This window comes from Dendrobates tinctorius, unplaced genomic scaffold (assembly GCF_039654945.1).
Source record: "Dendrobates tinctorius isolate UK_male_01 unplaced genomic scaffold, ASM3965494v1 ptg000208l, whole genome shotgun sequence".
NCBI classification, from domain to species: Eukaryota; Metazoa; Chordata; class Amphibia; order Anura; family Dendrobatidae; genus Dendrobates; species Dendrobates tinctorius.
Genome location: NW_027361875.1, coordinates 6980393 through 7268750, shown reverse-complemented (window position 1 = coordinate 7268750; position 288358 = coordinate 6980393). Strand labels below are relative to the sequence as shown.

Below are 288358 nucleotides of genomic sequence, written 5' to 3'. Positions count from 1 at the left end.
GATCAATAGAAACATCTATTTAGCTGCGTGGCCTTGTTGCCTACAATCATCTTGATTGGGTGCTTTCTGTGTGGGCACATTCACATTGGCATCTCCTGTGTTGATTGATATTCACGGAAGCATAGATGTAAAGAAGTTTTGTAGAAGTTTCATCAGGTGAATATTTTCGGTATTTGCTGTGTAGTCACATGTTTATTATTAAGCAAATCCAATTCATGGTGGAGTTTTCAACATTGTAATTATTGGCAATGCAGGTTTTTATGTTGTGTTTCCGGCTGATGTATCGCTCTGTTATCATGTGGACAGCCATAGGTATAGCAATACATGCAGGAGCAGACATATCATTGGTGCAACCATTGCTTGGACTTTCGCCAATCACCTTTCCTGTCGATAGGTCAGGGGCGGACATATCATTGGTGCAACCTGTGCATCCACACTGGGGTCCAAGAGGTAAGGGGGCCATTACCACCTCCAAAGCAGGTGGAATTGATGAGATATTAGACTGGAAAGGGGCCATATATTGTTCTTGCACAGGGGTCCTTTTCTGTCTAAAAGTAACATACTTATAGGAAACCAATAAATGATCTGATTAACTTCATATGTTAAAACTGAGGAAAGAAAGAGCGCAATAGGGTCTTATCTGGGTAACAGATGAAATAAATTCAAAGGAATCTACTCACCTTTTCCAAGATAGATTAAAGCATGTAAGTCAATGTCAGCCTGCTGCACGCCCGAGGTTCACGTTCGTGACCACAGATAAGGATCCTTTTGGATAAAATATTTAGGCTTACTGTGCGCTGCTTGGGATTAGGACTAAAACATGATGATGAGGTTACAGAGGCATGCAAGGAGTGGACGACAACAGTTTCTCGAAACAATGCTTCAACAGGTCCAGATATATTTTAATAAATCGGCCAAGCAGCGCACAGTAAGCCTAAATATTTTATCCAAAAGGATCCCTAACTTCATATGTTTACATTCATACATTGAATTAAAGGGAACCTGTCACCCGCCCCAGGCATTTTTAACTAAAAGAGCCACCTTGTGCAGCACTAATGCTGCATTCTGTCAAGGTGGCTCTTTTAGTTGGGGTCCCTTCTACCGCTGAAAGAATCGTTTTTATAATTTGTCACTCATACCTCTAGTTTGTCCGGGGGGCAGGTCTTTCCCCCTGCACACAGATGCCTCTCAGCCATCAGTCATTTCCTTTATTCTTTTGGGCGCCGCCTCCTCACCGCAGTTATTTACCTGGTGCCTGCTCTGTAATCTTGTTTCTTGGGCATGCGCAGTTAGCATTGCCCATCCACTGACATCACATGATGTCTTCCTTCTCGCGCCTGCATGGACGCGTGGCCCTTGATCCTGCCTCGCAGTGTGAATAAATCAGAAGAGACTGTGGGGCGGGATCTCGGGCCGCGCGACCACGCAGGCGCGAGAAGGAAGACATCATGTGATGTCAGTGGACGGGCAACGCTAACTGCGCATGCCCAAGAAAAATAAATAACAGTGCAGGCGACAGGAAAATAAATGAATGCTGAGGAGGCGGCGCCCAAAAGAATAAAGGAAATGACTGATGGCTGAGAGGCGTCTGTGTCCGGGGGGAAAGACCTGCCCCCAGACAAACTAGAGGTATTTGTGAGAAATTATAAAAACGATTCTTTCAGCGGTGGAAGGGACCCCAACTAAAAGAGCCACCTTGACAGAATGCAGCATTAGTGCTGCACAAGGTGGCTCTTTTAGTTAAAAACGCCTGGGGGGGGGTGACAGGTTCCCTCTAAGTGGTCTAACATAGAGCTCATTGGTCACAATGTAGAATATCCAACTAAGTCTTTTCAGATGGGCCAAAGGGACTTCATTGCCCAGGTGTGACTACAACCCTTGCACCTCTAGTTACGATCCTGATTGCGATATTCATGGGCAGCATTCATAGTATAGTATGGGTACTGGTGTACTATATGCATTATGCTTGTGTTTCCTTATGGACCTTCTAAAATAAGAACCTAATGCTCCACTCCTCCACGATGCTAAGGAATGGAGCATTAGGCTCTTATTTTAGAACCTTTTTTGGAGTGTTACACACGGCCAATTTGTCCTGGCCTTTTTTAATTGTTTTTATTCTTATCAATGTCACTCTTTGTGTGGAATTTTTTTTATTAATAAAATGTATTCATTTGTTTATATATTTTTGTGTTATATTGTGGCGATGACCATGGGGTTGATCGCGTCCATTATACACACTTCTTTCTCTTGTTGGTTGTATATCTAATTATGTGTGTGGTCAGCAGTCCCCCTTAGTTATTGGTAGTGCCCTCAGGTTTTTTGTTTTTTCCTTATGGACCTCTAAAACATACTTAGATTAATTGGATTCCTTTAAAAATGACCCACTCGCATGTGTCTGAAATAGGAAAAGAATATTGCGAGCCTCATTAGGTAGCGGGACTGATAGGAATAGTGATCATCTCAAATTCGGCACTGTGGCATATGTTGGGACTATCTAAGCAAATGGGGAGTGGGGTCAAATAATATATACTGTGTATATGCATTATCATTCTGCACACATATAATTTTATTTTTTAGAGCCCCCTGCAGTGCCCAGAACACATGTATTGTAAGCTCTTTAGCCCTAATTTCCAAATTATTGTAATATTGTTGTTCCATATTACATGTGGAGTGTTGTGTGTATTATGCTGTGATTTATCCCATTTTAGTTCTAGACAATGTCTGTCTGCAGCAGGTTATTGACCACAGCAAGTTCTTTTCTGCTGCAGGATCTTGTCACCAGGAACTTCTTGTCCGCAGCAAGTTCTTTTCTGCGGGAGGTCTTAGTCCACAGCAGGTTCTGGTCTACAGCTGTTTCCTATCTGCAGCAGGTCCTTATCCACAGCAGGTTCTGGTCCACTGCAGGTTATTTTCTGCAGCAGGTCCTTGTCTACAGCAAGTTATTGTTTGCAGCAGGTTTTGTCTGCATCTGGTTCTTTTCTTCAGCAGGTCTTTGTCCACAGCAGGTTCTTATCTGCAGCAGGTTCTTGTCTACAGCTGTTTTTTTTTACCTGCAATAGGTCCTTGTCCATAGCAAATTACTTTCTGCACCAGATTCTTGTCTGCAGCAGGTCCTTGTCCACAGCAAGTTCTTGTTAGCAGCAGGTTCTTATCTGCAACAGGTTCTTTCCTGCAGTAGGTTCTTTTCCACAGCTTGTTCTTTTCTACAGCAGGTTCTTATCTGCAGCAGGTTCTTTTCTACAGCAGTTTGTTGTCCGCAGCAGGTTCTTATCTTTAACAAGTACTTATCTGCATCTGGTTCTTGTCTGCAGCAGGTTATTTTCTACAGCAGATTCTTGTCTGCAGCAGGTTTTTGTCTGCAGCAGGTTCTTGTCTGCAGCAGGTTCTTGTCTGCAGCAGGTCCTTGTCTGCAGCAGGTTCTTTACTGCAGCAGGTCCTTGTCCGCAGCAGGTTCTTGTCTGCAGCAGGTTCTTTACTGCAACGGGTCCTTGTCCGCAGCAGGTTCTTATCTGCAGCTGGTTCTTTTCTGCAACAGGATCTTATCTGCAGCAGGTTCTTGTCTGCAGCAGGTTCTTTACTGCAGCAGATCCTTGTCCACAGCAGGTTCTTATCTGCAGCTGGTTCTTTTCTGCAACAGGATCTTATCTGCAGCAGGTTCTTGTTTCCAATGCATCCATTAATGAGTTGAAAGTTCACAATCCTGGACATTCCAATACCTTACTACCACAGACACCATCATGTATAGAAAGGGTCACTCTGTTCCACACAGGAGAGCAAACAAAATGGAGGTGGGCATTAGAATAGAACAGGGTTAAATACTCCAAATAAATGCAGCCAAAAGAAACACAGAATGTAAATAATGGGAAGTAATTGTGGGGATTTGGGGGGGGGGGGGCTGGAATGCGAGCAAACCAGTGTCCCCAAGGCTAAAGTAAACTGCAATGCAAAACAATGCAAACAAGCCCCTCAGACAATGCTGACAGTTATCGAACTGCTGGCTCAGAGGTTACAAGATCCTGAGGTTGTTTCCCCCCTTCAGCTGTAATATAATTGAAGAACTGTTGACTCTTGGCTGTAGAAGAAATCTTTCTGTGAGCATAAAATATCTGCAAAGTCCCAGCGCCTCCTGCTGATCAACATTAATCTAGTATCCTTGGGTGTACAGCTCTCACAAGTGGTTTTCTTTATGTTACCTTGGCATGTGATTTATTTCAACAAACTGCAATGGACGGGATCTGTCTGTGAATCACATTTACTTCTAAAGGATTAAATCTCTTGGGAAATTAAATTATTTTGTATGTCTTCCATCAGCATCCACTTCAGAACTGGACTCAAAACATACACAGGACATGAAGGGGTATGCCCTGCCAGCCAATGCTTCTGATGATTGTTTGTGGGGTAACTGGAGTCCTATCAGCTTGTGAGCAAACTTTTAATTAAATTTCCCAAGAGCATTGTACCCCAAAATATCATGCACTTTTGCTCTTTACCTACAAATGCTTCTCACAAAATTAGAATATCATCAAAAAGTTAATTTATTTCAGTTCTTCAGTACAAAAAGTGAAACTCATATATTATATAAAATCAGTACAGAGTGATCTATTTCAAGTGTTTATTTCTGTTAATGTTGATGATTATGGCTTACAGCCAATGAAAACTCAAAAGTCATTATCTCAGTAAATTAGAATATGTTACAAAAAACACCAGCAAAGGCTTCCTAAGTGTTTAAAAAGGTCCCTTAGTCTGTTTCAGTAAGCTCCACAATCATGGGGAAGACTGCTGATTTGACAGATTACCTTTTGTGGCTTACCCTCCTTGTGGAGTGTGTCAAAGACTGCCTTCTGGACATCTGTCGTCAGCAGTCTTCCCCATAATTGTGGAGCCTACTAAAACAGAATAAGGGACCTTTTTAAATGCTCATGAAGCCTTCACAGGTGTTTTTTGTTAATTATTTTAATTTACTGAGATAATGACTTTTGGGTTTTCATTGGCTGCAAGCCATAATTATCAACATTACCAGAAATAAACATGTGAAATAGATCACTCCGTTTGTAATAACTCTATATAATATGAGTTTCACTTTTTGTATTGAAGAACTGAAATAAATCAACTTTTTGATGCTATTCTAATTTTCTGAGAAGCACCTGCTTCTGCAACTTGCACAGTCCAGAAATACTCCTCTTTACCTCCCCCGCCATGCCGCATACAGTCAGCCATCATTTAGTTAATACACTTTTGCAGTATGCCTGTGCACTTTGACTCTAGCGTGCATTATATAGTCGGAAAGTTTTGCATGTACAATGATCCACTCTTGACTCTAGTGCAACACTGTGAATGTACATGCAATTGTGTTTTGCTTGATGCAGACATACTGCACAGCTTTACTGTACTCCCTGCCCTTCCAAACTATACTGCCACATCTTTCCCATGCTTGGTTATGGACCCTGGACTCCAGAACAGTGCCGATGCAAGCAGTGGTGCCAGGCCTCTTATTAGTCCCAGTTGTGCCCTCAGAAAGTGGAGATTGTTGCCTTTGAACCTAATTTACATTTATAGCAGTGTAATTTAGAAATTATTTGAAGTAATTTATATTTTTAATGTAATTTGTCAGCAAGTTTTTGTAATCTGAGATCAACAACATGTAGGGACAGAGACCCTAATTCCAGTGATGGCTGGTTGTTGTCATTTTGATACAATCACTGTTTTCCTTGCTGCTGATCTACCAGTTCTCTGAATGCTGAGCTGTGTATATCCCCTCCCACATCACTGATTGGCAGCTTTCTGTGTACACTGTGCATAGGCAGAAAGCTGCCAATTATTGGTGAAGGTGGGGATACACACAGCAGTTGACTAGGAAGCACAAGACTAGTCCAGTAGTTCTAATCTCCTGCTGACAAAAAAACACTGATTTTATTGAAACAGCAATACATAACCTAGTAAGTGACGTCACTTAAATCATGGTCTCTGTCCCCACATCATGCTGCTCTTAGATTACCGTACATAGCAAAAAAATCTGATGACAGATTCCCCTTAAGCAGTCATTTGGTCACTGCTTGTGATCTAGTCTCTTCAATAGGAGCTAGCCTGTAGTACCCAGCTTTGCCACAAAGCTGTGCACAGAGCTGTGGTGTTCTACTCTGTACAGTTCTTAAGTATCAGGCCTGCTGGGTGTTGAACCCCCACCATTTTTAAATTAATAGACAACCCCTTTAAGGCTCAACACTTAGCCTAAGCATGGGCACGTAGAAAGTGGAATAAAATTATACCTTGATATCTGTGATATCTTGATACAGACTAATCAATGCTTTCATTATATTCAAATGAGCTGTTAAGATCTATGGGCTGGACATAGATCTCCTTGAAAATCAGCTACCAGAGGTTATTTTAAATGAAAAGGGGCGTTACCAGTGTGAGAGACTGATAGTCTACTCTCATAATCACACACAGCTCTGCAGTGAGATCAGAACTAACACAGTACAGCAGAAGTAAATTTTGCCTCATTACAACACACATTTTCAGCTGCATTCCTCTAACAGTGCTTCAGCTTTCATCTCACATGCAACCATTGTGGTGGAAGGGCAGTACAGCAGAGCTGACAGCTCTGTGAGAAGACAACTGCAAATGTCCATGTCATGGTTGAAATTGAGACAACGTTTAACTCTGCTGTACTGCATTAGCTCTGTTGCACTGTGTTAGTTCTGATTTCACTGAAAAGCTGTGTGTGATTATGAGAGCAGACTGTTAGTCAGTACATGTCTCACCCTGGAAACATCTTTTATTTAAAATAAGCTCTGGAGGCAGATTATCAGGAAGATCTATGTCCGGCCCATAGCTCATTTATATATAAGAAAAATGTGGATTTCTCTGGAATAAAACATCAGAACGCAGATATCAGTGTATCATTTTGTTCAACTTTCTAGGAAACGCATACCAATATAGACGGCTTAGTAGCATTGATCCTACTGAAGGATTCCCTTTAAGTAAGTGAATAAAGCTAAAAATAAAGAGTGAAATGCTGATATTATTTAACGTCTGTCTAAAAATTATTAGATGGCAACCCCATAAGTTAGATTAGCATGAATTATGCCTTGCTTGTATTTATATTTATACAAATATATGATTTTTTTTTTATAGTATTTTGTTTGTGACCCTGTGTCTAGTCAAGAGGCTAATGACATCCAGAAACAGCATAAATGTTCTTGTATGGCTATACCAGTCTACATCTGCAAAAGTGCACATAGTTACACATGAAAGGCCATTGATTAGTAGCCAGAATGGTAATATTTGCAGTGGCTTACGTTGGGCAAGGGGAGCATTCCTTGCAAAGTGTAATTTGGATATGCTTGCAAATACAAAGTACAGAAATAAAAATTTAAAATTTCAGGGTCAAAATATTCTAATGAAATGATGGATTAAGAAGGAGAATTTATATTGGTATTTTGTATTTATTTTTTTTAAAGGGCATATAAAATAACTGTTACCCAAATATGTTAGTAAGAAATATGTACTGTAAAAGTAGCCAATGCAAATTCAATTGGGCCAAAGAAGAAAGTGGTTAGTTTGGGTTTGCCCCAGGTCGTTCTCCAATCTGCGGATGAAACTGACACTATTCAGAATTCACAACAGTAAAGAATAAGGGAATCAGACTATTGAGTGTACAGCATCCTTTGCTCCTTTTATCATATGATGAGGAGATAGAGAGGGTAAATAGATACACATAGATACATAGATTTCAGAGATTTTATGTATAAAGAAAAAGAAATGAAATTATTTTCCAATTATTTCTAGTTGGATTGTTGCATTTTCTGATAATATATTTTGGGAGTGTCCCACAACTGTGATCTCCAGCAATCAGTTGTAATTTGCAGGGGAACTTAGCAGTGAGTGTTTAATTTTCCTGCAGCTCCTCCACAGGAATGATTAAGGATAGCACTGGTCGCATAAAATCAATAGACTGTCCATGTAAGTAATAAAAGTGTTGTGTACTCCATAGAAGGAGATATATTTTGCAGTTACTCTCTACTTTCAAAAATTGATGGAACGCTCACATTAAAGAGTCCCTGTCACGGGTTTACCGAGACAGAAAGGAGCCAGAAGACAACAGCGTCTGATTTCTCCTACTCCTGCACTGTTTAGAAGCATTTCACCTTAATATTAAATGGTGCAGGTTTCTTTTAGCAGTGCAGGGGTTAATCTGCTCAGTTGAGAGCTCCTGGAAGCTTTCCTGCATTAAGGCTCAGCTGCTCACTTTTAGCCATCTCCTATATAATCTGAGCCCTGGCTAGCACTCATTGTCAGGGATAGCTTTTTTGCAGCACTGATCAGGAGTTGGTGGAGAGTTGTTGTTTGAGAAGGTGTTTGGTGGATTTATCTGTGACTGCTGTTAGGTTTTCGGTGTATGATAATTCCCCTCCTTCTCTTACTTTGGTTTTATCCCATCCTCCACTTTCCGGTGCTTTCCTCTGTTGTTTGTGTGAGTATATTTGCATGATTGGTTTTCTTTTATCCCTGTTTGTATTACCTTCTTAGTCTGGTTGGCTCTCTATGCATGTGCTGTGACTGTCACACAGCCGCAACACATGCAGCTGCGGTGCCGAACAGTTGATCATCGGGAGCACTGCAGGTATATGGGTTTCCGATGCAGCTATTCGGTAAGCGCTAGCGTAGTAGCTTGCCGAATAAGGAGGGAGCCGACGATGTTTGCTCATCTCTAAATACTACTTTCCTCTTCCCTGGGTGGGGGGAAGGGTACAGACAGAGGGTGGATTCAGGAGTTAAGGCAAGGAACATGGCCTGGGTGTCTACACCAACAGAAGTCCTTAGCGTTAGCGTTGACACTACTACTTGTGCCTCACACAAATATATACCATTGAGCGGTGAAGAAAGAATAATTACATTTTTACAGCTAAAATGTTGTTTTAGCCCCAATTTTTTAGTTTTCATAAGGGCTAAGAGAAAAAAATGAACCTCTAAGTTGGTTGTGCAATTTCTCCTTATTGTGCCAATACCCAACAAGAACTACTTTTCAGTAGGAGCACAATATTATAGTGCAAATTTTACTGTTATGGTTTTCAGGTGCCATGATCCAATGGAAGAGCTCCTGAAGCGCCAGAACAGCAGAACCCCCAATAAGTGAACAAATTTTACAAACTACACCTCTCAATGAATTCATCTAGGGGTGCAGTGATCATATTGCCACCACGGGTGTGTGATAGAATTTTATACCATTGGGCAGTGAAGAAAAAATAATTACATTTTTACAATAAAACATTTGTTTTAGCCCCATATTTTACATTTTCACACAGTGAAATGGGTAAAAATGGCACCAAAATTTGTCACATCATTTCTGCTGAAATTGGAATTACTCATACATGGATGTACAGTACTGCTTAGCCATAAAGCGAGACTTGGGAGGGACAAAGCGCTATTTGCCTCCTGGATGGCTTATTTTCCTAGAATAGTTTGTGAACTCTATATACAGAGCTCCCAAGTGCTGGAATAGCAGAATATCCCCTCTCATGTCATACTCCTGCCAAACATGTGGCTTAGGCACACTGTAGGGCTCAGAAGGGAGGGGGACATGTGGATTTGTGAATGCAGAATTCGCTGAATTTATTTTTGGGGGGCGAGGAACCATGGTACTTTTCCAGAGCCTTTGTACTACCAGTAATGTGGAAGCCCCCTATATTTTTGTTAACAGACGACAGACAGGAGTGGTGGCGTGCTCTTTTGTGGATTGAATTGAAGCTTATATTCTGAACATTTTACATAACATTTTGAATCACACTTATCCTGCACTGTACACTGAGCACTTACATCAGGTTTTCCATCTAACTTGACCGCACTTTTATGCATGCTTCAAAAGATGGACATCTCCGTATCAAAGGTCAAACGGCTTCCAAAGTGCCTCCATATGCCTTATTATAAGGAATCTTCTGCTGTGTTCTGCCTGATTTATGTATTTCAAAGATTTGCATGGAAATCTCGATATAATGCTCAGCAAAGGATATATGTGAGCCGAGCCTTACTGCAATGTTTGTGAGACAGAATGAAAAAATCAACAGCAAGTGAAGAATTGGATTTATTTATTTTTACATCATTCCTTGCATGGTATAGGTGATTAGACGGATTTATTCTTCGGGTTGGTGGGATTACAGCAATACCAGATTAAGGCCGGGGTCACATTGCGTTATGGCAGTCTGTTAGACGGACTGGGTTACACTGCGGCATAACGCGCTGTAACGCAGTCCGTTAACGCTGCCATTAACCCCCATTATCAGGCGCATCACGATGCATGCCATAAAGCGGCATGCGCTCGCGATGTGCCTCCATTCAGTGACGGAGCCTCAGATGCGTGCTGCAGCGTCTGAGGCTCCGTCACCGCTAGCGCAGATGAATCATCTGCGCTAGCGGGTATAGCATAATGCGATCACGTTATGCTATATCATTAACGCAGCCCGTCAACGCTATGCGTTGAACGGGCTGGGTTAACGCAATATGAACCTAGCGTTATATTGTTTTTGTTCTGCTTGGCTATGGTGACACACTAAAAGACACTTTTTGTTTTGCAAAAACTAGCTTTTGCAACGCCATATTTTGAGAGCTATAATTTTTCCATATTTCTGCTATCAGTCATGTGAGTGCTTCATTTTTTTATAGGACTAATTAATGTTTTTATTGGTAGCATTTTTGGGCACACGACATTTTTTGATCGCTTTCTATTCCAATTTTTGGGAGGCAGAATGAGCAAAAAACAGCATTTCAGTATTTTTTTTTAATGCTGTTTCGCATGTGGTAAAATTGATAAGACAGCTTTATCCTTTGGGTCAGTAGCTCTGAGCATGGTCTAAACAGCTTTCCCTAGCTTGGTGATCCGGGGGTCACCATGGCAATGATCAGTCCCCCTCGATGTCGCGAGGGCGCCAATCTGAAGGCCGATGGAGCTCCCTCACTCTGCCTGCCTCCTAAATGTTGCAATCACTCTCGATTGCAGCATTTAGGCTATGTGCACACGTACGAAATTTCCGCGGCAATTCCGCAACTCCCTGCCACGGGAAATACGCATGCGGAATTCCCATGAAAAACTAGCGTTTTGCAAGCGTAATTAGCGTGCAGAATGCTAGCGTTTTCCAAACGATCTGTAGCATCACTTGGAAAACTGATTGACAGGTTGGTCACACTTGTCAAACATGCCTATGCGGCATCAATAGTAAAAAGATATAATGTTAAAAATAATTAAAAAAATAAAAAATCGTGATATTCTCACCTTCCGGCAGCCCCTGCAGACTTCCTGATTCTCGCGAAGCTCCCAGAAACTCCCGTTCCCAACTATGCCTTGCGTCAATGACCCCAAATGAAATAGCATCACGCGAGACCGCTACATCATCACAGGTCATTGTCACAAGGCATCACTGGGAACGGGAGTTGCCGGGAGCATCGGTAAGGACCAGGAAGAATACAGGGGCTGCCGGAAGGTGAGAATATCACAAATTTTTATTTTGATCCTTTGTGTAACAGGGATATGGTATCCTAGAGGAGAGTTTCCTCTCCTCAAGACCCTGGATACCATCCGCACATTTTACGCTTACTTTGCGCATGGTGGGCATAGCCACATGCAGAAAGTTAGCGGATCAATGCATTCCTATGTGTGCGGAATCCCCGCGATTCCCCATAAAGAATGAGCAATGCAATTCCGCTGCGGAAAAATATGCAGCATTAGTACAGCATTGCGGAATGCCGTTGAATTCAAAGGGTTGCGTTGTGCAAGCGTTTTCGCAGCAAAAAAACGCTGCAAAAACACTTAAAATCCACATGTGTGCACATAACCTTAGGGGGTTAAAGAGCCAGTGGTGGCGCTGGTACGTCTCTGGCTTGTTAGTGCAGGAGCTCGACCAGTAGCAGCGCCGAGCTCCTGCTGTGATCAGGTGGGAGGTGCTGATATTTCAGCACCTCCTACACGATCATACTGTGATCAGTCAGTCAACTAGAGTGTTTTCTGCAGGTGTGTGCTATCTCCCTTCTCTCTCAGACACTGCCAAGCCTGGCAACCAGGGCTGGGATGAGAGGAAGGCAGGGTAGGCACCTGCTTAGGGCACTACCTCTTGACTACCCGAGGAGGCGATTTCTGAAAAAAAAAATCCTGACATTGTTGAATGCCTGTAGCTGCCCATCACCTTCCTCCGGCAGCAGGCATTCAGCACAATGATGGCCGGGGCACGGTCACACAGGGCAGCAGTGTTAGTGTCAGTCAGTGTTCTTCACACTTACTTCTGGCCTGCAGACCTCTTCTGACTCCAGGAATCCCTCTTCTGGAACCAGGGCAACAAACAAACCAGGAGACACGCTGTTAATAAAAAAAAAACAACTTTTACTTAGAGAATGGCAGTGTCTCTGGGTTACCGCAATGGAGCAGAGCCATAAGACAGCATTAACTCCTCTGCTGGGAGGAAGCAATTCTCCAGGGAATAAGCTATGTATTGAAAATATTGTATGTACATAAAAAAATGCAAAAAATAAAGGAAAAAATAAATAACTAAAAAGTCCCATCAAACAATAAAAAACAAAATCTAGATTTATTTGATATAAAATACACTTTATTACATACGCAAAGAAATTAGCAAAAATCTACTTGTACTAGGTAATCTGCATAACATAGCCTTGACCGATCAATAAAGCACGTTCAGGAATGGTCACTGTGGGGTTAAAGTTATGTATACCTTTGCACAGATTTTTTAAGTGTTCATTTGTTTCCTTAATGCATCCTTTTATACACTGCTCAAAAAATAAAGGGAACACTAAGATACCACATCGTAGATATTACTGAATGAAATATTGCAGCTGCAAATCTTTATTCATTACATAGTGGCATGCGTTGAGAACAAGAAAACATAAAAATGATCAATGTAAATCAAAATTAATATCCCATGGAGGTCTGGATTTGGAAGGATACTCAAAATCAAAGTGGAAAATCAAATTGCAGGCTGATCCAACTTCAGTGGAAATGCCTCCAGACAAGGAAATTATGTTCAGTAATGTGCGTGGCCTCCATATGCCTCACTGAGCTCCCTACGACACCTGGACATGCTCCTGATGACTCAGCGGATGTTGTCATGAGGGATCTCCTCCCAGACCTGGACTAAAGCATCCTCTAACTCCTGGGCAGTCTGTGGTGCAAAGTGACGTTGGTGGATGGAGCGAGACATGATGTCCCAGATGTGTTCAATCGGATTCAGGTCTGGGGAACGGGCGGGCCAGTCCATAGCTTCAATGCCTTCATCTTGCAGGAACTGCTGACACACTCCAGCCACATTAGGTCTGGCATTGTCCTGCATTAGGAGGAACCCAGGGCCAACCGCACCAGCATATGGTCTCACAAGGGGTCTGAGGATCTCATCTCGGTCCCTAATGGCAGTCAGGCTACCTCTGGCGAGCACATGGAGGGCTGTGCAGCCCTCCAAAGAAATGCCACCCCACACCATTACTGACCCACTGCCAAACCGGTCATGCTGAAGGATGTTGCAGGCAGCAGATCGCTCTCAACAGCGTCTCCAGACTCTGTCACGTCTGTCACATGTGCTCAGTGTGAACCTGCCTTCATCTGTGAAGAGCACAGGGCGCCAGTGGGGAATTTGCGAATCCTGGTGTTCTGTGGCAAATGCCATGCGTCCTGCATGGTGTTGGGCTGTGACCACAACCCCTATTTGTGGACGTTGGGCACTCAGAACATCCTCATGGAGTTGGTTTCTAACCATTTGTGTAGACACATGCATATTTGTGGCTTGCTGGAGGTCATTTTGCAGAGCTCTGGCAGTCTCCTCCTGTCTCTCCTTGCACAAAGGCTGAGGTAGCGGTCCTGCTGCTGGTTTATTGCCCTCCTACGGCTCCTTCCATTTCACCTGGTGTACTGGCCTGTCTCCTGGTAGCACCTCCAGCCTCTGGACACTATGCTGACAGACACAGCAAACCTTCTTGCCACAGCTCGCATTGATGTGCCATCCTGGATGAGCTGCACTACCTGAGACACTTGTGTGGGTTGTAGAGACCGTCTCATGCTACCATGAGTGTGAAAGCACAACCAACATTCAAAAGTGACCAAAACATCAGGCAGAAAGCATTTTTATTGAGATGTGGTCTGTGGTCCCCACCTGCAGAACCACTCCTTTATTGAGTGTGTTTTGATAATTGCCAATAATTTACCCCTGTTGTCTATTCCATTTGCACAACAGAATGGGAAATTGATTGTCAATAAGTGCTGCGTCCTAATTGGACAGTTTGATTTCACAGAAGTTTGATTTACTTGGAGTTATATTCTGTTGTTTAAGTGTTCCCTTTATTTTTTTGAGCAATGTAATATTTTACCATGTGGCTGCTGCAGAGTGACTGCATTAATTCAGATATTCATGCACATCGGCCTGAGATCGGGTCTGACATTGGATCTCCTAACCCGAGTGTGACAGCTTCATGTATTTCGATGAGGCTGTCCTGCTCAGGTCGGGAAAGCTGCGGCCAGTCCGTGCATTGCATTTTCATCTCTGGCTGATTTGCACGGACGTCTGAATGAGCCTTTATGCTGCAAAAATGTAGGAAATCTATAAAAGCTCCATCTCTGGTTTCAGAAAATTCTCTGCTCTCTCTCCATTCTCTCAGTGTTAGAGTAGGTCTACAGGACTGTAGTTTTGTCAGTGAAAAAAGTTATTCAATAGGGCAGTGAAGATGAGAGATTTTTTTTCACGAGAACGCAGCCCCAACGCGTGTTTCGAAGAAACGCATGTTTGGGCTGCGTTCTCGTGGTATCTTGGCTGAGGCACTATGGCTAAGAGCAAGGTCTGCTTTATGTGATTAGCAGTAGATTATGTTGGTCATTTTTGGGTACTATGTTTGGATTCTAAGCTGTAGGCAGTATGATGTTTTCATAAGTACCTGTGACCTTGTATTTTAGCACTAAGCACTTTCATACAGTTAGGCCCATATATATTTGGACAGAGACAACATTTTTCTAATTTTGGTTCTAGACATTACCACAATGAATTTTAAACAAAACAATTCAGATGCAGTTGAAGTTCAGCCTTTCAGCTTTCATTTGAGGGTATCCACATTAAAATTGGATGAAGGGTTTAGGAGTTTCAGCTCCTTAACATGTGCCACCCTGTTTTTAAAGGGTCCAAAAGTAATTGGACAGATTAAATAATTGTAAATAAAATGTTCATTTCTAGTATTTGTTTGAAAACCCTTTGTTGGCAATGACTACCTGAAGTCTTGAACTCATGGACATCACCAGACGCTGTGTTTCCTCCTTTTTGATGCTCTGCCAGGCCTTCACTGCGGTGGTTTTCAGTTGCTGTTTGTTTGTGGGCCTTTCTGTCTGAAGTTTAGTCTTTAACAAGTGAAATGCAAGCTCAATTGGGTTGAGATCAGGTGACTGACTTGGCCATTCAAGAATATTCCACTTCTTTGCTTTAATAAACTCCTGGGTTGCTTTGGCTTTATGTTTTGGGTCATTGTCCATCTGTAGTATGAAGCGATGACCAATCAGTTTGGCTGCATTTGGCTGGATCTGAGTACACAGTATGGCTCTGAATACCTCAGAATTCATTCGGCTGCTTCAGTCCTGTGTCACATCATCAATAAACACTAGTGACCCAGTGCCACTGGCAGCCATGCATGCCCAAGCCATCACACTGCCTCCGCCGTGTTTTACAGATGATGTGGTATGCTTTGGATTATGAGCTGTACCACGCCTTCACCATACTTTTCTCTTTTCATCATTCTGGTAGAGGTTGATCTTGGTTTCATCTGTCCAAAGAATATTCTTCCAGAACTGTGCTGGCTTTTTTAGATGTTTTTAGCAAAGTCCAGTCTAGCCTTTTGATTCTTGATGCTTATGAGTGGCTTGCACCGTGCAGTGAACCCTCTGTGTTTACTTTCATGCAGTCTTCTCTTTATGGTAGATTTGGATATTGATACGCCTACCTCCTGGAGAGTGTTGTGCACTTGGTTGGCTGTTGTGAAGGGGTTTCTCTTCACCATGGAGATTATTCTGCGATCATCCACCACTGTTGTCTTCCGTGGGCGCCCATGTCTTTTTGCATTGATGAGTTCACCAGTGCTTTCTTTCTTTCTCAGGGTGTACCAAACTGTAGATTTTGCCACTCCTAATGTTGTAGCAATTTCTCGGATGGGTTTTTTCTGTTTTTGCAGCTTAACCCCTTACCTACAATTGACGTAATATTCCGTCCATGTGACCCTGGAATTTATTACCATGGACGGAATATTACGTCACCGCGATCACCGGCGCCCACGTGGTGAGCGCCACTGATCGCGGCCGAGTGTCAGCTAATTATCATAGCTGACACCCGGCACAATGTGTCAGGGGCAGTCACGGACCGCCCCCGACACGTTAACCCCTTGCACACCGTGATCAAACATGATCGCGGTGTACTGGGGGTTAAAGGGAAGCATCGGCAGGGAGGGGGCTCCCTCCTTGCTTCCCTGAGCCCCCCACGGCAGCGCAATGTGCAGCGCTGCTGCGGGGGACTCCTTTCCTGCAGGTCCCCGGATCCAATATGGCGACGGGGACCTCCGAGGGCCTGCAGGAAGCTGGCTTCCTCAGTGCCTGCAGCGCAGGCATGAGGAAGCCTGTGCAGTGCCTGTGACAGATCGCTGATCTGTCACAGTGATCTGTGATGTGACAGATCAGCGATCTGTCACAGGACAGTTATGTCCCCCCTGGGACATTGTAATGAAGTAAAAAAAAAAAAAAAAAAAGTGTAAAAATAATTAAAAAAAAATCGCTAAATAAATTTTAAAAAAAAAAATATTCCCCAATAAATTCATTTTTTGGAAATAAAAAAAAACACAATAAAAGTACACATATTTGGTATTGCCGCGTCCGTAACGACCCGCCCTATAAAACTGTCCCAATAGTTAACCCCTTAAGCGAACCCCTTAAAAAATAAAAATAAAAAACGAAGCAAAAAATAATGATTTATTATCATACCGCCGAACAAAAAGTGCAATAACGCGCGATCAAAAAGACGCATATAAATATCCATGGTACCGCTGAAAACGTCATCTTGTCCCGCAAAAAACGAGCTGCCATACAGCATCATCAGCGAAAAAATAAAAAAGTTATAGCTCGCAGAATAAAGTGATGCAAAATAATTATTTTTTATATAAAATTGTTTTCATTGCATAAAAGCGCCAAAACATAAAAAAAACTACCTAAATGAGGTATCGCTGTAACCGTACTGACCCAAAGAATAAAACCACCTTATAAATTTTACCGCACCCGTATCGGCGTAAACGCACCACCCAAAAGAAATTCATGAAACGCTGTTTTTTGTAATTTCTGCGTCCCAAAAAACGAAATAAAAAGCGATCAAAAAATGTCACATGCCCAAACATGATACCAATAAAAGCGTCAACTCGTCCCGCAAAAAATAAGACCTCACATGACTCGGTGGGTCAAAATATGGAAAAATTATAGCTCTCAATATGTGGTGATGCAAAAACTAGTTTTACAATAGAATCATAGAATCGTAGAGTTGGAAGGGACCTCCTGGGCCATCTGGTCCAACCCCCTGCTCAAAGCAGGATTCGCTAAATCATCCCAGTCAGATGTCTGTGCAGCCTCTGTTTGAAGACTTCCATTGAAGGAGAACTCACCACTTCTCGTGGCAGCCTGTTCCACTCATTGATCACTCTAACTGTCAAAAAGTTTTTTCTAATATCTAATCTGTGTCTCCTCCCATTCAGTTTCATCCCATTGCTTCTAGTCTTTCCTTGTGCAAATGAGAATAAAGTTGATCCTTCTACAATGTGACAGCCCTTTAGATATTTGTAGACAGCTATTAAGTCTCCTCTCAGTCTTCTCTTTTGCAAACTAAACATTCCCAAATCCTGCAACCTTTCCTCATAAGACAGGGTTTGCAGACCGGTCACCATTCTGGTCGCTCTTTTCTGAACTTGCTCCAGTTTGTTGATGTCTTTTTTAAAATGTGGTGCCCAAAACTGGACACAATATTCCAGATGAGGTCTGACCAAAGAGGAGTAGAGGGAAATAATGACTTCACGTGATCTAGACTGTATGCTTCTGTTAATACATCCTAGCATTGCATTTGCCTTTTTTGCTGCTGCATCACACTGTTGACTCATATTCAGTCTGTGATCTATTAGTATACCCAAGTCTTTTTCACATGTGCTGTCACTTAGCCCTATTCCTCCCATTCTATATATGCTTTTTCCATTTTTATTGCCCAGATGTAGTACTTTGCATTTCTCCCTGTTAAAAACCATTCTGTTAGTTGCTGCCCACTTCTCCAGTTTATTTAAATCTTTTTGAATCCTCTCTCTCTCTTCTCTAGTATTAGCTATCCCTCCTAGCTTTGTGTCATCAGCAAATTTAATCAGTTTACCCTCAATTCCTTCATCTAAATCGTTGATAAAGATGTTGAACAATACAGGGCCCAGGACAGAGCCCTGTGGTACCCCACTTGAGACATTCTTCCAACTGGATGTGCAGCCATTTACGACCACTCTTTGGGTCCGATCACTAAGCCAGTTATGAATCCACCTAACAGTTGCCTTGTCCATTCCATACTTAATCATTTTTTCAATAAGGATTGTATGAGAGACTTTGTCAAATGCTTTGCTGAAGTCAAGATATACTATATCTACAGCATTTCCTTGATCCACCCAATCAGTGATACCGTCATAGAAGGAAATTAAGTTAGTCTGACATGACTTATTAGTTACAAACCCATGCTGACTCTGTTTAATCACTTCATTCTTATCCAGGTATTGACATACATGTTGTTTAATAATTTGTTCAAAGATCTTTCCTGGTATAGAAGTCAGACTCACCGGCCTATAGTTACCTGGGTCCACCTTCTTCCCCTTTTTGAAGATAGGAACAACATTTGCTCTTCTCCAGTCTTCTGGCACTTCTCCTGTTCTCCAAGAATTTTCAAAGATTATAGAGAGGGGTTCAAAAATTTCTTCTGCTATCTCCTTCAGTACTCTGGGGTGTAATTCATCTGGACCTGGAGACTTGAATTCATTTAGGCTAGCTAAGTGTTTCCTCACTATCTTTCTGTTTATAGATATCCTGGATTCTTCTATTCCCTTAATAGGACAGTGAATAACAGTTGATGTTACATTTCCTTTCTGAGAGAAAACAGATGCAAAATAGGAATTTAAAAGTTCAGCCTTCTCAACATCCTGTCTTACCATTTCATCATTTTCATCCTGTAAAAATCCTATAGCATCTTTGACTTTTCTTTTACTTTTGACATATCCCCAAAATCCTTTATTATTGCTTTTGACATCTCTTGCAAGCCTCAATTCATTTTCAGCTTTAGCTAATCTGATTTGTGCCCTGCAGGTTCTGCAGACAGCATTATATTCTTCTTTAGATATGCCTCCCTCTTTCCATTTTATAAACATTTTTTTCTTCCTTTTTAGCATGTGCTTAAGTTCTGTGTTCATCCATCCTGGTTTCCTTAACTGCTTCCTATTCTTCCCTCTTTTCGGAATTGTTAACAACTGTGCTTTGAGAATTTCATTTTTCAAGATTTCCCATCCTTCCTGGACATTTTTGTCTTTAAGGATATCCAGCCATTGGATCCCTCCAATTCTCTTTCTGAATCCCTTAAAATCTGCCTTTCTGAAATCTAACCTTGACGTCTGAGTCTTCACAGGTCTTCCGCCTCTAGTTATCCAAAATTCTAAAATAGCATGGTCGCTACCTCCTAGGGTCCCAGCCACTTTTACCTCCTCAACCATTTCCTCCCTGTTTATAAGGATTAGATCCAAGGTAGCAGTTCCCCTTGTTTTCTCCCTTACCTTTTGGAAGATAAAGTTGTCAGCAAGAGAGGATAAGAATTTCCTTGACCTGTTAGTTTTGCCTGAGAGAGATTCCCAACAAATGTCTGGATAGTTGAAATCTCCCATGACAACTATGTCATATTTTTTGGAGAACTTGGCCATTTGATGCATAAAGAGTTCATCCATAGCTTCAGCTTGCACAGGCGGCCTGTAGTAAATGCCTACAATGGTGTCCTTTCCATTGTTCTGTCCTTGTATTCTTACCCAAACAGTTTCCACAGAACTCCCAGTCTCTGAAGCTTCAATCTCTGTGCAGATATATACGCGTTTCTAACATACAATGCGACACCCCCTCCTCGTTTATCAAGTCTGTTTCTTGCAAATAAGTTGTATCCTTCTAGTCTTGTATTCCAATCATGTGTATTGTCCCACCAAGTTTCAGTGATTCCAATGACATCATATTTCTTTTCCTGTGTTAGTAGTTCCAATTCTCCTTTTTTGTTGCCCATGCTTTGTGCATTAGTATAGAAACATTTTAGTTTGTGATTGGTTTCTCTTTCTCCAATATTTTTATTAATTAGATTCTTTCGTCTTTGTTCTTCCTTTCCACTTCTAATAGCAGAGTTCTCAATAGCATTTGTCAGGTGTATGGCTTTTTCTGGTCTTTTGCTTCCCTTCCCATGTTGTTCTAGTTTAAAGCTCTCCTTACAAGTGTAGCAAGGCGACTTCCAAATACATGCTTACCAGTCTTCGTAAGGTGCACCCCATCTCTAGCAAGTAGTCCATCGTATAAGTAGTTCACTCCGTGATCCAGAAATCCAAATCGTTGCTGACGGCACCATCGACGTAGCCAGTTGTTCACCTGCAGAATCTTATTCCACCTCCTTGTTCCATGGCCATCCACTGGGAGGATAGAAGAGAAGACCACCTGCGCTCCCAGTTCTTTCACTTTCTTGCCTAAGTCTTCAAAGTCTCTGCAGATGGTTTCCAGGTCGTTTCTTGCAGTGTCTTTTGTCCCCACATGTAGTAGCAGGAATGGGTAGTCATCTGTAGGTCTGAAGAGTCCTGATATCCTGTCAGACACATCTTTAATTTTTGCACCTGGAAGACAACACATTTCTCTTGAAGTTATATCCGGTCTGCAGATAGCGGCCTCAGTTCCTCTCAACAGGGAATCCCCCATGACCACCACTCTCCGTTTCTTCTTCACAACATTTTTCTTTCTCCATCCAGGAGGACTCTGAAGGCGTACAAGGTTGCTGCTTGTTGGCAAAGTCTTATCCTGATGTATTTCTTCATTGTTTTCCTGCGTGAGAGCCTGGTACTGGTTTCTGAGCAGTATGGGTGCTGACTGCCTCCTGATCCTCCTGCTTCTCTGGGTCACATGTCTCCATTCCTCTGTTTCTTCAGGTGCACTTCGAATTTCTTCTCTTTCTGTAACATGAAGAGATAATTCTGCTCTGTCCAAGAACTCTTCACCTTCCTTAATGATCTTCAACGTAGCTAACCTCTCTTCGAGATTTTGCAACTTTTCCTCCAACAGGGACACAAGCTTGCATTTGTGGCATGTGAAGTTTGGCTTTTCCACTGGTAAGTCTGTGAACATGTAGCAAGAAATGCAGCTCACCAAATGGCTCCTGGCCTCTTCCATCTTGAGATTTCTTAAAAACGATGAAAGATGAGCCCAATTTCCGATTTCCGGGAATATGCAAATGATCTCCTCAAGACTCTTCCCCTGGTTTTCCGATTTCCTCTTTTCAGCTGCAACGGCCAAAACCCAGTGATCGTTGAGCTCGCGGAGACTCTTCACTTATCCCAGAAGGCACTGGGAATATGCAAATGATCTCCTCAAGACTCTTCCCCTGGTTTTCCGATTTCCTCTTTTCAGCTGCAACGGCCAAAACCCAGTGATCGTTGAGCTCGCGGAGACTCTTCACTTATCCCAGAAGGCACTGGGAATATGCAAATGATCTCCTCAAGACTCTTCCCCTGGTTTTCCGATTTCCTCTTTTCAGCTGCAACGGCCAAAACCCAGTGATCGTTGAGCTCGCGGAGACTCTTCACTTATCCCAGAAGGCACTGGGAATATGCAAATGATCTCCTCAAGACTCTTCCCCTGGTTTTCCGATTTCCTCTTTTCAGCTGCAACGGCCAAAACCCAGTGATCGTTGAGCTCGCGGAGACTCTTCACTTATCCCAGAAGGCACTGGGAATATGCAAATGATCTCCTCAAGACTCTTCCCCTGGTTTTTTTAAAAAGGGTCTTTTAGCGTGCGACAGCCGCCAAACATAAAAACCGCCATAAATAGTAAATCAAACCCCCCGTTATCACCCCCTTAGTTAGGGAAAAATAATAAAATTAAAAAAATGTATTTATTTCCATTTTCCCATTAGGGTTAGGGCTAGGGTTAGGGTTAGGGTTAGGGCTAGGGTTAGGGTTAGGGCTAGGGTTAGGGTTAGAATTGGGGGTTTCAACTGTTTGGCCACATCAGGTGCTCTCCAAACGCAACATGGCGTCTGATCTCAATTCCAGCCAATTCTGCGTTGAAAAAGTCAAATGGTGTTCCTTCCCTTCCAAGCTCTGCCATGCACCCAAGCAGTGTTTTACCCCCTCATGTGGGGTATCAGCCTACTCAGGACAATTTGCAAAACAACTTTTGGGGTCCTATTTCTCCTGTTGCCCTTAGGAAAATAAAAATTTTGGGGCAAAAATATCATTTTTGTGGAAAAAAAATATTTTTTTATTTTCACGCCTGGGCGTTATAAACTTCTGTGAAGCACTTGGGGGTTCAAAGTTCTCACCACACATCTAGATAAGTTCCTTAGGGGGTCTAGTTTCCAAAATGGTGTCATTTGTGGGGGGTTTCCACTGTTTTGGTACATCAGGGGTTTTCCAATCGCGACATGATGTCCGATCTCAATTCCAGCCAAAAACGTCAAATGGCGCTGCTTCCCTTCCGAGCTCTGCCATGCGCCCAAATAGTGGTTTACCCCCACATGTGGGGTATCAGCGTACTCAGGACAAATTGCACAATAACTTTTAGGGTCCTTTTACTCTTGGGAAAATAAAAATTGGGGTGAAAAGATCATTTTTGTGGAAAAAATATGATTTTTTAATTGTACCGCTGTATGTTATAAACTTCTGTAAAGCCCTTGTGGGTTCAAAGTTCTCACCACATATCTAGATAAGTTCCTTGGGGGGTCTAGTTTCCAAAATGGGGTCACTTGTAGGGGGTTTCCACTGTTTAGGTACATCAGGGGCTCTCCAAACGTGACATGGCGTCCGATCTGAATTCCAGCCAATTTTGCATTGAAAAAGTCAAACGGCGCTCCTTCCATTCTGAGCTCTGCCATGCGCCGAAACAGTGGTTCCCCCCCACATATCAGGTATCAGCGTACTCAGGACAAATTGCACAATAACTTTTGCAGTCCAATTTCTCCTGTTACCCTTGGTAAAATAAAAAAAATTGAACCTGAAGTATTTTTTTTGTGAAAAAAAGTTAGATGTTCATTTTTTTTAAATATTCAAAAAAATTCCTGTGACGCACCTAAAGGGTTAATAAACTTCTTGAATGTGGTTTTGAGCACCTTAAGGGGTGCAGTTTTTAGAATGGTGTCACTTTTGGGTATTTTCTATCATATAGACCCCTCAAAGTGGCTTCAAATGTGATGTGGTCCTAACAATAAAATGGTGTTGTAAAAATGAGAAATCGCTGGTCAACTTTTAACCCTTATAACTTCCTAACAAAAAAAAATTTTGGTTCCAAAATTGTGCTGATGTAAAGTAAACATGTGGGAAATGTTAGTTATCAATTTTTTTGTGTGCCGTATCTCTGTGATTTAAGGGCATAAAAATTCAAATTTGGAAAATTGCAAAATTTTCAAAATTTTCGCCAAATTTCCGTTTTTCTCACAAATAAACGCAAGTTATTTGAATGAAATTTTACCACTAACATGAAGTACAATATGTCACGAGAAAACAATGTCAGAATCACCGGGATCCATGGAAGCGTTTCAGAGTTATTACCTCATAAAGGGACAGTGGTCAGAATTGTAAAAATTGGCCCGGGAGTTAACGTGCAAACCACCCTTGGTAGTGAAGGGGTTAAGGATGGCTTGTTGCACCTGCATGGAGAGTTCCTTTGACCGCGGTTTCCTTCACAGCAAAACCTTCCAAATGCAAGCACCACACCTCAAATCAACTCCAGGCCTTTTATCTGCTTAATTGAGAATGACATAACTAAGGGATTGCCCACACCTGTCCATGAAATAGCCTTGGAGTCAATTGTCCAATTACTTTTGGTCCCTTTAAAAACAGGGTGGCACGTGTTAAGGAGCTGAAACTCCTAAACCCTTCATTCAATTTTAATGTGGATACCCTCAAATGAAAGCTGAAAGTCTGAGCTTCAACTGCATCTTAATTGTTTTGTTTAAAATTCATTGTGGTAATGTCTAGAACCAAAATTAGAAAAATGTTGTCTCTGTCCAAATATATATGGACATAATTGTATATTGTTGGTATTTTGTATAACTGCTCCCCCACCTCTTTAAAATTTACTAAGATCCACATTATATTTGTGCAATTCTAATCCCTCTATTTTGAAGTTCCTTGTCTGGATACTGGTCTACTGAATAAATACTGATGTGCCGGTGTGCATAATAAAAGTATCACTATTTGTATTATTATAAGATTTGGGCTTGTTCTCCATATTTCTTTTTGTCTAATAATCTGCAATGTTATGTGTATACAGCCTATATTACTGGGAGGGACACTCCCACAAGAGATAAATCTGAAATTTGGATCACGTTGTAAAGTATATTATTATTATTTATTATTATAGCACCATTTATTCCATGGTGCTTTACATGTAAAAAGGGATATACATAACAAAAAACAAATAAAATAATTTTGAACAAAACGAGCTACTGACTAGTACAGGAGGAGAGAGGACCCTGCCTGCCAGGGCTCATAGTCTATATCTGGAGGTCGGAAAATGAATGGAATAAAGATTGCAGACTGAAACTTAATGCAATTGTATTACCTAAACTATAACCACTATAAGAGACTCTCCATTTAATCTTTAACATATCTGTTAGTGACATGATTTGTAATAATAATATATACCGTATTTTTCGGACTATAAGGCTACTTTCACACATCAGGTTTTCGGCGTCAGGCGCGATCCGGCATCGTGCCGGAACGCCGGATCCGGCAAATGTTTAGTAAAACCGTATGTGACGGATCCGGTTTTCTGCCGGATCCGTCTTTTTCTTGACAGACAAAACCGGATCCGTCTCATCCGGTTCATCCGTTTTTCTATCCGTTTTTCGACGGATTACGCAGGATCCGGTTTTTAAAATTGACCCTTGTGGCCTTCCGAACGGGATTGGCTACTGGAAAACTATATATAGCATGTTCCTACAGCCCTTCTTTGACAGGTTGTAGAGGAGAAAGTGCAGGTTGGAGAGAAGAGCAAGTTATTGGCGAAGATGGATGTTGTCATTGGAAATATTTTGAAGAATTTGGCGGATTTTACAGCGGAGGCGAATCGTTTGAGGGTGATTGTTCTGGAGAAGGAGAGAGCGAGACAGCAGCGCATCATGCATCGTAGACGACGTTTGTGGATCCACCCCATCACAGCCAAGAGAATGACGCGTGGGGTCTATTCTACACTCTGCATGGACCTTCGACGAAACCCAGATAAATTTTTTGGATATGTTCGGATGAAAATGGAGAGTTTTGATTACTTGGTGGAGCGCATTGCACACCTCATAAGAAAAGCAGACACCTATTGCCGCTTCTCTGTTTCACCCGCAGAGCGTCTGATGGTGACTTTAAGGTAAGCCACATTTATTGGATGTGATCGCATCAGAGCACACTTACACTGCAATCTTGTTGGTGGTAGTTTGTATCTCCAAGTGTTATAGCTGAGTTTTGGTATGTAATGCTGTGATTTTAAACTAATTGATTGTTTTTTAATTCCCCACAGATTTCTTGCAACTGGAGAATCCCTTTCGTCACTGCATTTCCAGTACAGACTCGGGATTTCCATCATATCAGGAATAGTGAAGTACACATGCCGTGCACTGTGGGACTCCTTAGCTGAAGAGTTTTTACCAGAGCCCACAACAGAGAGGTGGATTGAAATTGCTGACAAGTTTCAACAGATATGTCAGTTTCCCAACTGCTTGGGCGCTGTGGACGGGAAACATATCCGCATTGTAAAGCCAGCCGGATCGGGATCGGAATATTTCAATTACAAGAAATATTTTTCAATTGTCCTCATGGCCATCGCTGACGCGGAATACAAATTTATTGCTGTGGATATTGGGGCCTATGGCAGCTCCAATGACTCTCAAGTTTTCAAACTGTCTGCCATTGGGCGTAAACTGTATGGAAACACCTTCCAGTTCCCACCACCTAGACCGCTGCCGCAAACATCTGGTCCACCTATGCCATTTGTCTGTGTAGGGGATGAAGCCTTCCAGCTGTCAGAACACCTTTTGAAACCGTACTCTAGCAGAGGATTGACAAGACCAAAACGCATTTTTAATTACCGCCTCACAAGAGCAAGAAGAATGGTTGAATGTACCTTTGGTATTCTGACAGCCAAATGGCGGGTCCTATTGACTGCGATCAACCTCAAGACAGAAACTGTTGACGAGGTGATCAAAGCTTGCGTGGTACTCCACAATTTTGTTATCTGCAAGGAACCCATTTCCATTGAGGACACCTCTGAAGAAACCACCTTGCAAGATTACCATGACATTACCACTAGAAGTTCTGTGACGGTTTCAGTAATGAGGGACAATTTTGCACTATACTTTATGTCACCTCAAGGCAGAGTACACTGGCAGGATGACAGAGTGTGAAAGATTTGTGCCCTAACCAAACTTGTGTACCTTCTGTACCAACAGTATATACCTTTGCCAACCAAAGTTGGCTATCTTGTCATGGTCTCTATTTTTAGCTTTAGGCCACAGGTGTGTACCTGGTTGTGTTTTATGCAAAGTATTTCACCTTTTAACAAAAGTTGTGTACATTGTTATGAAATCACCAACAATAAACACAACTTTTTAGGTGAAATACTTTGCTTCAAACACAACCAGGAACACAACTGTGGCAAAAAGCTAAAATTTACCCACAGTTATATACCTGGTTTTGAATACCTTTTTACCTTTTAAATACCCTTTATTTAACCTTTTTTTTAAACATATTTCGCCGCAGAAAGAAATGACAGACAACCAGTGTAAACAATAATTTAACTTTTATTTAAAATATTTTTTTGTTTGTAAACTGTTTTTAAAGTTAAAAAAACTTTTTAATAAAGATTTGAAAAAAAACTGGGCATTTTTATTACAAAACACATCATAAATATGTGTAGTGTGGGGTGGAAATACTGCTGGAGGGGCTGCGGGACACTTCGACACTGGGTGTGTGGAGAGAGGACTGGGATCGTGGTGGGGAAGGAACAGTTAGAGGTGATGGTGTGGAAAAAGCTACAGAATGGGGGGACATGTGGGAGGCAGAAGAGGTGGTGGGCGGTGGAGTGGAGGGTTGGGCAGGGACTGTAGGAGCAGATGATGTTGATGGAAAGTTGTATGGGGAAGGAGTTTGGTACGGGGAAGGAGTTTGGTACGGGGAAGGAGTTTGATACGGGGCAGGTTGCTGGAAGTGGGGAGATGTCTGGTACTGGGGAGGTTGCTGGTACTGGGGAGGTTGCTGGTATGTAATAGGAGGGGGAGGATGGAAAGTGGCTGGAGGGGGTGCAGATGTAATAGGAGGGGGAGGATGGAAAGTGGCTGGAGGGGGTGCAGATGTAATAGGAGGGGGAGGATGGAAAGTGGCTGGAGGGGGTGCAGGTGGAGGAACTACAGTGGTGGGAGGCGGAGGTTGGGAGGTAACCTGCTGTAGAGCACCGTGGCACGAATGCATTACATGCATCTGCTGGGTAGGAGATAGTGTTGCCATGCGCTCCACAACAGACCTGAAAAAGGTGTGGTTTGGCGAAGATCTTGCTTCTGAATGCATGGTTTGCAGAAGTGTCTTCACCTCCAGAATGCTGGAGTTGATCTGCTGAAAGCCTGCGGAGATTTGCTCTGACAAGACTTTTAGACAGTTCTGGAAAGATGCATTCAGATGCAAGAACTCTGGCGCATAACTCTTTTCCTGACCCCTCTGCCGCTGCCGCCCAGTACCCGCAGGTGTACTAGAGGTGGCAGGGGCAGAAGGGTGGGGTAAAGGGAAAGCGATCTCCTCACCAGCAGCTTCATGTAATGTAGGCGGCCACGATGCTCCTGTGCTGGTGGATGAGACAGATGGGTCGAATGTGAGGGAAGGTTGGGAAGGTGCAGATGTGCCGGGGCGGTCGAAGTGTCCCTCGGTGCCGGTCTCCTCAGGGATCGCCTCAGAAGGGTCCAATCGTGCAGGCTCCCGAGTGCTGCTCACCGTGCTGTGGAATAAAGAGAAAAAAAAACAATTAAAATAGTGACATGGTATGGCCCTGGCTGAAAAAAAAAAGTTACATCTAAACATTTTTTTGTCACATGTGGTGTGTAATATTTACCTTCTGGTGAGCATTGTCTCCCGGAGGAACGACAGGGCTCATGCGTACTTGTACTTGCTCCTGCGTCCTCCAGATCCACTCGGGGCCCGCATCTCTTTATTGGACTCCTTCTTGAAACAATCCCTCACAGACCGCCACCGCTTCACAATTCTCTCCCCTGAAACGAGAAAGGACAAAGTGGTTAGTATACAACATCAGTGTTTCCCAAACTCCAGTCCTCATGGTCCCCAGGGGTCATGTTTTCAGGATTTCCAAAGTAAATAGAAATCCTGAACACATGATCCGTGGGGACCACGAGGACTGGAGTTCGGGAAACACTGGTTTAAATCAAGCAACCGGTACTGTATATACTTACGCTCTTTAATCTGGGCCCGAGCTTCGAGGTCCTCCCAGCGGTCCACAAGGAGCGAACAGATTTCCTCCCAGAGTCGTCGGGTAACGATCAGGTCAGCGTGGCGGCGGTCAGCCATATTCCAGAGCGGCTCCCTTTCTCTGACGAGATCGATGAGGCGGTCCACATCAATCCCTCCATCCTCACCGTCAGAGTCGGGAGCACGCTGTGAAGGCTGTTAAAGAAAAAGACAAAAATAACATAATTAGCCTCCACAAAAGAAATGAAATAAAAAGTGCAAAAAAAACAAAGCAAAAATATTTATACTTACACGCTGGTGACCGCCGCGTTGCTGTCGCCGACGACCCTGGGAGGCACTGCGAGGACCTCTTGGCCGAGCACCAGATTGGGAAGACTAGAGAAGAAAACAAAAAATGTTATGTCTTTGGATGTAGGCATTTGTTTGCTGTGTGTGGTCTGCAGAACATTGTTTTCTATGTGTTGTGTGCAGTGTGATGTTGTGTTTCTGCTTTTGATGCAAAAAACTTACCAATTGTGAGCCCACTCCAAGTGTCTGTCCACCCCTTCCTTCTTCTTCTGGGAGCTCCTCTTCATCTTGTGATTCCTGTTTTGAAATAAAAGGCAATGAATACACATATATTACAGAGATGATGGATTTTGGAAATAAAAACATACCGTCAAACGCTGACGATGCGAGGGAGGGCTCCCAGAAGAAGATGTGCTGTCTTCCAGCTGGCCACACTCCATGGCTGTGGGTGGTGTTTCTGCTGCTGCCATTGCTGCTGCTGCTGCATCTATTGGGCGGCTGTTGAATAAAGAGAAACAAAGGGCCAATGAATATCTTGATATTCCATAGCCCTAGTTTGGAGGAATGGGGGATTTGATAATTACCGTCTCTCATCTGCTGCTGGACTCCCCTCCCGTTGTTCAGCATGCTGCTCCATTTGGGGTGGTGCTGATGGTGCTGCTGCTGCAGATGTCTGCTGCCTTCTCCTGCTCCTGGTTCTTGGCTTGGGTGGCATGTTGGGTGTGGCTGAGGGTCCCACTGTCTTGCTTTTATATATGTCTTGTGGGCAGAGCTACTGAGCATGCTCAGACCAAAGAAACCGGATCCGGCTGCCGGATCCGGCTGTTGCCGGATCAGGCGCATTGCGGCGCTCATAGGCTTTCATTTTATGAAAAAGCCGGACACGCCGGATCCGGCGTGTCCGGCTTTTTCGCCGGAGACAAAAAACGTTACAGTAGCCGTTTTTTCCAGACGCCGGATTGCGTCACATTGCCGGATCCGGCGAAAATCGGATGAAACGCATGGCCATCCGGCTCGATCCGGCTCTAATGCAAGTCAATGGGGGGGAAACCGGATCAGGCATTGCATTTCGCCGGATCCGGTTTTAGTCAAAAGCGCCGGATCGCGCCTGACGCCGAAAACCTGATGTGTGAAAGAGGCCTAAGACACACTTTTCCCAAGAAAATTTTGGGGGAAAATGGGAGTGCGTCTTATAGTTGGAATATACTTACAAATTCTGTGGCGGTAGCAGGAGTCGGGCGATTCTGCGGCAGTCCCGGTCCAACGCTGCCGGGCAATGATCACACTCCCTTCCCAGGCTGGTGTGATTGGTGCAGCAGGTGCGGCAGGTTCGGTGGTGATGCTCTGTGGTGTGGGGGGCTCTGTTGGCATTTTGTGAAAGCCCGGAGGCCCCGCACATCCATTGCTACGATGCGGTGGCCTCCGGGAAAATGGCCGCTGGGGGTGGCGCATGCGCAGATTGGGATCTTGGCACCATCGAACACCCCCTGTGAACCCGCTCCACCAGCGCTGCTGATACCCCCACCCCCCCGGGTAAGCTGAATTCGGACTGTAAGACGGACCCCCATTTGACACATTCATTTATTTTTCCCTATTTTTATTCTGAAAATTTGGGGTGTGTCTTATGGTCCGGTGTGTCTTATAGTCTGAGAAATATGACACATTTTAAAGGTTCTCCTCCTCAGAGACTGCCAGCTTTCCTGTTCTGAAAATGGCAGTCAACAGAGCAGCATATGACAAGCCTATTTGTCTGCCCTCACACCATTGAAAAACAGCTTTCCCATTTGAGATATCTTTTTGATAGGAGGAGGCTAACAAAAAGATCTGGTCTCATGTTACTCCATCAGCAGCAGTTTTGAGATCAGGAGCTCTGTTCAGTCTGTGAGAAAGGCTGTACTAAAAAGTCCAGGAGGAAAACCTGTAATGACAAGCTGCAAGGCAGCAGTGCCGCTACCAAGTGTACAAGGGGGTAACCAGCTGGTTTAGGTAGTCCCACTGAACCACAAGTCAAGTGCTATTTTGAACAATATCAACATCCATCAATGCAATAAAACCCTGTTGTGGGGAATGGAGCCAAGGACTGGCTTTGTTTTCTAAGCTGCAGACTGCTTTAAGCCCCCGTTACACACGGCTAGATCGCTAGCGATATCGCTGAAGCGACAACGATTTTGTGACGCAACAGCGACATCGCTAGCGATCTCGCTAAGTGTGACACGCGGAAACGACCGGCTCCCTGCTGCGATGTCGCTGATCGTGCGCGAACGTTCAGGATCATTTTTTGATCGCTGGTGTCACGCTGACCAGCATGCATCGCTGTGTTTGACGCCCCTTATCAACGACGAGCGAACTCGTTGGCGACTCCGAACTCATTTAGATAGCGCTGAAGGACGCCTATTCAAAGTCTGAATCGCTATTATAGACAGTGTGTGACACGGTACCAACGATCGCCGTGGTCGTTAGTGACATCGCTGATCGCTGATGCGTCGTTATGAAGATCGGCCTGTATGACTGCTTACTAGCGATGCACAAACGATCTTAGCCAGATCGTATCGTTGTCGGAATCGTTGGTGCGTCGCTACGTGTAATGGTACCCTTAGTCTTGAGACCTATAGAACAGCAGAGCCATGTGTGACGTCAGTGTTCCTGTGCAGGCACCATGAAGTTGTCAATGAGTCACATGGCCACTAATTTCACTGACGAGCACTGCTCTATATATCTGATTTATTTTTTTTCATGGTATTAACACTTTTAATAAAGAACTCATTGATAGGATCCTCTGGGCAGTAGTATTGATTTAAGGGGGTGCCCTGGGCATTATCAGTATTGTTAAAGGGGACGCTCTGGGAGATTATTTTTATTATTCATTAATGGGGAATTGAAGCTAATTTTTCTCTAATATGGTCTTAAATCCTATATTTTGCCAAATCTGTGTAGTGCTCCTCAACAAGTAGGAATAAGTTATTTTCTACCCACAAGTTGGGTGATAACTAATAGATCCTTGGAGGACTCCATTCTCTATGAAACTGACGGAGCTAGCTGAGCATTGATTGCTGCTATCTATGGAAATCCCATAAAACTTATAGGAGTAGTAGCAGGGGAAGAGTCTTGAGGAGATCATTTGCATATTCCCAGTGCCTTCTGGGATAAGTGAAGAGTCTCCGCGAGCTCAACGATCACTGGGTTTTGGCCGTTGCAGCTGAAAAGAGGAAATCGGAAAACCAGGGGAAGAGTCTTGAGGAGATCATTTGCATATTCCCAGTGCCTTCTGGGATAAGTGAAGAGTCTCCGCGAGCTCAACGATCACTGGGTTTTGGCCGTTGCAGCTGAAAAGAGGAAATCGGAAAACCAGGAGAAGAGTCTTGAGGAGATCATTTGCATATTCCCAGTGCCTTCTGGGATAAGTGAAGAGTCTCCGCGAGCTCCACGATCACTGGGCTTTGGCCGTTGCAGCTGAAAAGAGGAAATCGGAAAAACCGCTCGCCGATAGAATTTTGGCTCATCTTTCATCGTTTTTAAGAAATCTCAAGATGGAAGAGGCCAGGAGCCATTTGGTGAGCTGCATTTCTTGCTACATGTTCACAGACTTACCAGTGGAAAAGCCAAACTTCACATGCCACAAATGCAAGCTTGTGTCCCTGTTGGAGGAAAAGTTGCAAAATCTCGAAGAGAGGTTAGCTACGTTGAAGATCATTAAGGACGGTGAAGAGTTCTTGGACAGAGCAGAATTATCTCTTCATGTTACAGAAAGAGAAGAAATTCGAAGTGCACCTGAAGAAACAGAGGAATGGAGACATGTGACCCAGAGAAGCAGGAGGATCAGGAGGCAGTCAGCACCCATACTGCTCAGGAACCAGTACCAGGCTCTCACGCAGGAAAACGATGAAGAAATACATCAGGATAAGACTTTGCCCACAAACAGCAACCTTGTACGCCTTCAGAGTCCTCCTGGATGGAGAAAGAAAAATGTTGTGAAGAAGAAACGGAGAGTGGTGGTCACGGGGGATTCCCTGTTGAGAGGAACAGAGGCTGCTATCTGCAGACCGGATATAACTTCAAGAGAAATGTGCTGTCTTCCAGGTGCAAAAATTAAAGATGTGTCTGACAGGATATCAGGACTCTTCAGACCTACAGATGACTACCCATTCCTGCTACTACATGTGGGGACAAATGACACCGCAAGAAACGACCTGGAAACCATCTGCAGAGACTTTGAAGACTTAGGCAAGAAAGTGAAAGAACTGGGAGCGCAGGTGGTCTTCTCTTCCATCTTCCCAGTGGATGGCCATGGAACAAGGAGGTGGAATAAGATTCTGCAGGTGAACAACTGGCTACATCGATGGTGCCGTCAGCAACTATTTGGATTTCTGGATCACGGAGTGAACTACTTATACGATGGACTACTTGCTAGAGATGGGGTGCACCTTACGAAGACTGGAAAGCATGTATTTGGAAGTCGCCTTGCTACACTTGTAAGGAGAGCTTTAAACTAGAACAACATGGGAAGGGAAGCAAAAGACCAGAAAAAGCCATACACCTGACAAATGCTATTGAGAACTCTGCTATTAGAAGTGGAAAGGAAGAACAAAGACGAAAGAATCTAATTAATAAAAATATTGGAGAAAGAGTAACCAATCACAAACTAAAATGTTTCTATACTAATGCACAAAGCATGGGCAACAAACAAGGAGAATTGGAACTACTAACACAGGAAAATAAATATGATGTCATTGGAATCACTGAAACTTGGTGGGACAATACACATGATTGGAATACAAGACTAGAAGGATACAACTTATTCGCAAGAAACAGACTTGATAAACGAGGAGGAGGTGTCGCATTGTATGTTAGAAACGCGTATATCTGCACAGAGATTGAAGCTTCAGAGACTGGGAGTTCTGTGGAAACTGTTTGGGTAAGAATACAAGGACAGAACAATGGAAAGGACACCATTGTAGGCATTTACTACAGGCCGCCTGTGCAAGCTGAAGATATGGATGAACTCTTTATGCATCAAATGGCCAAGTTCTCCAAAAAATATGACATAGTTGTCATGGGAGATTTCAACTATCCAGACATTTGTTGGGAATCTCTCTCAGGCAAAACTAACAGGTCAAGGAAATTCTTATCCTCTCTTGCTGACAACTTTATCTTCCAAAAGGTAAGGGAGAAAACAAGGGGAACTGCTACCTTGGATCTAATCCTTATAAACAGGGAGGAAATGGTTGATGAGGTAAAAGTGGCTGGGACCCTAGGAGATAGCGACCATGCTATTTTAGAATTTTGGATAACTAGAGGCGGAAGACTTGTGAAGACTCAGACGTCAAGGTTAGATTTCAGAAAGGCAGATTTTAAGGGATTCAGAAAGAGAATTGGAGGGATCCAATGGCTGGATATCCTAAAAGACAAAAATGTCCAGGAAGGATGGGAAATCTTGAAAAATGAAATTCTCAAAGCACAGTTGTTAACAATTCCGAAAAGAGGGAAGAATAGGAAGCATTTAAGGAAACCAGGATGGATGAACACAGAACTTAAGCACATGCTAAAAAGGAAGAAAAAAATGTTTATAAAATGGAAAGAGGGAGGCATATCTAAAGAAGAATATAATGCTGTCTGCAGAACCTGCAGGGCACAAGTCAGATTATCTAAAGCTGAAAATGAATTGAGGCTTGCAAGAGATGTCAAAATCAATAATAAAGGATTTTGGGGATATGTCAAAAGTAAAAGAAAAGTCAAAGATGCTATAGGATTTTTACAGGATGAAAATGATGAAATGGTAAGACAGGATGTTGAGAAGGCTGAACTTTTAAATTCCTATTTTGCATCTGTTTTCTCTCAGAAAGGAAATGTAACATCAACTGTTATTCACTGTCCTATTAAGGGAATAGAAGAATCCAGGATATCTATAAACAGAAAGCTAGTGAGGAAACACTTAGCTAACCTAAATGAATTCAAGTCTCCAGGTCCAGATGAATTACACCCCAGAGTACTGAAGGAGATAGCAGAAGAAATTTTTGAACCCCTCTCCATAATCTTTGAAAATTCTTGGAGAACAGGAGAAGTGCCAGAAGACTGGAGAAGAGCAAATGTTGTTCCTATCTTCAAAAAGGGGAAGAAGGTGGACCCAGGGAACTATAGGCCAGTGAGTCTGACTTCTATACCAGGAAAGATCTTTGAACAAATTATTAAACAACATGTATGTCAATACCTGGATAAGAATGAAGTTATTAAACAGAGTCAGCATGGGTTTGTAACTAATAAGTCATGTCAGACTAACTTAATTTCCTTCTATGACGGTATCACTGATTGGGTGGATCAAGGAAATGCTGTAGATATAGTATATCTTGACTTCAGCAAAGCATTTGACAAAGTCTCTCATACAATCCTTATTGAAAAAATGACTAAGTATGGAATGGACAAGGCAACTGTTAGGTGGATTCATAACTGGCTTAGTGATCGGACCCAAAGAGTGGTCGTAAATGGCTGCACATCCAGTTGGAAGAATGTCTCAAGTGGGGTACCATAGGGCTCTGTCCTGGGCCCTGTATTGTTCAACATCTTTATCAACGATTTAGATGAAGGAATTGAGGGTAAACTGATTAAATTTGCTGATGACACAAAGCTAGGAGGGATAGCTAATACTAGAGAAGAGAGAGAGAGGATTCAAAAAGATTTAAATAAACTGGAGAAGTGGGCAGCAACTAACAGAATGGTTTTTAACAGGGAGAAATGCAAAGTACTACATCTGGGCAATAAAAATGAAAAAAGCATATATAGAATGGGAGGAATAGGGCTAAGTGACAGCACATGTGAAAAAGACTTGGGTATACTAATAGATCACAGACTGAATATGAGTCAACAGTGTGATGCAGCAGCAAAAAAGGCAAATGCAATTCTAGGATGTATTAACAGAAGCATACAGTCTAGATCACGTGAAGTCATTATTTCCCTCTACTCCTCTTTGGTCAGACCTCATCTGGAATATTGTGTCCAGTTTTGGGCACCACATTTTAAAAAAGACATCAACAAACTGGAGCAAGTTCAGAAAAGAGCGACCAGAATGGTGACCGGTCTGCAAAACCTGTCTTATGAGGAAAGGTTGCAGGATTTGGGAATGTTTAGTTTGCAAAAGAGAAGACTGAGAGGAGACTTAATAGCTGTCTACAAATATCTAAAAGGCTGTCACATTGTAGAAGGATCAACTTTATTCTCATTTGCACAAGGAAAGACTAGAAGCAATGGGATGAAACTGAATGGGAGGAGACACAGATTAGATATTAGAAAAAACTTTTTGACAGTTAGAGTGATCAATGAGTGGAACAGGCTGCCACGAGAAGTGGTGAGTTCTCCTTCAATGGAAGTCTTCAAACAGAGGCTGGACAGACATCTGACTGGGATGATTTAGCGAATCCTGCTTTGAGCAGGGGGTTGGACCAGATGGCCCAGGAGGTCCCTTCCAACTCTACGATTCTATGATTTCTATGATTTCAGACATATTGGCTGTCGGTGGGCTCCCAGCAATCTAGTGGATATCACTTATTCTGTTGTTCTTACTGGAATAACCTTTTGATTATATAAGATTCTACTACTTTTATAGTTAGTATTTTAGACTATAGGAATACAAAATAACAAAATAAAATTATATTTTTCAGGCATGGTAAAACAATCTTTAAGTGTTCCTTTAGTCATCTTATTGACATCACCAACAGATGAAGCATACCAATAACCATTTTTTTTTATTTCAGGGCCCTAAAGATTTTCCACGTAGAAACTTGCTGTAGTCTGAAAGTCCCATGTGACCTTACCCTTTGTGTGACTTCAGACCATATCCCCTGTTAATTCTTCCAAAAAGGAATGGATATGGAGGTGGAGAGGTGGAGGGTCTACTTTAGCAATAAGTAAGGGCTGCCATTCTACAAAAAGGGTTCATGGCCAGGTCTTCACCAGGTGAGATCAGATAAGACTGAAATGGCTTTTAGTCTCTCTGAACATCTGTTTAATTGCTGACAGGAGACACATTTTATTGAGCACATAGATTTACTAGAAACCTGTTCAATGCGTAATAAAGTAACAAACAAGGGAATTTTCATGTTGTTCTCCTTTCAGTCGTTTTATGGGAGATTGGATATAATTGCTGTCTCAAGTGACCTCCTACAATAGAGAATGTGATTGGTATCACCGCCATGACATCATTTTGGATAAAATTGCAACTGTATCCATGCATCTTGATAAAAGTCACATTGTGTGAGTCATTCAACAACCTTTGCTTTTCTGCTTACTATAAAGTCGCCATCACTGTTTGTGAAAACATTCAACTACAAGCTTCCTAGCTTTGGTCTAAAGGCTATTTACTGCATGGGTCTGTTTTGCTAGAATTGAGGAGCCTTGATAGCCCTGAAAATGTACAGCAATCAATTACCCATCTGGATGACAGAGGTTCAATTTTCCTTTAGATATTCTATTAAAATAAAATATTATATAAAGGATGTTACTAATTTTGATTAAAAAGTCAAAACAAATGGATAACCACCCCCAAAATTATTAACCTAATACATGAAAATGAGAACAGTCGGCATTATCACACATGGTGTTTTTTTAGGGGGCCAACAATGTCTTTTTCAAGAAGATGCTTCAAGAATTGTTCCTTTTGTTTGATACAGGAAAGATGTATATCTTTGTACAGTGTTAGCCAGTAGATAGAAGAATATTCAGGATTGAGAGTCCTCAGTAGTTGATATCTTTTAATGGCTAACTGAAAAGATGGTAACAAATTGCAAGCTTTCGAGACAACGCAGGTCTCTTCATCAGGCTAGACGAAGACATCTGCGTAGTCTCGAAAGCTTGCAATTTGTTACCATCTTTTCAGTTAGCCATTAAAAGATATCAACCACTGAGGACTCTCAATTCTAAATATTCTTCCTTTCGTTTGGAGTTTTGTGAACATGAATCGTCTTGGTTGTCCTTCTGGTGGAGGCTGCAAAATCCACATTAAAAAAACCTCAGTCTGAACATCCCTAAAGGGTATCTGAAGCGGTTTTTAATGTGAATTTTGAAAAACTATGGGCCTTGACAAAAGTGTAGCCAAGTGTTTTTTTTTCATCGAACGTCACTTGAGACTCATAATGGCAGAGCTGAGTATGGAGGATATTACTTTGGTCATGGAATGGCAGAATTGAATTTGCAGACAAGCACCTTGGAACAACAGAGCAAGTGCATGCGGACTGGCACCTTGAAACAACAGAGCTGAGGATGTGGACAGGAACCTTGGAAGAGCAGAACCGAGTATGCAGACAAATGTGGTACTCACAGGTACGCAGGATGCAGTGATGAGCCGGAGACCGAGCAAGGGTTAAACTAGACTTTTATATATGTAAAGAGGAAAGCTAACAATGGTTTTTCCATGCAGGGAATCCAGATACAAATACACAAGTAGCAAAATGCTAAATAGTACGGCGAGGGGTGGTAACTATATGGCCGCGCTATGGCCGGCTACGGGTCCATGGATTTACTATAAACGCAAACGAAATCTCTTATGTCCTGCAGAGTTGTAGTCCGGGAGATGTCCAATCGGCGTCTCAGCCACCGGGTCCAGCCAAAGAAGAGTTGTCGCAGGCTTCTGGAATTCCCACGCCCTGGTGCTGGGGGAATGATACAGGCCCCAGGCCGGTTTCCCTCCGCCGGGGTTGCCCCGTCGGGCGTGTGAAGCAGAGGCAGCCACGGGTCTGGGCGTGCAGGCCACAGCCGCGGTATGGAGGGTGACAGTGGCGGCCACAGGTCTCGCCGCACAGGCCCCAGCCATGGTATGGGGTGTGGCAGTGGCGGCCGCGGGTCTCATTGTACAGGCTGCAGCCACGGTATGGAGTGGGGCAGGGGCGGCTTCGGGTCTAGCTGTACAGGCTGCAGCCGCGGTATGGAATGAGGCAGTTGCGGCCGCGGGTCTCGCTGTACAGGCTGCGGGTCTCACGCGGTCTCCTCCTCGTGCTGTTCGGCACCGCCCTCCCTCCCGGTCAGGTGAGTCTCCATCTCTCTGGTCTTGAAAACGCTGACTCACTCTCGCTCTGGGACGCCACCTAGGCTCCTCCCTCCAGTCTCTCCAGCTGGTCCCCTCCGCTCGTTTGGTAGTTACCCTGCCCCCTTTCTTTGTCCCGCCCCATGTTTTCTGATTGACTGTTGGTCCTGGCCTGCCATTCTTTCCCCCGGGAACGTATCTCATGGCAACCTGGGTGACAGTCCCCTTAGTTCCGTCCCAGATAAACAGTGGGCCCTTTTATCGGGGCTCTCTCCCCTACACAGGCACATTGGAACAGCAGAGACGAGTATATTGAGAGACATCTTGAAAAAGCCCAGCTAGGTGGAACAGTACAGCTGAATTTTTCAGGTGAATTACTTTTGTATATATATATAGCAGAGCCAAGTGGAACAGTAGCCCTGTGTTTATATATAGACACACTTGGAACTGGTTGCAGCAGAGTTCAGCCAGGCTGACTTTTTCAGGAGGCAAGCAACAGAAAAAGATGGTATTGTTGAGCACACCTATCTACCTGAATACTCGGGATGCAAATTGCCACCTGAGACAGCCAAAAAGGCATATGCATGTGACATCTAATATTCACTCTGGGTTACAATGGTAACCTAATACACAAAACGGCAGAGGAAGACGGAAGAAGCAGCATCTGACACTGATACTGCAGCCATCACAAGTGAGTAACTGGTAGAAGGTATTGACCACTATACTTGGCTATGAAATCAAGCCAGATTAGATATTAAATAGTGCAACTTGTTTCTGATTGATTGGTCATGAACATGCATTCACTAGTTAATATGATAGTATGTGATCTATTTGTATGTTTGCTTCAAGTAAAAACATTTACCAAACATAAAATATACATACAGAAATCTAAACTAATATCACTTATATGGATTTTTGGGGGCTCCACATACATTTCTGTAGTCATTCTATGTGACTGCAAATTGCCAAGTTCTATTAAAATGTAACTTACATACTGTCAGGATTCTGCTCTGTAATCAGCTAGAATGGTTGTTATTGACCACTAGCTTCTCATATACACTTCTTATAATAGAACATTAAGAAAAGCAAGAAAAGCTGCTAGTAGGCACTTGGCTGCAAAGTATGCAAATCGCATTTGAGTGGTCACTTGACAACCTCTAGTGCTGGCAACAGAGCATAATCCTAACAGTGTGCAAGTTACATACTATCAGGTTGTGGCAATCCGCAGTCACACAGAGTAACTGCCAAAATTTAAGTGGTGACTGGAAATCCCTTATAATGAGAAGCTATCACCACACCTCAGAACTCCTCCTTATTACTCTGTGTTGTGCTGTTCCTCTGTCATTACTCTTGGAAAGTTATGATTACTTGACAACTTGATGTTACCAACTGGGGATATGTCTATGTAATATCTGACAATATCCGATCAGTGATACCAATGTCAGACTGTGTAGAAATAATGCTTGATCTTGGTAACGTAACGCCCGGTTGTCAATTTAATGTTTTGACAAGGAAATACAGGTGAACGGCACAACACAGACGAATGTATAAATCGGACTGAGATCGGAACGCAGTATATGGACTGGTCAGTGGCTGTCCCCACCCAAGTGTGACAGATTCATGTATCTCTAGCAAGCTGTCATGCTTGGGTGGGGAGATCCGCTGGCCAGTCCGTGCACTACGTTCCAATATTGGTCCAATCTATATGGCCATCTGACTGAACCCTTAGAAGAAAAGATAACCCAGAATTGTTATTCCATGAATTTACTAGTCACAGCTGGCTTGTAGTGCCTGAGGTGTCCCTAAACTTGCATAAGACAAAAGAAAACACTATTAATATAAAAGGGCTTTCCAGTTTTTGAAAAGTGGATTCCTAACGATTCCAGTCATATAAAATAACAAAACCAAGTAATATTTCCCCTCCCCTGCTCCACCAACAGCCCCCTCTGCTGCTCCAGTTTTTTTGTTTTGGCTGCAGAGCCGCTGAGCTCAGTGATGGGCTGCAGTGGTGATGTCACCGCTGCAGCCAAATCACAGAGACCGGAGCTGATGATACAGCGGGGGAGGGTGAGTATAATCATATTATTTTACTTTGCTGTAATTCTTTGGGGTTTATTTATTTTCAAAAAGTGGAAAACCCCTTTAATAGCACATGGTAACACATGGTAGTTGGGGGCCCTGATACAGACTTTGCATTAGGGCCCAGGAGCTTGAAATTATGCCTCTGCTGCTCTTTTTACAAATGACATGAATAATAACTTCTTTCATTAAGTAAAGGATACATTGTAGCTTCTCCAAAATAAGATATTGATTCAAGTCTGATGATGCCAGCAGCCTGTAGATTTCTGAAAAAATGACAGACTTTTACCTTCTCGGACCTCTCCTTTAACTACAAATGGTACTTCAAGGAGAGTCTCAGTCTGTTTATAATTTTAAATCTTGCTACCCAATTTTAAAAGCCCGGTTTGGCTGAAGTAAGTCTGTTTATTTGCAGCCAGGTGGAAACACTAAACCTGATCCTGTCATTTCATAATGTTTCCCTGTGCTTACTGCATATAAGAATACAATGATCCTATTCAATATCTAAAGAGCCAGAAATCATAAAAATAATATTTCTCATAAGTCTGCAAATTCCTCTTCTACGTAGTGACTCTAATCATCATACAAGTCACACAGGTGGAGAGATCTTCCTAACTCAAACGTCTTATTTTTTTCTGCATCTGTAATACAGGACTTTCTTTAGAGGATTCCTTCAGATGCTCGGGTGAAAGCCGAGCCAAATAAAATCTTGAAAACTGAATCTGAATGTCCCCAGTAGAAATATTCTACTACCGGAACATATTTTTGAGAGCGCTTGATTATAGGTTACTTCTATTGAATTGGAGTCAGTACACAGTTACCAAACCTGACATCACTTAGAGCCGTCTCAGGGGCCCCACCGAATTCAGTAACAGATTGAACATTGCCAACTGATGATAATCAATCTAAATTTCAAAAAATATCTTGACAATTTTGAAGGGGTTGTCCACAGGATAGGTGATAGCTTGTTGATCAGTGGAGGTCTGACCACTTGGCCCCACACTAGTCGGCTGAATAGAGGAATTCCCCCCCTCTGTAAATCCATGTGGGTCGCCCTCCCAGGGCTGTGGGGTACTCGGTACCGGGCCCGATGAGCCTCAATGGGAGATGTCACGGCAGCTGTGCCCCGGCCCGTGGCCCTGGGCGCCCATTATAAAAGGGGGATTGTTTCAGTGTGCTTGTGGTAGTGAAAGTTTATCAGTGATTCGTGACGCCACCTGTGGTGTTCGGCAATGAAGATGTAAGCCGACGCTGCAGACAGATCCTCTGGGACAGATGGTGTGGTGCAGCAATGATATTATAGCCCTCCACAGGCAGGGCTGTAGTCCCAGGGCAGTGTAGGTGAGGTGACACGCAGATGGTGTAGTGTCAGGCGCAGAGGATGCAGAAGTGCTGGGCAGGTTGGCGCAGGAATGAGTGGAGGACACCAGAGCATGTAGTTCCAAAGCTTTACTCACAGTCTGTTGTACAAACAGGTGCCTGCCTCCGTGCTGTGTCCTCCGGGTCAGGGACTCAGTCAACCTCCAGGCCAGATGGAATACTTCTTTCCAACACTCCGCCAATATGTGCCTTTCTGAACGTCTCCTCTTATAGCGCCTTTAAGTGAAGTACTCCTAGTACTGAGTTACACTGGAGTTCCTCCTATCAGATGTTCCTATGAACTCTACTTGTACGGCAGACAGCTGTAGCCTGCTTTGGGTACTCCTTGCTACTAAGTCCTGGCTCACTATCCGGTTGCTGTTGTGCCCCCAAGTCTTGTGTGGGAATAAAGTGGTCACTACTTCTATTCCTCCGGTGTCTGCTGCAGGACCATTAGTATCCATACAACCTCGGGGACCGGGCCCTGGCCTTGCGCTTAGAACTTCTAGGAAGGGTGCTCTTCTAACCCACGTCCTCTGTTCCCTTTTACTCCTCACGTTCCGTACTAATCTTCCCTTCTATGGAGAATCAGGCTTTCAGGCTACGTTGCTCTCTCTCTTCCTTTCCCGTGCCAGCAGATCCAGATCACTGGGATCTGCTGCAGCACTTCCATCCATCCATCCCTCTCTTCAGGGATCTTCTTCTCTCCCGCTCTCTAACCAACTGACCTCTAATCCTAAACTCTTCCCACTCCTTGTAATGTAAACTAACTCCACCCACCACCCAGCACGTTTCGTGTTCCAAGCAGGGAGCCACCAATGGGTGTTTTGCTATACTCCAAGCAGGGAGCCGCTGAAGGTGCTTTGCTACACTACTTTGTGGTGTGGGGTGCAGGTGTTGGAGTGTGGTCAGGAGTCTCCACCTTACCTGGGTGGTGGGATACTACACCACAGGGATAGGTGCAGTACCCCTGTGGCGACTGAGAATCAGGGGCGCCACATACCCCCCGTTAAACACAGCACGTCCGCGGGCTGCAAGGTAAACACAGTTGACAATACAGGAACATACAAAATTTTATATTGCATAATGAACTTATCTTATACTAAACTTCCCAATGTGGGAGGCACTGTTTCTTGAATGTTGCAAACAATTTAACTGCCTATCTATATTTAAAGTTATGCTACCTAATTTGAAGTGCTATGGAAGCAAACTAACTATCAGCTTGAGTAACACATTTTCTATCATCACATTTCTTTTCTTTATTATCTGTCACATTTTCTACTTTCTGAAGGAGTGACAACCGTCAACACCTGGTTCGTCACCTGCATACTTTTATTCAATTCTCACATCTTTATTAAAACATCCTCTATATTTCTTGCTCAATTGGACCCTATAAAATCTGCCATTAATACTGTTACTACACATTATCACTTTCTATTTTCTTGTTCAAAAATACTAAGCATTATTCATAAGTGCAAAGAATAGACATTGGGCCGGCCATCACGTCTGGAAATGTCCTTATAACGAGGTAGTCCTTGTTCCAAGGGAAAGTTTCCTATGTAAAACCAAGAGAGAGCACCTAAAGAGGTGCAAACTATTTACAAGTACAGTTCTGGATCACTCAGCGTCCATGATCTCCACAGTTCAAGTATGAAAACCGCTGCCAATAAAACTGGGCAACAACAGGATCAACAAATAAACATAATAATCAAAAAAAATAGAAAAACTGGAACTTGCTAATACCATCCTGGGCAACAAAAGTTAGTTTAGATCAACATTGTAGCTAGTTATCTCCTCCTGGGTTTCTGGAAGCGGATTGCTTGGGCTGCTTCCAGGGGAGATGCTCTGGGTGTCCAGATGGGTTGAGGAACTGCCGATTCTCATCTGGCATGGCTGCTGCCTGAGGTACAGCAGGGGTGGTGATGTCAACGGTTGCTGGTGGTCTCTCTGCTACCAGTACTGAGTGCACATCAGCTGCTGTAGATGGTATTTCTGCCACCAAGTCAGCAAGGGCTGCCGTCGGTACCCACAGATGCTGCTCCGCGATCCCAAGTGGTACCACAGTGGGCGGTACCACAGCCGGTTGTTGCGGGCTGAATGCCATTGGACTGCCACCACTCCTGGTTTGGGTAATCACTGGACCATTTCTGTCTACAGGCACGGCGCCTAGTACCAGGATCATGGCAGGGGCGGTGACCACACCTGGTGCTTCCCTGTGACATGCTGACTCCTGCCGAGTCACAGGGGGGGAATGATGGCAGCCGCAACCCCGGGAGTGAACTGAGGAATGGCCAGTAGTTGCATCCGTGTTGGCACAGGACGGGGGCATGCCGGTAAAAGCCTGCGCGGCCGCGCTAGGTCCGGGCTGGGACTCAGCTCCTGTCCCACAGCCTCCGGAACCCTCATGTACCTTCCCCTAGCAGGCCGCATCCAGTGACAGCACCAGCCTGGAGGTAGTGGCCGGCACTGTAAAGGGTGTCACAGCGGTCGTATACTCTGCGGGTGTTGCTTGGGGGAGGATGTCTTCTCCCCGCCGTTTTCTTCTGGCCTCCGCGCTTCTTCCATCATGGCGTTCTGGCATTATTCCCCCTCCCTGGGTTCTCTTCCCGCCACTGGCTCTCGCCCCTCCTTCTGAGGGTGGCGTCTTCTTCCTACTCTTCCATACCAAGCCAGTATACGAACCCCTCGGGGGGTGGGCCATATTGCTGTCGCATAGAAGTTCAGACAGGGGAGGCCCAGAACAGTACACGCTCTTTTCTTAGGACCACCCATGTTGTCACGCCCTTCTTCACCGCACCGGCGGCAATGTTTAGTGTTCATTTCACAGTCTATTAAATTGGGTCTTCTACACATTTTCAAAAGGTTCGAGTCTTAGGCACACAGAACCCGATGGCATCGGGTCTCGTCATCCTGTTCGTGACACCAAAAATGGCTCCCAGGGCTGTAGGGTACTCGGTACCGGGCCCGATGAGCCTCAATTGGAGATGTCACGGCAGCTGTGGCCCGGTCCGTGGCCCTGGGCACCCATTATAAAAGGGGGGTTGTTTCAGTGTGCTTGTGGTAGTGAAAGTTTATCAGTGATTCGTGACGCCACCTGTGGTGTTCGGCAATGAAGATGTAAGCCGACGCTGCAGACAGATCCTCTGGGACAGATGGTGTGGTACAGCAATGATGTTATAGCCCTCCACAAGCAGGGCTGTAGTCCCAGGGCAGTGTAGGTGAGGTGACACGCAGATGGTGTAGTGTCAAGCGCAGAGGATGCAGCAGTGCTGGGCAGGTTGGCGCAGGAATGAGTGGAGGACACCAGAGCATGTAGTTCCAAAGCTTTACTCACAGTCTGTTGTACAAACAGGTGCCTGCCTCCATGCCGTGTCCTCCGGGTCAGGGACTCGGTCAACCTCCAGGCCAGATGGAATACTCCTTTCCAACACTCCGCCAATATGTGCCTTTCTGAACGTCTCCTCTTATAGCGCCTTTAAGTGAAGTACTCCTACTACTGAGTTACACTGGAGTTCCTCCTATCCGATGTTCCTATGAATACTTGTACGGCAGACAGCTGTAGCCTGCTTCGGGGACTCCTTGCTACTAAGTCCCGGCTCACTATCCGGTTGCTGTTGTGCCCCCAAGTCTTGTGTGGGAATAAAGTGGTCACTACTTCTATTCCTCTGATGTCTGCTGCAGGACCATTAGCATCCATACAACTTTGGGGACCGGGCCCCGGCCTTGCGCTTAGAACTCCTAGGAAGGGAGCTCTTCTAACCCACGTCCTCTGTTCCCTTTCACTCCTCATGTTCCGTACTAATCTTCCCTTCTATGGAAAATCAGGCTTTCAGGCTACGTTGCTCTCTCTCTCCCTTTCCCGTGCCAGCAGACCCAGATCACTGGGATCTGCTGCAGCACTTCCATCCATCCATCCCTCTCTCTGGGGATCTTCTTCTCTCCCGCTCTCTAACCAACTGACCTCTAATCCTAAACTCTTCCCACTCCTTGTAATGTAAACTAACTCCACCCACCTCCCAGCACGTTTCGTGTTCCAAGCAGGGAGCCACCAATGGGTGCTTTGCTATACTCCAAGCAGGACGCCGCCGAAGGTGCTTTGCTACACTACTTTGTGGTGTGGGGTGCAGTTGTTGGAGTGTGGTCAGGAGTCTCCACCTCACCTGGGTGGTGGGATATTACACCTCAGGAGGAGGTAAAAAACACATGTGACATGCACAAATGTGAACAAGTCTGTTGGACAATGTTCACACCACCCACTGACCTAAACACAAACAAAAAGCACAGAATGACAAATGTGCAGAAATACCTTGCAGTAAGACATATGACAGTAGTCAGCAAGTGCTGATAAAAGGTAACAACAAATACAGGGTATTTAGTCGATACTTTTTTTGCAAAAAAATGTATGCCAAGCTGCTCCACCTCGTCAACGTAACCCGTAATGAAGCAGTCCCTATCTAATGTATTTAAAACCTGAACATATGAACAGTGTCTAAATGAGCAGGATTAAGACAGGCGCTTTCTAGTATGGGCACGTGGTGTAAGACAGCTCCTTATGTGCATGTCACACAAGAGAGGGGTGGGGTCTCTGAAATCATGCATAAGCATGAAAAAACTGGATTAAAAACACATGTGACATGCACAAATGTGAACAAGTCTGTTGGACAATGTTCACACCACCCACTGACCGAAACACAAACCACCTCATCAAGGTAACCCGTATTGAAGCAGTCCCTATCTAATGTATTCAAAACCTGAACATATGAACAGTGTCTAAATGAGCAGGATTAAGACAGGCGCTTTCTAGTATGGGCACGTGGTGCATATCAGCTGAGGAGAAGATTTATTTCTCCTCCTGTTACAACCCTTCTCCGCTACATAATAATAATAAATAATAATCTTTATTTCTATATAGCGCTAACATATTCCGCAGCGCTTTACAGTTTGCACACATTTTTCATCACTGTCCCCGATGGGGCTCACAATCTATATTCCCTATCAGTATGTCTTTGGAGTGTGGGAGGAAACCGGAGTGCCCGGAGGAAACCCACGCAAACACGGGGAGAACATACAAACTCCTTGCAGATGTTGTCCTTGGTGGGATTCGAACCCAGGACTCCAGCGCTGCAAGGCTGCTACATCATCAAAGGTCATTGTCGCAAGGCATTGCTGGGAACGGGACTTGCCGGGAGCATCGCTGAGGCCTTGGGATGTTGCGTGGGATGCCGGAAGGTGAGAATATCACAAATTTTTATTTTAATTCTTTTTTTAACAGGGATATGGTACCCAAAGCCTGGAAGAGAATCTCCTCTCCTCTAGACCATTGGTACCATACGCACATTTTCCGCTTACTTTGTGGATAGTGGGAATAGCCACATGCGAAAAGTAAGTGGAACAATGCATTCATATGTGTGTGGAATTCCCGCGATTCCGCAAAAAGAATGAGCACGCTGTGTATCTTTCCGCGATGCGATTCCGCCACGGAAAAATACGCAGCATTAGCACAGCATGTGCGGAATGCCATTGAATACAAAGGGTTGCTTATTTTATGCGTTTTTGCAGCGTTTTCGCGGCAAAAACGCATAAAATCCGCTGGATTTCCGGACGTGTGCACATAGCCTTATGAGGAACTTTACTGGAAAAAATGTAAAAATGTCAAAAGCTAAAAAAAAAGTGACTCAAAAATTTATTTAACATGCATTTGATGAATTGGGCCCTTGCTGGCTTCAGGGGAAATTATTTTGGCCCATGTTCTGCTGATATGCGCCTGCTGGAATTTTTTTGTAATAATGGTGGATATCTGTCTGAACACAAGGTTGTCTATTTGCTTGGCATCAGCTATCGATCCTGTGTTAGGCCCCTTTCACATGTCCGTGTCTCCGGTACGTGGGGTGTCAGTTTTCACATGTACCAGAGACATGTACACATGTTGACCTAATCAAATTAATGGGTCTATACACGTCAGTGTGTTTCCAGGGACCATGTGTCTGTGGGTAAAACACGACATTTTGCCGTTTTTTGCCGTCGTCATGGACGTCAAAACATCCCGCACATGTGCACACAGAGAAGCCGGGGAAGAAGCGCTACTGTAAGCGCTGTTCCCCGTCGGCTGGTTCTGAAATCGGCTGTCATTCTCCCCTACTCTGCCCCCATCTGCGGGACTCCATGACTCACAGCAACGATGGAGGAGTCTGACTCAGAGCTTCTGCAGCTGGAGCCCTCCTGGGATCCTCTGCTGTGTGCTCCCCTCTCACCTGGTGCCAGACACCAGCCCTGTCCTCCAGCCCCAGACGCCCATGGATCACCCGCTAGGGCAGTGGGATACTCGGTACCGGGCTGGTATCTCAGAGGGAATTGTCACAGTAGCGGTGACCCGGTTTGTGGCCCTGGGCGTCCATGTAAAAGGGGTTAAGCGTGGCTGGTTAAAGTTCATAAGTGGATGATACGTGACGCCACCTGTGGTGCTCAGCAATGAAGGGGTTAAGCCGACGCTGCAGGCAGATCCTCTGGGACAGATGGTATAAGGCAGCAAGATGTAATAGCTCCCCACAGGTAGAGCTGTAGTCCCAGGGCAGTGAGAATAGGTGTTGCGGAAGAGTGCAGTATTAGGCACAGAGATGTAGCAGTGCTGAAAGGGTTGCAGGAAGAAGGCAATGACACAACAGGGTGCAGTTTCCTTTACCTTTGCAAGTGCAGTTCAGGATCCAGATTACAGATGGAGCAGTAGTTGGCCAGCCTGGAAGCAACTCAGGAATCTCTCTATGCAGATGGGTTGTGTAGTCTCCTTTCTAGGGCTTATCTGAGGCACTTGCAGTACTGAGTTACACTGAAGTTCCCTTTGCTTGCTCTCTTTTAGAACCCACTCGTATGGCAGACAGCTGTAGCCTCCTTCTTCTGGCTCACAGTTTGCTGTTGTGCCTCCGAGTCTTATGTGGGAACAGAGCATTTACAGCTTCCTATTCCTCCGGTTTCTGCTGCAGGAACATCAGTATCCATACAACCTCGGATACCGGAATCCGGAACCATGCGCCACGCTAGAAGTGAGCCTGAACTCTGCTCAATCCTCCAGCTCTTCTCCTCTCGTCCACACACTTTGCCCTCCTCACACAACTAACTAAACTTCCCCCTCCTGGCCCCCAGAGAGCAGTTCCTCCCCCAACTTTGGTTCAGAGCTCCCTCTGCTGGCCTTGAGTGGGAACCGTGCTGTGTGTTGATTTACCTGACAGAGAGATCCTTCATTGCTTCCAAGCATGACATCACACTCCCTAGGAGGAAGGTAATGCCACTGTGGCGACCATACTCCTGGGGGCGCCACACCCACACTCACCCGCAGACTCCCCAGTGTTTATCCAGTCCGGGTTGGTGATGTTGGCGACGGCAAAGATATCTGCTGCAGGAAACAGACATCCTGAAATGATGGTCAGTTTATCCATATCTTTCCCCCCCCTCGCCACCGCTGGGCCTCTAGGTGCCCGTTTCCCTCTCAGATGGCCGCCGGCAGAGCAGGGGAGAATGATGACAGCCGGCTTCAGCACCTGCCCCCGGGGACAGCGATTACTGTAGCGCTTCTTCCCCGGCGGCTGTCCGTATGGTATTGATGCGGCACACAGGTGGCACACGTAGTACACACACGGACACAGATATCTTCGGTACCGGTTTTTCCGGCACTGGAAATATACGGATGTGTGAAAGGGGCCTTACACCACTTTTTCACCAAACCATGCGTTTTGCTTTTGCTGGTTGGATATTAAACAGCAAAACATCGGTCTCCTTCACAGTATGCCATGTTGGACCCTCAGACACAACACCGTACAGTCAGAGAGCCGCCGGACTGGTAGGAATGATGATATGGGCCTCAGCCATTTCATACACTGCTGAGGTAAAGTGAAAGCTGAGCATTGGTTGCTATGGGGAACAGACGGCTTTACTGTGAGACGGTCATGACGGATGAGGCCCGATAAGCGACCACACGAGGGGCGTGGGGCTGTTCTCCATGGCCCCCCTTGTACTAAACATTATATGTACCCCAAAATAGTGCCATGATAATAATAAAACTCTTTCCATCAAAAGTAAGTCCTCATGTGGCGACGGTAACAGAAAAATAAAGAAGTTCTGGCTTTTGAAATGCAGTAATGGTCGCCAGTTTTGGGCACCAAATGCGAAGTGCTGCCTTCAGCAGGGGCATCTCATATCGATAGTGGGCTACGTTCACACAGAGATTTTTTGTGGCTTAAATAAGACCTTACACTGATGTGGGTCGCCCTCCCAGGGCCGTGGGGTACTCGGTACCGGGCTGGTGTCGGCGGGATGTGTCACAGCAGCGGTGACCCGGTCCGTGGCCCTGGGCACCCAAGTAATGGGGAGATGTGAATGGTGGAATGTAGTTAATGGAATAGTTCGTGACGCCACCTGTGGTGTTCGGCAAGGGAGGTGTTAAGCCGACGCTGCAGACAGGTCCTCCGGGACAGATGGTGTGGTGCAGCAATGATGTTATAGCCCTCCACAGGCAGGGCTGTTGTCCCAGGGCAGTGTTGATGTGGAGAGACACCTAGGTGGTGTAGTGTTTGGCGCAGAAGATGTAGCAGTGCCAGGCGGACGGACGCAGGAAGGAATGGAGGACACCAGGGCATGTAGTTCCAAAGCTTTACTCACAGTCTGTAGTGCCCGCTTCTGTGCCGTGTCCTCCGGGTCAGGGACTCAGTCAACCTCCAGGCAAGATGGAAAGGTCCCTTCCAACACTCCGCCAACTTATGTGCCTTTTCTGAACGTCTCCTCTATAGCGCCTTTAAGGGTGAAGATCTCCTAGTACTGAGTTACACTGGAGTTCCTCCTGACAGATCTTCCCAAGAACTCTACTTGTATGGCAGACAGCTGTAGCCTGCTTTGGGGACTCTCTAATCCTGAGTCCCGGCTCTCTATCCGTGCTGCTGTTGTGCCCCCAAGTCTTAGATGGGAGTAGTGCATTTACAGCCCACTACTCCACCGGTGTCTGCTGCAGAGCCATTAGTGTCCATACAACCTCGGGGACAGGGCCCCGACCTTGCGCTTAGAACTTCTAGGCTGGGTTGTTCCTCTAACCCACGTCCTCTGTGTTCCCTTTTACTCCTACGTTCCGTACTTGTCTTTCCCTTCTACGGAAGCTCAGGCTTCGGTTCAATGTCTTTCTCCTTCTTTCCTTTCCCGTGCCAGCTAGCTCAGATCACTGAGGCAGCTGCAGCACTCCTTCCTCCATCCCACTTCCAGGGATCCCCACTCCTCTCCGAGTGGCTTACTGGCTGACATTCCTCAGACTGACCTCAATTCTGAAACCTTCCCGATCTTTTATATGTATTCTCAACTCCACCCACCTCCCAGCACGTTTAGAGTTCCAAGCAGGGAACCACCAAAGGTGCTCTGCTTCTCTCTAAGCGAGGAGTTGCAATGTGGTTTTGCTGACCTACTGTATTGTGTGGGGTGCGAGTGTTGGAGCATGGTCAGGAGCCTCCAACTTACCTGGATGGTGGGGCACCACACCTTAGGAGAAGGTGCAGTACCTCTGTGGCGACTGAGCCTCAGGGGCGCCACAGATGCGCTTCGGAGAAAGACGTGCTTTAGAGGCTAGTCAGACAGGACTAGCCTGGCGGCCTCTCCCCGCCCGCTGCCATGGACTCACAGGTCTTTCCCTATACACTCACGCAGCCAGAGCCATGGCTAGCAACCTACATATTTCTAGGTTCAAAAGGTGTGGGATTCTTTCGCAGAATGTTCTTTTTTTAAACATATGTTTTTTGTAACTTTTTAATGGATGAATAAAGTCCTTTTTTTACTTAAAAAAGTGCTGGACAAGATTCTATGTTTTTTCACAGGCAGAAAGAGATCTGTCACTCAAGGGCGGAGAGGAGACATGGTAGTGTAGGAGGAGAGGCCTCCACCGAGTACCCAGGCCGGAACCGAGGGGACCGTCTTCCAGGTTCCTGGGGTATCTGTTTCCAGGGAGCAGAGCTAGGGGATGGACTGCTGAGACTGACAGGGCAGTTGGGGGAGGAGTCCAGAGAAGAGGGCCAGACTGCGTGAGTCAGCAGAACGAGGGAGAAGGAGGTGGAGACTTGGGGAGGGCCAGAGAGCGAGAGCCACAAGCAGCTTCCAGAGAGGAGGACAGCGACAGGAGGGAGACTCTCGGTGGACCGCAGGGAGACGGCGCCGAGCTTACTGACAAAATTAGACTGCTGCCTCACTCCAGCTCTCGGCTGCGGCCTACTCGCAGCCGTCCACGGCCGACGCCGCCTCACTCGAGCTCATGGCTGTGGCCTCTTCGCTGCTGCCCGCAGCCACCGCCGCTTCACTCCTGACCACAGCGGTTACTCCTCCTTTGCCGCCCGCAGCTGCCACCACTCCGCTCCAGTCCGCAGTAGAGACTGGGCCTGTGCCCGCTGCGGATCCTCCAGTGCGGCTTCAGACTGCGCCCGTGGCCTATCAACCACCACTTATCACCGCCGCTGCCAGTCCCTGTCAGGGAGTTGCGGCCTCCACTCTCCCACTCCCAGGCGGTATCCCGCTGCCTCCACTGGGGGACATCCCGCCAAAGAACTCTCCGCGGGCCTGTTGTGCCCCTACTCCTCCTGGGCGTCGGAACGCCCAAAGACTACACCAGATCTTCAGCGGCTGGGCCCAGTGGCTGCGACGCAGACACGCCGTGGAGCAGAACGCCGAGGGACGTCAGGACGGATAAGTGATACATAGTGACTAAGGACCTGCAGTCGGCCATTCAGCGGCCATATAGTGACCGGTCTTTGCCGGATTAGTCGTGTTCTCCCAATTCTTGTTTATGTGTATTGGCTCCCTGCGACGACAACTACTGTTATTCTGTTGGTTGCGTCACAATAGCCCTAACGGCATTTATCTATAAAAGTTAACGTTTAAAGTCATTTCTGTCTCGCGTCTCGTCACTGCATCCTGCGTACCTGCTATTACCACAGTGAGAAAAATATTGAACAAATGCTGATAGTGTGGCTGTAGCCTTACAGTTTTCATCTCCTGATGTAAAAGCCTGATGAAATAGTGAACGTGTGAACATGGCCTTATTCTTGCTGTTTTCTGCAGTGTATCACTGGCCAGGCGAGAGGTTAGCACAGCTTTTGGCTTGCTTGGCTCATAGAAGGCTGATACAGTGACACAAGCCCAGGTTTTAGCTTTGCTCCATAGATGAAGCCGCCCAGTCCTCCCCGCAGCACTACTGTGTGATTTGACAATACAATACTCCATTGAAATTCGTCTTGCAGTTCCACAGTCGGCCGCTGGGGTGGAGCAGCGTGCACAGTCAGGATTGTGGGCGGGGCTCTGGAAAGTCACAACTTTGTGTTACTATGAGAAGTCTGGGACCGGAGTCCCGGGCGTTGCTAGGTAACGGCTCCGCTTCTCTCAGGGCGGCGTGTGACCCGCGACACCGGACCTGGAGAGTGAGGTGGGTGCAAGAGAGAACTAAACCGCACCTAGACCGTGTCGTCAATGCACATTGAGGCGAGCGGTGCAAACTGCAAAGCAGCCTGTGCCATGACAAGTGCCGGTAGCCCCCCTCCCGACTTCTGACCGGAAGTGACTGCGAAATCAGGAATTTATTTCTTATAATGATTGTTTACTTTTACTTGTTTGTAGACAATTATATTGTGTTACCAAATATTGGGATGTGTGAAATCTGGGGACACCAGGGACACAATGGTGTGATATTGGGGGGTCACTAAGGATGAGGACACCATGGAGACAATGATGTGATATTGGGGGGTCACTAAGGATGGGGACACCAGGGACACAATGTTGTGATATGGGGGCACTAAGGATGGGGGCATCAGGGACGCAATGATGTGATATGGGGGCACTAAGGATGGAGACACCAGGGACACAATGGTGTGATATTGGGGGGGGGGGGGTCATTAAGGATGGAGACAACAGGGCCACAATGTTGTGATATTGTGGGGCACTAAGGATGGGGACACCAGGGACACAATGTTGTGATATGGGGGCACCAAGGATGGGGGCATCAGGGACACAATGATGTGATATTGGGGGGCACTAAGGATGAGGACACCAGAGACACGATGGTGTGATATTGGGGGGTCACTAAGGATGAGGACACCATGGACACAATGATGTGATATTGGGGGGTCACTAAGGATGAGGACACCAGGGACACAATGTTGTGATATTGGGGGGTTATTAAGGATGGGGACTCCAGGGACACAATGGTGTGATGTTGGGGGGCACTGAGGATGGGGACACCAGGGACACAATGGTGTGATATTGGGGGGCACTGAGGATGGGGACACCAGGGACACAATGGTGTGATATTGGGGGGGGGGTCATTAAGGATGTAGACACCAGGGACACAATGGTGTGATATTGGGGGGTCACTAAGGATGGGGACACCAGGGACACAATGGTGTGATATGGGGGCACTAAGGATGGAGACACCAGGGACACAATGGTGTGATATTGAGGGGGGGGTCATTAAGGATGGAGACAACAGGGCCACAATGTTGTGATATTGTGGGGCACTAAGGATGGGGACACCAGGGACACAATGTTGTGATATGGGGGCACCAAGGATGGGGGCATCAGGGACACAATGATGTGATATTGGGGGGCACTAAGGATGAGGACACCAGGGACACAATGGTGTGATATTGGGGGGTCACTAAGGATGAGGACACCATGGACACAATGATGTGATATTGGGGGGTCACTAAGGATGAGGACACCAGGGACACAATGTTGTGATATTGGGGGGTTATTAAGGATGGGGACTCCAGGGACACACTGGTGTGATATTGGGGGGCACTGAGGATGGGGACACCAGGGACACAATGGTGTGATATTGGGGGGGGTCATTAAGGATGTAGACACCAGGGACACAATGGTGTGATATTGGGGGGGCACTAAGGATGGGGACACCAGGGACACAATGTTGTGATATTGGGGGGACACTAAGGATGGGGACACCAGGGACACAATGTTGTGATATTGGCGAGGCACTAAGGATGGAGACACCAGGGACACAGTGGTGTGATATTGGGGGGTTATTAAGGATGGGGACTCCAGGGACACAATGGTGTGATATTGGGGGGCACTGAGGATGGGGACACCAGGGACACAATGTTGCGATATTCGGGGGACACTAAGGATGGGGACACCAGGGACACAATTTTGTGATGATGGGGACACCAGGGACGCAATGTTGTGATAATGGGGAGGCACTAAGGATGGGGACACCAGGGACACAATGGTGTGATATTGGAGGGCATTAAGGATGGGGTCATCAAGGACACAATGGTGTGATATTGGGGGGGCACTAAGGATGGGGGACACCAGGGACACAATGGTGTGATATTGGGGGCTGTTGTGAGTTCATTTTCCCCTTCACCATTGAGGTCTGATGAACTCCCTCTTCTGGTGAAGGAAGGTAGTGAGGCTGATTACCAAGCACCTGTGCAGGATGATGATGACTGGGTGACTGGAATTGCTGACTGGATATAAGGCAGCCAACGCCCTTCTGCCTTGCTGGTGATCTCTCTGAGGGATTCTAGGAGACCAGTCTGATTCCTGCTCCTCAAAAGCTAAGTTTTCTGCTCTGCTTTTTGCATTTGTGTTTTGGTTTTGTTTTGCCTTGTTTTTCGGGATTTCTGCCATTCCCTGCTGGGGTGAGCTGAATTCCTTTTTGCTCTGTCTTCAGAAAATACCTGAGTGCTGATATAGTCTTTTTGAAGCCTAGCGTCTTCAGGGCCTTTTTCCCTGTCAGTCTGTTGGCTCTTGTTTTGATAGGATTTTGGCGGATTGCAGACAGCAGCTTTTCTATCCTTTCCTATTTAGTTAGCTTGGGCCCCATCATTTGCTCAGCCTATCTTTCTATCTGTGTGAGTGTTTTTTCTTCTTGCTTCACCGTCATTATATGTTGGGGGCTGCCTTTTGCTTTGGGGTCTGCTCTGGGGCAGTTTAGATTTCCCTTTCTGTCTTTAGGCTATTTAGTTCTCCGGCTGTGATCGAAGGGTCTAGGGCACCGTAGGAACCCCCCACGGCTACTGCTAGTTGTTGTTGATAGGTTCAGGGGTCTGCAATCCGATAGCTGCCAACTTCTCTGGTTTTCTGGACTTAGCTAGTATTTCTGTTTTTGCCTCCTACGGTGACTCATTCATAACAGGGGGCACAATGGTGTGATATTGGGGGGGCACTAAGAATGGGGACACCAGGGACACAACAGTGTGATAATGGGGGGCACTAAGGATGGGGACACGAGGGACACAATGGTGTGATATTGGTGTACTATGGATATGGACACCAGGACACAATGGTGTGATATTGGGGGGGCAGTAAAGTTGGGGACCCCAGTGACACAATGGTGTGATATTGTGGGGAAGGACAACAAGGATGAGGACACCAAGATTACAATGGTGTGATATGGGGGGCACTAAGGATTATTATTATTATTATTTATTTTTTTACATAGCACCATTAATTCCATGGTGCTGTACGTACATGAGAAGGGGGGTTACATGCAAAGTTATAGATATCGTTAACAGTAAACAAATTTACAATGACAGACTGGCACAGAGGGGAGAGGATCCTGTCCTTGCGGACTTACATTCTATGGGGACACAATGGTGTGATATTGGGGGGCACCAAGGAAGGGGGACACCAGGGACACAGTGGTGTGCTATAGGGTGGGGTCACAATGAAGTGATATTGGGGAGCAGTAAGGATGGGGACACAGTGGTGTGATTTTGGGTTCACTAAGGATGGGGACCCAATGGAGTGGGTGTTGTATTGGGGTTTCTAAGGATATGGACACAATGGTGTGGTATTGGGGTGCACTAAGAATGGAGACACAATGGTGTGGGTGTGGTATTGGGGTTTCTAAGGATATGGACACAATGGTGTGGTATTGGGGTGCACTAAGGATGGAGACACAATGGTGTGTTATTGGAGTGCACTAAGGATGGGGACACCTGAGAACTCATAATGCTTTTACTGGACAGTCAAACACCGCATACAATGTTTAGTCTATGTTCACTCTCAGTTTTTTCTTTCTGCTGCAAAATCCTGCTCTCTTGGGAGTAAAAACACTGCATTCAAATCACAGGCTTTGTTGCTTTTTATGGGTGCTGATCCCGTGTCATTTGTTTACAGTACAAGTTTTTTTCTTCAAAATCACAGCTAAACCTGTTTTCTGTATTTGTGCAGCGTTTTTGCACTCATTGCGTTCTGTGAGTGATAAAACTGTCACGACTCTGTTGTTGGGGGGTCCCGGGACCAGAGGCTCCTTCCCTGTCCCTAACGCTAGGGGAGGCTTAGCTCTCCCTATTCACCAGGTTACTTCTGATAGTGAAGATGCTGGGGTCACGTACCTTGCCTTAGCCCCTGAATCCGCCCTCAGTCTGCACCCTTACCCCTCCCAGGGAAGAGGGGAGTAGTAGTGTACCGTAATACACCAACCAGACTAACAAGGCAATATGCTCAGGGATAATGGAAAATACCAAACAAACAAATTTACTCACGCAAATAACAGAGGGATGCACCAGGGGGTGGAGGATGGGGTCAAACCAAAGCAGAAGAAGAAAGGGAATTATCATACACTCAAAACCTAGCAACAGTCATAGATAAATCCACCAACTGCCTACTCTACAACCAACAACAACCTTGCCATGCAGTAAAGCTAACTCTGACAATGAGTGCTAGCCAGGATCCATATTATATAGGAGATTGGAGTGGCTAACAGTGAACAGCTGAAAGACTTAATGCAGGAAATTTTCCAGGAGCTCTCAACTGAGCATATTAACCACTACACTGCTAAAATAAATTTACACCATTTAATATGAAGGTGCGGTCTTCTGCCTCCTCTTTGTCGCAGTAAACCCGTGACAATAACACTGCAAAAATGCTGATAGAATTGACACACTGTTCTCAAATTTAGTTAGGAAAAAAAAACTAAGTGTGTGCATGAAATTTCTGAAATCTCATAGCTTTTGCCGACACTGTAAAATACGCCTCTCTTTTACAGCAAAAAACGCTGCAAAAACACTGCGTGTGAACATAGCCTTATATGGATTCCAGTTAGACGAATCTGATAGGTGTGAATGTAGCAAAAATTGCTGGTGTCGTGACAAGCAAATGTCTGTATATTATTTTTCATTTAGGGTGCTATCTACTAGATTTTTTTGAAATGTGCACAAAACTGAAGCATAATGTGACATGTGATTAAATCTTTTCAGTGTCTGCCACTACTTTACTACCTGAATAAGATATTTGCTCCAAAAATGATTTACACCACATTTAAAGGGAACAGGTTAATGGCATTCTGACACTGTGCGGCCGCCGCACTGAAGAGCCCCACTGCTGGGAGGAAATTCCTCCCGGCAGCATTCCAGTCAAAGGGTGTTACTGGTGCGGTTTCAGTCATCGCTATGTGTATGTAACTGCGCCCCCAGCACTGACTGTTATACGGCCCTAATGCTGATCCTGCTGTCAGTCGGTGACGGGGACGTGAATACAGTCACCACTATATACACTATGAATGGAAACCGAACACTGCTGGGTGGATAAAGCTAATTTTCTCCTAGCAGCGGGGCTCCCTCAGTCCTAGCACTGCTGGTGTCAAAATGCTATTAACCTGCAGATGAAACCCTACAGATATGGGTTTCATTGCAGGTTAATAGCGTTTTGACACTGGGCAATGCTAGGACTGAGAGCCCCGCTTCCAAGAGAAAATTACCTTTTCCCAGGTTAATAGCTGTATTTTGTATGACAGGTTCCCTTTTACATGTCTTTTAGACACTCTCTACACATTGTTAGACAATTGGGTGTGGACACACTAAGAGGGCTTGTTGTTTAGCAGAAAAGGTTGTGACCTAACATGCGACACCATGCACTTAAAACTGAGCCAAATGTTTTGTGCAACTTCTATAAATTACCGGTAGCTTACTTTGTGATAAGCTAATTTATAGAAGGTGCAGACTTGGGCTAGACAATCTAATGATGCACCAGATTTATCAAAAAAACATGAAACACTGTGATAAAACAAGCGCATTTTACGACTGCCTAGTTGCAGTTTGCAGTGTCTAAGGATTAGGCGGTATTGAGAAATATGTCTCAACAGCCGGTCAGAGGTCGCTGATTGTCTGCAACGCTCAAGTGATATAACAGTGTCACTCAAGCATCGGGAAACGTACTGAAACGGTGCCAGTGCAGGAGTGGAGGGCAGAATATATCCAAAATTTGCCGCCAGAGGCACCATGCAAGGTGACTGGGGTGCCAATGGCTCTGTAGTGTGTGCATGGGGCCTTTATTGTAATTATTGGTTTAGTAATCAGTGTTAGGGTTCATGCACATGATTGTTTAAGGCTGTGTGCCCACGATTCGGAAGTAGCAGCGCTGTGGAAGACATCCGAGTACAGTACGATTTTCATGGGCTGTCAGAATGGAGAAGCTAGAGAAACTTACTTTTCTGATCAGAATAATAGATTCATTTTTCTTGGAGAGAAAATGGTCGCGTTATCCGAGCCTAAATCATTAGGGCAGGTATTGAGTTTTTTAAGAGGAAACTATCCTTTTCTGGTCTTGAAAGTCACAATACTTGGGGCATTCTGCAGAGAAGAAATCCAGATGCACAGCAATGTTCTTTATCCACGATAAATCATATTTCAAAAACCCACCCACATAAGGGATAAAGCAGGTAAAATAATTCACAAACAGTGAAATAAGATTGACCTGCTAAATTGAGAAATCTGTGACTGGAATTAATGTGTGATGAATAGGATTATCCCATCAGGGCAAGTTTCTAGGAGATGATCAGCAGTAACTGCAAGGAAAATTAGATTTAACAGTGCATTAAATTGCGTATTTAGGAAGCATCGACCACTAGATTACTTCCAAATACCGAGTCATGCTTCTGAAAATGAAAAGCAGCGCTGGTGGAAAAAAAGCTAATGCTCTTGTTAATTTATTATACAGGCAACCACAGAAGAGATGTCAGACAGAAGGGGCCATTTGCATTTTAGACTCAATTATGCAGAGGAGCTGAGAATCAAGAAAGAGCTGGAAAGATTGCTTAAGCCCCCTCATAGGGCTATCAGACATGATATGGTGGAACTCAGGCCCAAAAGCACCTCACCCCTATCTCTGACGCAGGACCCTTCTATCCCCCAGTCAAATCAATTTAATTCTTCCTCACGTCCAAGATCTGGGGTTAGAAGCAAGTCATCTTCAGCTGTCTGTCAATCTGCTCCAACTTCATCTGTATCAAAAAGTGAGGCTGTTTCTAAAACTGCACATATACAGCTCGTCTATAATAAAGTCTGTACGATATCGAAAGATGCTACTTGTATAACTGGTGATATTACTCAAGAACCAAAAGACCAGACACAGCATGTACGTAAAGACGTCCTGGGGAGTGAATGTGATGTGCTGAGGCCTGCTATTGCATCTTTCGTTGGGACTACCAAACCTATTATGGTGTTCACCCGACCAGAGCCACCATCAAAGCCTAGATCTTACATGCCTCAGGAGTCGTTCAAGCTCCATATACCTAAGAAGCCTTCAGTAAAAGAGAAGAAGGTGACAAAAAAACAAAAAGTGACGCCAGTATCTTTCTGCAAGATGAAGAAAGTGGTTGTAAGGTCAACTGCAGACAGTGATGATGATAGCACCTCTTCAAGTTCTGATTCCCAGGATAGCAGTGACTCACAGAAAGATACAAAAACTAGTAAAAAGAAAAAGAAACAGCGGTTAAAGAAATACCAGACGTTAGCTACATCAGAGCAAGTTCAAGTTGAAAGTAATGACCCCACAAGGTCTCCATCTCCTATAGCGGTTGAGTTACCCCACGTGGTGGAGCCATCTTCTACTGACTCAAATGTTGATCAGAACAACACAAAAGGGATAATAGAAAATGCAAATATATGTGTGTTGCCGCCAAGTAAAATGTCAGCAAGGTCGGTAGATGATATAATAGCCTCACTGCGGTCACCTCAGACGTATACAGCGACAGACCTGATGATAAAACAGTTAATGGAGAGTGTGTTAGGACTGGACTATAACGTAGTATGCGTGGTAAGTCTTCCTTTTTAGATCTTCTTACACCTTTGCAGTTCATGTGATTTCTATGAGTATTGTTGGAATCACATATTTATTAAAGGGTTATCTGGGACTTTGTTTTTTTTTGCGATGGGACTAAGTAATTGCTAACTACCTGCCTGTTCTGCCCTGCAATGATCTCTTCCAGCTCAGATTGCCGGTGAGTCTTTTGCTTCTGGGGACGTCACATAGACAGAGCAGCTCCTTCTCTTCTGCTCTGCTCTGTCAACAGGGCGTGCGGCCGCGCGGCTCTTAGAAACCCGATGTTTACGTTGGATACCAGCGTGCAGCGTTGCTGATCGCTGGCTCCCGCTGCCACACGTAGTGATGCGCGCTGGCCAGCGGGAGACCAGCGATGAAAAAACGGCCCAGGACGATCCAGCACGATCAGCGATACCCGGTGGGGGGGCCGGTCGCTGCTGGATGTTACACACAGCGGTATCGCTGGAGTGATCGCTGATGTATCACAAAATCAGCGAGATCGCTGTGTGTAACGGGGCCTTAACTGTGGGGAGCTGGCTATCAATCAGCATAACATTGGCCGTGACATCCTATCGACAGGGCAGATGGGAAGAGATAAAGCTGTTATGTTGACATGATGTCAAAAGGAACAAGAGAATCGCTGTTTGATCCAGGAGAGATTGTCGCAGGCAGAAGAGGCAGATAGTAACTGCTGGTACGTTCTTAGCCCCGTCATAAAAAAAATAAAGTAGTGGGTGGCCCCTTTTAAACACATAACTTGAAATGCAAAAAAGCCACACCAAAAAATTGCAGGAACTAAAAACTTAAAAATAAATAACCAAACTGCAGAAAACAGGCCATGCCAAATGCATGTAAAACACAGGCTTTTTTGTGTGTTTAGGAACCTTACTGTTAATTTAAACTGGCCGATTTTGGCCTGTTAATGAGCGTGGATTGACTACAAAAGGTGATTGGCACTCATTTACTGCTGTGTTTAAACAGGTCGACAAATAACTGATTAGAAAAGAATGGTCATTAATATCATTCAATGTCCATCTGTCCCTGTACAGCATGTTTTATCGGCAGTGCATCCCATGATTACACTGAGTGATACATTGCAGCTAACAAAGTTTTTTTTTTTATGCCGGCATAAACGATCATCTCACTTTGACGAACAAGTATTTTGCTTGTTTGTCGGGTGATCACCAAAATGTTTAAGCGGGTAATTGGGAAAGATTGGTCAAGAATCGGTGAATGAGAATTGGCAATCTAGATCAGAATAAGGGATGCTTGTTGCTTTTGTTCCCCAAAAAACAAATGTTTCCTTCAGAGAGTGCTTTGCAAGTGCATTTTGAGACTTTACCTTCACAGGGTGTTGAGGAAACCAAGGGCCATGAACAATGTAATCAGTAACTTATTGTTTCAGGAAACTACAGAAGAAAAAACTGTTGTACAAGAGAAAGAAATCCAGCAGCCACAGCTGGAAAGTACAGAAACGTCACTTGTGGAAGTTCAGCGACCAGAGCAGGTAGGTTCTGACAGTCATAAAAAAGACAGTCTGTATTTAATAAATAAAATTCATTAGAATCCTTTCTATGACATTATTTTGTTATTTCTCCTGGAAATTGACAACTAGGCATTACTCTTCCATTTGTCATAGGTCATGTCCCAAAACTGTCCTAGACTTGTCACATCTTATTGACGTGAAATGTTAACACACAGTTGTCATTTTATTCATTCAATGCAAGAAAAGATGCTTCAAAGTCATTATTGTATGGAGAATACGAGTTTTAACTAAAGTAAACATTTTTGGTACTCTTTCATAACTTAGATTTTTTAGGTTTACAGTTTAGGACTTTAGACAAGCTGAGTGTGGGATCTGTTGTAGTAGTCATTGTCACATAGCTTCCCAAAACAGGTTTAACCATAAAAGCAGCGTAAGGATTGCATTCTCTCTGGCAGCAGTTGAGGTATACGCACAGGCACGAAGTGTCTAGATCACACAGGAAGGTTTATTAAAAGTAAATAACACTTCCAGTTTGAGAAAATAAACAGTTTTTCTCCAGGACAAAAAGGTATAACTGAAAAGGGAACACAATTAGTTCCAAATGAACATGTATCAGTGCGGCATCTCCCAAACTAATTACAGTCCATACACTCATATTCTCTGTCTGAGACTCGTCAGCAGTACAGGTCTTTATCGCTTCATTGGGGGACACAGGTAACCATGGGTGTATGCTGCTGTCGCTAGGAGGCTGACACTAGGCAAAAAAGGAAAATAGCTCCTCCTAAGCAGTATACACCCACCATCTGCCACAAAGCACATCAGTTTTAGCTTAGTGTTAGTAGGAGGCAAATGGATCTGATCCAAGATCCATCTTTTTCCTTACAGGTCACCTGTTATTTTGTATTAACTTTTTCCCCTTCTATTTCAGGTTTTCTCCTACAGGGTAACAGGGTGCAGATTTCTCACCCTGTTTTCCCCAATCGTGTACGACCGAGAGAGCAGTGTGGTGTCACCCACATCACCCACTCTCGGACCCCCAAGGCAGGACCTGATCCAGTCACCATCATGATGCTTCACGGTGATCCCCGATGGCCGGTCCTAGCCTTTTCCCCACCCAACCCCTCTCCTCGGAGCGGGCTGGGAGGAAGACGGTGGCACTTATGGTGACCTTGCCTCATCTTGTAAGGGGTTGACACCGTCTTATGCATAATCTGGAGATGGTGCGCAAGGAAGGACCATTTCTTCCAGTGACTCTCATCCATCCGAGGGCCCCTGACAATGTCCTCACCAGTGAAGAGGCACTCGGGACTCACCTCTACAGGTATGTCCTTTTTTCCCTTGCAACAGACGCACTTCCTGCCTACCTGCCTCACAATCCACTGCTGCCACGGTCGGCACTCAGGACATGGCAGCGCTGAAGGGATGCGGCCATTTCTTTATCTAGGGCTTTTGTTAACGCCCCTCTTCTTTAGCCGCCCCCCTTCCTGGCTAATATCTTGGCTTCTCACTGCTAGCTTTCCTCTCCTTCCGTTCTGGCCGGACCGTGCCACGCCACCTGCACCGCGTCATCATAAGTGCGCGTTTTCTGCGTGCACCTTTTTTCTCCTATCACGGAGCATCCTGTCCCTGATTGGTGCACGCCCCTGGCAGGACAACCAATCGGAGTGGCCTTTTTCATCCTGATTCCGGTTGGTAAAATCAGCCGGCCACGCCTAACGCATCGCACAGTGCTTCCTTCTTCAAGCATGCTGCACAGCCTGCTTTCTCCTGCACGCACCGCTTCTCCTCTCACATTGATTTGTTCCATATCAGCTCCAGACATCTACAGCCATACAGGGGGACACAGCAAACACACAGTCTCCTGCCTGGTTGTCGCTGGCATCTGGTAGGCTGTACGTTTTTCCTTACCTACCATCACTAAGGCTCAACTTATGCCCAACCCTTGAGAGGCCTCTTTCTGCCCTACTAAACTTATTATTTACTATGCCTGTGCTTTCTGCAAAAAGAAGTGGTCCTCAGGTCAGCCTTCACCTATTTGTCAGTTCTTAAGACCTTCTACCATGTCTTCACCACAGGAGCCCCCCACCGCCTGGGATGAGAGCACACCCCTTCCTCTGGAATGGGTTATTGCTATGTCTTACTAGGTCTCCAACCTATAGTTAAATGGAGCTTTTTTATGGATTCAGTGCGCTGCTGAACATAACACACAATTACTCGTGCATTAGAAGATCGATGTCTTATTCATTTCTTTTTCCCAACGCGTTTCGAAGTGCAAATCACTTCTTCCTCAGGGGATGATATACAGGAGAAAATAGCGTAGCTTACAAGTTAAATACACTTGACATTTGAAAAAACTTTTCCCACCCGGGAATCTTTCCAGAGTAGGTGGCTGGCTACTTTTGTTCCGGGAGGCCTGGTTGTTGGTGGTCGACGACACCTGGGTCTGAGATATCGTGACTTCATGCTACAAAATTGACTTTTCTTCTCCACCAGGAAACGCTTCTTCCAGTCTCGCCCGCCAAGATTCCCGACTCAGGTATCGAGTATTTTTCAGGCCGTCTCTTCCCTGCTATGAACAGGAGTAATTGTACCCGTTCCCTTGCACAAACATTTTTTCAGGGTTTTACTCCAATCTTTTTGTGGTCCCGAAGAAAGACGGGTCTCTCTGTCCGATTCTGGACCTCAAACGATTGAACCTTCATGTTCGGATCTGTAATTTACATTCGGTAATTGCCTCCTTGGAGCCAGGGGAATTTCTCTCTTCTGTGGACATTCAGTCAGTTTGCTTACCTACACATTCCTGTTTGTGTTCAGCATTAGCGATTCCTCTAGTTTGTGATACAGGAGAACCACTATCAATTGTCAGCTCAACTCTCTCTCTCGTCCGTCTCGACTGAATAGTCAACAGGGAAAAATCCTCCCTGTCCCCAGCTCTGTGCCTGGTGTTTCTGTGCATGAAGTTTAATACAGTCCGATCCAAGGTCTTCCTTCCAGGGGAAAGCTTTCCTCTCTTTGCCACGGGATCAGTGTTCTGAAACGTCCATCCCCTCTGCATGAGCGGACTGGGTAAGATGATTGCCACCATGGAGGCCATACCCTTTGCCCAGTTCCATACCCGTCCCTTTCAGCTTGCTTTACTGCTTGGGACAAGAGACCCTCCTTCCTGGACTGGTCCATTCTACTGCCTCTCAAGGTGAGGCAGTCTCTAACATGGTGGACTCTCTCCGCCTACGTTCAACACAGTAAATCCTTCCTCCCTTTCCTCTAGCAGGTAATCGCCACTGATGCCAGTCTCCTTGGATGGGGAATGGTCTACCTCCATCACAGCACAGGGTCGCTGAATCTCCCAGGAGGCCGCTCTCCCCATTCATCTCCTGGAGATCAGGTCAATTTACTTTTCCCTTCACTGCTGGCAGACCCGCATCGCTGGGCATCCTGTCCGAATCCAATTTGACAACGCCACTGCCGTGCTTACATAAACCATCAAGGCAGGACGCGCAGAAAACAGGTCATGGCGAAGGTAGCAAAGATTCTGATTTGGGCTTAGCGTCATGTTCCCGCTATATCAGCCATTCACATTCCAGGGGTGGACAATTGGGCAGCCGATTTTCTGAGTCGTCAGGGTCTCACATCGGGCGAGTGGACTTTCAACACCGCCATCTTTGAGCAGATATGTCAAAGTTGGAGCAGCCCGGACGTCGACCTCATGTCGTCTCGACTGAACCACAAGGTGCCTCAGTTCGTAGCCAGGTCCCGAGATCCGATAGCCATCAGCTACGATGTCCCAGTAATCCCGTGGTCACAATTACAGCTGACTTATCTTTTACCACCTCTCCCCTTTGATTTTGAGAGTCGTGAAAAAGATAAAAGATAAAGGCGGAAAAGATTCCTGCAACCCTGGTAGCTTCGGACTGGCCCAGAAGCGCCTGGGACGCGGAACTAGTGAATATGCTCATGGACGTCCCTTGGAGGCTTTCAGACCGTCCAAATCTGCTTTCACAAGGTCCCCTCTTCCAGCAGAGGTCGCAGTCTCTGAGTTTATGGGCATGGCTGTTGAGGGCCCGGTTCTGAAAGAGGCTGGTTTTTCCCATCAGGTCATTCAGACTATGATTAATGCGAGGAAACCAGTATTCTTGCGTATTTATCACAGATACTGGAGAGCCTTCTTTCAATGGAGTGAGGACAACAATTCAGCCCCTATGTCGTTTTCCCTTCCTTTCACCCTGGGGTTTCTCCAATCAGGTCTTGACTCTTGTCTCTCACTCAGTACCCTTAAGGGTCAGGTCTCCACACTTTTCTTTTCTTTTCAAACAAAATTTGGCCTCTTGTCCTTAAGTGAAGACTTTCCTTCAAGGAGTTACTCACTTGGCACCTCCTTATCGTCCTCCTATAGATCCATGGGATCTTAATCTCGTTCTCGGCGCACTTCAGCGGCCTCCCTTTCAGGACATTCGATCTTCTCTCCTGTCATAGCAGGTTGCCTTTTTAGTCACCATTACGTCTATCAGTAGAGTCTCTGAGTTAGTGGCACTATCCTGCCATTTCCCGTTTCTAGTTCTACATCAAGACATCAAGACAAGGTGGTTCTCAGACCCGTTCCTTCCTTCTTACCTAAGGTGGTCTCTTCATTTCACATTAATGAAGAGATTGTCCTTCCTTCTCTCTGTCCCTCTCCACTCCATCCCCTGGAGAAGTCCCTCCACAAGCTGGATCATGGTTAGAGCTATGCGAATCTACCTCTCAAGGACTGCTTCCTTTCTCACTCTGATGCTCTGTTCGTCATCTCTGAAGGTCGTCATAAGGGGATTCCAGCTTCCAAGTCCACCCGTTGGATTCGTTCGGCAATATTGGAGGCATATCGCGTTCAGGACAAAACATCCTGCTTCGGGGGTGAGGGTTCACTCGACCCGGGCAGTAGGAACTTCCTGAGCAGCTCATCACCAGCATCTGCTTTGCAGATTTGTAAGGCAGCGACCTGGTCATCTTTGCACACCTTTGCAAGGTTTTACAGGGTTTAAACCCATACCTTGTCTGATGCAGACCTGGGAAGGAAGTTGCTGCAGGTGGCGGTTTCACACTATCCAACCTTAGCCCGTTTCTTTTTTGTTTTCTCTGTTTTTCCACCCTTGGGACTGCTTTGGGACGTCCCATGGTTACCTATGTCCCCTAATGAAGCAATAAAGAAAGATGGATTTTTGGTACTCATCATAAAATCTCTTTCTTGGAGCCTTCATTGGGGGACACAGAACCCTCCTTAATTGGTTTTGTTGGGTTTGTACATATGTTGAGCTTTGGTTGCTTCTCCTACTGCTTTAACGCTAACTGATGTGCTTTGTGCCAGTTGGTGGGTGTATACTGCTGAGGAGGAGTTATTTTCCTATTTTGCCCAGTGTCGGCCTCCTAGCGACAGCAGCATACACCCATGGTTACCTGTGTCCCCCAATGCAGGCTCTGAGAAAGAGATTTTATAGTGAGTACCAAAAATCCTTTGTTTCACCTCCATACTCTGGGGTGGCTCAGCTGCCTTTTAAATGAGCTGCAAAGCCTGGATTGGAGCCAGGTGAATGACCAGTCCCACCTATCTTTTCTGGTCGTTCCTAAAACCCATACCTAAAAATCCAGGTCCATTAAAAATCGTCTCAGCAACTACTTTGCTGTAGCCTTCTCTCCGGGATTCAAATCACAGGACCTGTCCAGCTGCATCCTTACAGCAGCCAAAAAAGCAGAAAAAAATAGAGTAAATCGGTGGCGTTTTAATGTTTAGAAGGAAAACCTCCTTGGCCCCATAATATATAATAGAGAAAAACTATATAATACGACGTACTTGATATTATCCTGAAAGAGAAACTATCATGAGGAATTGACCTCTCACTTAAATCAGGTTTTTATGTTAGATGTTTTTATTTTATTAATTTTTGTAGTTTTTTACCATATAAAGTCCAGAAATAATCAGGTCTTGAGAATCAATACCAGTGAAAAGGAAAAAACATGGATTTGGTCTGCACTACCAGGAAAAGAGAATCCACTGCTGAGGTGTTATGATAGCCTAGGTTGCTTTGATAGCAGCCTTCATCTCGTCTACATTGTTGGGTCCGGTGTCGCTCATCTTCCTCTTGACAATATCCCATAAATTCTCTATGGGTTTAAGGCAGGGGAGGCAATTAATTTTCCCGAGGGGCCACATGAGAGACCATGACTGTTGTGAGGAGCCGAACTAATAGCTTGAAATTAATTCTACTCAATATTAATTTATTAATATTAATTGTATCACTTAATATTGAGCATAATTAAGTATGCTGACACCCCCTATATATCTTTGCACCCCCACACAGCTCCTTATATACAGCATGAGCCTCACACAGCCTACTACCTATGCGGCATGAGAGAATAGTCCAATGAACATAGTGGATAAGAGGATTAAAAAGTATTATAATGGACACAGCCACAATCTCACATATCCACCATAATAAAGACAGAAAAAAGACCAACTGCAATGTGAACTCACAGACAAAAGGCAAATACAGTCAAAAGGTCAAACACCAAGTAAAAACAATTTTATTGGTATGTATAAAAATATGTATACATATATACAGACAAACATGCATGGAAAAGGGCTGACAGATGGAAAAAGGCTATATCAACCACATACAAAAAGCCCTGGTAGGTATGTCACAGGGGAGTAGCCCTAAACAACAGGGTATTGTGAATACATCAATCACTCATAATGTTATGCCAACAGGTAATAAATACCAGGTACCCATTCAGGCAACTATGCCATACCCAGAACAGAGTCACATGTTCATACAAGAGGTGAATGCCACCAATATTAAGCAAAGTATAGAAGTATACAGGTACCTTGTAGGCAAAAGGCAACCCTCCCGGACCGACCTACCAACCCCAACGCGCGTTTCGGCGTGCCTTCATCAGGGGGCATGAGCCCCACACAGCCTCCCTATATACGGCATGAGCCCCACACAGCCTCCCTATATACGGCATGAGCGCCACACAGCCTTCCTATATGCGGCATGAGCCCCACATAGCCTCCCCATGTACGGCATGAGCCCCACACAGCCTCCTCCACAAATGCTGACTGCGGGAGACAGAGACTTCCCTGACGAAGCTGTTGTGGGACAGTGACACGCGTCGGACCGGACAGACCTGATGGTATGACCTAGGCTCTGGGTAATTATGTGATCGCAGTGTGTGCTTATTTGTTAATCGTATGCATGTTTTCGTATGTATCGCATGGCCACTGCTGAGAGCGCACATGGATATAGCATTGCTATTGCTCTGGCATAAATCTTAAAGCGATAACAATTCATTAAATATCCACTATACCAGCCTCTTTGGGTTAGAGTATTTATCTATATTATACTTGGTTTAGTGCATAAATTATTATTTTTTTGTATGTTGTATCTGCCAGAGCAATAAAATATTGCCCAGTGCCCCAGCTGTGGCTTTTTGATGATTTATCTATTGACCTCTGTATCACCAATGCATGGAGTGTTTATTTCATAATGTTCTATGTAGGTGTCTAGCGCATGATCTCTGCTCAGGGCGCTTATGGTATTAGTTCATTAGTAAGTTGGGATAATCTTGATGTGTTATCATACTATCTAATATCAAATATTAATTAAAATATCATAGCATTTATTTATATTTTGGACCTGAATATAAGGTGCCTTTAATATGCCACCCTGGCAATGATTAACCCCTTTCTGACATCAGACGTACTATCCCGTCCATGAGACCCGGGCCCCTATGCCCATGGACGGGATAGTACGTCTAGCGCGATCAGCTGCGCTCACAGGGGGAGCGCAGCTGATCGCGGTCGGGCGTCAGCTGATTATCACAGCTGACACCAGGCACCCCGACACGATAACCCCTTGCACACCGCGATCAAACACGATCGCGGTGTACCGGGGGTTAAAGGGAAGCATCGGCAGGGAGGGAGCTCCCTCCGTGCTTCCTTGAGCCCCCCACAGCAGCGCAATGTGCAGCGCTGCTGCGGGGGGCTCCTTCCCTGCAGGTCCCCGTATCCAAGATGGTGATGGGGACCTTCAAGGGCCTGCAGAGAGCTGGCTTCCTCAGTGCCTGCAAAGCGCAGGCATGAGGAAGTCTGATTCTATGCCTGTGACAGATCGCTGATCTGTCACAGTGACCTGTGATGTGACAGATCAGCGATCTGTCACAGGACAGCTATGTCCCCCCTAGGACAATGTAATAGAGTTAAAAAAAAAAAAAAAAGTGTAAAAATAATTTTTAAAAAATCGCTAAATAAATTAAAAAAAAAATATTCCCTAATAAATTCATTTTTTGGAAATTAAAAAAAAACAATAAAAGTGCACATATTTGGTATCGCCGCCTCCATAACGACCCGTCCTATAAAACTGTCCCATTAGTTAACCCCTTTAGCGAACCCCTTAAAAAATAAAAATAAAAAAATAAGGCAAAAAATAATGATTTATTATCATACCGCCGAATAAAAAGTGCAATAACACGCGATCAAAAAGACGCATATAAATATCCATGGTACCGCTGAAAACGTCATCTTGTCCCGCAAAAAACGAGCTGCAATACAGCGTCATCAGCGAGAAATAAAAAAAGTTATAGCTCGCAGAATAAAGCGATGCAAAAATAATTATTTTTTATATAAAATTGTTTTCATTGCATAAAAGCGCCAAAACATAAAAAAACGACATAAATGAGGTATCGCTGTAACTGTACTGACCCAAACAATAAAACCACTTTATCAATTTTACTGCACGTGGAACGGTGTAAACGCACCCCCAAAAGAAATTCTTGAAATGCTGGTTTTTGTTTATTCTGCGTCCCAAAAATCGGAATAAAAAGCGATCAAAAAATGTCACGCGCCCGAAAATGGTACCAATAAAAACGTCAACTCGTCCCGCAAAAAATAAGACCTCACATGACTCTGTGGGTCAAAATACGGAAAAATTATAGGTCTCAAAATGTGGAGATGCAAAAACTATTTTTACAATAAAAAGCGTCTTTTAGCGTGCGACAGCTGCCAAAAATAAAAACCCGCCATAAATAGTAAATCAAACCGCCCGTTATTCCCCCCCTTAGTTAGGGAAAAATAATAAAATTAAAAAAAAAAAAGTATTTCCATTTTCCCATTAGGGTTAGGGCTAGGGTTAGGGCTAGGGTTAGGGGTGTGTTGGGGTTAGGGTTGGAGTTAGAATTGGGGGGTTTCCACTGTTTGGGCACATCAGGGGCTCTCCAAACGCAACATGGTGTCTGATCTCAATTCCAGCCAGTTTCTGTGTTGAAAAAGTCAAATGGTGCTCCTTCCCTTAAAACCTCTGTCATGCGCCCAAACAGTGGTTTACCCCCACATATGGGGTATCAGCCTATTCAGGACAAATTGCAAAAACAACTTTTGGGGTCCAATTTCTCCTGTAACCCTTAGGAAAACAAAAAATTGGGGGCAAAAATATCATTTTTGTGGAAAAAAATATGATTTTTTTTATTTTCACGTCCGGACGTTATAAACTTCTGTGAAGCACTTGGGGGTTCAAAGTGCTCACCACACATCTAGATAAGTTCCGTGGGGGGTGTCTAGTTTCCAAAATGGGGTCACTTGTGGGGAGTTTCCACAGTTTAGGCACATCAGAGGCTCTCCAAACGCGACATGACACCCGCAAACCATTCCATCAAAGTCTGCATTCCAAAACGTCACTACTTCCCTTCCGCCCCCCAACGTGAGCCCATACAGTAGTTTTCTCCCACATATGGGGTATCAGCGGACTCAGGGCAAATTGGACAACAACTTTTGGGGTCCAATTTCTCCTGTTACCCTTGGGAAAATAAAAAAATTGGGGACTAAAAGATCATGTTTGTGGAAAAAATATGATTTTTTTATTTTCACGCCCGGGCGTTATAAACTTCTGTGAAGCACTGGGAGGTTCAAAGTGCTCACCACACATCTAGATAAGTTCCTTAGGTGGTCTAGTTTCCAAAATGGGGTCACTTTTGGGGGATTTTCACTGAGTAGGTACATCAGGGGCTCTCCAAAGGCAACATGACACCAGCAGACCATTCCATCAAAGTCTGCATTCCAAAACGTCACTACTTCCCTTCCGATCCCCGACGTGTGCCCATATAGTAGTTTTCTCCCACATATGGGGTATCAGGGTACTCAGGACAAATTGGACAACAACTTTTGGGGTCCAAATTCTCCTGTTACCCTTGGGAAAATAAAAAAATTGGGGACTAACAGACCATGTTTGTGGAAAAAATATGATTTTTTATTTTCACGCCCGGGCGTTATAAGCTTCTATGAAGCACTGGGGGGTTCAAAATGCTCACCACACATCTAGATAAGTTCCTTAGGGGATCTAGTTTCCAAAATGGGGTCACTTATGGGGGGGTTTCCACTGTTTAGGTACATCAGGAGCTCACCAAAGGCAACATGACACCAGCAGACCATTCCATCAAAGTCTGCATTCCAAAACGTCACTACTTCCCTCCTGAGCCCCGACGTGTGCCCATACAGTAGTTTTCTCCCACATATGGGGTATCAGGGTACTCAGGACAAATTGGACAACAACTTTTGGGGTCCAATTTCTCCTGTTACCCTTGGGAAAATAAAAAAATTGGGGACTAAAAGATCATGTTTGTGGAAAAAATATGATTTTTTTATTTTCATGCCTGGGCATTATAAGCTTCTATGAAGCACTGGGGGGTTCAAAGTGCTCACCACACATCTAGATAAGTTCCTTGGGGGGGTCTAGTTTCCAAAGTGGTGTCATTTCTGGGGGGTTTCCACTGTCTTGGTACATCAGGGGCTTTCCAAACGCGACAAGGTGTCTGATCTTAATTCCAGCCAAAAAAGTCAAATGGCGGTGCTTCCCTTCCGAGCTCTGCCATGCGCCCAAATAGTCGTTTACACCCACATATGGGGTATCAGCGTACTCAGGACAAATTGTACAATAACTTTTAGGGTCCTGTTACCCTTAGGAAAATAAAAATTGGGGGTGAAAAGATGATTTTTGTGGAAAAAATATGATTTTTTAATTGTACGGTTGTACGTTATAAACTTCTATGAAGCCCTTGTGAGTTCAAAGTTCTCACCACATATCTAGATAAGTTCCTTGGGGGGTCTAGTTTCCAAAATGGGGTCACTTGTGGGGGGTTTCCACTGTTTAGGTACATCAGGGGCTCTCCAAACGTGACGATCTGAATTCCAGCCAATTTTGCATTGAAAAAGTCAAACGCCGCTCCTTCCATTCTGAGCTCTGCCATGCGCCGAAACAGTAGTTCCCCCCCCACATATCAGGTATCAGCGTACTCAGGACAAATTGCACAATAACTTTTGCAGTCTAATTTCTCCTGTTACCCTTGGTAAAATAAAAAAAATTGGACCTGAAGTAATTTTTTTTGTGAAAAAAAGTTAAATGTTCATTTTTTTTAAACATTCAAAAAATTCCTGTGAAGCACCTGAAGGGTTAATAAACTTCTTGAATGTGGTTTTGAGCACCTTGAGGGGTTCAGTTTTTAGAATGGTGTCACTTTTGGGGATTTTCTATCATATAGACCCCTCAAAGTGACTTCAAATGTGATGTGGTCCATAAAAATAAAATGGTGTTGCAAAAATGAGAAATCGCTGGTTAACTTTTAACCCTTATAACTTCCTAACAAAAAAAAATTTTGGTTCCAAAATTGTGATGTTGTAAAGTAAACATGTGGGAAATGTTACTTATTAAGTTTTTTGTGTGCTGTATCTCTGTGATTTAAGGGCATAAAAATTCAAATTTGGAAAATTGCAAAATTTTCAAAATTTTCGCCAAATTTCCGTTTTTTTCCACAAATAAACGCAAGTTATTTGAATGAAATTTTACCACTAACATAAAGTACAATATGTCACGAGAAAACTGTCAGAATCACCAGGATCCATGGAAGTGTTTCAGAGTTATTAGCTCATAAAGGGACAGTGGTCAGAATTGTAAAAATTAGCCCGGTCATGAACGTGCAAACCACCCTTGGGGGTAAAGGGGTTAATGTGTGAGTCCCTCATTCACAGCTGCACCCTTATCAAATATTGCCTTCCTGGGATACCGTGTCAGGTTTGAATTGTCCATGTTTTTTGTGATTTTATGGTGTTTTTAAAATACATTTTTCTGTCTGTCAGGCATTGATGTTTAATAAAGCCTTTTTATATATATATTCATTTGATCTGTGTGTGCACTGTTTTCTGCGCTTCTGTTTCTACCCTTGCTATTCACAGCCTCCCTATACACGGCATGAGCCCCACACAGCCTCCCTATATGCGGCATGAGCCCCACACGCTCTTCCTATATGCGGCATGAGCCCTACACAGCCTCCTCATGTACGGCATGAGCCCCACAGCATCCTCCACCAATGCTGACTGTGGGAGACAGCGAGCGGGTGGGCACGGTGCGGCCCACGGACCTCAGATTTTCAGCCCCACGGCTGTCTCGGTCCGTGAGCCAGACTGAGACAGCCAGAGGGCTGGATGTGGCCCTCGGGACGCACTTTGCCCAGATCTGGGTTAAGGTCAGGTGAGTTTGCTGGCCAATCAAGCCCAGCGATAGTTATTTTTAAACCAGGTATTGATACTTTTAGCAGTGTGGACAGGTGCCAAGTCCTGCTGGAGAATGAAATTTCCATCTCCTAAAAGCTTGTCAGCAGAGGGAAGCATGAAGTGCTCTAAAATTTCCTGGAAGACGTCTGCGCTGACTTTGATCTTGATTACACACAGTGGACCTACACCAGCAAATGACATTGCTTCCCAAACCATCACTGATTGTGGAAACTTCACGCTAGACCTCAAGCAGCTTGGATTGTGGCCTCTCCACTCTTCCACCAGGCTCTGGGACATTGATTTCCAAATGAAATGCAAAATTTACTTTCCTTGTGGAGTGTGTCAATGACTGCCTTCTGAACATCTGTCATAGAGTCATAGAATCACTGTACTAGTAACAAGTATATTATTAGTATGGTTCTTATAGAGGCTAAGTCCACAGATTGCCTGTGTGCTACTTGAAACAGTCAAGACGTCTGGGATAGACAGTCCCCTAACAGTTGTACTATGGCCTTTATAGATCCAGCATCCCTGCTTGCTGCCCCTCGTTACGATTAAGACTGCTAAAGTTGAAACGCGTCAACAGGAATGATAGAATTATAGAATGGTAGAGTTGGAAAGGACCTCCTGGGTCATCTGATCCAACACCCTGCTCAAAGCAGGATTCACTAAATCATCCCTGACAGATGTCTGTCCAGCCTCTGTTTTTAGACTTCCTTTGAAGGAGAACTCACCACCTCTCGTGGCAGCCTGTTCCACTCATTGATCACCATAACTGTCAAAAAGTTTTTTCTAATATCTAATCTGTGTCTCCTCCCATTCAGTATCATCCCATTGCTTCTAGTCTTTCTTTGTGCAAATGAGAATAAAGATGATCCGTCTACAATGTGACAACCCTTCAGATATTTGTAGAAAGTTATTAAGTCACCTCTCAGTCTTCTTTTTTGCAAGCTAAACATTCCCAAATCCTGTAACCGTTCCTCATAGGACATAGTTTGCAGACCGGTCATCATTCTGAGCACTCTTCTCAGAACTTGCTTCAGTTTGTTGGTGTCTTTTTTAAAATGTGGTGCCCAAAACTGGACACAGTATTCCAGATGAGGTCTGACCAAAGAGGAGTAGAGGGCAATAATGACTTCTCGTGATCTATACTGTATGCTTCTGTTAATACATACCAGAATTGTATTTGCCTTTTTTGCTGCTTCATCACACTGTTGACTCATGTTCAGTCTGTGATCTATTAGTGTACCCAAGTCTTTTTCACATATGCTGTTGCTTAGCCCTATTCCTCCCATTCTGTATATGCTTTTTTAATTTTTATTGCCCAGATGTAGTACTTTGCATTTTTCCCTGAAAAAAACCATTCTGTTAGTTGTTGCTCACTGCTCCATTTTATTTATATATTTTCGAATTCTCTCTCTTTAGTATTAGCTATGCCTCCTAGCTTTGTGTCATCAGCAAATTTAATCAGTTTACCCTCAATTCCTTCATTTAAATCATGGATAAAGATGTTGAACAATACAGGGCCCAGGACAGAGCCCTGTGGTATCCTACTTGAGACATTCTTCCAACTGGATGTGCAGCCATTTACGACCACTCTTTGGGTCTGATCACTAAGCCAGTTATGAATCCACCTAACCGTTGCCTTGTCCGTTCCATACTTAGTCATTTTTTCAATAAGGATAGTATGAGATACTTTGTCAAATGCTTTGCTAAAATCAAGATATACTATATCTACCGCATTTCCCTGATCCACCAAGTCAGTGATTCTGTCATAGAAGGAAATTAAGTTAGTCTGACATGACTTATTAGTTACAAACTCATGCTGACTCTGGTTAATCACTTCATTCTTATCCAGGTACTTACATACATGTTGTTTGATAATTTGTTAAAAGTTCTTTCCTGGTATAGAACTCAGACTCACCAGCCTATAGTACCCTGCGTCCACTTTCTCCCCCTTTTTGAAGATAGGAACAACATTTTCTCTTCTTCAGTCTTCGGGGACTTCTCCTGCTCTCCAAGAATTTTCAAAGATTATGGAGAGTGGTTCAAAAATTTCTTCTGCTATCTTCTTCAGTATTCTGGGGTGTAATTCATCTGGACCTGGAGACTTGAATTTATTTATGTTAGATAAGTATTCCCTCACCATCTCTTTGTTTATGGATAGTGTGAATTATTCTATTCCTTTAATAGGACAGTGAAAAAAGAGAAAACATATGCAAAATAGGAATTTAAAAGTTTGGCCTTCTCAACAAGTCAGCAGTCAAGTCAAGTCAGCAGTTGTAAGCATAGCGCTGGGCAAGGCGGGTATCCCGGAGTGGACCCTCTTGACCGTGGCACCGAGGGTACCCCGGACGAGCAACCTGGTGGAACCGACCCCTATACAGGGACCGTTAGGAGCAGGTTCAGGGGTTCGAATGCCACGGCAGCCAGAACCAAGAGGGGCGGCTCGGAAAGGACTGCAGGAACAGACACGGGTAGACAGGGCTGGAGTAGGACTGCATGAACAGACACGGGTAGGCTGGACTGGAGTAGGACTGCAGGAACAGACACGGGTAGGCTGGACTGGAGTAGGACTGCAGGAACAGACACAGTAGGCAGGACCGGAGTAGGACTGCAGGAATAGACACGGGTAGGCAGTACTGGAGCAGGACTGCAGGAACAGACACGGGTAGGCTGGACTGGAGTAGGACTGCAGGAACAGACATGGTAGGCAGGACCGGAGTAGGAGTGCAGGAATAGACACGGGTAGGCAGGACTGCAGGAACAAACACGGTAGGCAGGACCGGAGCAGGGCTGCAAGGAAGCACAGGCAGTGTGAGAACAGGAGCCGAACACAGGTCAAGCCATGGGAGCCTAGAGTGCTGATACAACAACAACGATCAGGCGCCTCCATTATGGGAGGGCGGCCTGATATACCTGCGGACATGCTCCTATTGGTCCAGCGGTGCTACCGGGTCAGGGCACCGCCGGAGGATAAGATCAGACAGGGAGGGCCGGCCGCGACCTATGGCGCATGCGCAGGGCTCGCAATGACGTCACAGGCCGCAGACTGGTCAGAGGAGGACGCCGCCGAGGCAAGGGGGAGCGAGGCTGCGGTGCCGGGTAAGTCACAGAGCGCGCGACGGGGGGCATAGCGACAGGGCGCGCGACGGGGGGCATGGCGACGGGGACCGTGACAGTACCCTCCCCCTTAAGCTGCCCCCTGCTGCGATTGGCAAAAAATCTCCTGAGAATGCGGGGAGCGTTGATGTTCTCCCGGGGTTCCCAGGATCTCTCCTCAGGACCAAAACCTCCAGTCAATAAGGAAAAGGTCCTCCCTCTAACTTTTTTCATGGCGAGAATATCCCTTACCTCGAAGGTGTTGTCAGAGCCCACCGGCCGAGGAGTAGGACATGGTGAGGGATGGAACTGATTTAGTACCACGGGTTTCAGGAGAGAGACGTGGAAGGTGTTCGGGATATGGAGCGAAGCAGGCAACCTCAACTTGTAGGCGACTTTATTGACACGTTCCAGGATCTCAAAAGGACCGTTGTACTGGGGACCCAGCTTGTAAGAGGGTAATTTTAACCGGATATACTTGGACGAGAGCCAGACCTTATCCCCCACGTGAAACGGTGGAGGATCCAACCTCCTCTTGTCTGCGTGACTCTTCATCCGCTCACTGGCCCTCTTGAGGGCCGTGTTGGTCTCGGACCAGATTTCAGAGAATTCTTGGGACAAGGAGTTGGCTGCAGGTACCTCGGAGGCCGGTGCTACAGGAAGAGGTAGGCTAGGATGTTTGCCAAACACCACGAAAAATGTCGACTTGGTTCAGGATTCGCCGGCATGATTGTTGTAGGCGAACTCTGCCCAGGGAAGCAAGTCAACCCAGTCATCCTGATGTGCGTTGGAGAAATGACGAAGATATGCAATCAACGTCTGGTTAGTTCGCTCCACTTGCCCATTGGTCTGCGGATGGTAGGCGGATGAGAAGTCCAAGGATATATCCAAGTGTCTCCAAAACTTGGAAGTAAACTGGACTCCTCGGTCAGATACAATACGTCGAGGTAGGCTGTGAAGTCTAAAAATTTGATGGACGAAGATCTTGGCTAATCCGGGTGCAGAGGGGAGGCTGCTCAGAGGAATAAAATGCGCCATTTTGGAAAAAGCGGTCCACCACCACAAGAATCACCGTACAATCGGAAGAGCGGGGCAAATCGGTGATAAAGTCCATGGCAATATTCTCCCAAGGTGACGTAGGTGCCGGCAAAGGAAGCAGGAGACCAAACGGAGGCCGACGTGGTATTTTATTCCTAGCGCAGGAGGAACAGGAGGCTACATCTTGACGGAGAGTTGGCCACCAATAGTGCTGTCATGTCCGCCATGTCTGTCATGTACGCCATGTCTGTTTTGCCTCATGACCCTGTGAGCGGTGTGCACGTGCATCTCATGTCTGCTATCCTGCATGCTCCCTAGAGCAGTGTGCACACTCACCTCATGACTGTTGAGCTGCGGGATGCCTGCATTTCTTCTCTGCCTTCTGTGATCGTCTCATGTCTAGAACCCCTGATCATGTGTCCTTCCTATGTTCCAGCAGAGGCTGGTTCTGCATTCATCTCTGCATGTCTGGAACTCTGATCATGTGACCTGCCTAGGTTTCAGCATTGGTTCTGCAATCATCTCTGCATGTCTGGAACTCTGATCATGTGATCTGCCTAGGTTTCAGCACTGGTTCTGCAATCATCCCTGCATGTCTGGAATCCTGATCATGTGACTGCTCCCTGTGATCCTGGAGGATCTGAACTGGAAGTTCTCCCCTGGTCCTGACCCAGAAGTGGAGGTGCTATGCCCTATATCAGACCGCGTGCTCAGGGCCTGAGTATTGTGTTGCTTCCCTGCATGGCTGCTTGGTTTGCTGGGTCGCTCCCTCTATTCTGTGCCCTTGCACTCTGCTCTGTCGTGCGTCTCTGCACACGCTCCGTGCTCGTACTCCTTCTCTTGTCCTGTGCCTTGTCTTATGTTTGTCCGTTGTGCCATGTTTTGTCCGTGTCATGCTTGGACTTGTAGTCCTGAAGTTCTCTGCCTTGCCTGTTTCTGCCATGTCTTGCCTTCGCTATGCTCTGCCTTGTTCCTCCCTATGGTCTCTGTCTTTGCTTGCTCTGCCTCGCTCTCTCCTATGGTGCTCTGTAGTGCTCCCTGGCACACGCACCATTCCTCCTCTCTTACTTTTGGTGCTCTTTTCCATGTCTAGGGCTTCGGCCTACGCTCCGCTGCTTGACTCTTTCCTATTGTGCTCTCTTGCACGTTTCTAGACTAGTCCCAAGGCTCTACCTTGGCCCGGCCTTCGCTCCGCTGCTAGTTCTGTTCTCGCTCTGTTCTGATGTGTTTCTGCCTATGCTTCCGTTCCTGGTTCCGTAGTCTGCCTATGCTCTGCCTGGTTTCTTGTCTTGCCTTGTTCTGTTACTTTGTGTGCCCTTTGCATGCGCCTGGCCTTCCTAGCCTCCTGTTTGTGCCTCAGCCGTGCCCGCCTGCTTGTGCCTCAGCCGTGCTCGTCGGTCAATGACAGCTGTGTCGCCTGCCATGCCTCAGCCAGGTTCGCTGGAGTCTTGCCCGTCTGTCAGTGCCGCAGCCCGATCAGCTAGCCAGTGCCCCAGCCGTGCTCTCTGTGCTCCCTTGCACCTCACGCTGTTTCTGCACTGTGCTTTTCGTGTACTCTATAGCACGTGCAGGCCCTCACCTGCCCATGGCATACCTTCACGTGCTTCTGTAAAAGTATGCGCAGGTTTTGCCATGTAACCTGTCATGCCCTCTTGCACGTACAGGCCCTAACCTTGTCCTTGAACCCTGACCCTGGCGTGCGCCTCGCCTGACCCTGGCGTGCCTCTCTGCACGCGCAGGACTCTGCCTCGCCTGACCATGGCGTGCCTCTCTGCACGCGCAGGACTCTGCCTCGCCTGACCCTGGCGTGTCTCTCTGCACGTGCAGGACTCTGTCCAGATGACTGCGGCCTGATGTCCGGAGCTGATGTCCGCAGCCTGATGCCTGGATCCTGTCGGTCGTTTTGGCCAATTTGATGGCCAAGAGCTCACGATCGCCAATCGAGTAATTGCACTCGGATGAGGAAAAGGCTTTGGAGAAGAATCCACAGGGACGTAGGCGACCAGAAGAGGTTTTCTTGGATAAGACAGCCCCGGCACCTGTCGAAGATGCATCCACTTCCAGCACGAAGGGTTTGCTGCTCTCAGGACGGGACAACACAGGAGTCGTGGAAAAAGCCCGTTTTAGTGACTGGAAGGCCTCCTCAGCCTCTGGCGCCCAGGAGTTTGAACTGATCCCCTTACGGGTAAGGGCGGAGATCGGCTTGGAGAGTGACGAAAAGTGTGGAATAAATTGCCTGTAATAGTTGGCGAATCCGAGAAAACGTTGGATAGCTCTTAGGCCGACGGGGCGGGGCCATTTGAGAATGGCAGACAGTTTCTCGGGATCCATCTGTAGCCCGGCGTCGGAGACGATGTAACCCAGAAATGGTAGTGAGGTTTGCTCGAACAGGCATTTCTCCATCTTGGCATACAAACGATTCTCCCGAAGACGCTGAAGAACCAGGCGGACAGTCCTCCTATGAGACGAAAGATCTGGGGAGAAGACAAGGATGTCATCCAAGTACACTACCGCACAGGAGTGCAAAAGATCCCGGAAGATTTAATTGACGAACTCCTGAAACACAGCCGGGGCGTTGCACAGACCAAAGGGCATAACCAGGTACTCATAGTGACCGTCACGGGTGTTAAAGGCGGTCTTCCATTCATCGCCGGCACGGATGCGGATAAGATTGTAAGTCCCCCTGAGATCCAACTTGGAGAAGATCCGTGCCCCTCTGAGGCGATCAAACAGCTCCGGGATGAGTGGAAGGGGGTACCTCTATAGTCGATGCATGGGCGCAGCAAACCATCCTTTTTGACGAAGGAGAAACCGGCTCCTGCGGGGGAAGAAGATTTCCGAATAAATCCTTTGGCGAGGTTCTCCTGGATGTACTCGGACATGGCTGCGGTTTCTGCGGGAGACAGCGGGTAAATCCTACCCCTAGGAGGAGTGGAACCAGGGATCATCTCGATTGGACAGTCGAAAGAACGGTGCGGAGGAAGGATCTCTGCCTCCTTCTTGTCAAAGACGTCTGCATAGGACCAGTAGGCCGAAGGAAGCTCTGAGAGCTCCAGAGGTGGGCGTGCGGAGGCAGCAGGACGAATAGCGTTCAGACACCGGCCTTGACACGGGTCTCCCCAGCGCAGTACCTCCCTGGACGACCAATCGAGGACCGGCTGATGAGTCCGTAGCCATGGAAGACCAAGCAGAATGGCGTGAGACAACTCGGGTAACACGTAGAAGGTCACTCTCTCCCGGTGAAGAGCGCCGACTTGCAAAACAACCTCCTCCGTGACCATGGTGATGGGTTCTAGAAGTGGTCTGCCGTCAACAGAAGCAATCAATCGAGGGTTCTTTAGGGTGATCATGGGAATCCGGTATTTGTCCACTACTTCACGCCGGATGAAGTTTCCTGCTGAGCCCGAATCCACGTAGGCCACCTCAGACCCACGCCTCTCCCCAGAAAGCAAAAGAACAGAAAACGTGAGGGCTTGAGAGGAATCATTAACACCTAGGGAGGCCTCTCTTACCTGGCCTAGGTGGAAGAGTTTCCCGGTCTCTCAGGGCAAGAATGGATGAAATGTGACGCTCCTCCACAATAAAGACATAGACCCTGCGCCCGTCTCTCTCTCTGACGTGACTCAGCCAACCGGACCTGGTCTACCTGCATGGGTTTGGGAGGAGGAGTATGGGCTGACCCAGCTGGTCGTGGACTAAAGGAGCGATTAGCGGATGGGACTGGCCTGGTAGGTCTCCTGTCCCTAGCTGACTCCCGCGCGCGCTCCTGGAACCAGAGGTCTATACGAGTGGCCAGGGAGATGAGATCCTCGAGAGTGGTGGGAGTACCCCGACCTGCCAATTCATCTTTTATCCTGCCCAACAGCCCACGCCAGAAGGCTCCTACCAATGCCGCATTGTTCCAACCCAACTCTGAAGACAACGTGCGGAACCGGATGGCATACTGACCGACAGACAGAGCGCCCTGGTGGGGGTTGAAAAGCGACTCAGTAAGAGAGGCTACTCGTCCTGGCTCATCAAACACCTTACGAAAGGTATCCAAAAAGACCAGAATATTTGAAACTATGGGATCATCCCTCTCCCAGAGAGGATGCAGCCAAGACAGGGCCTCTCCCTCCAGATGGGACATAATAAAGGCCACCTTGGCCCTATCGGAGGGATACTGGTGAGGCAGAAGCTCGAAGTGAAGACTGCATTGGTTTAAAAACCCTCTACAATGTTTGGGGTCACTACTGTACCGGGGTGGTTTGGCAAGGCGAGGAGAGGGAAACGAAGCGGGACTGGTGGGAGCGGCAGGTGCCGCAGCAGTGGACTGGAGAGCCACCAAATGGTTATCTACGGAGGCCATAAGTCAGAATATGGGACTGGGCGTCACGCTGCTGGCCCAGCTCCTGTTGGAGACTGGCCAATTGAGCAGCATTCTCCGGATCGGTGGCCTAAAGAGCTGACAGGCGCGACTCCATAAACTTCATTACGGACATGATGCGCCCCTGGTTCTCCCGCAAAAAGAGCAACTCCTTTTGAGCGGGAGCAGAAGTACCGGCGGGATCCATGGCCTGATCGTACTGTAAGAGTAGCGCTGGGCAAGACGGGTATCCCGGAGTGGAACCTCTGGACCGTGGCACCGAGGGTACCCCGGACGAGCAACCTGGTGGAACCGACCCCTATACAGGGACCGTTAGGAGCAGGTCCAGGGGTTCGAATGCCACGGCAGCTGGAACCAAGAGGGGCGGCTCGGAAAGGACTGCAGGAACAGACACGGGTAGACAGGGCTGGAGTAGGACTGCAGGAACAGACACGGTAGGCAGGACCGGAGTAGGACTGCAGGAACAGACACAGGTAGGCTGGACTGGAGTAGGACTGCAGGAACAGACACGGTAGGCAGGAGCCGAACACAGGTCAAGCCATGGGAGCCTAGAGTGCTGATACAACAACAACAGCGATCAGGCGCCTCCATTATGGGAGGGTGGCCTGATATACCTGCGGACATGCCCCCATTGGTCCGGCGGTGCTACCGGGTCAGGGCACCGCCGGAGGATAAGATCAGACAGGGAGGGTCGGCCGCGACCTATGGCGCATGCGCAGGGCTCGCAATGATGTCATAGGCTGCGGATCGGTCAGAGGAGGACGCCGCCGCTGAGGCAAGGGGGAGCGAGGCTGCGGCGCCGGGTAAGTCACAGAGCGCGCGACGAGGGGCATGGCGACGGGGACCGTCACAGCAGTCTTCCCCATGATTGTAGAGCCTACTGAAACAGAATAAGGGACCTTATTAAACGCTTAGGAAGCCTTTGCAGGTGTGTTTTGTTAACTATTCTAATTTACTCAAATAATGACTTTTGGGTTTTCATTGGCTCTAAGCCACAATCATCAACTTTAACAGAAATAAACACCTTCAATGGATGTCTTCAAACAGAGGCTGGACAGACATCTGACTGGGATGATTTAACGAATCCTGCTTTGAGCAGGGGGTTGGACCAGATGGCCCAGGAGGTCCCTTCCAACTCTACGATTCTATGATTCTATGATTCTATGATACCTGAATATAATCACTCTGTTTGCAGTGACTCTCTATAATATATGAGTTTCATTATTTGTCATGAAGAAATGAAATAAATTAACTTTTTGATGATATTCTAACTTTGTGAGAAGCGCCTGTATGTGATATATCTATTACAATGCAAATGCAATTTACAATATGTGGGTAGGCCCATACAACAAACCCCTAGGAGAATGAACAAACATAGGCATAATATTTGTAATGGGATAACTAACCATAGTATATCAAGACATTTTTAACTGTACACAAGAAAGATCCCAGTGGTTTGAAATTAAATATTATTGAACTGATACCTGAAAAAGCCCCAATCGTTATAAAAAACGAATTAACAGAGAAACCTATTGAATCTTAAAATTATCCACACTAAAGGGGGTTTTACACATAACGATTTTGTGACGTTATAGCGATATCGCTATGTGTGATACTTACCTCCAACCGGCTCCCACGCTGGTTATCGCTGATCGCACGAGAATGTCCGGCTCCATTTCTTGTCGTCAGCTTCCTGCTGTGCTTCCTGCTGTGACGATGAGCGACGCGTGGAGGCGGGCGGGAGGACGTCCTCATCGCTGTGTGTGAAAGGTGAGTATCGTCCGCTGTATCGCTGCTGCATCGCTGTGAGGTCTGCCTGTGTGACAGCTCACTAGCGATCATTTAGCGATGCACCAGCAATCCTGACCGGGTCGGATCGCTGGTCGGATCGCAGGTGCATCGCTAATTGTAAAAGGGATTGAAAATACAGACTAATGAAGGGTTAATCCAAGGACTGTTTTCATGGAGGATTAGCTGTGGCAATTCACCCAAGAGATTGGCCTATGTGAATACACTGGTAGAATTAGGACACAAATCTCTTTTCCTTTCCCTAATAAATGCATTTCACAGTCAGCAATTAAATATATGTCGATCGCAGAGTTTAACTTCACTAATCATTTTTGATTGAATGTCAAACTTTTTTTTCATTATATTTTATTTTATGTAAATAGTATGTGATAGGAAATAATGTGTATATATAAAGTTTTATGGTGTGCATTTTTTATGTTGTATGTATGTATTTCTTATTGTGAAATTAACTTATCACGTCATCAATGATCACTATAAAAGATCATGACCAGTATCCTGTTATTATGTACGTAATGAAGGGCCCAGATCTGCTTTGAAATGTGTAGTCTGAATAATAAGGTTTTTACACTTACCATTGGATCCTCATCTTCCTAGCAACACACAAGTCCGCGTTTTTCCCTTTTCACTGCCATTTCCAAGTCCTGGGTCTTCTTAGGATGTAGCTACAGCCTAAGGCCGGGGTCACACTAACCGACGCAAAATACGGTCCGTAGTTTACATGCGTAATACGGATGAATGGCCCCTAAACAGTGCTCCGTATGTCATCCGTAATCAAGGTGTGGTCGCGTATTTTGCGCATGTAAGCATCCGTATGTAATCCGTATGGCATCCGTATGGCGAGATTTTCTCACAGGCTTGCAAAATGGGCATATAATGGAGCCCTATGACAGGGTTTATAACAGAAACCAAAGAATAGATATAGACACATAGAATGCATATATATATATGTATGTATTCTATGTGTATATATCTATTCTTTCATTTCTTTATTAAACCTGTCAGTGTGAGTTTACTGTATAGCGCACTGAATTGCCGCCTTTGCTAAAAGACACCGGGTGCGTATTTCTCGCAAGTCACATGTGTGCTCCGTGTGTAATCCGTATTTTTTGCGCACCCATAGACTTGCATTGGCGTATTACGGCCGTAGTACGCTGACAATCGCAGCATGCTGCGATTGGCACGGACCGTAGAATACGGATGAGAAATATACGGCTGGTGCGAGGGACCCCATAGAGAATCATTGGTCCGTGTCTAATGCGTGCTTTTAGCGCCTCTCACTCGGCCGTATTCCTCACCAGTGTGACCCCGGCCTAAGGAGAGATATCCTTCCATTGATGGTCAGTGTGATGCCTGTGTTGTAAAACATGACCAGGAGAGCGTGACAATTCACAAGGCTTCATTTCTTACCTGTAGTAGGTTGTACTAGGGGCACTTTTCTCTTTTTTATCCTTCACAAGAGAATCAATACCGGCACTCAGCAAAACACACTACCCCATCCATTTGAGTGGTGTTTAGCAATAAAAAGTAAATAGTTTAAAGGACAGTTGAAAAAGATGTAATAGGAAATGAATTTTGGCGCACCAGTACGTAAAAATTCAGCCAAGTTTATTCCAAAAACATTTAAATACAGCGATGAGGTATGTGGGGTACTGGAAATACATGCAGAATTTTAATGCTTTTGCAATAAAGTTTTCTAAATTTTTACTTATTGTTGAATTCCTCAATTCATCATTTATTAATTTTTTTTTCCACATCACAATCTATTAAAAATAAAAATAGAAATCTTGCAATTTTATCATGGACCACTTACACTAGTTTTTTTTTTTAGATTTGAACTTCCTGTTGTGTCAGGAAACAACACATGTAAATAGTCCAACGTTAATTTTTGTATTGAAGTGTTTAAAGAGCCTGTACAAAGGTTATTTTGATGTAAGGGGGAGCAGGGTCAGCTGAATCCCATATTGTCTTCTTACAAGTTATCAGTCATTGTAATCCTGTTGAAAACTTTTCCTGAAAGGACAGGAAATATGAGTGTAAAAAAGTCCCAGTAGCCACTGTGAGAGTTGCAAGATGACCATTTCGTTTTCTTAATAAAGATCACAATACCAAATGGATAGAAAAAAAATGCATTAGCAAAACCTGACTTCGACAATAGGTAATTTTCTGATTACAGCTTCCCTTTAAAGGAGATTCATCTCTTTTGTCTGCCTTGGTAAATGGTCGTATTTCACCTAACATAACAATTTTGAAGCATACTTTCCTTGAGCTTTGTGTTCCTCCGTTATTCCTCATAGAAATATACTGTAAGCATAAATTGACAACTGGGTGTTATCAAATGTGGGTGTGTCCCTATACATTCTGAGGCTATCCAGTCACTAATAACAGCATGTGCAGGGCACAACCCATTGACCAGGGGATGGGAAGTGGGACCTGTATGTATCAGAAATTTATAGGATATACCATAAATGTCTACAATAGGAATAATTTTGAAAAAATAAGTACTTATTTATTCAGAAAATGGACGTAATTGATCATTAAGATTTTTATTTCAGATGCATTACAGCTTGAAAAATATGGCTGCACTTTGTTTTTATCCATGATCTTTCAATTTGCAAAAGTTAATTTCTACCTTATAAACTTGACAACATGAAGTAATACATATTTAATATGTTCCACTTTAAGTCACGCCATACTCATGCTGGCACTTGCTGTTATTTTCTGTATTACATTCAGCCTGAACTCCAGGTTCCTGAGGCAGATGTCACACTGACTGATGACTACCTTTCAACTCCCTCTGTGGGTAGAGATGAGGAAGAACTAAGTCACCAAGGACTCATATTAGCTAGGGAGGAATCCAGAAGATCATTGAAGGTAGCAGAAATGAGAGAAGAAGCCAAAGAAATCCTTAAGTCATCTGCTCAGGTACAGGACCACATAACTTCTCGCTCACATGCTTTAAATCTAAAGATTACAGCGGTCGACATATTAGTTCACTGTGGGGGCAGTCCAGGAGCCCCCCTAGTAGTGGATGTTTAGGGGGTCGGAGTAGGATTAGTTAAATTGGATTTCAATATGTTGGTCACAAGAAAAGCTGCTTCCATAGGAGCCTGACTGAGGATTGTTCATGTAAACCCTTAAAAATAGAGCCAAGAGTAGTTTGCATGGCACTGTCTACTACCTAAGTAACTTTATTATTTGGTGCTTGCAGTAAAGTGATGTCATGTAGTTACTTTCAGTTTTTAGAAGGTACTTTGGAGGTCTTTCTGATTCCTTGAAAAGGAATCTGTCAGCAGGTTTTTGTTACATAATCTGAAGACAGCAGGAGAGGCTGAAACACAGAATTCAGGGATGTGTCATTTGTCAAAGTGCCTGCTGTTGTTTTCTAACTGTGACATTAACTTTGCTAAACTACGTTAGTCTGGCAACGCCCCCATCCCCTATGATAATTATAGGGCCAGCGTCACCACTTGGTGAACCCTGGCAAGAGTTCTGAGCAAGCGGGGGTCCACTTACTGTCGGGGACACCGGCACATTATGCCCCCCCCCGTGCTTTAAACTGTTTGAAATAATCACCTCTCCTCATTTCCCGCTGGCCGCAGGTCTAGTCTCTTTTGCATTTTCTGACTCTCTTGACGTCTCACAGTAGAAGGTGCGATGACATCACTACAGAGCGCCCTCTGTTTAGCAGGGCAGAGAGCCAGAATAGACTGAAGACACCGGAGCTGAGGAGACTGGAGCTGCAGTCAGCGGGGAGCGAGAAGAGGTAAGTATTTGATTATTATGTATGGAGCCCATTCTCTATGGAGCATTATATGGAGCCCATTCTATATGGAGGACTATATGAGGCCGATTATTCTGTATGGATCAATATATGAGGTCCTTTATGCAGTATGGAGCATTATATGAGACCCATGGAGAAATATATAGAATCCATTATTCTGTATTTTGCATTTTATGGGGCTCATTATACTGTAAGGAGGACTATGTTGTGTCTATAATACTATATGGAGGACTATACTGTCCAATCTAAAATTAAAAGTTTTGAATCCCACATTGCACGCACTGTGCGCTGTAAGGATTTGCCGGTTTCTGAGTTATTGTAGAATTTACAATAGATATCAGTTATATAATATGAGAAGTAAGTGAAACCCTTGGCATTGTACTATATCTATATTTTTCTGCTGTATGTGTGCATCATGAATCATGGTATGTGTTAAAGGGGCCCACTGAGACTCTTTCACCCGGGGTCCATGAAAACCTGGAGCCGACCTTGGATAAGCACCTCACTGTCTATGGACTTTGTACAGAGAGCCTGATGTGGGTGGGGTTAGATGTGGTGTGGGCAGGGTTAGCTTTCTCAGCTCTGCTGCCTTGCTAAATCTAAAAGCTCTGATTGTGTCAGAACGGCTGCACCCAGTAAATTAATTGATACATATTTGGATTCATCTTCTCTTTGCCTACATCAGGCTGCTATCAGATGAATTAGCAAAAGCCTGCTGATATAATTCCTTAAGTTCTTGAATGTTTAAAATTACAAAGTGCTGGTAAAAACAAGCAAATTTGCAATTTATCTCTCATTAAAAATCCAGTGGCATTTTTTTAAGGTTAATTGTGAGATTAGAGATTTAGTATGGGGAAGGCAAGCCCTGCGAATTAAGCTGGAAATACTGCAAAGAAACAAAACAATAGGTGGCCTCGCAGTCCCGAACCTGTGGGTTTATTATATGGCAGCTCAACATATTCATGGGTGAGATGATCCTGGGGGCGGAGGGGCTCAGTATCTCTTACTCCAGAATCATCTTAAGTCAAATAAGCTGTCACGATCCATTTCTTGGATCTGTGTCAGATCTGGATTTCCTCACATTTAAACCTTTTTTCCTTTTCGGCCATCGGGGGGGTAATAAGAGTTTTTGCCCCGGTGGCCGCTGGTGTTACTACAACTGTAGTTGGTCTGCTGATGGGTTTTCCCCCCGGTGGCTGCTGGTGTTACTGCATGGTTACTGCATTAATTATCTATGCAGGTGGTGACTACGCCCCCTCCTTCATGTAAAAGGTCATCAGGTGCTTTAGATCACTGTTGGTTATACGCTTGCTCTTGGAAGACCAACCAAGCTGGAGTTCAGGAGCTGACAGAGTTCCGTGGTGCTTCAGTTGTTTGCTGTTGTCAAGTGGCTATCTCTGCTGTCCAGGAGCATTGCAGCAGAGCAAGCTAAGATTTGTTTTGTTTTACCCTGTCTGTTGTATCTTTCCTTTGGGGGTTTGTGCAGTACACTTTTTCCCTGTCTCACCTCCTGGGGAGGGGATTGAGGCCTTTAAGCTTAGGGCTAAACAGGAGACAAGGACAGGTCGGGGTGTTGTGAGTTCATTTTCCCCTTCGTCACTGAGGTCTGGTGAACTCCCTATTCTGGTAAAGGAAGGTAATGAGCCTGATTATCAGGCACCTGAGCCTAATGAGGATGACTGGCTGAGTGGAGTCACGGACTGGATATAAGGCTGCCGACGCCCTTCTGCCCTGCGGGTGATTTCTCTGTGGACTTCTAGGACACCAGTCTCATTCCTGCTCCTCTAAAGCTAAGTTTTCTGCTTTGCCTGTTAGCATTTGTGTTTTGTTTTTGTTTTCCTTGCTTTTCTGGATTCTGCCATTCCCTGCTGGGGTGAGCTGAATCTCCTTTTGCCTGTTGCTCTGTCTTCAGAATATTCCTGAGTACTGACATAGCTTTTTTGAAGCCTAGCGTCTTCAGGGCCTTTTTCACTGTCAGTCTGTTGGCTCTTATTTTCATAGGGTTTTTCTCGGATTGCAGACAGCAGCCTTCCTGTCCTTTCCTATCTAGTTAGCTTGGGCCCCGTCTTTGCTCAGTCTATCTTTCTGTCTATGTTAGTGTTTTCATCTTGCTTCACCGTCATTATATGTTGGGGGCTGCCTATTGATTTGGGGTCTGCTCTGGGGCAGTTTAGATTTCCCCTTTCTTTCTTTAGGCCTATTTAATTCTCCGGCTGTGATCGAGGGGTCTAGGGCATCGTAGGAACCCCCCACGGCTACTGTTAGTTGTTGTGGATAGGATCAGGGGTCTGCAATCCGATAGCTGCCAACCTCTCTGGTTTTCTGGACTTAGCTAGCATTTCTGTTTTTGCCTCCTACGGTGACTCATTCATAACATCGGGGACTTGGGCCTTACTACCTTTAAGTGTACCCCCAAGTTAAGGAAAGACAGGGCACCCCCTTAGCCTTAGGGGCAGTTCAGGGGCCCTGGTTCCACAACATCTGTTTTCCCCTTACTGCTCCGTGACATTATACATCTGTTTTCCCCTTACTGCCCCGTGATATAAGCTTTATGACGTGTTGGAAGCACACAAGTTTAAGACTTTATGCAGGTAAAGCTGGTTTCACATTTGCGTCTTTGTGCGCAAATAGAAACGCATGCAAAAACGCATCATGCGTTTTTGCATGTTTGCGTTTTCTTATGAGCATTCGTTCTCTAGGTGTTAAACCAGTGTCTATACATTTTTACTTGTAAAACGCATGCGTACGCATGTCCATGCGCACGCCTGCGTTCCCATAGACTGTAATGCGTTGTTATGACGCATTCCGTGCTCAAGCGAACGCATGCGGTTTTTTTACGTCTTTGGGCGGACCAAAAAATGTAACAGGTTGCGTCTGGCGCATCTAGACGCACACCTTGAAAAAACATATGCGCACGAAAGCGCAGACGAATGCATGCAAACGCAAGACTATGCGCACGCCATGTTAAACATAGGTACGCATGTGCACAATGCGCAAAAAAACGCTAATGTGAAACCAGCCTAAAACTATAACTGTACTACTAATTCACAAATTTTGGTGGATGGTTAAAAAATGACAAGGTATATGCAGGATTTCAAAATTGACATCACTATGGGAGACCCCATGGCTTCCAAATCTCTACCAATTAGTAGAGTTTAAAACTTGGAGTTCAAGGAATTGAACAGATTCAGCCATGTGTTCATAGGTGATTCGATTAAGGAATTTTCACAACTGCAAATCGAATTTGGATTACCCCACTCTGAGTTTTTTAAGTACCTCCAATTTTGACATGCATATTAGGCAGAGTGTCTCACTCTAGATACAAATGTGCATTAAAAATACTAATACAAAGGATAGCCAAATCACTTAATATCTGTGGGTTGATTTCATTGCTTTATAATATTATGCTGGATTATGTTCTAATGAAATACCCTATACGTTCAAGGGAAAAATGGGAGGGTGGTATACCGTAGGTCCCATCGAAAAAAGCCATTGGCTTGAAATTTTGGAAAGAGTTCCACAATTGTCTCTAAGCGAATTACATAGATTATCCCAAATATATTTTCTGCCATTCCCTGCCATTGGTGATATACTCCCCAGCCGCCGTCTTCTGCTCTTCTCGATGCTGCTTCGGAATTGCTCTGCCATCTTGCTACTGCAACTTCTGACTGTAAGAGCCAGGTAAGGCCTGTTTCACACTTCCATTTGTCTCCATCAGTCAAGATCCGCCGTTTTGCAAAAAAAAACGGATCTACCATTTTTCTTGGCAGATCCGTTTTTTCCCCATAGACTTGCATTACCGGCGGATCTTGACGGATGGGCATCTGTTGGATCCGTTTTTTTGCGGATCCGCCAAGATTTTGGCGTTCGCTGACAAGACTGGACGGACAATGCAACGTTTTTCTGGCTGGCGGGATCCGCACTTTACACTGCGCATGCCCAGCAGAATCGCCTTTGCAGTAAATTTAACCCTAAATCCCGGCCTGGCGGCTGAGGAAAAATTCTCTCTCTCGACAGCGGTTCCTTTAAATTTCTTCCTTCACCGGATCCGTCAAAAAAACGGTCCGGTGCCACACGTTGATGTCTGTACGCAGACGGATCCGTTTTCCGCCATTTTGGCGGATTACAACTGACAGAAAAAACTGATGTGTGAAACAGGCCTAACGGTCACAAGCTCTCAATGTAGGTCTGTGAGGGCTGCGTTCTGGTTCTCAGACTTACTTTGGTAAGTGACCTCTGGTCCTCCCAGGAAGCACTGGAGGAATTCTGCAACCTGCAGAAGACAACTGGTGCCATGTTGAGAACAGAAGTCCATAGTTGGTAAATATTACAAGGGGGAAGGAACATACATTAGTGATGCCAATCCAGGGGTGAAATTAAAAAAAAGAAACGCTGGAGTGGTGCTTTAATTACATATGGGCCCAGGGCAGAAGGTGCATGACGCGGGGATTCCTTCTTTGGTGTTCTTGGGTTGTAATGTTCCACACCTACTCTAGACATAACACATTATTCTTTACTATAGGTTTTATTGCAGGATCCAGAATACATTCCTAGCATTAAGTTGGAGACTGATATTGAGATGAATCTGTCTCCACATTTAATATAATATAGAAGTATCAACTTTTAGAGCATGCAGTGATAAACGAGTGTCCCATGCTAGTCTGCACTCTGCTGCCTGTGTGATCCCTGCAATCTGTCTATAACGTGTCATAGTTACATAGGTGGAAAAAAGACCTTGGTCCGTCAAGTTCAACCTTTTTCCACCAATTGTACATTTTGTGGCTAAATTATTTATAACCCACAATGTTCTGTGTACTGAGGAAATCATCCGGCCCTTGTATAAAAGCTGTTATAGTGTCGGTCATTACTACCTCTTGTGGTCGGCATTCCACAGTCTGACTGCTGTAACTGTAAAGAACCCTTTCCTATTTAGCTGTCGGAGTCGCCTTTCTTCCACCGGTAATGAGTGCCCCTGGTCCTTAGTATGGTCCTGGAAGGAATAAGTCATCCGCCAGTCCTTTGTACTGAACACACATATATTTGTACATATTAATGAGATCTGCTCTGAGGTATCTTTTTTCTAAGCTAAACAAGCCCATCATTTCCAACCTCATATCCTATAATCTCATTCATTAATTTTCTGCCGTTCTTGTACGTCAGCAGTAATGTATCTGTTGCCTATGACTTGCAGAGTTCAGATCAGATGATGCTGGTCACTGTATTATTATCCATAAGTAATATATGCGCCCACTATATGGGTAGCAATCATGCATACCATTTTTGTAGGTCTTATTGTGCGGACTGTGAACCTTACCAATTCCATTGTATCCCAGGATAAGTGGAGTATTTGCTATGTTGGAACTGAGAGTCTGTTGCTTTTGTGAGCAGTGGCGACTCCCTGGCTGTATTTGAGGGAGGCGCAGCGATGAGAAATCACCAGGCGATGACAAGACAACTGTTTGTATTTTTGCTGATTGGAAAAATCTTGTTTTCCCTTTTTAAACCCCTGAAATGTTTATCTTGTTTTTTTTTTCTTCAGATCTCTTTCTCCGACATCATTCACCTAAAAGAAGATGCAGCGCCACCGACGAGACTTGAGACAACAAAGAATCGCCCTAATGCAGCTCTCCTTGCCACCTGGAAGCCGAGAACAAAGTAATTTTTGATATATAAAAAGGTTATCCCATATGCACACATTTTCTGTTAATTCTATCTGCAAATGCAACGTGTTGGACATTTTTTAAGCTTGACATCTTATTCCTACTAGTATAAATGCTAAGAAAAGGAGAAAATGCTATACAAATTTTGAGTAATTTGATGCATTTTGTATACAATTGGTACACGTGGAGCACAATGCTGTAGGAAGTGCAACATGCCTTAAAATATTGGTAAGATGGCAGAAGCAAAAACCTCTTGGGACATGTCACCCTCATATCGAGCATAGAAGTATGGCTTCACAATGAATTGTAAATCAGGGCCATGGGGAAAAGAGCTGACAATCTAGAGGAGGTGGCTGCACCACAGACTCTTTGCTGAAGGGGGGTTGTTGAGCAAATAGGAGGTAGAGATTGTCAGCTCTTATCATGCTGCTTGATCATGCAGTGTGATATTGCAGATTATTGCTGCTACAATTACCCTATTGTGAGGCGACACATTTGATGGAATCTGTCTTGTTCATTTGCAATTTTGCTTTCAGAAATTCCTGGCACATGAAACTGTATCTAGAAGTGCAATCTCATGCACCTTACACAAAGTAACATTTCTGCCCATGACCTGCGATGATTGACTATGACAAGTCGATCAGTGATCATGTAAAGCCATTTTTCCACAGGCCAGTGCAAACTGTGGATGCAGAAATGTTTTAGTTCCCATGTAGCTTGCATATTGTGGACTGCACGTATTCCTATTTATATGGAAAGATGCGCTTCTGATAATAATTCTTTTTTTAGGCACCGTAAGAGATGCAATCAGACAATGTTTGCGTTTTCTCTGTGCTGATAGCTACCATGTCGACAAGGGCACATCAGGAGAAGCATGTCCATACAGCATCAGGCCTTGTTATATCAGATCAAAGTCTGAATTGTAAAAAGATCTAAGTTATAGAGTTTTAAAGAGTGCTAAACCAAACTAATCATATAAAAAGATAGCAAACCATAATTATGTAAGGTCTAAGCAGTAATTTTGGACATTTCTTAAGGGGTTTTACATTATAAATGGCATAGGGAAGCTCTTACCTGGGCAGAAGACCCTCTGAATTAGATGCCAAAGGTAATTCTCGTCCAGGATTAGGGCCTTATCGTAATGTAATATTTAGGTTTTATTCACATGTCTGCTTTTTTTGTACATGAGAGGTCTATTTTTTCCAGGAACAACACCGGGACAGATTATATTCTGTGTGGCCTATCCACAATGTTTTTTGTGGACTCATAGTGCGCAGAAACATGACCATGCGAAATGTCCTGCTCTGGTTAATGTTGCTTACAGATCTAAAAGCGGTCACAAAACGCATGGCATCTACCGTATGTGCTTTCTGTTTTTCATAGATAGGTTGCTAGAAGATCCATTGGAAACCTCTTGCCAAAAAACGAGTGACATATGGATTCAACTGGATGAGAAACAGACCATGTATCTCTTTTTTTTGCTGACGCATAACGAATATAAATGTTTGACAGGTGTATTAAGAATAATATATTCTTTCGTAGACACTAGAAAATCCAATCAACTAGATCATTCCCAGTTCCTTAGTCATTTAGATGACACTTGCAACCGTCAGAAGTAAAGGCATTAGGCAACAAAAGAAAATGCAAAACATATATTCACAATTTCTGAGTCAGACTGCCCTAATTTTCTCCTGGGATTTCTCACATCATCGCCTGAAAACTGATCACCTGCTACTATATCCCAAATGAAGAAGAAGAATCTACCCAAACCGTATGTTGCTGACCTTTATAAATTCATAAAACTACTTGGAGTATTTCATTTCAAGACAGCTTCATAAGAAGAGGCCTGATTTTCTAAAGCAATCACCTTGGCATTTTGGTGACCCCCATACATGCCCTTACTTATCTGCAGCTTCTTCACCTAGGCCAGATTATGTATGAGAAAAGATAGCAGTAAAAGACAAAGACCTCCTACCCCTTCAATAAATACTGTCAGATTATGGCTCAGAAATGCACTGACGGTTTTTCTCCCTCTCCAGTCTCACAAAGCAAAAAAATATTTTTTTCCCCTTGCATTAGGCAGAAATTGGCCACACACGGAGCTTCAACACTCCTCTGTCTCCCAGCATAAAGGGTGATAAATAGCTAGGCTAAGGAGACGTGAGGCTATAAAAACATGCACCTTTTTACCTGCAACACGCCAAAAACAACTCGTTTCTGCTGATAGACTTCTGGGAATGTTTGCCAACGAGGAAAGTTCCTGGGGCGGCTGTCAGGACGGTGGTGCCAAACATTGGCTTTCTTGAGTATTCATTGAGAGAAAGGGCTGAGGTGACAGGGTGACATGGCACAGAGGTCAGCTACATGTTTTGTGGGATTGTAAAAACTCTAAACAATAGTGAAATGCTTTAGGGGCTGTAGAGTTTTAGTATTCTGTTTATTTTTGTGCAAAGGACCAAGCGTTTTACTGCTCAGCTTTCTAGTCAAAGTGTTGGACTAGGAGATAATGAGCTTGTGAAAATCTAGAATAAAAAGCAACATTTCTGTGTCCTAATGAATGCAGCATAAAAGTTTAGTTTTCTCTATTACTTCTGTATAAACTGGTATAAAGAGATTGAAGCCATCTTTAATAACCCTGGGGCATCAGTGAGCGCTACAAGTTATAACTGAAAATTATTTTTTTATGCATGATCTCTCTAAACCCAAATACATAGACACTTGATCTATACATGACAGTAAATAACATATGTAATCTAGCTTGATTTATCAGTAAATTGACCATCACCATGTGTTCACACTTGGGCCATGGAATACAGATTTACAAAATCTGTGATGAATGTATTATAAATCTGTACCAATCCGTTGGGGTTTCCATTTATTCTTGACTGGATGAAATAAATCTAAAAAAAAAAAGCATTCCTCCTAAAGAAAAAAGTCAAACAATAAAATGCAACTTATTTTTAACCCTGCTGTTCTGTTCGGTCAAAAATGACCGTTGTTGAACTTTGATATTTTTTAAAAAATTCATTATGCAGTTCTGAAACTTGTGGTTACTTCTATTTTCCTAATTTGAGGGGTTCTTTCTAAGGGTACATTTTTTTTTTTGGGGTTTAGTTTTTGCGCCACATTTTTTTTTTACACTTGTACTGTCCCAGTCAAAAATGACCGAATAGCATTTTATGCTAATTTCAGCCATTTTTTGAGTAAAGCAAATGAGTTATAATTTCTTTTGAGACTACTTATTGCATCTACTATTGTTTATGAAGTAAACAGTTGCTTTAGGTGCAGATTTACACATGCTTTCAGTACAAACCATACGCATTGGCTTTCAGTACAGTTCTGTGCAATTTTTTTTCTCTGCATGTTATTTACCCTGCTTTTCCTCTAAAAATAAATAAATAAAAATGATTTTTATTTTTTTTTATTATTTTTACTATTTTTTTCAAAATGTTTGCACGCATTTTATACTATAGTTAATTTTAGTTTTAGTTAGTTATAGTTGTTATAGTAGTAGTAGTAGTAGTTGTTTTAGTTAGTTAGTTAAGCTCAAATTTGTAATTTCTGTGCAGAATTCAATAAGCCCTTGTAACCTTTATAAACACAAAATAAATAAAAAAATTGAGTTTTTTACGTATTTTTTTTTTATAATGACCAACCATGTTCACATACAGTATAATAATGCAACAGGTATTCAAAAAATTTTTTTTAAGTAGCTAAAACAGCATTTTAATAGGTCCGGTCAAAAATGAACGGAGCAGTACAAGTGTATAGTGGAAACGAACAGAATAGCAGGGTTAAAGGAGTTGTTCAGGCTTGGGATCAAAGTCTGTACTCACTCTCTGTTGTTGCACACTTCTGAATCCTGATAGCTTGCTGTGCGCTCACTGTCAGGATTCTCCGGTAATGCTTGTGAGAGCTGGCTGTCAATAGTCGCAAGTATGTAATATGCATATTTCTACCCACATTCCAACTAGATGTGCAAGGCCGTGCACCTTCTAGTCTGAATGTGGCTGTAAGTATGCATATTACATACTTGCAGTCACATAATTGTCTGCTCTCGTTACCGACACCGGAGAATCTTGACAGTGCACAGTGCGCACACTGTAAGGATTTAAAAGTTTGCAGTCACATGCAGTGAGTGCATACTTTCAACACAAACAAGGGCAACCACTTTAATGCTGACTATGTTAGGCTCAATCCATATCATATTATGGAGTTAAGTTTGGTGCATACACTGCAGAGATTTCCTGGCATGTGTGTTAAATGTAAAGCCTCATATACATATTTGCCCATCAAGTGCTGAATTTGCCCATCTGTTGAATATGCCACTAGGGACCGCTTAGGTACAGATCTATTCTGGTATGTGGAGCTCAATGGCTCCTGGGTCCTAGCACAAAATATCAGATGCCATTTATATCTGTAGTTAATTTTCATGTACAAAAAACTATGATGTAGAAAGGTAAATGTTATGGGTCTTTCTAGTTATTGGAGACATGTTGTAACCAGACTGACCAATCAAGTTATTCGATCTTTACATTCCATGTTGGAATGTCAGAGCAGTCATTTAATTATTTTCCTTTTCACTTTTCAGATTTGGTGAACATCAGACAATCCATCACCTCTGCACAATATCCCCCAGCCATGTTTTACCAGGCTACCTACAAGTGTCGTCACGGGTGCATCACACAGTGGATAGAAAGGGTCATCATTTTGAGTCGAATATAATTGATGCCAAAAATGACTACTTGCCAAATGGCTGTGAAGAAGTTTCGGGGTAATAATGTCTTTAATATCTTAATGTTGGTAATAAGTCATCTCTGGTTTTGCCAATGCTCTTTAAACATCTTCAAGGTGCATTGAAAGGTTAATACCATCTTCTAATTTCAAGAGCCCGTCATTCCCGTGTCTCTTGACTTCCTCACTCCTGGTAGACGAGTGCTCCTAATTGATTAGCAGCTCAGGTTAGCAACATCATGGCGCCATTGATGCAAACCATACACTCCCATTGCTGCTCTGTAAGGTAGTGTTAGAATCGCAATGACACTAAAGGGGGTTTTACACATGGCGATATCGCTAGCAATATCGCTAAAATGTCACTGATTTTGTGACGTTATAGCGATATCGCTATGTGTGATACTTACCTCCGACCGGCTCCCCCACTGTCCATCGCTGATCACGCGAGATCGGGCGGCTCCATTTCTTGTCGTCTGCTTCCTGCTGGGCTTCCTGCTGTGTGAGACAAGCGACGCGTGGAGGCGGGCGGGAGGACGTCAGGATCGCTGAGTGTGAAAGGTGAGTATCGTGCGCTGCGTCGCTGCTGCATCACTGTGAGATCTTTCTGTGTGAAAGCTCACTAGCGATCATTTAGCGATGCACCAGCGATCCTGCATCGCTAAATGTAAAAGGGCCTTAAAGCTGGCTTAGATCAGTGGTAGTGATGGCCAAACCCCTGGATGTTTGTGTTCGGCGCGTTTGGCCTAACAGTTATAAAAAGTTTGTTTTGGGTACCAGAACAGTACCCAAACACGGACCCCATACACTTGAATGGGGGTCCCGACCATCTGGTGTTTGCCACGCTGTCGTGCATGACAGAGTGACAAACACTTCCTCTGATCGTCAGTAAAATCATTACCGCCAGTCAGAAGCCGCTGTTCCCACACTGTCAAATGACAGTGTGAGCATGCAACTTTGATTGGAGGTAAAAAGTTTACCTGGGGTGCCTGGCATCGGCTAATGGGACTACTACATCCATCAGCCTATGCCTGCTGCCGCTAATAACAATGAGAACAGGTGACGCCTGAAGGGAATATTCATCAGCCAGTGCCTGAGCTATAAATAATTTAAAAAGAATGAAAAAAACGGCATGGGTTCCCCTGTATTTTTGATAACCAGCCAAGCAAACCTGACAGCTGCGGGCTGCAATCCTCAGCTATCAGCTTTAGCAGGGTTGGTTATTAAGAATAGAGGAGTTCCCACGCCGTATTTTAAAAATCAATAAATAATAAAAAAAACATTGTGGGGTCACCCCCATTTTTGCCAGCCAAGCTAAAGCAGACAGCTGGGGGCTGGTATTCTCAGACTGGTAAGTGACCATGGATATTGGCCCCCCTCAGCCTAAAAATAGCAGCCTGCAGCCTCCCTGTAAAGGCGCATCTATTAGATGCACCAATTCTGACGCTTTTTCCAGCTCTTCCCACTTGACCTGTGGTGGTGGTAAGTGGGGTTCATATTTGTAGGGTTGATGTCCGGTGACATCAAGCCCACTGCTTAGTAATGGAGAAGCGTTTATAAGATGCTTATTGATTACTAATCGTATAGTTGTATTGTAAAAAAACACACAGGCAGAATAAAGTATTTTATTTGAAATAAAAACATAACACACTTTGACTTTTTTAATTTAAATATAACAAACACAGTTAAACTCACCTAACGCCTAATTCCACCAAAGCCATAGTCTCCTGTAAAAAAAACAAAATAAAAAACAACTTTATCCTTCACCTGTCCATTGTTCTTTCCCACGCCGTAATCCATGTCTGGGCATAAGCAGTTTTCAACCTGGATGGTGCTGAGATGCGACCGTCCAGGCTGAGAACCACTGGGAGAATGAGCTGCTGCAAGCACAGCCTTCAGTGTGACTAGTGGTGACATCATCTAAATTACTGCAGATCACTAAGGCTGTGTTCCTAGCCGGGCCCCTGAACTACTGTGACCTTGGTGGGATCACTGCTAGCACAGTGAGAAAAAGTCTATAGATGCACCTTTTCTGGGTGTCTGCAGGCTGCTATTTTTAGGCTGATGGGGGCCAATATCCATGGCTACTTACCAGCCTGAGAATACCAGCCCCCAGCTGACTGCTTTAGCTTGACTGGCTGTTAAAAATGAGGGTAGTTCGGTACGGACCCCGAACTTTAGTGTTCGGTTTCGCCCATCTCTAATCAGGAGCTATCAGTTCCCTCCAGAGATCCCGGCCAGCCTCTGAGCAATGACACTAAGGGCCCCGTCACACACAGCGAAATCGCTAGCGAGATCGCTGATTTTGTGATGCAACAGCGATCTCGCCAGTGATCTTGCTGTGTGTGACATGCATCAGCGACTGGACCGGCCCCCCCGGGTATCGCTGATTGTGCACGAATGTCCTGGGCCATTTTTTGATCGTTGGTCTCCCGCTGGCCAGCACGTATCGCTGCGTGTGGCAGCGGGAGAGCAACGATCAGCGAGCTCCCAGCGCTGCAAGCAGACGCTGGGAGCTGGTATCCAAGGTAAATATCGGGTAACTAAGCGCGTGCCTCGCTTTGTTACCCGCTGTGTACCTTGGATACCTGCGTGCTCGCGCTGGGAGCTGGTATCCAAGGTACACAGCAGGTAACTAAGTGACGCGCGCGCTTAGTTACCCAATATTTACCTTGGATACCAACTCCCAGCGCGAGCACGCAGGTATCCAAGATACACAGCGGGTAACTAAGCGACGCGCTCGCTTAGTTACCCGATATTTACCTTGGATACCAGCGTCCTCGCTGGTCCTGATAGCTGGCAAATCTGCCTGTTTGACAGCTCACCAGCGATCCTGACATGGTCATATCGTTGTCGGGATCGCTGGTGCATCGTTTAGTGTGACGAGACCCTAAAGCTGGCTTAGTTCTGGAGTTATCAGTGCCCTCCAGAGATCTCAGCCAGCCTCCGAGCAATTGCACTAAAGCTGGCTTTGATCAAGAGCTATCAATGCCCTCCAGAGATTCCAGCCAGCCTCAGAGCAATGGTACTAAAGCTGACTTAGTTCAGTAGATATCAGTGCCCTTCAGAGATCCGAGCCAGCCTCACAGCAGTATTGCTTAATATGAAAAAGCGTGAAAGCATTGCACATGTTTGACCACATCTAAAAAAAAAGTTGGGACATGGCCACGTATACCATTGTGTATTCTCACACCCTCTTCTTTTTCCAACAGTCTGATTACTCAGGCAGGTCTGTGAAACACGATCCAAGTACAGTACAGACTGCGGTGTACAGACCTGAACTCCGCAGCCTCGTAGTTTTATATGAAACTGATGAGTTTCGGTCAGGAGACCTTTGACTACTCTTTACATCACAGTTCATACTCACGTTTCACTGTTTGAATATATTACATTATGCTACATCTTCTCAGCCAGTATTCTACACCATTGTTTGCAAAGTCAGCCTGGATTTACTTTGCTCATTTAGTTGGGGGTCCCGAAGGAGAGTAGATTTGTGGGTAATGCTGAAGGCAGGTGTAATTGGTTGACAGTCATTATCTTTCCTGTAGGAATGTGGCCTCTCTTAAGAAATCACTTATCCATGACAGTCCCTCCCATTTACACAAAGAGCCTATTACGGGAAGCGTGTGGAGGGGACGCTTGATTCCCAGTGTGTCAAGAACTGCCATCCGTCGTCAGCGACCTGGCCCCACTTGTCGCCCATCCAGTGAATGATATGTGTTTACTTTCGCCAGTCACTGTGTCCACCCTGGACCTTTTTATCATCTCTACACTTTCATAGTTATTTGTAGAATTTGTTTATTTCATTGCATTGAAATGCCTGACGCCTGTAGCATATGGTGAATATTGTCTTTCACCTTTCTAAAATATTATAGGGGTTCTATATAGGAAATTTTTGCAATATGCATGATATATCCCATAGATGTCCAAACCCTGTGAGCCGCATCTATCTAGCAAACAAAGCATAGTTAGGTGACGCCACCTGTGTAGAGGTAGCCACATAGTGCAACCATCTATTGGACGTCTATGGCATTTCCTTTGGATATATGTGGACCCCTTTTTTTTTAATGTTCATTACAAATTATTAAGACCCCCATCAATTGTGATATTCGAGTTTTGCTTGCACGGTCTGTTTCATGTGTCCAGTTGTCATGGTCCTTGAACAACTACAAATTCCCTACTGGCCGTTGGTTTCAAGACACAAACTCAACAACCTCATATGTGGCTGTTGAGTTCTGTCCTCCAGTCCAAAAATTTACCATACGTAGACCATGAAACTGTTCTGACTGACCCCAACCTCTGTATCCAAATGTATCGCTTCTGTTAGAGATTGCAGAATTAAGAAACGCTCAGCTCAATGTCCTGTACCGAGGGAAGGCTTGGGAGTGACTGCATTGAAAATATCAGAAATGCCACAATTATTTGTATTAAATGACTATACTGAAATGGACATCATCTTTCATCTGAGGGTCGTATTATGGCAGAAAGGGCAAGTTTGAATTCCACTTGTGCTTGCAGATTAGGCATAGTGTCTGTGTCGACTGAGCAAACGACTCAAACAATGGTTTCCAATTACAATCCCCAGTGATCCTTAACCTCTCGGGGTTTATTGGTTTCACTATTCAAATAAGGAGCAATACAAATGTATTCTTATCTGTGGTATTATCTATTGAAATTATCCAAACTGCCAGAACAATGGTTTCTAGTTACAAACCTCAGTGATCAATAAAATACCGAGTCTAAAAAAGAAACTTGCAAAAAGAGATTCCCATTATATACCTGAAGATATATATGTGTATATCTGAGAGATAGTGAGGGTGGCCATGAACGTGCAGAATGGTAAAATTAGCGTAAAGGTTTTGGTCATCTTTAACATGAGTTTAACCCGTCAGAGTGCATATATTGAGTGGGACAGAGAGGATCAGTGATTTACCTAGGTTTATTTCAGGAATAACCAAAGGAATAGGCATGAAAAATTCATCAGTGGGTTAGGGCAGGGTTCCCCAACTCCAGTCCTCAAGGCCCACCAACAGATCATGTTTTCAGGATTTCCTTAGTATTGCTCAGGTGAAGAAATTATCATGTGAGCAACACTAAGGAAATCCCGAAAACATTATTTATTATTATTATTATTTATTGTTATAGCGCCATTTATTCCATGGCGCTTTACATGTAAGGAGGAGTATACATAAAAACAAGTACAATAATCTTAAACAATACAAGTCATAACTGGTACAGGATGAGAGAGGACCCTGCCCGCGAGGGCTCACAATCTTCAAGGGATGGGTGATAATACAGTAGGCGAGGGTAGAGCTGGTCGTTCAGCGGTTTGGTCGATCGGTGGTTACTGCAGGTTGTAGGCTTGTCGGAAGAGGTAGGTCTTCAGGCTCTTTTTGAAGGTTTTGATGGTAGGTGAGAGTCTGATATGTTGTGGTGGGCCTTGAGGACTGGAAGTGGGGAACCCTGGGTTAGGGTATGTGCACATCCTGAGTATTTGCAGCAGATTTTTCCAGTGTTGGCAGGGAAAACACTGCCCAAAATATGTGCATTTTTTATGCATTTTTACTTGAGTTTTTGTTTACATTTTTTTTTATTTTTTTTTCTCACCCTCATTTTTGGTGCATTTTTCTTGTGTTATTTTTTTCTAATTAATTTGAATAGGTGAAAAACTGCAAAAACACTGAAACAATTGACACGCTGCAGATGTGAAAAACACTTTGATGGTTCAAATCTGCACCAAAAAATAAGCAGCGTGTGCATGAGATTTCAGAAATGTCATTCAGTTTGCATGTACTATAAAATGCGGATTTTTTTTTCTGCAGGGTAAAAAAAACATGACAAAAATGCAGTGTGTGAACAAGCCCTTGCAGTATCTGCAATAAGGGTGTGAATAGATGTCATGCAAAGGCTGCAAAATAATATCCTGCACAGAAATTGACATGTGATGTAGAATTTTAGAATCCACAAACTGTCGGTATCTGTTGTGGATTTTTCACTACAGAATCATTAAAGATGGATTAAATCTGCAATAAATTCCTATGCAAATCTGCAGCAAACTCTCCATATGTGAAATGTGGATTTTGCTGTGGAATCGTGAAGAACCATGTTTTATGTTCTAGCTTCTTGCCCATGGAACATTTTTTGCAAAACTGCCTTTTTTTCTGTCATTTTTGGCTACAATTCTTGCAGCAAAAAAGGCTATAACCAGGTGTTGACGATCAGTCAATAGACAAATATGAAGCTGAATACAGAAAGTGCATTTTTTGAGGTCCTTGACATTTCAAAACTAAGGTTAAGTGAAAATGTTCATTATTGTCGCAGAAAAATCTGATTCAAATACTGATGTGTTGGCTGGAAAAGCATAATGAAAAAATGTTCATATTTTTGCATGCGTTTTTGATGTGTTTTATATATGTGTACTTTTTCCCATTCGTTAAAATGTGTGAAAAACGCTCAAAAGAACTAACATGCTTCATGTATGAAGCTGCTTCAAAAATCTAGATTACAAAAATCTAAATGACTCTGATTGGACAGTAAAATGCTGCGATTTTGACGTATGAACATACACTAAGCCCTCTCTCAGATGTGTGTTTTTCATGCATGTGCTCTGTTATTTTCACAAAATACATACCAATTATAGTCTATAATGCTATTCCCGTGTCCATGTTTTTTGCTGACTGTGCATCCGTGCAAAAATCACAAGTACATGTCCATTTTTTACCGGCATGGATCAAAAAAGTATAAACATAAGTCTATGAGTCTGTAAAAATCCTGGACAGCACATGGATGGCATCAGCCTACAATCCATGTGCAATTTTTGATTAACCTTTAAAAGGATAGAAGCTTTGTATCTCATTTACCCGTACGTAAAATTCACTGCCGAAACGCTGATGGTAAAAGCTAACCGAACAGTGCTGAAAATCGGATCCAAAATACAGATGACCAATTTTTTCTTTTTTGCGTACATGAACAAATATGGACGTCTGAATGAGCACATGTGCACAGCAGATTGTAAATCCCATAGGATAACATGCCACTGTACACTGTCTGCAGAACTGCTTCAGAGCCGCAGCGGCCAAAACCGTAGCGGAACTGCAGCAAAAACCGCAGCGTGTGCACATAGCCTAAGACTAGTCACATGAGCGAAAGCTTTAAATCAATTTGCTGCCACGTGGCTTTTTGACAGCTGATTTTTTGTGAGAAACTGTCAAATCCCAAACATATTGAATGAAAGTCACAGTCAACGTAATATTGAAGTTGAAAGGCTTGCAACCTGAATTCCAATAGATTTATTTTCTGAGGGTTGCGGGTCACGTTGCAGTACTACTGACAATCATTACATGAGATGTCACAAGGCGTCATGGCAGTCTTCATGATGCTATGTAGCGCTAGCCTAATGCTATCAACCTCTACAATTCGGATAAATACTGTTGTTTTGCTTCTTTTCTTGTTGTACTGTCACCCCGCGTGAATGAGGCTTTATCTATGAATTACTAGAGAGTAGTCGTGTCATTGCAGACTTCTTCATGAAGGCATTCCAGCCTCTTCCCTACAGTTTCAGGACCAGAAGGGCGGTGTTGTTACCCTGCCCCCTCGAAGTCCACAGAGCCTTCCGCAGTGGCAGAAGATTGCTGAATATTATGTGGAAGGACCACAAATGCAGCTCGTTGGAGAAAAGGTAGCATGGCTTCTAGAATTAAAAAAAAAAGAAAGCCATGATGTGACCCATCCAACGATATGATGGATTTAAAAAAAAACTCCATTTACTTATTATAAGAGTGTGTGCACACGCTGCGGATTCTGCTGCGGATCCGCAGCGGATTTGGCCCTGCGGATCCGCAGCAGTTTCTGCTGCGGTGTACAGTACCATTATAACCTATGAAAAACAAAAATCGCAGTGCCCACGGTGCGGAATTTGCCGCTTGGATTTGCTGCGGTTTCAAAACCGCAGCATGTCAATTCTTTGTGCGGATTCCTCAGCGGTTTGGCATCTGCTCCATGACAGGTGTCAAACTGCAGGGAAAAACCGCAGACCAGTCTTTTCACCTGCGAATTTAGTGAATTCCGCAGCAGAATCCGCAGCGTGTGCACACACCCTAAGGCTTCAGGTGGCGTTTTCTTGGTGTCTTATTATACATTTAATATATGGGGTATTCCTAAATGTGTATTTTATATTGTATGTAACCATAAATCTCTGTTGTTAATATGTAGGCTTTTGTGAACCCAGGAACTCTGAAGATGTTTTGGGCTCCAGCTCCCCCCAAATTCTCAGCTCCTCTTTCACTTTTGCAGAGAACCCTGTTTTCCAAGTATGAGGTAATAATGATAATGGCATAAATATATTCACTGAAAGTGTAGACACATTATATGGCTGTGATAATACAGAAACAACTTGTTTTAAAGGTCTTGTCTGGGCTTAAGGCTCAAGTCTGCAGTCGCTCTATGTGTCTGCAGACTTGTGACTACTCACAGCGCGAGCTGTCAGGATTAATCGGCGCTGGGTGCTGGTGGTGATATGACTGCAAAGAGAACTTTCCTGGCTCTGGAGAATCCTACCAACTTGAACGCTGCACATTGCACACTGTAAGGATTCAGAAGTCTGCCGTCACATAGTGTTTGCAGATTTGTGCCCCAATCCTGGACAGCCTTTTTCAAAGAGTAAAAAGATGGATCCATTGCTGTTGCTGCTGCCTGGATTCTTGCTTACATTGCCATCGTAGTAAAGTGCTCTTTATGTGACATCAGGGAGATTCTGAAAAGTGGCTTTTGCACAGGGTACACAGCTTGTATCTCCTTAGACTCCTTACATTTACATAGCACATGTCCCCAACCTTTGGCCTGTGATTTCCAAATAGGAAACATGACCATGATTCCCTCTAAGTTGTACGATCGCCCAGCTCAGAGCCTATTCCTGTTCAGTGAAAGTCTGCTACGCTAATGATCAGGCAGAGTGTTCCTGACTCATTCTGCCCAATCATAGAGAGAACTATCCAACTGTACAGTTATGTCCCCCTGCACTCATCAATATTGTCCGTGCCGGTTGGGAACATCAGATACACCAAAGGAGAACGCTGGAGAAAAGAGAATTATGTGGCATTAACTCTTCATTCACTCTAGATCAGACCTGGGCTAAGTGTGTCCCGCGAGCCACATCTGGCCCTCTGGCTGTCCGCGGGCCGGACTAAGACCGCCATGGGACTGGAAATCAGAGGTCCATGGGCCGGGCGGTTCCCACCCGCTCGCTGTTTCCATCTGCGGCTCTGCGCCGCACCACTGACTCCTTTGGTAGAGGAGGGGCCTCCGGCCACTTCCTCCACCAATCAGTGTGTGAAACAGCTGATGCAATGACATTATTTCATCGTGTCAGCTGTGTACTCCGGAGAGTCTGCGCACCAGAGGCAGGGAGAGAAGCAGAGCACCAGGGAAGGGGACTGAGGTGAGCATGTGGTGTTTTTTGTTTTTTTTTTCTCATGTGTATGGGCTGTTTGGGTGGGCATGGGGAGGCTAAGAGAGAGACATGGTGCTGCACATGGGGGGGGGGGGGGTGACATGATGCTGCACATGTGGGGTGACATGATGAACATGATGCTGCCTATGGGGGCGACATGCCACACATGGTGCTGCATATGCGGACAACATGCTCCACATGGGGAGGCTATGAGGGCAATATGTTGCACATGGGGGAGGCTATGTGAGGCTCATGCAGTGTATATAGGGAGGCTGTGTGGGGCTCATGCAGTATATATAAGGAGGCTGTGTGGGGCTCATGCATTGTATATAGGGAGGCTCTGTGGGGCTCATGCAGTGTATATAAGTGTATATATAGGGAGGCTGTGTGGGGGCTCATGCAGTGTATATAGGGAGGCTGTGTGGGGCTCATGCAGTGTATATATAGGGAGACTGAGTGGGGCTCATGCAATGTATATAGGGAGACTGTGTGGGGCTCCTGCAGCTTATATAGGGAGGCTCTGTGGGGCTCATGCAGTGTATATAAGTGTATATATAGGGAGGCTGTGTGGGGGCTCATGCAGTGTATATAGGGAGGCTGTGTGGGGCTCATGCAGTGTATATATAGGGAGACTGCGTGGGGCTCATGCAGTGTATATAGGGAGACTGTGTGGGGCTCCTGCAGCTTATATAGGGAGGCTGTGTGGGGCTCATGCAGTGTATATAGGGAGACTGTGTGGGGCTCATGCAGCGTATATAGGGAGGCTGTGTGGGGCTCATGCAGCGTATATAGGGAGGCTGTGTGGGGCTCATGCAGCGTATATAGGGAGGCTGTGTGGGGCTCCTGCAGCGTATATAGGGAGGCTGTGTGGGGCTCATGCAGCGTATATAGGGAGACTGTGTGGGGCTCCTGCAGCTTATATAGGGAGGCTGTGTGGGGCTCATGCAGTGTATATAGGGAGACTGTGTGGGGCTCATGCAGTATATATAGGGAGACTGTGTGGGGCTCATGCAGTGTATATAGGGAGACTGTGTGGGGCTTGTGCAGTATATATAGGCAGGCTGTGCGGGGCTCATGCAGTTTATATGGGGAGGCTGTGTGGGACTCATGCAGTTTATATGGGGAGGCTGTGTGGGACTCATGCAGTGTATATAGGGAGGCTGTGTGGGGCTCATGCAGTGTATATAGGGAGACTGTGTGGTGCTCGTGCAGTATATATAGGCAGGCTGTGCGGGGCTCATGCAGTGTATATAGGGAGACTGTGTGGGGCTCGTGCAGCTTATATAGGGAGGCTGTGTGGGGCTCCTGCAGCTTATATAGGGAGGCTGTGCGGGGCTCATGCAGTGAATATAAGGAGGCTGTGCGGGGCTCATGCTGTATATGGGGAGGCTTTGTAGTGCTCATGGTGCATATGGGGGAGGCTGTGTGGGGCTCATGCCGCATATAAGGGGCTGTTGGGGGCTCATATGATTTACAGAAGGGGCTGTACTCGGGTTCAAACGATATATAGGGGGATGTCAGCATATTTAATTCTGCTCACTATTAAGTGATACAATTAATATTAATAAAATTATCAATAATATGATAATTACAATATATCGATATTAATATTGAGAAGAATTAATTTCGGCCTATTGGTTCGGCCCTCCACAGCAGTCACGGTCTCTCATGTGGCCCCTTGGGAAAATTAATTGCCCACCCCTGCCCTAGATCAACCTTAAATTTAATAATTTGACTCCCTTAATTCACAACCTACATGGATAGTAATCCATTCGCTGCTCTAGACCATCAAGGAATCTTTGTCTCCCATCATGACGCTAGATCACCAGTTGGGATTTGGATAGTTCGCACCCAGCAGTTCGCCCCCGGGTACATTTCGCCCCCGCACATTTCGTCCACAGCATTTGGCCCCCAGGAGGGTTCGCCCCCGCACATTTCACCCCCGCACATTTCGCCCCCAGCAGTTCACCCCCGGATGTTTTGCCCCTAGCAGTTCGCCCCCAACAGTTCGCCCCCCGAATGTTTTGCCCCCAGCAGTTCGCCCCCAGCAGTTCGCCCCCCGGATGTTTCACCCCCAGCAGTTCGCCCCCGGATGTTTCGCCCCCAGCAGTTCGTCCCCCGGACGTTTCGCCCCCAGCAGTTCGTCCCCCGGACGTTTCGCCCCCAGCAGTTCGTCCCCCGGACGTTTCGCCCCCAGCAGTTCGTCCCCCGGACGTTTCGCCCCCAGCAGTTCGTCCCCCGGATGTTTCACGCCTGGATTTTTTGCCCCCAGCAGTTTGCCTCCGGATGTTTCACCTACAGCATTTTGTCCCTGGATGTGTCACCATCTGATGTTTTGCCCCTAGCATTTTGACCCCAGATGTTTCACCCTCAGCTTTTGGGGTCAACATGCAGGGAACAAAACATCTAGGGCTGAACATACCTGGGGTAAAATATACAGGACCCCAATTGCTGGGGAGTCTTGTGGTTGCCTTTTCAGCAGCTCTATTGGCTGACCTTAAAGGAGTATTATCACCCTAGAACACAAAAAAACTGACATGCTTACCTGTCGCAGCTGCAGCTCCTTGGGTCCCAGAGTGCAGTCTAGCGGTTTCCCGTGTCGTCTTCTCCTGCTTCTGGCTGTCTTTTCATCTTGCCTGGATCACTGATCCATGAGGCATGAAGAATGCCGCGGCAGTGAGGCCGAATATCTCCTGGCCGCTCACTGACGTGACGTCACTTCTGCCCCATTCATCAGTCAATCCAGGGGGCAGGATGCCTCTCCTGTCACCAAAACACTGCTGCGCATGCGCAATGCGGAGAGGACTCGTGGTGGCCTCTGGATCCAGCATGGCGATTCCCAGCCCACACAGTCAGGAGAAGATCAGGCAAAGATGAGCAGAAGACCTCTAGGTAAGTACCAGGAGGGGAAGATCGGCAGCATGCTTACCACAACATGATTCCTGAAAGCATGCTGCCTTATTTTGCTGCTCGGCATGAGAATACCCCCTTAATGCAGGCTATGTATGGAAGCAGCAGGACTGTTGACTGACTACAGGGTTAATTCCACCAACCATCTCTGCAGAACTGAGATATTGGCTTTGCTGAACTAAAGTGGTGGTTAACCAGCTTCTACAGAACCTCTTTATCAGGTCTTCAGAAGGGAGGGTTTTGGGAATTAGCCCTCACAGAACACTCTGCCAGTATACCAAAGAATGGAGCAGCAGATAAAAGTGGTATTCTCACTTCAGGATCCCTTTTTCTATTGATGCCCATTCCTCAGATTAGGCCAAGAATAGGGTCCAGTTGTATTCTGCATTGAACCAGCTGTTTATCAGCAGCTTTCAGCACCAACGACAAGGACAAGTGACTGGAAGCTGCAGCCATAGCTCTCCATGATTTCAGTGAGATCCAGGGAAGATGTGACAGCGCTTGGTAAAGAGCTGATCCACCATGACATGCCTTATACAGGGGCATGCACTGCTCTGTGCAGAGAAATGCATGTTCTGGACGGGACTCGATTGTGTGCATCTGGTCTTTCAGTAACAAACGGCCCTTTGGGGACAACCATTAAATCCGCGATATGACGCGGTCAGGATCGCTGGTGCATCGCTAAGTGGTCGCTAGTGAGCTGCCACACAGGCAGATCTCACTACGACATCGCTGGGGACGGGGGTCGCTACTTACCTGTCACACCAGGCGATCCTGCGTCCTCCCGCCCGGCTCCACGCCTCGACGAGAAACAGTCCTGATCGTTCTCGCGCGATCAGCGATAACCAGCGGGGGAGCCGGTCGTAGGTAAGTATCAGACACAGCGATGTCGCTAGCAATATCGCTATAACGTCACAAGTTATAGCGATATTGCTAGCGATATCGCTTAGTGTTACAGGCCCTTTAGGCTAGTTTCACACTAGCGTTACTGGGCGCAGGGCCGCCGCTAAGCTCCGCCCTGGCCACGCCCCCTCCTGTCAGCTGCATGCGATCAGCATACCCTATACTTAGCGTTGGGTACGCTGGTTGTGCGCTGGTACACTTTTGCTCGTGCATCCGCCCTTTTTGCGCTGCGCCCACGTGCGCCAAACGCACTGTGTTGCATTTTTGTGCGCTCGGTGCAGCGCAAAAAGGGCAGATGCACGACAGAGAATTTTGGGATGAATTCACAATAAATTTTCCTAATCAGAAGCATCCATTGTTCATATCTCACATTAAAAACTCACATTTAGTTTCAGATTTTCTGATTTTATAACAAAAACCTTAAATTGAAGCAAAATCTGGTGTGATGGAGCTAAACAATAGTTTTTTCTACGACATGTATTGTCCCAGTGGAAAATGATATATTCCTGTTTAAAAATGCCTCCAAGATTCAAAAATGTCACATTTTCAAAGTCGTGAAAGGAATATCGGCGGCAGAAACTAGCAAAATGCAGAATTCCATGATAAGAAAAGGTTTACATCAGGAAAAACAAGCAAACATGTAAGAAGTATTTGTGAAAAAAAGCATACTAACTCAACGGTTCATTAGGTCGGGGTCACATGCAGCGTAAATGTCTAAATCCCATCCACATGCTCATGAAAAAATGCACAGTTAAAAAAAATGACATGCAGTGCAGCAGTGGCGTACATACCATGTAGGCAGGGGATGCCACTGCCCTCGGGCCGTCAGGGGCCTGCCGCCAAGGGGTGTGATGCGTCCATGAACAGCGGGCCCCCTGGATCTACCATGCTCTGGTATGTGCCTGTCTCCTCCTGGAGCATGGCAAGGATAAACTAATACCGCCTGCTGCTGCGCTGCTTTCCTCACTCTGCTTCAATACAGATCCTGAGACGTGAGCGATCACATGATTGCATACATCATTCCAGGTCCTGTATCAAAGCAGCGTGTGGCAGCAGGTGGTGAATATTAATTAACCCCCTGCCATGCTCCGGTAAGTAACGGGCACCTACTGGGGCATGGTGTACCCTCTTCCCAGCACTAATTCAGTATTGGAACTTCCTTTCAGGCTGTTGGCAGGGGGCATGGCTAAAGGGGCAGGGCAGAGGTTAGGAGACATGTTAATGAATCCTAAAGGTCCATTCACATGCACTAAGTAGTTGCAGCAATCTGCAGCTAATTTATAGAAAATTCTACACTAAAATTGACATGTAGTGATGCGATTTTGATGCGACAACCTTGTCCTCTGGCTGTGATTGACAATGGCTGGATACCTGCAAATCATGGTTGGTGGACAAGGTTACCACTCTGCTTATGAACATGGCAGGCCACTGTATCTCAAAGGCAGGACTTCTACTTTGAAGCTGAGCAGAGAATCAGACTGCAACTAAACAAGTGACCCATAGTTGGAATCAGTAGGCCTCACCCTGCATTATACTATCCTCAAAGTTTCCATTTAAGGTAAAATAATAACATAGTATTCTTTATCAGCACTTTGTAATAGATAATTTTTCACATTTGTGCAACATAATTCTATATAATGGAAATGTTAAATGCTCACCAGAGTCATGCAGAAGGAACTGCTGCTGGATACCATCAATATTGATCCCCTGGATCTCCTGGGGAATAACAAGTTGATCAAGGGTTTGGGGCAACCTTGGAATATTGCCAAGTTGCCTTGATAATCGTACTATTCTCTTCAGTGATGCTTTCCTTGGGAGAAGTGCTACAACATTAGAATGGGCTCCTGAAATGACTTCTGTGAAAATCTGTTGTGGTGTCTCCGGTGTTGTCCTTGCCCTGGTGAGCGCCTCATTGACAAGTCGGATTGCTTCAGGTCTTGCTGCTTGTGCTGCGTGGTTGTGCTGCGTGGGTTACTTGCAAGTCAACCGTTTTTCACACACCCAGATGGAATGGACATCGTCAGCCGTCCGTTTGGAAAATACGTAAATGTGATTCTCGTAGACCAACTTCTTCCCACGTTTGGATAGAACTGAATTCATACTTGTAGAAAGTGAATTGCTGTGGAAGCTGACTGATGTTTTGTGCTAGTACACCTCTCTCTTTGTAGAGATTTTAGACTCTGCTATATTCTGATGTAAAGATGGAAGGCTAGTCTAATGTAACTTGCAGGACACCTGACATGAAAATTGTTACATCTGCAACAAAACTTGCAAAAAAGCAGCTCAGTGCTGGGTCAGGTAAAAGTTCACAAAATGTTTTGATTTTAGAGTGGTTTACATTCCCCACCTAAATCAGGCTTTATTCACACTACATTTTTTTTAATCCGTTTATTTTTTTCATGTTATGTTTATGTAAAACAAAAACGTTTCAGAACGTTTTGGAAAATGTCTTGTTAAAATTGCGGCAAAATGCTCTGACACTATAATGCAATCAGTTGTGAGGCTTACAGATGAAAATAGTTGATTTAAAATGTCACAAAAGTGCAGCACTCTGTACAGTACTTTTGTGACATGTGAATTGATGACCCACAAGGACAAACTGGCGAAGCATCCAAACACAAAATTCTGGGGGCAAAACAGGGTACACACATCCGGGGGCGAGCTTCTGGGGGCGAAAAATCCAGGGGCGAAACATCCGGGGGCGAACCATCCGGGGGCGAACTGCTGGGGGCAAACCATCCGGGGGCGAAAAATCCAGGGGCGAACTGCTGGGGGTGAAACATCCGGGGGCGAAAAATCCAGGGGCGAACTGCTGGGGGTGAAACATCCGGGGGTGAACTGCTGGGGGCGAAAAATCCGGGGCGAACTGCTGGGGGCGAAACATCCGGGGGGCGAACTGCTGGGGGCGAAACATCCAGGGGCGAACTGCTGGGGGCGAAAAATCCAGGGGCGAACTGCTGGGGGCGAAACATCTGGGGGCGAACTGCTGGGGGCGAAACATCCGGGGGCGAACCATCCAGGGGCGAACTGCTGGGGGCGAAACATCCGGGGGCGAACTGCTGGGGGCGAAACATCCAGGGGCGAAAAATCCCGGGGCAAACTGCTGAGGGCGAAACATCCGGGGGCGAAACATCCGGGGCGAACTGGCAGGGGCGAACTGCTGGGGGCGAAACATCCGGGGGCAAAACATCCGGGGGCGAACTGCTGGGGGCGAAACATCCGGGGGCGAACTGGCAGGGGCGAACTGCTGGGGGCGAAACATCCGGGGGCGAACTGCTGGGGGCAAAACATCCGGGGGCGAACCATCCAGGGGAGAACTGCTGGGGGCGAAACATCCGGGGGCGAACTGGCAGGGGCGAACTGCTGGGGGCGAAACATCCAGGGGCGAACTGCTGGGGGTGAAAAATCCCGGGGCGAACTGCTGAGGGCGAAACATCCAGGGGCGAACTGCTGGGGGCGAAACATCCGGGGGCGAACTGGCAGGGGCGAACTGCTGGGGGCGAAACATCCGGGGGCGAACTGCTGGGGGCGAAACATCCGGGGGCGAACTGGCAGGGGCGAACTGCTGGGGGCGAAACATCCGGGGGCGAACTGCTGGGGGCAAAACATCCGGTGGCGAACCATCCAGGGGCGAACTGCTGGGGGCGAAACATCCGGGGGCGAACTGCTGGGGGCAAAACATCCGGTGGCGAACCATCCAGGGGCGAACTGCTGGGGGCGAAACATCCGGGGGCGAACTGGCAGGGGCGAACTGCTGGGGGCGAAACATCCAGGGGCGAACTGCTGGGGGTGAAAAATCCCGGGGTGAACTGCTGAGGGCGAAACATCCAGGGGCGAACTGCTGGGGGCGAAACATCCAGGGGCGAACTGGCAGGGGCGAACTGCTGGGGGCGAAAAATCCCGGGGCGAACTGCTGGGGGCAAAACATCCGGGGGCGAACCATCCAGGGGCGAACTGCTGGGGGCGAAAAATCCGGGGGCGAAACATCCAGGGGCGAACTGCTGGGGGCGAAAAATCCCGGGGCGAACTGCTGAGGGCGAAACATCCGGGGGCGAAACATCCAGGGGCGAACTGCTGGGGGCGAACTGGCAGGGGCGAACTGCTGGGGGCGAAAAATCCCGGGGTGAACTCCTGGGGGCAAAACATCCGGGGGCGAACCATCCAGGGGCGAACTGCTGGGGGCGAAACATCCGGGGGCGAACTGCTGGGGGCGAAAAATCCCGGGGCGAACTGCTGAGGGCGAAACATCCAGGGGCGAAACATCCAGAAGCGAACTGCTGGGGGCGAAATCTCCTGGGGGCGAAATGATAGGGACGAAATGTATCTGGGGGCGAACTGGCAGGGGCGAACTGCTAGGGGCGAAACATCCGGGGGCGAACTGCTGGGGGCGAAAAATCCCGGGGCGAACTGCTGAGGGCGAAACATCCAGGGGCGAAACATCCAGAAGCGAACTGCTGGGGGCGAAATCTCCTGGGGGTGAAATGATAGGGACGAAATGTATCTGGGGGCGAACTGCTGAGGGCGAAACTTCCTAAAACCCACCAGTTATACTGACACTAACCCTTTCACTGCCCTAGTTCACCATGTGTGCTGGCACTAATACATTGAATGCCATAGAGACCACCTGCCACACATACATTAACCCTTTCACTGTCTAACCAAGATAAAGATATTAACTACTTCACACTTCAGATTTACCATAGATTCTCACATTGTCCTAGACCACCAGCAATATTAACATGAACACTTTTACAACCTAAGCGCACTGGAGATGCTGATACATAAAACATTACTGTCACACTTTATCAGAGGGGTATTCGCATTTTCAAGTTCCCATCCCAATATGTAGTAGATGTAACAATAATAATATTAAGAAATACCTCCATGTAGTATAGTTCTTCTGATTCTCTATGTCGCTTTCCCAATGTTCAGGACATTGCAGTAGCTTTGATATCCATGGTTACAGCCAGCAACAACTGTCACTATATGAGAGGTCGTAACCATGGATACCTAAGGTACTGGAATTCTTTGCACATGGGATAAGCGACAGCGAATCAGAAGAGCTATACTACATTTCTAATTGGAGACATTTGTGTCATGACACAGCTGACCTGGGACCAGGGGCTCCTTTTCTGACCCTACCACTAGAGGCACCCTAGCTCACCCTGTTCCCCGGGATACTTCAGATGGCGAAGATGCCGGATCCTCCGCCCTTGCCTTATCACTTAAAACAGCCCTCCGTCTGTTCTCTTCCCCCACCCAGGGAGAAGGGGGCACTACTGTGCACTGCAGTACACCATCCTGACAAACAGGGCAACAAAGACAAGGGGTAACTGGAAACTCCACACACTCAAAATATTCACTCACATATCAAAGAGGAATCCACAGGGGTGTTTAGGAAGGGGAAGAAACCAAAATAGGGAAGGATAATGAATTACCAAGTGTACAAACCAATCAACAGTCGCTTATAACTCCTCCAGCACTCCTTCTCATACCAACTTCTGTTCCTACTCTAGCTATGCAGCCAAAGCTACCTCTGACGAGGATAAGTAATAGAGCCCACATTATATAGGTAATAGGAGCGGCTAACCGAGCACAGCTGAAAACAGGGATTTCCAACATGGATGATTAACCCCTCTTCTGGCAGAAGAAATAAACATGTTTAATAAGACAGAGAAGTGCTTCTTCTCAGCGCTGGAGTAGGAGCAACCAGACGCTGCAGTCTTCTGGCTCCGCTTTGTCGCTGTAACCTCGTGACAATGTGCTAATATTATTATTGTTACACCTACTACATATTAGGATAGGATCTTGGAGATGGGAATTTCCCTTTACCTCTCAACTGCCCATGTCATCCTGGAATACAGACAGTCACCCATTCCTTGATCATGAGTGGATGCAGACCTTAGCCTTTGCTGCACTGTTTGTTTGGATGTTATGTGTTCCTCTGCTTTCTAGCTGATTAGCAGGGCCACTTACATAAATGTGATGCAGCTCGATGTTGCCTTTCCTAGAGGTAGCAATGCTCTGGTCACTATCTTCCCAACTTACTACCTACAAAAACCCACAATGAACATTACATATGGCTCTCGTAATCACATTGCAAAATAAATACAGACCTCAGACCCCTAAACTAATACAAAAACTAGACCCCCTTAACAATTAAAGATCAAACCCAGAATATTAATATTATCCCCATATAGGTCACCGTAAACAAATACAAACCCCAGTTCCCACACCCTAAAATAATACTGACTCCAGCTAAAAGTGCATTTTCAGCAGCATTTAAATATGTAAAATAACTTTCTGGTTGTATAGTACTTTTGTTGTACCTTGGTTTTTCCTTTGTACGCATGCAGTCGTTATAGATGCAGTACTACTAATGTCCAGATGATGGCATGATAACATTAACATTTTGTTTGCTGCAACTTCCAACGTGACAGCTTGGAGCTCATTCCGATATTCTTGTATGCGTGCTTTCTGTGGTTTGCAGATTGCTTTGGAAATGTAATAAATATGCACTATTTTTTCTTGTGAAATGATGAAAACCCTACTGGACCCTATCATAGTTAATCATGTAATGCATCTAATCCCGGCTTGAACCAAGTCTATACGTGGACATATACTTATGGATTTTTAAATGCTCATGATATTATTATATACAATGTATATCACATAATATATACAATTATATATCACATCCTAGATATCGCTGAATTAAATATTCCAGTTGCAAATCTTTATTCATTGCATAATGGAATGCATTGAGAACAATAAAACATAACAATTATCAATGTAAATAAAAAATAAACATCCCATGGAGGTCTGGAGTTAGAATGATACTCAAAATCAAAGTGGAAAATCAAATTACAGGCTGATGCAACTTCAGTGGAAATGCCTCAAGACAAGGAAATGATGCTCAGTAGTGTGTGTGGCCTCCATGTGCCTGATTGACTTCCCTATAATGCCTGGGCATGGTCCTGATGAGGCAGCCAATGTTCTCCTGAGGGATCTCCTCCCAGACATAGATTAAAGCATCAGTCAATTTCTGGACAGTCTGTGGTTCAACGTGGCGTTGGTGGATGTAACGAGATGTGATATCCCAGATGTGCACGATTGGATTCAGGTCTGGGGAATGGGCAGGCCAGTCCAAAGCATCAATGCCTTTATCATGCAGGAACTGCTGACACACTTCAGCCACATGAGGCCTAGCATTGTCATGCATGAGAAGGAACGCAGGGCCCATTGCCCCTGCAAATGGACTCACAATGGGTCTGAGGATCTCATCCCGGTACCTAATGACAGTCAGGGTACCGTGGAGGGCTGTGTGGCCCTCCAAAAAAAAAAAAACGCCTCCAAACACCATTACCCGCTGCCAAACCGGTCATGCTCGAGCATGTTGCAGGCAGTACAACGTTCTCTATGACACAGGGCGCCAATGTTGAATCTGTCAATCTTAGTGTTCTCTGGCAAATGCCAATCGCCGTGCACTGTTTTGGGCTGTAAGCAGACAGACACAGCTACCCTTCTTGCCACAGCTAGCATTGATGTGCCATACTGGATGAGCTGCATTACCCGAGCAACTTCTGTGGGTTGTAGACACCGGATCATGCAACTGTACCTCTAGCGGTGAGAGCAATGACGAAGTGCAAAAGTAACCAAAACAGCTAAAAAGGATGAAAAGAAACAAATGGTCTGTGGTCACCCCCTGCAGAACCACTCCTTTGGTCACCCCCTGCAGAACCACTCCTTTATGGGGATTGTCTTGCTAATTGCCTGTCATTTCTACCTGTTGTCTGTTCCAGTTATACAACAGTAGGAGAAATTGATTCACAATCAGTTTTGCTTCATAACTGGACAGGTTGATTTCACAGAAGTGTGATTGACTTGGAGCTCCATTGTGTTGGTTAAGTGTTCACTTTATTTCTTTGAGCAGTGTATATTGATTTTTTTTAAAGTTCTGCTTAAAAGCAGCGCTATCACCAGATTTCACAATACAAGCTGAATACATTATTATATAGATCTCTTAGATCTGATCAGGCTGATAAGCTTACTTTGTCAAAATGGCTGAAAGTGCTCTTAAAATGGCATTTTTCAGCTTTAGCTCTAATGCTTATTGTCATTTCAGGCCAGAAAATTTTGCAAAAGTATTATACAGCCGTTCTGACAACAGTTTTCAAAGTGAATACACCAGCCCCACTATGTGTAAGAGATCTGTTTAATAATGTTATATAGATGACAATGTGAAATCTGGAAAAAGATCCCCCTTAACGTTATTTGACATGTCTGCAACTATATGTCAGAATCTGTTTCACCATTTTCTAGAGCTGCTTGCGAGAGCAGGATGAAATAGAAGATTTTGCGTCCATGCAGGCAGACAGCGAGTCATCGGATGAGGAGGATGTCGATCCCGAAGACCTGGCGATGCTGGTAAATTAAGGATGTTCTGTGGTGTCATCTCATTCCTGAAGGACATGTTTGTTTAAGATGGCGAAAAGATTTTGACTGGGGGATGACTCCCCTGAAAGTGTGCAATAATTTATAAATGCAGAAGCCCAGAGCATTTCAGGAAATGTCTGTATATAGTGCAATAGTCATCTGTTATGATATCATATCCAGAACTAGGACCCAGTGCTCCCTTTTTGGAAGTAACTTTTTTTTCGATATTTCTTCGTCTTTGTAGGACAGAATTTTATCGCAGAGATACAAGTCATTGCCTGACATCCACATGTCATCTTCTGGATCATTGAAAGTAAGTGATGGCTTATGGTACAGTTCATATTGTTGTTTTTTCTACAAGGGGCAATGCTGTAAGTCAATATATCACCACTAAGATACTTGTATACATGGGTGACGGAATACACAGTATAGTCCTAAGAATTTTTTTTAATGTGTTGCAGAATTGTATGAACCAATTTGCTAAAATTTTATATCAGCAAAATCAAATCAAAAACATGACAGCATCAAGTAAATCTGCATTGTCATTTTCTACAAAAATGTTATTACTTGATTTAAGTAACTTGAAGGCAGAAGATAATCAAAGGTGTTATTCACTGCGAAGGGGTTGACCCCGGTAGAGAAGAAAAACAAAGTACATGTATACCTACCTTTCAAAGAAGCGCCGTTCCTGCACTGTTGGCTCTGCTATTACCGGCTGGTAACATGTCATTGTTGTGTCACGTGACGGCTGCAGACGATCAGCGACCGCTGTCTGACTGCAGCGGTCAGGTTACACAGTAGAGTCAGGATTAGTGGTGCCGACAGCACAGGAGTAGCGCTGCTGTAAGTGGTTAGTATGCATTGTTTTAATTCTGTAAGGAGCCCTGAAGTTATTAAGCAGGGATTCTGCAGTAGTGGACTTCCCCTTTAAGAGAAACACATATACACATAACAGCTCATTTTTTAATTTCTTTTTACCTTATGTGTTGCATTGCTTATTGCTGGCTTAATGAGTTAACTAAATGTCCATCAGTGAGATCACTGCTGACAGACTTTATTAGTCAACGCTTTTCGAAGTTCCAAACTTCTTCATCAGGACAAGACACACTGTGGTTTGTCCTGATGAAGAAGTTTGGAACTTCGAAACGCATTGGATAACAAACCACATTCTTAGATGTCCTTCTACAATGGTAACCCTCATAATCCAATTACCTGTTTTGTTAACAGTTAAGGTACTGTCACACTTAGCGATGTACCAGCGATCCCGACCACCGATATGACGCGGTCAGGATCGCTGGTACATCGCTAAGTGGTCGCTAGTAAGCTGCCACACAGGCAGATCTCACCAGCGACATCGCTGGGGACGGGGGTCGCTACTTACCTGTCACACCAGGCGATCCTACGTCCTCCCGCCCGGCTCCACGCGTCGCTCGTCGTCACAGCAGGAAGCGCCGCAGGAAGCTGACGACGAGAAACGGTCCAGGACGTTCTCGCGCGATCAGCGATAACCAGCGGGTGAGCCGGTTGTAGGTAAGTATCAGACACAGCGATATCGCTAGCAATATCGCTATAACGTCACTAGTTATAGCGATATTGCTAGCGATATCGCTTAGTGTGACATGCCCTTTAGACATGCAACAGTCTTGAGCTCTTTAGTGGTTGTGGTGACACAACCACACCAGGCAAGTACGGTACCATTGCCTTAGGTCTTCCCTTTGTTACTCTGATAAAACCCCATTTGTGCTACAGTGGATACGGAAAGTATTCAGACCCCTTAAAATTTTTCACTCTTTGTTTCATTGCAGCCATTTGGTAAATTCAAAAAAGTTAATTTTTTCCTCATTAATGTGCACTCTGCACCCCATCTTGACTGAAAAAACATGAAATGTAGGAATTTTTGCAAATTTATTAAAAAAGACAAAAACGAAATATCACATGGTCATAAGTATTCAGCCCCTTTGCTCAGTATTGAGTAGATGCACCTTTTGAGCTAGTACAGCCATGAGTCTTCTTGGGAATGATGCCACAAGTCTTTCACCCCTGGATTTGGGGATCCTCTGCCATTCTTCCTTGCAGATCCTCTCCATTTCCATCAGGTTGGATGGTGAACGTTAGTGGACAGCCATTTTCAGGTCTCTCCAGAGATGCTCAGTTGGGTTTAGGTCAGGGCTCTGGCTGGGCCGGTCAGGAATGGTCACAGAGTTGTTCTGAAGCCACTCCTTTGTTATTTTAGCTGTGTGCTTAGGGTCATTGTCTTGTTGGAAGGTGAACCTTCGGCCAAGTCTGAGGTCCAGAGCACTCTGGAAGAGGTTTTCATCTAGGATATCTCTGTACTTGGCCGCATTCATGTTTCCTTCAATTGCAACCAGTCGTCCTGTCCCTGCAGCTGAAAAACATCCCCATAGCATGATGCTGCCACCACCATGTTTCACTGTTGGCATTGTATTGGGCAGGTGATGAGCAGTGCCTGGTTTTCTCCAAACATACCGCTTAGAATTATCACCAAAAAGTTCTATCTTCGTCTTATCAGACCAGAGAATCTTATTTCTCATAGTCTGGGAGTCCTTCATGTGTTTCTAGCAGACTCTATGTGGGCTTTCATATGTCTTGCTCTGAGGAGAGGCTTCTGTCACGCCACTCTGCCATAAAGGCCTGACTGCTGTAGGGCTGCAGTGATAGTTGACTTTTTGGAACTTTCTCCCATCTCCCTACTGCATCTGTGGAGCTCAGCCACAGTGATCTTGGGGTTCTTTTTTACCTCTCTCACCAAGGCTCTTCTCACACGATTGCTCAGTTTGGCTGGACGGCCAGGTCTAGGAAGACTTCTGGTGGTCCCAAACTTCTTCCATGTAAGGATTATGGAGGCCACTGTGCTCTTAGGAACCTTGAGTACTGCAGACATTCTTTTGTAACCTTGGCCAGATCTGTGCCTTGCCACAATTCTGTCTCTGAGCTCCTTGGCCAGTTCCTTTGACCTCATGATTCTCATTTGGCCTGACATGCACTGTGAGCTGTGAGGTCTTATATAGACAGGTGTGCTACTTTACAGATCAAGTCCTATCAGTTTAATTACACACAGCTGGACTCCAGTGAAGGAGTAAAACCATCAAAACCATCTCAAGGAGGATCACAAGGAAATGGACAGAATGTGACTTACATATGAGTGTCTGAGCAAAGGGTGTGAATACTTATGACCAGGTGATATTTCAGTTTTTCTTTTTTAATAAATTTGCAAAAATTTCTACATTTCTGTTTTTTTTTTCAGCCATGATAGGGTTCAGAGTGTATATTAAAGAGGAAAAAATGAACTTTTATGAATTTACCAAATGGCTGCAATGAAGCAAAGAGTGAAAAATTTAAAAGGGGTCTGAATACTTTCTGTACCCACTGTATATTGTTATTTCAGTTTATTCCTGATGACAGCAGAGTTTCTAACACTCTTCTTCCCTTTTCTGAGCTTTTCTCATTTTTGGTATGACACAATCAGATATAAACTTTGTGGTCATAAATCAGCTGTGAGTAACTTAGAAGAACTCAGAGTTGTAAACGCTCCCAGAAAAGCAAATACTTTAAAGCTATATGCACACAGAGTCATTTTGCTAAGTTTTCAGAGCAGAAACTGAATAGAAATACCAGGTTTTAGAGGAGTTTTGAAATTTGGAAATGGATTTGTAGAACTTCTATTCCAAAAACTCTTCAAAAAATTCTGTGTGTAGCGTAACCGAGTCTCGGTTCACTCATTCTGCAGCCAGCATTAGACAGCGCAACACACAGGCTGTGGAAAGCAAAGGCTGACTTTTTTTTAATTAATCCCAATTGCAGAACTTTTTTTTAACCAAAAATATACTTAGATTTAAGAAAAAAAATGCCCCGAAGATTATTATAATTGGCTGGGAGCAGTGACCCTTGTACTCCCTGATGATGGTCCTGCTTGTTATGATTAGTTATGCAGGTTTTGGACAGATAAATACAATATGTTCTTACTGAAATCTGGTGTTTTATTTTTCTAACAAATATTTTGTATATTTTATTTTTTAATCATCCTTTATATTAGTTTGTTATTCTCAGCAAATTGGAAAATTAAAACTTAACATTTATTATTATATTTAAAATATCATTAAAGTGCCAAATAGTGCAAAAAAGTGCTCGCGCCAAGAAAAAGTGCAAGTAAAATAGCAACCTGTGCTATACCGCCTATTTTATTAGAAGGACCAATCGACCTTGTATATTTTATCAGGTTGTTATACAAGATATATCCTGCTACCAGCAGATTTATACACAGTATATCCCGCTTTTTATTGGATTGCAAGATATTAATCTCAAGAATTATACATTTACAAACAAGGCATAATAGCCTCACATATATCAACTTAAAGACCAAATCTTAATAAATGTCCTTATTATTAAATAAATGGCGGTATTCAATATTCACAAATCATACAGCCTTGAGACATATCAGTTGTTGTCCCAGTCATTAATGTGTCTAACAAATACCTCACCTATGGAGACTTTAGGTCCTGGTTGTTAGTATTTTACAAACAAGGGCCAACATTAACATAGCTCTCATGGTGAGCTCGCAGATAGAAATGTTATACTCATCTGGAGGATAGTGAATCTGAACATCGATACCTGTAGTCAATTTCTTATATGCAGGTCCCAACCTCAGCATGAACCATGGCGCCTTTGGCTTCCTGAGTGCCCTCTCTCGAATAGTGTCTCCCAACGCGTTTCATCGTGAATTGATTCATCAGGGGAATTATGACATCTATCCTGCTGTATGAAAAATAGCACGCAAATTGTACATTAGACTTGCCTTTGTAGTGAAACCTCCACCAGGGGGAGCTGGTGAGGGATGAGAGGTTACACACTAAGCGTAGCAACACTGAGCAGCCGCACAGGTGTCACAGATAGCGAGAGAATGGTCAGACAAACCAAGTCAGAAACGATCAGGAGCAGACGTACCAGAAGTAGCAGCAATACACATAGTCAAAATACCAAGCCGAGGGTCAAAAAGCCAAACATGAACACGGGTCCAAAAACGTAAGGCGAACGACGTTCTCGGGGTACAAGCCGGGGAAATCAAAAGCCAGACAGAGAACGTAGCAGCAGAGACGAATACCAAGAGACTGGGTCAGAGATCAGTCCGGGTCATACACGTGGATACAAGTGAAATGCAGGAGGCTACAAGGTACAAAGGTCAGAGGCTCTAAACTGGAAGCTTGAGCTATCACTAACACTGGTCAGCAGGCTGTAACAGGACTGAACTAGCCCAGCTAGCTCCAGAACGAGGCCGAGGAGATTAACCCCTGCATGACCAGTCCAGAGTGAAGACAGCAGAAAATAAACTCCGGACTGGACCATGACAGCCTTATATAGGTTAAAATACACCGTGGCAATCCACATGTTTCCGGACGCTGGACTTCTCACTTCTGGCTTGTGAAACGCAAAGGTTCTGCTGTGAACTGCTTGCGTCATTTCCTGTGCCCGTCACCTAGCTGGTGTCATTTCCGGCTCATGGAACGCAAGCGTTCCCACTTTGGAACGCTCACGTCTTTTGATTCCAATTTAACCCTCCGTCAGGAACAATGGATCTGACAGGCGCAGCTCTTCTACTTTCATTTCTCCCTTCTCACCAGATTTTCAGGAAACCCCCTCCCTCTAGATAGTCTCCTGGCTCTAGCTGCTGTGTGAAACCTGATACCACAGTTGGTCTGCAGAGCTTCAGGAAGGAAGATATAGCTGTGCTGGCTTCTCAGGCTCATTGGTCCAGAACCCATCACACTTTATAAGGTTGGTATGTAATGTTTTTAGTCATTACTATTGTATATTTAGCTTGTTTTATGAATGGATAGAGAAAGGTTTGTGGATATTTCATATAAATAAGGCAGATTTTCTTACAAATGAAAGTGTACTTCTCAGGAGTTTTGAAATTTGTGTATATCAAAGTTATTACTTTTATGTTGAGTAAATGGGTTTGTTTTGCACCTGATAATGTGTAGTCTCTTATTACATCCCTATGAAGGTCTCTGATCAATTTTAGATCACTGAAATTGAGAAAATTAGATATTCTAGGCATTTTTCTAGCCTGCGCTTGACAGGCACATTGTTCCATTGCGAGTTAGTGCGAATATTGTTCCTGACGGAGGGTTAAAGTGTTGTACTGTGCATGCGTACTATATCGTGTAGTAGTTATATTGCAAAGCTGCGGTGCTTGTTATAGAAGACATACAAGCACTGTATCCCCACATATGGGTGCAAACTCATTGCTACCCATATGTTTAGGGGAAATGTTTTACAATCAAACAAGTTGTATATTGCTGTTGATAGCCCTTAATGAAGACATTTACAGGTATTCTAAAATCCATATTATCTTTAAACACTTTCATAAAACCAAGGCTCCTCTCATTACAGGAGTATTTCAAAGAGCATCACACAGTTAATGTCATGAGAATTCTAATTGATTTGTTGCGTGCTGAGTGTCACGTGGACCCGTCCTGTGTGACGCGACCAGCAGGCCGGTAACTAGAACAACAAGACGCGGCACGTGATACTGTCCTGTGTGACACGGCTTGCAGGCCGGTAACTAAAACAAGACAAGGGGTAGGGAAACAGTTACAATGGTGGGCCCTGCGATAGGGAAAGGGGATGTGGAGACCTCCTGCACTCCCCTGAGTCAGTGTCCCTAACGCTTCTAACGTACCCTTTGCCGGTTCCGCACCGGGCGCCGATCAGGAACCTGTCGCCCTAGCACACCCTACACCTATCCCTTGCTAGGGAGCTGGGTGGCGCAGGCACTGGCCCCACCGCTGTACTAATACACACTAAGGAAAAACACAAACGGGAAAACACAACTTAGCTTTACTCTGTTGCACTTGCTCCTGGCAACAGAGTCCACCACCTGAATGCAGCTCTCCTCCTGAATCGCTGCCACCAAGCTCTGTCAGAGATACAAGGAAATCCCCTATGACTCCTTCCACACCAAGGCTAAGACAGTGCTGCAAGGAACGCTCCCCAGCTCCTTTCTCCACTAAGGATGGTTGAAAAGAACACTATCACCAACACTGATTGCAACACCTGTGACTCTTTTATAGCAGAGCCAGCAATCACACCTGCATTATAATCATGTGCACTTAACTAAAGAAACTAGAGTGCAAAGGCGCTCACCACCACGGGGGGCAAACTTAGAACAAACGACACCACAGTGCAATAATCCTAATGGCCACCGGGGACAAAAACCAACCTTAAGCACAGCTTAGGGAAAAAAAAAGGTTACCTGTGCTTTTTATCAGTTCTGATCCAGCATGGATCATGACTGAGTAATAGACACAATGGACCTCCCTTATATTATTATAGGGGAAGGATAGAGAGGGTGCACTCTATATCTCTCCCTACATACTGTACTTACTAACTATATTGTCCCTACCTCACGCGGAGGTTGGCACCCTAAAACCTGCGTAGTGGTGCCCCCACTCGTCGGCGGCTCACCCTAGTATAACTGACCCTAAATTAACCCTACTCTACATGAAGGAAGAGAAGGTTAATTGTTCATTGAGTCCCTTAGGGTTAACCGTCTGTAGGCGGAAAATCCAATATGTTTCTCTTTGGAGGATATGTTTGTCCCAATCTCCCCCTCTTTGGGTCTTGGATTTTCTCAATTCCCATGAAACTGACAACTTTCACGTTTCCACTGTGGACATTGTTCAAATGGTTGGCTACTGGGGTGTCTCTCTTATTGATAGTGTCTCTGTGGTGTTCACCTACTCTCTTTCTCAATTCTCTTCTGGTCTTTCCTACGTATTCTAAGCCGCATTTGCATGTCATTTTGTCTAAACTCCCATAGATCTACAGTTAATGAATTGGCCAATGAGATAGACCTTCCCTGTGACCTTACTTGTAAATTATTTTCCTTGAAGGATGGATCCGCAATATTTACAATTGCCATATCTGTAGCATCCTTTAGGCTGGTTTCCCAACCATGTCGTGTTGTTGGAAGCGTTAGGGGTAAAATGGCTGTGGACCAACCTGTCTTTTATGGAACGGCCTTTTCTGAAGGTTATCTGTGGTGTAATAGGTATAACCTCTGTCAAATCCTTATCCATACGTAATATAGCCCAGTGCCGTTTTATAATCTCTCTCAAATCATTAGCCCCATTTGAGTACTTTATTATAAATCTAATGGTACCCTCATTCTCATCTTTTTGAGTTGGGGTGAGTAGATCTTTCCTGTCTTTGGTTAGTTTTTTTTTTTTATAGGCTTCTTTTAGAACATTGTCCGGATAACCCCGTTCCAAAAAACGAGTCCTCAAATCGTCTGCTTGTTTTTTTTAAAAGTACCTTGATCTGAACAGTTTCTTCTTATTCAGAGGTACTGTCCTTTAGGAATACCTTTCTTGAGGGGGACCGGATGATTGGATTCCCACCTCAAAAGGGAATTAGATGAGGTGGATTTCCTATATGTACTTGTCATCAAACGGCCATTCTCTCCTCGTTCTATAAGTACATCCAAAAAAGGTAGCCTGCATGCATTGGCCTCAAATGTAAAGCATAGGCCTATATCGTTCTTATTTAAGCCCATAACAAAATCACCAAAACTCTCTTCATTGCCTCTCCAGATAACAAAAACATCATCAATGTAGCGGAGCCACAAAACAATGTTATCCTCCGCTACATTTGTAAGTTCTCCAAAGACAATGTTTTCCTCCCACCAGCCCAGGAGCAAATCTGCATACGATGGCGCTCAAGGGCTGCCCATCGCAGTGCCCCTAAGCTGGTGGAAGTATTTGCCATCAAACAGGAAATAATTTTTTCATTAGACAAAACTCCAGGGCTTTGATCACAAACCTGTTGTGTTCATTAAATTGGCATCCCCTGGTTTTCAGGTAATAGTCGGCAGCCATAATACCCCTCTCATGAGGGATAGATGAATAAAGGGCCTCCACATCGATTGAACCCAAAATCATATTGTTATCCAGCTCAATATTATCCAGTTTCAAGAGGAGGTCCGTTGTGTCACGTGTGTAAGAGCTGAGTGAAATGACAAAGGGCCTCAGGATTTTATCCACATAAACACCTAGATTTTGTGTGAGGCTACCTATTCCGGAAACAATAGGCCTCCCCTTAAGGGGTTGTAGGCCTTTGTGCACCTTTGGTAGGCAGTAAAATGTTGCCACAGTCGGGATTCTCTTTCATCATTATCAATAAGTTTTTTCTGAAAAGCCTCAGTTATAAGCATTTTCAGCTCTCTGAGGATTCTGTAGGATTGCCATCAAGTCTCTCATATCTCATATTTTCTTGTAACAGGGAGTAACACAGTGTCTTATATTTGGTAACATCCATCACCACTATGTTTCCTCCTTTGTCTGAGGGTTTTATTATCCTACTACTGTCTCTCTCTAATTCACACAGACCATCCATCTCAGCCTTAGTTAGATTATGGAACCTGCGTTTTTTTTGTTTTTCAAGCTCCATAAGCTTCCTGGAGACCAAATTAGAAAAAACATCAATGGCACTCAAATCAGTAGTGACAGGTGGCATTCGTGTACTTTTGTTTTTTAATTCAGTAAATGGTCCCTCTCCTCGCTCATTTGTATCAGGGTCCCCTAAGTGGAAAAGAAATCTCACATCTCTTAACAAATCCTTATCAATGCCCAGCTCAGCACAACTTTTTTTATCCAAATTAATAAAGTGTTTTTTCTATTTTAATCTAGGAATGAACAGGTTCAAATCCTTTGTAGGATATATGGATTTTAGAATACCTGTAAATGTCCTCTTTAAGGGCTTTCTACAGCAATATACCACTTGCTTGTTTGATTGTAAAACATTTTCCCTAAACATATGGGTAGCAATTAGTTTGCACCCATATGTGGGGATACAGTACTTGTATGTCTTCTATAACAAGCACCGCAGCTTTGCAGTATAACTAATACACAATGTAGTACACATGCGCGGTACAACAACACTTTAAGTTGGAATCAAAAGACTTGAGCGTTCCAAAGCGGGAACGCTTGTGGAGCGCCCTGGCGCGCTGCGTGCAGGCAGGGCCGTGGGGTACGTCGACTTCAACGGGGGACGGTGTCACGGCGGCGGCGACCTGGTCCGTGGCCCTGGGGCATCCATTAAATAATAAATAGGATAGGGGAAGGGGAAAAGTTGTTGATGTTGTTAGATGTGGTAGAAATGAAGATAAAGTTTGTAGATGATTAAATATGTGACGCCACCTGTGGTATTCTGGTCAGAGGTGACCAGCGCTGCGGTGTTGTTCCCCTGAGACTGTTGATGTGGTGCAGCTGAGGTGAAAATAGCTCTCCACAGGTAGAGCAATAGTCCCAGATGTTAAATTAATAGTCAAAATGGCTGTGAACGTTGGGGTGCAGAGAAATGAGGACACAGAGAGGTGCAGTTTCTTTACCTTTTACTGGCAATTGGTTGCAATCTGGAGTACCACATACAGGTGATGGAATGAGTCCGGCTCGCCTGGAGGCTTTCAGGGGATCCACCTTGCCAGGTGGGAGTTTAGGACCTTCCTTCTGCGCTTTGTATGTGTGTGGGTCTCCGCTGTGTGTGTGTGTGTGGGTCTCCGCTGTTTATAAATATGCTGCAACCCTCAATTGCGTGATGATTTCACTAACCTGTACGGGTGTCAGCATGAGCCTATTCCACGGGTACCGTCCTTTTCACAGTCAGCCCCGGGCTCCTTATCTGCTGCTGTGCCCTCAGGTGTGCAATGTCGCATAGGAATTTACAATCCCCTGTACTTTCAGATTCGGCGATCAGGATATACAGCTCCTGACCACCAAGGACTCTGATGTCCCTTTTCTCTCTATTAGTGCTTCGCACTGGGGTCTGCCATACGCAGCTTTCAGCTTCCCCAGAGCCTCTCTGTCTCTGCTCTTGTCCTTCTCCCTCTTCACGGATCAGCTTCCTCTCTTGAACTGGCTGGATCTTCCTAAAAGATCTTTTTACCTCACGTTTAACTGTCTTGTCTTTTCCCTCACAGCTGCTCTCGTTTCTATGACAACTCCCTCAGCTCACCTCTAGCTGACTCACCAACCACCTCTGCTGGCCAGAATTTATAAGGCAACTCCCTTTTCTGACATGCAGCAGGAATTGTGATTTAATCTACGTTACCTGGCATGGGGGTCCCCTTTCTGCCTCCAAGCATGACACCACCTCTTAGAGGGAGGCAATGTCACTGTGACAACCGGACTCTGGGGTGTCACACTTGCGTTCCATGAGCCGGAAATGACGACACCGGCTAGGTGACGGGCACAGGAAATGACGTGAGCGGTTCACAGCAGAACCTTTGCGTTCCATAAGCTGGAAGTGAGAAGTCCGGTGTTCGTAAACATGTGGATTGCGTATTTGAACCTATATAAGGCAAGTCTAATGGACAATTTGCGCGCTATATTTCATACAGCAGGATAGATGTCATAATTCCCCTGATGAGTCAATTACGATGAAACGCGTTGGGAGACACTATTCGAGATATATCTTGTATAACAACCTGATAAAATATACAAGGTCGATTGGTCCTTTTAATAGAATAGGCGGTATAGCACAGGTTGCTATTTTACTTGCACTTTTTCTTGGCACGAGCACTTTTTTGCACTATTTGGCACTTTAATGATATTTTAAATATAATAATAAATGTTAAGTTTTAATTTTCCAATCTGCTGAGAATAGTATACATCTAGATTGGGCATATTGGGCCCCTGCTTGATATATTAGTTTATGTTATATTAGTTTTATGTTATCAAAGTTTTTTTTTCTTTATTGAAGTTGCATATTCTGTGTTTTATTTTTGTCTAGAAATCAACTTCTACTCCCAATTTACCAATCCATATGGAATGTACGTTTCATCTTTCAGCTGATTTTCAGACCAGCATGAAAGAGCTTAAAATATGGAAAGAGCAGAATTATAAGTCAGCAAAAGTGTCATCAGTTAGTCCTGATCACGAAGAACCAGCAGCGATGGTGGAGCCTCTGCCAGAAGACATCCTAAAGCCGGACTTACTCGCACAGAAGGGCAATGATTTTGTGCCTTCTGACGCTGGCATTGTCACCACTCACGTCAGAAAGGGTGTAATTGCCTTTAAGAAGAAATCAAAGAAAAAGAAAAGAATCCTAGATCCATCAAAGTCGCAGGAAGTTTTACAGAAGCTGAGACAACCTCCCCGCTTCATACAGAGGTAAATCCAAAATATTAAATGGCCGCTGATGACTGCACAGAGTATAGCTCGTCATGGTCACCACTATAATACCTAATAATACATGTACCAATCTCATTTTCTATAGATCGGTATCCCTTGTAAGATTACCAATCAGAAAAAGTTCAGCGAAGCCCCAGCGAAGCATGAGTCTTCCACGACAACTAGATTTTCTTCACTTCTTGATGACACATGGTGGCAACCAGACTTGTCAGGATGTTCGTGAGTGGGTGAGAGATATCTGGAATCACTGGTTTGATGAGGTGTTTCCACCAAGTCGGGCATCCATTGAAGATGAGCACAAGTACTTTGATATGGCTGGTGTCATTCACACTGGTGAAGCTGCCAAGGAGGAAGTTTCATGTGTCATAGACCTGAATGCAATACCCCCTCTTCTGGTAGAAGATCCCACTGCATCACTACAAGATGTAATGGGAGAAATTTCCGATTTGACTGATATAATAGAACAACAGAGGAAACCTTCTATATTTCACTACTGTAGAAGAGGAGCGCTCAGCAGAAAGATTGGGAACCTAACACCGGCACTTCAAGATTTAGACTTGGTACGAATATTGAAAAAATGGAAGAAGTCTCAGGGTTTGCGTCAGTATAGTGCTAGCGGAATATTCTGGTCACAAGCCGGGTGAGACTGAAGGAAAGTTAGAAGGGGAAATCTTATCTTAGTGCATTAGAGATCCAAAGACAGGACCAGGCTTTTACATAAAATCATTGCAATTAACACCCACAGAATCAGTTATTTCTCCATCGCCTCATTGGGGCACACAGGACCATGGGGACACAGGACCATGGGTGTTATGCTGCTGCCACTATGTAAACACAAAAAGATTAGCTCCTCCTCTGCAGTATACACCCAGACATTGGCTCCTGCCGAACCAGTTCAAGCTTAGTGCCAGTAGGAGGCACATGGGTTCTGATCTTCAAAACGCATCTGTAGTTTTCTTTATTTTTATTTTTACTTTTATTCTCAATTTTTTCAAAGGATAGTTTATTTTTATTTTTGCTTTTATTCTCAATTTTTTCAAAGGATTACAGGGGGCAACGGGTCCCTTAAGGGCTCCACTTTCCCCAAACCTACAACAGGTGGGAACGTGGAGTGTTGCATCCACGTACCCCCTCCTGCATCGTTTACTACGGTATGCCTGAGATCTCTTTTAGGGGCGCCGGTCCCTTCAGGGCACCGTTCTCCCCACAGCAACAACAGATGGGAACATGAAGTGTCGCCTCCATGTACCCCCCTCTGCATCCAGGCTTATTACAGCCGGACCAAGAGCGCTGTTCCATCCTGGGGAACTTAACCCCTAGGATGTCCAGAGGCACTTATGGCATCTGTGTGGCCTCCACTGCATCGCCCCTGATAAACAGCGGCGATGGATGGAAGGGTGGACGGTCCCTCTCCAACTCTTTGATGACTGGATGGTGGATGGAGGGTTCCTACACCGTCCATACTGCAGCAGCTGACCTGTAAGCATAGCAACCCGGGTCCTCCGCTTCATCTTTCTTCTGCGGCGGTTCCACAACGGGACACACACTGTGGGTAAGTGTGGGCCCGCGACACGAATGGGCTAGTAACCCCGGTGGAGGGCTCCTGCAAGCGTGCTTCAAGCACTATCCCCCATGGCGCTCCCTTTCCTTCGGGCTCATTCCGGCCGGTGTCGGAAATTTGGGTCCCGGCTTCGGCCTATTCTCAGCCGCAACCCAGAAACTCCGCCCATTTTACGACATCGTGGCAGCGGCTCTGCCCACGTCTTGGTGCTTCTTGCTCAAGACGAGACTTCCCTCTGGCAATTCCCGGCGGCCATCTTCATCTACCGGCTGCCTCTCTAGACGTCAAGCCGATTTTCACTGCACACTGAGACACTTCCCTCGGCATTTCATGCCTGGGCTGCATCTTGCACTCCATCTGCAATTCCAGCGGACCTCTTCATCCACGAGCCAGCTCTCTACATGTGAAGTCCGTTCAGAGGAGCGCAGTGCACCGGGAGGACAGCTCTCACAGGGCCACATGACCTGGGTAAGATCTCTGACCTGCGACTGATACACTCATTGGCCCTTCTCTGCAGTAGTCACTGGGGCTTACAGGCCACGATCTTCCCTATTGGAGCATATCAGCAGAATCAGAGACATACTGGGGTACACCATGTCACTCTCTAAGTCATCCGAGAAGGCTAAGAAAACACATACAGTGTTTTACACCTCATATACCACCTGTCACACTTCGTTGCCATGGGGACAGAGTACACCACTCTGCACGGCCTGTGATACCGAATACGCTCAGGAGCCCTCCGCTTCTACCGAACCCAGTGGACCTAGTCCCCCTGAGTGGGCTTCGTCACTGTCTCAGTTCATGGCTTCACTAGCTAAAGCGATTGAGTCCCTCCAAGATCCCTCTACGGATTGGGGCATTCGTCTGCCTGTCTTAGAAGGTTCCTCTACCTCACGGGAACCGTCAGCCAGCAGGGTCCGTTCTCAGTCAAAAACTTCACAGGCATCTAAGAAATGGACCCGTAGCACGTCTCCCGGGTTCTCTCGTGCCTCGGCATCCGTGAGCTCCATTTCCAGCTCCCTCTCACCTGGGGTTCGCAGTGATCAGAACTCTGAGTCCAATTCAGACATACCCCTCAACCTAGACTCACCGGATTATCAGGCAACGGTGCATAGTCTCATTCAGGCTTTGAAGTTTGACAAGGACTCTCTCTGCCGCAAATCACTCGGTTTTCTCCATCCATCCCCAATTTCAGGACATAGTCCGGTGACATAGGGAGTGACTGGACAAATGCTTCACAGGTCAGAAGCCTCTTGAGGTGAGATACCCTTTTTCATCTCATCTGCAAAAGGAATGGGCCGAATTTTCTCCAGTTGATCCACATGTATCTCGCCTGGCCACCAAAACCCTCCTATCCTTACCAGATGGATCCTCAATTAAGGACCCCACGGACCGTCAGAGAATCTTGCCCGCTCAGTTTTGAAGCCTCGGGCTCGGCACTCTCTTCCTCCTCTGCCGTGGAGTGGGTAGCTAAAACTATGGCCTCTTGGGCAGATTCCCTGACCGGAACCATACATGTTAGTAACCTGCCCCCGGAGGCAGCTGATCTGGCCAATCAGATCTCCCTGGCCGGGAACTATTTGGTGCACGCTTCCCTGGATGTGGCTAACTGTGCTACACTTGCAGCCTCAAACGCCATCACCATCAAACAGGCACTGTGACTCAGGGAATGGCGAGCAAACTCTGCATCCAAAAAGTCCTAACATCTCTGCCTTACCAGAGCAGTTGTTTATTTGGAGAGAAGCTGAATCAGCTTATCTCTGATGCCACAGGGGGGAAAAGTAAATTCCTTCCCCAGCAGAGGACTAGGTGACCCTTTCGCCATCAGCATTTCCGGTCCTTTTGCAGCAATCTCGGTTGGTCCACTTCGACCACCTCTTTAGGATCGGGGCGCTCCCCTCGTGGGGACAGGGGTCCTCAGGTTTCGTATAAGGCCAACCAGTCAGGAAAGAGCCGACCCAAGCAATCCAAATCTAAGGGATCCAGGTCCCATAGATTCTCCGCTCAATGACTCGCAGCATTATTCGGTCGACACCAGCAGAGTAGGCGGTCATCTACTTCTGTTTCGTCATTCCTGGCTCTCTGTCGTTCACGACGAATGGGTCAGGGACCTGGTGTCCTCCGAATACAAGATAGAATTTTCTTCCCGCCCTCCGACACGGTTCTTCCCCTCTCGGCCCCCCCAAAACAGAGGCGCGGCTATGGCCTTTCAAACGAGCCATCGATTCGCTATGCCAAGACAGGGGTCATTATTCCGGTGTCAGAAAACGAGAAGTTCGAAATGTTCTACTCGAACTTATTCATGATTCTGAAAAAAGGACGGAACGGTGTGGCCCATTCTGGACCTGAAACTCCTAAACAAGTTTGTCAAGGACCTGGACTTCAGGATGAAGTATGGAGTCCCTCCATTCTGTCATCACTTCGATGTTGAAGGGGGAGTTTCTAGCATCATTCGACATCCTGGATGCTTACCTTCATTTCCTGATTTTTCCCCTTCACCAGAGTTTTCTGCGGTTCGCCATCCGCAAGGAACATTGCCAGTTCACAGCTTTGCCCTTTGGTCTTGCCACCGCTCCCAGATTGTTCACAAAGTTCATGGTGGCCATCATGTCCGTTCTTCACTCTCGGGGTATGGTCGTTTTGCCCCTGCAGAGGTTCCATTACCTCCTGGCGGGTCGACCCATCCCAATACAATCGGACAATGCCACGTCTGTGGCATATGTGAACCATCAAGGGGGCAACCGCAGCAGGGTGGCTATGCGCGAGGTGGAACACATTCTCCGCTGGGCCGAGAGGAACCACTCAGTCATCTCAGCAGTTCACATCCCGGGCATGGAAAACTGGGCGGCAGACTTCAACTGTCAGGCTCTCGCTTCAGGAGAGTGGTCACTTCATCCGGAGGTCTTCCAACAGATCTGTTATCGCTGGGGTACTCCGGACGTGGATTTGATGGCATCAAGACTAAATGCCAAGGTGCCCGAGTTCATAGCTCGTTCCTGGGATCCAGAGGCCATTGGGGCGGATGTCCTGGTCCTTCCGTGGCGTCAGTTTCATCTTCTGTACGTGTTTCCTCCACTTCTGTTACTGCTGAGGGTGATCTGGAAGATCAAGGCGGAAGGGGTTCCAGTGATCCTAGGCGCTCCGGACTGGCCCAAGCTGGGTGATTTTCACCATGATTAGCGCTCGCAAGCCTGTATCGGTAAGCATCAATCACTGCACCTGTAAAGCCTTTTTCGCATGGTGCAGAGACCGCGGTTGTTCTCCTCTCGTCTTCTCCATCCCCACCATTTTGGAGTTCCTTCAGACTGGTCTGGACTCAGGCATAGCATTTAGCTCCCTCAAAGGTCAGATCTCTGTCTTATCAGTTTTGTTCCAACGCAGGATAGCTTCCAAGCTGCAAATGAGGACTTTCATTCAGGGGGTCTCCCATGTGGTACCTCCCGATAGAACGCTGTTGGATGCCTGGGACCTTAACTTGGTCCTGGGTGTTCTACAGGAGACTCCCTTTGCACCGCTGCAGGACGTCTCTCTGACCCACCTTTCATGGAAGGTTGCCTTTCTTGTCGTGGTGACGTCAATCAGGCGGGTATCGGAGCTAACCACCCTCTCCTGTCTAGCTCCTTTCCTAGTTTTTCACCAGGACAAGGTGGTTCTGAGGCAGTCTCCATCCTTCTTGCCCATGGTGGTCTCCTTTCATCTTAACGAGGACATTGTCCTGCCCTCATTTTGCCCGGCCCCAGTACACCGTTTTAAGAGAGCGCTTCACACTCTGGATCTGGTGAGGGCTCTCAGAAGGTACAGTGCCTTGCTCCCTGAAATTTTTCAACCTTTTCCCACATATCATGCTTCAAACATAAAGATACCAAATGTAAATTTTTGGTGAAAAATCAACAAGTGGAACACAATTGTGAAGTTGAACGAAATGTATTAGTTATTTTTTAAAATTTTTGTGGAAATTCAAAAAATGAAAAGTTCTTCCTCCAGTTCTCCTGGTCCCTCTGCATCCTCCAGGATGCATTCCTCACTCCATGCCCCCTCCTTGGAGGCATCTTTTGGGTCGGATGTGGATTCTCAGTCTGAGTCTGATACAGACCAGACCTAAAAAATGCAGGATATGATCAATAGCCTTATCTTGGAATTTACCCAAACTCTGAACCTAATGGAGGATGAGGCACCTGTTCAAGGAGCACTCCATTTTCTTCAAACGGGTAAAATGTCCTTCCCGGAATTTCCACAATCATAGTTAATTTTAAACGATTATGTATAAACACTGTGAACACCATGAAAAGCGCTTCCTGGGAAGGAAGCAGCTAGATATTCTCTATCCCTTTAGCTCAGACCTCGTTGCTGGATGGGCAGAGTCCCCTAATGTGGACCCGCCGGTTTCTTCCCTGATTTCCAAGAGAGTCTAGTCTCTATCGGATGGTGCATCCCTTAAGGATTCTACAAATATACAGATTGAATCCTTAGCTAAGTCAGACTTTGAAGTAGCTGGCGCCTCCCTCTGCCCCATTTTTGCCTCCAACTGGCTGGCAAAGTTCATGTCTGCTTGGGCAAGAATTCTTCGTCAGGGTATCCTGGCGGCAGCCCCTCCGGACGAGCTGGCCGATTTGGCAGACCAGATTGCCCATGCTGGCAAATATCTTCTGACCGCCTCCTTGGATGCGACTGGTTGTTCCTCCAGGGCTACCAGCAACATCATTGCTATACGCCGCATTCTCTGGTTGAAAGCGTGGAATGCAGACCCACTGTCAAAAAAGTCCCTCACTAGCCTTGCCTTCCAAGGCTCTAGACTTTTTGGGTCCAAACTGGATCAACTAATTTCCGATGCTACTGGTGGAAAAAGTACCTCGCTTCTCCAGCCCAATCCTAAACGTCCCTTTAATAGGAAAAGGTTGCTTCAATTTCGCTCCTATCGGCCCTTCTCTGCTTCAGGGACTTCCTCCCAGCATGACTGCTCTTGCGCCCAAGGGGAAAGGAAGAAGCCGTCTTTCAAACCAGCTCCTCACTGGCAATCAAAGGGTCACACTTCCAAGCGTTCAGGGTCCTGTGCCAACAGGTTCTCCTCACCCCCACCTGGTAATCTCTCCAGGGTGGGAGGCCGGCTTCTTCTCTTCCAGGAAGCATGGTTGTCGATGGTCGACATTGCCTGGATCAGAGAGATAGTGACGTCCGGTTACAAAATCGACTCCCCCCCCCCCCCCCCCCCCAGGAAGACGTTTCTGTCTCATCTCGAGGCTCAGGGATTCTCCAGGCCATCTCTTCCCTATTACGCACAGGAGTGATCGTACCCATTCCCCGGAACTAACGGTTTTCAGGGTTCTACTCAGTCTTTTCGTAGTCCCGAAGAAAGACTTATCGCTCCGTCCAATCTTGGACCTCAAGCAATTGAACAGTCACGTTCGGATCCGTCATTTCAAGATGGAATCCCTACTTTTGGTAATCGCCTCCATGGAACCAGGAGAATTTCTTTGCTTTGTAGACATTCAGGATGCTTATCTTCACATTCCTGTTTGTGTTCAGCATCAGAGATTCCTACGGTTTGCTATCCAGGAAGACCACTATCAGTTCACAGCTCTTCCCTTCGGCCTGGCCTCTACCCCCGAGTATTCACAAAGATCATGGCAGCAGTTATGGCTATCCTCCGCTGCAAGGGGACTCTCATAATTCCTTACTTGGACAATCTTCTGATCAAGGTGCCGTCCTGCCAAGACTGCGACCAGAGTCTTCAGATCACCTTGGACACTCTGGTCCGTCTCGGCTGGATAGTCAACAGGGGAGAAGTCCTTCCTGACCCCAGCACAGCACCTGGTCTTTCTGGGCATGAGGTTCGACACGGCCCAAGCTCATGTCTTCCTTCCAAAGGAGAAGTTTCTCTCTACCAGGGCATCCGCACTCTAAAGCGACCAGCTCCTCTCCCCCTACGGTCCTGCATGAGAGTTCTGGGGAAGACGATTGCCACCATGGAAGCCATGCCTTTTCCCCAGTTCCATACGCGTCCTCTTAAGCTGGCGCTCTTGTCTGCTTGGGATAAGAGGACCATCTCCCTTGACGAACCTGTGCTTCTGCCTCTCAAGGCGAGGCAGTCCCTGACCTGGTGGATGCTATCAGCATCAGTCCAGCGCAGAGTCCTTCCTTCCTCTCTGGTGGCTGATCATCACCACTGACGCCAGTCTCCTCGGTTGGGGAGCTGTCTTTCTTCATCACACAGCGCAGGATTGCTGGAACGCCCAAGAAGCCACTCTCTCTTTCAGTCTTCTGGAGATCAGGGCTATTTTCCCTGCCCTTCGCCACTGGCACACCGTCCTCGCAGGACAGCCGGCCCGCATACAATTGGACAATGCTGCTGCTGTGGTGTACATAAACCATCAAGGCAGGACTCGCAGCAAACAGGTAATGGCAGAGGTAACAAGGATTCTGCAATGGGCGGAGCGTCATGTTCCCGTCATATCAGCCGTACACATTCCGAGGGTGGAAAATTGGGCGGCCGATTTTCTGAGCCGTCAGGGTCTTGCATCGAGCGAGTGGTCTCTCAATCCTGCAGTTTTCGACCAGATATGCCAGAGATGGGGCACACTGAACGTAGACCTGATGGTGTCTCGGATGTACCACAAGGTTCCTCAGTTTGTAGCCAGGTCCTGGAATCCACTGGTCATTGGTTGCGATGCCCTAGTGATCCCGTGGTCCCAATTCCAGCTGCCTTATCTTTTTCCGCCTCTCCCCTTAATTACAAGCGTTGTGAAAAAGATAAAGGTGGAAGGAATTCTCGTAATTCTGGTAGCGCCGGACTGGCCAAGAAGGGCCTGGTACGCGGAGTTGGTGAACATGCTCATGGACACTCCCCTGGAGGCTTCCAGACTGTCCTGATCCTCTCTCACAAGACCTCCTCTTCCACCAGAGTTCACAGACTGAGTTTAGCAGCATGGCAGTTGAGGCCACAGTCCTGAGGGAAGCTGGTTTTTCCCAACAGGTCATTCAGACCATGATTATGGCGAGAAAACTAGCATCCTTGCGTATCTACCATAGATAGTGGAAGTCATTCTTTTGGTGGTGTGAGGACAACAATTTGGTCCCTATGTCCTTTTCCCTTCCTTCCATCCTGGGTTTTCTACAAGCGGGTCTTGACTCTGGTCTCTCACTCAGTACCCTTAAGGGGCGAGTTTCAGCTCTGTCAATTCTTTTCCAACGAAATCTGGCTTCTCGTTCCCAAGTAAAGACTTTTCTTCAAGTTGTCGCCCACATGGCACCTCTTTATCGTCCTCCCATAGATCCATGGGATCTTAACCTTGTCCTTGGCGCTCCAGCGCTCTCCTTTTGAGCCCATTCAAGACATTCCGTCTTCTCTCCTGTCATGGAAAGTTGCTTTCTTAGTTGCCATTATGTTCATCAGGAGAGTTTGAGTTAGCGGCATTGTCCTGCTGTTCTCCATTCCTGATTCTACATCAGGACAAGGTAGTTCTCAGACCCGTTCCCTCCTTTTTACCTAAGGTGGTCTTTTGATTTCACATTAATTAAGACATCTTCCTTCCTTGTCTATGTCCCACCCCGGTCCATCCCCTGGAGAGGTCCCTCCACAAGTTGGATCTGGTCAGAGCTATCCGAGTCTACCTTTCAAGGACTGCTTCCTTTTGCCACTCTGATGCCCTATTTGTCATCTCTGAAGGCCTATGTGCCTGTGTTGTTGGTTTGGTACATATGTTGAGTTTTGGGTTGCTTCTCTTACTGCTTTAACACCAACTGAGGTACTTTGTGCCTGTCGGTGGGTGTATACTGCTGAGGAGAAGCGGTTTTCCTTTTTTTCCTAGTGTCAGCCTCCTAGCGATAGCAGCATACACACCATGGTTACTTTTGTCCCCCAAGGAAGGCTCCAAGAAAGAGATTTTACAGTGAGAACCAAAAATCCCTCTCTTTAGCAAGGCTCACCCGCTTATTAATCTTTCGGATAAAAATATATGGACAAAGTTAACACCTGTGTTCTTTGCAAGATCTTTTACTTTTAGGGACATGTAGAAAATCTGTGTTTTCTAGGTTTGATGCTCCTTTAAATGGGACTTGTTTTTTCTTTTATATTTTTGTGTTTTTTTGCTCTTCTCCGCAGGTTATAAAACTTGAACCCCAACTGCTAGATGCGTATTGGCACAGACATTTAATTTACCTTCTGCAAGGCAAGACCAGTGAAGCGTTGGATGACCTGAACTTTATTATTAAATATAATAAAACTCATGCAGGTAAGAAATAGAAAACTTGATAAAAAAAAAAAACCTAGCCCCACAGGTCAGCGTTTATTACCTTGAGGTTCGGATAAGAGTGGATAGCACATGGCTGTGCCATAGTCTGTATTGAACATTGGCAATTTGTGAGCTCTGGGTCTTTGCTTTAGAATGAAACAAAATAGTGTATTTCCTGACATTTCTTAGGTGCTAAGTCTTTATTGTACATCGAATGAATTTCCCAAGACTTCACAATTGATGACGTAGGATAGGTCATCAATATGGGATCAGTGGGGGACTGACACCCAACGCCCTCTCTGATCAGCTTTCTGCAGCTCCATTCACTTCAGTAGGAGTAACCGAGAACAGCCGCTAGCAGGTGTACCTGCAGAGAATAGCCACAAACAGCGGATCGGTAGTGGTAACAGGTGTCGAACCCAGAGTGATCTGATATTCACAGTCTATCTTTGGGATGGGGCATCTGTATCTAAATCCTAGAAAACCTCTTTAAATTGAAGAACTCATCAGAAAAAGACCTATTATCTAAATCAAATTTTTGTGATTTTTCTTTTAAATTTTTTGTCAATTTGTTTTTTTGTTTCTTTTCTTTTTTTTTTGCATATGACAATCTGTAATAAAAATTAAACAAAATAGAAATCTTGCAATTTTCACATTAGCAACAATGGTGAGCCCTCGTCCTATGTTTTGCATTGATGGGTCTAATGAGGATGGGAAAAAGTCATTGTGGGAGCAGGGTCAGCAATAATATTGCCTTTTGTGATTGGTGAATCCCGAGTTATCAGATGTGTATAGACCTGTTACCTGTCTTTGTAACCCTGCCTGTGGTGATAAGGAGACTGCTGAAAACATTTCCAGGAAATGTCAGTTTAAAAAAGCCCCAGTGGCCAGTGTTAAAATTGCAAAATTGCAACATTACTTTTTTTTTTTTTTTAAATAAATATTGTATTATGACAAAAAAAGTGCAAAAATTAAAAAAGAAAAAAAAAAAAAAAACAGTACAAAAATCTGATTTAAACAATGGGTCATTTACTGACTAGGGCTTTCCAACTGAGTTGAAATGAAACCCTTGCAGTATTATATGTGATGTTCATAGAACTGAGCAGTGTACGGTTACTTTGCAATGTAGGTTTTCCACTAATGTAGAATGAAGGGTAGATCTGGGGGTGATGGTTACTAAAACATTGAAAAAAAATGTAAAGAATGATCAATAACTCTTCTCACCAAGAAAAGTAACCTGAATGGTCAGCTTTAGTTTTGAGGTCATGACAGTCTTTATTTGGTGCAATATATGAACCACTTTCCATGTAAATATTCTTCCACTAAATTAGAAAAGATTTCAAATCAACCTAATTATTGGGTAAGGTGGCAAAATGAGCCAATACTCCAGCATTGGATCTCTTCCCAGCTACCTAGCGAAACTTATAGTGACTGCAGTTCTAGGAAGGGTTAACTTTCTAAAATATGCAAATATGATATCTGGATGGTTTTATGCAATTCAGTTATCTAATGTCTACTATATAACACAGACGCCTACTTGTCCAAAGCTGAGATCTACAAGCAGAAGAAAGACTATACCATGTCTATTGTGAATTACACACAAGCTCTTAAATGCCGACCTACTGACGATGACATATATTACCGGCGAGCGCAGATGTATGAGGCTCAGGATGAACTCATGATAGCCATGGATGACTATGCACAGGTAAACAGCTTTATGTTCACTAAAAGCTAATATAAAGCTACCTGTGTTTCATTGAATGGTGATGCCTAGGGGTTACTTGGGCAGGTTTTATCCAGTAAAGAGTAACAGTCGATGATATGCAAGTCACTTGGCCCTGTTTAAAGGGTTATTCTCAAGTTCTTATATTGCTTTAATTAGACAGCATGAAAAGAAGAAAGTTTGCAGCTGACTTGCTTTTTCTTTCTGCGGTCATTCTCCTGCAATGAGAACTTTTATCTTTCATAGTATACAGCTGGTTTCCATTGAGCTCAGGCACCAATGTCTGCCCAGATCTTGCCTGAGTGTGCGCAGTGGCTACATTCCTGCAGAGGGGTGAACACTTAACATCCCAGCCAGCTTTCTCCATCCCATTGATTTCTTTACAGCATTTATTTGCTCACCTCTCTCTCAGCTTCTGAAGAGATACAGTTATAATTCACCAGCCCACTGCTTTCAGGGCAGGTCTCCTAATCATGGCTCTCTGCTCTTGCTGGTCGGAGCAGTGTGCTTGTTCAGTTGCCTAATTCTGTATCAGTGATATTAGTGTAGACTCCAGAAAAAAACACTGATGTGTTATAGCAGAACTTGTGCTGAGCTTTATAGTTCTACTAATAGTGTTCACCTGAACTGTAACTCAAAGTGGAGAGCCCCCCCCCTGCCAGAAGCCAGCAAGTGAATGCGTTAGGAAAGCTGCATGTTGCCTATGAGACAACTTAAGAATACCCATTTAAGACTCTTATACAGGGGCTAGATCCCTAATACATTGATCCATACGTTATGTATTAAAAAAATAAAAAACTATGATTGGCCTGCATAATAAATGCCTTGTGCCTATGCTACAGTATGTATATGTCATTTTCATCTTTGTAATTGGTACATTGACCCCCTCTTTTCTTTCAACCTTTGCAGTGCTTCCACCATAACCCCAACCATAGGGATGCTCTCATGAAACACGGATTGTACTACTTCAGGAACGGTAACTGGAACGTCTCTGTGCAGGATTTCACTGCCATTATCAAACAGGACTTTGACAACATAGAGGCCAGGTCTGATACAATCATGCTGTTACCTTCACCATTATATGGTCATAACATAACTTAGAACAAATTACTCCATGTTGAATTAGTCTTTATATATTACTATAGAATGGTAGTAAGTAAGTAAGCATTAATAAGTAATGTATCTCAATACATACGGGCATACCTTTTCAGCCTTCTCATTGGTCTAAACATTGGCCGTCCATTATCTACATTTTATAAATAGACATCTAACATAGAAACATTATTTCCAATCATTTTTGATGATGTTCCATTTTTTGGGTCAGATTATGCCATCTTGCATGTCATACAGTGAGTCTCATACACTTTGATTAGCGTATGGTTGCCCCATAGCTAGTTATCTGGTAATAGTTCATAAAAGCCATAGAAGAAAGGAAGTATATGGCAAAAGTCTAAACTGGCACCCTACTCTGGTGCTGCAACCCTAGACAGATGACCTGATTTTTTATCTCTTTTCCATAACATTCCTAGGAGTCTTGCTAATTTCCTACACCCTTGTTTGCAAACAAATCAGGTCTTCTGGAGGAGAGAGGTCCTGTACAGCCTCCCATCACCCAGTAGCAGTGGGGTTAATATTAGAGTTCCTGGATCCCAGGACTGTCGGTAATGTGAGACCACTAGACTGGAGCCTTGTGAACCACCTGTTACCTGACACCATCTCCAGCTCTTCTTTTGATTAGCTGGCCTAGCTTGACGTTTTGTGCAGTAATGACCATGCGTCATGCCTGCTAATCAAAAGCAGAGCCGCGGATGCCGTCAGGTAAGAGGCAGTTCTCCGGGCTCCAGTCTAGTGGTCAAAGATCATGACCGTTGGACCGGATCCTGCAAACTGATTCGCAACCATCTCTAGTTAGGACACACTAGTGTTAGGATATTTTTTTCCCAAGAACACTATAGCAACAGAGTAGTCTCCCTATGTGCAAATACCTCCTAGATAATAAGGAATCTGTATAAGTAATCTCTTTGTAATCCTTGTTGTCAAACAGAATGTATCGGGGAAGAGCTTACACTAAATTTACCCGCTACAGTGAAGCCGCAGAAGATTTTTCAGCTGTCATTCATTTGGATCCTAGAAACTGGATGGCTTTTTATTATCGAGGATGCCTGTTGCGTAAATGCTATCCAAAACATGCACTTCAAGACTTCAGCATCTCCGGTAAGATGACAAATTTTTTAAAATTTGCCTTTTTTTTTTTTTTTTTTTTTAAAACACCACTCTAGCTTTTTTTTTATTGCCACACTGGAGTGATGCTGTTAACACAGGATCCCCGCACCTAATATTATACTTACCAGCCGCCGTCTCCAGCTCTTCGCGGTGCCCCTTGTGGCGGCAAATTCTGACTATCCGAACGTGAGAGGTAATGGTCACATGCTCTCAATGCAAGGCTTTGAAAGCCAAAACTAGGTTCTCAGACTTGCATTGAAAAGTGACCTCTGGCTCTCCCACCTAACGCTTGAGCGATCCGGCAGGTCTCAAACAGCTGGACATCGACCAGAGCAGAGCTGATAAAAGATAAAGATGGTGGCAGGTAGGTATGAGAGTATGGACAGGGACTTTACATTAGCACCACACAAAATTATAAAGAAACCCACTGTAATGGTGATTTAATATATGTTTACAACACCATGCATCATTACATGTTACATAAAAGTGCATCCATCAAATATTTTTCTTATATTGTGCATTTGATACAATGGCAGAGTCAGCAGAGTGCATGTGGTTACTTTTATCTGTTAAGTCTCTAGTCATTAAGACTTCCACCATTGTCCACCTTGTTTCCATACATCTAGCTTCGTTTCTATTCTATAATAATGGCATTGATGTTTACTTTCTGCATATGAATATTTTTTAGTGTATACAAAGTATATTGGTTTTTTAATTTACTATGTTATAGTTCTTCTTCATGATGGATTTGAGAACCTCAATGCTTTTCTTCATCGTGGAGTTCTCTACACAGATCTGGGCCTGTGGTCAGAGGCGGCATTTGATTTTGAGCATGTCCTTGCCTTAGATAAGTATGTTTTAAGTGTAACTATAAGACTAACATGCTCTAAAAAATTCAAGAACAGTTAGGATATGTGAACGTGTTGCTTTTTTGTAGCGTTTTCTACAGGTGGACATACTAAATAGGGCACTCAGTATGCCAAGCTTATACTCGTAACACAATATAGATGAATTTACAGTATTGTATATTTCTTCAGAGCCATGCCTGTCGCACATATGAACCTGGGTCTGATTTGCTTACTTCACCGAGGCCAATATTCTCAAGCAGTGCGCCACTTCTCTGCAGCTATAAAAGTCGACCCCCTCTCTACTCGAGCATATTTATGTAGGGCTCAGGCCCACAGACAGGTATAGAATATTCAGAAGATAAAATAGTTTGAATTGCCTGCTGGACATTGCATTTATTCCTTGTCCCACTTATCACAGATGAAAGATTTGCATAGTGCCTTGAAGGATATAACACGTGCCATTCATCTGCGCCCAGACTCGCCTGAGCACTATATAATCAGGTAAGTAATTTTGAAATAATTTGAGCAGATTTCACTTTATGGATCTTTTTCTTGTTTTCTTTCAAGTTGTTCAAAATTCTATTTCAAAAGGTTCATAAGCCCAATCTGTCTCTACAGTGGTTGTTAAGAGGCTTTAATCTGGAGTGCCATATAGAATAATAATGGCAATAAATGATATAGTTGCCCATTGTGATATTTTCATGCCATATCATAATATATTTCTCTTGCAGTGTTGCCGTTCGAGCTTAGCTAAGCATCTCCATTTTGTCCTATTTTCTAGAGCATTAATGTAATTAAAATTTAATATATTTCATGTTTACATGCTATGGCGCTACAGAGTGTATAGAGATAGCAACTCAATGGCACCCAGCGATCACGTCATGGATGTGCCAATGGGCGTATGGCATGATGCACCCACCTCCCGGCGCATTGTAAATGCAGCTGTCAGAAACTGACAGCAGTATTTAACAGGTTAACAGTCATGGGTGGAGCACTACTGTACGCAATATCAGTGCCATCATCTGCTGGGAATGATGCAGGCTCAGTTTCTGAGCCAAAATCAAAAGCATTGAGCTGGCATAAGTAAAAACTGTACTCCCGCTTTATGTCCGTAAGGGGGTTAATAGATGTCTTAGGAATGTTCTGCCATCCTTAATACACTTGGGCACACATCATAAAGATCTGCTGCTGGCAGTTTCTTTTGCATTTGGCGACCATTGATGTCCCTGATGTACTTGATACAGACCCCGCAGACTGTGTTAGCATATTTAAATCACTCAGGCTGCTCACAGTAGCATGAGCAACATGCGGTCCGGTGTTCTTTTGAAAAATGACTCCAAGGATACTTTGGAGAAGTGGCTGCACCACTGGTTCGACGATTGATCCATCTTTTACTGCAAGTGAAATTAGATGTCACATACCCTTTGTAAAATAACACTCGCCGACTGCGTTCCAGTGGTGCCAGCACTGGCTGTCCCTTGTCATACTCATTCTGGCTCTAGCTAGTCATATTAGAAAATAATACTTGTCTGCTATGAAGAATCCATGATTCCATGACTATTTACAGAACTTTACATCTGAGCTTTTATTTCCAATATTCTATTTATTCAATATTCTGTAGTTTTTTCAAAAATCCACTAGATGGTGACAAAAAACTATACTTACCACATATATAGGATATATATATATATATATATATATATATATATATATATATATATATATATATATATTAGTACATATTTATATATATATATATCCTATATATGTGGCAAGTATAGTTTTTTGTCACCATCTAGTGGATTTTTGAAAAAACTACAGGCAAAACTTTTCACTTTATCCTAACATATATTCAACTAAGTCTGTAAGCAAAAAAAATACAAATATATACACATATAATCTATTTATCTTTTATTAAGCTGATGTGTTTAGTTTATTATTACACTTCAGGATACTTTTGGACCCTAGGATCTTAATGAAAGAAAATACATCCGTTTTATAAAATAAGTATGTGTGCTGTACATACACATAACCTGTTTGGTATACAGTACTTACAAATGCCACAATCCATGCTGCTCATGGAGCGTGAGTTAAGTCGCAATCTAGAATATATTTACAGATTATTAGAGACTGGGAATTAGCCATTCCTACACCAAATGTTCAGCAAGAGAATGTTCTTCGATCCATATCTGAGCAATATAATGCTGAATCAATAAGACTCAAAATGTACATATGCACGGTAGTTATTTAAGGGGTTGTCCAGTCTTAACTTACAAATCTGCAGTCTCACTGTGGGACTGCAGACTTGTGAATCCTCACATCACGCACTGTGAGGATTATCTGGTGCCAGCATCGGGATTGGGCAGTCATGTGACTGCAGGTATGTGATAAGCATACTCACAGCCACATTTCCAGCCTCATTCAATACACTTGAATTGGGAGAGGTCAGACCCATCTAGTCAGCTAGCCATTCCCATAGAAGGTTAGAGTTGGAAGGGACCTCCTGGGCCATCTGGTCCAACCCCCTGCTCAAAACAGGATTCACTAAATCATCCCAGACAGATGTCTGTCCAGCCTCTGTTTGAAGACTTCCATGGAAGGAGAACTCGCCACCTCTCATGGCAGCCTGTTACACTCATTGATCACTCCAACTGTCAAAAAGTTTTCTAAATATCTAATCTGTGTCTCCTCCCATTCAGTTTCATCCCATTGCTTCTAGTCTTTCCTTGTGCAAATGAGAATAAAGATGATCCTTCTACAATGTGACAGCCCTTGAGATATTCGTAGACAGCTATTATGTCTCCTCTCAGTCTTTTCTTCTGCAAGCTAAACATTCTCAAATCCTGTAACCGTTTCTCATAACACATGGTTTGCAGACCAGTTGTTAGTGTGGCTGGTCTGGAGCCGGAATCTCCAGGAGTGGACCCTCTGAGCCGCGGCACCGAGGGGCCCCGGGCGAGCTGCCAGGTGGAACCGACCCCTATACAGGGACCGTTAGGAGCAGGCCCAGGGTTTCGAGTACCACGGTAGCCGGTACCGAGAGGGGCGGCTCAGGATGGACTGGAGTACGACTGTGGGACTGAAGTGTAGATGACAGAACAGAGCTGGAACACAGGAGACAGGAGTGGAGTAACACTGTAGACTGGAACGTGGAGGGATGGCTGGAGCAGGAACACAGGAAGCAGGATTAGAGGTGGACGGAAGGACTGGAGCAGGATGGAACTGGAACATCGGAGGCAGGACTGGAGTAGGACGGAAGGACTGGAGCAGGATGGAACAGGAACACCGGAGGCAGGACTGGAGTAGAGCAGGGGACACAGATAGCTGGACTGCGAGGCTGCTGCAGAGAGCACACGAGAACGGGACTGTGAGACTGCAGAGAGCACACGAAGAAGCGAGGCCCAGTGTGCTAGGAAACACAACGATCAGGCGCCTCTCTCAGGGGGAAGCGGCCTGATATGCCCCTGTCTGGTCTGCCATTGGTCAGTGGGTGCTTCCGGGTCAGGGCATAGCCGGAGCACAAGAAGCAGAAGGGAGACGTGGCCTATGGTGCATGCGCATTGCATGCAGACGCCGTCGGCTGCGCGCCTGTTAGAGGTGACCGCCGTGGCTGTCGGGCGGCGAGGGGCTGCGGCGTGGGAGAGATGGCCGGGTGAGTATGCAGAGACGGCGTGACAGTACCCCCTCCCCTAAGCCGCCCTCCCCGGAGATTAGCAAGAAATCTCTTGAGGACACGATGAGCATTGATATTCTCCCGAGGTTCCCAGGATCTCTCCTCAGGACCAAAGCCCTTCCTGTCAACAAGAAAAAATGTCCTACCTCCAACCTTCTTCATTGGGATAATGTCCTCCACTTCAAAGACATCATCGGCACCCACCGGCTGAGGACCGAATCAGGCAAGGAATGGAAGCAATTCAGCACCACAGGTTTCAGGAGAGAGACATGGAAGGTGTTCAGGACCCGGTGCGAAGCAGGCAACCTCAATTTGTAGGCGACTTCATTGATACGTCCTAGAATTTCAAACGGACCAATGTAGCGTGGCCCCAACTTGTAGGAAGGCAGTTTCAACCGGATGAATTTGGACGAGAGCCAAACCTTGTCCCCGACACGATTGGATCCTCCACCCTATCTCTTCTTGTCGGCATAATTCTTCATCCGATTAGCGGACTTCTTGTGAGACGTGTTGGTCTCGGCCCAAATCTTGGAAAATTCGGAGGACAAAGCGTTGGCCGCGGGTACCTCGGAGGCAGGGGTCATCGGAAGGGGAACACCAGGATGTCTGCCGAACACAGTGAAAAACAGAGACTAGGCCGAGGAGTCGCCAGCATGGTTGTTGTAAGCGAACTCTGCCCAGGGAAGTAAGTTAACCCAATCGTACTGGTAGGCGATGGAGAAATGAGGTAGGTACCCAGTCAACGTCTGGTTGGTACGCTCCACCTGCCCATTGGACTGTGGATGGTAGGCTGAGGAGAAGTCAAGGGAAACGTTCATGAGCTTACAAAGTGATCGCCAGAACTTGGAGGTTAACTGAACCCCTCGGTCCGACACAATGCGTTGAGGTATTCCATGGAGTCTGAAGATTTGGTGGATGAAGACTTTGGCCTGCTCCGGAGTCGAGGGGAGACCGGGCAGAGGGACGAAGTGGGCCTTCTTGGAAAAACTATCCACCACCACCAAGATGACTGTGCAGCTAGAAGAACAGGGTAGGTCAGTGATGAAATCCATGGCGATGTTCTCCCAAGGAACCGCAGGGACGGACAACGGCAGCAACAAGCCGGACGGAGGTCTTCGTGGCACTTTGTTTTTTGCACAGGATGGACAAGAAGCCACAAAATCAAGTACATCTTGGCGAAGTGTGGCCACCAGTAGTGACGTGCAATAAGATCCAGGGTCTTCTTAGTCCCAGCATGGCCAGCCTGTTTGGAGGAGTGCCCCCATAGGACGACTTTTCGCTTGTGGTTCTCAGTCACAAGCGTTTTGCCAGGAGGAGGAGCAAGCCAGTTCACTGAAACCACTGTGATGATCCTAGTGGGGTCTCTTATGAATGAGTCAGTCACCGGAGGAGGAAAAAAACAAAAATACAAGCTAAGTCCAGAAAACCGGAGAGGTTGGTAGCTAGCGGATTGCAGACCCCTGATCCCATTCACAACAACTAACAGTAGCCGTGGGGTGTTCCTACGGTGGTCCTAGACACCTCGTTCACAGCCGGAGAACTAAATAAACCTAAAGAAAGAAAGGGGAAATCTAAACTGCCCCCAAAGCAATAGACAGCCCCCAACATGTATTGACTGTGAACACAGATGAAAACACAAACACAGACAGAAAGACTGGCTGAGCAAACGATGGGGCCCTCACTAACTAGATAGGACAGGAAAGAAATGCATCTGTCTGCAATCACGCAAAAACCCTGCCAAGAATAATGTCCAACACGTCTGATAGAAAAGGCCCTGAAGTCACTAGACTTCAAAATCACTATATCAGCACTCAGGTATATTCTGAAAACAGAGCAAAGAGATCAACTGATCAGAGACAAAAATGGAGTTCAGCCAGTCCCAACCAGGGCTGGCTGAACACAAACACTAAGTAAACAGACAAAATCTCATGGAACAAAAGCAGAGCAAAAACTTAGCTTTAGTAGACAGGACGAAACTGGAGGCCAGAGCTCAGAGCAGAGAGGATCACCAGCAACCCAGCAGGGGGTCGGCGGCCTTATATCCACTCAGAGATTCCGGATGTCCAATCACACTCCACCTGTTCAGATGACAGGTTTTTCCCATCCAAATCAATTTCACTACCTCCTTTCACCAGCAGAGGGAGTTCATCGGACATCAAAGGTGAAGAAGAAAATGAACTCATAACAGGGGTCAATGATATGTGATGGTTCCTCCGTGGTGTCGTGTGGCTGGAAGACCCTGGACAGAGCGTCGGCTTTGGTATTTTTGTTGTCGGGCCGGAAACGGAGCTCGAAGTCAAATCGGGCGAAAAACAAGGACCATCTGGCCTGACGAGGGTTGAGTATCTTGTTGCTGGCCCAGCTCCTGTTGAAGACTGGCCAGTAGATTGGCAGTTCCAGGATCGGCCACCTGCAAGGCCGACAAACCGGTGTCCATAGACTTCATGACAGACTTACTGCGTCCCCAATTCTCCCGCAGGAAGAGTAACTCTTTCTGGGTAGCAGCAGTAGTACCGGCGGAGTCCATGGCCTGATCGTACTGTTAGCATGGCTGGTCTGAAGCTGGAATCTCCAGGAGTGGACCCTCTGGGCCGTGGCACCGAGGGGCCCCGGGCGAGCTGCCAGGTGGAACTGACCCCTATACAGGGACCGTTAGGAGCAGGCCCAGGGGTTAGAGTACCACGGTAGCCGGTACCTAGAGGGGCGGCTCAGGATGGACTGGAGTAGGACTGTGGGACTGAAGTGTAGATGACAGAACATAGCTGGAACACAGGAGACAGTGTTATGAATGAGTCACCGTAGGAGGCAGACACAAAAATAGAGGCTACGTCCAGAAAACCAGAGAAGTTGGCAACTATCAGATTGCAGACCCCTGAACCTATCAACACAACTAGCAGTAGCCGTGGGGGGTTCCTACGGTGCCCTAGACCCCTCGATCACAGCCGGAGAGCTAAATAGCCTAAAGACAGAAAAGGAAATCTAAACTGCCCCAGAGCAGACCCCAAAGTAAAAGGCAGCCCCAAACATATAATGACGGTGAAGCAAGATGAAAAAACACTCACACAGATAGAAAGATATGCTGAGCAAATGATGGGGCCCAAACTAAACTAAACAGGACAGGAAAGGACGGTTGCTGTCTGCAATCTGCCAAAACCCTATCAAAGACATAAGCCAACAGCTGATATGGAAAAAGACCCTGAAGCAGCTAGGCTTCAAAACTAAATCCGCACTCCGGTATCTTCAGAAGACAGAGCTAAAGGAATTCAGCTCACCCCAGCAGGGAATGGCAGAAATCCAGAAAAACAAAGCAAACAAAGACAAAACACAAATGCAAAAAGCTGAGCAGAAAAACTTAGCTTTAGAAGAGCAGGAATTCAGACTGGTCTCCAAGGATTCCACAGAGAAATCACCTGCAGGGCAGAAGGGCGTCGGCAGCCTTATATCCAGTCCGCAACTCCACTCAGCCAGTCATCATAATTAGGCTCAGGTGACTGATAATCAGGCTCACTACCTTTCCTTACCAGAAGAGGGAGTTCATCGGGCCTCAGTAGTGAAGGGGAAAATGAACTCACAACAGTACCTCCCCCTTGAGGAGGGGTCACCGAACCGTCAACCACGCCACCAGGGCGATCAGGGTGAGCCCGATGAAAGGCACGCACCAATCTTTTGGCATGAATATCAGAGGCAGAGACCCAGGAATTATCCTCCTGACCATAACCCTTCCACTTAACCAAATACTGGAGTCTCCGTCTCGCCAGACGAGAATCCAGTACTTTCTCTACCTCATATTCCATGTTACCTTCAACCAATACAGGGTCTGGAGGTGGCACCCCCGGAACAACAGGTTCAACAAACCTCTTCAACAAGGACTTATGAAACACATTATGGATTTTAAATGTGACAGGAAGAGCCAAACGAAAAGAGACCGGATTAATAATCTCCAAAATCTTGTAAGGTCTAATTAATCTAGGCTTAAACTTAGGAGAAGCCACCTTCATAGCAATATTTCTTGATGATAACCACACCATATCACCAACTTTAAACTGGGGACCAATGGTCCTATGTCGGTTGGAAAACCGCTGGGCCTTTTCCTGGGAGAGACATAACTTATCTACCACTTGGTCCCAGATCTGGTGCATTCTCTCCACCACAGTGTCAACACCTGGGCAGGCAGAGGCCTCCACCTGCCCTGAAGAAAATCGAGGATGAAACCCAAAGTTACAAAAAAAAGGTGACATCAAAGTGGCAGACCTAGCTCTATTATTTAAAGCAAATTCGGCCAAGGGCAAAAATGAAACCCAATCATCCTGATCAGCGGAAATAAAACATCTCAAATATGACTCCAAGGTCTGGTTTGTTCTCTCTGTCTGCCCATTGGTCTGAGGGTGAAAAGCAGAGGAGAAGGACAACTGAATTCCCAGCTTGGAACAGAAAGTTCTCCAAAATCTAGACACAAACTGGACTCCTCTGTCAGATACAATGTTCTCAGGAATCCCGTGCAAGCGAACCACCTGTTGAAAAAACAAGGGCACCAACTCAGAGGAAGACGGCAACTTAGGGAGTGGTACAAGATGAACCATCTTAGAGAACCTATCACAAATCACCCAAATAACAGTCATCCTTTGAGAGACAGGCATATCAGAGATGAAATCCATTGAAATATGGGTCCATGGCCTCTTGGGGACAGGCAAAGGCATCAACAACCCACTAGAGCAAGAGCACGATTTAGACCGGGAGCACGTCCCACAGGACTGCACAAAATTCCTGACATGAGACAAGGAGGGCCACCAAAAGGACCGACTCACCAGATCTCTAGTACCAAAAATACCTGGATGACCAGCCAAAGCAGAGCAATGAACTTCAGACATCACTCTCTTCTTCCACTGGTCAGGAACATACAACTTTCCACTGGGACAACGCTCAGGTTTGTCCTCCTGGAACTCTTGCAGAGCACGTCTCAAATCGGGCGAGATGGCAGAAAGAACTACCCCTTCGCCTAAGATGGTAGCAGGCTTGGTCACCACAGGAGAATCAGCAAAGAAGCTCCTAGAGAGGGCGTCAGCCTTGACATTCTTAGTTTCAGGAAGAAAAGAAACCACAAAATCAAAACGTGTAAAAAACAAGGCCCACCTAGCCTGTCTAGGGTTCAAGCGCTTAGCCGACTCTAGGTAAATCAAATTCTTGTGGTCAGTGAGGACCACGACTTGATGCTTAGCTCCCTCCAACCAATGTCTCCACTCTTCAAATGCCCATTTCATGGCCAACAGTTCCCGATTCCCCACATCATAGTTACATTCAGATGGAGAGAACTTTCGGGAAAAGAAAGCACAGGGATTCATTTTAGATGTTACAGGATCCTTTTGGGACAAAACAGCTCCTGCACCAATCTCAGAAGCGTCCACCTCTACCTGGAACGGGAGTGAGAGATCAGGTTGCCGCAAAACCGGGGCAGAAGTGAATCTTCGCTTCAGCTCCTGAAAGGAAGAAACAGCCTCCGGAGACCAATTCAACACATCAGCACCCTTCTTAGTCAGATCAGTCAATGGCTTGGCAATACTAGAAAATTTTGCTATAAATTTCCGATAAAAATTAGCAAAACCCAAAAACTTCTGGAGGGCCTTCAAAGAAGTGGGCTGAACCCAATCGTAAATGGCCTGTACCTTGGCCGGGTCCATTTCAATAGTTGACGGAGACAAAATAAATCCTCTGTACTCCAAAAAGGCATTTAGATCCTTTGACATACAGGGAATTCTCCCTCAAGATCCGGAACACAGTCCGTATATGTTCCACATGAGAATCCCAATCCTTGGAGAATATCAAAATATCATCCAGATAGATAATCAAAAATTTATCGACAAAATCTCGGAAAATATCGTTCATGAAGCACTGGAAGACAGAAGGGGCATTAGTGAGCCCAAAAGGCATCACCAGGTACTCAAAATGTCCCTCCGGAGTATTAAACGCCGTCTTCCATTCATCCCCCTGCTTAATGCGGATAAGACTATACGCCCCCCTGAGGTCAAGCTTGGTAAACCAGCAAGCACCTTTAACTCTAGAGAATAAATCCGAAATCAAGGGTAACGGATACTGATATTTAACAGTAATTTTGTTGAGGGCACGATAATCAATACAAGGTCTTAATGATCCATCCTTTTTGGCTACAAAAAAAAAAAAAAAAAAAACACACGGCACCTAATGGTGACGAGGATGGTCTAATATGACCCTTCTCCAATGCCTCCTTAATATAGGATCGCATAGCCTCGTGCTCGGGTACAGATAAATTGAAGAGCCGACCCTTGGGAAATTTACACCCCGGGCTCAGTTCAATTGCACAGTCATAACTCCTATGAGGAGGCAGAGACGCAGACTCATTCTCACTAAATACATCATAAAAGTCCGCCAAATAATCAGGAACATCATGCGACTGAGGAGAGGTGGAAAACACCGGAGCCTCACTAAAGGCACACCGACAACCCCAACTCACCACAGACACAGATTTCCAATCCAAAACTGGATTATGAATTTGTAACCAGGGAAACCCCAGAACAATAGTATCATGCAGATTATGCAACACCAAAAATCTGCAATTTTCTTGATGGTCTGGGGCGACCCGCATTACCACCTGGGTCCAAAACTGAGGTTTATTTTTAGCCAAAGGAGTAGCATCAATCCCCCTCAAAGGGATAGGCGTCTGCAGAGGAGTCATCGGAAATCCACAACGTTTAGCAAAATCCAAGTCCATTAGGTTTAGGGCTGCTCCCGATTCCACAAAAGCCTTGGCGGAAAATGTGGACAGGGAGCAGATCAGAGTAATAGCCAAAAGAAACTTAGGTTGAACACCACCAACAGAAAACGTGTGTGCAAAGCGTTTCTCTCGTTTAGGACAGACAGAAATAATATGCGAGGCATTTCCACAGAAAAAACACAACTTATTACGCCTTCTGAACTCCTGACGCTGCTCTCTGGACAAAACTCTATCACATTGCATAGGTTCAGACATTTGTTCAACAGGTGGCAACACCTCTCGTGCAGTTTTGCGTTCGCGCAAACGCCGATCAACCTGAATGGCTAATGACATAGAATCGTCAAGACCAGAGGGAACAGGAAATCCCACCATAGTATCTTTTACGGCTTCTGACAAACCCTTCCGAAAGAGAGCAGCCAAGGCATTATCATTCCAGGTAGTAAGTACCGCCCACTTTTGGAATTTTTGACAGTACAATTCTGCAGAATCTCGACCCTGGTTCAATGCCAGCAGTGTCTTTTCAGCCTGATCAATGGCATTAGGTTCGTCATACAACAACCCCAAGGCTTGAAAAAACGCGTTCACATTAGTCAGAATAGGATCATCTGGTTTCAAAGAAAACGCTCAATCCTGGGGATCGCCACGCAGCAAAGAGATGACAATTTTAACCTGCTGCGCGGAGCTCCCCGATGAGTTAGGCTTCAAGGCAAAAAATAATTTACAATTATTTTTGAAATTCAAAAATTTAGACCGATCCCCAAAAAATACATCAGGTGTAGGGATCTTTGGTTCAGCAGCATGTGAATGAGCAAGGTAGGCGGAAATTCCCCGCACTTCCGCAGCGAGCTGCTCCACACGATCAGACAATTGCTTTATCTCCATTGAGAGAAAAAAAAAAAAAAAAATTCCCCCTACGGCCTCAGAGATATAGAGGAAAAAATATACACACTTTTTTTTTTTTTTTTACAATTCTTTCCTGCTATTGAGTACCCTAGGATCTGCGGTATGGCGGGTGATTCTGTTATGAATGAGTCACCGTAGGAGGCAGACACAAAAATAGAGGCTATGTCCAGAAAACCAGAGAAGTTGGCAACTATCAGATTGCAGACCCCTGAACCTATCAACACAACTAGCAGTAGCTGTGGGGGGTTCCTACGGTGCCCTAGACCCCTCGATCACAGCCGGAGAGCTAAATAGCCTAAAGACAGAAAAGGAAATCTAAACTGCCCCAGAGCAGACCCCAAAGTAAAAGGCAGCCCCCAACATATAATGACGGTGAAGCAAGATGAAAAAACACTCACACAGATAGAAAGATATGCTGAGCAAATGATGGGGCCCAAACTAAACTAAACAGGACAGGAAAGGACGGTTGCTGTCTGCAATCTGCCAAAACCCTATCAAAGACATAAGCCAACAGCTGATATGGAAAAAGACCCTGAAGCAGCTAGGCTTCAAAACTAAATCCGCACTCCAGTATCTTCAGAAGACAGAGCTAAAGGAATTCAGCTCACCCCAGCAGGGAATGGCAGAAATCCAGAAAAACAAAAGCAAACAAAGACAAAACACAAATGCAAAAAGCTGAGCAGAAAAACTTAGCTTTAGAAGAGCAGGAATTCAGACTGGTCTCCAAGGATCCCACAGAGAAATCACCCGCAGGGCAGAAGGGCGTCGGCAGCCTTATATCCAGTCCGCAACTCCACTCAGCCAGTCATCATAATTAGGCTCAGGTGACTGATAATCAGGCTCACTACCTTTCCTTACCAGAAGAGGGAGTTCATCGGGCCTCAGTAGTGAAGGGGAAAATGAACTCACAACAAGACAGGAGTGGAGTAAGACTGTAGACTGGAACGTGGAGGGATGGCTGGAGCAGGAAGACAGGAGACAGGATTAGAGGAGGACGGAAGGAGTGGAGCAGGATGGAACTGGAACACCGGAGGCAGGACTGGAGTAGGACGGAAGGACTGGAGCAGGATGGAACAGGAACACCGGAGGCAGGACTGGAGTAGAGCAGGGGACACGGATAGCCGGACTGCGAGGCTGCTGCAGGGAGCACACGAGAACGGGACTGTGAGAATGCAGAGAGCACACGAAGAAGCGAGGCACAGTGTGCTAGGAAACACAACGATCAGGCGCCTCCCTCTGGGGGAAGCGGCCTGATATGCCCCTGTCTGGTCTGCCATTGGTCAGTGGGTGCTTCCGGGTCAGGGCATAGACTGAGCACAAGACACAGAAGGGAGACACGGCTGCGGCCTATGGCGCATGCGCATTGCATGCAAAGACGCCGTTGGCTGCGCGCCTTTTAGAGGTGACCACCGTGGCTGTCAGGCGGCGAGGGACTGCGGCGTGGGAGCGATGGCCGGGTGAGTATGCAGAGACGGCGTAACACCAGTCACCATTCTGGTCTCTGTTCTCTGAACTTGCTCCAGTTTGTTGATGTCTTTTTAAAAATGTGGTGCCCAGAACTGGACACAGTATTCCAGATGAGGTCTGACCAAAGAGGAGTAGAGGGCAATAGTGAATTCACGTGATCTAGACTATATGCTTCTGTTAATACATCCCAGAATTGCATTTGCCTTTTTTGCTGCTGCATCACACTGTTGACTCATGTTCAGTTTATGATCTATTAGTATACCCAAGTCTTTTTCACATATGCTGTTGCTTAGCCCTATTCCTCCCATTCTGTATATGCTTTTTTTCATTTTTATTGCCCAGATGTAGCACTTTGCATTTTTCGCTGTTAAAAACCATTCTGTTAGTTGCTTCCCTCTGCTCCAGTTAATTTATATCTTTTTGAATCCTCTCTCTCTCTTCTCTATTATTAGCTATCCCTCCTAGCTTTGTGTCTTCAGCAAATTTAATCGGTTTACCCTCAATTCCTTCATCTAAATCATTGATAAAGATGTTGTACAATACATTTGTTTTTTTCAGTCAAGATGGGGTGCAGACTTTATTTTGGCTATGTGTTTATTTACAATATAAGTATAGGTTGAGTAATGGATAAGTGTCTTATAGACGCCTCTCCATTACTAAACTGTGGGCTTTATGTCACCGGACAATATAAAAGTGACATCAACCCCACAAATATGAACCCCACTTGCCACCGCTACAGGGCAAGTGGGAAGAGCCAGGCCAAGCGCCAGAATTGGCGCATGTAATAGATGCGCCTTTTCCAAGCGGATGCGGGCTGCTATTTTTAGGCTAGGGGAGGGCAATGTCCATGGCCTCTTACCAGCCTTAGAATACCAGCCCCCAGCAACCGGCTTTAGCTTGGCTGGTTGTCAAAACGGGGGTAATGATTTTACCAACGATCAGAAGCATGACAGAATGACAAACACCTGGCGTTCAGGGAGGCCGAACCCGAACAGTAACACGGACTTCCTGGAGAGGTCCGTGTTCGGTGTCCATGCCTGAACAGTAGGTGTTCTCTACGGATGTCGTACGTTAGTGTTCAGGTTCGCTCATCTCTAAAAGATTATTTCTCAGCAAGAACACATCTGATATAGGAGACATACAGGTATCACTCTCCTCAGGATTCTATAACTTGTATGCCTATATTAATAGTTTAAATAGGTCACATCTGGTGAGAGATTCCCTTTAACCTACCAGGTAAATGAAACCTTGCATGATGCCAATGCTATCACCGGCGTTTTATGTAATGTATGAGTGTGCTGGGCCCCCGATGCTCTGTCCAGTCTCTATATCTTGATGTGCAGTGATAGGATGTGCTCTTCAATTTTGGTTCAAGATTGAGATATTCTGATGGTTATTAGGAAGAAGTAAGTAAAGTGCCTTATATAAAACATAATAATAGGCTGATTTATCCATTTATTTCCTTATAATGAGAACCACAGGGTTCTTAAAGGTCGCACTTCATAATGACTTGTTGCTCCCAGATAAAGGTCATATTAGTCATTAGTGATTTACTTTGTCTCCTTCAGGGGACAGTATCTGTATGAGATGAAGAGGTATGACCTTGCCAGCTTCTGTATTCATCACACAGCGGAGATGACTCAAGGTAAGGACCATTCTGCCCTGAGTAGCGAAGGTTGATACTGCTGCAAACCTCTATAACTTCAGGGCTCCAAAAGTAAAAGTCACAGAATTTCTTAGGATTAGTTTCATGTCATCGCATCTCTCATTCTTCACTTGAAGTGCCTGTGTTCTCTTATGATATAAGAAGCCTGGATGGGCGCAGGTGCGCTTGCAACCTTTGCAGTCCATATTGCCATTATTTTGAAATGACAGCTATTGTCACAAAAGCTAAAAAATCCCTCAATGATCCCACAATTTATAGTTACATTTTTTTTGTTTAAACTTAGAATTGGGTACAGTATATTGAATATTGGGTGACCTAGTGAGGGTCTTTGGGACTTTAACCTCACATGATTCTGGTGCTGACAATGAGAATATCTGCCTTTAGTTTGTCACATACGTGGATCGTGGACCCTCTATGCCACGGTCCGGGCTTATATTTGGAGGGGCATGGCTAATCGACCACCTTGTTTTTGCTAGAGCTCCTGATGGTGGAGCTAGGCTAGTGCTGCAGGTGGCCACCAGGTACCACTCCAAAGGCAGTCCCTGGTACAAAGGAAGGACCGGTTACTGATTCTGGTTCAGATAGTGGTAATCCTGGAACACTTGACAGGACGGACACTTTTGCAGGTTTAGACAGTGCGGACCCTCCTTGGAATACTTGACAAGACGGACACTGGTACTTCTGGAGCGGTTTCAGGTAACTCGGATAACAACTACAGGTTCGAGTTTAGACTAGTCAGGTATAGCAACAGGTTCAGGTTCAAACAGACTAGGCTCAGGAACAGGTTCAAGGATAGGATCAGAGACTTGGCAACTAATTAGCAGGGTCAAACTCTAACTAACACTAAAGAGGATGTTGTACAGGCACCTCCCTACAGGGGAACATGCCTTAAATACTAGATGCCTCCCAGTTATTGACTAGGGAAAGATTCAGAGTGCTCGCTATCCATTTAAGAGGCGGAAAGTGCACTCACACACTAAACGCGCCACTGGGGGACCCGTACGCGGGCCCAGGAGACCAGGGAGTCATACAGGGAAGGGAGACATTGCTGAGTGTCCGGGCAGTATTCCGCATTGTTTCCAACTAGATGCCAGTCTGCAGCTTTCAGTGCTACAAATAAGGCACCTCACCACAGACTTAGGATGCACAAGAATCTACACTTTTTTTCTTAATTTGGTGTTGGCTAAATTACATTTCCAATCTGTTTCATCCAAACCAAAAGTGATTCAGATCCATAATGTGAACCACTTGTTCAGCTCTGTTTATCAGTAAGACGTATATCGGGCCGAACCACACTATAGTATATCAGTGTATAAAAGCTAATGCTAGTAATGAGGGTTGAGTCAGATGTGATTATAGGGCATGTTTTGTGGCAACTCCATCAAACTTACTTACCAGCACTGTGAAATAATCCCGTGAGACACGTTACTTTTGAGCTCGTCCTTCTAATCATACCACGTGCCATAATGTATCAGTCGGCTTTGGTTTCTTGCAGTCCTCATTATGACACTGTGTGACTGTATTGTGCATTTATATGCTTCACTTTAATAATTAATGCATGACGCCTGAAAAATTACAACAAAAAGAACAGCATTCAATATATGGTGGAAAAGGAATAGTTTTTTTTCAAAATATCAGTGGTAGAAACCATACATGAATAATAAAGAAAACTTGGCACTCAACTTCTAAAATATTTTTTAGGATTTTTTAATGCAGCCAGAAAATAAGACGTTTCGGCCTCACTGGCCTTCATCAGTAACAGACTGCAGTATAGTAGTTAATCGCATTCAGTGTGATAGTAGAAGTGACACCATAGTCACTTTAAATGTGCCTGGTCATGCACTAGGCGCTGGGCATGGAGCCTAAATCAAATAGTACCTTGGTGGGTGGAGGTGCCGTGCAGACATCAGCGACCCAGAATCCACTGTTGGTCAGCTGACCAACAGTCTGCAGTCTGTTACTGATGAAGGCCAGTGAGGTCGAAACGTCTATTTTCTGGCTGCATTAAAAAAATCCAAAAAAATATTCTAGAAGTTGCGTGCCAAGTTTTCTTTATTATTCATGTATGGTGTGGGGCCATACTTGAGCACCTTCTGAAGTTGTGCATACGGTGTTTTTCCTTTAGTGGTAGAAACCAGGGACATTTTCAGTGCTGATGTTTCAGGAGTTTATCCAGGAACTGAAGTAATTGGCAGAAAATTTGCCAAAATCTATCAAAATTATTACCAGAATTTACCTGTTTTAGCCAGAACTTCTACTCTGGTGGTCCCCACTGGTATTCTTCACTTTCCTGCTGTGATGCAATTTTCTATGTTCACTGGCCGTACTACCGCAATGATTGGCTGCAGCAGTCACTTGATTGTATGAGATGTCACCATTGCATCTAAGTAAGCCAAGACCGGCAGGGAGCAGCACTGAAGGAGAAACTAACAGGTGAGTTATAGTTAATTCATTTTTTTTTTTTCATGCTTTTAACCAATTAACTTCAGTTTCCTGGACTATTCCTTTAATTCACTCCTTATTCACAATGGGGCATATTATTGCAGTTCCATCTGGTGATGAAAGGCCAATGAACATACACAATCAAAGTGTAAGTCAGCAGTGGTAAAAATGTTTTGTTATAAAATGTTTAAAATATTAATTTTTCTGTTATTTTAATTAAATGAAACTCAATTCTTGTTATCTGTTCTCTGTCCATACACCGAAGCCTCACAAACAGTATGTCCATTGTTCCTCAGTGATATGGTGTTCATGACTACAATTACGTGCAATAATAATGCGAACTGAAATTGTAATGCATGGCGTATCATTTTCCCAACTATTCTAAGCATTTCTCTACAAGTTCTATCATTCTGGTAGGATATAAAAGAGTATGATTACAAGGCTCTACATTGGTTTTGATTAAAAGAGAACAGTTACATAAAGTAATTTGCTCTAATTTCTTTGAATATTTGTCACGCTTGGGTTAAGTTCATTTAACCATATAAAAATTGTCTGAAAAGATGATTTTTTTTCTCATTTGTCTTCAATCCCTCTTTATGTAACAGTAGATAAAAACAATTTACAAGGCCGAATACAGTTTCAAGAATTGCAATGTGTCTATAAATTTCATGTGTTATATGGTGGATCCGTATGGGATGCGATTTTTTTTTGCGCACCCAAAGACAAATGGGCGTGTTTCATTCGTCACATAGAAGAAACTATTCCAAGATCTCCAGCTGTAAATAACTGAGTCTTTGTTGTAGACTTTCTATTTTTATGTATATTTTAATGCCTGTTTTTTTTTTTTTTTTTATAACAAAATACAAATTTTGGAATTACTGTATTTTTCGGCTTAAAGACGCACTGGACCATAAGACACACCACAAATTTTCTGAAGAAAACTGGGAAAAAAAAAAAATAATGTGTCAAATGGGGGTCCGTCTTACAGTCCGAATTCAGCCTACCCGGGGGAGGGTGATCAGCAGCGGGATAAAGCGGGGGTCACAGGAGATGTTCGGTGGTCTGGCGATATGACTCCCATCCCAGGTTGGTGCAGCAGGTGCGGTGGCCTCTGTGAAATTCCATCCCAGGCTGGTGCGTCACGTTCAGCGGTGGTGCTCGGGGCTCCGCCGGCATCTTGTGAAAGCCCGGAGGCCCCGCATATGCATTGCTGTGATGCGGTGGCCTCTGGGAAAACCCATCCCAGGCTGGTGCAGCAGGTTTTGCTCTTTTGTGCAGTGGGCTACGCCGGCATCTTGTGAAAGCCCGGAGGTCCTGCATATCCATTGCTGCAATGCTGTGGCCTCAGGGAAAATGGCAGCCGGGGGCGGCGCGTGCTCAGATTGAGATTTCGGCAACAAGATCTCAATCTGAGCATGCTCCACCCCCGTCGGCCATTTTCCCGGAGGCCACCGCATCACAGCAGATTGAGATCTCGGGAGACAAGATCTCGTTGAGACCTCAATCTGATCATGCACCGCCCCCGGCGGCCATTTTCCTGGAGGCCACCGCATCGCAGCAATGGATGTGCAGGGCATCTGGGCTTTCACAAAATGCCGGTCGGAGCCCCCACCTGCACCACCGCCGAACCTCCTGCACCAGCCACACCGCCACAGAATCGCCCCACTCCTGCTGCTGCCATAGTATTTGTAAGTAAATTCCAACTATAAGACACACCCCATTTTCCCCCAAAATTTTTTGGGAAAAAAGTGAGTCTTATATTACGAAAAATACGATATGTTATCTACTATTGACACCATTGTCATGTTATGAGTGTCCATGAGGGTGACTTATGAAGGCCTTTTATAAGGCATATAAACAATGAATCCCATAAAGTGCTAGAGCAGAGGTCTCAAACACGCGGACTGCGGGCCGCATGCGGCCCCTGAGGCAGTCATCTGCGGCCCGCGGTGCACCACGCCTCACTTCTTGAGGCAGGTAGAAGAGGGAAGGCACGCATTCAGGAGCGTGCAGTGGCTGTGTGTTCTGTGTGCACAGGACCTGGGATGAGGTCACAGGAGGGGGAGGAGCCAAGGGTCACATGATCAGGGGTCTCAATGTAGGACGCTAATGTCTGTGCTGGTTGCCGCTAAGTTTATGTGTGGGGTCGGGAGGGGTTTTCAGGGTGGATGTAGCAGAGCCATGTGTGTATGGAGCGGAGCCTTGTGTGTACAAGGTGTACGGAGTGGAGCCGTGTGTGTACAATGTTTATGGAGCGGAGCCGTGTGTGTACGAGGTGTTTGCGGAGCGGAACTGCGCGTGTACGAGGTGTGCGGAGTGGAGATGTGCATGCATTTTGGCATGATGTGCATGCATTTTGGCATGGGGGGGACCCCATTTAAAAAAGTTTTCACCAGTGCCCATAACTTTGTAGTTACGCCACTGATCACGCTAGAAGAGAGGAGGAGTGCGCCACTCTGTAGTGGCTGTGGCCCTGCATGACGACATCCCTCTGGCGCTGTGTAATGACTAGTGTTGAGCGATACCGTTCGATACCCAAAAATATCGTATCGGATGGTATCGCCCGATACGAAAAAAATATCGGGTATCGCCGATTCTGATACCAGAAGTCCCATTCAAGTCAATGGGACTTCCGGTATCGGAATTAAAAAAAAGCCCTTTATTTCCTTGTTGGCCAATTCTACATAATTGAAAACAAATAAGAATCATGTAGAATGTATTGTGGGAGGTGGAGGAGACTCCTCCTCCTCCTTCCTCCCTCCTCCCCCTAAAAGTTATAAGATTACACTTTACGTTCTGCCTGTCACAAAAGATTTACAACAGGATTTGTCCGCGTTCAGTTTGGCCTGCAGCAGCAGGCATTTTCCAGGGGCACCACGAGGAGGAACGGACTCACCCCCATTTACTGCTTAGTCTTCTGCTTATAATTTTGATTTCTTCTATGCTGATTTTTAGTCTTATGCTTAATGTTCTTCTGCTTTCTGTTCTTCTGTCTTTTGTTCTGTATCTTGGTGGTTGTCTTCATGTTCTTTGTCCTCTTGGTCTTATTATTTAGGGTCATATTTCTGGTCTTCTTTGGTGTGGTCTTCAGGGTCATCATCATCAGAGTCGTCGTCATGGAGATCAATAAGGATTACCAAAGACAATTTCAAAAAGCTTGATCTTGGAAATGTAGCAGAAGGTACAAGAAGGCTGAGAAACTGGCGAGAACCAGCAGACAGTGCTGGCACCCGGATGGGTAGCAGAAGGAACAAGAGCCAATGGCACTACCGAGGACCAACTGACGGTGCTGGACCACGGTTACTAAGCAGAAGGTACCTGTGCTAAAAAGCACTACCAAGGACCAGCTGACGGTGCTGGACCTCAGATACCGAGATGGAGGCACCTAGGCCAAAGGCTCTGGCGAGAACCAGCAGACAGTGTTGGAACCCGGGTGGGTAGCAGAAGGTACCCATTCAAAGCAAAGTAGCCAGGCCGCAAGCCGGCCGCAGTTACCGAAACCCACAGTCCTACAGGGGGTCCATGTCCCATTGGCACTACGGATCCAGCCTTCAGTGCCAGTTCACGCAGCCCACATAGGAGTCACCTAAACTGCAGGCACCGTAGAGTCGGCTAACCCAGCCGCAAGATGACAGGACAACGGATTGGTGGCATAGTGACCTTGACACTACCCGGAAACAGCAGGCGTGCTGGAACCAGGCTGGGCAACAGGGAGTCCCCGTGCCAAAGACACTGCCGAGCACCAACTGGCGTTGTTGGAGCCCAGGGACAATCATGGTGTAGGCCGAGGCCTACTTGGTGGTAGTTTTAGATTGTTTGTAGGCTACAACAGACTGTCAACGTGCTCCAATTAGGCATCTGTCTCCACTCTGTTTCCAGGATTTCACGTGACCACCAACACCGCCAGTTTATGCGTACAGTAGCCGTCTGCCCAATCCACACGTGTTCCTGTGTTACTGGTGTTCTGTAATGTCAGCAGATCCCCTGATGTTTGTCTGCCAATGTCTCCTGCTCTGTCCACATTCCCACCACTTGCAGTGGGAAGGTGGACAGCGCAGGAGACAGTGCCGGACACACATTGGGGGATCAGCTCACGTTACAGAACACCAGGAACACAGGAACAAGTGTGGAATGCGTGGACGGCAACTGTGAGCAGGAACTGGCAGTGTTGGAGGTCAGGGGAAATACTAGAGACAGAGTGGAGACAGAGGCCAAATCAGAGAATGTTTAAATCTGAAGTAGTTACAATTTGGAGGCAGCAGCAGTTTGCCCTCCACACAGCAGGGGATCTGCTGACGTTACTGACCCCCACTTTCACATGAACGAGTGTGTTTTTCTGTGTGGACAGCACTTCCGAGCACCAACTAGCGTTGCTGGAACCCAGGGACAATCAGGGTGCAGGCCGAGGCCTACTAGGAGCCAGGTGTAAAGCTGAGGTATTTTGACTTTGGGGGGAGCAGGACACTTTGCCCTCCACACAGCAGGGGATCAGCCGACGTTACCGACCCCCATTTTCACATGAACGAGTGTGTTTTCCTGTGTGGACAGCACTTCCGAGCAACAACTGACGATGTTGGAGCCCAGGGATAGTCATTTTGTAGGCTGAGACCTACTTGGAGGCAATTTAAGATCAGACGTTGTTTGAATTTGGAGGCAGCAGCAGTTTGCCCTCCACACAGCAGGGGATCAGCTGACGTTACCGAACCCCACTTACACATGAGCGAGTGTTTTGTCTGTGCGGACAGCACTTCTGAGCCCAACTGGCGGTGTCGGAGCCCAGGGAAAATCAGGTAGTAGGCCGAGGCCTACTTGGTGGCAGTTTGCGATTGTTTCTAGACTACTACTAACTGTCAACGTACTCCAATTAGGCCTCTGTCTTCACTCTGTTTCGAGTATTTCCTCTGGCTTCCAACCACGCCAGTTGCTGCTCTGAAATGCCGTCTGCACAACCCACACTTGTTCCTGTGTTACTGGGGTTCTGTAACAGCAGCTTCTCCCTAGAGGTGAGTCAGGCAATGTCTCCTGCTCTGTCCACATTTCCACTACAAGTAGTGGGAATGTAGACAAAGCAGGAGACATTGCTGTGCTCACCTCTGGAGATGAGCAGATGTTACAGGACCCAGGTAACACAGGAACAAGTGTGGATTGTGCAGACGGCACTTGAGAGCAGAAACAGGCGGCGTTGTAGGCCGGAGGAAATACTCAAAACAGAGTGGAGACAGAGGGCAAATCAGAGAACATATTAAATCAGAGGTAGTCAGAAGTTGTAGGCAGCAGGAGAGTTTGCCGTACACACAGCAGGGGATCAGCTGACGTTACCGAACCCCACTTACACATGAGCGAGTGTTTTGTCTGTGCGCACAGCACTTCTGAGCACCAACTGGCGGTGTCGGAGCCCAGGGAAAGTCAGGTAGTAGGCCGAGGCCTACTTGGAGCCAGGTGTAAATCTGAGGTTGTTTGACTGTGGAGGGAGCAGGACACTTTGCCATACACACAGCAGGGGATCAGCTGACGTTACCGAACCCCACTTACACATGAGCGAGTGTTTTGTCTGTGCGGACAGCACTTCTGAGCAACAACGGGCGTTGCTGTAGCCCAGGAAATAACGTTCAGGTCATAGAAACATGAACACAACAGGAATACCTGGATCCTGTTGCCAGCCAATTATTTATTCTGGAAGAGGACTGGCAAATTCAGGTGAGATCCAGGCCTTGTTCATTTTCACAAAAGTAAGCCGGTCAACATTATCGGCGGATAGTCGCGTGCGACGGTCTGTTACCACACCACCTGCAGCACTAAAGACACGTTCCGATAATACACTGGCAGCAGGGCAAGCCAGCACCTCCAATGCATACTGGCTAAGCTCTGGCCATGTATCCAGCTTAGAGACCCAATACTTGAACGGGGAAGAGCCGTCTGGGAGAACACTAACAGGGCACGACAAGTAGTCTGTCACCATCTGACGGAAACGTTGCCTCCTGCTGACTGGAGCCGTCTGTGATGGTGTAGCCGTTTGTGGCGGTCCCACAAAACTTTTCCACATTTGGGCCATACTGGCCTTGCCTTGTCCTGCGGCACTGCCTCTGCTACCTCTTTGTGCAGAGCTTCCTCCACTGCCTCTACCCACATGGCTGCTTTGAAAAGCACTACCAGCAACACTTGCGGGGTGAATGGAGAACATGATGGCCTGCACAAGTGTTTCTTCGTACTCCCGCATTTTTCGCTCCCGGTTCAACTGTGGTATGAGGCTTTGTAAGTTGTCCCGGTAGCGAGGATCTAGGAGGGTGTGCACCCAATAATCAGCCGTGTGGAGAATGTTGGCGATGCGGTGGTCATTTAACAAGCACTGCAGCATGAAATCAACCATGTGCTGCAGACTGCCAACTGGACCGGAAACGCTGTCCCCAGCTTGAGGCAGCATCTCTGCCTGCTCAGCATCACCCCACCCTCGCTGTACACACTGACTACTAGAGCCTTGTGTACCTCCCTCCTCTGGAGAGATGTGTTCCTCCTCCTCCATTGACTCCTCGTCATCCTCCTCACTAAGTGTCCCCTGCCTGGGCCTTTGTGTGGAAGCACGTTGTGCAGATTTGCCAGAAGCAGATGGCATTTCTGACTGCTCATCCTCGACCTCTTCAAAAACCTCCTCACTTAGTGCTTGTAAGGTTTTTTGAAGCAGACAGATGAGGGGGACAGTCATGCTGATTAGTGCATCATCTGCACTGGCCATCCGCGTGGAGTCATCGAAGGCACGCAAAACTTGGCAGATGTCCCTCATAGTGGCCCACTCAGTGGTGGTGAAGTGTGTCCGGCGCACAGTGCGACTTGTTTGCGCCTGATGCAGCTGGTACTCCATTACTGCTGCCTGCTGCTCACACAACCGCTCCAACATATGTAACGTTGAATTCCACCTGGTGGGGAGGTCACATATGATGCGATGTTCTGGCAGGCGGAATCGTCGTTGCAGAGATGCAATGCGCGATCTTGCCATGCTGGAACGCCGCAAGTGAGCACACTCTAGGCGAACCTTGTGCAGCAGTGCATCAAGATCCGGATAGTCCCTCAGAAAGCTCTGCACGACCAAATTGAGCACGTGTGCCAGACATGGTATGTGAGTGAGGTTGCCTAGGCCCAGAGCTGCCACTAGATTTCGGCCATTGTCACTCACTACCAAACTTGGCTGGAGATTCGCTGGCACAAACCACACATCGCTCTCCTGCTTGATGGCATTCCAGAGCTCCTGTGCTGTGTGGCTCCGATTCCCCAAAGAAATTAATTTAAGGACGGCCTGTTGACGTTTGGCCACACCTGTGCTCATATCTGGCCTAACGGGCTCACGCAGTGCTGATTCCGAGGAACTAGAGTAGGAGGAGGACTCAATATGTACAGACTGCATTCCTGCAATCCTTGGAGTTGGCAGAATACGTACAGAGCCACTCTCCAGATCTGTACCCGGCTCCACAACATTGACCCAATGGGCAGTGAGGGAAAGGTATCGTCCCTGTCCATGGCTACTGGTCCACGCATCGGTGGTCAGGTGGACCTTGCTACTGACGGCATTTAGTAGCGCATTTTTAATTTTTCCCTCCACATGCTTTTGCAGGGCAGGGACGGCTTGCCTGCTGAAATAAAAGCGGCTGGGCACATTGTATTGTGGAACTGCCAATGACAAAAGTTCCGGAAGGTGTCAGTCTCCACCAGCCTTAATGACAGCATCTCAAGGGCCAGTAGTTTGGCAATGCCGGCATTCAGAGCCAGTGCTCGGGGATGGTTTGCCGAGTATGGCCGCTTTTTCTCCCATGCCTGTGCTACCGATTGCTGGTGAGTGGCCTGGGAGTGTGCTGATGACTGCGAACGTGGTTCAGTGGGTGGAATTTCACTGGGTCTCTGGACAACAGTGGCAGTGGTTCTTCCATGGCGTTCCAGTGAGGAAGCCGAACCAGCTGTGTGTGAGCTGGAGGAAGAGGCCCCAACACGAGCTGAAGAGGTGGTAGGTGCTGCTGAAGGTTGGCCTACATCTTCAGTGTATCTGTGTAACTCCACCTCGTGCTTGGTACGCACATGTTTCCACATATTTGTGGTATTGAGGTTGCTCACATTTTTCCCTCGTTTCACTTTCTGATGACACAGCTTGCATTTGACAAAGCAAATGTCATCTGCAACTGTGTCAAAAAAAGACCACGCACTGCAAGTCCTGGGAGCGCCCGTTTTGTGTTTTGGAAGAGGATTGCTCCTCACGGGTGCCAAAGGGGAGGCTACAGGCAACCAAGTCTGCCCCCGCCCTCTCCCTCTTTTGGCCGTTCGGGGAATCTCTTCCTCAGAGCTGCTCCCACCACCTTCCTGTGGCTGACGCCATGATGGGTCAAGGACCTCATCATCTCCACTCCCCTCTTCAAGCACCGGCTGGTCCTGGGTTGTCTCGCCAGCACCGTACACACCAGAAATTGGCAACTGAGTCATCATCATCAGATGAGCACTGAGGTGTGCTGACAATAGGCACTGGCCCACCCGCCTCTTCAGATTCAGAGGGACAAAGCAGTTGCGCATCACTGCATACTCCCTCTTCTTCACGCTCTAGAATGCTGCTTGGCTGGCCACCTCTTTCCAAGCCAACAGATTCTGAGAACAGAAGTAAAGATGGAGATGGCTCCTGTCCAGGGCTCTCAGACTGCCTGGGCAATTTGGCAGGTGGTGAAGAGACAGATGGTTGCTCTTCAGTGCTCTGGCCTTGGGAGGATGCGGAAGTCATTGAAGTGAATGCGTTGTCGGATGGATGGCAGCTAACGGCTTCAATTTGTTCGTCACGCAGCAGTGGGGTACGGCGAGGTCCTACAAAGCTGCGCATGAAGGACTGTTGCCTGGTAAAAGTGGGGGATGCCGGGTCACTGGTGGCCGCAGCAGACACCGAATCCCCACGTCCTCTCCTTGCTGAAACTCCACGGCCACGACCACGTGCCTTACTCCCTGCCTTCTTCATCTTGGTAGACTGATAAAGATAGGCAGAAAAGTAAAAAAGGGGTGGCTTAGTGTTCTTATTCCTGAACACCTGCTAACCAGTATAAGAAACACTAATTTGGCTAAGAGTGTGTGTACTACACTTTAATATGATCTAATGTGGCCTAGACAACTGTAAAGTGGAGTGTTTGGTGAACTTTATTTCCTTTTTTTTTTGGGGGGGAAGAAAAGGATGTCACCAAAGTTTGAAAGCTATAGTATCACAAACTTTTTGGAGCGATTACAATGCAGGAAGCTAACCTACAATGCAATTGATGAGGCTCCAAAAAATAGGGTGATACTAGTCTGGCTGGCCCTGAAGGGCACAAGCCAGCAAAAAGGCTCCTCTATCTAATCCTATATAGTGTTTGCAACCAACCAATGACAATGGATGCGGTTGGAAGCACACTAATATAGGAGCAAAAATCTGGCTAAATTAGCTGCAAAAAAAGGACTATGTATGAGGCAGTGACGCACGCTGAGCGGACTACAGCTAGCGGTGGCTGTAGAACACACTGCAACGTGAGCTGCACTCACACAGAGAGACCTATCAGACAGCCAAAAACAGTGCAGAGAAATGGGCTATAGCACTGAAAGGCTGCTGAAAGGCTCCGCTGTCCATTCCTTTAGTGTTTGCAACCAACGTATATGGATACGTATGGAAGCACACTATACAGGAGAAAAAAAAAGCAGCAATAAAAGAAAAAAATGTGTATGAGGCAGAGACACACGCTGGGCGGCCTACAAGCAGACGTGCCTGCAGGACACACTACACAGCGTGGGTCTGCACTCACACAGCCCTTGCAGACAGCTCTGAACACTGCTGCTAGGCAAAAGAAAGCTACAGTGGTGGTTTATGTAGCCTGGATAAAGCACAATATTGTTTTTAGAATTGCTATTTCTAACTCTCCCTCACAGTCTTCAACAGCAGCCTGTCCCTAACTGAATTCACAGCAGAGTGACCAGAAATGGCGGCTGCAGCGGTTTTTATAGTGCATCATGACATTTCAGCAGCCAATCACAGCCATGCCAGTAGTTAACATGCCTACATGCCTAACAGGATGTGCCCACACTTCTGAGGATCCCCATTGGCTGAATCAAATCGAGCGGGCTCCTAGCATTATGGGAACTTCCGATTCCGGTATTCGATATGAAAAAAGTATCGGAACTAATGATTGCCTCCATAACACACTGCATTGATGCAGTAATTGATGCAAAAGGAGCCCTGACCAAGTATTGAGTGCATTTACTGAGCATACATTTCAGTAGGCCAACATTTCGGATTTTAAAGTCATTTTCAAGGGGGCATGGCTATGAAGCGGCGGAGAGAGGACGCACTTGGAAAGAGCTCCTGACATCCTGAAGATATCCGACCAGCAGACCCTTACCACCGCGACATATTTGCCGATTTTCTGACCCTTCTAGACTCGGGCGCTCCTGGACCCCCGCGGGAGAGCGTGGCTGGACTCCTGTGTGCTTGCAGTTGTGAAGACCGGGACGGCCGGCGGGGCCTGCACGGGGCGGCGGCCATCTTGGAAGCGCGCGCTCTGTGTGTGAGAGACGCGGTGCTGGGTTCCCATCGCTGCAGCGCTGACAGGCGGTGAGCAGATACCCTGAAGATCCGTGAGGGACAAGCGGTGTGTGCCCTGAAAGCTTGGGCTCCGCGTTCCCCCTCTTTGCCAAGTCACCTGGCCTGCCAGCGCCATTACTGTAAGGACTTGGATCCCTCTCTGGCTGCTGTCCCTGTGGGGTGCTGAGGGTCTTTCCCCGGGTTATAGGGGCCCTTGTCTGCTGCTCGGGGCTGGACATTGCCTCCCTGTGTGACTCTGCAGATCTGTGCTGCTCCTGGGACCCTGCAGCCACTATGTTTATAACTTTGACTCAGGGGACTCCAGAGTGCACTGTCTCTAATATCCGGCTGTGCCCTATTGCTATTGAAATGAGTCGTTCCAAGGGGTCGGGAGCGGCTGAAAAGCTGAAGGAATATGCCAGAATAGACCATACTGATGTCTCAAGATCTCTTAAAAATAATCCCTCACAAGCTCAGCGTAAGAACCGCCTCTGAGGGTGGGGAGGAGAGTGAGCAAGAGGAATTAACTCTTAAACAGGTGTCTGAACAACTGATGCAGGCCATTTCCTTAACCAGGACATCTCTGACTGGGAAGATAGAGGACGTGTACACCGAGGTGGGACGCCTCCGACAAGATATGCAAGCCATGAAGGGCCGCATTACGGAGGTGGAGACAAGGGTATCCCAGGTAGAAGATACCATCACACCTATGGAAGCCAAACTAACGAAAGTGGCAGGCGCTATGAACGCGTGGAGGCAAAAAGCAGATGACCCGGAGAACAGAATGCGTCGGAATAATATCCGAATTATTGGACTGCCGGAACGCTCGGAAGGACAACACCCGGAGCAATTCCTAGAAGATTGACTTAAAATTACTCTGGGAGATGAATTCTCCCCAATATTTGCGGTGGAGAGGACTCACAGGGTCCCTAATAGGCCTCTTCCTCCTGGAGCCCCACCTAGCCCTTTTCTGGCACGTCTCCTCAACTGCAGAGATAGAGACGTGGCTTTGTGTCTAGCGCGGCAAAAAAGTCCTATCAAGTTCAACAATGCCACGATCTCGATTTTCCTAGACTTCTTTATGGAACTTCAGAAGCAGGCACAGTTTACGGAAGTCAAAAGGCGTCTACGAGAGAGGAATATTATGTACTCGAAGATTTACCCGGCCCGGCTCTGGGTGGTCCACGAGGGTTCTACTTTGTTTTTTACGGATCCAGCGGAGGCGGCTGAGTGGCTACAGTCCCACAAAGGGTCTGCTGCAAAGGAATCCTAACGTATCTATTGCTAGTTGGTATTTTTCTATTAAATCGGCTGACTGGAGCTTTACTCAAAAGCATCCAAGTTACCAACAATACCGGACACTGGGCTCAGTGATGGTATCCCCTTGTTTGCTTCATGATGGGACTACAGGACTCTGCTCCCTTATTGTTGTTTATTCACTTTGTTTTTTTCCGCAGTGTTTTTTTTTTTTTTGTTTTTTTTTTTTAGGTAAAAATCGCAGACGACAACAATTTCAGTCTCTAGGTGATGTCTCTAAATTTTGCCCGGGTAATGTTATGCACTATATTCAGCAGAGAAAAACATGGGGGGTCTGAGTTGATATGTATGACATGGAATGTGAGGGGGTATAAAAACCCCTCGAAAAAAGATCAAAGTTTTCTCACAGATCAGACATTATCGCCCTCACATTGTGGCCTTGGTGGAGACGCACTTGACCAGGGATACAGCGCGGTGCGTGCAGAAGCCTTGGGTACAATGGTCTGTCCATGCATTCCACACCAGCTATTGGAGAGGGGTCTCACTGTTGGTACATAGAGACGTCAGATGGGAAGCCTAGGGAGACTCGGAGGGACCCTGAGGGTCACTTTGTTTTTGTCCATGCATTGATAAATACCAGGAAATATGAAGTCTTATGTGTTTATAATCCCCCCAGCTCGCATATCCATTCTGCAGAAGGCAATGAGTTTTGCCCTTAACCCAGACGCAGATGTTATTTGTATGGGAGACTTTAACATGGTCATGAACAATTGCCTTGCTAAATTGCGTTGGATGATGGAGTGACTGGGGGGGGGGGGTCCACCGACTACAACCCCGCTGTCTTTATTTATGGGGGGTGGCGGGTGGATGGAATTGTGGAGGGTGCATCACCCTGAGTTAAGGGAATATACCTGCCGCTCATCCAATAAACGCTCTTTGTCAGGCATAGACTATAGATTTAGTTCTAGTGGTCTGGCAATGTGGGTGGCTGATATAGAGCATGGAAGTAGGGGGATCTCAGACCATAGCCCGGTCATCCTTAAACTTAAATATGGGCAAGTAAACAATGGGATAGCTTGGAAGTTGAATCCTTTCTGGTTAAAGTTGATGGGACCTCCTGACAGAACGATTGATCAGTTGCACTGCTTCATCGCGTCCCACCCGGAGCCTCAAGATATTAAATTTATTTTGGGATGCCCTTAAGGCATACCTGAGGGGCTGTTTGTCCTCCACGATGCGGGTAACCTCAAGAGAGGATGATGAGGTTGAGCAACGATTGAAAGACTCAGAGGCTACATATATATCTAACCAAACAAGCGGGAACAGGATTGAGTAGCTGGCTGCCCAGGAGGTTATACATTCAGCATGTGGACACTAAACCTGATTCCTTTTATGAGGCTAACATCATAGTGCTTAGGAAGGAGGGGAAGGACCCTTTGGAATGTGGATCCTATCGCCCTATTTCATTAGTAAATGTGGACCATAAAATTGTCACCAAGATCCTAGCTACTAGACTGAATTCAATTATATTGAACCTTATACATTCTGATCAAATGGGCTTTATGCCTGGTAAAAGTACTTCCATTAACATCAGACTAGTCCAGTCAATAGTCCAATATAGTTCCCTAATGCCAGACAACAAATGGGCATTGGCATCTTTAGATGCTGCCAAGGCTTTTGACTCTTGAATGGCCTTTCCTCTCCGCGCGCTTGCAAAGGTATGGCTTTGGCAATAAATTTATAACATGGATCAAAATATTATGAGAAACCCAAGGCCCAAGTTAAAGTAAATAACTCTATATCTGAGTCTCTCATTACATAGGAGAACCCGTCAAGGCTGCCCTCTTTCCCCGGCCCACTTCGCCCTTGCCATTGAGGCACTAGCAATACGTATAAAGGTCCTCCCCTAACATCAAAGGTATAGATATAGCAGGTTGGGTGGATACCATTGGCCTATATGCCGACGACATGGTGATATTCATGAATGAAGCGGAAGAAACTTTGCCACAGGTGATATCCCTTATAGATAGATTCAGTAAATATTCAGGTTTACATATAAATTGGGAGAAGTCTGCCCTGTTGCCCCTTTCCCATGCTCCAATGCCCCAGCTGGAGGCTCTCTCCTCGCTGTCTATTGTATCTAGCTTTAAATATTTGGGCATCCACATATCTCACAATAGTACGCTTGATCTACAACTTAATGTCCACCCACTGTTGGAACTAGTTAAAGTTAAATTTGCATCCTGGAGTAGGCTCCCATTGTCTGTGGCCAGACGCATTAACCTGATTAAAATGATATTACTCCCCAAGTTTAGCTACTCCCTTCAGCACAGTGCTGTAGCGGTGCCCAGGTCCTTTTTTGTTAATCTCAATTCCCTGGTCACGTTCTTTATATGGGGGAAAACTAGGCCTAAACTTAAATTGTCTACTTTACAAAGACCAAAAAAGGGAGGTTGGGCAGCGTTACCAGATTTTTTCCTATACTACTTAGCTGGGCAGGCTAAAGCTTTAAGTAAATGGATGCCAGGTAATTGCCTCCCCAATTCTGAAAGTCTTTTGTTTCGTGCTGCACAAGCGGATTGCCCATTAGGTTTCCTTGAGTTAGAGAAAACTGATGTCCCACGTCTGCTGCCCCTGCTCCGGCTGGCACGATCAATAGGGAGGCAAATCAAGAGCGTAATTGGGTTTAAAGATTTTATAGCTGAAATGCCCTTGTGGAATAATGACTATTTTCTGGAATTGCTAAATCACCCATCCATCATTTTTTGGATTCAGTATAACTTCTCTTCAATGGGAGACTTGTATGAGCAAGGGATCTTAAAGTCTTTTGAACAATTACAGGTCACACATGATATTCCGAGATCTCAATTTTTTCGCTATGGGCTGTACTATTTCATCTTTACCTCTGATAGGAATCCTTAATTTGCAGGGTCCCCAAGGTCTCATATCCTCATTATATACATACATGCTGTCAGTAGGGGCAGAAACTGCCATAAGCTCTATTAAGAGGAAGTGGGAACGACTCATCCCTAATACGCAAAGAGGGAAGTGGGAGGAGATTCTGGAATCTCCGACCGGAGTATCACCATCTTTTAATAACAGAATGATACAATTATATATAATACATCAATCATACTTGACTCCGATGGGACTTTTTAGGATGGGTCGACTTCAATCATCAGAATATTTGCAATGTCACTCCCCAGATGCGGATTTTATTCATATGGTGTGGCAATGTCCCATTATCCTACATTACTGGAAAGAGGTGACTTCGCTACTGACATCCCTGGTACAAACCCCTGTCCCTCTAGAGCCATTGGTCTGCTTGTTTGGGGTATGGGAGGAGGAGATTTGGGATCGCTATACTGGGGTCTTCCTGCGTGAAACACTGTTTATGGCACGGAAGGTGCTGGCAGGCACATATCCTTCCATTAGAATTTGGATTGATTTGGTAAATTCGATTGTTCCATATGAGCGCACGTTATACCAATATAGGGGATGCCCGGGTAAATTTGGAAAGATCTGGGAGAGGTGGAATTCCTCTCGTCTTACTTTACAAGGTTGAGACGTCACATGCGAGATAATAGGATATAGGAAACTAGGCTGCGAAAATAGTAGATATTAGTTGATGTTGTGGTAGTTGTAGTTTAGGAATTTTTAGTTAGACTTTATTATCTGAGCGATATGACAGGGCATGTGAAACTTGATTGATATACATGCTTTACAGCATATAACCAAATTTTTTTTTGCGAAAGTTTGGAAAGATATATACATGTTACCTTGTTTATCAATGAGAGTGCGCAATCTCTATGTTTTATATTTCACAATGGATGGAAACGCATTTGCTCTGTATAATGTATGTTATCGTAAGTCAATATGTATGTTGTACATTTTTATGTCCTGAGGCTCAATAAACGAATTAAAAAAAGTCATTTTCAAGCTGGTGTTATAAAGCATTCTAATTTACTGACATAATGACTTATGGAATCATAGAATGGTAGAGTTGGAAGGGACCTCCTGGGTCATCTGGTCCAACCCCCTGCTCAAAGCAGGATTCACTTAATCATCCCAGACAGATGTCTGTCCATCCTCTGTTTGAAGACTTTCATTGAAAGAGAACTCACCACCTCTCATGGCAGCCTGTTCCTCTCATTGATCACCCTTACTGTCAGAAAGTTTTTCTAATATCTAATCTGTCCCCTCCCATTCAGTTTCATCCCATTGCTTCTAGTCTTTCTTTGTGCAAATGAGAATAAAGATGATCCTTCTACAACGTGACAGCCCTTGAAATATTTGTAGACAGCTATTACGTCTCTTCTCAGTCTTCTTTTTTGCAAGCTAAACATTCCCAAATCCTGTAACCGTTCCTCATATGACATGGTTTGCAGACCGGTCACCATTCTGGTCGCTCTTCTCTGAACTTGCTGCAGTTTGTTGATGTCTTTTTTAAAATGTGGTGTCCAAAACTGGACACAGTATTCCAGATGAGATCTGACCAAAGAGGAGTAGAGGGCAATAATGACTTCACATGATCTAGTCTGTATGCTTCTGTTAATACATCCCAGAATTGCATTTGCCTTTTTTGCTGGTGCATCACACTGTTGACTCATGTTCAGTTTATGATCTATTATTATACCCAAGTCTTTTTCACATGTGCTGTTGCTTAGCCCTATTCCTCCCATTCTGTATATGCGTTTTTCATTTTTATTGCCCAGATGTAGTACTTTGCATTTTTCCCTGTTAAAAACCATTCTGTTAGTTGCTGCCCACTGCTCCAGTTTATTTTATCTTTTTGAATCCTCTCTCTCTCTTCTCTATTATTTGCTATCCCTCCTAGCTTTGTGTCATCAGCAAATTGAATCAGTTTACCCTCAATTCCTTCATCTAAATCATTGATAAAGATGTTGAACAATACAGGGCCCAGGACAGAACCCTGTGGTACCCCACTTGAGACATTCTTCCAACTCTATGTGCAGCTGTTTACGACCACTCTTTGGGTCCGATCACTAAGCCAGTTATGAATCCACCTAACAGTTGCCTTGTCCATTCCATACTTAGTCATTTTTTTCAATAAGGATGGTGAGATACTTTGTCAAATGCTTTGCTGAAGCCAAGATATACTGTATCTATAGCATTTCCCTGATCCACCCAGTCAGTGATTCTGTCATAAAAGGAAATTAAGTTAGTCTGACATGACTTATTAGTTACAGACCCATGCTGACTCTGGCTAATCACTTCATTCTTATCCAGGTACTTACATGTTTAATAATTCGTTCAAAGATCTTTCCTGGTATAGAAGTCAGACTCACCGGCCTATAGTTCCCTGGGTCCACTTTCTTCCCCTTTTTGAAGATAGGAACAACATTTTCTCTTCTCCAGTTCTCCAAGAATTTAATTAAACACAGCTGGACTCCAATGAAGGAGTAGAACCATCTCAAGGAGAATCACAAGGAAATGGACAGCATGTCACTTAAATATGAGTGTCTGAGCAAAGGGTCTAAATACTTATGACCATGTGACATTTCAGTTTTTCTTTTTTAATAAATTTGCAAACATTTCTGCATCTGTTTTTTACCGTCAAGATGGGATGCAGAATGTACATTAATGAGAAAAAAAAAAGGAACTTTTTTGAATTTACCAAATGGCTGCAATGAAACAAAGGAGTGAAAAATTGAAAGGGGTCTGAATACTTTCCGTACCCACTGTATTTTCATATTTTACTTATAAAAATTACAAAAGGAAAATGGGCCAATGCAAAAGTTTGGGCACCTTGCATGGTTAGTACCTAATAGCACCCCCTTTTGAGACAAAAGTCTTTCCAATCTTGTTTGAGGGATTTTCGTCCATTCTTCCAGTTCTGTGAGATTCCTGGGCCATCTTGCATGAATGCAATTCTCGTGCGAGTCTCTCGAATGAAAACCTGGCACTGCCACTCGGACCGGAGCGTGCGGCTACATGCATTTCTATGCCGCCGCACACTCCGGTCCGAGTGCCGGCGGCAGTGCCAGGTTTTCATGCGAGAGACTAGGGGATGTAAGGGCCATTGTAAAACATTCACCTTGTGCCTTTTGAGGTAGTGTAATGTGTTTAGGATCATTATCCGTTTCTAGAAGCCATCCTCTTTTCAACTTCATCTTTATTTTACAGATGGTGTTATGTTTGCATGAAGAATTTGTTGAAGTTTCATTAAATCCGTTCTTCCCTCTACCCATGAAATGTTCCCTGTTCTATTGATTGCAACACAACCCCAAAGCATGAATAAGCATGGGAGTGGGCTCAATGATTGGCGAGATGTTCTTTTCCTGACAATCTGTTCCCTTTTTCTCCACACATATGTAACGAATGGAAGCGGAGGCACAGATGGTGAAGTTCACATTCGTTTTTTATTTTTAGAGTGGAACCTCGGGACCATGGTCCGGGGGGCTCCGAAGGGGGCGTGACTAGTGAGCCCCAGGTATCCATAGTAAAGTCCCTCAAACAGGACCAGAATGGAATACCTGGGGGACACAGATGCTACCTCCAGTTAGACCCCGGACACGTGGCAGCTGTCCCAGCGGGACAAACGGGTAACAGATATAATAGATCAGATGGTGCTGACCGGCAGACACCGGGTATCCGTGGTGAAGGTGGCACTGGTGAGGAAGGTCAGGTTCCAGGTAGATGATAGGAAGCTGGCTCCAGTAACCTTGACGTAGTCCTCGGAATCGGATGGCAATTGGCGGAACAGGATGGCACTTGAATAGATGGATACTGATGCTGCCTGAGATCGTTGAACACTGGTCACTGATACTCTGTGGAGACAAATAGTATGAGCAAGTGCAAACGGATTGCTAACGCAGCGCAGACAGAACAGATACTGAACTGTATGTAGCAAGAGTAGATACTCATTCCTTCGGCACTCTCCCTATGGAGGAGAGGCCAGAAATAGCAATCAGTGCTCTCCCATTGGATAATTGCTATTTTCAAAAAAATGCGCGCTGTCCCTTTGAGACCAGAGAGAAGCGCGCTTGCTTCCTAAGCACTCACCCTGAAGGCCTGCTGGCAGCATACCTGTTAGGCGTCAGGTTCCTATTGCTGCACAGCAGGAATCCCGAGCCTTGCATTTGGCAGTCTCCCTTTCCTCTCCGGCCGCAGAGGAGGCTGCTCTGCAGACTCGTCGATCCTGGCGCTCTGCTCAGACCAGCTGTGGGTTTGGTTGCTGCTGCCACCTCTGGCCCAGCTATAGCAACGCATGCTGGTCAGCAGCGAGCTACTCCAGGGACTAAGTCCTCCTTTCGGTCCACTGAGCATGCCCGTGGGACGATCTCTCATTGGAGATCGGAGGTCACGTGCTCAGGTTCTTCTCCAGCTCGGATTGGACCATCAGGAAGGTCCCGGAAGGACGCTGCTATGAAAGGTTCGCATGGCCTCTCGGCCATGTGCTAGTACAGACTGCATTACCAGACTATGAGGAGTGAGTGTTGTATGCATGTATAAATGTGTCTGGTGAATGACTCATTAAGAAACCCCTACTGTTGTGAGTTCATTTTCCCCTTCACTACTGAGGCCCGAGGAACTCCCTCTTCTGGTGAAGAAAGGTAGTGAGCCTGATTGTCAAACACCTGGGGCTGATTATGACTGGCTGAGTGGAGTTAATGACTGGATATAAGGCTGCCGACGCCCTTCTGGCCTGCGGGTGATTTCTCTGTGGACTTCTAGGAAACCAGTCTGATTCCTGCTCATCTAAAGCTAAGATTTCTGCTTTGCCTTTTTGCATTAGTGTTTTGTTTTCCTTGCTTTTCTGGATTCTGCCATTCCCTGCTGGGGTTAGCTGAATCTCCTTTTGCCTGTTGCTCTGTCTTCAGAATATTCCTGACTACTGACATAGCTTTTTTTAAGCCTAGCGTCTTCAGGGCCTTTTTTACTGTCAGTTTGTTGGCTCTTATTTTCATAGGGTTTTTCACGGATTGCAGACAGCAGCCTTCCTGTCCTTTCCTATCTAAGCTAGCGTGGGCCCCATCTTTGCTCAGTCTATCTTTCTGTCTGTGTTTTGTTCTCTCCTTGCTTCACCGTCATTATATGTGGGGGGCTGCCTTTTACTTTGGGGTCTGCTCTGGGGCAGTTTAGATTTCCCTTTCTGTCTTTAGGCTATGTAGTCCTCCGGCTGTGATCGAGGGGCCTAGGGCATCGTAGGAGCTCCCCACGGCTACTGCTAGTTGTGTTGATAGGTTCAGGGGTCTGCAATCCGATAGCTGCCAACTTCTCTGGTTTTCTGGACTTAGCCAGCATTACTATTTTTGCCTCCTACGGTGACTCAATCATAACACCCTACCCTTGGTACGCATGTGTTGTGCAGCCTAGCCTGTTAAGCGCCCAGGCTTAGGTGTGGGTAGAGGCAGAGTCTCGACACTCCATCATAGTCAGCGTCTATAGTGGTGTCCGCAGGTGCGATGCCGCGCACTCAGAAGGTCTAGAGGGACTCTGACCCCGTGACCTTGGGGCAGAGTTCTGTGACTGCATTCTGTGCGCTCCGTTGCCAAGCTCTGTGAGCTAAACAGGCTCCGGGCATTTATGTTCTGCGGTAGTGCGGCTCTGTGAGGTAACAGTTCGCCCTGTTCACACTGGGTGACGTTAACCTACGTGTGACCTTTTGTATACAGCTTTATACTTCCGCCATTACTAAGCAGCAGTTTACCACTCCTGCACGGTGGACCCCGGGCTGCGAACGCATCTTACTATTATTTTATTATTTGGTGCGTTCCGCCAGCCCTAACAATACCAGGAAGTGGGGGAGAGAGAAGCAACAGCAGGACGCTGAGAGACTGACAGAGCACGAGGATCCAGACAGGGACCTCGCTGAGGTACAGGGGCAGCACCAGAACCGGGACCGTGTGTAACATACCTTTGATTGTGGCCAAAGAGTTCTATTTTAATCTCATCGATTCACAGGACATGTTTCCAAAAATTCGTCAGGATTGTTTAGATGTTCTTATACAAATTTCTGACCCAGAGTTTTATGGTGAGGACGCAGGAAAGGTTTTTTTCTGATTAATCTTTCTGAAGGTCTTTTACTGTCAAGCGGGAGTTCTGATTTGCCTCTCTAGCAATCTTACGAGCAGTTCTCACTGAAATTTTGCTTGATCTTCAACACCTTCTCTTGACCTCCCCTGTTCCTGTTAACTTCCATTTTTTAAATACATTTTGAACTGAGGAAAGGGCAACTTGAAAACGCTTTGCCATCTCCTTATAGCTTTCTCCTGCTTTGTGGGCCTCCACAATTTTCATTTTCAGAGTGCTAGGCAGCTGCTTAGAAGAATCCATGGCTGCTGTTTTTTGGCACAAGGTTAGACGAGGCTGGGTTTTTATAAACCTAGGAAATTTACATCACCTGGTCTTTCCTAACAATGATAGTGAACAAGCCGTAACTATAACAGGCTAACTAAGGTCTGAAAACTTAGTCAAAGTTACCTGAGCACTCAAAGCTCCAAAGATGCCCAAACTTTTGCATCGGCCCCTTTTCATTTTTGTAAGATTTAAAATATAAAAAATGACAATGTACTTTTTTGCCTAAAATAATGAAAAAGTGTCATCTCTAACTTTTAGTTGTTTTAGAGATAAGCAAGATCAAGATGAAGATTAAATTAACTATTGACAATGACAGTAATTTTGACCAGTGGTGATCAAACTTTTACATGGCAGTGTACGTATATCTCCCTTTGTGGAACTTCATGCCTGCAGCTCCAGACCCCCCATGGGGACGAGATTTGCACCTAGTTAGGCCAATATATTCATGGGGCATTTCAAATCTCTTCACTTTGAACAGTCTCTCTACAAACATTTTATAGTCGAATATTAATCTAAACTGGTACTCGGAATGAGGCTCAAACGTTTATTAACAATCGGAAAACATCACATGGAGGTTACAATTTATATCCACCTTTGTAGAAAACCATATTGAATTTCTGGACCTAATCATTTCTAAGAACCAGAACGGGGAGGTAAACACTTCCACCTATTTAAAAAAGTTGAACAGTTACTTGGACTTTTCTGGCAGCCACCTCCAAGTGGATTAAAAATTACACTTATGGACAATACTGGCTTATTCGAAAATCTTGTACGAAAGATGAGGACTTCTGTAAAGAATCCCTCATTTTGGATAAAAGATTTAGGGTAAGTTTACATTAGTCTTTTTTCACAGTTTCATTGCTTTCTTTTTTTTTTTTACTGTAAGTTTAGTGCAAAAATAGTTCTGTATTACAGAATCAGGCTTTGGCACAAGAAAAATGCAGCAAAAACACAGGTATTATGTTAATGGGTGAAAAACGCTGAAAAAAAAAAAAAAAAAAAAAACCATGAAAGAAGTGACATGCTCTTTTGTGCAAAAAACTATGCAGAGCACAAAATACTGTTGACCGAAAATCAAGGTGTGTACGTGAGATTTCTGAAATCTCAAACATAGCTGGTAGTGTAAAACGCAGCTAAAAATTTGCATAAAAAAAGGGTATCAAACAAACGCTGAAAAAAACGCATAGTGTGAACTTACCCTTAGGTTAAAAGGTTATCTGAAAGCAATCCTTAAAGATCCATATAAAAATGCGAGGAATCTCAGACAGATTGATTGTTTGAACAATATAATGGATAGGAGCATGGAAATGAAAATTTCCAATTAATCTGTTGGGGGCAGTATATATAGACTAGATGGTGGCCCGATTCTAACGCATCTGGTATTCTAGAATATGTATGTAGTTTAAAGGGAATCTGTCACCAGAAGTTGCAGGCCTCTGTAAATGGCGTGAGTCAGGTCCGATGGGTGGCGTTTCTTCTTTTTTCTCCAACCCATTCGTGGCCCCTGTCCGCGCTATTCTCCAATATTCTTCTCCATCGATTGCGCGTGCACAAAAGCAATCTTGCTTCGCGCATGCGCAGTATGCTTTATCCAACTGCAGGCAAAGCCAAAAATCATTACTCCGCATGTGCTGGTACAATATGTCCCGGAAGAATTTCGCCGTGTTTCGGGACATAGTGTACCGGCACATGCGCAGTAGTGATTTTCGGCTTTGCCCGCAGTTGGGCAAAGCATAGCGCGTGTGTGCGAAGCAAGATTGCTTTGCGAACGATGGAGAAGAATACCGGAGAAGAGCGCAGACGAGGGCCACGGATGGGATGGAGAAAAAAAAAAAAAAAGAAAAAAAAAAGAAAGAAGAAACCCCGCCCATCGGACCGGACCCAGGCCATTTACATAGGCCTGCAACTTCCGGTGACAGACTCCACACCGAGAGAGAGAGAGATCGCTAGCGCCGGTCGATATACTTCCGCAGCCGGGAGATAACCGGCTAGCGCTGGTCATCTCCCGGCTGCGTCACCGCAGACCTCCGTGTGCCAGGAGATGACCCGCGGCAGCCATCAGGAGATCAGCGGCTAGCGCTGCAGATCTCCCGACAGTAGCGGTGGCATAAGTCATTCGAATTCCGCACCAATTCACGGCCGGACTGCGCCTGTCGCTGATTGGTCGCGGCCTGGCGAGACCAATCAGCGACGTGGGATTTCCGTTACAAACAGAGACAGACAGAATTAGACGATTATATAGTAGATGTTGTTTTGTGTCCACATTTAGCATGTCTCATAAAATTGTCAAGAACCTTTTTTAAAAGTATTTGTTTATTTGGTGGACTGATCCGGTCCTATCAGTGGATGTACTCAAAAACCCTAGTATTGTGTTCAGCAGGAACAAGAGTTTGAAAAATCTTATTGCCCGCTACTAGGGTTAATGGTAGGGATAAACTTTATTATAGCCTCTGAACGAATCTTGAACGTAGGGGCATGTTTAAGTGTAGAAACAGGAAGTGTCTATGCTGCACAATTTTGACGCGTGGATGTACTGACTTTCAATCAAGGGTGACTGGAGAAACTTTTGAGGTTTACTAACATCTGACCTGTGGTATGTCATTCGCTGTTTACCTGTTGGAATATGGGTGCGGTGTCCAATATGTAGGACGCAGAGGGTTCACAACAGAATGAACGGCCACAGGCACAACCTCAAAAATGGAGTAACCATAGCCTGTCAAGGAATTTCTTAATGTATCACCAAAAAAAAAAAAAAAAGGCCTGATAATTTACGTTTGACCGTTATTGAATATATACCTGAGACCAGTCTGGATCTGATACAGAGGCTGAATAAAAGAGAGTCCTTCTGGATATATGTTAGCTACTTTGCATTCAGAGGGTTTGAACATTCGTTTTGAGCGCACCCATTGATTGAACATCATATAACTTAGCTAGGTGAAGTTCTGATGAATAATATGAAAAATATGGGTCTGTCTATAAACAGAAATAAGTCATGCTGAACAACTTGATCCAGTCTAATGGAGCCACCCATGGGGATGGGTTTTAAGCAGTATTTGAATTGTACTTATTTTTCTCCTCTAACAATTGATGGTATATTACTGATTTTTATTATTGTTTTGTCTCATATGATTTGGAATCATTTTATGTAAATTTAAGTTTTTTACGCTTGTTTGCAATGAATCAACAAATCACATTAGTGCCTGTCCATTTAAAGCACTGAGCGTGGGATACATTTTATATACACTTGATGAAGTGGACGTATCATCTCTGAAACATGTTGTGTGCTGAATAAATCGACTTTTCTTATCTGACCTGGGTGGTTCCTGACTCAAAGCGTGGCGCCTTGTGGATAACCACCGGACCACATTTCATCTTTTTCATCACTGTATTGTGGCTCCTGAGAAGGATGCCAGGTGCAGGCGGAATGGACTGCAGTGCTCCAGGACTGCTGCCATTTACCACCTAGCATCAGTGTTGTGCCTGGGATGCACAACTACCAGAGGTGAGTTGAACACCTCTTCCCCCTCTGCTTATGTGCTGTGACATTCTTCACATGGAGCGCACTCCATTGTGGTTTATTTTCACTCTACAGGAGGGAGAGAGCGAGAGAGGGCCTCGCTGATCACAAGAGCTTACACTCTACAGGAAAGCGAGAACCTTGCTGACCATAAGTGCTTACACTCTAGAGGAGAGAGGACCCTGCTGACCATAATAGCTTACAGTCTAAAAGGAGAGAGAAAGGGAGGACCCCACTGACCATAAGAGGAAGAGACCATAAGGGCTTACACTCTAGAGGAGAGAGGACCCCGCTGATCATAAGAGCTTGCACTCTACAGGAAAACGAGAGAGGAACCTGCTGTTCATAAGAGCTGTTTTGTTCGTGCTTGGACTTGGACTGTTTTGCACGAGTGGATCGTGGTCCCACTGTGCCATGGACCGAGGAGTATATTGAAGGGTGTGAATAAGTGCCACTCCCAGACTGACCTCGGATGCATGGCAACTGACAGTGCAACGATCCAAGGAAAGCCCGGGAGGGGCTGAAGCAGGTGCTACACCAGGGTAGACCTCGTACACGGCTGCTGAGCCTCGATGAGGTATGTAGGTTCGACTGGTACGTAGTTTTCCACTGGCATGTGCAGACAGGTCCGACTGATATACAGGCAGGTACTGGCAGACACAGCTGATATACAGACTTGGGAAGGACCCAGTTCAGACTGGCAGGGAACCGCAGACGTGGAGAAGCAAGTTAGGACTCTGTTCACAAGGAGTAAACAGTGTCAAGTTCACACAGGACGCATACAAGGATAGGTACAGTCAAGACAGACTGGAACAAGTTCACACAGTGCACTTACAATGAAGCAGCAAGTGTACTCACTAAACACTAATATTGCACAGGAACAACAGATTAGATAGGAACTCGTTCAGACACTGCAGGTTTCAGAGATAGGTTCAGATACTGCAGGTTAGCGATAGGTACTGGTTCAGACACTGCAGGTATAGGTACAGGCACAGACACAGCAGGTTTAGCAATAGGTAATGATTCAGACACTGCAGGTTTAGGAATAGGTAGAAGTACAGACACAGCAAGTTTAGGGAAAGATCCAGACTTAAACACAAATAGGTTCAGGGATTGGTTCCAATTCAGACGACAGACACAAGTTCACGGTTCAGGCCTGGGTATTCAGCAACCAGGGTAGCAGAAGCAGGAAAGATCAGATACAGGTACAGATTCAGGGTTCAGGCCAGGGTATGCAAACCCAGGGAAACATGTTCAGGCAAGATCAGAAACAGAACAGGACCTGGCAACTCACTATTTGCAAACACTGACAGAGAATGTTGCTCAGGCACCTTCCAACAGGTGGAGGTTCCTTAAGTACCAAGTGCCACTCAGCAATAGGCTGGGGACACATTAGGAGCACACGCTCTGTCTCGTTAAGAATAGGGAAGTTCCTGGGCATGAACCCTAAGCATGTAGCTCGGAAACATGCACAGCCAGCAGAGGACACAAGGGCTTACAGCACACATCAAGCAGAGGATAAAAAGCTCACTGTAAGGCCTGTGTTGGTGCGCATGTTGGTGGAGCATGGGAAGCCATACAGAGACCCAGGCTGTGGTGTTATAAGAGCTTATACTGTACAGAAAAGTGAGACTGACCCAGTGACACTGGAGATGGAAAACGACTCTGCAGAGCAAACTGTGCCCCACTGTGAATCGTGGATTTGTGATGGCCCCAGTACTTACCCCACTGTACAAGGTATGATAATCCGTAAGATATAATTTCCGACATTACTGGATACCCGCGCTGCAACGCAGAATACATTATCCCACTCTCTGATGCTTCAGCTATGTGGGAAATGGCACCAGACAAGATTTTTTTTTTTTCCCACAAATCGCATCTCAGTGTTCTAATTTGCGCAAAATTCAGGCAATTCAAGTCAAACTCGATTTGCTCATCTGTAATAATAATTATATAGATTACAATACAAGAGTTATTTTTTATGATAGAATTTTATTCCATCATAAAAAAATTCTATAAATTTAATAGAAGAGTAAATAATTTGCAAAAATAGAAGGAAGGAAGGGCCAGCGCAGTATCTATAGACTGATTTATCTGCATATTTCCATTAAAAATTAAGAATAAAACCAACATGCTTGACTGGCATTTTACAATTGACTTCTAATAAACAATGTCTGCTAAATAATTTCCCACAAAGTCTGTGATTGGCACATCTGGCGTCCTCTATGTCAGTACTTCAGATGAGAACAGTTTAGAGAATAAACTATAATTAAGCTAAAGAGAACTGGGGCTGCATTCGGTTTAGCTGAGTCATTATGTAGTCAGCATCGCCTTAAATACAAAAGACATGAATCTCTTAAGTGTGTGCTTACTCTGTTTGCATCCACAGCATCCTTCTATCTAATTTATCATTGTAATGATTGTGCTGGACATTTCTTGTATTACGACACAGCTCACGCAGGGCAATACAATTAGAACTGACGAGTGATGTGTGACCCCAATTGATCCTCTCTTTGCTGGATCACAAGGGGAACTTTTTATACAATGTGTAACGTATGCTACATTGGTACAATGTTATTCGCTTTTATAAATTGTAGCATAAATGAAATGTCACAAAACTAATGGCATTAGTAGGATAAAAGTAAATAGAAAACCAAATATAGACGAGCATCCTCAGCTGACTTGCAATACTTGAGCCACGGGAAACTCATGGCTGAGACATTGAGGCTATGTGCCCACGCTAGCGTTTTTAAACGCTCAGGAAAAGGATCCCCTGCCCAGAAATCGCGCGTCTTTTTCGACGCGATTTTGACGCGTTTTTTGACATGCGATTTCTGGGATCATTGGGGATGGCTAAAAACGCTCAGCAATGCGGGAATTAATGAGCATGCAGCGTTTTTAACCGCTAAGCGATTCCTGAGCGGTTAAAAACGCATGCATTGGCACAAAAAGCCAAAAACACATGCTAATTAATTGGATGCATCTTTTAAGCATTTCTGCAGCGTCTGATCCGGCTCAAACACTGCGGAAACGCTTACAAAAACGCATCGTGGGCACACAGCCTAAAAATACTTTTAACTCTGCAATTGACAGAGGCAAAACATAGTTTGGGGCTATGTGCTCTTAAAAATAAATCGAATTAGAACAGAGCTGGGGGGGTAATAGAAGAACAGGGCCCATGAGCCTTCATTTGGGGGAGACCCCTCTCTAGTAACAGTGTCATGTGATGTGTGGACAACCACATTAGATACAGTTGGGAAAATTAGTATTTGATACACTAACAAATTTCCAAGTGAGGTCTGTAATTGTTATCGTAGGTACACTTCAACTGTGAAAGACAAAATCTAACAAGGAAAAAAAAAAAATCACATACAATGATTTTTACATAATTTGCATTTCATTGCATAAAATAAGTAATAGAAAAACAGAACTTAATATTTGGTACAGAAACCTTTGTTTGCAATTACAGAGGTCAGATGTTTCCTGTTGTTCTTCACCAAGTTTGCACACACTGCAGCAGGGATTTTGGTCCACTCCTCCAGACAGATTATATATATATATATTTATAAAGCACCATTGTTTCCATGGTGCTGTACAGATCTTCCCCAGATCTTTCAGGTTGTGGGTCTTTTGCTGGACAACATTAGGTTTCAGATTCCTCCAAAGATTTTCTATTGGGTTCAGGTTTGGAGACTGGTTAACCCCTTTCTGACATCAGACGTACTATCCCGTCCATGGGACCCGGGCCCCTATGCCCATGGACGGGATAGTACGTCTAGCGCGATCAGCGGCGCCCACGTGGTGAGCGCCGCTGATCGCGGCCGGGTGTCAGCTGACTATCACAGCTGACACCCCGCACAATGTGTCAGGGGCGGTCACGGACCGCCCCCGACACGTTAACTGTTATGAGTCACCGAAGGAGGAAAAAACAAAATACCAGCCAAGTCCTGAAAAACCAGAGAGGTTGGCAGCTATCGGATTGCAGACCCCTGGACCTATCCACAACAACTAGCAGTAGCTGTGGGGGGTTCCTACGGTGCCCTAGACCCCTCAATCACAGCCGGAGAACTAGATAGCCTAAAGACAGAAAGGGGAAAAACTAAACTGCCCCAGAGCAGACCCCAAAGCAATAGGCAGCCCCCAACATATAATGACGGTGAAGCAAGATGAAAACACCAACATAGATAGAAAGATAGGTTGAGCAAATGATGGGGCCCAAGCTAACTACATAGGACAGGATAGGAAAGCTGCTGTCTGCCATCCGCAAAAACCCTATCAAAATGAGCCAACCGACTGATAGGAAAAACAGGCCCTGAAGTCGCTAGGCTTCAAAACACTATCAGCACTCAGGTATATTCTGAAGACAGAGCAAAAGATCAACAGATCAGAGACAAAAATGGAATTCAGCTCACCCCCGCCCGGGGATGGCAGAACTCCCAAAAAACAAGGCAAAACAAAAAACAAAACAGAAGAGTACAAAGAAGAGCAGAAAACTTAGCTTTGAGATGCAGGAATCAGACTGGTCTCCAAGAATCCAGCAGGAAAATCACCAGCCAGGATGAAGGGCGTCGGCAACCATATATCCAGTCCTCAATTCCAGCCACCCAATCATCATCTAGCTGCCCAGGTGTCTGATAATCAGCCTCACTACCTTCCTTCACCAGAGGAGGGAGTTCATCAGACCTCAATAGTGAAGGGAAAAATGAACTCACAACAGTTAACCCCTTGCACCCCGCGATCAAACATGATCGCGGTGTACAGGGGGTTAAAGGGAAGCATCGGCAGGGAGGGGGCTCCCTCCGTGCTTCCATGAGCCCCCCACGGCAGCGCAATGTGCAGTGCTGCTGCGGGGGGGGGCTCCTTCCCTGCAGGCCCCTGAATCCAAGATGGCGACGGGGCCTTCGGGGGCCTGCAGCGAGCTGACTTCCTCAGTGCCTGCAAAGCGCAGGCATGAGGAAGTCTGCAGCAGTGCCTGTGACAGATCAGTGATATGTCACAGGACAGTGATGTCCCACCTGGGACTATGTAATAAAGTTAAAAAAAAAAAAGTTAAAACAATTTAAAAAAAAAATAAATAACGAAGCAAAAAATAATGATTTATCATACCGCCAAACAAAAAGTGCAATAACGCGCGATCAAAAAGACGCATATAAATATCCATGGTACCGCTGAAAACGTCATCTTGTCCTGCAAAAAACGAGCTGCCATACAGCATCATCAGCGAAAAAATAAAGTTATAGCTCGCAGAATAAAGCAATGCAAAAATAATTTTTTATATAAAATAGTTTTCATTGCATAAAACCGACAAAACATAAAAAAAAACTACCTAAATGAGGTATCGCTGTAACCGTACTGACCCGAAGAATAAAACCGCTTTATCAATTTTACTGCACGCGGAACGGTGTAAACGTACCCCCCCAAAAGAAATTCATGAAACGCTGGTTTTTGTTCATTCTGCGTCCCAAAAATCAGAATAAAAAGTGATTAAAAATTCACGTGCCCGAAAATGGTACCAATAAAAACGTCAACTCATCCCGCAAAATATAAGACCTCACATGACTCGGTGGGTCAAAATACGGAAAAATTATAGCTCTCAATATGTGGTGATGCAAAAACTTTTTACAGTAAAAAGCGTCTTTTAGCGTATGACAGCTGCCAAACATAAAAACCCCACTATAAATAGTAAATCAACCCCCCCCCCCCGTTATCACCCCCTTAGTTAGGGAAAAATAATAAAATTAAAAGAAAATGTATTTCCATTTTCCCATTAGGGCAAGGGTTAGAGCTGAGATTAGGGTTAGGGGTGTGTTGGGGTTAGGGTTGGAGTTGGAATTGGGGGTTTCCACTGTTTGGGCACATCAGGTGCTCTCCAAATGCAACATGGCGTCTGATCTCAATTCCAGCTAATTCTGAGTTGAAAAAGTCAAATGGTGCGCCTTCCCTTCCAAGCTCTGCCATGCTCTCAGTGTTTTACCCCCACATGTAGGGTATCAGCCTACTCAGAACAAATTGCAAAACAACTTTTGGGGTCCAATTTCTCCTGTTACCCTTAGGAAAATAAAAAATTGGGGGCAAAAATATCATTTTTGTGGAAAAAAAAATATGATTTTATTTTCATGCCCGGGCTTTATAAACTTCTGTGAAGCCCTTGGGGGTCCAAAGTGCTCACTACACATCTAGGTAAGTTCCTTAGGGGGTCTAGTTTCCAAAATGGGGTCAATTGTGGGGGGGTTTCACTGTGTAGGTACATTAGGGGCTGTCCAAAGGCAACATGACACCCTCAGACCATTCCATCAAAGTCTGCATTCCAAAACGTCACTACTTCCCTTCCGAGCCCCGACGTGTGTCCATACAGTAGTTTTCTCCCACATATGGGGTGTCAGCGTACTCAGGACAAATTGGACAACAACTTTTGGGGTTCAATTTCTCCTGTTACCCTTGGGAAAATAAAGAAATTGTGGAGTAATTGATCATTTTTGTGGAAAAAATAGTCTTAGTTACTCACCGGTTAACTGTATTTTTCGGAGTCCATGACAGCACCACCTGAGAGAGGGATCCGCCCTTCCTAGGAACAGGAAAACCTACAGATACAAAAGGGCGGCACCTCTCCCACGCATCAGTTGGATTACAGAGCATAAAAGAGGACCTCCAAGGTTAATGCATGATTATATGTACAACAATATCAACACTTAAATTTTTATCGCCCGTGGATATGTACAAAGGGAAGACGTGCACACCCAATTTGACTAAGGGAAGGGAATCTATGGGTGCTGTCATGGACTCCGAAAAATACCGTTAACCGGTGAGTAACTAAGACTTTATTCGGTCGTCCATGACAGCACCACCTGAGAGAATTACAGAGAGTAATCACTACTTTAGGGGGGGGGGGGGGGGGGGGGACTACAGCCTGCAGAACCCCGATACCGAAGGAGAGGTCTGCAGAAGCACCCAAGTCTAGCCTATAATGACTATAAAAAGTGCTCGGAGAGGACCAAGTGGCCGCCTTACAAATCTGGTTGATGGAGACTTCCGATCTCTCGGCCCACGAGGTCGCCACGGCTCTGGTGGAATGCGCCTTCAATTTCTCCGGAGCTACTCTACCTTTTGAGGTGTAAGCTAGCGAGATTGCTTCTCTAATCCATCTGGCTAGTGTACTTTTGGACACCCTAAGACCTTTCCTAGGGCCTTTGTAGGAGACAAAGAGGGCATTGTCCTTCTTCCAAGGATCGGTAGCCGCTAGATACTCCAAGAGGCATCTCCTCACATCTAAAGTGTGTAGCTTCTCCTCTCTCTCATTAATTGGTTTAGGGAGGAAGGATGGAAGGACTATTTCCTGCGACCTATGAAAGCTGGAGGCTACTTTTGGTAAATATGCTGGGTCAGGTCTAAGTATTACCCTATCCTCTTTTACCTGAAGAAAAGGTGGGCGCCTAGACAATGCCTGAATGTCGCTTACCCTACGGGCTGACGTTATGGCTATCAGGAAAGCTATCTTGAGGGACAGGCTCCTAATAGAGGCTGACGAGATGGGTTCAAATGGTGCTTCTGTCATAGCTGTGAGGACTAGGTTCAAATCCCATGGCGTGAGTCTATTTTTTACTATTGGTCTGGATCTACTCGCTGCTTTGATAAACCTATTAACCCAGTAATTAGCCGCGATGTTGCAGCTAAAGAGGGCCCCTAAGGCGGATACCTGAGTCTGCCGAGGCATCTGCCAGAAAGGCAGCAGCATTCTGGATAATTGGAAGAGACTTACGGATGGAAGCTCGCGAGGCTCCATCCTTTAGCTGGGAGTCCAATTGATCCAGCCAAACCATCATGGATCTGGCTGCCCACGTGGCTGCTATTGCTGGCCTTAGGGCGCCTGCTGACATCTCCCATGTGCCCTTTAAAAAGGAATCTGCCTTTTTATCTAGGGGGTCTTTAAGGGAGGCCATATCGTCGAAGGGTATAGATGACTTTTTGGAGGCCTTAGCTACCGCTGCATCCAGCTTGGGGGCCTTATCCCATCGACTTACTACTGGGTCCTCAAAGGGGTATCTTCGCTTGAAAGCAGGCGGCATAGAACCCCTTTTTTCCGTTTTTTTCCACTCCCTGTCTATCAGGCTCTGGACTCTTTCGTTTAATGGAAAAGTCCTTTGCTTTCTGGGGTCTAGACCCCCGAACATAATGTCCTGAGCAGATAATTCTGTCTTTTTTTCTTCTACCCCCATGGTTGACCTTATGGTTTTAATTAATTTATCCATTTGGTCCAAGGGAAAACAGAACCGGCTGGAATCCTCTTCGGAAGAAGAAGAGGAGGCCGAGGACTCTGAGGAGATATCTTCCCTCCTAGGGCCGACTGAAGATTCTGAGCCTGAAACACTAGCCCGTCTTCTTTTAGAAGAATCTTCTTTTGATAGGGCTTTTATTTCAGTCCTGATTAATTGCCTCAGGTCTGTAGCGAAGCTTGGAGCTTCTTCCGCTACCTGCATAAATAGGGAAGAGTGTAAGAGTCTGATACTCCACTCATGTTCTACCCCTCATCTCCGTCCCTACCGTCTGTCTCACGCAAGACTGACACAATCTCTTAGGGTGGCCATCTGGTAAGGGGCAACTACAGAGGGCACATTCCTTGTGCTTCTGCTTCCCTGTGGCCTTCTTCCCCTGAGAATCAAAAAACATAAGGGGACACTGCATCAGGGTACATTCTCGCAGATCTCTTACCCTTGCAGATGAGGACAGGTACCGGATCATGGTGGGCTGCAGGAGGATCCTTTGGCCTAGAGGAACTACTGTGGCTCCCACTCGAACGTCCCTCCTTCCGCCTCTTAGGCTGGTCACTGGGGTGCTTTGCCACGGGCTGCACCTCTTGTGGATCCATGGGGGCTTCTGTTGTGTCCATCGCTGGGCCTCCAGAAGCACCTCAGCAGCAACGCCTTCTGTCTTAAGAAGGCTTCCCCTCCGGATCAGCAGGAGCTCCGTGCGGTGTTCGGGCCCCCCATTGGACCGCTCCCCGCGATCCTCCCCCTCCCCTTCAGGCCTGCCCGGCCCCCCTCAGGCGGCGGGCGCGCATCGGCGCGTGTCCCCCACAACCGGAAGTCGACCGGCATCCGACTTCCGGTTTCGGCGCTAGGCTCCGCCCCCTCCACCGCGTCACTTCCGCCGCGCGACAGAGGCCGTGGGGACGCGCGGCAAGGGGCCAGCACTGCACCGCCGGCTCGGAACCGCCGCTCCTTTTGTGGGACACCGCCGGCGGCGCCCGCCCGAACGGACCGCACCGCCGGGGGAAGGAGACACAGGGGGACACCGCTTACCTCACCGGCCCATGGAGAAGCCGCCCACCGGACCCTGTCTCCGCCTGCTCTTACCACTGCCGTGGAAATCCTACCCGGACCCACCGTGGCGCATCCAGGGCCCCCAGCGAGACCGAGCTAGGAGAACCCCCCGCTACCTGAGTCGGTCCGCTGGCCTGGGAATTCGGTTATCCATGACGGACGATCTGTAGGGAGTTCTGTCCTTCTTAGGAACAGGAAACCAACTGATGCGTGGGAGAGGTGCCGCCCTTTTGTATCTGTAGGATTTCCTGTTCCTAGGGAGGGCGGATCCCTCTCTCAGGTGGTGCTGACATGGACGACCGAATAAACAATTTTTTTATTTTCATGCCTGGGCATTATAAACTTCTGTGAAGCCCTTGGGGGTTCAAAGTTCTCACCACACATCTAGATAAGTTCCTTGGGGGGGGGGGGTCTAGTTTCCAAAATGGTGTCATTTGTGGGGGGTTTTCACTGTTTTGGTACATCAGGGGTTTTCCAATCGCAACATGGTGTCTGATCTCAATTCCAGCCAAAAACGTCGAATGGCGCTGCTTCCCTTCCGAGCTCTGCCATGCGCCCAAATAGTGGTTTACCCCCACATGTGGGGTATCAGCGTACTCAGGACAAATTGCACAATAACTTTTAGGGTCCTGTTACCCTTGGGAAAATAAAAATTGGGGGTAAAAGATCATTTTTGTGGAAAAATAGGTATTAGACCTACCGGTAATGATGTTTCCAGGAGTCCATCCTGACAGCACCATGGAGGACGTCCTCCTCCTCCTTACAGGGACAGGAAAACACACAAGAGGTTAAAAGGTCATGTCCCACCCCCTCTCCCTCAGTGATTTAACAAGTACCACAAGGTGGATGATGCTAGTAACAGTTTAATGAAACAATCATATTACAGCATATGACATAACATAACACATTGTAGTATAACACAACCGGGAGGGAACTACCCATGCTGTCAGGATGGACTCCTGGAAACATCATTACCGGTAGGTCTAATACCTATTTTCCAGGACGTCCACTTGACAGCACCATGGAGAGTACCAAAGCACCTCCTCAGGGTGGGATTACCGCCTGGAGAACCTTTCTCCCAAATGCAGTCTGTTGACCAGCTAACACATCAAGCTTGTAGTGCTTGCAGAATGTATTAAGACTGGCCCAGGTTGCTGCTCTACAGATTTGATCAACCGACGCCCCCGCCCGTTCGGCCCATGAGGCCGATACCGCCCTCATAGAGTGGGCTTTTATGGAATTTGGCGGGTTGGCGCCTTCAGCTTAGTAGGCGTCCGAGATTACTGAGGTAATCCAGCGAGCGATGGACGCCTTAGAGGCCCTCTTCCCCTTATTTCTACCCCCAAAAAGGATGAACAGGTTCGGGTCGATGCGCCAGCTATTGGTGGCCTCTAGGTAGTCTATAACTGCGCGCCTCACATCCAGCGAGTGAAGACGCTGCTCCTTCTTATTACGGGGATTATCACAGAAAGATGGTAACACTACCTCATGATTTAGATTTTTTGGAGAGGCTACCTTTGGGGTAAATGCCGGGTCTAACCTTAGGATTATACGGTCCTCTCTTATCTGGAGATATGGGTCCTTAGTGGACAGGGCCTGGATCTCCCCTATTCTTTTGGCCGTGGTAATGGCTACTAGGAAGGCCATTTTACGAGTGAGAGCAGAGATGGTTATTTTCTCACCGAGAGCATAGGGGTCTGTACAGAGAAACCGAAGTACCAGGCCCAGGTCCCAAGGCGCGGTGAGCTGCCTAATCATGGGGCGCAGGTGCTGTGTGGCTCTTATAAATCTTATTACCCAGGGATGTGAAGCTAACTGGTAATCGAAGAAGGCGCTCAAGGCTGAAACCTGGACCTTTAGAGTGCTGGACTTAAGGCCTTTATTAAGACCTGCCTGCAAAAAGCTTAGTATGTTAGGGAGGTCAGGGGCGCCTGCCACAAGATTGGACCTGCCACCCTCCAGACAGAATCTTTTCCATATTTTTCGATAGATTGCGGATGTCACCGGTTTCCTACTGGCCTGTAAGGTGGATATGACCTGATCCAACAATCCCTTTGCCTTCAGGATGTCCCTCTCAGGATCCAAGCCGACAGGTGGAGTCTTGCTGGGTCCGGGTGGCGGATCGGGCCCTGGTGGATGATGTCCTTCCACAGGGGTAGTTCGACTGGATTTTCTACTGCCATGGCTCCTAGAAGGGGAAACCAGCTTCTCCTTGGCCAATATGGCATGATCAACATCACTCTTGCGTGGTCTTCGCGTATCTTCCTGAGCACTGCCGGTATGAGAGCCAGTGGTGGGAACGCATAAGAGAAGGATTCTCCCCAAGTCTGACTCAGGGCGTCTACGCCTTCCGGGTGGTCCGTCGGATTCAGGGAGTAGAACCTGGGGACCTTCGAGTTCTTCCGGCTTGCGAAAAGATCTATAGTGGGGGTCCCCCAACGCTGACAAAGGTGGTCGAAGATTTCCATGTTCAGTTCCCATTCTGTCGGATGGATCTGTTGTCTGCTCAAGTAGTCTGCCACTTCGTTCTGGGAACCTTCTAAGTGTACTGCGGTCACTGATCGGACTGTTCGTTCTGCCCACGTGAATATTTTTCCCGCCAGGGCCTGTAGTGGTTGATGTCTGGTCCCTCCCTGGCGTTTCAGGAATGCCACTGCCGTTGTATTGTCGGATAATATGCGGACGTGACGATTCTTTAGTACCGACTGGTTTCTCCGCAACGCTTCCCAAACCGCGAAGAGCTCTCTGAAATTGGAGGATCTGGTCCTGATGCCTGCTGGCCATTTCCCCTGGAAGATCTTCCCTTCTATGTGGGCTCCCCATCCCCACGCACTGGCGTCTGTGGTGACTACCACGTATGGAGAGGTTGTCCATTGTACGCCCACCTGAAGGTTTCTGGACTGTGTCCACCACCGCAGGGACTCCTTCACTCGTTCTGGCAGCCTTAGGGGTCTGTCTAGCGACGCCTGACTTCTGTCCCACTTTGCAAGGATTTCTCTCTGTAACAACCTCGAGTGGAATTGGGCCCAACGGACACACTGGATGCAGGCTGTCATGAGGCCCAAGACTTCCATTGCCTCTCTTATGGAACATTGACGCCTCAACAGGTCTCTGGTTCTGGCCTGAACAGTCTTCTGCTTGGGTAGCCAGGATATTCTGTTGGCTGAGTCTAGGAGGACTCCGAGGAATACTTTTCTGGTGTCTGGCCTGAGGTCCGACTTCTCCCAGTTGATCACCCCGCCAAGGAACTCCATTACGGTAGTTGCTCGGATTCTGTCGTCTCGAATGAGCGCTTCTTTGGATCTTGCCACCAGTAGGAAGTCGTCCAGGTATGGAATGATCACAATACCCTGATCTCTTAGGTAGGCCACCACCTCTACCACCAATTTTGTAAAGATTCTGGGAGCTGAGGCCAACCCTAATGGAAGACACTGGAAGTGGAAGTGGCAGGTCCGGGCTGGTAAACTGACCGCGAACCTTAGAAGGCTCTGGGATGAGGGATGGATAGGGACCTGGTAGTATGCCTTTTTTTTTTAGGTCTAGGGTGCACATAACGGCATCCCTGTCTATTAGGGGAATTGCGGATCTGATCGATTCCATCCGGAATCTCTTGTATTTGACCCAGGCATTTAGTGGTTTCAGGTTTATGATGGTACGGGCCTCGCCGGATGGTTTTGTGATTGAAAACAGGGAAGAGTAGTGCCCTCTTCCTCTTTCCGTCGGGGGAACTGGTATTATGACCTTGGAGTTTACCATGTCCCGAAGATCCGTCCACATTGTGGAGTCCTCCGGGACGACAGTGGGGGCAATATATCTGTCGGGGGGAGGTGAATAGAGCTCTATACTGTAGCCTTCCGTGTTGGTTCTGAGAACCCATGGATTGTGGGTGACTCGGGACCAGTTTGCTGCGAAGTGGCGAAGTCTCCCCCCAACACCTATGGCATCATTGCCTCCTCGATCTAGATGTTGATGTGAATGAGGGACCCCTGTTCCTTCCACCTTGGCTGAAGGAGCCCTTATAGGAGCTTCTATTGGACTTTGCCCGACCCCTGAATTCCGTCTGTCTCCTGAAGGAGCCTCTCCGAAAGGACTGGGGCCGCCTGGGTTTTTCCTGTGGGAACCCTTTATTTTTATTGGACACTAGCTGTAGGATGTTATCTAGGGCTGGACCAAATACCCTCAGGCCCGAGAAGAGGATGGCGCATAGATTTGTTTTAGAAGCGTTATCCCCCGACCAGGATTTAAGCCAGACTGCTCTCCGGGCCGCATTAGAGAGGGAGCCGTTTCTGGCTGCAAACCTTACTGATTCAGCCGACGTATCCGTCAGGAACGCCGTGGCTGATTTCATGAGGAAGTGATGCTAGGATCTCTCATCTAGGGGTCTTGTTGGTTAGGTGTTCCTCCAACTGCCCCATCCACAAAAACATAGACCTGGCCACTGAGGTGGCTGCTATGTTGGCCCTAATCAGAGCTGCCGACGTCTCCCAAGTTCTCTTTAACAAGACGTCCGCCTTCCTATCCATCGGGTCTCGGAGACCTGATGAGTCCTCGAATGGGATGGCCGTCTTTTTGGTAACCTTGGCGACTGGGACATCTATTTTAGGGACTTCCTCCCATGCCCGTGTCTCCTCGGGATCAAAAGGCAGTCTATTTTTAAAGTCTCGGGAGAGTATCAACCGATGCTCTGCCTCTTTCCACTCTTCCTGGACCATTGTTTTGATGTGTTCACTTACGGGGAACACTACCTGTTTCCGGGCCACGAGTCCTCCAAACATTAAGACCTGTCTGGACTGTGGTTTAGGGACTTCCTCTATTTGCATAGTATTTCTGACTGCCTGGACCAGCTTGTCAGTGTCCTCCAGTCTGAACCTGTCTATCCCCCAGGATCTCGCCTTCTTCCTCCTGGTCTGAATCCCGGAAGTCGGACTCCTCGCTAGGGCTTGCTTCCGACACTGGGTCTGCTTCCCACCTTGGACGCTTGTGACTTGGCCCTGGGCTGGGGGACTGACTCAGTGTGAGGCCGGCTGTAGAGGCCTGAACTTCCTCCCTTATCAGCAATCTCATTTCAGAAAGGAGGGATGGCTGTTCCTCGCCTATGACCCTTGAGGTACAGGGTCCGCATAGGGTCTTGCTATAGGTGTCTGGCAGCTTTACCCTGCATACGGGGCACCGGACCGATTTGGAGGTGGCTTTTGCCGGGTCCTTCACCCCCGAGGGGGATTCTGCCGGGATTCCCTTCTCCTAATAATACAGAAGGGGCACCTACTCAGATCTGGGCTGTGAGGATGGGTGGGGGGAGGGTGGTCTGCGCTATGCACACTTACCCCTCCACCTGCTGGAGCGTTGCCTTTCATTCTGCAGAGCGCTGTGGATCTCAGGAGCGCGCGCCCGGGATTCAAAGCCGGCATCTGACGTCACCGGATGTGACGCACGACCTCCACGATAGGCTGCCTCCTCCACTTCCTGCCCGGGCTCCTGCGCGCGACCGCGCTCTGCTTCTCCCCCGGTGCCTGCTTAGCCCGCCGCCTGCAGGGAACCGCCCCCCGCCTGCTATGGCGGTCTGTTGGAGCCTTCCAGCGCTGACCCAGCCGTTGGAGCCATCCTGCGGGTGCTTGGCCCGCCTGCAGGGGCCCGCCTGTCATGGCGCTGCTGCGCCCGTCCTTCTGCCGGTGCCCGCTCGGCCAGCCGCCTGCGGGGAGCCAACCCTCGCCTGTTATGGCGGTGCGTCCTGGAGCCGAGAGCCTCCCACAGGGAGGAACGGTTCCCTCCAGGAGAGTCGTCCTGCTCCTGGCCTTTGGAGCAGAGGGACTCCCCCATCGGAGAGTTTCGGCCCCGGGACCTCTTGACAGGGGAAGGCTTGGACTGGCCGCACGATTCCCTGAGCCCCTCCGGTAAGACTCATGTGTCCTTCCTTGCAGGGACAGGAAAAACACTGAGGGACAGGGGGTGGGACATGACCTTTTAACCTCTTGTGTGTTTTCCTGTCCCTGTAAGGTGCTGGTGCTGTCAGGTGGACGTCCTGGAAAAATATGATTTTTTAATTGTACCGCTGTACCTTATAAACTTCTGTGAAGCCCTTGTGGGTTCAAAGTTCTCACCACATATCTAGATGAGTTCCTTGGGGGGGGGGGGGGTCTAGTTTCCAAAATGGGGTCACTTGTGGGGGGGGGGGGTTTCCACTCTTTAGGTACATCAGGGGCTCTCCAAATGTGACATGGCGTCCGATCTGAATTCCAGCCAATTTTGCATTGAAAAAGTCAAACGGCGCTCCTTCCCTTCTGAGCTCTGCCATGCGCCGAAACAGTGGTTCCCCCCCACGTATCAGGTATCAGCGTACTCAGGACAAATTGCACAATAACTTTTGCAGTCCAATTTCTTCTGTTACCCTTGGTAAAATAAACAAAAAAAAAAAAAAAAAAAAATTGAACCTGAAGTATTTTTGTGAAAAAAAGTTAGATGTTCATTTTTTTTTTTTTTTTTTTTAAATATTCAAAAAATTCCTGTGACGCACCTAAAGGGTTAATAAACTTCTTGAATGTGGTTTTGAGCACCTTAAGGGGTGCAGTTTTTAGAATGGTGTCACTTTTGGGTATTTTCTATCATATAGACCCCTCAAAGTGGCTTCAAATGTGATGTGGTCCGTAAAAATAAAGTGGTGTTGCAAAAATGAGAAATCGCTGGTCAATTTTTAACCCTTAAAACTTCCTAACCAAAAAAAATAAATAAATTTTGGTTCCAAAATTGGGCTGATGTGAAGTAAACATGTGGGAAATGTTACTTATCAAGTTTTTGTGTGCCGTATCTCTGATTTAAGGGCATAAAAATTCAAAGTTGGAAAATTGCGAAATTTTCCAAATTTGCGCCAAATTTCCGTTTTTTTTCCCACAAGTAAACCCAAGTTATTTAATGAAGTTTTACCACCATCATGAAGTACAATATGTCATGAGAAAACAATGTCAGAATCACTGGGATCCATGGAAGCGTTCCAGAGTTATGACCTCATAAAGGGACAGTGGTCAGAATTGTAAAAATTGGCCCGGTCATGAATGTGCAAACCACCCTTGGGGGTGAAGGGGTTAAGCCACTCCAGGATCTTAAAATGTTTCTTATGGAGCCACTCCTTAGTTGCCCTGGCCATGTATTTTGGGTCATTGCAATGCTGGAATACCCTGCCATGACCCATCTTCAATGCTCTTACTGAGATAAGGAGGTTGTTGGCCAAAATCTCGCCATACATGACTCCATCCATCCTCGCTTCAATTTGGTATAGTTGTCCTGTCCCCTTTGCAGAAAATCACCCCCATGCTTCACGGTTGGGATAGTGTTCTCGAGGTTGTGCTTATTCTTCTTCCTCCAAAAGTGGTGAGTGGATATCAAAAAGTTATATTTTGGTCTCATCTGACCACATGACCTTCTCCCATGCCTCCTCTGGATCATCCAGATGGTCATTTGTGAACTTCATACGTGCCTGGACTTGTGCTGGCGTTAGCAGGGGGAACTTGCGTGCCCTGCTTTTTTTTTTAATCCATGACGGCGTAGTGTGCTGCTAACGATAATGTTTTAGACTGTGGTCCCAGCTCTCTCCAGGTCATTGACCAGGTCCTCCATTGACCAGATACTTCTGGGCTGATTCCTGACCTTTCTCAGAACTATCTTTATCCCATGAGGCGAGATCTTGCATCGGGCCCAAGACTGAGGAAGATTTCCAGTCATCTTGTGTTTCTTTCATTTTCTAATAATTGTGCCAAGAGTTGTTGCCTTCTCACTAAGCTGCTTGCCCACTGTCCTGTAGCCCATCCCAGCCTTGTGCAAGTCTACAAATTTGTCCCTGGTGTCCTTAGACAGCTCATTGTTTTTGGCATTGGTGGAGAGGTTGGCGTGGGATTTTATAAGTGTGTGGACAGATATCTTTTATACAGGTAACAAATAGGAGGGCTTCCTAAAGAAAAACAAACAGGTCTGTGACAGCTAAAATTCTTGCTAGTTGGTAGGTGATCAAGTACTCATTTCATGTATGAAATATTCTTTCTCTTAGTCCTTTGGACTCCTGTCTAGCAGCAGCTGATATATGGGTTTGTTATATGTTGCAACACCACCGGGTGAGCAGATCCATGTTGGTTTATGTGTTATTTTAACATGTAAAACCCTATTGTGCGCTCTTCCTTTTCCCAGTTTGCCTTACTAATACTTATTTCATGTAATAAAATGCAGTTTACTTATTTAAAAATTATACAATGTGATTTTATATTTTTAATTTTAGATTCTGTCTTTTACAGTTGAAGTGTACCTAAGAAAATGTACAGAGATATCCATTCTTTGTAGGTGGGAAAACTTGCAAAATTGTCAATGTGTCAAATACTAATTTTCCCCACTGAAATTCTCAACCAATGTTGGTATGGTCTACCAACAATCTAAAGCATATAGGGCAACCGAGTCACCAAATGTCTGATTTGTGGGAAAAGGATTGGGCATGTTGTCTTTTAGTATGCCCAATCCTTTGTTTTCCCAATTGACATGGAAATGTGTACTATTAGCAAAGATCCATATGGGGCAACAATGTTCTGAAAAAAAAAAAAAAAAAAAGCGCAAAGTTTTCCCACCCTTAGAAATTATTAATAAAAGCTGCATAATGTCTTGTTCTGCAGCATATTAAAACTTTTGACTGGTTAAAGGGATATTAGAAAAAAACTTTTCAGCTTTGTACCTGCAGGGAGCATCTTGGAAATACAGTGCTGTGCAAATTAATTGGGACAAAGCATTTTTTTAAGTAAAATTGTAAGTTAGTTACCAGTCAGTGATTCAAACCAGTTTTAACTGCTTAGAACAGGCACTCACACCTGTTCAAAGCAGTTAAAACTGGTTTGAATCACTGACTGGTAACTTACGATTTTACTTAAAAAAATGCTTTGTCCCAATTAATTTGCACAGCACTGTATCTACTGGAATTAGGAGTGATGGAAGCCCCTGAGCAATAGACAGTTTTTTCCCTCCCTGCAATCTGGCCCAGTGGCAGAGTAAAATATGATTGAACTAAGTGCCAGATCATGCTAGTTGATGAAACTCTTTTTCTAATGCCTTCTAATGATTATCTCTAGGTTCTTCTCCAGTGCAGCAAGCCCTTGTCCAATCATTCCTTCATCAAAACATTAGTGCCATTAGCTGCTTGGTGTCTGCCATAAAAGAGAAGCCAATGCCTGCTCTGTTGATACTTTTAGGAAAGATTCAGATGAGAGCCAAGAAAAACAAGGTATCTAAATTTTCTAATGTTCAGAAAAGTGTGAAAAATCCATCATGTTTTAGATACATGCAATGTTGTTTCAAAATTCTTGAAAGAAAATACAAAAAAAATTAGGCATGAGTCAAGTCAGTAACTATATTGTTGCTTTTCAGGCACATTTACAATAAGGCAGTGAGCCCACGTTGCTTTTTTTTTTTTTTTTTTTTTTTTTTTTTTTTTTAAGCGTTTCAGCTGCGTTTTTCCCGCAGCGGAAATGCTTAAAAGACGCTTAAAAAAACGAATTCCCATGCAATCCTGTAGGATTCCGCAGTTGCTGTGCCCATGCCGCTGATTTTACCGCTGCAGAATAGCATAGTGGTAAAATCCGCAGCATGTCCATTCTTATTGCGGAATTGCGGTGATTCCGCCTCCATAGGATTGCATTGAAACTCTCACTTTACGCTTGTGGTTATGCGCACCATGCGTAAAGTGTGCGCTTCATGTGTGGATGGTACCCAGGGTCTGGAGGAGATGAGACTCTCCTCCATGCCCTGGGTACCATATAACTGTAAAATATAGAAAAAAAAAAAAAAAAAAAAAAAAAATTTGATATACTCCCCTTCTGTCGGCCCCCGGAATCCTCCCACCTCTCAGCCACGCTGCCAGCATCTTCTGTTCCCAGGGATGCATTGCGCGAATCACCTGAGACCTCTCGAGCGTGACGTCACAAAGGTCCTTCGCGCAAAGCATCCCTGGGAACGGAACATACCGGGAGCACCGCTAAGGACATCGGGGGCCGTCAGAAGGTGAGAATAAACATTTATTTTTTTTAAATTATTTTTAACATTCTTTTACTATTGATGCTGCATAGGCAGCATCAATAGTGAAAAGTTGGTCACACTTGTCAAGCACTATGCTTGACAAGTGTGACCAACCTGTCAGTCACTTTTCCAAGTGATGCTTCAAATCGCTTGGAATGCACAAGCATTCTGCAAGCTGAAAACGCTTGTGTTTTGCGGGAAAACGCATTACCCGTGGCAGGGAGTTTCGGAATTGCTGCCGACATTTCCGCAGCATTTCTGCAACGTAGGCACTTAGCCTAAGGGTATGTGCACACGGTGCGGATTCTGCTGCGGATCCGCAGCATTTCTGCAGCTGCAGGTCCGCAGCAGATTTAGGTGCGTTGTACAGTACCGTTGTTTTCAATGGTAAACTGGAAAACGCTGTGCACATGCTGCGGATTTTTTCGCATGGTTTTGCTGCGGTTTAAAATCCGCAGCATGTCAATTCTTTTGTCCAGAAATGCTGCGGTTTCACACCTCATCCATTATGAGGTGTAAAACCGCAGGACTAAAGTCCTGCGGTTTTCACTACATTACATAATCCGCAGAGGCAAAAAACTCCGTGTGCACGTAGCCTAAGGGTATCCTGTCATGTCTCCAAATGCCATTACCAGCACAGCTACTGGGAGAAAATGAACGTTACTCATCCCTGGAGCCACCAGCTTTCAGTCTTAGGCCGGGGTCACACTAACCGACGAGAAATACAGTCTGTATTTTATGGGCTTAATAAGGAGAAATGTTCCCTAAATAGTGATCCATATGTCATCCGTTGTCAAGGTGTGGCCGCGTATTTTGTGCATGTAAGCATCCGTATTTTTCACTTTGTAAGACGCACTTTTTTCCCCCAAAATTTGGGGGCGTCTTACAAAGCGTACATGCATTACTATAGGCCGTGATCAGGGGGCGTCCGGGTGTCCGGCGGTTGCTGGCCGGTGCTGCGGTTGTCTCCGGCGCTGCCCGGGGCCCTGCCGACATTGCGCGACAGGCCAGAGCCCCGGCATTTCCACGGTTCCTCTGTGTGTGCGGAGATTCTCGTAAAAAATGGCCGCCGGCGCATACGCAGGTGGGATCTCGGGACCCAGCTCTCGAGAGATGAGATTTCAGCGCATCGGAGACACCCGCAGCATCGGCCAGCAATCGCTGGACACCCGGAGAAACCTGGCAGCAGCACAAGACCCTGCAGCAGCACAAGACCCCCGCAGCAATGACACACATCGGAGCCCCCTCTCATCCCTGAATGAGGCCTCTTGAAGCTCATCAAGAGAATGCCAAGAGTGTGCAAAGCCGTTATCAAAGCAAAAGGTGGTTACTTTGAAGAACCTAGAATATAAGACATATTTTCAGTTGTTTCACACTTTTTTGTTAATTATATAATTCCACATGTGTTAATTCATAGTTTTGGGGAAGCAATTATAATTCATAATATGCAAATCTGACGATTATGAAATTATCAACAATTTTAATGCAAAGTGCACTGTAAAATAAATCACAACCGATGAAATAGAAATGAATGTAACAATAAATATAGCCATCCCTGAAAAAAGGACATATATGAAATGCTCCTATGCTGCTTTGTTAAACATGATTACATCATGTGAGCAAAAAGACATCATTATGGTAAATGTGCAAAAAAAAGTCAGAATAATCTGCAAAATTCACAGGGATGTGCAAAAAACACTATATAATCAGTAAACACCATAAAAATAGCGGTAAAAAAAAAAGCAAAAAAAATCCGCATTGCTTGCAAAGCGTGTGTTAAAATAGGGGAATATGAAGGAAATGCTCCTATGCTACTTTGTTAAACATGATTAAATCATGTGTGCAAATAAGCAACATTATGGTGAATGTGCAACAAAGAACTCAGAAAAGTCTACAAAGTTCACAAAAGTAAGTAGTGCAAAGCACGCTCTGTCTTCAATAAGCACCATAGAAATAGCTGTGCAAAAAAAGGGCAAGCAAGATAGTCTGCATTACTTACAAAGTGACGTGTGCATAAGTCTCTGGAGATTTGCATTAGATGTAAATATATATATATATATATATATTTACATTTAATAGAGTTCTACATAGCAGAATAGCCGCTAAATCAATTGCCGGCTTCTGTAAAATCATTCGCCTTTTCTGGGGGGGCTCGGGGCAGATTTGTAGCCAGGGGGGCCAAAAACAATGGTCTCAAGGCTATTAAAATCTGCCCTCATTCACCTGCTTTACCTATCTGGCTGCAATTTTGTCACGGGAGCCCATGCATTTTTTCCAACGAATTAACCCCTTAACTTAACACCTAGACGTCCCAAATTTTACACACAAATCATAATCTATTTATTAGTCAGGGCATATAAAAAAATACGTGAAATGAAATGGTTTACTGTATGTAAACTGTGTGTCATTTCATGTCGGGTTTTAGAATGATTTTACAGAAGCCGTCAAATGAATTAGCAGATATTCTGCTATGTAGAACTCTATGAAATGTAAATATATATATATATATATATATATATATATATATATATAATGCATGTCTCAATGACGTGTGTATATGTATATATATATATATATATGTATTTATATATTTTGTAACGTTTCACACTGTCTGTGGATGGGGGTTACTCACTTTGCAGGTCTTAGTGGTAAATACTGGCACATTCAGGGTTAAAACGAGTCCATTCGGTTTATTTGCTCCATAAACCTCACAGCAACAAAACACGGTTTCCAGCCTTCACAGCAGTCAAAAGCAACATGAACAGTCCTTAGCTGGGCTGTGTTCCCTCAGGCCCTGTTCACACACAGGCCAGGGCAATGTCCATAGCAGAGCTCTATCTGCAGCCGCAGACACAGGAAGGCTTCTCCCTCCTGAGAACACAGACCACTCTGTAGTGTCCCACCTGGACACATGGAAGTCTGTCCACACTCTGACAGACTCTCTCACATGTGCTAAACACCTCAATTACATAGCCCTGTAACCACACCCATAGGCGAGGTATGGATCACATGAGCTGGTCACATGGTCAGGACCTCACACAAATATTCAGGCAAAATGGGGTACAGTCCACACCCTGACCCAAAGGTGAGGCAATATGGGTAGCCAGACCCTCCCATCTCTCATAGCTACCCGCAACCCGGACCCAGTGCACTAAACGCCATATTAGTGCTCATGCACACTAACAACAAAATACTCCGGGTTGCATCGCAGGGAGCATCCATCCATGTGACATATACCTCCCATTAACCACGCGACCACCCGTCACATCACAATATATATATATATGTATTCTATGTGTATATATCTATTCTTTCGTTTCTTTATTAAACATGTCAGTGTGATTTTACTGTATAGCGCACTGAATTGCCGGCTTTGCTAAAAGACACCGGGTGCGTATTTCTCGCAAGTCACACATCTGGTCCGTGTGTAATGCGTATTTTTTGCGCGCTCATAGACTTGCATTGGTGTATTTCAGTCGGAATACGCTGACAATCACAACATGCTGCGATTGTCTCGGCCCGTAAAATACGGATGAGAAATATATGGCTGGTGGGAGCTGCCCCATAGAGAAACATTGGTCTGAGTGCAGTGCGTGGTTTTTACGCCTCTCACTCGTCCGTATTTATCTCTAGTGTGACCCCGGCCTTAGAGGCATTCCCAGAGTGATTACAGTCAGTACACAGTGAGCAACAGCTGTAAGCACGCCAGGGCACTTAGATTGGTATCTGTGTAGAGCGAGGTGTCAAAGTACCAGGCACCTCTCACATTGCCGCCTCTATGACTAAAAACCGGTGACTCCCAGGATGAATAAAGTTCATTTTCTCAAACTAGACACGCTTTCTGTAGAGCGGTCAGATAGCATTGTAGCACCTGCAGATTAACCCTATATCTGTAGGTTAATAACATTTGAGGACATGATAGGTTTTTTTTGTACATAATGAAGCATCTTTTGGAATATTGTAGGTTAGAAATAGCCCATTGTAGAGTGTCTACAGCTTTTATGCATACATATGTATCTCCATAAACCAAATAGACTATTTATCTAAAATTCTGCACCTTGTAGAAAGTCAGAATCTCACCCGGTAAAAGGTAAGAAGTTAACAGTTGTTCTTATTTTATAATAAAATTGTACTTGCACAATTTAATAGGATGCAAGTGAAAGCTTCAGTCAAGCACTTGACCTACTGAACCAATCCCCCCCCTCTGAGAAGGCCGAAGTTTTCTACCTGCTCGGCCTGTGTTACATGGAGCAACTTAAATTTCTCCAGGTGAGTGGGTGCTAAAAAACTTTATGTATCATATTCGTATAAAGCACGTATATACACATAGTATGGCATAGAGGAAGTATCAGTGGCCTTTATTGACCAGGTATCCAACTAAGCTCACTTTCTGCTCCATCACTGACTATTCTGGCCATGCAGTTGGATAGCAATATCACTGTCAAACTAAAATGGATGCAATCATTGAGGCAATACTGAGTATGGGGAGTCTGTAGAATTTATTTTGGGCACCCCATTATTAGGGATTGTGGGCAGTGGCATTTTGAACAGTACTATATATTTGTCTGTTATTATATTAATTTATTAGTTGTATTTTCTACAGTCCTCATCATGTTGTAATTTTAATTCAGCACCATGGACAGCAAGTTCCTTGTCATAGGGAATGCATCCTTTGAGATTTAGTTTTTCCAATAGGGTTTTTTTCTTTTAAAGTTAAAAGCTTTACTGTACAGCCTGGGTCAGTATAAATACGACTGATGGATATAATGGTAGTTATATTGAACTGACGGTGGCCTAGTAATACTGCAGGATAAAATGCTAAATACACAAACTTGCAACATGACATTGCCAGTGACTGGTGTTCTTCCATATGATGTGTTCGTTTTGGAGATTCTTTGGAAACAGTATTATAAGTGGAGTGCAATTATAATAGTGCTGCCACAGGGCATTAGTGATTTTGATTAAATGTACGCTGAAGTAGTAGTTACCTTAAATCAGGTCTGTCACTAGAACAAACATGGCCATCGAATGCCTCCACGTGTTCACGTTCATTAAACATTACCTCAGTGCTGGAATGTTTCTAGATTCTTTTTGTCCTTTAAAAAATGATTATTCTTCTAACATGTCAATCATGTTAAAGGGTTATCCAGCATTCAGCTACAAGTCTATAGTCGCTCGACGTGACTGTAGACTTTTGAACTCTCACATGAGGATTTTACGGTGCCGTCAACAAGAACGGGCGGTCGTGTGACCACAAGTATGCGATCTGCATATTTCTGCCTGCATTCCATCTTGACGTGTCTGGCCTCATTCAATACACTTGCATTGAGTGAGGCCACTGCCATCTAGCCAGCAGTTGACCGCACGTATGCAAATCACATACTTGCAGTCATATGCCCTCCTCTCCCAGTACTGGCCCTGGAGAATCTTCACAACACACAGTTTGCATGATCTGAGGATTTACAAGTCTGCAGTCACATAAGTAACGTCAGACTTGTCACCTAAGACTGGACAATCCTTTTACGTCGGTGGATCTACCTGCTTACAGTTGTGGCCAAAAGTATTGACACCCCTGCAATTCTGTCAGATAATAGTACATTTCTTCCTCACAATTTGGTTTCTCAAGTCCTCAGACAGTTCTTTGGTCTTCTTTCTTTTCTCCATGCTCAATGTGGTACACACAAGGACACAGGACAGAGGTTGAGTCAACTTTAATCCATGTCAACTGGCTGCAAGTGTGATTTAGTTATTGCCAACACCTGTTAGGTGCCACAGGTAAGTTACAGGTGCTGTTAATTACACAAATTAGAGAAGCATCACATGATTTTCCCGTCTCCCATGACGGCACCCATGAGAGAGGGGATCCGCCCAGTCAGGACAGGAACCCTACTGAAGATAAAAGGGCGGTACCTCTCCCTCGCTTCAGTTGGGTTTCCTGTCCTGACAGGGACCGTGTACTGAAGACGTACCTGCCCCTCACTCGTGCTGGCGTGGAAGAACAGGCAGGGTCCTGGGCGCCGTGCGTCGGGGGAGGGAAGCGCCGTCCGCGGGTCCCCCGGGGGCTCAGCGTCCGAGCGGGCGCAGGAGCAGCACGGCCTGGGGTCTTGAGGCTCTGCCGTGGCTGCCGCGCCGCCCTCTCCCCCTCTGCTGCATCCAGGAGCGTCAGGGAACGGCCACTTCCGGGTCGCGCTCCCCTGACGTCACACGCAGGGCATGCTGGGAGGGGGCGTGCCTGCGTGACGTCGGGAGGCGGCGCCAGCTATCCAAGATGGCGGCGCCCATAGCAAATAACGCCGGCTGGCGAAAGGAGATCCCGGCGGCATGGCGGGGGGGGAGGGGCTGTGAGGTAACCGGAGGAGGCCGAGAGTGCAGTAGATCTCCCTTACAAAAGGGGGATGACCACAGAAGACGCACTCATGCCCAAGACTTCATGATGGAAGTGGGGCAAGACGAGCAGCAGCGCCAGCAGCGCCAGCAGCAAGACCTCTCGCCAGATGCCAGGCCGAGCCGCCAACATACCAGGAGCAGTCACTCGAGTGGTGGGAGCGGCAGTCATAAACGCAATCGGCATGACTCTGAGACGTCCAGGAGAAACGTCACGAGTGCATCTGAGGAGCCTCCGAGATCGGTACCCCTGATTGACAGCGGTGATGAGTTATCTACGTGAATGTCACCCTTATGGTAACGGGGTTCCATTTTCTCTGTTTGATCACTAGGGGTCGAGGAAGGCCAGCAGCAAAACCAAAAATAGAGAATGCGCCCTATGTAAACACCTGCTGGCAGATCAGTGGCAGAAAGACCTCTGCGCTGACTGTATAAATAAAACTATACAGGAGGAGACCCCTGATTTGGTGACTAGCCTTAAACAGTTAATTCAACAGGAGGTGAAAGGTTCCCTAAAGGCAGCCCTTAAAAAGAAAGATAAAAGAGATTGTAGAAGAAGCTCCGATTCAGAGGCCTCGCCAAGGCAGAAGGGGCGGGATAGATCCTTGTCCCCCTCCACCTCCTCTTCCTCTACTCAGTCCTCAGAATCCTCCTCGGACAGCGATATAGGCGGCCGTCCATGTTTCCCAACAGAGGATGTGGAAAAACTGGTCAGAGCGATTAGGGCTACAATGGGCCTTAAAGAAGAAAAAGCTCCCAAATCATTAGAGGATGTAATGTTTGGAGGACTGGAGGAAAAACGAAAACGTACCTTCCCTGTAAATGATAAAATAAAAGCGCTAATTGACAGGGAATGGAAAAAACCGGAGAGGTCAGGGGGCTTACCTTCCGCATCAAAGAGGAGGTACCCTTTTGAGCAGAAGGATTCAGAAGCCTGGGAAAAAGTCCCAAAAATTGATGGGGCCGTAGCCAGAAAAAAGGTATCCCTACCATTAGAGGACTCTGGCGTGTTGAAAGACCCGCTTGACAAAAAAGCAGATGGTTTCCTGAAGCACATCTGGGAAGCTTCAGCAGGTGGATTGAAACCAGCGATAGCTGGTACCTGTACCGCTCGTGCCCTCATGGTCTGGCTGCAACAAATAGAGGACCAGATCAAGAATAGAGTTCCTAGGGACGAAATTCTGCCTAATTTGACACTGGTGCACGGAGCAGCGGCTTTCCTAGCAGATTCCTCTGCAGACTCCGCAAGATTGACAGCTAGGGCAGCAAGCCTGTCAAACGCGGCAAGACGAGCCCTGTGGCTTAAAGGGTGTCCCGGAGATTTACCATCAAAGCATAGGTTATGTTCCATTCCATGCGATGGCCAATTCCTCTTTGGGAAAAAACCAGAAGAGATTTTGGAACATGCGGGGGATAGGAAGAAAAGCTTTCCCCGATTTCCGGGAGAACCTAAAAAGCAGCCCTTTCGGAGGAGGAGATTTAACAGGGGTCGTCCCCCGGTAGATAGAAAAAGCTGCGACTTTAAAGAAAGAAGAGGATCGGGCTATATGTTTAAAGGGCCCTCCACTTCCTCCAAAAAATCTCCCCAATGACATTGGGCCGGAGGTAGGGGGAAGGCTTTCTCTCTTCCTTTCCGCCTGGGCAAATATCTCCCCCAGTACATGGGTCCTAAATATAATCAAGGACGGCTTAAAAATAAAATTCATCCGTCCGCCCAGGCATACCTTCATAATGACACCCAGAAGGAAAGCCCAAGAGCAACAGCTGGCCCTGGAGACGGAAGTCTTGGGACTAGTGAAAAAACAAGTCCTACGGGAAGTCCCAGTGCAAGAAGAAGGAAGGGGGTTCTACTCCCCCCTCTTCTTAATACAAAAACCAGACGGCTCTTGGAGAACCATTGTCAACCTGAGGAGACTCAATCAATGGGTAGACAATTGCTCCTTCAAAATGGAGTCAATCAACACGGCCACAAAAATCCTGTTCCAGCATTGCCTCATGGCAGTGATAGACTTAAAAGATGCCTACTATCACATCCCAATTCATCGGGAGTATCAAAAATATTTGAGAGTAGCGCTCTATGTCCAGGGGCAGGTGAAACACTACCAGTACGCAGCCCTTCCATTTGGCCTGTCTGCAGCCCCCAGAGTATTCACCAAAGTGATAGCCGAAGTAATGTCTTTTCTGCGTTCCAGGGACATAGTGATTGTCCCATACCTAGACGACTTTCTGGTAATAGGGAGGTCGGAGTCTCACTGCACACATCAAGTGAAGGAAGTGATAGCAATTCTAGTAGGACTAGGATGGATAGTAAACATCCCCAAGTCAAGGATAACCCCAGTAAAAGAGCAATCCTTCCTAGGGTTGATATTGGACTCCGAGCAACAACGCTGCCTCCTACCAGAGAGCAAAGTGACCAAGATAAGGGGCCTAGCTCGCACAGCAATACAAAGGCCAAATATGACACTGAGGAACCCAATACCCGCAGTAGCATGAGCGCAGTACCACTTAAGGCAACTACAGTGGGAAGTTCTGTCAGCACAGAAACAATTAAAAGGGCATTTAGAAGGCAAACTATGTCTCTCAGTGGCTGTAAGAGATTCCCTGCTCTGGTGGACTGTAGAAAAGAATCTAACAGCCGGTGTCCCGTGGCAAAAACCAGTCGAAGACATCATTACAACAGACGCGAGTGCCACAGGATGGGGAGCACACCTGAGATCCCACTCAATACAGGGGACCTGGTCCTCGCTAGAAAAGGATCACGGTTCAAATGTAAAAGAACTATGGGCAGTGGAAAAAGCCGTGAAACATTCCCTTCCCTTACTTCGGGGCCGCCACACCCGGGTCATGACGGACAATCAAGCAGTAGTAGCCTACATCAATCACCAAGGGGGAACGAGATCTCGGGGCCTCATGCAAATATCAGATCTACTCTTCCAGCTAGCAGAACAACATCTGTTATCCATCACAGTACTGCACATAAAGGGGGCAGAAAATATACAGGCAGACTTCCTGAGTCGCAGGCACCTAAGACAAGGGGAATGGTCCCTAAACCCCCAAGTCTTCCAACAAATAGTTCAGGCCTGGGGCAAACCAGAAATAGACCTGTTCGCTACCGCACCCAACCGGAAGGTCAGGAAGTTCTGCTCAGTAAACCCAAGGGAAAACCCCTTCGCAGTAGATGCCCTACAAATACCCTGGAAGTTCATCCTGGCCTATGCATTTCCCCCGATAACAATGATCCCAGTAGTGGTCAGGAAAATCAGGGAGGATCGAGCGAGAATAATTCTTATAGCTCCGTTTTGGCCGAGAAGGCCTTGGTTCTCCCTTCTGAGGCTTATGTCAGTGACAGATCCATGGATACTACCGGAGATTCCAGACCTGCTCTCCCAGGGACCAGTGGTCCACTCTCAGGTGAAGGGCTTCCATCTAGCAGCCTGGAATTTGAGAGGGCGCTACTGAGTCGCCAGGGATTCTCTCCAGGGTTAGTCTCCACCCTGTTGAAAAGTAGGAAACCTATAACATCCCAAATCTACGGTAGAACGTGGAAAAAGTTCCTAGACTTCCTGGGGGAACCCTTGGGGGATGTAGTGCCTTTGGGACCTATCCTAGAGTTCTTACAGTCGGGGCTACAACTGGGGTTAGCCATTAACACACTCAAAGTTCAAGTCTCAGCTTTGGGGGCCCTATATAACTGCAACTTAGCAGCCAATAGGTGGGTGTCCCGATTCATAAAGTCCTGTGGCAGGTCAAGGCCGGTCATTATCCTAAAGATACCACCCTGGGACCTCAACCTAGTCTTAGAGGCCTTAACCAAAGACCCCTTTGAACCACTACTAGAACTGTCACCAAAGCTACTTACGCTTAAAACTGTCTTACTGGTAGCCTTAACATCAGCCCGAAGAGTCAGCGACCTTCAAGCTCTGTCTATATGTCCTCCATATACACAGATCTTGGATGACCGAGTGGTTCTAAGACCAGACCCGGCCTATCTCCCCAAGGTAGTCCAAAAGTTTCATAGGACTCAGGAGATCTCCTTGCCATTGTTCTGTAACAATCCTAGAAACCCTGGGGAGCAAAAGTTCCATACATTAGATGTAAGACGAGCCATATTACAATATATGTCAGTAACTAGTCAGTGGAGGAAAGATCAGTCCCTTTTTGTAGCCTTTCAGGGTAGTAGAAAAGGGCACGGGGTAGCTAAGAGTACCATTGCCAGATAGATCAGGGAGGCCATTATGTTATCCTACTCCGCAAGTGGCGCTCCGGTTCCAGAAGGCATCAAGGCTCACTCCACCAGAGCCGTGGCTACCTCCTGGGCAGAGAAGGCTGAGGTATCAATTGAACAAATTTGTAAAGCCGCTACTTGGTCCTCACCTTCCACCTTTTTTAAGCACTACCGACTTGATCTGTCTTCCTCTACTGACCTAACCTTTGGTAGAAGGGTGCTGCAAGCGGTGGTCCCTCCCTAAGGTGTCTTATTCTACAAAAGTCTCTCATGTGTGCCGTCGTGGGAGACGGGAAAACACCAAGGTTACTTACCGGTAGCTGGTTTTTCCGGAGCCCATGACGGCACTTGTATATTCCCCCCCTTTTCACTCCTTTGGTGTGCACTATAGTTTGGGTGTTTTTTTAGTTAGATATAATGTGGTGATAGTTTTACCATGTGTACTAACCCGGGGGGGCCTCTCATGCTCTGTAAACCAACTGAAGCGAGGGAGAGGTACCGCCCTTTTATCTTCAGTAGGGTTCCTGTCCTGACTGGGCGGATCCCCTCTCTCATGTGTGCCGTCATGGGCTCCGGAAAAACTGGCTACCGGTAAGTAACCTTGGTGTTTTTGAACAGTGCCAATACTTTTGTCCACCCTCTTTTTTATGTTTGGTGTGGAATTATATCCAATTTGGCTTTAGGACAATTCTTTTTGTGTTTTTTCATTTAAGACAAATTAAATGAAGATAATAATACCAAAGAATTTGTGTTTGCAATCATTTTCAGGATGAAACTGAGTATTATCTGACAGAATTGCAGGGGTGTCAATACTTTTGGCCACAACTGTATATTTTCACTAAATGGAGGCCCAATGCTATCGCATCGGGAGGGTACAGTGCTCTGCACGCGGGATTTCCGTTACAAACAGAGAGATATACTCACATTCCGACGGCCCCCGATCTCCTCTCCACGCTCCCGGCATCTTCCGGTCCCAGTAATGCTTAGCGCGAAGGACCAGAGATGACGTCAATCTCGCGAGAGCGCGAAGTCGTCAGCGGTCTTTCCCACAAAGCATTACTGGGACCGGAAGATGCCGGGCGCGTGGTGAGAGGAGGGAAAGAGTCCGGGGGCCGTCGGAAGGTGAGTATATCACTATTTTTTATTTTAATTCTATTTTTTACAGGTTTATGGTACCCAGGGACCAGAGGAGAGTCTCCTCTCCTCCAGACCCTGGGTACCATCTGCACATTGAGGGCTGTGCCGATCATCTCCCGGCTGCGTTGCCGCTGTTTGATCTCCCGATGGTAGCGGTGGCATGCTTCGTTCGAATTCCGCGCCAATTCACGGCCGGACTGCGCCTGTCGCTAATTGGTCGCGACCAATCAGCGATGTGGGATTTCCGTTACAGACAGACAGACAGAATTAGACGATTATATAGTAGATAGTATCACATATTGCCTATTATCACTTATCTGTATCATTTTATTGATGCTGACTGTTCATAATATGTAAAGCTGTCTTATACATATCCATTATATCTTCTGCAATGAACGCTGCATATTTTCTAGGCTCTTGAGGCTTTGACCAGTGCAGTGAAGAATCGCTCTGGTTATTGCGATGCCTATTATCAACGAGGACTCTGCCGAATGCATCTCCAACAAGCAAACTGTGTACAGGATTTCAATAAAACCCTTGAGATAAACCCAGAACATTTTCAGGTTCATAATTACTGTATATTGATTCAAGCTAAAAATATAATATATTTTCCATAGAATAAATAGCAGAAGAGGGGAGTTAAATTCATTTGAGGGTATGGATTGATCATATTGTAGTGGTGTGCATGATCCGCACGAGTGTAAGTATAGGGGGTGCACAGGTTGCAGTCACGCTTGGGCCTAGAAGTCTGAAGGGGGTCCAAAAGGTCTCTGCCTCATATGATGAGACAGCAGCATAAATTAACTGTAAAGATGAGGATGTTAACGATTTTTGTAATCGGTGCTCTGGAGCCTCAAGAAATATTAATTTGTGAAGAACCGGATTTACTATCTAAGTAATATGAATGGAGCACATCGGTTGATATCGGGCATGTTGTATTTCTTTTGTATCCGTATGTTGCAGGTGTGTTTGTACGAAGACTTTTGTATGTGGGTACAGTATGTTCATCTGCTGTTAAGTGTGGGGCACAGCTGTTCATATTCATCCTGCACTCCCTACCATAATAATTTGCTTTTTAATGCAGGCCTATTTGTGCCGAGCAGTTTTCTATGGATTTAGAAAGAGATATTCCAAAGCCATCATGAATTGCAATTCTGCAATCAAAGTACAGCCAGGCAGCGTAAGAGCTTATCTCTACAGAGGAGCGTTAAAGTACTACATTAAGGTGAGATGCTTTATCTCTGGAACAGCCTTTTAACTACTCTAAAATGCCTGAAGCTTGTCTCTGTAAGTAATTGTCACTCAAGGGGGTTTTATTTCATCTCTGCAGTTTGCTAGCATATATACTACGGGCTGTGTTCTTTGAGAAAATTTGAGCTTTGTTGATCACTGTCAATCAATAGGTTTTTTTCTAAAGAATTAAAATTTCAGTAGTGATATACGAGTATCACTGGCTGTACTGTAGATGCAAAGCCAGAAATCACATAATCAAGGCTACTATATATTTTAAAAACAAATCTCCCTTACGTGCACTGATGCCGAATATGCACAATCAAAAGCAAACCCTGGCAGAGATATTTTGGGAGTATTGTTTTTTTTGTACACCTTTCAATAAAACGAAAGCTACAGTTACTATTCAGAAATCATCAAACTATACTACATCCTATAAAGTCCAAGGTAAGCTCTACTGTGTCTTGGTCTCAATAGAGCTTAGTCTCAGTTCACACTGGCATTCTGTGTTCCGTTTTTCTGTTGTATTATAGAAACTGAAAGACAGGAACTCATTCTGGAAACTGACCCGTCACATAATGGAACACATAGAGCATACCGCAATATACTTTATGGCGTCATCACAGTTAAAGGTGTTATCCATGACTTTTTGTTTTTTTTTTGCTGTGGGACTAAGAACTTATTGGCAAGTAGTTGCTAGCTGCCTGTACTTCCCTGCAACGATTTGTCACTCAAAACGGTCATGGACCACTCCTGCCAGGGATTCTTTTGTTTCTGGTGATGTCACGTAAACACAGCAGATCCTTCTCTTCCACTCTGTTATGTTGCAGGGCCGTCACGGCCGATGTCATGCGCATTGACAACCGGCTCCCCACTACCTAACTGCGGACAGCCAGCTGTCAATCAGAATGACATTGGCAATAACACCCACTCTACAGAGCAGAACGGAAGAGAAAGAGCTGCTCTGTTGTGGTGAGGCCAAGGGAAGCTGGAGAATCACTGCCTGAACTGGAACAAATCATCGCAGGGCAGAACAGGCAGGTAGTCAGGAACTACCTACTGGTAAGTTCTTAGCCCAATGGAAAAAACCCTTTTTTAAGTGTATACTTTACAACAACCAACTGAAAATGAACTTAATAATATTGATTATCTTGGGTAGGTGGTAAGTGATATTGGACAGCAAATGAACCATTCAGTTCTTGAGGATGTTTTAGTTGTTGACTTTTCACTTCTGAAACCACTTGCAATGGCTTTGCGAGTATCAAAACTTGACTATGGACCTAAGAAGAAAGGTGGCCTGGTCTGATCTGAGGTTTCCGAGGACGCACATTCAGTTATTAGTGAGCGACCAAGTCCTGCCCCGGAGGCCCCCCATCCTCACAGTGCCCCATATGCCAGTAAGGGCAGTAATGCCCTGATGGCGGCCCTGCCTGTCCACACACTCAATAATTCCCACTCCAACCATGGCTAAGAGGACAAAGACCTGTCTAAGGACACCAGGGACAAAATTGTAGACCTGCACAAGGCTGGAATGGGCTACAGGACAATAGGAAAGCAAGCAACACTATATATATATATATATATATATATATATGTATATATATATATATATATATATATATATATATTCAGAAGAAAGAGACAGCACTCCAGTATTTTCAAAAATACAAAAGGGACTTTAATAGCCCTGGTGGTTAGCTGCTAGAGGGGATCTCTCCGAGGTTACCGCAGTTCAGCCCGGCTGGGACCGGAGCCTCACTGACCGGAGGTAACCTCGATGAAGTCACCCCCAGTCATTGAGGCTGTGCTCACAGCTGTTCATTCCCAAGTGGTTCTCAGCTGTTTATCCCCCAGACATGGATTACAGCGTGGGACAGAACGACGGACGGGTATGGTTTATTGTTTTTCCTTAATTTTAGTTTTATTACAGGAGATCGAGGGCTTCGGTGGATTTAGGCGAGGTCGTAAGTATGGTTTAATTAAGATTATTAAAGGAGTCTGAGTCAGTCTTTCAATTAAAGGACTATTTTCTGGGTGTCTGTGTTTTTCTTACAATGTGACTATGGGTTAGTAATGGGGGTGTCTTACTGATGCCTCTCCACCTTGGGGCTTGATGTCACCTGACAATACAAAGGTGACATCAACCCCCCCCCCCCCGACTATCACCCCACTTTCTACCACTACAGGGCAAGTGGGAAGAGCTGGGCAAAGTGCCAGAATTGGCACATCTAATAGATGTGCCTTTTCTGGGCAGATGCTGGCTGCTATTTTTAGGCTGGGGGGGCAGTATCTGGCTGGTTAGCAAAAATACAGGGGAACCCATGCCGTTTTTTTTAATTAATTACAGCACAGTAGCGGCTGATGAATACTCCAATCTGCCGCTCTTGCTCTCACTGTTGTTAGCGGCTGCAGGTGTCAGATGATGGGAGCAGTAGTCCTATCAGCTGACAGCAGTGACCGGAGGTAAGCTTTATAACTCCGATCACAGATGAGAGCTCACTTTGTCTTTTAACAGCGTGGGAACCTCGACTCTCTGACCGGCGGGGATAATTTCACCGCCGATCAGAAGCAGTGTTTACCGCGCTGCCATGCACATTACAGCATGACAGACACCCGGTGTTTGGGTAGCTGAACCCGAACATTAACACAGACATCCTGGTGAAGTCCGTGTTTGGTGTCCGTGCCCGAACAGTAGGTGTTTGGTACGGGCGCCGAACTTTACTGTTCGGGTTCGCCCATCTCTCTCTCTCTCTACGGAAAGTATTCAGACCCCTTTAAATTTTTCACTCTGTTTCATTGCAGCCATTTGGTAAATTCAAAAAAGTTCATTTTTTTTCTCATTAATGTACACTGCACACCATCTTGACTGAAAAAAAAAACAGAAATGTAGAAATATTTGCAAATGTATTAAAAATTAAAAACTGAAATATCACATGGTCATAAGTATTCAGACTCTGCTCAGGACTGGGTATAAGCACCCTTTTGAGCTAGTACAGCCATGAGTCTACTTGGGAATTATGCAACAAGTTTTTCACACCTGGATTTGGGGATCCTCTGCCATTCTTCCTTGCAGATCCTCTCCAGTTCCGTCAGGCTGGATTATGGTTGTATGATTTTTATATAATTAATTTGCATTTTATTGCATGAAATATATATTTGATACAATAGAAAAACAGAACTTAACCACTTTTCGACATCGGGCGTAATAGTACGCACATGTCGGGCTTCCCCTATTTGGTGCGGGCTCGCACCTTTCCGAGCACATGACAGCTGATCTGTACAGCTGACGTGTACCGGCAACAGCCACGGGTGGAATCACGATCCTCCCGTAGCTGTTAACAATCCCTGACAGCGGCATTTAACTTACCAGCCTTTACCGGCATCTAGCTTACCAGAAGCGCATTGTAAATCCCGCCCATCGGTGACCCCGTCACATGATCGCGGGTCACCGATGGGTTGGCAGACCTCTATGGATGTCATTGCCAGAATACTATGAGCGCCATCCTGGGGTCGGGATAGAGCAAGTGGGAAGTTGTCCACCTTATCTCTACCCCAGGGTGTGGTCTTAATAGCTTATATAGTCGGCGTTCTGAAACATTCAGTGATCAGTGGGTCTGGGGCCGGCAGCGCCAGAGAAGTGGTTTTGTGTTGAACTATATACTAAACCCGGTTGTTATATCCTGAGCTGGCAGATCCCCGCAGCTGCAGAGACTCTATACCATTTTGTTTTGCCTGAAAGGCCGTGTTTATTGTCACTTCACACTAATTTATGCCGCATGGATAATAAACCTGTTGAAGATTTAAAGAGACAGTGTACCTGTGTCTACCTCCGTGTGCAGCCACTTGAGCAGGTATACCACTATATACATATATATATATATATATATATATCTTTAGAAAAGAAAAATAGTTTATTAAAGAAGAGAAGGATTTACTAGCATATGTCACAGGAGGATTTTGTTGTGGACGGGACACCGTTACTCGATATATAATCAATATTTTGTCCATTCCATTCCAGGCATATAAATTGGCAATTCAGGACTTAACAAAAGCAGCAGAGTTGGATCCATTTTGCTCTCTTGTGTATTACAATAGAGGAGTTTGTTTTCATCAGATCAAGATGTATGAAGAGGTAGGATGATGAGAGCCTGGATTAGAGAACTGTTAAGCAAGGCACGTGTGTCTATTGATAGAAAGCAGCCGCCTCACACACTTGGTATACATGGCAAAAATAGATGTTTGAGCAGTGGCTGCAAGAGTAAAAAACAGATGTTAATACTGATGTGGGAGATCCAATGCAAGCACAAGAAGGAGATATAAACCTTCACGTCATACAGCTTTAGATGATCAAGTCACATTAGGAAATGGCAAAAACAGAGAAAAATATTCAGCCTACCGTACATCAGTGTTCATATAGTCCATAAGCGGTCTGATGCCAGGAGATGTCCAGTGCGGTTCAACTGGCGCTATAAATCCAAATCCAAAGGAAAAAAGAGGGGGTCTCCAGCACCAAAATTAGTTACACGTTATGACTAAGCACATGTAATATCTGTCTGAAATGCGTAAGATAGCCTTGCCTGTCATGGTGACTTATTAATATGATTTTAAAACCTTCCTAATAAATGTGAGTTTTATCTTTTTTCACTAATTTTGGTGCTGGAGACCCTCTCTTTTTTCCTTTGGAGTCACATTAGGAAATGGTTCACTGTGGCCACCTACAAACAGAGATAGCACTCATACGAGAAAACCTGACATCTGAATGAGCCCTAATATTGAGATTGCAAGCAGTGCAATTTGATTTTTTACCAATCACTTCATTACTGGATTTTCCTCTCTATTGCAGCCTTTTTTTTTTTGTAAAATATGACCCGCATTATAAAGGTTAGCAAAGTCTTGATTTGATTCTCATAAGTATGCATCGCAAATCTGATTTCTGCAGCATCATGAAGACACTACAGGATTCTAGGAGTCAGAGTGCAGGTCATATGGGACAAACAAAAAGACCGGACCGGAACGGAGTGAATAATGATTTATCTTTATTATTTATTTTACAATATTTATATTACTATTAAAGGATAGGACAACATTTTTTTTGGGGGGGATGCCAATTTAAGATTTAAAAGTCCCCGTTGTAACCTAAATCGATAAAAACAATGTACTCCGTCAAACTGAGCTCACGTTATGATGTTGGTACAGTATGCTGGAAAATATTTTGGTTGCTGTTTTATCCTTGCTGTATAACTTCGCAGGCATTGAAGGATTACGGTATTGTTCTTCTCCTTGGAGGGTGGAAGGAAGTTGATGTGAAGGTTCTTGTGAATCGTGGATTACTGTACCTTGAACTACATGACTATGCCAATGCACTAGAGGTATCAAAATCCTACATCATTCATGAAACATACAAGAAACTTATTGATGTACCTATTACATCTAGTTTAGTGACTTTTATTGGAATTTTTGGATCATATGTTCATTGATCCATATCTACTCATTACAACTAGCCAAGAGTCTTTTATTCTGGACAACTTATGCCAAAATTGCAGACAACCTACATATTTTACTGTCAAAATATATCACAATAATAAACTGTAAAAGTCATAGATAATACATGTCTATAGCTCAGTGTACTCATATGTGCTCATTACCAGCAGATATCGGTGAGCTGTAAAATGCTGATAAATATAGTTAATGACGTCCTCGACTCCCACCAGCCTCCATAAAATCACTGACACAGCTACATTTTTTGTCAGACAGTGAATGGTTGGCAGCTCTGTCATGAGTAGACACTGATAATAATAGTATAATAATGATAGAAAATATTGAAGACTAAGGGTATGTGCACATGTTGCGGATTCTGCTGCATATTTACTGCGGATTTTCTACAGTTTTTGTCCGGATTTCCTCTGCGTTTTTACGCCTGCGGATTCCTATAATGGAAGAGGTGTAAAAATGCAGCGGAATCCGCACAAAGAATTGACATGCTGCGGATTCAAACCTGCAGCAAATCTGCACGGGAAAATCCGCAGCATGTGCACAGCGTTTTTTATTTTACATTGAAAATAATGGTACTGTACACCGCAGGAGAATCTGCTGCGGAGCCGCAGGGCCAAATCCGCTGCGGGTTTGCAGCAGAATCCGCAACGTGTGCACATACCCTTAGGGGTTGATTCATCAAGCTCCTTTTTTTTTTTTTCCAGAAAACTGACATAAAAATGTCAAAAATGGAGTTGCAAAAAAAAATTAGCAAGTTTTGGCACTGTTATACCACCTCCTCTAACTTTTTGAAATGTGACAGAGCTTAGAAGAAGAGGGCATGGTCCTATAAATCACCCCAAATGATAGCATAAATGATGATAGCATAAATGTATTATTTTTTACTTTAATGAATGGGTAGCTGAAAGATGTACAGAGTTCATTAAAGGGAAATTGTCAGTAGAAAATGACCTATTGCTTAAATCAAGTTTTTGTGTTAAATATATTTTTAAAACATTTTTTGCAATCTGTTTTTTTTTTCTTTTATATAACTATCGTTATTAAAAAAAAAAAGAAAAAAAAAAATCTAATACAATTGACATGCTGACCAATGGGGCTTTTTTAGACTCAGGCTTCCTTTTTTTGTCAGTAAGAGTTTTCAGCAGTCTCCTTATGTAAATGTAACGCTGGTGGGCGTGGACCCACTGCGCCACTGGCCAGGCTTACCTTAGAGTAGCTTGACTAAGTGTCTACCGGATATTCACTAGGGCCCCTGATGGTGAGGATAGGTTGGGTCGCCAGTAGACATCAGGTACCACTTCAGGGCAGTCCCTGGGATTGCAGCAGCTGACCAGAGGGTCAGAGATGTGGGTATGGTTACACATGGGCGAGACAAAAGTGAGGTCAGACGGTCCGAGGACGGGGTAGGCTGCACAGGTTCAGGATTCGTAGCCGAGGTCAGAAGCGAAGAGATCAGGATAAATGAGAAGGCCAGCCTGGTCGATAACAGGTGATAAAAAAACAGGACTACACAATACAGGGAACTAGAGACTGAGCAACTAAGAACCTAAGTTCAGGTGAAGAATGAAGGGTGGAGTCGCCTGATGTTTCACCTGCTGGCAGGTAATAGGCCGGGAAAGCAAATCTCTGCAGGAGAGAATAGATACAATTCCTGCCGAGTTCATCTGCTCCCCCTATGGCTCACAAACAGAAGAGCTGGAAGATCTCACAAGGCAGCTAGGACAGGTGGACAGGTACTGGGTGGAGCGGAGTGAAACACGCGGTGAGTAAAGCAGCGCTTAGAAGGTGTGCGAGTGGCCAGCGTAATACCATATCATCAGAGGCAGGATTATGGTGACAGATACAGCTGATAACACAGGAGCCACCAGTCACAATAGGCCATGACGCAGCAAACCCTGCTCCCCCTCCCTTCACAGTGATCTTTGTACACGCTCATTAGACTCTTCAGTACGAAAGATAGGGTCAGAGTCTTAGGATTGTGGCTTTATTAATGTGGTGTTTCCTGAAACGACAAGAAGTTAGAGTAAAAAATAAAAGCCGCAGTGACCAGTGGATAAATTGCTAAATTTTTCTTTTTTTTTCTTTTTAATACATTACCAAAGATTTTTAAAAATTTATTTAAGATAGAAGTCTAATTTCTTCATTAGGTATTTTTTTGGTTATAGATTCCCTTTATGAGGCACACTCCTCTTAATATATTTTTCTCATTTTGCTGCTCTTGATGAATATTTTAATCTCACATAATCCCACAATTATGTATTTTTACAATACACTTATTAGTCATATCACCACAGAGCTGATGTTCTTTGTGCTCATACATTATGTGCATCAGATCCAATCATCAGATGACCTGGAGTGAGAAGAGCGCATCCATGAGGATATGATAAAAAGTTATATTTCAAATACTGTATATACTCGAGTATAAGCCGACCAGAGTGTATACTCGTGTATAAGCCGAGTCACCTAATTTTACCACAAACAACTGGGAAAACTTATTGACTTGAGTATAAGCCGGGTATGCATTGTCCCCTCATTCCCATCCTGGTCTGCCCGGCCTCCTCATCCCTATCCTTGTTTGCATGGCTCTTCATCCCTATCCTTGTATGCATGGCTCCTCATTCCTATCCTGGTATGCATTGTTCGTCATCCCTATCCTTGTATGCGTGACTCTTCATCCCTATCCTGGTATGCATGGCTCCTCATCCCTATCTTGGTATGCATGGCCCCTCGTCCCTATCTTGGTATGCATGGTTCCTCATCCTTATCCTTGCATGCGTGGCACTTCATCCCTATCCTGGTTTGCATGGCTCCTCATCCCTATCCTGGTATGCATGGTCTCCTCATCCCTATCCTGGTATGCATGGCCCATTCTCCCTTGAGAAAGCCACTTGGGCAGTGGCGATACGCGTGGGGTTTGCTCCCCCCACCACTCCAACTCGCACACACACCTTGCACTTTATTTTCTGGTGCATTACCAGGTCTGCAGGGGTCTTTGACTATCTTGGCCCCCAGGTCTTCTCTTCTTCTTTGGTAATGTATGATGGTCTCTGCATTTATTCAGACCACTTCAGGGAGATTAGGGCCTTTTTTACATTTGTCTGGTGCTGTGAATAGCCACATTCTCTTTTTTGTACATCTCTTTGCATTTTTTGCACATTTTATTCTTTGTACATGCATATTGCCAGGACTGAAGCATTTTTTACTCTATATAGTTCGTGTGCTCTTCTATATGCTAATATATATTTGGCCTTTATATGTGGGGTTGTTGTTGTGGAGGGAATACATATCATTATCATATGATATGACGTGTTTATGCTCTTGCATTTTTGATTGATTTTATGGATCAGTGTTGCATCATGTGTGTTCCTTTTTCTGTCTAATAAAGATTTTTTGATTTATATACTCATTATTTGGGTGGTGTTCCCTTCTTATGGGCAAGTTGCTTTTCTCTCTTCACTTCAAGTTTTTCCCAATAACATGCCCTAGGTGAACCCCCTTTTGACATCCTTTTATTATAGTCAGCTGTGCCCTCCTTACCTGTTTTTTCCAATTGGTCTGCATGGCCACCTCAGCACTATCCTGGTATGCGTAGCACTTCTTCCCTATACTGGTCTGCATGGCTCCTCATCCCTATCCTGTTATGCATGGTCTCCTCATCCCTATCCTGGTATGCATGGTCTCCTCATCCTTATCCTGGTATGCATGGTCTCCTCATCCCTATCCTGGTATGCATGGTCTCCTCATCCCTATCCTGGTATGCATGACCACCTCATCACTATCCTGGTATGCGTAGCACTTCTTCCCTATACTGGTCTGCATGGCTCCTCATCCTTATCCTGGTATGTATGGTCTCCTTATCCCTATCCTGGTATGCATAGCCCTGCGCTCCCTCGCAGCATCTTGTTCCGGTTCCAGCAGCTGCATCGGCCGGGCTATAACGCGTGCCACTACTTAAGTGAATGAATATTCACTGCCCTCCACGCCCATGGGAATGGAGAGAAGTGAATATTCATTTATTTTAAGTAGCGGGCACACGTGATCAGCCCACCACTGCAGGAAGCCGTCGGCTGCGGCTGACACTGCGCGTTATTACAGAGAAATGAATATTCACTGCAACGGACATAGGCTTTAGTCACATCAGCCAGCTCCTGCCTCCTGTGATCCGCTGCCACTCCCCCTCCGTCTTCTGAGACCCTCACGCAAGTATAAGCCGAGAGGAGCGTTTGCAGCACAAAAAAATGTGCTCAAATACTCGGCTTATACTCGAGTATATACGGTATACACAATTATAAATACAATCACAAAAACATTAGGAAATAGTGATAAAAAATACTTTTTATAAACAAATGACAACTCTATTTTAATAAGGCTCTTACCCTAATAACATCTGTTTTTCTTTTGTAACAGGATTTTAAAGCTGTGGCCTTGAAGACTCCTGCTGATGAGAAGATCCATCAGGTTCTAGGAAACTGTCATCACAGGTATTTCTGTCAAGCCAAAATTCAGAGGATGAGGAGCAAAGAAGTTCTTATGTCACAAATTGTTTTATAGTGTTACTCTCCTTTGTTTCATTTGACTCATTTTTATATGTAGCTACAGTGCACTAGAAACCAAGTGATTGATGGTGTACTCAAGGGCTCATGTGATTTATGTGATATGAATCTGGACATGGCAAATTACACCTCAACTCCTGTCACCACCATCAATTAATGGCACTATCCATTAAGATTGCAGCAAGACAAATCTTTCATCTGTTCACTCGCTTAAAGATGACCTATCTTGAGCCGAAACATTGCCACCTTTTCACATGGGCCAATAAAGACACTATTTTTTTTTGCAAAGAATTTTTTTTAAGTGCTGCCAACTATTTATCTTTCTTGCCTTTTTATGTACTTCAGGATGGTGGGTTGCAGAATATGGTTGGGCATTTGCATCTGCACTTTTGTTTGTGCAGCTTTATTCTCTTGTAGCTCTACCATAGGTTCCAGAGATATGGACCTTTTTAGTTAGTGGTAATTTTTACCGTCTTCACCGAGAGAACGTGACTTACAGGATCCTCAAGGGTGTGTCTTTAGTCTACTCTGCATTATTACTTTGTGAATAAACCCCTTTGATAAAGACCATAAAAATAAAAACTGAATAAAAACGCCCATATCTTTGGAACCGTATGGTGGATTTTTATTTAAAAAAAAGACCCAATTACTCAGGGGAGTATCTGGAATAAACGAAGAATGAAAAGTGGCCACTTTTGACCTGGTGACAGGTTTTCTTTAAAAGGTAATGCTGCAAAAAGGTCCTGTGTAAAAGGTGAAACAAAGTGAAGCAGCGCTGCTGATTAAAGCAACCAGCTTTTAAAGGTTAGAATATAGAATAGTTTATTTTTATTGATTGGCTTGTGCAACACTTATTTCTTCCTTTACTCTTTTTTCATCTAAAAAGGCACAAGTTTTTATATAATAAACCATTTAGGCATATTATATGGTGTTACACTGGCACATAAATGGAAAGATTCCCCTCAGCGCATGTGTTACAAGTGTGTTATGCCACCCTGGAGATCTGGTGGTAGAATATCAATGTGTATTGTGAATAGCAGATCTTCCATTTAGCTTGTGTGTTTGGATCCCATATTAAATTAATCTGGTTTCCTTTGGTGCTGAAGAGGTTAACAACTTTTCTATGCTGATCAGAAACATGCAGCTTCATTTCAACTGCTCCTGAGCTGATCGTTAACTCTTCTTATAAAACCTTGGCAGACCCTCTTTGTCTTGCCAGTGAAAGCATTGCTTCCTTGATCTTAGGAGACGCTGTGCTGAATAGGAGTTTTTTGTAGCTATTGGAGATTCATCTTCCTGTGCTGTATACTGTGTGCTTAAGCTAAGTGTTTTGGAGAGAAGTTGTTGTAGAAGTGTTCTGTAGTACGTATGTGTTTATCTCCTGGTCCCTGTTCCCGTTTAGTGTATTCCTCCCTGTCCCTATCCTCCTCCCTATTGTTGGTTTGTGCTTTTATATGATAGAGGATTTCTGTTATCCCTGTTTTGTCTTTTGTGTCTTGTTCACATTACATTTCTGTCCCAGGCTCCATGAGGTGGGGGAGGGGACAAACCAGGGATTAACATGAGCGTAGTGAGGTCAGAGACTCTGGGCTTTCTACCGTCAAGAGTACCTTCAGGACAGGGATAGTTAAAATCCTAGTTCCAGGGACAGTTTGAGACCCCCCTCTCCTACCTAAGACTGTCAGAGCGTGTCAGGATGTCTTATTACTATATAAGAAAGGATTCTTTACAGCTAGAGTGAAACCCTCCACTTCCCCTCTTCCAGGTTACGGCAGTATGAAGAAGCTGTGCAGGCATTTTGTCAAGTGTTACAAATAAACCCTCTGACTTCTGAGGGCTACATAGGCCGTGGAAATGCGTACATGGAGTATGGGCATAAAAAGGGCATTAGGCGTGCTCAGGCGGACTTTGTGAAGGCCCTTCACTTGAAACCCACATGTATTGCAGCAAGGATCTGTCTGGGATATAATTTGCAGGTGAGAACTAAATCTCTTTGTATTAAGGTCCATCATGGATTTCTATAGATCAGGTCCATCTGTATCTACATGTTGTGGTAGATTAATTCGTTATTTAGCCCTAAACGCAAGACTGGCTAATGCCTCTTAACAAATTTGTCACACCTTTTGGGATGTCCATGCATTAGAAAATGAAATCATTCCAAATTTTGTGTTTACATTTGTTTTTTTTATGTAAGTTATAGTAAATGTATTATGCTTTGGTTGGCCATACTGATTTGATAAGCTCAATCCATTTTTTTTTTATAGAAGACTGTCGGCACAGAATACAAAGTCTGTAATTTTTCTGTAAACAAGTTGTGTGTTGATTTAACAACTTTTTATAATCATAGCTACTGTTTCTTGCAATCCTAGAAATACTACACAAAAAATGTAGTTAATTTAGACATTAATTTGAACATGATAAATGGATGAGGAACAGTGATCAAATACCATTAGGTGAGTTTTGTAAAGTGTAACATTTACCTTTTTTTTTTTTCTTTTTGTTAATATTGTCTATTCCCCACAGGTTGTGTATATACATTTTTAAACTATTTTTTCCCTTACCTCTAGCAATTTCCAGGATAAATTATTCACTTTTAGTGCAGTGCATGAAACACAACAATGTCGCAGAACATCCGTTGCTTCAGCAGCAGCATTATCAGCATTAGGCTTCAGCAGGAGCATTATCATTATCAGGCTTCAGCAGGGAGCATTATCATCACTAGGCATCAGCAGGAGTATTTTCATCATCAGGCTTCAGCAGCAACATTATCATCATCAGGCTTCAGCAGCAACATTATCATCATCAGGCTTCAGCAGCAACATTATCATCATCAGGCTTCAGCAGCAACATTATCATCATCAGGCTTCAGCAGCAACATTATCATCATCAGGCTTCAGCAGCAACATTATCATCATCAGGCTTCAGCAGCAACATTATCATCATCAGTCTTCAGCAGGAACATCATCATCAGCGTTCAGCAGGAGTATTGTCATCATCATGTTCAGCAGAATCATTATCACCATTAGGCCTCAGCAGGAGCATTATCATCATCAGGCTTCAGCAGGATCGTTATCACCATTAGGCTTCAGCAGGAGCATTATCATCATCAGGCTTCAGCAGGAGCATTATCATCATCAGGCTTCAGCAGGAGCATTATCATCAGGCTTCAGCAGGAGCATTATCAGCAATCAGCAGGAGCATTATCATCATCAGGCTTCAGCAGGATCATTATCACCATTAGGCTTCAGCAGGAGCATTATCATCATCAGGCTTCAGCAGGAGCATTATCAGCAATAGGCCTCAGCAGGAGTGTTATCATCATCAGGCTTCAGCAGGATCATTATCACCATTAGGCTTCAGCAGGAGAATTATCATCATCAGGCTTCAGCAGGAGTATTGTCATCATTAGGGTTGTTCCAATGTTGTCAGGCGCAAATAATGTCAGACTTTTGCCCATAAGTCCCTCAGTAATGCAGAAAAATAACACGAGCACAACACTCCAAATTAAAAAGTAAGATTTTTCTTTATTCTAAAAAAACACACAAGTTTTAGACCAACACAATACTTTTTCAAGCAATCAATAGTAGCATAGAATGTGATTTATATAAGAAAATAGCATCATGTGATCAATTAAAAAGGAACTGTACTTTCAACAAACTGCATAAATCAATAGTACAGACAAACGTAAGAAACTGTGTAACATATCTTGTCCGAGAATTCTGCTTTTTTTCTCCACTAATGAGACACTTTTTCCTCTCACTTCCTTTTCAAATAGTTTTTAATTCATTTTTAAAAGAATTTTAAATAGGGTATATTAGGGAAAAAGGGAAAATAGGGAAATATTAGAAAACTCTTACTACACAATTCCAAATAGTAGAACATAAAAGAGATCAAGTCAGATCAGTAAATATCTTATAAATACACAAAAAGACAACTATCCTAATAAATTGTTAGGCGTCGGTTTCCTATCACTGCACAGCAGGAATCCCGAGCCTTGCATTCGGCGGTCTCCCATTCCTCTCTGGCCGCAGAGGAGGCTGCTCAGCAGACTCGTTGATCCCGGCGCTCTGCTCAGACAGGCTCTGTTGGTTTGGTTGCTGCTGCCACCTCTGGTCCAGCTATAGCAACGCATGCTGGTCAGCAGCGAGCTAATCCAGGGACTAAGTCCTCCTTTCGGTCCACTGAGCATGCCCATGGGATGATCTCTCATTGGAGATCGGAGGTCACATGCTCAGGTCCTTTTCCAGCTCGGATTGGACCATCAGGAAGGCCAAGAAGGTCCCAGAAGGACGTGGCTATAAAAGGTTCGCAAGGCCGCCCGGCCATGTGCTAGTATAGACTGCATTACCAGACTATGAGAAGTGAGTGTTGTATGCATGTATGAATGTCTCTGGTGAATGACTCATTAAGAAACCCCTACCCTTGGTACGCATGTGTTGTGCAGCCTAGCCTGTTAAGCGCCCAGGCGTAGGTGTAGGTAGAGGCAGAGTCTGAGACTAACATCAGTATCCACCAGTGGCTCTGCACACCACGGTGCACGTGCTCAACACTCCACCTTAGTCAGCAGCTATAGTGGCGTCTGCAGGTGCGACGCCGCACGCTCAGTAGGTCTAGCGGGACTCTGACCCCGTGTCCTTGGGGCAGAGTTCTGTGACCGCATTCTGTGTGCTTCGTTGCCGAGCTCTGTGAGCTAAACAGGCTCCGGCATTCATGTTCTGCGGTAGTGCGGCTCTGTGAGGTAACAAGAGTTCACCCTGTACACACCTTGTGACGTTAACCCGCGTGTGTTCTTCCTTTATACCGCCATATAGCGTCCGCCATTACCGAGCAGCAGTTACCATCTCTGCACGGTGGATCCTGGGCTGCAAACGCACCTAATCCCCTTTATTATTTGGTGCATTCCACCAGCCCGTAACATAAATGTATTCTAATGCAAATACAAAGAGAAAAAAGAAAATACCTAAATCCAGGCCGGACCCAAATCTATTTTCTAAGTGGCTGTGTTGATGTAATTTATCTAAGATGTCAGAGAATTTCGGTACATCTACTCTCTTCCACCAAGAAGCCAATGAAGTCTTAGTAACTAGAAAAACATGTGTAATGACCGACTTAATCGATAAATCAACATTTTCAAGGTTCAGTGATAACAATGTCATCTGAGGAGTAATGACAATGTTGTTATTAACTAAGGTGATAATATGTCGTGTGACTTCTTTCCATAATTTCCTTATTTTTGGGCAACTCCAGAATATATGGTATAGGTTACCTGGCAGGCCAAACCCCCTCTTACAAAGAGGCGAGTTGCCTTGATTGATATGAGCTAAACGTGTTGGAACATAATACCATCTCAGTAATATTTTCATCAACATCTCTTGCAATGACATTGAGATATTTGAGTTATAGGTATGTTTGATGGCATACTCCCACTTCTCTTCTGACACTTACATATTAAATTCTAATTCCCAACAATGGATGGAAGCGTTTTTAACAAAAACTGTATCTCTATTAAAATAATCGTTAATATTTTTAAGACTCCATAAAATTTTGTGGTTGGGACTTCCAAAAAGAAGTGAAACAATTTTTAAGTTAATAGCTCTACTTTTTAATAATTTTTGAATATTCTCTCTTACAATTACAAAAGAGAAAAATTCCGATGAAGGCAGATTGAAATTACCGTATATACTCGAGTATAAGCTGAGATTTTCAGCCCATTTTTTAAGGCTGAAAGTTCCCCTCTCGGCTTATACTCAAGTCATAGACCAGGGGGTCAGATGGGGGAGGGGGAGCGCGGCTGTTAGATCATACTCATCCCCTCCTGGCGCAGTCTCTGCAGCCCCTGCTTCTCAGATGATCTCTGGCGCCGCAGCTCTTCCTGTGTTTAGCGGTCACGAGGTACCGCTCATTAAAGTAATGAATATGCGCGTATTCATTACTTTAATAAGCGGTACTACGTGACCGCTGAACACTGGAAGGAGCTGCTGGCACTGGAGAATCAGGGACTGCAAAGATGTGCCAGGAGGGGGTGAGTATGATGAGGGGCCACTCTGTCTTCCGCGTCCTCTGGCTGTGACGTTCAGGTCAGAGGGCGCGATGATGTGTTTATTGCGTGCTCTCTGCCTGAACAGTCACTGTAGAGACCCGGAAGACAGAGTGGCGCGCGGTGGTGCAACGGTGACTGGTGAATATTGCAGATGCTGGGGCCCTGAGCCAGCGGCAACACCGGCACCTGGCCCCCATAGCGCGCCGGTGTCCCTGCCTGCTCAGAACACCGGCACCTGGCCCCCAGCGACGAGAGGTAAGTATGTCATTTTTTTTAATTCGCAGCAGGGGCATATTATTCTATGGAGCATTTTATGGGGCCATAACCTTTATGGAGCAGCATATGGGGCATAGTCTATGGAGCATCTTATGGGGCCAGCAAGATATATGGAGCAGCATATGGAGCATCTTATGTGGCCATCAAGATATATGGAGCATCTTATGGGGCCATCAAGATATATGGAGCAGCTTATGGGGCGTATTCTATGGAGTATCTTACGTGGCCATAACCTTTATGGAGCAGCATATGGGGCATATTCTATGGAGCATCTTATGGGGCCATAACTTTTATGGAGCAGCATATTGGGCAAATTCTATGGAGCATCTTATGTAGCCATATCCTTTATGGAGCAGCATATGGGGCATATTCTATGGAGTATCTTATGTGGCCATAACCTTTATGGAGCAGCATATGGGGCATAGTCTATGGAGCATCTTATGGGGCCATCAAGACATATAGAACAGCGTATGGGGCATATTCTGTGGGGCATCTTATGGGGTCATAACTTTTATGGCGCAGCATATGGGGCATATTCTATGGAGCATCTTATGGGGCCATCAAGATATATGAAGCAGCTTATTGGGCATATTCTATGGAGCATCTTATAGGGCCATAACCTTTATGCATTATATTGGGCATCTTATGGGGCCATCAACCCTTATGGAGCAGCATATAGGGCATATTCTATGCAGCATCTTATGGGGCTATTATTAACCTTTGTGCAGTGTTATACGGGGCATATTTTGCATGAATCATCTTCTGGGCCCCATCATGAACTTTATGTAGCATTATATGGGGTGTATTTTGTTTGGAGCATCTTATGGGGCTATCATGAACTGTATGGAGTATTATACAGTATGGGGCTCCTGATTCAGTATAGATATTCAAAAACATTTAACCTACTGATGTCTCAATTGATTTTACTTTTATTGGTATCTATTTTTAGTTTTGAAATTTACCAGTAGCTGCTGAATTTCCTACCCTAGGCTTATACTCGAGTCAATAAGTTTTCCCAGTTTTTTGTGGCAAAATTAGGGGCCTCGGCTTATACTCGGGTTGGCTTATACTCGAGTATACACAGTACTTGAATTCAACCCCATTATTTATGTCACCAACTTTTTTTATTTTAACATCTGACCAACTATTAGGTAATGAAAATTTTAGTATAGTAGCTAATAATAGAGGAAAATTCTCGATATGATTCATTTTGAATTCCTTTCTTGCTAATTTCATGAGTCGTTTCCAAGCAGATACAATGGGATTAAAAACAGGATGCGTGTGATCTTTTAAAGATAATTTAAAAAGGTATTTAAGAAGAAGATCCTGCAAGGAATTGTAGTTATTATGGGCTAATTCTAAATGAATGCAGGCTGGGAGAGAATTCTCCCTAAGCCAATATTGACTATGTTTAATAAGCATAGCTTGGTAGTAAGCCCAAATATTAGAGAGACCTAGGCCTCCGTTATATCTCCTTTTATAGAGAATTTCAATGGCAACCCTTGCCCTTTTTTCTTTCCAAACAAAAGATTTAATTAACTTCTGTATTTTAATTATAAAGGATGTATGGATAGCTAGAGGTATTGTCCTAAACAGGTATAAAATTTTCGGTAAAATAAAAGATTTTACCACCAAGATCTTGCCCATTAATGATAAATCAGTAAGTGAAAAATTGGAAAAATCCCTGGAGATTGTTTTAAGAATATTGTCTATATTAACGGGAAATATTGTCTTTATATTATTTGTAATGATGATTCCCAAATATTCAATTTCTTTTTCTTCCCATAGAAAATTAGTTTGACTCTAATTGTCTGATGGTCAAGGTTAAAGTGTAAGATTTATGATTTGTGTGGGTTGTTTTGAAAATATTAGACTTTTAATAATTAACAAGTCTAATAGAGTAAAGCTGTAATAGAATTGATGGGATCAGAAAGTGACATGAACAAATCATCCACTAACATACCTATTTTGTAATGCCGAGGTTGAATTTTGAACCCAGTGATAAGATAGTTTAGTCTGATTCTCTCTGCTAAAGGCTCAATTGCCATAACAAACATCAAAGGGGACAAAGGGCACCCCTGTGTCATTCCGTTTGTTATAAGGAATGTTCTAGACAAGTGGTTGTTAAGCCCCCGTCACACACAGGGCCGCTAGCGAGATCGCTGCTGAGTCACAAGTTTTGTGACGCAACAGTGATCTCTGTTGTGAGTTCATTTTCCCCTTCACCATTGAGGTCTGATGAACTCCCTCTAATGGTGAAGGAAGGTAGTGAGGCTGATTACCAAGCATCTGGGCAGAATGATGATGACTGGGTGACGGGAATTGCTGACTGGATATAAGGCAGCCGATGCCCTTCTGCCTTGCTGGTGATCTCGCTGAGGGATTCTAGGAGACCAGTCTGATTCCTGCTCCTCAAAAGCTAAGTTTTCTGCTCTGTTTTTTGCATTTGTGTTTTGGTTTTGTTTTCCTTGATTTTTCTGGATTTCTGCCATTCCCTGCTGGGGTGTGCTGAATTCCTTTTTGCTCTGTCTTCAGAAAATACCTGAGTACTGATAGTCTTTTTGAAGCCTAGCGTCTTCAGGGCTTTTTTCCCTATCAGCTGTTGGCTCTTGTTTTGATATGGTTTTGGCGGATTACAGACAGCAGCTTTTCTATCCTGTCCTATGTAGTTAGCTTGGGCCCCATCGTTTGCTCAGCCTATCTTTCTATCTGTTTGAGTGTTTTTTCATCTTGCTTCACCGTCATTATATGTTGGGGGCTGCCTATTGCTTTGGGGTCTGCTCTGGGGCAGTTTAGATTTCCCTTTCTGTCTTTAGGCTATGTAGTTCTCCGGCTGTGATCGAGGGGACTAGGGCACCGTAGGAACCCCCCACGGCTACTGCTAGTTGTTGTTGATAGGTTCAGGGGTCTGTAATCCGATAGCTGCCAACTTCTCTGGTTTTCTGGACTTAGCTAGTATTTCTGTTTTTGCCTCCTACGGTGACTCATTCATAACAGATCTCACCAGCGAGATCGCTGTGTGTGACACTTATCAGCGACCGACCCCCCCCTGCTAGGTATCGCTGATCGTGCTGGAATGGCCTGGACATTTTTTTGGTCGCTGGTCTACCGCTGGCCAGCACGCATCGCTGCGTGTTGCAGGCGGGAGACCAGCGATCAGCGAGCTGGAGCTGGTAACCAAGGTAAACATCAGGTTTCTAAGCGCCGCGCAGCGCTTAGAAACCCAATGTGTATGTAAGATACCAGCGTGCTGGTGCAGGGAGCTGGTAACCAAAGTAAACATCGGGTTTCTAAGGGCCACGCGGCACTTAGAAACCCGATATTTACCTTGGTTACCAGCTCCTGCAACAGCGTGCTGGTATATTAACGTACACTGTGGGTAACTAAGCGACGTGCTTCGCTTGTTACCCGCGTGTCGCTGTCCTGATCGCTGGTGAAGCTGCCTGTTTGACAGCTCACCAGCGATCATGTAGCGACACACCAGCGATCCTGACAAGTTCATATCGTTGTCTGGATTGCTGGTGAGTCGCCTTGTGTGACGGGGCCCTTAGTCTAAACTTTTGCATTAGGTTCCGAATACAGGGCAAACACAGAGAAAACACGCTTGTCTTCCAAGCTTGTCATCTACTCTGAAAAAAAAAAACAGTTCAACTCAGTCTCTCAAGTCAAGATGGAACTGCTAGCATAGTGAAGTGTCAGGTTACATACACAGCCAAAGTAGAGGGCACGAGCTGCTGAGCTCAGTGATTGCCTGCAGCTGTGATGTGAGCTGTCAACATGTCATCACCGTTGCAGCCAAAACACTGAAATGGGAGAAGTAGTGTTGAGCCAGGCTATGCCCAATGAGGTATCATGTGTCGATTTGTACTGAGGTGTGCAGCCATGGTGAGCATTGACCAAATATGAAAGAGCAAGGACGTCCAAGTCATACATGACTGACCAATGCAGTTAGTGTATCATCCCAATTGCAAGATTTGGCTGGGAGATGTGGACACTCATAAAAGCAGACATTAGAAAAATTGATGCCTTTGAGCTGTTGGTGCTGGAGAAGACTTTTACAAATCCTATGGACTCCTTGGATCACCAACAAAAATGGGCTTGATCATATTCACCCAGAGTTATTCCTTGAAGGAAAGATCACCAAACAGAACCTGACCTATTTTGGATTTGTAATGAGGACAAATTGATTAGAAATGGAGGTGTTACTTAGAATGGTTTGCAGTAAAAGAAAACGGAAGACCAAAGGCCTGTTGGCTGGATACCATCAAGAATGACACTTTCAAAACAGCTGTAAATAATGCAGAGCGCCACGTAGAGTAGTACTATATTACCAGTGATATAAAAAGACCCAATAAGTGTTAGGTCTCACCTTGTGTGTTTTTGAAAGTCAAAACAGCTAATTGCTTGTTGTATAGAGATGGCCAGGCATCTGGTGTCCTTTTTGGGAGTTGCCTGAGAGCAAAAAAACTGTAATGGTTTAGAGTGAGACAAAAAACAATATGGTTATAAAAATAACCAAAACAGAAAAAAATCCCAGACTCCTGTGCTTAAAGGGATTGGTCCGAAGGTCAAATAAATTATAATCTAACTCCATCTTTATTTAGTGCCATAATCTAAACTAATTTCTTATATGCTTGCATTAAAAATTCCCTACTGTTCTCTAACTACACTTTCTAACAGTTTTTGTATTTTGGTTCCCTACTGTGAGAACTTGTGAAGCTCCTAAAGTGAACCCGCAGGATCACAGCAACGAACCTCCCCTGGGTGAGCTAGCCGAGTGAGGACCGCCCTTCCTACAGGGATGGTCAGGGGCAGGCCCAGGGGAGATTTTCACCGTGACGGCTGGTACCAAGGGACAATCAGTAGGAGACACAAGCGGAGGAGACAGAGCGGGATGTTATTGAGGCAGGAAGAAAAGACCGCAGGGAAGAACCTCAGTCGGTACGAAGGGGGTAGGCAGAGGCAGACTACACAGGAGGTGAATGGTGACGCAGCTGGAGGCAGGCGAAGTCTGGAGCAGGCGAACACTATAAGAGAAAACAAGAGCAGCAAGGTGAGGGCACAGGAGAAAGTAGCGCTGGAGCGCAACAAAGAGCAGGTAGCCAGGAGGTACAGAGGTGCAGGGAAGAACAAGGATATGAATCAATGACAGACACAAATGATAATCAGGCGTAGCCTACAGGAAGAGGCTGCCTGAGATAGCTGGAGCGCACCGCAGGACTTCCGGTTCGGGGTCCCCCTGGAACATAGAAATCTGAGATGCGTGCGATCGCAGCCTCAGCTGCGTGATATGCGCGCTTGCGTACACGACGGATCCCCGGAGCAGGCCACGAGACCGGAAGCAAGGATAGCGAGCGGCGCGCACCCACTCTGGAGGTACGCCAGGATGCCGCGGACAGGTAAGTATGACGGGGAGCAGGGGGGAGCGGTGTGAAACCTACTTTCTGTGTGATGACACTTCATTTGAGTATCTAACTGTATCCCTGGATACTTAAGCAAAGCGTCATCAGGGGGCAGAGGCTGCGGTCCCTGTAGCAGCCCCTCCCCTCTCCCTAAAACAAAATGTCATTAGGGGCCAAGGCTGCAGTTACTGTCACAGCCACTGACCCCTTCCTGAAATGAAGTATCATCAGTGACACTCGTTTAAAGGGCAGCGCTAGTCCCTGTGCGCTGTGCTCAGTGCTCAGTTTGCAACGTCTGTAGCAAGCTCCGTAGTAGTGAGCCAGCAACACAGAAGAGAGTGCACTGTCAGAGTGTAGTGTCAGAATACCCGGCGGCGAACAGAAAACATGTCACGCTCGTGCCTTGGCTGAATGGCATGAGCTGGGGTTTTGTGGGCCCACTGTCCCACAAACCAGACTACCCTGGAAGGGGCGTGACTACGACAGCTACCTCGGTCTTCACTGGAGCCTCTGATGGTGAGGTCAGGCTTGTGCGGCAGGTAGCTGTCGGGTGCCACTCCAGGGTGGTGTCTGGCTGTGGCTGCTGATCCCACTCGGGGATAAGTCACTTGGACAGGTGCTATAGACTGGCAGGCAGGTAGACACGACAGGCACGGCTGAGACACTGGGCAAGCAGGCATGGCTTGGAGACACTGGGCAAGCGGGCACGGCTTGGAGACACTGGGCAAGCGGGCACGGCTTGGAGACACTGGGCAAGCGGGCACGGCTTGGAGACACTGGGCACGGCTTGGAGACACTGGGCACGGCTTGGAGACACTGGGCAAGCGGGCACGGCTTGGAGACACTGGGCAAGCAGGAGTGGAATATGAGAGACAGGTTTGGACCTGTTCACACAGGAGGTGCAGGTATGGATAGAGGCAGGAAGGAGTGGAATATGAAGGAACAGGTTTGGACCTGTTCACACAGGAGGTGCGGAGTAGGCTGGACTGCAAGGGAGCCGTGCAGGCAGAGCGGCTAGGGAGCCGTGCAGGCAGAGCGGCTAGGGAGCCGTGCAGGCAGAGCGGCTAGGGAGCCGTGCAGGCAGAGCTGCTAGGGAGCCGTGCAGGCAGAGCGGCTAGGGAGCCGTGCAGGCAGAGCAGTTGGGAGCAGAGCCTCTGATAGGGAGGACACAAGGAAAGACACAGCAGAGAAGGAACCTCAGACATAGAGACTGACAGACAGAGGTAAGACTGAGTTCAGACAGAGACACAGGGACAAAGACACAAGGACCAGGATATTCTGCCTCCTGGCAGGCGGACAGAGAAGTACTAAGCAAGGTACCAAGACACAGGAATACGCAATAAGAACCTTCAGAGAAGGCAAGACATAGGACAGGGCCTGGCTAGCTCAGCAGCAAGAAGCTAACTGAGTTTAGACATTGCACAGGCAAAGGTCAGTGAGTGTGGCGAAACTAAATAGTCAAGGGCTCTAGGTGATTGGTAAGGGACATATTACACAGGTGCACCCTGACTGCATAAGAACCAGAGAGTTCAGGCGCCGCCCCCCTATACGCACAGGAAACATGGAGAGCAAGCAGGAAAACAAAAGGCATAGCACCTGGAGCTCAGGGCTGGCAACAGACAGAGTTCACAGCATGGCTTGAAGCAGAAAGTAAGTTGGTGTGCGGGGAATGGGAGGCCATGCAGTGATGCCAGCAGGGTTGTTACAGTACCCCCCCTTTACGGCCCCTCTTCCTCAAGCCTGCCAGAATGACCTGCAGAAGGAGTGTGGGACCACACACAGTCCAGGCTAACATGATATTCATCAGGTCGAATAAATTATGTGTGCCATCAGGAATCCCAGATTGCCCGGTTTCTTGGTGCCCAAGGGAGTCAGTTTCCAACACAGAGGGTACAAGGACTTCTTCCTCCAGATTGGCGAAAAGCGGGGCCCTGGCAGCTTCAGACTTCACCCCTACATCAGCCGGCCAGCTAGAAACTGAAGACACCTGCACAGTCAATTTTTAGGCCGTTATTCCAAGAAAATTGGACCTCCTCCTCCAGATGGGTAAAAAATGGAGATAGGCCACTGTTCTCACCTCTTCATCCACCTGCCACATGGAAGTTGGAGGCATACATACGGGGAGCCACTTCTGCCTGTTACCTGGAAAAGACTGGGCCACTTCTTTCAAGTTGGCGAAGGAGTACTGCTTAATCCTGGGACCTTCACCCACAGGCCATAGAGGAGCCGAGGGCATCCACTCAAGATCCATCTTCAGCCCACTATCCTGGGGAAGACAATCAATCGACAGGGATGTTCCTGGGGACAGGTCATCGGAGGTGTGCGGAGAGGGCGCCACTGCTTTCTTTTCTTCAGTGACGTCAGCACACCATGACTTAATAACCGGCAGATCAGGTGGAGAAGGTGACAATACAGAACACTGGCCTTGCAGTAGTGGAACTAGGAACCTCTGTTGGCTAGGTAGTTCCAAATGCAGCACCACGCTGGGTCTTTGGACCGGAAGGGGCAGTAGAGTACCCGGCTCCGAACGACCAGTGGGCAAACTATACAGCAGGTGGAAAATAAATGTCTTCGTGTATAACGCTCCAATTAAGAGTTGTAGTTGACCCCTCAGTACTGGACTGTTCACAAGCAGGGCTCGGCCATCACCAAACACCTTGAAAGGATTCTGGAACTGTGGAACAGCAACCCAACACAGACTCCGTCTGGCTTGCAGCTTACATACAACTGCAGGGTCGAAACTCCCACAAGGCACCGGAACAGTCACAGATTTTAGTGGAGTGGAGGTACTCTCACCAAGGGCATTCTCTCCTACTGACCCAAGGTTCTGGAGCTTTGGCTTCACAGGGCAGACACCGTCAGGATGTTCCTTCTCAGGACTGGACTCTGGCGACAACCTAGCCAGCCCCTTTTTCTTAGACCTCTTGGATCTTGCACGGGGGCTGTCTTGGCAGGTGGTGGAACAGGTGGGTCATGGACGGTCATAGACGGATGAGACGAATTAGCCTCGGGTTCTCTTCGTCTGGTCCGTTTCTGGAAGCTTGGGGGGGAAGACTCTTCAGGAGACACTGTATTTGGCTTGTCAAAGGCTTTGCAAAAGGCCACCAGGAAGGCCGGTAAGCTCAAGGTGATAGGATCCCCCGCTTCCCAAATGGGGTGAAAGCCACTGTAATGCATCTCCTGTTAGGTAGGACATTAGTAATCCTACCTTTACCCAATCGCTGGCGAAGTAGGGAGCATGCCATTGAAAATAGCGTAGGCACTGCTCCATAAAGGCACGAAACTGCTTAGGGTCCCCATCATATCTTGGCGGGTCCGAGGGAGGTTCATCTTTAGGTATGCCAGCCTTTAGTTGAGCAAACAGTCTATTGGAGACCACAATGGTGGGTGGAGCAGTGAAGGATTGGGCTTCAGACCGGGTAAATTTATTTGGTTGCCCATACTGGCAAAAAAGCTCATCTTGTTCCGAGAGCGAAAGGACATGGGACTCAGCGGGGACCATGGCCTGTGCAAACTGTCACACTCGCGCCTTGGCTGAATGGCATGAGCCGGGGGTTTGTGGCCCCACTGTGCCACAAACCAGACTACTCTGGAAGGGGCGTGACTACGACAGCTACCTCGATCTTCACTGGAGCCTCTGATGGTGAGGTCAGGCTTGTGCGGCAGGTAGCTGTCGGGTGCCACTCCAGGGTGGTGTCTGGCTGTGGCTGCTGATCCCACTCGGGGATAAGTCACTTCGACAGGTGCTATAGACTGGCAGGCAGGTAGACACGACAGGCACGGCTGAGACACTGGGCAAGCAGGCGTGGCTTGGAGACACTGGGCAAGCGGGCACGGCTTGGAGACACTGGGCAAGCGGGCACGGCTTGGAGACACTGGACATGGCTTGGAGCCACTGGGCAAGCGGGCACGGCTTGGAGACACTGGGCAAGCGGGCACGGCTAGGAGACACTGGGCAAGCGGGCACGACTTGGAGACACTGGGCACAGCTTGGAGACACTGGGCACGGCTTGGAGACACTGGGCACGGCTTGGAGACACTGGGCAAGCGGGCACGGCTTGGAGACACTGGGCAAGCAGGAGTGGAATATGAGAGACAGGTTTGGACCTGTTCACACAGGAGGTGCAGGTATGGATATAGGCAGGAAGGAGTGGAATATGAAGGAACAGGTTTGGACCTGTTCGCACAGGAGGTGCGGAGTAGGCTGGACTGCAAGGGAGCCGTGCAGGCAGAGCGGCTAGGGAGCCGTGCAGGCAGAGCGGCTAGGGAGCTGTGCAGGCAGAGCGGCCAGGGATCCGTGCAGGCAGAGCGGCCAGGGAGCCATGCAGGCAGAGCGGCCAGGGAGCCGTGCAGGCAGAGCGACCAGGGAGCCGTGCAGGCAGAGCGGCCAGGGAGCCGTGCAGGCAGAGCGGCCAGGGAGCCGTGCAGGCAGAGCGGCCAGGGAGCCGTGCAGGCAGAGCGGCCAGGGAGCCGTGCAGACAGAGCGGCCAGGGAGCCGTGCAGACAGAGCGGCCAGGGAGCCGTGCAGACAGAGCGGCCAGGGAGCCGTGCAGACAGAGCTGCCAGGGAGCCGTGCAGACAGAGCGGCCAGGGAGCCGTGCAGACAGAGCGGCTAGGGAGCAGAGCCTCTGATAGGGAGGACACAAGGAAAGACACAGCAGAGAAGGAACCACAGACAAGGAGACTGACTGACAGAGGTAAGACTGAGTTCAGACAGAGACACAGGGACAAAGACACAAGGACCAGGATATTCTGCCTCCTGGCAGGAGGACAGAGAAGTACTAGGCAAGGTACCAAGACACAGGAATACGCAATAAGAGCCTTCAGAGAAGGCAAGACATAGGACAGGGCCTGGTTAGCTCAGCAGCAAGGAGCTAACTGAGTTTAGACATTGCACAGGCAAAGGTCAGTGGGTGTGGCGAAACTAAATAGTCAAGGGCTCTAGGTGATTGGTAAGGGACATATTACACAGGTGCAACCCCCTATACACACAGTCAGGAAACATGGAGAGCAAGCAGGAAAACAAGAGGCATAGCACCTGGAGCTCAGGGCTGGCAACAGACAGAGTTCACAGCATGGCTTGAAGCAGAAAGTAAGTTGGTGTGCGGGGAATGGGAGGCCATGCAGTGATGCCAGCAGGGTTGTTGCAGAACAATTGGTATCCTGTCATTGCGCACAGTTTGTGCTGCTCTGTTACCGACTCGTTACTACTGATCTGAGCCGGCAACAGGCAGCACGCATTTTGCATTGTGCATATTGCATTGTCATTGATGATACTTTACTTCAGGGAAGGGACAGAGGCAGTGACAATGAACGCAGCCTCTGCCCACTGATGGCTCTTCGTATTAGGGAGGGGATAGGGGCTGCGCCAGTGACTTCAGCTTCTGCTCCCTGATGATGCTTTGTTTTAGGGAGGCGGCAGGGGCTGCAACAGTGACTGCTGCCTCTGACCCCTGATGATGCGTCGTTTAAACATCCCAGTATGTCATTTTGTTGTCATTTATATTACATGTATAAACACAGTCATTAAAAGAGGATTCCCTAGACTATTCATAGCCCAACTGAACGGGAATAATGTAAACGTTATCTAAAACAGTTGCTCACTCATTTTGCTTTTTTTTTTCCTTCCGGCATCAGTATAATTCCATATGTGGAGGTAAATATGTCGGATTCGTTATAAATCTTTGTACAAAAGTATAATTTAAACCTCTGTATGAAGAATAGTACGATGTAGACGCTTTCGTTTGCGGTGTGAATAGCTCCAGAGTATTATTCCCTTAACAGGTTTATATTTCCACATCATATAAACCCGACTGTGCTTCATAGATTTCATTAAACTACATAGCAATTGTTGTCAAGCTTTTTATAGAATCCGTGAAGGACTGTGGATAAGGGCCATTTGTCGCCTTCCCTACATAATATATAGTATTACAGATGATAATGTTTCATAAATTGACTATGTATTGTTGTAAAAAGAAATTCTATGGCAGAGTAATGTATTTCCTATCATTACATGTATAGTGTTGCATAAAAAAATCTCTAATTTATTTAATTAAAATCCACTTTATACTGATGCTAATGAACAATTCTCCGGGTTTTTCGTTAGTAACCCAAGTGATAAAGGCTTAAAGCAATCTTCTCTTCATCCTGGAATGACTGACAGTAAGGTAAATGTAGAAAAGACTTTCTGACCATCAGATCAATATAACGTGGTCTGTTGCGCATATTTTTGCCATCCGTGAACGGATATTATTATAGGTATCTTAATACCTAGGTATAGATTTTTACTCTTGGGTTTATCTCTTCTTTATGCTTAAAAAAATCTATAAATGTGTCTTCAACTATGACCTATGATATTTAGATGAAATATACAATATTTAGTATTAAAACCACCTGCCTAACATTGTGTAGGTCCCTCACCGAGCTGCCATAACAGCTCTGACGCACCTTTGGAGAAATTAACTCCTTTGAAAGTGTTGTGCTATCAGACATAAGCAGTAGATACCTTAAAGGTTTTTTTTCTCATCATAAATAGGGAAAATTGCAAACTGCTTTTACAAAGAGGCAACTTTGTAATGTTCTTGTCATTAAAAATCCTCTTCGTTCTCAGAAAGGAAGTGATTTTTAATTTTATAGTTCATTGCTTGTTGCCTAGGTTATCTGCCACCGCTACAGGCTATCAGCAGTGACTGGACTCTTAGGGAAGGAGCCCAAAGCTTACAAGCTCTTCTCTAGAGCTTGTAAGCGTGGTTCTGAGGCTGGAACTAGTAGTCTTCGGTGTTACTACAATCCTCTGATGCTGCAGTGACAAAGATGCCTCTGTTTGTAGCATTGGATAGCGCTCAGTTTGAGCTAGCGGGCATGGCGATGCTGCTGGTTTTTGTCACGTCTCCGTCAGATTTGGGGCCTGCTGTTCCGGTCGCAGCCACTAGGAGGCGCCGGACGGCCACTTTGCCGTCAGACTCGGGGACGGCTGTGACTGCCTCGGCCACTGGGAGGTGCCGTGGTTCTATTATGTCGCCGTCAGACTCAGGGCCTCTGGTCCCAGCTTTAGCCACTAGGAGGCGCCGGTCTGTCACGTCACCGTTGGATTCGAGGCCTGCAGTTCCGGTCACGGCCACTAGGAGGCGCCGGACCGCCACTTCACCGTCAGACTCGGGGACGGCTGTTCCTGCCTCGGCCACTGGGAGGCGCCGTGGTCCACCGGTGAGTTATGGTGGTGACAGAGAAGTGGCTCCTGCGCAGGCATCTGGTGGGCGCAGGCTCCGCCCCTCTGTCAGTCACCAGGGGGTTACTGCATCACCGTCTGGCCTGGTCCTGGGGGCGGCCCTAATGGCATCACCAGTCCAGGAACCTGTGAGGGATGACCTGATCCCTCAAATACCTTGGGACTGGTCTTGCAAGCCGCCGGATATATTCTTGGTTCCCCTGTGTGTTACTTAGTGATTGATTTCTGTTTGACTCTGACCTCAGCCTGGATTTCTGACCCCTCTATTGCCTGACGATTCTGTACTTCTGCTACTCTCCTGGTTTGTGACCTTGGCCTGGATATTCTGACTCTGCTACTTCCTAACGATTCTGTACCTCTGCCGCCCTCCTGGTTTTTGACTCTGACCTTGGCCTGAATTTGACTCTGCTATTGCCTGCCGTTTTTGTACTTCACTCTGACGACCGTCCTGCTCTGGCCGCTGCTCATATTCAGACAGCTACCTCCTGGGCTCTGTTGTAAATCCAGATCCATGTATAGGGGTAAAGGGTATCAGTGTTTCTCGGGGTGTTGCCTGGCTGCAGCCCAGAACCGCAGACGGACGTTACAGTTTTGAACGATCAGTCAAGCAGGAGCCCGATGCCCCCAGCAAGCAGGAAGTCGAGAGGCAGAGGAGCAGTGCATCCCTGCTGAAGAGGACCGTGCAACCTGTTAGTTGTGAGGTGTGGTCTCAATGGATTGGACTTCTTTTTTCAGCACCTCCCTCAGATTCAAGATTGGATTGAGTTATGGGAAATTTGAATGTCAAGCCAACACCTTCAACTGTTTGTCATGTTCCTCAAACCATTACTAGACAATTTTAGCAGTGTGGTGGGGCGCATACTCCTGCTGATAAAGAGGCCAATGCCATTAAAGAATACCGCCGCCATAAAGGTGTGTACTTGAAGATAGGTGTCAAAGTGTGGATGTAATCTGTCCTACAGTCTTGTTTCTGTGGCACTGAACCTGAATGCTTCCCATGTTAAGCCCGATAAGGAATCATCAGTCCACCACTTAAGGTAGGCGCTGCTGTTTTGGATCCAGTTAATTAGTCATCACAGTTTTTTCTTTTGTCAAAGTTGCTCAGATCATCACATTTGCTAATTGTTTGCCTTTCCATGTTCTATTACCATATGTATGCCCGTGTAAATATGTAATATATATAGCAGCTATTTCTTTCTTCTTCAGACTCAGGGACTTCTTCAAAGCGCTTGGAACCAGTTTACTGTGGCCTTGGATATTGATGCAAGAAGTATTCTGGGATTTGAGGGTCGCTCTATTGTAAATTTGCAAATAGGGGACACGTTTGCTGCTCTGCAGGACATGAATGCTGCATTAAAGGTGATCATGTTCATGACACATCACAGTGTTTCTAGAAGAGATAAAAGTGTCAGGCATCAGTGAATACATTTCATGCAATGTTTCGTGTAAACTTCACTGCCCAATAAAATAAACATAGGTATTTGATCTGTCCTTCTGTTTAGCCATTCTGGAGCTGTAGCTATTTTATAGCTAGGTGACAACTAATATGGCCACATCCCAGGTCCAACATGGTCTGTTACTTATTTTTTCTGGACACTTGAATGACAGATATGCCTCACTCATGTATCTTTTGTTTCCATATCTTGAAATATCCCAGAAACTTTGCAATATTCTCAACGCTATTGGACCCGCCAAGGTTTGACTGCAAATGCATTTCAGGAAAAAGGTGCTTTGGTGGCGATTTTGCTATCATTTTGTGGCAGCTCTGCCATCAGTGTCTTCAACTATAACTAGCTAGCTTCCTAGCAAAAACCATCCACAGAATGATCATGCTGCTTCTTTTATCAGCTTTGTGGTTTCCGAACCCTGAACCTGTTAAAAGAAGGGACCTTAGATGTAACGTGTGCACAGCAATGTCGTGTTGTCATCGCTGTGCATTAAGTTAATTTTTTTTTGCAGCACTTTTTCAGGTGGGTTCCAAGCAGAAGCCGTCTGAAAAAGTCCCGTCACCCAGTTCAAGACGTCACCCTTGAAAAGATTTTTTACCACTGGCAAATTGAACAAAGTTAGTTTTCTTCTGTGGTTTTATAGTTTTTGTACTCATTAGTACTTAATTTTTGCCATCCAGTCATTAAAAAAACAGAGTGACAGAAAAGGAGAACTTTTGTAGTTTTTACACTGGTGTTTTTTTTTAATAATAGAGGAAAACAAATGCCTTGATGAAGTCTATGTATACCAAACTACTTAACCTTATTTTGGTCTGTAAAGTATGGCTTCTTTAGGCAACCCATCACATACAAATCTATGTCATCCATGTGGTCTGATATATTAATTCCAATTTCATTATGAAGTTAGAGAATTTAGCAATAAGAAGTTGTTTATTGTTTCATAGATTGAAGTGGTGGAACAGTTGTAGAAGTGTTAAATATTAAGAAGCTATATCATGGATTTCTTGTATACTGTATAATGCCTTGTACCATACAATGTGTGATTCACCTTGCACATATGGCATGTGTTGGCAAGCCATTGTCTTTATTTTACTTGGGAAATACATGCCATTATATGCATCAGCACAATATGGAGGATTACAGTAAGAACAGAAATAAACAAAACTGAGACATCATACAGTGCAGATTACAAAGGAAATGCATGCACATAAACAAATTATGATAGCAAAAGAAGTACTCCCATATATATATATATATATATATATATAATAAAAGTGTGTATATATTTATGTACTGTAGCATGAATGTGTTAATATACTCTCCGAGTCATGCTGCGCTCTGTATGACCCAGAAGTGGCTTTTAGAGTGTAAACCTATGAAGCTTCAGAATGACGTGCAGCAGCGTGATGAGGTGCTGTTGACGTCATCACACTGCTGCCGGGGCCGCACAGGCAATGGAAATTTTGGCACCGGTAAGCACTCCAGGAGGAGCTGAAAATTAAAAGTATTGTTATTTTAGATGAGTTTGCCAGAAAAGGGGAGAGTTGTGCTACTACGAGGGCACTTAATATGGCAATATGGGACATTATGAGGCAGTTTGGCACATTATGGGGAGATTAAGGGGGGATTGTGAAAAGGAGCATAGTATAACGAGGGACAGTATAGTCTGACTTGGAAAGGGGCAGTTTGGGGGAGATATGGGAAGGGACAGTATGTGGGAGACAGTATGGAGAGGGGCTGTTTGGGGAATATTACACAGAGGTGCATTGTGGGGTGATATTTTGAAGAAGAGCAGTGTGTTTGGAGGAGGAAGGTATTTTGGAGAGGGGCAGTATGGGAGTATTTTGAAGAGGGGCATTGTGGGGGATATTTGAAGAAGGTCTCTGTGGGGGGTATTAGAGAGGGGCAGTCTGGGGGGAATATTTTGGGGGGTATTTTTGTAAGAAGCACAGTGAGGAACAATCATTTATTCAGGGGCAGAACATAGGAGATATTTTTATTTAAAGATGCTTTTATTTTAAGAGCACCATATCGATTTGTGCTGCTGAAGACGGAGAAAAGGGAAGTCTGGAGAGAAGCTCTGGGTGTGAAATCTCATCATGGTGTCTTTGTTACATGGAGGTAAAAGGGATAGGAGTGACCCCAATCAGAGAAAATGTCACCTTTAAGGTACTTAGGTGTAAATGTTTATTTGTGATCTTGCCTGCGTCTCATCAGCACTGTGGTTCTTGTATGGTCCACAGTCTGAGGGCTGGCAACAGCAACTCCCAATATCTCCCTACCACTGTTAAGGACATACTGGGATTTGTTGGTTCATGCAAGATAAATTTATATGGGGCTAATCTGACATTACAAATGATCGCTGTACTAAGCTTGGCACTGTATAGATGTACTTGACGGTGTTTCTTTCACAGCATGTATGTACTGATGGTGTTTCCGGCACTGCATTCATTTATTGACCTTATTTCTGGCACTGCATTCATGTACCGATGGTATTTCTGGTGCTGCATTCATGTACTAACAGTGTTCCTGGCAGTGCACTCATGTACTGACGGTGTTTGTGATGCTGCATTTATGTACTGACGGTATTTCTGGTGCTGCATTCATATTCTGACTGTGTTTGTGTCAATGCTTTCATGCACTGATGGTGGTTCTGGTGCTGCATTCATGTACTGGCTTTGGTTTTGATGCTGCACTCATGTACTGATGGTGTTTCTGGCACTACCCTCATAGCTAACAGTGAATTTGATCTTGTACACATGTAGATATCTATAACGTGTTTCATGTCCACATTAAACCTTTAAAAGTGTCAAAACGTAGAGATTTGAGATTATGAGTAGGATTGCTGAGTTTCTGCTCCAAAAAATCTGTTTAAGTTAGTGTGTGTTTACAGCTAACAAACGGGCAATCCCTTCATGTGTTGCAATTGTCAAACAGCCGTGAGACATGCATTGGCAGCAGCTCAAGCATATTTTTCGAGCACGTCGAAAATGCTCGATACGGACATGAACGTGCTCAGATAACACCGTTTCTGAACACGCTCTCTCATCAATAACACACATTTAATTAAAAAATATAGATGAGAGTGCTTCTATAAAACAGCGCCATTCTGTTTTTCTGCTTAACACAGTCTCCCCTGTAACTATTGGATACTCCTACACCCCTTCTTAGCAGTTAAGGATCAAGTCATTTGGCCCAGCCTCGTCATCGGCCTCGAACATCTGTTTCTGCAGTTAATGGCTTTGCTAACAATATTCTCAGTACTCAGTTGGGTAGTTCTTTAAGTCCAGAAGTTTCTTTCCCTTCAAGATCCCTCAAAGAATTCAACTTCACATCGATATGCCAGGCACTTGTGTGAAAACTTTCCAACAGTGTGAGTTCAGGACATATTTGGTTTTCATTAATGGATTCAATTCCTTCTTTTGCAGCCTTTAATGGCTTTCCCTTCTGAATGCTGAGATTTGTCTCCCCAAGATGTTGGTACGTTGACAGTGTTTGCATCATTGAGAGACTTACAGGTGGTTTACCTTCATTTTCTCTTGTTGAACGCCATGGTTCTGTATCTGGGCTGAGTTGTATCTGCTCACTTGTAGTGTTTGGGCTTGTGCTGATTACAACCATTTGTTCCGAAACAGTCTGATCATTCTTAGTTGTCTCTTCTTATTTCCAGTATGTCACAATATTTTTGGATCCTATGTCATATTAGGTTTTTGCAGTTCTTGCTTTCTGGATGTCTGTGACCCAGACATCTGTGCCATGAGTGGACATAGTCATTATGCCCATGTTTGCAGTGTCTCCTCTATCATTTTACAAGACATACAAAAAGAAAAACGAAACTATATGCCATAAAATCAAAAATGTTTTATTATAAATCATTAAAAATGCATTGCCAAACAGTGCGGTATATGTAGGAGCAAATACATGCAAAAAACGACAAAAAAGGCCTATAGACCAGGTACCTAAAAAAAAAAAAAGGCTCAAGGAAAAGAGTAATACATAAAGGTACAAATCCTACAATGAATTCATCATAGAAAGCCAGTATAAGCCCAGATCCTATGATAATGACAAAGTGTATAAAGCATACAGCAAAAAAGGATAAAAATCCAAATAGCAAAAAAAAAAAAAAATATATATATATATACAGTGCCTACAAGTAGTATTCAACCCCCTGCAGATTTAGCAGGTTTACACATTCGGAATTAACTTGGCATTGTGACATTTGGACTGTAGATCAGCCTGGAAGTGTGAAATGCACTGCAGCAAAAAAGAATGTTATTTCTTTGTTTAATTTTTTTTTAAATTGTGAAAAGTTTATTCAGAGGGTCATTTATTATTCAACCCCTCAAACCACCAGAATTCTGTTTGGTTCCCCTAAAGTATTAAGAAGTATTTCAGGCACAAAGAACAATGAGCTTCACATGTTTGGATTAATTATCTCTTTTTCCAGCCTTTTCTGACTATTTAAGACCCTCCCCAAACTTGTGAACAGCACTCATACATGGTCAACATGGGAAAGACAAAGGAGCATTCCAAGGCCATCAGAGACAAGATCGTGGAGGGTCACAAGGCTGGCAAGGGGTACAAAACCCTTTCCAAGGAGTTGGGCCTACCTGTCTCCACTGTTGGGAGCATCATCCGGAAGTGGAAGGCTTATGGAACTACTGTTAGCCTTCCACGGCCTGGACAGCCTTTGAAAGTTTCCTCCCGTGCCGAGGCCAGGCTTGTCCGAAGAGTCAAGGCTAACCCAAGGACAACAAGGAAGGGGGTCCGGGAAGATCTCATGGCAGTGGGGACATTGGTTTCAGTCAATACCATAAGTAATGTACTCCACCGCAATGGTCTCCGTTCCAGACGAGCCCGTAAGGTACCTTTACTTTCAAAGCGTCATGTCAAGGCTCGTCTACAGTTTGCTCATGATCACTTGGAGGACTCTGAGACAGACTGGTTCAAGGTTCTCTGGTCTGATGAGACCAAGATCGAGATCTTTGGTGCCAACCACACACGTGACGTTTGGAGACTGGATGGCACTGCATACGACCCCAAGAATACCATCCCTACAGTCAAGCATGGTGGTGGCAGCATCATGCTGTGGGGCTGTTTCTCAGCCAAGGGGCCTGGCCATCTGGTCCGCATCCATGGGAAGATGGATAGCACGGCCTACCTGGAGATTTTGGCCAAGAACCTCCGCTCCTCCATCAAAGATCTTAAGATGGGTCGTCATTTCATCTTCCAACAAGACAACGACCCAAAGCACACAGCCAAGAAAACCAAGGCCTGGTTCAAGAGCCAAAAAATCAAGGTGTTGGAGTGGCCTAGTCAGTCTCCTAACCTTAACCCAATTGAAAACTTGTGGAAGGAGCTCAAGATTAAAGTCCACATGAGACACCCAAAGAACCTAGATAACTTGGAGAAGATCTGCATGGAGGAGTGGGCCAAGATAACTCCAGAGACCTGTGCCGGCCTGATCAGGTCTTATAAAAGACGATTATTAGCTGTAATTGCAAACAAGGGTTATTCCACAAAATATTAAACCTAGGGGTTGAATAATAATTGACCCACACTTGTATGTTTAAAATTTATTAAAATTTAACTGAGCAACATAACTTTTTGGTTTGTAAGATTTATGCATCTGTTAATAAATCCTGCTCTTGTGTGAAGTTTGAAGGCTCTAACTTATTTGCATCTTATCAAACCTGCTAAATCTGCAGGGGGTTGAATACTACTTGTAGGCACTGTATATATATATATATGTGTGTGTGTGTATATATATATATATATTTATATATATATACCAGATCAAAAATTTAATGCAATAAGTAAGTATGCTATAGAGTAAAGCATAGTGCAGTCATAAAGGCACACAAACTATTTGTACAAAGTGTTATAGCATAAAGTAAACCAGAGTTGGAAAGGAAGTGGTTAAGAGTAGCTGCTGCTAAGGCAAATACTGTATCTGGATGGCCGTGGCACCCCTGGTGCACATTCCCTTGAGGAAAAATCCTAACCGCGAAACGCGATTGTGGTGCTACGGCCATCCAGGTACAGTATTTGCCTTAGCAGCAGCTACTCTTAACCTCTTCCTTTCCAACTTTGGTTTACTTTATGCTATAACACTTTGTGCAAATAGTTTGTGTGCCTTTATGACTGCGCTATGCTTTACTCTATAGCATACTTATTGCATTACATTTTTGATCTGGCATATATATATATATATATATATTTTTATTTTTTTTTTGCTATTTGGATTTTTATCCTTTTTTTGCTGTATGCTTTATACACTTTGTCATTATCATACGATCTGGGCTTATACTGGCTTTCTATGATGAATTGATTGTAGGATTTGTACCTTTATGTATTACTTTTATCCTTGAGCCTTTTTTTAGGTACCTGGTCTATAGGCCTTTTTTGTCGTTTTTTGCATGTATTTGCTCCCACATATACCGCATTGTATTGCAATGCGTTTTTAATGATTTATAATAAAACATTATTGATTTTATGGCATATAGTTTCCTTTTTCTTTTTGTATGATTTGTAATATATTGGAAATGCCATTACTAGGCAATATATAAATTGTGATGTATCATTTTACAAGGTTGAGACAATATAAATACTTATCCATTTTAGCAATGGCTATCTGATTTCCATCCAGAATAACACTTTGGAATTGTATAGTGCTGTTGACGTGAATTCACCTCTGTGGCCAAACAACCGGGGAAAAGGTGAAGACCCAGTGTATGTACAAGAAACTGTGCATATATCTAAAAGTTCTCCTAAAGAGGACAACCCCTTTACAACTTTTATTTTTGTATGTCATAAGGATATGTTTCTATGATCAGGAAACCCTGCGGATTGGGCACTGCGTAAAGCTGCAGCGTCCAATCCGCAATGTCTAGATGTTACAGCATAGTGGAGGGGATTTTATGAAATCCCATCTCCACTGTGCGTTGAAAGGCGCAGGTGGCAGACCTACGTATACACATGTGGTACGTCTTTCTAGACCGCAGCATGTCTATTTATCTTGCGGAGACGCTCAGTCTCCGCAACATAAATTACACAGTGTACGTATAGGATGCTGTGATTCCGCATGTGTTCAATGAACACATGCGGAATCGCAACGCGTACAAAAGGGGCAGCACTTTGGGCGGAGCTGCGTCCAAAGGGCTGCCAATACGCCACCTCGAAACATACCCTAAAACTACTGTATCATGTATGTTGACCTCTCGAACATCCTTTATTATGTTCTATATCTTTAAAATAAAACCAACTATTTTACACTGTTATATCTCCTGTTTCTCCTCCACAAACATGTACCCTATAAATATAGTATTCACCTTTACATCTGACCGCCTTTGCTGGGAGACGTGTGACAATTGTATTAGGGCTTGAATTGTAATACCCTCTTGGTAATGTTATTTGTAAGTGGAAATATTTTCATTCAAGCTGAACTGCCTGGGGTAAAGCCAAGAGGCGTATGAATAAAAAAATAATTCTCTAAACCCAGTTAATGATTTATACAGAATGAACTGTAAAGAAAATTACTTTTCCTACCACAGTGATGGCGAAGAGAAATACACATTTTTGTGGGCATTGCATGTTTTTTCATTGGCTGTGTACTGGGTAAATTAAATAATGGTATGCTGTTTATATGGGTATTGTTTACATCACATATACCGTAATTAGAGTCTTTGTTCCAGGCTTTTGGCCCTTTTATGAGCCATTGATTGTTGTAGCTATGCCACATGTGACTACTTTTAATGTTTTTAATATTTTTTTGTATGTTTCTCTGTGTTCAATAAAATTTAATATTTCCATGCAGTTTTCATGCCTTCGGGTGATCCCCTCTTTATGGCCTATTCCTTTGTCTCTTGTTTCACTGTGTAAATTGTGTGCATAGGCCGAGGCTGGATCCCTTCTAGATTTGCCTGTGTTCCCCCTCAATTTGTATTGAACATGATAGACATGATGACATAGATGATGCAGAGAAGACAGCAAGGTATCACAAATAATTCTTTCCTTCAGGTAAAGCATTGATTGACCCCTTAGTAACAGAGCCAATTTGCAGTCTACTGACCAGGCCAATTTTTACAGTTCTGACAACTGTCATTTTATGAGGTTGTATTTCTGGAACTCTTTCACCGATCCCGCTGATTCTGAGAATGTTTTTTCGTGACATATTGTACTTCATGTTAGTGGTAAAGTTTCTTCGATATGACTTGCGTTTATTTGTGAAAAAAAACAGAAAAATGGCGTAAATTTTTTAAATTTTGCAATTGTCAAACTTTTAATTTTTATGCCCTTAAATTAGAGGGATATGTCAAACAAAATACTTAATAAATAACATTTTCCGCATGTCTACTTTACATCAGCACAATTTTGGAAACAAATTTTTTTCTTGTTAGGAAGTTATAAGGGTTAAAAGTTGACCAGTGATTTCTGATTTTTACAACAAAATTTACAAAACCTTTTTTTTAGGGACCACATCACATTTAAAGTCACTTTGAGGGGTGTACATGACAGAAAATACCCAAAAGTGACACCATTCTTAAAAACTGCACCCCTCAAGGTGCTCAAAACCACATTCAAGAAGTTTATTAACCCTTTACGTGCTTCACAGGAACTGAAGCAATGTGGAAGGAAAAAATTAATATTTAATTTTTTTACAAACATTTTAATTCAGAACCAATTATTTTTATTTCCACAAGTGTGAAAAGAGAAAATGAACCACAAAATTTGTTGTGCAATTTGTCCTGAATACACCGATACCCCATACGTGGGGTTAAACCACTGTTTCGGTGCATGGCAGAGCTCGGAAGGGAAGGAGCGCCGTTTGACTTTTTCAATGCAGAATTTGCTGGAATTGAGATGGGACTCCATGTTGCGTTTGGAGAGCCCCTGATGTGTCTAAACAGTGGAAACCCCCACAAATGACACTATTTTGGAAACTAGACCCCTTAAGGAAATTATGTAGATGTGTGGTGATCACTTTGAACTCCCAAGCACTTCAGAATCATACATTTTCCACAAAAATTATCTTTTCACCCCCAAATTTTTACTTTCCCAAGGGTAACAGGAGAAATTGGACAACAAAAGTTGTGCAATTTGTCCTGAGTACGCTGATACCCCATATGTGGGGGGAACCACTGTTTGGGCGCATGGCAGAGCTCGGAATGGAAGGAGCGCCGTTTTGAAATGTAGACTTTGATGGAATGGTCTGCGGGCGTCATGTTGCATTTGCAGAGCCCCTGATGTGCCTAAACAGTAGAAACGCCCCACAAGTGACCTCATTTTGGAAATTAGACCCCCCCAAGGAACTTACCTAGATGTGTTGTGAGAACTTTGAACCCCCATTTGTTTCCCTAAAGTTTATAAGGCAGAGCCATGAAAATAAAAATAAAAAATCTATTTTTTTTCCACAAAAATTATTTTTTAGCCCCCAATTTTTTTATTTTCTCAAGGGTAACAGGAGAAATTAGACCCCAAAAGTTGTTTTGCAAATTGTACGCTGATGCCCCATATGTGGGGGTAAACCACTGTTTGGGTGCACGGCAGAGTTTAGAAGGGAGGGAGCACTGTTTGACTTTTTGAACGCAAAATTAGCTGGAATCAATGGTGGCGCCATGTCGTGTTTGTAGACCCACTGATGTAACAGTGGAAACCCCCCAATTCTAACTTCAACCCTAACCCCAACACACCCCTTACCCTAACCCCAACACACCCCTAACCCTAATCCCAACTCTAACAATAACCTAATCACAACCCTAACCCCAACACACTCCTAGCCCTAATCCCAACCCTAACCACAACCCTAATGTCATGGTTTGCTCAGGTTGTGGGATTAGGTAGTTCAGAGGTTAATCTGGACTGCCTCACTCTGGGATTCTGGGAGGCTTCTTATAGCCTCATTGTGAGGTCATTCCTCGTCGCTTATACTCTGACCCTCGGCCGAGTGTGTGTGACCCTGGTGTGTCTGTGCTTTATGCCTGTGCTACTTTATGCTTGCTTGCTTTTGATCAGGTTCTGTTCCCGTTACGAGTTCTGCCTGTCAGGGCTGTGGAGTCAGAGTCGTGGAGTCGGAGTTAGTTTTGGTTGGAGTCGGAGTCGGTAGAAATGTACCGACTCCAGCTTTAAAAAAATTGTATTAATATTTCATAATTGAACTTTCATATGAATTTTATAAATGTTACTCAAATATATATGTTCTATCAAACTATGAACAACAGTGATAAGCAGTTCTGCTGGAGATAGAGACATTTCTTCTTGTGTGTCACTGTTCTCCACTGTCCTTATCTAATCTTATACTTGGTTAACCTCATGCTGCCCTAACCCCCCTACTTACAATGTATGAAACTGAAATTCTATGATTTCTATGATTTCTATGTGTTGCAAATTCTTAGTAGTAAAGCTCCTCCTCTAGACTAGATCATACTAGGTGTGCGTCTTCCAAGCATCTCACAGCTGCCTGCTACTCAGAAGAGGAAGACTGTAAGAAGTATTATCCTTTCAACAAACTTTGCATCAGTTAACTGTGAGTACATGAGGAATAATAACATTATTACTGACCACTATATCAGTTGTACGACCTGGCAATAATTTTGTATAATTGTTTTTAGGAAAAACAATTGTCATTTGGATTGTGAATGCAGAATTAAAAACCTGAGAATGTCAAAGAAGCATCACATTAAATCAGCTGTATTTGAACATTTCACCATCACTCAAGATAGAAAACATTATGTCTGTCAGTGTATGACAAATGATCCAGACGAAAACAAATGCTGTGAAGCCAAGATGAGTGCATATTCAGGCAAAGATAAAAATGCTCCTACCAGAGCTTCTAATCTAAAGAGACATTTACAGCGCTTTCATCCAGAAGTACTGAAAGCAGTGGATGAGAAAGACTGCATCCAAACCAATGAACCAGTGCCCAGCTCTTCCAGCCAAACAAAGGAGCAGAGAACTTTGGAGCCATCAGTTGCAAGATATTTTGTCAGTGACAAAGTTACTGTGACAATGACAGTAGATACATTTAAAAAACAGATCATAGAGCTTGTTGTAAAGGATAGTGTGCCTATTTCATTATTTTCACGACCAGCTTTTATGTGTCTGAATGGGAAAATGGCCCGCAAGCTTGGTGTTTCTCTGGAGAGAGAGAGTATTAGAAAATTAGTAATCGAAGAAGCTTTTAAACAAAAGGAAGAACTTAAAAAACTCTAAAGGGACGCTTTCTGTTTCTTAAAATGGATGCCTGCACACGTCACAGAGTGAACTATTTTGCCATCAATGTCCGATTTGTTTGTGACAAAAATGAAATAGTTACCAAGACATTGGCAGTAAAAGACACCAAAGCTCATCACACCAGTGAGTTTCTCCAGGTCTTGGTGGAAAAGGTTCTGCAAGACTATGAACTTAAAAAAGAGCAAGTTCTTTCTGTCGTAACTGACAATGCTTCAAATATGATAAGTACTATTAAGCTAATGAATGAGAGTAATGATGGTGACCAGCAGCTAGAAGAACATTCTGGGTCCACAGACACAGAAATGTTTGAAATAGAGGAACACAGTATTGTAACTGAGGAGCAAACTGAAGTTGCTTCAGATGAACAGCAACATGATAGTTGTGACGTCTGCCTGCGGTCTGGGCTGCAGCCGGACAACACCCCGAGAAACACTGATACCCTTTACCCCTATACAGGGATCTGGATTTATAGCAGAGCCCAGGAGGTGCTGTCTGAATAGGAGCAATGACCAGAGCAGGACGGTCGCCAGAAAGGTGTTCCAACACCGGACACAAAGGCAATGATATCTGAGACTAAACCAGTCAGGCAGAAATGGTATAACAACGGTAGACAGCAGCAAAGACAGATACCAGGTCGAAGCCAGAGTCATAAACCAGGAGAGTCGCAGAGGTACCGAATCGTTAGACAGAAGCAGAGTCAGAATCCAGGCCGAAGTCAGTGTCATAAACCAGGAGAGTCGCAGAGGTACAGAATCGTTAGGCAGAAGCAGAGTCAGAATCCAGGCCGAAGTCAGTGTCATAAACCAGGAGAGTCGCAGAGGTACAGAATCGTTAGGCAGAAGCAGAGTCAGAATCCAGGCAAAAGTCAGAGTCAGTCAACAGTAATTCACACAGTAACACGCAGGGGAACCAAGAATATATCCGGCGGCCTGCAAGAGCAGTCCCAAGGTATTTGAGGGATCAGGTCATCCCTTACAGGCCCGTGGGCTGGTGATGTCATCCGGACCGCCCCCAGGACCAGGCTGGATGGTACTGCACCAGCCCCTTCATGACTGACCGAGGAGCGAAGCCTGCGTCCAGCGGACGCCTGCGCAGGAGCCTCATGACTATCGCCGCCATCACTCGGGGTTGAAGCACAACGCCTCCCAGAGACCAAGGCTGAGACTGCAGGCCACGGGTCAGACGGTGATAGGACAGTCCGGCGCCTCCTAGTGGTCGAGGCCGGGACAGCAGGCCCTGAGTCTGACGGTGATGTGATAGTCCGGCGCCTCCTACTGGCCGAGGCCGGGACAGCAGGCCCTGAGTCTGGCGGTGCCGTGACAATAGTTTAGATGATCTTGTTGAAACTGTGTCAATATGTTCTTTCATTCATCTCATGCGCTGTGTTGTGCATACGCTACAGCTGGCTATAAGAGACAGTCTGCAAGAAGGACATGCTGCTGCACTGATTGGCAAGGAGAGAAAATTGGCTACTGTTGCCAGAATTGAGTTGACTCAATTTTGAAGAGACGTGCTGGAAAAGGGGCAATTATTGATCAAGCCACACGATGGGGCAGTACTTAATGATTCAGCGCTTGGTTGAACTGAAAACCTTTCTTGTAGGCATGGCTAACCCTCAACTGACGCTAAATGAAAGTCAGTGGAATCAGGTGACTGAGCTGGAAAAATTGCTAGAGCACCCATTTACAGTGACTAAAAAATTACAAGCAGAGGACTTAACTCCAGGTATTTTCTTAAAGGAGTGGAAGAACCTGATGTTTCGCCTGTCCCAAAGAGGAGGGTTAATTGCAAGTGGCATTCCTACATCAATGAAACGGAGAGAGGAGCTACTATTACAAAATAACATTCTTTTGGCAGCTGTTTATGTAGACCCAATGCATCAGATTCTTCTAGATGATCAACAGCTAAGTAAAGGAAAAGAAGCTCTGTTTGAAATAGCAGTAAGGATGAAAGGGTTGCAGAACAGTCAGGAGGAACAAGAAGAATTTGGTCGTCCTGCCACATCTTCACCCTCATCATCAACTGATGAAGAATTTAATTTCGAAAAATATTTGGATCACAAGGACAGTGCAAAGCGTTCCCGCATAGAAGAAGAGTCATCCCCATCAAGGAACACAGTCAGTACATTTCAGCAGAATTTTTCATGTGCACTAAAAGAAATTGAGAAATTTGACCATTCATCAAAAATAACAGTGCAACAAGCGATTCCTCTGTATCCTGACATTGTCAGAGATGTTGCCCGAGTGGTTACTGCTTTGCCACCAACACAAGTTAGTGTAGAGAGGTTGTTCTCTGCTCTCAAAATAATTAGATCAGATTTGAGGGCATCCATGAAGGAGGATCTGACAGAGGCAATACTTTTTCTGAGGACAAATTTATAGATTTCTTATTAACTGCATAAAAGTGTTTATTGCATATTTACTTACAGTTTAGAAAAGTTTATAAAAGTTATTTGCTATATTCTAATTGTATTCTAATAAATGTAGTTTTTGCTCTAAGTGGTCTGATTACTTATATGATGGTGAGAAACTAAATAAGCACGATGTTTAATATTTTACAACAGTAAATTTGTTGTTATGAATTGGCCATTTATGAAGGAGTCGGAGCCGGAGTCGGAGTCAGAGCCTGATAAAATCCAGGAGTCGGAGTCTGAGTCGCAACTGTGGCTTACCGACTCCACAGCCCTGCTGCCTGTCCCTTCTGTACTACGCTGCCCTCTCCGATGTCCTGACTATTCTCTGATTGTCCCTCTTGTACTGCGCAGCTATCTCTGTGTATGACTCATTGCCTAAGTTCTGACTATTCTCTGCTCATCCCTCTGGTACCACACCACCCTCTCCGTGTATGACCCCCCCGTTTGTCTGACCTGAGTTCCCCTCTCCTCCACGATCCCTGTAGTAGAATCTTGCCTTCATCTTCAGCAGCAGGATGCTAAGACCCGCCCCATGTGGTCACATGATCGTAGGTCCTATACTGCTTGCTACCTTCAGCGTCCAAGGTCCTGTCTGCCTGAGCTTTCCCTGCAGTATCTGACCCCGGGCCCTCCCGCAGTGTGGGTGAGTTACCCTGTTCAGCCATGGCAGTTCGCCGGCGCTGACAGGATCCTGATACCTAACCCCAACACATCCCCAACCCTAACCACAACCCTAAGCCTAATCCTAACCACAAACCTAACCCCAACACACCCCTATCCCTAATCCCAACCCTAACCCTAATTCCAACCCTAACCCCAACCCTAACTTTAGCCCAACTCACTTTAGCCTAACTCTAACCCTAATGGGAAAATGGAAAATACATTTTCTTTATTGTATTATTTTTCCCTAATTAAGGGGGTGATAAAGGGGGGGTATTTACTATTTTTCTTACTTTGACCCTATCACAGTGACCAAAATGAACCAATAGGAAAAATCTCCCTATTGTTGTTGCATTGCGCCCGCCATTTTCTTACCGGAAGAAGACGCTGGTGGCCGTGGGGGAAAGCCAGGAGACCCAGGGACACCAGGAGGTACTGGGGGGGATCGGGGAGCGTATTTCGCTCTTCTCTGATGTGCGATCACATCAGAGGAGAGAGAAATTAAATGGAACATCTGCTTTATTTTTTTGTGGTCGCTGTTATACAGTTAATAACGGCAATCTCAACACTGGAGTTGGTAAAAACCGACCCGAATCATGTTCTCTGGGGTCTTGGCTACCACCAGCAGCCGAGACCCCGGAGAAATTTCATCACTGGGGGGCGCTATAACCTTAAACCTCAGCACCATTAAAAAGTGGCGCTGTGCTTTAAGTACCCTTAACGGCCGCCGTTAAAATGCGTATCGGCGGTCGTTAAGGGGTTATAAACAGGCTGATCATGTGCTGTAAATATCTGTATACTGTACTAATACATTGCTTCCCCCCTGCCCATGAAATGTGGTATGATCAGACCATGCTCCTGTACAGTGAGACACAGCCGTTACACAGTACATAGCAGGGGCACATTTATAAGATTATCTCAGCACAGGAACATTTTATTTAATCTCATCCAATTGTGGAATTTATTATTATTCCAGGATCTATTAAATAACATGTACTTTGCTTGTGGGAAAACCCCTTTTAGTTATTGTACATGAATAGAAATTCATGGCTGCCCATGGGTTTTACTTGATCCTAAAACTCAGTTTATTTTACGCTAATGGCGCTGAACTGCAATACATCCCTCGACCTTTGGACAGGTGTGGTGCTGTTTTGGGGGGAAAGCACGCATGTTTTTCTAATCTCGTAAAACCCCTTTATGGTAAAAAGGAATTCCCTTCACTGTCACAAGATATGCTGTGATAGTATATCTGTAGTATACCCTATTACTTACTGATCTGCATGTATTAAACCGATGGGACTGCCATCTATCTTGCAGAGGGCATTTTTTTGTGGATAGGTAAGACTCTCCGCAGTTAAACCTTGACTGACCAGTATGTTTCTTTGCATATGTATGTGTTTTTTAATTATGTCAATGCTACCGTCTCTTCCACTTTCTTATGCCACTGTCCCTTCCTTGTCCCTACAGCTTGGTGTGACAGCTCAGCTGCTGACAAACCGAGGAGTCATCCACCAGTTCATGGGAAAGTTACCAAATGCAATGCGGGATTACCAGTCAGCGATTGCCACCAACCCCAAATATTCATTGGCTTACTTCAATGCAGCAAATCTGTTTCTCCATAACCGGCAATTCTCACAAGTATATCACTCCTTCTGTAGTTGACTTTTTTATTTGATTCTTTATTTGTTTTAGAACAAATAAGAAAACAGACTAATGCAATTATAGAGAGATCAATACTATCAGTCAAGGACATAAAAGGGGGGAATAATTAGTGAGGGAAGGAAGATGAAGGGAAGGAAAAAGGAAATTTGTGGATGTAATGGAGAAATAGAAAGGGAGGTCCTGCTTCTGTAATAGTCTTACTTTATTATAAAATTATATTTTTCTACTATATTCTAATATTTCAAATTATATTGGCTAGGAGCAGTGATGGCGAACCTTTAGAGACCGAGTGCCGAAACAACCCAAAGCCCACTTATTTATCAGAAAGTGCCAATACGGCAATTTAAAGGGAATCTGTCACCTATTTTTCGTATATAAGCTGCGGCCACCACCATCAGGGGCTTATCTACAGCATTCTGTAATGCTGTAGATAAGCCCCTGATGTAACCTGAAAGAGAAGAAAAACGAGTTAGATTATACTCACCCAGGGGCGGTTCGGGTCCGGAGGGTGTCGCGGTCCAGCGCCTCCCATCTTTGCTTCCCGTCGCAGCACAGGCGCACTGCTCTGCCCTATTGAGGGGCAGAGTACTGCAGTGCGCAGGCAACTTCTATACCATGTCCCTGTATCACAAGAAAGCATAAACAGATAGCAGTCTACCCCTTTTATGTAATATAGAAGTACAAACCAGGGGTGCCCCCTCTCTTCCGTTTTGTATTCTTCGTTGGTGCAACCTCTGGCTGAATGTATTCACACAGATCCTTTTATTATTGGCCTTCAAAAAGGTCCCCTAGATGAACATATAGGTCTATATGCAGATAATATGTCTAGCGAACTCTGTGATACTTTCCCCCTGGCCCCAAAACAATCAGATACCGCCTTACAGTGGCGCAGCGCCATAAAATACTTGGAAATATATGTACGGTAAGTAGGCATATTCCAGATCATTACACCCTTAGCGTGGTACCCCTCATTGCCCATATTGGTGGAAAGTGCACAACTTGGCTGCCACTATCTATGCTGGACAGAGAAGGTCTTGTAAGATGATATTAGCAACTAAAATATTATGTGATATCCAACAATGACCTAGAACATATCTACTTAGCTGTACACATATTTGAAAATAATTAGATTGTGTCATCATATGGCATGGAAGATGCTGCAGAATTCATGGGACTATGGAGGAGTAGGAATTTCCAATCCACACATTTTTTATGTAGAAGCCCAGCTGTATCACCTAAATCATCGAGATGGATTGGAAGGTGAATGTACGCTTGCCTTCGTTACAGGAAGTGATAACCCAGATCCTAGGTATATAGTACTTCTCAAAACTATATGTTATGTATCCCCAGCTCAGCCAAATTATATTCTACACCAAGCTAGACAATTGTAGTGCACTACAATGTGTCTTTATGATACATCCAGTGTTCACAAATCCACACCTCTATGGTTTAATACTAACCTCCCTGAATTTCTCAATCTCCCGGATCAGTAATTTTTGATAAGCAAAAGGATAATCTTCCTAGAAAATATCTATTCACAGTCTGGGTATAAGACATTCCTGACTCTAAAGAGGCTACTTCGATATTTACATGCCTTTAACACTCAATTCGGTCAGGACTATCTGGAAGTTGCTGACTTCTCAGTTTCTTCTATACTGATGAAAGGTAGCCCTAAATGAATTAAATCAACATTTTACAGATGTTTAATTGCCAAAAGTCAATTTTTGTAGTAGCCCATAGTAAATCTAACTGGGGGCAGGACCTGGGAAATATAGATCAAGAAGACTTGGAAGACATTCTGATTGTACCCCGAAAAACATCTCCAAGATACCAAGAGAGTATGAACTATATATTATACATAGAGCATTCTTCACAAGGAGACTATCCTGTATTTCTACTAGATATATAGACATCTGTTCAAAATGTGACCAGAAATTGGGTACCTTTTTTCACTTTCTGTGGAACTGCCCACAAATACAGGACCTCTGGGCTCAAGTTATTCAGTTTCCAAAGGACCTCATGGGTAACCCAATGCTATTGGACAATAGATGCTACGTTCTTGCTCTTTTTTTTATCTACCTCCCTTATCCGCAGCTAATTCCACTGTCTTAACATGAGGCCATGTTTCAGGCTAAAAAATTAATTGCTTGATTATGGATGAGTGAAAATGTACCATCTTTTGCTCAGTGGATATCCTACATAAATACATGTTTACCATATAAGAAAATAAAGGGGTTGTCCACTACTCGGACAACTCCTTTTCTATTACTATATTCCCCCATTTAAAATAAAAAACAGCTTGTGCCCTCCTCCACCGCCGGATCTCCCAGGGCTTGCATGACGCTGTTATGCCACGTGAGCTCTGCAGTCAGTCAATTGGCTGCTTCACTCTCACTTCCTTCAAAAGAAACTGATCTCTGAAAGAAGAACTGCTGATGCTCTCTGACTTTCTCTAAATGTCAGTTGCATCCAAAGGAAGTGAGAGGGAAGCAGCCGCTGACTGGCTCACATGGCATAACATCACGCGAGCCCCAGGAAACCCGATCCCGAAGGTGAGTACAGGCTGATTTTTATGTTACATGGAGGAATGTAGTAATTCAGAAGGGGTTGTCTGAGTAGTGGACAACTTCTTTACTATATTTACATAGAGGAATTTCAGACAGTTATTATGCAGTGTGTGAGCCTTGGATCAATTCTCCCAGCACGGTACCATCGAAATATAGGGGAATAAGATATATACCAAACCAGGGACATAGTAGCATAGTTTCGGAAGATATTAACATGCACTAGTGTCGGCCATAGGGCTGTGCATGGATTTGGTTTTACACATTTTCAGATACTGGCTGCAAACAAAAACTGTTGATTTGCAGAGGGAGTCCTAGTATAAGATGTGTCAATTTATTTCTCTTATACCTCTTACCCTAAAAAGCAATAACTACATGTATTGTGTTTTTATGGGTTTCATCTTTGTAGTCTGATTTTTATTGCAATTTTCTCTATAGGTTTTTGACCATTTCTGTGTATTTCAATAAGATAAAGATGTAAAGGACATATTACACCATGATTTAGAAGAGACATTACTTTCTGCATGAGGTCATTGCCCTTGGTTTCCATCTGCTGTGGTCAGACCCATCATCCTTACAATACACCTCTGTTTTTGCATTAGACTAGCAGGCACGATGCAAACACCATTTTCAGATTTTATCATACATTTCGGATGCAATTGTGACTTTGCCCACACACATCTGTTTTGTTCAACTTCGTTGAGTCATTTGAATAATTTTGTTTTTTCACTTGAAGTTGTTCATTGTTAATCGTATATTTCTTTGTATGTGTCACAGGCTAAAGAATACTACTCCCAAGCTATTGAATTGGATCCTGACAATGAATCTGCTGTTCTGAACCGTGGGATCACAAATATGCTCTTACAAGATGTACAAGAAGCACTGGAGGATTTCCATATGGTCATAGACCTGTGTCCTGTATCTTCTGCGGCATACTTCAATCGTGCTACTCTGCATAGCACTTTGCATGAATACCAGCAAGCTGAAAGTGACATAACTCAAGGTACTACACTCATCTCGTCTGTCCGTATTAATAAAGCGCATTTTACAAGGTTTCAGATAGTGGCTTGATTTCTTGAGAAGGTCATCATGAGATAAGCATATTTGAGACCATACATGATATTGGGCTGATAGTCCTCCATTGACTATTGTATTGACTCGTATGCATCTGGCTTAAACTAAAATAGAGATTTACTTTTCATGGGCTTATATTAAAAGAAAGAACAATTCCACCATCTTTTATCTCCTCTATATAGGGAATTATTCACTTTATAGGCAGGGACATTAGAACAAGACGCAGTTTGGAATTACAATTCCCCATATTCTCACTGTCAACCGACTAAATCTTACTATTTTTTACTCCATACAAATAATACATGCTGCTCAAGGTAATCAGATAGGTAGAATAGTATGTTGTGGACTTGCTTCACGCTAAGACAGCAAAGTTAAACTCCTTAACCATTGAAACTTCAACACCATGAAGTAGAATTCATGGAATTATGAAAATCCCAGGATTTATAGACATGAAATTGACATGTAAATAATAACAAAAATAGAAACTATATTTTCAACACATCCTAATTTATTCAGTATTGAGTATGAGTGCTGTGTATAGAAATAGCCACACTTTAACGCCTTTCATTCTGGCAATAATAGCACATTTAGGCCACATAGGCCATTTACAGTAGCACAAGCAACATGCGGCTTGGCATTGCCATGTTGAAAAGGACTCCTGGAACACTGGAGAATTGGCCGTACCACTGGTTTCATGACCAAATAATGTAACGCCAAGATGTTAGTGTGCCTGGAATGAAGACGAGGGGTCCAGCAAATGTATATTATACCACCCCCACACCATAATCCCAGGAACTTGTTACCATGTCCTGCAGCATCTCTGGACTTGACTTCAATCAAGCACATCTGGGACGTCATTGGTCAGAAATAACAAAGGGAGCTGCCAACAGCGGATCTTGATGATTTGCCCAAGTGCATTCAGCACAGCAGAACATTCCTCAGAAAACCATTAATAACCTCATTGTTAGCAGCCAAGGTTAATGTAAGAGTGGGAATTTCTGCATGTGGCGCTCGTACTGGATATTAAATAAGTCAAGAGGTTTTGAAAATTTTGCTTCTATTTAGTCATCATCTGCATATCATTAGCATATGTCTATCGATCCTGTGATTCCAACGACTTCTTCTTGGTGTTGCAGTTTTCTTGGTTGAAGAGTGTATTATAAAAGTGACATGTAAATGTCTTGCTAGTTTTTACAGCATAATTGGCCCTATTGTGGCTACAGCTCTGTTTTTACAATTATGAACCTAAAACAATTCCGTGGGCTTACGGATATACCTCTCGGGCCTCAACTATAACCAAAACAAAGAAAAACCCCAGTCTCAAGCCAAAAAGGTCATGAGGCTATTGTAAACATTAGTAAAAATAGAGTAACTGATGAATAGAAGAAGTCACCACAAAATTAGAGAGGATTTAATTCAATAGTACCAAACTTTATTACACATATATTCTAAACACATACACAGTACTTATGATGAGGTATATGGAAATATAGCAACTAAAAAATAATGGCGTAATAAATAGTTGACAAATATAGTGCCAGACAGAAGAAACGTCTCAAGGCTGAAGTCTGCATGAGATCAAAATACCGGTAGTAATGGTTCAGGTTCTAAATACTCTAGTAACAGCAGCTATAAGCCTGCATAAGGCAGGCACAGGCAAAAATATACTTCCCAATATATAGGACAGAATACCAAAACCAAATCGTATATAGGCAATTACTTTCAATCAACAGTGTTATCTAGGCATGCTCAAAGTGCCAAAGTTAAATAAATCCAAATATATTATCTTAATAGTCGGCTGTGATCCTAAGTCAGTAATAGAGATTCTGCACCTGAATAAAATAGGCCTGATGTAAAGTATAACACAGTTAAACAGAATATAAGAGCTGCTGAAAAAGTAAATAATTAAATTAAATAAACAGTATTATTATGACATATTGGAAATACTAGAGCAAGTGCCTATAGTTAGGGCAAGAGCATAGACTAACTGGTTATCTATATCCCATAATAGTATGTGCCTCTATATCGGGCATGAGATAGAGATACCAGAGGGTCTATGCATGAGATCCTGACAATAGCCAGTTACATTTTGGAAGAAGGTCCTGTGGACTGATGAAACAAAGATTGAGTTGTTTGGTCATACAAAAAGGCGTTATGTTCAGTTAAGTTTGATGGTCGCCGAGCATGGACAGCCCGCTTCAAATCATCCCACAGATGTTCAATGATATTCAGGTCTGGGGACTGGGATGGCCATTCCAGAACATTGTAATTGTTCCTCTGCATGAATGCCTGAGTAGATTTGGAGCGGTGTTTTGGATCATTGTTTTGCTGAAATATCCATCCCCTGCGTAACTTCAACTTCGTCACTGATTCTTGCACATTATTGTCAAGATTCTGCTGATACTGAGTTGAATCCATGCGACCCTCAATTTTAACAAGATTCCCGGTACCGGCATTGGCCACACAGCCCCAAAGCATGATGGAACCTCCACCAAATTTTACTGTGGGTAGCAAGTGTTTTTCTTGGAATGCTGTGTTTTTTAGCCTCCATGCATAACGCCTTTTTGTATGACCAAACAACTCAGTCTTTGTTTTATCAGTCCACAGGACCTTCTTCCCTAAATGTAACTGGCGTGTCCAAATGTGCTTTTGCATACCTCAGGTGACTCTGTTTGTGTCGTGCTTGCAGAAACGGCTTCTTTCGCATCACTCTTCCATACAGCTTCTCCTTGTGCAAAGTGCGCTGTATTGTTCACCGATGCACAGTGACACCATCTGCAGCAAGATGATGCTGCAGGTCTTTGGAGGTGGTCTGTGGATTGTCCTTGACTGTTCTCACCATTCTTCTTCTCTGCCTTTCTGATATTTTTCTTGACCTGCCACTTCTGGGCTTAACAAGAACTGTACCTGTGTTCTTCCATTTCCTTACTATGTTCCTCACAGTGGAAACTGACAGGTTAAATCTCTGAGACAACTTTTTGTATCCTTCCCCTGAAAAGCTATGTTGAATAATCTTTGTTTTCAGATCATTTGAGAGTTGTTTTGAGGAGCCCAAGATGCCACTCTTCATAGGAGAATCAAATAGAACTACTTGCAAGTGGCCACCTTAAATACCTTTTCTCATGATTTGATACACCTGGCTATGAAGTTCAAAGCTCAATGAGGTTACAAAACCAATTTAATGCTTCAGGAAGTCAGTATAAAGTAGTTAGGAGTGTTCAAATCAAGAAAATGATAAGGGTGCCCATACTTTTGCACCGGTCAAATTTTGTTTAAATGCAGATTGCACATTTTCTGTTAGTATAATAAACCTCATTTGAATCCAGAAATATAACTGAGTCCATCACTTATTAGATATATGAAACTGAAATAGCTGTTGAAAAAAACAAAATTGTTATAAAGAAAAAAGGTTAACATTAATAGTTGTGCCCAGACTTTAACATATGACTGTATACATAGGCTTATAGCTCAACAATTATTACTACCTATAACTAGATTGCCATATTTCCCAGACACAGTGTAAAGGGACTAGTATAAAGCAAGTGCTCAAACCCCCTGAGGAAGGAGCTGCGGCTCCGAAACGCGCGTCGTGGACAGGACCTGCCTCACTGCACCGTCCTCACTACTCCCAGGTAATCATGTTGCTACAGCAATGATTCTACTGACATGGCGCTTTGTTCTGAGCACTTGCTTTATACTAGTCCCTTTACACTGTGTCTGGGAAATATGGCAATCTAGTTATAGGTAGTAATGTAATAATTGTTGAGCTATAAGCCTATGTATATATGCATCTTTAACAGGTTGTATTAACCCTTGGTTAAGGGTATGCAGCCATTGTCTAGCACACTTAATGATTGTTTTCCTGGCGCTGTGAATACGGTGTGTTTGGTCCTTTGTACTACTGTGTATGTTTATACAAATTTTATATATCCCCCAATCCATGCTATGTAATGTCCACATTTTATATGAATTTTCAATAAAAGTTATGTATTTATGGATTCGTGACTGCTTTTCCTGTTGGTGCTTTTTTTGTTTAAGTAAATAGCAGATAATATATAATGCCATAATATGGATAATAGCAGTATAGTCTCATCATAGACGCATGAACCTGCAGCAAATAATGGTATGTGTCTAATGTTAATCCATATAAATATCTCAGACTTATACAATTATAGATAGTTCTATATGACATTGTATTAATATATCAGAACATAAATATTATGCCATAACAGTTATTGCATTAATCGTGATATCGTCGTATTACAGCCGCATTCAGCCAGTTATGATGACGATACTTGATAGAGTTCGTTATAGTTGACTCGATAGATTGATAAATTTTCTGTCTGTTTATACAAGCCTTCTGCACAGAAGGGGCTTAAACCTATGTACAGTGCATTGCGAAAGTATTTGGCTTACTGGGACTTTTCAGCCTTTTCCCACATATCATGCTTCAAACATAAAGATACCAAATGTAAATTTTTGGTGAAGAATCAACAAGAAGTGGGACACAATAGTGAAGTTGAACGAAATTTATTGGTTATTTTAAATTTTTGTGGAAGTTCAAAAACTGAAAAATGGGGTGTGCAATATTATTTGGCCACTTTAACTTAATACTTTGTTGTGCCACCTTTTGCTGCGATTACAGCTGCAAGTCACTTGGGGTATGTCTATCAGTTTTGTACATCGAGACACTGAAATTCTTGCCCATTCTTCCTTGGCAAGCAGCTCGAGCTCAGTGAGGTTTGATGGAGATCGTTTGTGAACAGCAGTTTTCAGCTCTTTCCACAGATTCTCGATTGGATTCAAGTCTGGACTTTGACTTGGCCATTCCAACACCTGGATACGTTTCTTTGTGAACCATTCCATTGTAGATTTTGCTTTATGTTTGGGATCATTGTCTTGTTGGAAGACAAATCTCCGTCCCAGTCTCGGGTCTTTTCCAGACTCCAACAGGTTTTCTTCAAGAATGGTCCTGTATTTGGCTCCATTCATCTTCCCATCAATTTTAACCATCTTCTCTGTCCCTGCTGAAGAAAAGCAGGCCCAAACCATGATGCTGCCACCACCATGTTTGACAGTGGGGATGGTGCATTCAGGGTGATGAGCTGTGCTGCCTTTACACCAAACATATCATTTGGCATTGCTGCCAAAAACTTTGATTTTGGTTTCATCTGACCAGAGCACCTTCTTCCACATGTTTGGTGTGTCTCCCAGTTGGCTTGTTGCAAACTTTAAACAACACTTTTTATGGATATCTTTGAGAACTGGCTTTCTTCTTGCCACTCTTCCATAAAGGCCAGATTTGTGCAGTGTACGACTGATTGCTGTCCTATGGACAGACTGTCCCACCTCAGCTGTAGATCTTTGCAGTTCATCCAGAGTGATCATGGGCCTCTTGGCTGCATCTCTGATCAGTCTTCTCCTTGCTTGAGATGAAAGTTTTTAGAGGGACGGCCGGGTCTTGTTAGATTTGCAGTGGTATGATACTCCTATCATTTCAATATGATCGCTTGCACAGTACTCCTTGGGATGTTTAAAGTTTTGGAAATCATTTTGTATCCAAATCTGGCTTTAAACTTCTCCACAACAGTATCACGGACCTGCCTGTTGTGTTCCTTGGTCTTCATGATGCTCTCTGTACTTCAAACAGAACCCTGATACTATCACAGAGCAGGTGCATTTATACGGAGACTTGATTACAAACAGGTGGATTATATTTATCATCATTAGTCATTTAGGACAACATTGGATCATTAAGAGATCCTCAATGAACTTCTGGAGTGAGCTTGCTGCACTGAAAGTAAAGGGGCCGAATAATATTGCACGCCCCACTTTTCAGTTTTTGAATTTCCACAAAAGTTTAAAATAACCAATTCGTTCAACTTCATAATTGTGTCCCACTTGTTGTTGATTCTTCACCAGAAATTTACATTTGGCATATTTATGTTTGAAGCATGATATGTGGGGAAAGGTTGAAAAGTTCCAGGGAGCCAAATACTTTCTCAATGCACTGTATGTATAGGATCTCTCCATAGTGTGTACTTGTTTCATTCATTTCTATATTTCTTTGTTCGTGCCTCTATAATGGAAGTATTCTTTGTAATTGCTTCTGAAATTCTTAAATTGACTCTTCAGCAATGTAATCCAAAGGATGTCACCATGCATCATTTTTTTTTTTACAGCTTTGTTTCTTCAACCTGGAGATCCTTTGATGTACAAGTTAAGAGCGGATATAAGAGGAAGAATGGGATTGGCTAAGGAAGCCATTGAGGATTATGAGCAAGCTATCACAATTCTGCAAGAGTCTTCCCAGAGTCAGTGATTCATCAATGTGGGAAGGCAATAGTGACATGATTAACTTATTGGTATTGGGGCCGTTATGTCGGGTCACAGGTCTGGATCTTTACACTTTGGCAATAGGTTTCATTACAGATTAATATTTAAGGCGTTGTTCAACAAGATTGGGAATCTGCATGTTACCCTTATTATTCAGATGGTTCCCTAGATTTGGAAGCCAGCAGTGACAAGTGACATTGCATCCATAGGGACAGCACATCATGAATTATGTGTCTATCGGCTGTGGCAGATCTTAATGATACTGTGTTCAAAACATGATAGCCTTGAGCGATTGGCCCCCGCAGTCATACCTCATGGCATCAACTATGGACACAGATGGAAAAAGCACTGGCATGGGGGGCTGAAGAAAAATGTGCTTTTTTTTCTTTATTGCAGGTTCCTGCTCTTTTTAAAAAACTGTCCCTAAAACTGTATTTAAAGCCTTTTTATCAAAAGCTAATAAAAATATATTTATTACCATTTATATGCCCATATTCTTTATTCTTTTAATTCCTCACTGTCTACTTAATTTACAGAATTTGCCTATAATATCATTTTTGTTGTTTTCTATAATATTGTTGACATACAGCATGGCAAAATACAGACTTTTATCCAAACTTACTGAATGTTACTGAAAAATAAATGTAATTTTCTTGATTATTTTTGATAATTTAAAAGTTTCCCATATCTAAAATACAAGGCACTAAGTATTGCTTTTTAGTCATTTTTTATATGTAATTAAAGAAGCCGCATTTAGGGTATGCAAATCCTCCATGTTTTATAAAACCAGCATTAGGGTAAGTTCACACTGGGCGTTTTTGCTGTGTTTTTTAATGCTAATTTTCTGCTGCTTTTTACAGTACCATAAAGCCTATGAGATTTCTGAAATCTCGTGCACACACATTTGGTTTTTTGTCACCAGGATTTTGTGCTTTGCAGCGTTTGGTTTTTTTTTTTACATAGAGCATGTCACTTTTTAAGCTTTTTTTCTGCATTTTTGCAACGTTTTTCAACCATTGACTTGAATGGATTCTGAAAAATTGCTGCAAATACGCATTTTGACTTTTTTTTGCAGAGTATTTGCTGCAGAAGGCTAGGGCCACACTATCAGTATTTAGTGAGTATTTCACATCAGAATTTGTAAGCCAAAACCCGGAGTGGGTCAAACATGCAGAATTGGTGCACTTGTTTCTATTATACCTTGTCCTCTGATTGTTCCTCACCTGGTTTTGGCTCACAAATGCTGAGAAAAAATACTGAACAAATACTGATAGTGTGGCCGTAGCCGAAAAGTCAAGGACAGCAGGATGTGGCAGCGTGACAAACACCGCTTCTGATGGTTTCCCCGCCGGTCAGAAATCCAGAGTTCCAACGCTGTCACAGAGTGAGCACTCTGTTGTGATTAGAGGTATAAAGTTTACCTCCAGTCACTGGTGTCAGCTGATGGGACTACAGCTCCCATCAGCCGACACCTGCTGCCGCTAATAATAGTGAGAGCAGGAGCGGATGATGGGAGTATTCACCAGCTGCTCCTGTGCTGTAAATAAATAATTAAAAAAAACCTGCGTGGGTTCCCCCCTTTTTTTGATAACCAGCCAGGCAAAATTCACAGCTGGGGGTATGCAACCCTCAGCTGTTAGCGTTAGCAAGGCTGGTTATCAAGAATAGAGGGGTCCCCACGCTATTTTTTTTAAATTATTTAAATCTAAAAAAAAGGCGTGTGTGGGGTCCCCCCCATTTTTGACAACCAGCCTTGCTAAAGCAGACAGCTGGGGGCTGGTATTCTCAGGCTGGTAAGGGACCATGGATATTGACTCCCCAGCCTAAAAATAGCAGCCCACAGCCACCCAGACAGGCGCTTTGTCCGACTCTTCCCACTTGCCCTTTAGCAGTGGCAAGTGGGGTTTATATTTGTGGGACCGATATCACCTTTGTATTGTCAGGTGACATCAAGCCCACTGATTACTAATGGAGAGGCATCTATAAGTCACCTATCCATTACTAATTCTATAATCCCCCACAAGATTCCTATTTTGTTTCTCTCACTGAGAGCACTTTATATATTTTTTTTTTACTGGCTAACACGGTACCAAACCACTTTTTTTTCGTTTTACTAAATGGAGGATACCAGAATGTACTGTACATCTATGGAACTGGATAGTGATATCTTCTTTTTAACACGATTCAAGAAGGAGCAATTAATACCAAAAGGACTAAGCTTAAAGAATCCTATTCGGAAACCACAAGATTCCTATTTCGTTTCTCTCACTGTTAGGAACGGCAGAACGCACTAAATAAAAATAAATAATAAAGTGCGTTCGCCGCTCGGGGTCCACCGTGCAGTAGGTGTTACACCGCTGCTAGGTAATGACAGAGGAGCAATATGGCGGTATGATGCGCACGGATTCAACTTCACCCGGAGTGCGCAGAGCGGGCTCTGTTCACACACAGAGGTGCCGCAACAAAAGCATACAAAATGCTGAACCTGTTAGAGACACAGGCCTCAGGTAAATGCACACACGGTATCTGGTCACAGGAGCAGGACCCAAGACAGAGGAGCTTCGTCCCTCTAGACCTACCGTGTGTGCGGCGTCGCTTCTGCGAACGCCAAGAAGAGCTGCAACTGCAACGCAGCGTAGGACACTGCCACTCGACGACAAAGATAGAAAGCAAGCGCAATGTCGGACGCTAGCGTAGCGGTGCGGTGTGCACAGTGGCTTAAGGCTTGCCACTGACTGGCGCTGACAGCTAAACTAATTCCCTATCCACATGCGTAATATCAGAGGGAAGGGGTTTTATAATGAGTCAGTCACAAGAACCATACATCCGTCACCATTCACACATAGCAAGTATAGTCTATACTAGCGCATGGGCGAACGGTCATGCGCGCTTTTTATAGCCGTTCGGGACCTTCCAGATCTCCGAGATGGACCAATGAGATCTGGAGCAGGACCTGGGCACATGACTCCTGATCTCCAATGGGAGATCGTCTCATTATCATGCCCAGTATGAGCACAGAGGAACTTAGTCTCTGGAGCGGTCTGCTGCAAAGTAATCTCTGCAGTAGACAGCAGGAGACCGCGGAATGTGAGGCTCTGGATTCCTGCAGACGTAGAAACCTGATGCCTAACATTACCCCCCTCCTAGGGCCCCCTCCTCTCTGAGCCTTCCAATCCACCACCCTGTGCCCATCAGAGGCATAGGCCTCAGAATCATCCAGGGGCACGTCTGATGTCCCGGTAGGTGACACTGAAAGCCGGGACACGTGGAAGGTATCAGAGGCGGCAGGATCGCCAGGTTTATGAAGGGACACGTGGGAGACAACGGGCGCGGCAAAACCACCCGGAGCATAAGTTGAAATGGAACACCGCGGTGTGTCGGAAGACGTCTCCACTCTCTGTTTAAGGAGGCTATCAAAAGCACATGAGGCGCATGCCTGAATATATTTTTTAATGTCCCGAGCCCTGTGCGGCCACCAATACGACCCCGCCAGGAGTTTTGTGGTCTGCATGTAGCCACAGTGACCACCCGCCCTGGACGTGTGTGCCCACGCGAGGACCTTCGGCCGAAGGTGGGGAGGGACAAAGGTCTTGCCCGGCGGCACAGAGTTTGGCCATTGCTGGACACTGTTGTCCTGAGAAACAGCGCGTTGGCAATGGTAACCGCAAATGGAGTTTTGCGCCGGATGCGCTTCGAGAACGGCACAAGACACCTCCATGGGCTCTGGGAGTGGAGTCTCTGGCTCGGGTGGTTCGAGAGGCTCAAAAAAGTTGGGAGCCGAGGTAACCTACCATTTGGATTGAGCACGCTCCAGACTGCGCTCCGAAAAACGGAGATCAATGCGGGTGGAAATGGCAATCAGCTCTTCCAAACTTGCAGGAACCTCTCTGGTAGAGAGAGCATCCTTAACATGCTCTGCCAAACCTCTCCAAAACACAGGGATGAGTGCTTTATCAGACCACTCCAGCTCGGAAGCCAGTGTCCGAAAACGAACGGCATACTGGCTAACCGAGAGGGATTCCTGAGTCAAAGCGAGTAGCTGAAGAAGGAAGACCAGCTTAATAGCTGTTAGAAACTGAGCAGTGGTCCGAACCTCTGGGTCACCACGCTCCCATAGTTGCGTAGCCCACTCTAACGCCTTGCCCGACAGAAGGGAAACAATAAACCCCACCTTGGCCCGTTCCGTAGGGACTCGCGCAGCCAGTAACTCCAGCTGGATAGAGCGCTGGCTTTCGAAACCCCTACAGGAGGTGCCATCGCCAGAAAATTTATCGGGCAGCGGGAGGCAGGTAACTGTCGGCGCGTGGGAGGACGTGGACATACGTGAAACCGCCTCTGCGATCGCCTGTACAGCAGCCTCCGAAGACTTCGCCGCTGCAGTGACACTCTCAAGAGTAGTCAACCGGCACTCTAGCTGGCGAATGCGCTGAAGGAGTTGCTGCTGATCTGCCATTACTAGCCAGACCCTGGCGCTAGTATAAATATCGGCTCCCAGCCGTCGGCTTTCTGTCTGCTGGTTAAGAAAATTATGCGGGAGCCCACGCTATTTTTTTCAGAAGAATAATCTTTAATTAAATACATGTACAGTAAGCTGCACACACACACTGTACTAATTATATTTGTCACATATAGCTACAGTATATAACTACAGTGGGGAAAAAAAGTATTTAGTCAGTCAGCAATAGTGCAAGTTCCACCACTTAAAAAGATGAGAGGCGTCTGTAATTTACATCATAGGTAGACCTCCACTATGGGAGACAAACTGAGAAAAAAAAATCCAGAAAATCACATTGTCTGTTTTTTTTTTCATTTTATTTGCATATTATGGTGGAAAATAAGTATTTGGTCAGAAACAAGCAATCAAGATTTCTGGCTCTCACAGACCTGTAACTTCTTCTTTAAGAGTCTCCTCTTTCCTCCACTCATTACCTGTAGTAATGGCACCTGTTTAAACTTGTTATCAGTATAAAAAGACACCTGTGCACACCCTCAAACAGTCTGACTCCAAACTCCACTATGGTGAAGACCAAAGAGCTGTCAAAGGACACCAGAAACAAAATTGTAGCCCTGCACCAGGCTGGGAAGACTGAATCTGCAATAGCCAACCAGCTTGGAGTGAAGAAATCAACTGTGGGAGCAATAATTAGAAAATGGAAGACATACAAGACCACTGATAATCTCCCTCGATCTGGTGCTCCACGCAAAATCCCACCCCGTGGGGTCAGAATGATCACAAGAACGGTGAGCAAAAATCCCAGAACCACGCGGGGGGACCTAGTGAATGAACTGCAGAGAGCTGGGACCAATGTAACAAGGCCTACCATAAGTAACACACTACGCCACCATGGATTCAGATCCTGCAGTGCCAGACGTGTCCCACTGCTTAAGCCTGTACATGTCCGGGCCCGTCTGAAGTTTGCTAGAGAGCATTTGGATGATCCAGAGGAGTTTTGGGAGAATGTCCTATGGTCTGATGAAACCAAACTGGAACTGTTTGGTAGAAACACAACTTGTCGTGTTTGGAGGAAAAAGAATACTGAGTTGCATCCATCAAACACCATACCTACTGTAAAGCATGGTGGTGAAAACATCATGCTTTGGGGCTGTTTCTCTGCAAAGGGGCCAGGACGACTGATCCGGGTACATGAAAGAATGAATGGGGCCATGTATCGTGAGATTTTGAGTGCAAACCTCCTTCCATCAGCAAGGGCATTGAAGATGAAACGTGGCTGGGTCTTTCAACATGACAATGATCCAAAGCACACTGCCAGGGCAACGAAGGAGTGGCTTCGTAAGAAGCATTTCAAGGTCCTGGAGTGGCCTAGCCAGTCTCCAGATCTCAACCCTATAGAAAACCTTTGGAGGGAGTTGAAAGTCCGTGTTGCCAAGCGAAAAGCCAAAAACATCACTGCTCTAGAGGAGATCTGCATGGAGGAATGGGTCAACATATCAACAACAGTGTGTGGCAACCTTGTGAAGACTTACAGAAAACGTTTGACCTCTGTCATTGCCAACAAAGGATATATCACAAAGTATTGAGATGAAATTTTGTTTCTGACCAAATACTTATTTTCCACCATAATATGCAAATAAAATGAAAAAAAACCCAGACAATGTGATTTTCTGGATTTTTTTTTCTCAGTTTGTCTCCCATAGTTGAGGTCTACCTATGATGTAAATTACAGACGCCTCTCATCTTTTTAAGTGGTGGAACTTGCACTATTGCTGACTGACTAAATACTTTTTTTCCCCACTGTATATTTTGTGTATTTACTGTATGTAATCCATCTCTTCTATCCTGTTGGCCCCTGCAGTGATTTTACAGCACACGGCAGATGAATTGCCGGCTTTTCTTCTATCTTTCTGTGTAATATATACATATACAGTATATATGTGTGTCACTGACATCTATATATCTATGCATTCTATGTGTATATATCTAAACTGTCTATTCTGTTCTAACCTGCAGTGTGATTTTCCTGTATGTGACATGTGAATGAACATGCATTTTTGCCTCAGCTTCTTTCCTTCTAAGAAATCAGGTTTTGCTGCAGAAAACATCACAGCAAAAAGGCCTAGTCTAAAATTACCCTTATGTTGTGTTGATGTTATTGCGGATATAACTGTTGATTTAGTGCAGCATTTCTGCCCCGGTAGTACTGCCACTGGCACAACTGGTAACCTATTCTCTTTTATTTGCCATGTGATGGCAGCGTAGGTGAAGTGAACACTTGCTGTCAGATTGCAGCTGATTGTTGGAGATCCGAGAACACTTTAGAATCTGATTACTGTCTGTGAAGGATGGGGGATTTATTGACAGCTTACAATCTTTCTGAAAATGTTCAGCTGTAACAGAACACATAGATCGACTTCCGTGTACGGCTAGCAGCAGTAGGGGGAGGGGTCAAGCATCAAAATGCTGTGAGTAATAGATCTCACACCTTGAGCCAGCTAAGCTCAGAACAAATGGCTTGCTTGCCATGTGGATACCATGCCATCTAAACTGCTTTGTTGAGTCAGCTATGATTCCATAAGGAGTTATGGAGATACTATACATCCTAGCAAACATTGTGTATATTTCTGAGATCCCCAGAACATGGTACATGCCTGACTGGGTCTCGACCCGTTCTAGCACACAGGGGTATAGAGATACATAGAACAACCGTGTTTGGTCTTAATGCATATCAGGGGCCCAGTTGGATCCGATAGCGCCAAAACTGCCTCCCTAGGACAGTCCATTAAAGAGTTATGACTCATCTTAGCTGTTGGAGTTTTTAGCTGCCAGAGGCAAGGAGAAGGGATTTAGGTTCAGCCCAGATTGCAGGAGGGGAGTGACCCAAAGGGGTTAAATGCTCCTGTACAGTATGGCTTATTGCTTTTTCTCTGGGGAGGTTTTGACGACATATCATGTGGGGAGAAGTCATGGAACAGAGGGGCCCACAAGTGGCAACCCCTCTCCCGAAAGCCAGTGTTGCCTAGTGTGCCCTTAAGGCGAGTAAATATATAATTTAACCTTGGGCTGCTATTTTATCTCGATCCACGAATTCACACGTCCATTTCTTGGCTTAACTTTTTATTCTACCTGGACTGGCTTCTGGATGAATGTAACCCCATTAATGGACAGGTCTTATATCTAATGAGGAACTGGTGTCAGTTCTACCAGGCTGGCAGGGCTCTGTCTCACTGATGCTAGTGAGAGCGGCCTCTCAGCCTATCAGGGTTGTGAGTGTGGTGTCACGTCAGTGACTACATGGTCCACATTCTCTCACTCTTGGTGCCTCCCTGAGCCCTTGTGTTCAGGGGAGTGTCTATGTAAAACTGTTCCAAGTTGACTTTACATGACCCCAGGGGGTGCAGAACATCACGTTGGTGATAGTGGGGAGACCGCATTACATGATCTGTCAGACGTAATAGTGACTTTAGGTGGGTGACGAGTTGGTAGTTCGTCACATTTGGTGGCAGAGGTGGGATTCTGCCCGATCTCTCTCGCATCATCCGTCACACCTTCAGTGGATTCTTCTAATGAGAAGGAATTGTACACAGTCAAAAACCGCCTGTACTGTAGAGTGATCCCCCCCTTCTCTCATCTACCTAACTTGAAAATCTTTATTTCCAATTTCTAAACTAAAAAAAGGGAATCAAGAAACCTGTCAGCAGGTTTTTAGTCCCCAAAGTAATATCACTATGTCAGTACCTATAATGATCATTTCCATACCTTTTATGTTATAAGTCTGTGTTTCAGTTGTCTTGTAACCCATCAGCGAATTCGTCAAATGAACTTGCAAGTGCAGAGGCTTGGCCTGTACTTCCAGCTCCCCTGCCTCTCTCCCTCTTTTTCCTTCTGCTTCTGTTCTCCTGCCAGAAATTAGCAGGTCACTCTTCTCTTTCACCTGCTCCCCTGGCCAAAATCTCACTGAGGAGCTTTTATGTTCGAGAGTGGGAGAGGGGGAGCCGTATGTGCCATAATGTCCTGTTGAAGATGCAAAAGCCAGACAGCCCATCTGCACATGTGCCACCCCATGAATAATGGTACCTGTGCGAGACCTCAGATGGAGGAGGAGGTCACAGAGACTGACATCTCGTGCAGGCGCAGTCATTTTCGGTGGCGGGGCATGCACAGATGAATAGTCTTGCTCTTGCGATATCATCAGGACGTTATTGTTCATTCTCCATTCCTGGGAATAACATCGCCTGCATAAGATGTCTGGCAGGGGACCAGGTCCGAGAGCAATCCGATTTTTTTTTTATCGGATTACACTCATCTAATTTATACGCCAGTGTGAATGAGGCCTTAATAACTATTCATCTGACATCTCAGAAGTAAAATTAAAAACGGCCACACTAAGATAACGATAAAATATCTTTTAAGAAAATTAACAGTAGAAATCAAGCAGTTGATCACTGGAGATACAGTGGGGAAAAAAAGTATTTAGTCAGTCAGCAATAGTGCAAGTTCCACCACTTAAAAAGATGAGAGGCGTCTGTAATTTACATCATAGGTAGACCTCAACTATGGGAGACAAACTGAGAAAAAAAAATCCAGAAAATCACATTGTCTGTTTTTTTTTTCATTTTATTTGCATATTATGGTGGAAAATAAGTATTTGGTCAGAAACAAAATTTCATCTCAATACTTTGTGATATATCCTTTGTTGGCAATGACAGAGGTCAAACGTTTTCTGTAAGTCTTCACAAGGTTGCCACACACTGTTGTTGGTATGTTGGCCCATTCCTCCATGCAGATCTCCTCTAGAGCAGTGATGTTTTTGGCTTTTCGCTTGGCAACACGGACTTTCAACTCCCTCCAAAGGTTTTCTATAGGGTTGAGATCTGGAGACTGGCTAGGCCACTCCAGGACCTTGAAATGCTTCTTACGAAGCCACTCCTTCGTTGCCCTGGTGGTGTGCTTTGGATCATTGTCATGTTGAAAGACCCAGCCACGTTTCATCTTCAATGCCCTTGCTGATGGAAGGAGGTTTGCACTCAAAAT

General features: G+C 45.1%; 1 protein-coding gene across 2 annotated transcripts; it reads left to right on the top strand.

The window, feature by feature from the left end:
* The first annotated feature begins 52573 nt into the window (after positions 1 to 52573).
* Positions 52574 to 279350, top strand: TTC6 (tetratricopeptide repeat domain 6). 2 transcript variants are annotated; one of them, XM_073554183.1, is made up of 32 exons: positions 52574 to 53931; positions 60465 to 61562; positions 62974 to 63075; positions 88671 to 88859; positions 95258 to 95373; positions 99970 to 100152; positions 107628 to 107787; positions 108321 to 108425; positions 121693 to 121797; positions 122051 to 122119; positions 133615 to 133994; positions 134101 to 134575; positions 143675 to 143804; positions 145334 to 145509; positions 146437 to 146573; positions 147572 to 147741; positions 148481 to 148601; positions 148788 to 148938; positions 149017 to 149099; positions 162955 to 163031; positions 208569 to 208720; positions 213661 to 213780; positions 221671 to 221820; positions 222342 to 222482; positions 226506 to 226619; positions 227737 to 227856; positions 232388 to 232461; positions 234299 to 234509; positions 252686 to 252838; positions 268700 to 268870; positions 272236 to 272461; positions 278715 to 279350. In XM_073554183.1, exons 2-32 carry the CDS (start codon positions 60480 to 60482, stop codon positions 278852 to 278854), a joined length of 5784 nt encoding a protein of 1927 aa, XP_073410284.1. In that variant the 5' UTR covers positions 52574 to 53931; positions 60465 to 60479; the 3' UTR covers positions 278855 to 279350. The 2 variants fall into 2 exon arrangements, with proteins under 2 accessions (XP_073410284.1, XP_073410285.1); XM_073554184.1 differs by lacking the exon at positions 268700 to 268870.
* The last annotated feature ends 9008 nt before the right edge of the window (positions 279351 to 288358 follow it).

Bases quoted from the DNA above. Each gene is read 5' to 3' on its own strand.
- TTC6 (XM_073554183.1), top strand. From the start codon at position 60,480: ATGTCAGACAGAAGGGGCCATTTGCATTTTAGACTCAATTATGCAGAG. The intron at 61,563-62,973 runs GTAAGTCTTCCT...TTATTGTTTCAG, and splicing joins ACTATAACGTAGTATGCGTG to GAAACTACAGAAGAAAAAAC. The intron at 107,788-108,320 runs GTAGCATGGCTT...GTTAATATGTAG, and splicing joins TGCAGCTCGTTGGAGAAAAG to GCTTTTGTGAACCCAGGAAC.